The sequence below is a fragment of the Triturus cristatus genome, chromosome 6, assembly GCF_964204655.1.
Source record: "Triturus cristatus chromosome 6, aTriCri1.1, whole genome shotgun sequence".
NCBI classification, from domain to species: Eukaryota; Metazoa; Chordata; class Amphibia; order Caudata; family Salamandridae; genus Triturus; species Triturus cristatus.
The window spans coordinates 190,354,125-190,642,482 of record NC_140589.1 but is presented as its reverse complement, the minus strand read 5'-3'; the positions used below and the strand labels follow the sequence as shown (position 1 = coordinate 190,642,482).

Sequence of the window (288,358 nt, the reverse complement as noted above, 5' to 3'; positions counted from 1 at the left end):
ACCAAACCCACACATTTCTGAAAACTAGACACCCGGGGGATTCCAGGGAGGCATGGCTTGTGTGGATCCCCCAACGTTTCCCTACCCAGAATGCCCTGCAAACCTCAAATTTAGCTGAAAAAATCATGTTTTTCACACATTTTTGTGTGGGAAAGTTGTGGCATCACTGGGCTGACACAAATTTCCTACCACCCAGCGTTCCCCCAGGTCTCCCGATAAAAACGGTGCCTAACTCGTGTGGGAGGCCCAAGTACCCGCGACAGGCAAGGGCCCAAAACATATTGAGGCGACGTGAAAATTGCCTACCTCAAAACGACCTGGTTTTGCAAGGGGGGTCACCTGGGTTTTTGGCGCGGTGCTCGGCGGCCACCTAGGGGAACCTACCAAACCCACACATTTCTGAAAACTAGACACCCGGGGGATTTCAGGGAGGTATGGTTTGCGTGGATCCCCCAACGTTTCCTTACCCAGAATGCCCTGCAAACCTCAAATTTAGCTGAAAAATCACCTTTTTCACACATTTTCGTGTGGGAAAGTTGTGGCTTCACCGGGCTGACACAAATTTCCTATCACCCAGCGTTCCCCCAGGTCTCCCGATAAAAACGGTGCCTCACTCGTGTGGTAGGCCCAAGTACCCGCGACAGGCAAGGGCCCAAAACGTATTGAGGCGACATAAAAATTGCCTAACTCGAAAACGACCTGGTTTTGCAAGGGGGGTCACCTTGGTTTTTGGCCCAGTGCTCGACGGCCACCTACGGGAACCTACCAAACCCACACATTTCTGAAAACTAGACACCCGGGGGATTCCAGGGAGGCATGGCTTGTGTGGATCCCCCAACGTTTCCCACCCAGAATGCCCTGCAAACCTCAAATTTAGCTGAAAAAATCATGTTTTTCACACATTTTTGTGTGGGAAAGTTGTGGCATCACTGGGCTGACACAAATTTCCTACCACCCAGCGTTCCCCCAGGTCTCCCGATAAAAACGGTGCCTCACTCGTGTGGGAGGCCCAAGTACCCACGACAGGCAAGGGCCCAAAACATATTGAGGCGACGTGAAAATTGCCTACCTCAAAACGACCTGGTTTTGAAAGGGGGGTCACCTGGGTTTTTGGCCCGGTGCTCGGCGGCCACCTAGGGGAACCTACCAAACCCACACATTTCTGAAAACTAGACACCCGGGGGATTCCAGGGAGGTATGGTTTGCGTGGGTCCCCCAACGTTTCCTTACCCAGAATGCCCTGCAAACCTCAAATTTAGCTGAAAAATCACCTTTTTCATACATTTTTGTGTGGGAAAGTTGTGGCATCACCGGACTGACACAAATTTCCTACCACCCAGCGTTCCCCCAGGTCTCCCGATAAAAACAGTGCCTCACTCGTGTGGGAGGCCCAAGTACCCGCGACAGGCAAGGGCCCAAAACGTATTGAGGCGACATGAAAATTGCCTACCTCAAAACTACCTGGTTTTGCAAGGGGGGTCACCTGGGTTTTTGGCCCGGTGCTGGGCGGCCACCTAGGGGAACCTACCAAACCCACACATTTATGAAAACTAGACACCCGGGGAATTCCAGGGAGGTATGGCTTGCGTGCATCCCCCAACGTTTCCCTACCCAGAATGCCCTGCAAACCTCAAATTTAGCTGAAAAAATCACATTTTTCACACTTTTTTGTGTGGGAAAGTTGTGGCATCACTGGGCTGACACAAATTTCCTACCACCCAGCGTTCCCCTGGGTCTCCCGATAAAAATGGTGCCTCACTCGTGTGGGAGGCCCAAGTACCCGCGACAGGCAAGGGCCCAAAACGTATTGAGGCGACATAAAAATTGCCTAACTCAAAAACGACTTGGTTTTGCAAGGGGGGTCACCTGGGTTTTTGGCCCAGTGCTCGGCGGCCACCTAGGGGAACCTACCAAACCCACACATTTCTGAAAACTAGACACCCGGGGGATTCCAGGGAGGCATGGCTTGTGTGGATCCCCCAAAGTTTCCCTACCCAGAATGCCCTGCAAACCTCAAATTTAGCTGAAAAAATCATGTTTTTCACACATTTTTGTGTGGGAAAGTTGTGGCATCACTGGGCTGACACAAATTTCCTACCACCCAGAGTTCCCCCAGGTCTCCCGATAAAAACGGTGCCTAACTCGTGTGGGAGGCCCAAGTACCCGCGACAGGCAAGGGCCCAAAACATATTGAGGCGACGTGAAAATTGCCTACCTCAAAACGACCTGGTTTTGCAAGGGGGGTCACCTGGGTTTTTGGCGCGTTGCTCGGCGGCCACCTAGGGGAACCTACCAAACCCACACATTTCTGAAAACGAGACACCCGGGGGATTCCAGGGAGGTATGGTTTGCGTGGATCCCCCAACGTTTCCTTACCCAGAATGCCCTGCAAACCTCAAATTTAGCTGAAAAATCACCTTTTTCACACATTTTTGTGTGGGAAAGTTGTGGCATCACGGGGCTGACACAAATTTCCTATCACCCAGCGTTCCCCCAGGTCTCCCGATAAAAACGGTGCCTCACTCGTGTGGTCGGCCCAAGTACCCACGACAGGCAAGGGCCCAAAACTTATTGAGGCGACATGAAAATTGCCTACCTCAAAACTACCTGGTTTTGCAAGGGGTTCACCTGGGTTTTTGGCCCGCTGCTGGGCGGCCACCTAGGGGAACCTACCAAACCCACACATTTCTGAAAACTAGACACCCGGGGGATTCCAGGGAGGTATGGCTTGCGTGCATCCCCCAACGTTTCCCTACCCAGAATGCCCTGCAAACCTCAAATTTAGCTGAAAAATCACCTTTTTCACACATTTTTGTGTGGGAAAGTTGTGGCATCACCGGGCTGACAAAAAATGTCCTACCACCCAGCGTTCCCCTGGGTCTCCCGATAAAAATGGTGCCTCACTCGTGTGGGAGGCCCAAGTATCCGCGACAGGCAAGGGCCCAAAACGTATTGAGGCGACATAAAAATTGCCTACCTCAAAACGACCTGGTTTTGCAAGGGGGGTCACCTGGGTTTTTGGCCCAGTGCTCGGCGGCCACCTACGGGAACCTACCAAACCCACACATTTCTGAAAACTAGACACCCGGGGGATTCCAGGGAGGCATGGCTTGTGTGGATCCCCCAAAGTTTCCCTACCCAGAATGCCCTGCAAACCTCAAATTTAGCTGAAAAAATCATGTTTTTCACACATTTTTGTGTGGGAAAGTTGTGGCATCACTGGGCTGACACAAATTTCCTACCACCCAGCGTTCCCCCAGGTCTCCTGATAAAAACGGTGCCTCACTCGTGTGGGAGGCCCAAGTACCCGCGACAGGCAAGGGCCCAAAACATATTGAGGTGACGTGAAAATTGCCTACCTCAAAACGACCTGGTTTTGCAAAGGGGGTCACCTGGGTTTTTGGCCCGGTGCTCGGCGGCCACCTAGGGGAACCTACCAAACCCACACATTTCTGAAAACTAGACACCCGGGGGATTCCAGGGAGGTATGGTTTGCGTGGGTCCCCCAACGTTTCCTTACCCAGAATGCCCTGCAAACCTCAAATTTAGCTGAAAAATCACCTTTTTCATACATTTTTGTGTGGGAAAGTTGTGGCATCACCGGGCTGACACAAATTTCCTACCACCCAGCGTTCCCCCAGGTCTCCCGATAAAAACAGTGCCTCACTCGTGTGGGAGGCCCAAGAACCCGCGACAGGCAAGGGCCCAAAATGTATTTAGGCGACATGAAAATTGCCTACCTCAAAACTACCTGGTTTTGCAAGGGGGGTCACCTGGGTTTTTGGCCCGGTGCTGGGCGGCCACCTAGGGGAACCTACCAAACCCACACATTTATGAAAACTAGACACCCGGGGGATTCCAGGGAGGTATGGCTTGCGTGCATCCCCCAACGTTTCCCTACCCAGAATGCCCTGCAAACCTCAAATTTAGCTGAAAAAATGAAGTTTTTCACACATTTTTGTGTGGGAAAGTTGTGGCATCACTGGGCTGACCCAAATTTCCTACCACCCAGCGTTCCCCTGGGTCTCCCGATAAAAATGGTTCCTCACTCGTGTGGGAGGCCCAAGTACCCGCGACAGGCAAGGGCCCAAAACGTATTGAGGCGACATAAAAATTGACTAACTCAAAAACGACCTGGTTTTGCAAGGGGGTCACCTGGGTTTTTGGCCCAGTGCTCGGCGGCCACCTAGGGGAACCTACCAAACCCACACATTTCTAAAAACTAGACACCCGGGGGATTCCAGGGAGGCATGGCTTGTGTGGATCCCCCAACGTTTCCCTACCCAGAATGCCCTGCAAACCTCAAATTTATCTGAAAAAATCATGTTTTTCACACATTTTTGTGTGGGAAAGTTGTGGCATCACTGGGCTGACACAAATTTCCTACCACCCAGCGTTCCCCCAGGTCTCCCGATAAAAACGGTGCCTAACTCGTGTGGGAGGCCCAAGTACCCGCGACAGGCAAGGGCCCAAAACATATTGAGGCGACGTGAAAATTGCCTACCTCAAAACGACCTGGTTTTGCAAGGGGGGTCACCTGGGTTTTTGGCGCGGTGCTCGGCGGCCACCTAGGGGAACCTACCAAACCCACACATTTCTGAAAACTAGACACCCGGGGGATTCCAGGGAGGTATGGTTTGCGTGGATCCCCCAACGTTTCCTTACCCAGAATGCCCTGCAAACCTCAAATTTAGCTGAAAAAATGAAGTTTTTCACACATTTTTGTGTGGGAAAGTTGTGGTATCACTGGGCTGACACAAATTTCCTACCACCCAGCGTTCCCCCGGGTCTCCCGATAAAAACGGTGCCCCACTCGTGTGGGAGGCCCAAGTACCCGCGACAGGCACGGGCCCAAAACGTATTGAGGCAACATGAAAATTGCCTACCTCAAAACTACCTGGTTTTGCTAGGGGGGTCACCTGGGTTTTTGGCCCGGTGCTCGGTGGCCACCTAGGAGAACCTACCAAACACACACATGTCGCCCGGGTCAAACGATCCTTCCACCCCATCGCCAAGTTAGCCGCGTGCCACACTCGCACCATGACCCGCGTGGGGCCCGTCAGACGTGCGTCGAGCGAGCTAGAATAAAGCGCCCGATTATTGTCGCCGCCCGGCAGTACCATTTTATCCATCTCAAAGGCCGGGTTTAGAGCGGGCCCGTAAAGGCCGTGATTTATCGCAGCCAGCTGGGAGGCCCAGTAATATCGCTTGATGTCTGGGAGGGCAACCCCCCCGTCGTACCACGGGAGCGTCAGCTTCGCCAGGGCGATACGCGGTCTACCCTCCCAGAACAGGCAGCACTGCAAACTCTCCACCTCGCGAAAGTAGCGCGCCGGGACAACGTCCATCGTGTTCTGTAAGGCGTACAGGAAACGTGGCAGCGACATCATCTTAAACAATGCCGCCCGGCCGAGCGGCGAGAGCGGCAAGCGCCTCCAACGCGCAACTTCCTCCTTCAGGCGCTGGAGGGGGGGGAGCAAGTTCTGTTTATACCGGGCCTCCGCGTCCAGGGTAATGAAGATACCCAGGTACCTAAATCCCCGCGGGGCAATCTGGATAGGACAACCCCGCGGAAGGATAGGAGCCTCCCCAGAGAGGACATACACACAAGATTTAGCCCAATTGATGACTACAAAAGAATATCATCAGCGTAAAGAGATACGCGGTTCTCATACTCGGGGGTCCATCGGAGACCACGGATAGAAGGATGCCACCGCAGCCACTCCGCCAGGGGCTCCAAGGCAAACGCGAAGAGGAGCGGCGATAACGGGCAGCCCTGCCGCGTGCCCCTGCCCAGCTCAAACGGAGCCGACACTCTACCGTTTACAGCCACCTGCGCCAGCGGTCCGGAATACAACAATTTCACCCAACCGATGAATCCCGGGCCAAACCCAAAACTTCGCCAGCGTCGCCCAAATATACGGACACTCAAGTGTGTCAAACGCCATAGTGGCGTCCAGGGACGCCAAAATGGCCGGCTCCCGTATGAACGGGACACGCGCGAGCACCCCATGCAAGCGCCGCAGGTTGAGCGCAGTGTTGCGATGAGGGATAAAACCGGACTGATCCTGGTGAATCAGATCGCACACCACGCCAACCAGCCGATTGGCCAACATCTTGGTGAGAATTTTGGGTTCCGCATTCAGCAGTGAAATGGGCCTGTAGGACGTGACCCGGTCCCGCGGCCTCCCCTCCTTGTGAATAACCACGATAGTAGCCAGACGCTGGTCTAGCGGGAGGGAACCCGCCGAACGGGCCGCGAGGAACATAGCACGGAGATGCGGCGCCAGCGTATCCGGTCGCAGCTTGTACAATTCGATAGGAAGACCATTAGGGCCCATGGCCTTGCCGAAGCGACCGAACGTATGGCGAGGGCAATTTCCTCAGATGTTGGGGCGGCGTCCAACGGCACCCTGTCCTCCTCCGAAAGGGAAGGCAGCGCGATATCCCTGAGCAGGGCATGGGAATCCTCTTCCGAGCGGGAGGACACCGGGGAATACACCCCACGGAAATATTCTGCAAAGCAATCAACAATTTCTTCCGGTTCAGTGACACACACACCATCCAGTTTCTCAATCGACGGGACAACACGACTCGCTCTCTCCTTTTTATCCAGCCACGCAATCAGTTTCCCAGCCTTATCACCCACATCATACAGTCTCCCCTGTTGCTCTCTACTGAGGCCCCTGGCCGCCTCCGTGACGAGGGCCTTATAGGCCGCCTGCTTGAGTCGGAGAACATGTAGTTTGTCATCCGTCACCCCACATTCTAGGTCACCCTCCAACTCGGTTATCTCAGTTTCAACACGGGTCACCTCCTCCCGCTCGCGCTTCCGGGAGTGGGAAATAAGGGACAGGGCCTCCCCCCGGAGTACCGTCTTGAAAGCCTCCCACAGGGAGACCGCCGATGACACTGACCCCACATTATCGTCAAAATATCGCTTAAGGGATTTAACCAACTCTGCGCGAATGGTGGGGTCACGCAGGTACCAGGGATTAATCGGGACCACCCTACCCTCCCCCCTTGGGAGAATGTCGAAGTGCAACAGGAGCGGGGAGTGGTCTGAAATACCCCGCGTCAAATGGCGCACCTCCCCGATCCTCCCCGCATGCGCCGCCGGCACCAGGACATAATCTAGCCTTGAGAGACTGCCATGGGCCCCGGAATGAAAGGAATACTGTTTCTGCGTAGGGTGTTTCAAACGCCAACAATCCACCAACCCCAAAGTATCCAAGAGGCCAGATAACCACGCTTGGGCACGGGGGAGATCCCTAGGGGGGTGACGGTCCTCAGTTCCGGAAACCACCGCGTTGAAATCCCCCCCAACCACTAGAATCCCCTCCGGAAGGCCAAGGAGGAGGCGCCCCAGATCCGCAAAAGTAGTCATTTGCAACCCTGGCGGGACATAGACAGAAACAAAAACAATCACTCTGCCCTCCATTCTACCCACCAGAACCGTATAACGTCCCCTGTCATCATGGAGCACCTCATCAACTTCCAATGGGAGCGAGGTTTTAGCCATGATGCCCACACCCCTGGAACCAGACGTGAAGCCCGAATGGGCCAGAAGGCGGTAGCCCCGTCGATTCATAGCACGAAAGGAGTTGCCAATGAGGTGCGTCTCCTGCAGAAAAACTATATCAGGTGAAATTTGTTTCAGAAACTGCAGGACCACACCCCGTTTTATCCTGTCCCCCAGTCCATTAACATTCCAGGACAAAAGACTCAGTCCCCTACCCCCCATCATAGCCGAAAACGATCAATCGTCCCCCCGAGAGCACTTTAGGAATAGCACAACAATACTTTTGCCTTGTGGTACAAATGAACAATACCCCACCCCAACCCAACCGCCCCAACAAAACTCCCCCCTCCCTGCACCCCTGCATGAGCCCAGACAGCCCCCCCAACTTGCAGTGTGCCTGTCGCCCCTATATAATTGGAACTAGCTAGACCCCCTAGAGGAGGAAAGAGTACCCCCTCAAGACCCCGCACAGCCTCCAAATGAGGGGAGACGAGTACAACAAACAAAAGACCCTAAGCTTGGCCGAAAGTGGCCGCGTCATCCGGAGTGAGCCCCGGCATCAGTACCTCAGACCCGGTCCGGTGGGCAATCCCCTCCCGCAGCCCCCCCCGCCATCCCGATCATGACCCCCAGACAAAGTGTCCAGCCAGTCCCCAGCCATTTCAGGACGGTCAAAAAAGTGAGTGCGACCATCCACCTCCACCCGCAGCCTGGCCGGGAAGAGCATGGCGTATTTTAAGTTCATGCCTCGAAGCCGCCGCTTGACGCCGAGGAAACTCAGTCTCTGCTTCTGGACCGCTTGGGTGAAGTCAGGATAAAAGTTCACCTCCATGTTCTCCAGCTTAATCGGCCCTTGCAGTCTGGAAGCTTGCAAAATCGCATCCCTGTCCCGAAAGTGAAAGATACGGGCAATAAGAGGCCGCGGAGGGGCTCCAACCTTCGGTCTGCCCCCGGGAACTCTATGGGCCCTCTCCACGGCAAAGAATTTACTCAGCCCTCGAGGCTGGAGATGGGTAGTGATCAGGTCCTCCACGAAGAGATCCGCCTCTGACTCCTCCCGTCCCTCGGGCACTCCGATGATGCGGATATTATTCCTCCGGGCCCGGCTCTCGGAGTCCTCCAGGCGCCGATCCATGAGCGCACTCGCCTGACGGAGCCGGTGCACCTCCGTTTGAAGGGCCGCCACCTCAGTCGTGAGGCCCGACGCGGTGTGGGCCAAAGAGTCGACCCGGTCGTTAGTCTTAAAGAGATCAGCTCTCACAAGGTTGACATCAATGAGGACCGCGTCGATTTTGTGCGCTAAAGTGTCGAACTGCTGGCCCACCGAGGCCTTCATCTCAGCAATGGCGCTCATGACGTCTTGCAAAGACAGATCCGTGGGCAAGTCCGGGGCATCCGGGGGGCACTCAGAGGACTTGTGCGATCCGCCGGGAGACCCCTTCGGGAGGGTGTAGCGGTCCATGATGTTGGCCTGATGTGCGGCGCCGCGCCGGGTTGACTTGGCCTTCAACCGATCCCCATCCTGCTTCGTGGCCATCGTCGCGGGTCTCACACCCGCACCAGTCACGCAGTGAAGAGCAAGCAATCAAGGCCACGAGCTCCGGGGGGCCACCCCAGGACGGCAGAGCGGGCCACAGCAGGCAGGCAGGCAGGGTCTCCCAGCGAGGCCACCCCAACACAAAGAGCGCCGTGATCCCACTTGCGAAAACGGCAAGGGGGCGCGAAAGTGAAAGCGAAAGTGTGGGGTACGCGACTCACCAGGCCCAGCCCGCCGTTGTTGTTCACTTTGCCACTGGGTCGCCCCCAAACGCGAATCCGGGGTCAGGAGAGAAGTAGGCCGCAAACTTCAATCGGTGCTCACTCCGGCACCCGAGGTCCGATTCGAAAACGGGAAACGGGTACCACCTCGGCTCAGGCTCACCGACACAGTCCCCTCAACCGATGCAGGATGAAGACAGGATAAACGTAGGAGGTTGCGGAGGTCCTCGGGAGCCTCGCACGTACGCGGCCATCTTGGTTGCGCGCTAGGCTCCTCCCCCTGTTATTGGTTATTGACGCCCCGAAGCATGTATCCCTCCATTTACTTGTCGATTTCCGCCTAATTCCCTGTTAGACCCTGTCTTCAAGGACGAAATGGCCGAAGCCATTGAATTATTCTTTGAAACAAACGTGGGATCGGTGGAAAGCTTTCAAACTGTATGGGAAGTGTTTAAGGTATATATAAGAGGGGCAGCCATGTCCAAGCACGCGGGTGTGCTGAGGACGATCTGTACACATCTAGAAGAATTAAAAAAGAAGCTTGTGTCCCTAGAAACGACGCAACAGGCGGGTACTGACGAGACTGTCACACAGGAGATCAAACAAACACTGGAGGATTATCACGAAATGGCTGACACTGAGATTAAACACATGGGCAAGTACGCCACGGCCAGGGTGTAGGGGAAGGGGGAACGACCGGGAGTGGTTCTGGCTCGACTGCTCAAACAGTGTAGGGATAAGATGGTTGTGCCTGAGCTCATGACTACAGAAGGGGGTGCCCTTAGAGGGAAGCGGACGTGGCGGACAGATTCCGACAGTATTACTCTGGCTTATAAACTTCTCTATGACTGCAGTACGGAAGAGCGCATATTAGAGTATCTAGAGCATATAAAACTGCCATGGCTGACAAATACTCATCAAGAGTTTCTAATGCGTCCTATTGAGAGACAGGAAATACTTCTTCCTGTATCGAAAATGAGAGCAGGAAGTGCCCCAGGTGGGGATGGACTGACGGTGACATTCTATAAGTCCTTTATAGAGCTCCTACTGCCACATTTGACAGCACTCTCTTGTCACTCTTTGTCACTGGTGAGATGCCACCCTCTATGAGAGAAGGGATCATAGTAGCAATTCTAAAACCAGGTAAAGCGCCCGAAGATTGCGTATAGTCCCGCCCTCTATCCCTGCTGAATGTAGACACAAATACATTTGCAAAAATATTAGCGAACCGATTGATACCGTTGGTGCCCACTTTGGTTGCGCCTATTAGAACAGTATTCGCAACCTTACAACATACCAGGCCGGAGATCCCTGCTGTCGCAGATTTTTTTAGATATGGAAAAGGTGTTCAACTCAGTTGAATGGCCTTTTCTCAGACAGGTACTTCTTAGGATGGGCGTTGGACCAGTTTTTATGCAGTTGATTGGGGTTTTGTTTGTATAACTCCACCAAGGCCAGAATCAAAATTGTCGACTTGGTTACGAACCCTATACACATCTCCAGGGGAACTAGACAGGGTTGCCCCCTGTACCCCATTCTCTATGCCCTGGTCTCTGAGCCCCTGTCCTGTGCACTTAGAGAATACCATAGCCACAGAGGTATTCAGTTCCCTGGCTACGAGCTGATAGTATCCACCTATGCTGATATATCCAACATCCTGAGAGTAATCTCTCCCCAGTGCTAAGGAAGCTGGTACTATTTAGATCCCTGTCAGGACTGTGCTTTAACTGGACTAAGTTCATTATTTTTCCCCTGACGCCGGCTACGGTGGCCTTTGAACCTGATTACCCGCTGCAATGGTCCACGGAGGCGGTGCGATATTTGGGAATTAGGCTGCACACAGACTCGGAAGTTGTAAATTATGGGGTAGCGATTAGCAAGCTAGAGGATGATGTAGCCAGATGGATTCAACTGCCATTGTCCTTGATGGGTAGAGTGTCCATTATGAAAATGGTTGTCCTGCCACGATTCCTGTTCCTATTCCTGAATATCCTCATGGTTTTGCCTCGGGTGTTCTTCCAAAGAGTCACGTCCCTAATGGTCCACTTGGCATGGGCAGGTAAGCAGCCGTGTGTCAAATGCTTACACTCCTGTATTCCATTGGTGGTCTGGGTGCCCCTGACTTTGAATTATATTATAGAGCCGCACAAGGAGCACAGGCATACTACTGGATCCATGGCCCCTTTGACATCCCACATCTCCGTATAGAAACGATTGTGGCTGCCCCTCAGGCGCTGCTGCCTTGATGATAGAGGCACGGGGATCCTCCATTCACTTAATTCGATTACCCATGCTTCGCATTCTATATTATAACAACAGGATTTAGCTATTTTGTACTCTCCTGCTGCCCAACTGGACTGGTGCCAGTGGCTACCGCCGTGCAAAGACAAAGGAGTCACGGTGGCGATGTGAAATCTAGGAGTTCAAACAATAGGGGACCTATTCCAAGACGGTGTGGCTAAAGGCTGGGGATATATGGGATCTGGTGCCCTCGCCCATTGGCCGCCCCGCTCCCGCCTCCCAGCTGCTCCTCCCTCCCACTTGGCCTTTTATGGAGGGCGCCGCGTGGCAGTGAGTGTGACCTGACCTCGGGTCCTCCCCACGCCACATGGCTCCTCCTGGTGCCCGTGTCTGCCCTACTGCTGCTGCTGCTGCCTAGGGTTCGCCGCTGGTGTACCCCTGGTACCTGTTTTCGCGCTTCTGTTCTGTTGCTCCGCATTTTTCTCCCACTTCTGGTTGTTATTATTTTTTCCTGGCCCCCTCACGCTCCCCGCTTCCCGCCGCTGCTCCCCGTGACCCCGCCCCCTTTTTCCTTCTGTACCCTGTGCCCTCGCCCATTGGCTGCCCCGCTCCCGCCTCCCAGCTGCTCCTCCCTCCCACTTCGCCTATTATGGAGGGCGCCGCGTGGAAGCGCAGCGTACGCGCGCAGCGGGCTGTCCACCGGTGTGCCGAAGGCGCGCCAAAGGCAAGCCCGTCTGCGCCCGTCCGCGCCTGGTCCTCGCCCAGTGACATGACCCCTGGCCCTCGCCAGAGCCAACCCACCCAATGGAGATACGATGCTGCCGCCCTCCATGCACTCAACACCGACCGACAGCCAGCCTGCTACCAAGCCAGCCCGAAACGCACCCATGGAATCTTCACCTGTCACGCCTGCAAGTTCACCTGCCTTCGGACCTGCACCGAGCCCGCCAGAACAGGCGCCAACAACAACCATCTCAAGTGCATCCTGCTCAAGACCCGATCCGTCCACAAGCACGCCGTCGAACTCTGGGACCTCCTCGACACAACAGCGCCAGACGTCGCCTTCCTCACGGAAACCTGGATGAACGCCTCCTCATTCCCCGACATAGCCATAGCCATCCCGGACGGCTATAAGATCACCCGGAGGGACCGCGTCAACCAAGCCGGAGGTGGCATCGCCTTTGTCTACAGAAACACCATCCGCATCACGACCAACACCGACGACACCCTCACCACCGCCGAGCTCCTTCACTTCCAGATACACACTGACCCCAAGACCACCCTCAGAGGGACTCTCATCTACAGACCTCCGGGACCAGGCACAGAAGTCAGCGAAACCATCGCAGACTTCATCAGCTCGCTCGCCCTCGCCTCCTCTGACTACATCCTCCTAGGGGACCTCAACTTCCACCTGGAGAACAACAAGGACAACAACACCACGACCCTGCTAGACAACCTCGCCAACCTCGGACTCAAGCAACTGGTCAACACCCCCACCCACAACGCCGGCCACACACTTGAGCCCATCTTCTCCTTGAGCAACCACATCTCCTTCAGCCACTCCACCAGACTGCACTGGACCGATCACAGCTGCATCCACTTCAACTTCAGGAAAACCACGACTCATCTCCGCCCGCAGCAAGCCCCCCGTAGATGCTGGAGCAAGACCACCACCGACCAGCTCACCACCTCCCTGAGCCAAAACCACCCAACCAACACTACGGACCCCAACGAAGCAGCCCACAACCTCACACAGTGGATCACCAACTGCACCGACGCCCTTGCACCACTGAAGAACCCTCCAAGCAATACCGACAGCAAGAAAGCCTCATGGTTCACCGACGATCTCAAAGACTCCAAGAAATCCTGCCGTACCCTCGAAAAAGCCTGGCGCCACGACCAGTCAACAGAAAACATGACAGCCCTCAAGAACGCCATCCGCAAACACCACCAGCTGATCCGCACCGCCAAAAGGACATCATTCAGAGACCTACTGGACAACAACACCCACAACAGCAAAGAACTTTTCAGCATCGTCAAAGACCTCTCCAACCCCAGCGCCAGCGACATCACTCCATCGCAAGAACTCTGCGACTCACTCGCCACGTTCTTCCACTGCAAGATCGCCGATATTCACGACAGCTTCGGCGCTCAGACTACATACCCAGCCACCGAACCAACACCCCCCACCACCACCCTGTGCACCTGGAACCCCGTCAGCACGGAAGACACCACCCTCATGATGAACACCATCCACTCCGGCTCCCCAGCCGCCCCCTGCCCACACCACATCTTCAACAAAGCCAACTCCATCGTCGCACCCCATCTCCGGGACATCATTAACAACTCCTTCACATCTGCCACATTCCCGGAGAGCTGGAAGCATGCAGAGATCAGCGCCCTCCTGAAGAAACCCACCGTGGACCCCACAGACCTCAAGAACTTCCGTCCCATCTCGCTCCTCCCCTTCCCCACTAAAGTCATCGAGAAAACCGTCAACAAACAGCTGATCACCTTCCTCGAGATGAACGGCTCCCTCGACCCATCGCAGTCCGGAGTCCGAGCAAACCACAGCAGTGAGACCGCCCTCATCGCAGCCACTGACGACATCAGGACCCTGCTCGACAACGGTGAAACTGCCGCCCTCATCCTCCTCGACTTGTCAGCCGCATTCGGCACTGTCTGCCATCGCACCCTGACCACCCGCCTCCACCACACCGGGATCCAAGGGAAGGCCCTGGAATGGATCAACTCCTTCCTCTCCGACAGAACTCAGAGAGTCCGTCTCCCACGCTTCCGCGTAGCGGCCACCAAGATCATCTGCGGCGTACCCCAAGGATCCTCGCTCAGCCCCACCCTCTTCAATGTCTACATGAGCCCCCTCGCAGCCATCGCACGCAAACACAACCTCAACATCATCTCCTACGCCGACGACACCCAACTGATCCTCTCCCTCACCAACGACCCCGCCACCGCCAGAGTCAGCTTCCAAGAAGGAATGAAAGACGTCGCGGAAGGGATGAAGCTCAGCCGTCTAAAGCTGAACTCAGACAAAACGGAAGTCCTGATCCTCGGACCATCCCCCTCCGCCTGGGACAACTCCTGGTGGCCCCCTGCTCTGGGCACCACCCCCAAGCCCACGGACCACGCACGCAACCTGGGTTTCATTCTTGACTCCTCCCTCACGATGACCAAGCAAGTCAACGCCGTTACATCTTCCTGCTTCAACACCCTCCGCATGCTCCGAAAGATCTTCCGATGGATCCCCACTGGAACCAGGAAGACAGTCACCCAGGCCCTCGTCACCAGCCGACTAGACTACGGGAACGTCCTCTACGCTGGGACCACCGCCAAACTATAGCAAAGACTCCAGCGCATTCAGAACGCAGCTGCACGACTCATCCTGGACATTCCCCGACATAGCCACATCTCTGCTCACCTGAGAGACCTGCACTGGCTCCCCGTCAGCAAGAGGATCACCTTCAGACTCCTCACCCACGCACACAGGGCCCTCCATGACGCAGGCCCTGAATACCTCAATACCCGCCTCACATTCTACACACCTACCCGCCAGCTCCGCTCCGCCAGCCTCGCCCTCGCCATCATCCCACGGATTCGCAGAACCACCACCAGAGGAAGATCTTTCTCCTACCTGGTGGCCAAGATGTAACTCTCTCCCCACCCCCCTTCGTCTGACCCAGGACCATCTCTCTTTCAGGAAGCACCTCAAGACCTGGCTTTTCGAGCAGTAGCAGCACCCCCCTCCCAGCGCCTTGAGACCCTCGCGGGTGAGTAGCGCGCTATACAAATGTCCTGATTGATTGATTGATTGATTGATGAGACACAGACACTGTTAACACAATTCCAATTTTATAGGGTACAGCACGCACTCCTTGAGGTCCTAGGAGAGGACATGTCAGAGCCCCAGGAGCTACCGGCATTGACTAACCTTATTACAGCAAAGTCACCCCTCAAGATAGTATCAAGGGTTTACCAGATTATCACACTAAGGCGCGTTTGGCCTGGCAGCGTGACTTGCAAACATACATAACTGATGACATATGGACGTATTGCTGCACTAGCACAAAGCGCTTATCCCTAAACGAGAGACACAGATTAATACAGTTCAAATTCTTGAACAGAGTTTATTATACCCCGGGGCACCTACATAGGTATGGTCTACGAGATGAATCGACATGTGACAGGTGTAACGCACAGACTCCGATTTTTATCATCTGGCATGGACATGTCCGGGGATATCGCTTTTTTTGGGGCCTAGTCTTCGCTGAACTGAGCCACGTAGCAGACCTGCCGTTGCCGCCAGAGCCTACGCTGTCACTGCTAGGCTATTCCCAACAGATACCCAAGGGGGTAAGATGACTGATAGACATGGGATTGTAGTTGGCTAAACGATGTGTAGTGATATGCTGGTCACGCGGCCCTCCTCCCACACTAACCCAGTGGTCACGAGATATGTTATATTGCAGTACACAAACTGAAAACTACAGTGAACTGCTACCACCACGTAACAGACCGAAGAACTTCTGGGAACTGTGGGGCATATCTACAAGGCGGCGGAATAAAATTATCGCCGCTTTTGCGGCCGTTTTCGCCCAAAAAGCAGCGATAATTTTATCGCTATATTAGCAAGGTCACGCTATCGCATGAAACCTTGCCTTAGCGCCTGAATTCCTAACGCCCATCTTTGCATCTCTAATGAGATGCAAAGTGGGCGTTCCTCCCAGGATAACGGGAGAAATGTCGCTAAGCGACATTTCTCCTATTATCAAGCCTCACGCAAAGCAGCATAGCGACAAAAAAAGTAGCAATAATCTCTGTTATCGCTACTTTCCTTACGCCTGCTTTGAAACTGACTTAGCCATGATATCCTATGTAAGGTGGATATCATAGCTAAGTATGTGAGGCCCTATCAGCAAGCTATCCCCAAACTTCGTGGGATTATCGCTGGGTTTCCAGCGTTAATCTCACGTTTGGCAGTTAGCGCTAGGATTTTTATCGCTTTTGAGATAAGCATTGCTAATAGCACGCTATCTCAGCGATAAAAATCCACGCTAGCCAGCGATAATTATCCTAGCGCTAAGTGTGCTTTGTGATAATTATCGCCGGTTGTTGCTGATATGCCCCTGTATAAAGTATATGTGGCGAACAAGGAGGCGGGAATGGCCGACACTGGGGGCGGGGAGGAGGAAGCGGTCAGGCACACAAATACGGCTGCAGAGTAACAAGGGGACAACAATGTTCGTACCCTCGGTTGAATTGTAATGGTAATGAGGTTTAGTTTCTACAATGTCTAACGGGGCAGTGATGTACCAGGTGTGTGTATTATATGAAAAGTCTATTGTCCTTTATCGCTGCACGTTCTGCACAGATATGGTTTTTATTCTCTCACTGTAAGTCAAGTACTGTCATGGTGATATGGACACTGTATGAGACTCATGTTCTTGTACGGAAAAAGAGAATAAAATACATTAAAAAAAAAAAATAATTCTCTAACATGGTAGACTGCCACTACCATACATGATACATGAAACCTGTGACAAGGACGGTATGAGTGTGCGCTTGATGCTCACCTTGAGGTGCAAGGATAGGTTTAGAACCTCGCATTGTCATCATAACAGGCCAAGGTCCATGCGAAAACTTGGGATTAGTACGTGGCATGGGCAATTTTTTTTTTTTTAAAACAGGGTTATGGTATGTAGTTCGGGCATGCAGGGCAGAGGACACAATTGTGCATCGTACATGGGATACTTTGATTCCAACAGACGCCCCTCCCATATTTGGCCTCCTAAAACCTTAATCCACCATTTGAAAAGTCAGGCTATCCAATTGGCAAATCTGAAGGGAAAGTCCATCTGTATTCTGGTGGTTTGATCAGCCCTGGGCTCAACTGTGAAATCTAGGCCATATTATGAGATTGAACATCATAGCAACTTTCCCCCTCCTGTGCCATTAACCACTTGAATGTTATGTGATCTGCTTGTGCCACAAATTTAGGGGGATATGTTCAATGAAGTGGCGGAGCGTCTCGTTAGCCTCCTTGGCTTACCGACATGCTCAGGCACTTCTGAAACGCAAGGCTGCACCAGAATGTGTTGCAGCCTTGCGTTTCCCCATGCAATGGTGCTAAGTTTAACAGCGTATGGTTTAAATCTTTTTTTTTTTTTAAGTATGCTGCAATTATAAATAGTACGCCCACCTACAACCACCGGCCGGCGGGAAACATATTTGCAAAAAAAGACTTCTATGCAAGAGTAAGAGAAGAAGACAGTGAGAAAGTGAGAGAACACAAAGAAGAACTAAAGAGGCCAGAGAAGGGAGGACAGGGATCCACTCATGGTGTATGGCAGGACGCGGTAGGGTCTAGGGATTAGCGACTTTCGGGGGTGGCTGCGGATCCTGTATGTGGGTCATAGGAAATCACAGGAATCGTAGATAACGGGGGCAGGTGAGCTCCACAAATTCAGATGATATGTAGGCCACCGTGGAACCCCAGGTCTCATCAAATTTAGGCAGTGTGTGGTTGATTCCAGCTGTAATCCGCTCCATCCCCACAATCTCCCACATTTTGTGTAGCCATTCAAGTTTGGTCGGGATATCAGTGGTGCCCCACTTTGCCAACAAGGCCTGTTTGGCTGCCCCTAGTGCCAAGGTGATCGCCCTACCCCTGCATGACCGGAGAGGGTACGTGAGAGGGTTGGGTAGCCCCACCAAAATGTAACTAGGGAAGCGGGGGAGTTCCGTCTTGTATATTTGATCCACTAGAGGTAGAACAGTGTCCCAAAAAGCCTGTATTTTAGGGCAATGCTATAGGATATGGGTCAGTGTACCCTCCTCCCCACAGTTGCGGCAACAGAGATTGTTGCTACGGGGCCTCCATTTGGCGACCCTCGCTGCCGTATAATACCAATAGTGTGCAATTTTGAGAAGCATCTCCTTCCCTGGAGTGCTGCACGAGGATGGCCGGGCTCTGTGAACGATGTCCGATGTCCACCCACTCCTTGGGAGAGAACTCCCAGCTCAATTCCACCTCCCACCTATGCTGCAACGGGGATTTAGCCTGAATTCTTGCCTTGTTGAGGAAGCCATAAATATCCGACAGAAGGCGTTGTTGGACGTGCGTATGATGTACCAAACCTCACATTTTGTAAGGAGCCGACAAGCACGCAGATGGATGTGAGGTTGTGTGACCCAATGGCGCAGCGCCAAATATTGCCATTGTGCATCCCTGGGGATCCCAGAGTGAGCCACAAGTATGGGGAAATCCAGGATTCCCCGTTCATCGAAGAGATCGCCTATGCATTTACAGTTTGCATCCTGCCATTTGAGGTAGGCGTTGCCTGCAAGGGCCGGAGGGAAATCCGGGTTCTCAATAAAAGGGGGTCAGGGGCGAGACAGTTGAGGACAGCTGACACTTTTCTTGGACCCTATCTCACACCTGCATAGTGGCTCGCAGGACTGGGGAGAGATACGCACCCAGCGGCCAGTGACGTCGAGGTAGCCAGGGAACTTTTCATATGTGGATTCCAGCGAACCCTCTATCCATAAAACACCAATGATTTTCTGACTTTAGCTGATACCACTCGACCATCCAGCGTAGTTGTGCCGCCTCATAGTGGCGCCTAAGATGCGGGGTACCAAAACCGCCCTCATCCTGCCGCAAATAGATGAGGTGTTGTGCCATATGTGGCTTCGGAGCTGGTGCATTAGAGCCAGTGTCGTAGGTGGTGGGGCAAGCAGGAGCATCTGCATGATGTAGAGCAGACGGGGCAGGATCGTCATTTTGACGGCAGCAATCTTACCCAACCAGGAAAGGACGTGTTTTTTCCAACTGTTTGGGTCAAGCTGCAGTTTGTGCAGAGCCTCTGAATAGTTCACCTGCGCAGTATGCGCGGTGGTAGAGAAAACCTGTAGCACCAGATAAGTAATATCCGTAGCCGCCCAGGAGAACGGGAAATGAAGTGATCGTTGGAGCCGATCCACCGCAGGGAGGGTAAGACTCAAAGCCTGAGTCTTTTTCAAGTTAATTTTAAAACCGGCCGCCGCGCTGAACACCTCGACCTCCACCAACAGAGGGGGAAGAGAGAGCAACGGATGTGTTAAGAACAGGAAGATGTCGTCCGCGTATAGGGAGATCTTATGTTCCCTGCCACCCCTCCGGATCCCAGTTACCGAGGGGAGTTGTCACACTCTTTCGGCAAAGGGCTCCATGCAGAGCGCAAAAAGGAGGGGAGAGAGGGGACATCCCTGCCAAGTGCCGCGTCCTACCCGGAAAGGACGCACGACCACCCCATTGACCCGGATACATGCTTGGGGACCATGATAGACGCAATGGGGAACAACCTTTACAACGCAACTTTTACAATGCACTACCATTACAACGAAACTGTTACAACGCGAGTGCATTGACAACGCAGGACATTACAACGCAAGTCTTTACATCGACTTGCACTAGATGGCGTGCTAACATTAAAAATAGTGTAGTTTACTATCCCAACACCTTCCCTCCTGTTACGTGGACTGGAGTTGGAATAGTAAATTACACTTTTTTAATGTTAGCACGCCATCTAGTGCAAGTCGATGTAAAGACTTGCGTAGTAATGTCCTGCGTTGTCAATGCACTCGCGTTGTAAAACTTTCGTTGTAACAGCATGCGTTGTAACAGCATGCGTTGTAACGTCATACATCCGACGCAATTCACCAATCTCCGGAACCTGTCACCAAGCCCAAAGCGACAGAGAACCTGTTGTAAGCAAGTCCAGTGAACCCAGTCAAACGCCTTTTCGGCGTCCACCGAGAGAATCAACAATGGAGTCTTGGTCCTCTGTGTCTTGTCTAGTAGGTGACAGAATCTATGGGTCTCATTTCCACATCCGCGCTCCGGGATGAAACCCGACTGGTCGGGATCCACCATGCCCTGCATATGAGGAGTGAGCCTGGCAGCCAAAATACTAGTGAAGATTTTCAGGTCCACATTGAGCAGGGAGATAGGGTGATAGGAAGCAGACTGTCGGGGGTCTTTTCCGGCTTTGGGAATGACCACTACTTTGACATCGACCGAGTAAGTTCTACAGAATCGCTAAAAGCATTGAACAGCCTCACCAGGAGGGGGACAAGTTCAGATGCAAAGGTTTTAGAAAAATCGACTGGGAGGCCATCCTCTAACGGCACCTTGCCAATCGAAAGGCCCAGAATAGCCCTGAAGACCTCCTATGGAGCTATGTTCGTGAGCAAATTAGCTGCAACCCGAGCTACCAGCGGGGTCACCGGTTCCGCTTGCGCATAGTCCCTGGAATATATAAACAAATGGGATAGAGGGATAGATCATTTTTTAGTTTTTTGCACAAGAGTTTATTAATTACCTTGGCAAAAAGCCTATTTCTTATGGCAAATTTTGATAATTATTTTTTACTGGCAGATATCCAGCGGTGAACATCAAAACATAAAATAAATACAAAGATACATTACGAAACAATACATATATACATACTCATGTGTGGAGTAGCTTAATCCAAACTCTTTTCCCCTAAAAATATTTCATAAAAATGTACACTTCTCGATCCTAGTGATACATTTGAAGGTAATCCTATAGGCAAAACAAGGGTATTAGCACTCTATCTTGATTTGTAATGCCAACAAAATATGTTCTAATTCCAACAATGGGTGGACTCCTCCTTTTTCTATGTGTCGACGCGTTCGCGTTTCAGCCTCCACTTTCCTTATGGCTTACTCAGGACGGTGATATAATCTGCAACAATAATTAAACTAAAATAAACTCCTAAAAAACATATGTTAAAAAACTAAAAAACATATGTTCCTAAAAAACATATGTTAAACTCCTAAAATATAGTCCCTGGCCACAGCTGGATCTAGGTTATCAGCCGAGTAGAGAGTCTTATAGAAAGCTTAAAAGGCAGACACACTGTCCCCGTCGGCGTGCAGAGTCTCCCCCTGTTCAGTTACAATTTCCGCGACATGATGCGTCGCCGTTTCAGCTTTCAGGGCTTGTGCAAGAAGCCTCCCCGCCTTGTTCCCTCCTTCATAGTAGCACTACTTGGTGTGGAGCACAGCATACTCGGCTCCATCGAGATCCAATGCCCGCAGTTGCTTCCTCGCCTGTGTGAGCAAGCATCGAGTTTGGACCGCCCCCGTGCATCGGTGTCCCCCTCAAGCTCCCAAATTTGATCCTCCAATTTCCCCCTCTTAGCCCTGCGGTCTTTATTTAGGCCCGCAGCGATAGCGATACAGCGGCCGCAGATGACGGCCTTCATGGTGTCCCAAAGCGTAGCGATCCCCACGGAGCCCTCGTCATTCACCTCCAGGTACGCCTTGATCGCGCCCCGTAAGTCAGCAATATTGGCATCGTATGTGAGTAGTTTGTGGTTTAGACGCCACGCACCCTGCTGCGGGAGCCCCCCTGGAGAAGCAGCGTTAAAACGATCAGGGAGTGGTCTGAAAGTGCCACGACCCCAATGGAAACATCGTTTGCGGCCGCTGTAACCCTTGGGGAAGTCCAGAAAAGGTCAATGCGGGCGTACGTTTGATGGGCTGCCGAAAAGAAGGTGTACTCCCGTGCAGTCGGGAAGCGATGATGCCAGGCATCTGTGAGAGCTGCCTCCCATAATCTCTGAAGCATCATGTCAGAGAGCGAGCCTGTGTGGCCCATCCTCAATGTCGATCTGTCCCGCTATGCATCCGGGACTATGTTGAAATCCCCTCCGATGACGAGATCCGCATCAGGAGTAACCCTGGCCATAGTTTGCATAGTAGCGCTACACGTAGCTACGCGAACTGCGTAGTGCACAGTGCAAAATGCTGTTCGCACTGATTGAACAGTGCCAGATGCTTGTCCGCACTGTGCAATCATTGCAAATGGCATCTTGCACAGTGCAAGCGGTCATTTTCTGCCGCTCGAGTAGATTTGTACTCGAGCGGCAGCTTTCTCAACGCGAACTGGTAGTTTCTCGTGTTGAGAATCTCGCCAGGAGGTTTATTTTCCACGTTCGCGATCGGCAACTTGATTTTGCTGATCGCGAACGAGGAAAAAGTCTTTCCAGGATGTTATTTTGCTCTCTCACGGTCGCCAACCTGACATTGAGGGCCACGAGCAAGCAAAAAATCCCCGCTACGCTACGTGGTTTTGCACTGTGCTATGTGAAATTCACATAGCGCGTAGTTGTGCGAACTATGCAAACTACGTGAGCGTAGCATAGTCCTATACCCAGGGTTAATCAGGAGATTCCTGAATCGAACTCATAGCATCCCGCAGGAAGGCCACCTGGTGCTCATTAGGGCTATATACTGAGACAATCGTGTGGACCCTCCCACCCAGCAGTACCCGCAGAGCAGCCTCAACCTCCGCATGTGTTTCCACCACCTACCCTGGAAAGTGCGCGGCTAAAAGAATCGCCATGCCCTGCCGAAAAATATTGGCATCAAACCAGGGGGATCGAAGCCGTTTCCAATCCGCCCGCAGGAGGTGGGTCTCCTGTAGGAGGCAGATATCGCACTTAGCATCCCTCAACAAGGCAAGGAGTGCACGCCTTTTCGCTGTTGAATTAAGACCCCGCACATTGAAGCTCATGATAACTACTTTAAGGTGTGTCATGCAAAAAGGGAAAAAGATGTACGCGCGTTATAGGCAGACCTATCTCGGAGAGATTCACAACTGCTTGTCATTCACTCCCTCCCCATGTGTTCCACCCCCTGGTCCCTGCAGCCGCCGACCCACGAGTCACAACAGCGCCACGCAGTGGATTTCCATGGAGGCTAGGGAGTCCTAACAAATGTAAAGGAAGGTAGGGCAGGGTCGCAAAGCAGACAACAAGAGCAGCCCAACGAAGGGGAAGACAATATAACAACTCAACCCCCTTAACCAAATTACACAACAGGACCCACCTCCCATGCAGAGGAACACAATCCTGCCCCCTATCATCCGCCGCCCCCATCCTCTTGAAACGAAGAGTCACCCTACCTGTCCGCAGAGTGGCACTATTTCCCACCGACTGCAAGAGACCTGCAGCTCCCTCGTGGTTGGAGAGGAGATAGGAAAGGAGAGTGAGAAAAAGAGAGAAAGAAACAAAGAGAGAGTGAACAAAAAGTGACTTCAAAATCGTTGTCCAGTAGTAACATTGTGCACTAGTGTGCAGGGGTCCATGAGTCTGACGATCGGTCAGCATCACTCCAAGGCCGGGCCCCCCCCCCCCCAAGACCGACTTCACCTGGCACTGGGCTTGGACCATTCTTACGGCGTCATGGCCTCGAGACATCAGCTGGGCAGATCATTCCCCTGTTTGTGCAGTAGATTCCTCCTGGTCCATCACTTGCCGTAGTAGAGCTTCCCTTTCCGTGCGATGCTCCTCTTTGTTGGGTTCCGCCTGGGTCCCCCTCCTGAGGCCCCGTCTCCTGCCTGGCCGCCACTGTCTGCCCGATGATGGATCACCTTCCGCTTTCGTCTGAGTCCTCAGTTGAAGCCAGGGCAGATCCAAGGACCTCTTTCGCCTCCTGTAGGGTGCACGCTCCATGTGTTTCTTTGTTCCAGACAAAGGAGAGTCTGAACGGATGCCCCCACCGGTATTGTATTCCCGGCTGCCAGAGGAAGGCTGTAGCTGGTCGCAGCATCTTACGTCTCTGGAGAGTAAGGGGGGGAAAGGTCTTGGTATACCCCCACCTGGAGGCCCTCGAACTCTACTGTTGGTCGGTTGCGTGTGGCAGCCATGATGATCTCCTTCTACCTGTAGGAGTGGAGGCAGGTCAGGATGCCCCGCGGCTGGCCGGGGCCCGAGGCAGGGTACCCAGCATGGTGCGTAAGATCGAGGGTGACCTCTTGATCCTTCAGGGCGGAGGCCATGTGGCGAAAGAGGCGTAGAACCCAATCCTCGAGCTTACCTCCATCCGAATCAAAGCGGTACGGCTTTGATGCGGATGTTAGAGCGCCGGGAGCGGTTCTCCAAATCTTCCATCTTAAGGTAGAGCTCCTCCTGGAGCTCCCAGAGGGTGATGAGTTCTCAGGCCTGCTCAGCGAGCTCTTCCTCCCGCCTGTCCCATTACACTCCAGAGTGTCCACTGTATCCCCATCTTCGCCCAGGTCTGCTCGGAGCTGCTTAATGTCGGCCACCAGGTCTTGTCACCGCCTAGCGAAGTCCTCTCGCAGTGTGCCAAAGAGCTGCTCCATAAATTACTTTGTGACAGGCTCGATCATGTGTCCGGCCACGGTATCCATCATGGCGTCGCCCGACTGTGATCCTTGGGTATCAGCGCCAGTCCCCCCTGCCTTCTTCCCACCCATCTTTTGAAGTAAGGCTTTAATAGAAGATTCCTTACAGGGGATGCCATTTTTGCCCCGTTGGGCGGCCATATCCAGCTGCCTGCGTACAGGGGAACGGTGTTCCTTCCCCCCGAATGCCGACTCAGGGGGTGCCTCTGGGTTCCCGTGGGCAATGGAGCCCGTCCTTCGAATCTGCCATCACCACCTGCTCCTAAGTTGATCACTCAGTTAATGGAATGGTGGGTTGCAGACCGGGCTGGGGTGGGGTCTCAGGTGTCCTGCCTGAGAGCGCTGTAGGCCTGTCCCCCTCTGTTTCCTCGATCCTTCCAGCACGGGGGCCACATGGCGAAGGCCCCAATGTGTGTCACTTCCAGGTGAGGCAGGCAATTATCACACCCCCCAGCTGGGCTGGGACGCCGTGATGTAGAGTGGGCACAGCGCTGCGAGCCCACTCAAAGCGACAGCTCTCCCTGCCTCGCCTTCAGGTCCAGGAATCGCCGTGGTACTGGGGTCCACAGGGGCCAAGCGGTGGAGAGATGCAGCCTCCGCCCTGGGTAGGCTGCCCCGGCCCCCCCTCCATCACAAATTCAGTCCCTCCTAAGGTGGCTCCCTGTCAAAGGGGGCCGTGCCCACGCGGCCCAGCCCTTGCACCACCTGCGCACCTCCAAGTACAATCGCCGTTAGGATGGCTGCAAGGACCCCCTTTACTGCTGCCCGAGAGTAGGTGAGTCCGGCAGAGCACCCCGGGGGAGACCCAACCACCCAGGCCTCGCTCTCACCTCCGGGTGCTATCTCCTCTCCTGCTGCGTCTCCTCTGCAAGGCCGAAGTCACCAGTCGGACCCGGGCCACCGCCAATCACAGGTAGCTCCGCTGTGCCCTTCAACTCAGGGACAGCTCCATCGGACGGACCCGGACTCCCTCGGGCCGCTGGCCTGCACTGCCGGTCCAAGCCTGGGCTCCGCGCCCCTCCTCCCCTTACGGTCGCTCCAGCGAGGCCTGCTCTACCTCGCCCTCTCCGTGCTCTTTAGGCTGCGGCAGCCGGCGGAGCCAAAAACGCTCCTCACAGACACTACTGGAATTGCGGAAGACCAGAGATCACAAACCTGCAGAATATCAGTCTCAAAGCCGCCAATGGAAGCCTATTGCCGGCCTCGGCCTGCGGAACCCCTAAAGAACGGTGCTACTCCGCTGCCATCTTGGCCACGCCCCCAAGTTTAACAACTTAGAGCCAAAGCAGGCACCCTTGCACCAGAGTGCAAGGGTGTCTGTGTACAGGGGAGGGTTGGGTGTTTGTAGGAAGGTGTCCCTCTAATCTTGAATAATCCTTCTAGCATTGAAAATGTGGTCTTCTCCTTGGCATGTGGTGCTAAAGCAATCTCCCAATAACTGCTGGCCAGATCAAAGGTGCTCAAGTACTCTGCAGAACCCAACCAGTCCGCAAGCTGATCAGCTAAGTCTTTGGTGACTTCATTGAAGTTTCTGTGGTCCACACAGAACCGCAAGTCTTTAGAACCTTGTTAGGGATGGACCAAGTCCTACGCAAATGCTCAGTCACCTCCAAGTCAGACATCTTGGCCACTTTCACCGAGATGCACTGCCAGTCAGATATTCTGTAAGTCTTTATTTTGACAGGAAGAGTATTTTGTCTGTCTTTCTCATGGACACAAACAGATGTTAACCCTACAGTCAGAGAGAACACTGTTTGGTCACATACTCCCATTTCTCTATGGGAGCTTGTGCTACGGCCGTAAACTGGTCATAATACAGGCTCCCATAAAGAAATAGGGGTGTGTGTAAAACCCTGCACCCGGGTTGCCTGCCAGACAGTGAGCAGGCAGACTTAAATTAGGAGACGGTGTGTAAAGCATTTAATATCACCAAAACAGCGAATAAGTAAAAGGCACAATTTAGTAAAAATCTATCAAAAATAGAAAATAGTATTATTGTTACAATGACACCAAAATGACAAAGATTCACAGTAGGTTACTGGAGATCTGAATTTTTAAAGATTACATTTAAAAAAATGTGCTTTCTATTAGCCAAAAGTGTAAAGCGCAAACCACTTCTATCTGGTATCGCTCAACCAGAATAAAGTCAAAGTTTCAAGCTGACCACGATGGAGCGCAGGTCGTAAATGTTGAGTTGTTGAGTGCAGAAAAGATTTTACTTTTGCAATAGTCACTTTTATAGAGCTTTTTCTCTTGAAGTCAAGAGATCGGGTCCTCAGATCCGGAGTTCGAGTCGACAGTGATGGCCTGCTGCAGCGCGATGCCTCAGTGAGTCCTTCTGAGTGCAGTCCTCTCTTGTGCAGTTCAAGGGTCCAGCAGGGCAGTCCTTCTTCTCCAGATATTTTCAGGCAAGGTTCTGAAGTGCTCTTGCAGCTTTCACCGTGTTTATTCCATATTCTGGGCTGGCAAGCGAGTGGGACACCCCAACCATTGCTGTTCAAGTGCCACCCTCTGCCATGCAATCTTCCTGGGGTGTGTGGCATATTTTTTCCCGGAATGCACATCACAGAAAAACTCAAAATGGAGAAAATCTCTCTTTTCTGTTTTGGCTAACTTTTCCCTATACTCCCATTCCAGCCTTTCTCCTAATCTAATTAGAGGGGCTCCCAACTGGCTGGGGATCAAGAAAGTGGGGGGCTGGCATGGCTCCCTTTGAAGACTAGTTTATCTCCCCAACCCCCTTCCTGTTCTTGGCTTATCCAGGAACCAAGTATCCTCCCACAACATGGTTGTATTGTTGCAGTCCCAAGCCTCTTTACAGCCAATCAGGGAGCAGCTTGCCTCAGGCTGTCAAAGGCTAGCCAGTCAGAAGAGGCTGTTACAGGGCTGCTTTAGGTAACTTCAGGGAATTAAGTTCTAAAACTCCTTTCCTGCAATAGTTATAATAAATCAGACCATGGTAAGTTGTTGGATTGATTGTACCTAATATTTTAATACTTTGAATTAGGTTGCTAGCTCACTCCTGTCAAACGTTAGACTGTATTAACGTTTATTAAAGCCTTCCCATGTTAGCCTCTATAGCTAGCAGCACTGCAATGCGGAAAAAAACTTTTGTTGTTTTTCGCTCACCAGGGCATATAAAACATCTTTTATAACATCCCTGCTTTTTATAGCGAGGCATCCTACCCTTTGGGGCACCTAGGGCAGACCTTAGGGGTGGTGTATAGTAATAAAAAGCGAGTTTTAGACTTTAGTAGTACTTTTAATTTCAAAGTCGAATTTGGACTGAGTTTTATTTTACATCCAGCCTGCAATGCAGGGCTAGCTTTAAAATGGCATCAAACACTGCAGCAGTGCACACTTAAGTGCATTAGGTACACTGGGGTCTCTAAACCTACATGCCCTACCATATACTAGAGACTTACAAGTAGGTTGTATAAACCAATTGTAATTACACCAATTATCATATACTTTTTAAGCAGAGCACTGACCCTAGGTCTGGTTAGCAGAGCCCAGGGCTCATTCAGAGTCAGTAACCACCAGTATCAGTCAAAGTATGGGGGTGATCATGGCAAAAAAGAATGACTTTCCTACACCGATTAATACGCATTATGGCATTAGCATTAGAGACATCATTTAAAGCATAAGCCTTACACACAACCTCAAATTCACAAACCATTCCAAAAATATCTTGTCCCTCCACATACATGTGCAGACAAAATTGGAGTTGAATTGGTTTCCCCAGGAGCAACTGTCTATGCTGCCATTCTAAGCTTTTCCCTTCTGAGAGCTATCTTCTACCTCATACCTTTCCTTCTTCCTAGGCCGGTTAAACATTCATGTGCACTTACATAGTGCCCATCAATCCTACCCCTGATCTGAGAGCAGAGCAGATCTGCCCCACCCCACCCCGCCCACCCGGCCCGCCGACACACCGCAGCAGGAAAAATAAAATGATAATAAGGTAGAGTTACTATTTTATTTTTCCTTTTTTTCACTGCATAAAGCAGTGGGGCGACGCTCTTCTGCCTTAGCGGAGCAGCTGCCTCTGTAGGTGGAGGAAGCAGCAGCCACGGACCTTGAGTCCCACCATCCTTTGGGGCAGGAGGCGGCCCTTTCAGGCAACAGCAACACCTGGGGCTTGTTGGCCCTAAAAAGCAAATTCTCGCTTCCCGCTGCATGGATCACGAGTGGGCTTAGGGTGAGCGCATCTGCGCCAGTCCGCATCTGACCGTGGCTGGGCTGGACCCATCTTCTAAGGCATGCTAAAAGTGGACGGCATACCTTAGGAACTTTATTGGCCTGCCCTGCACTGGTAAGGTAAGATATTCTTTATACTCCATGTTTACCACTGGAAAACAAGCATTTGCAATGCAATCGGACTCGCCTTTTGACATTCTATGTATTTCGCTATGCAGCGCATTAGCCTGGGTGCTGAAACATATACTGTTCTTTAACATGAATCTCCAAACACCTCCTGCTCTTAGCGGCCATTCTCCCAAGTAGGGTTCAACAGTCCGTCTTATTAATGGATACAGTCCTTCTCAAAGAAATACTCAGTTTTCTAACAAAGAAAACACCCAAACAATAATTATAGGACAGTGGCGTGCAACCTCTGTGAAAAGTTATGACTGAAAGTGAGAGCCCTCAACAGTGAGCCTACATGACGGGCCTGATGGGTGTCACTGTCTAGTTGAACAAACGATGGTGCCCACCTACGTATAACAATATCTGCATCTCTAATATACACATAACATAAGAAGCAAGCCCAAGGCATACAGTTAGATTTATTTCCACACGTCAAACTGGTCCTCGTGAAACCAGCAGAATAATGTTTTATTTCCAGCTTGCCCAGGTGGTTGCGTGATTTGGGTCAAATACATCGATTTACAACACCCTGCCTTCATACCCACAGACCGAAAAGATAATTTGGTAACAGTATAAACTTATAGAAAAACAAGCTTCACACCACTACCTAAATACCTACTGGTATACAAAGATGTGTGTATGTAATAAAACAATAGGGGCATATTAACAAGCGGCAGCGATAATCAGCGCTGGCCGCTCTTAGCGAGAAAAATGTTATCGCTGGCTATCGCAGGAAATTATCGCCATGCTAGCGTTGTATTAACAACGCATAGCGCAATGGCGATAATTTACCAGCGATAGCGATGTTTTCCATGGAACATCGCTGGTTTTCCAGCGATGTTCCATGGAAAACGGCGATAACCTTGCTGATACGACCCTGTGGTTGTATCAGCATAATCCACCCCCAATGGTAAGTATAGCTAAGTCTGCATTTTAGCAGATGTTAGTTTTTGGAGAAAGCAACTGTTTTCTCCAAAAACTAACGTCTGTTAAAATGCGTGGGCAGCCTTGTAAATATCGCAATGCGTACATCAGCGATATTTACAAGGTTGTACTGCCCAGTGATGCCCACTTGGCATCTCATTAGAGATGCAAAGGGAGGCGTCGGGTAAAAGGGTGCTAACATGCGCTAATGCATGCTATCACCCTCTTGTAAATAGGGCGATATTTTTATCTCCGCTTTTTTGGCTTTAAAAGCCAAAAAAGCGGAGATATGGCCCTTGTAAATATGCCCCAATAGTAGGCCTGGGCGAAGCACTACGCTACGCTCGCGTAGTTTGCGAAGTTCGCGCTACTTCGCACTACGCGAACTGCACGTAGCACAGTGCGAACACGCGTAGCGTAGTGTTGCGTAGTGCTGCGGTCATTTTTTGCTTGCTCGCGGTCCTCAACGTCAAGTTGGCGACCGCGAGCAAGCAAAATGACATCCTGGCGAGACTTTTTCCTTGTTCGCGATCGCGAGCATGGAAAATAAACCTCCCGGCGAGATTCACAACGCGAGAAGGTCAGGTTTCTCATTGCGAGGGGTCGCGTATGCTCGCGACCGCTCGCGATGAGAAACTACCAGTTCGCGTTGAGAAAGCTGCAGCTCGAGGAAAAATCTACTCGAGCAGCAGAAAACTACAGCTCGCACTGTGCAAGATGCCATTTTCAATGATTGCACAGTGCCGGTTGCTTGTCCGCACTGTGCAATCATTGAAAACAACATCTTGCACAGTGCGAACATGTTACTTCGCAGTTCGCGAAGTGCTACGCGTAGCTCGCGTAGTGCGAACTTCACTTTGCGTAGCTTCGCGAAGTGCTACTTCGCGAACTACGCCCACCCTTACCCAATAGTCCTTTACCTTGGAGTCATGGTCTGCGTTGCCTCCCTCACCTCTGAAACCTACTTCAAATCTTTTAAACGCACACTTCACACCCAGATGTATTATCATTCCATTCCTTGCAGCTCTTTTGAAATCCAAAAGTGGCACGGTCAGACACCAGGGCCCTCTGTTCTTTAAGGCTTTGGGGCATATTATCAAGGGAAACATTGCTGCTTTTTCGGGACATAGCGCCGAAAAAGCGGTGATATTTTTATCACCCTATTCACAAGCGTTAGCGCGTGTTTCCTTGCAACTTTGCATGTCAGCGATCAATATCACTAATGACATGCAAAGTAGGCATTCCTGAGCACAACAACATGGGAATTCTCGCTAACACGGCTTCGCGATATTTACAAGCCATGCAGCAGACCCGCGAAGCAATAGAAATAACCGTGCTAACCGCGGTTATCGCAGGAATGTAACCCCTGCTTTTAAATTGACTTAGGCATACTGATAATGGGAGGTGGATTGCCAGGTTAGGTCCTCCACACTCCCCTATCAGCAAGCTTCTCCTTAGCGCTGTGTAATCATCGCTGGATTTCACACGCTATTCCTGAAAATCAGCACCTATCGCTGGAATTACATCGCCGGTTACCAAAACGTTGATAATACGTCGCTAACACGGCGATGTAATCCAGCGATAAAGTAAATCGCGCTAAGCGCGATTTGCGATAATTATCGCATCTCCTTGATAATATGCCCCTTTGTGTTTAAAACTGATGTGGGTCTCTTGCTAACCAATAAGCCAGCCCTAGTATGAGATAATAAACGCCAAGCTAAGATGCAGTTCTGGTAACACTGCCTGCCGCTCCCCCACCTTCTTTTACTCCTGATATGACCCCTGTCTCGCAGAGGTACAATTCAGCTCCAGTCTGCGACCACAAATCATTCATTAACTTTATAACTTGTCCAACTACCGACTTTCGAGTGCCAGACGCTCTAAGGGGCATATTAGCAAGGGCAATATAGCCGCTTTAGCGGCACTTTTTGCCGCTAAAGCGGCGATATTTCTATCGCCCTATTAGCAAGCTTCACAGCTTTTATGCGATAGCGACCAGTTTGGGGCCCGCTTTGCATGTCAGCGATATTTATCACTAATGACATGCAAAGTGGGCATACCCAAACTGTTAGCGACTGAAAGTAGTCGCTAACACAGCTATCACCTATTAGCAAGGCAGGCTATAATCTAATGCCTGCTAAAAACATGACTTCCTGTTTATCCAATGGGAGGTGGATCTTCAGGTTAAGTCCCTATTGGTGTTAATGCGTGAATATCGCCAGTCAGAAATTGTTTCACCCGCGCTTTCTGTGCCACATGTCCCCACAGCACTGCACCGGGACGTGGCAAAGGCCGGGAAAAACACACATCTCTGTAGCAGAGATGCTATCACACACTGAACTGTGCTGCAAATGCATCTATAAGCTTAATACATTATTACATTATTACATAACAAATAGGTATTGTTCATATGTACTCTAATAGTATTGCATAACAGTTGTAAATGGGATCACTACTACTGTATCTTTTAATCATCTGATGACTATTTTTTACTTCACATATGCATCATTTCTATTAAACTATGTATATTCCGTGTAAAGAGCTCTGTCGCAGAGCGAATGGTCTTGATAGTGCAATATAAAACCGATAAAACACATATCCAGCATCTCATCTTGGGAAACAAATTAATAAAAATGCAGATGTCCAAGTGAGAGGCGTGTGGTTGCACTGGAAAGAGATCGATGGCAACTAAGATTTCTTTTTATTCTGCCCGAGAATCAAAGCACTTCAAGTAGAAGTTGTTTAACTTCGCTGTAACTTGCTCATGATTTTGCCTTTAGTAGAAAACGCTTACGGAAAGCGTCTTTGTTTAGTTGTGTGAGAGGATGGCCAGCACAGCTTTGCAAACCAGCAGCAACGAGGCCTACAGCCATATTACCACAACAAACAACATAAATGTCGAGATACTTCCATTTTCCCACCCTTCAATGCGTATTGCGAATATGTGCAGTACGCACAAGCGCACACAGAAAGGGATAACAAAAGGCACCAGGGCCACCAAGTAGGCTTTGGCCTATGTAGTGATGGAGCAGGTAGTGCAAAATGTTGTATACCTCCTCTATTTTGCATGAAAGTATTAATTGAATAACCTACACAAATTACACGTGGGAACTTGCTATTTGCATGGCAAAATAACTCTAATAACTAAAATACGTACGCATATTAACAGTAGTATATGTAATAATTAGATATCGCATGCTTTATGTTGCTTTTGTGACGTTTGCACCTTCGTGGAGGACCGTAAAGGTGACTATACTGCTTTAAATGTCGCTATGTGCTAGGAAAATACTAATAAATAAAGGGATTAGTGAGGGTATAACATTAGAAGCATCATTTCTTTGTATTAATTACTCTTTTGTGTTTGTTTCGGTTAAGTTGACATTTTGGCCTATCGAAAACATGGCGGCAGAGACCGAGTTCAGAAGTGGCAGAATCGGATGGCTCCGTGAACTTCCTAACGACCTCTGTACATGCCGTTCCTGTCAAGGATAGGTTATTGGAGGACTGCCAAAAGACCCCGGATATTAGAAACTGGTATAAATGAACAATGGACCTTTTAAACTAGAAGTCGAAATATTGCAACAATTGAAATTTGTTCATAACCGGATACATATCAGCAAAATCCATGTGTACCTGGACTATACAAAATTGGATGTTTTTGCCTGACCAATTGGAACCTTTCTCCGCCCAAAAATGTTTTATGTTATCCCGAAATTTATTATAAAAATAGTAGTAGAATAGGGAGGGACTATCTATTCGATCCCATTCGGCAGTTATTATGACTGCACACCCTCTTTAACCCCACAGGCGATGACGGATGCTGGCACGATTTCTGGTCCTTTGATGATCTTTGGGACTGTAACCTGCTGAGCAAAGGACTTTCGGACTCTGAGATCTGGCCTTTTCTTTGGACAAATAAACGACAAAATTCGAATATGCTGAGCCAATGAAATAGAGAAAACCCAGATAGCCAGAATAGGTAAATATGGTGCTCTGCGATTTATTTAAATTGATCTAGAAAATCTAAGATTTGAAGAGACATATGCTAATTTAATGAAATTTTAGATAAACAAATATTGATTAACAGAAATTGTGAGTTTGTGGTTCTTCGTTAAAGAGAATAGAGGATTCTGAGTCTTAAATGTGTTTTAGCTGTTTCTAAATCACCATCAACCAATCCAACTCTTTGGTCCGATCGACCAAGTGGGCGGAGTGCCTTGATGTTTAGGTTTAGGAATCTATAGGTGGCGAATGTTAACCTCTTCAGTGCCCATGAAGAGATAGTCTCGTCATGGAGCACGGTTGCGCTGTGTCCATGACGAGACTATCTCGTCATGAACCCCACCCACTAGTGCAACGCCCGGCACAGGAGGGGGAAAGGGCGTGGCACTGAAGGGGTTAATGTATATGATGTAAGATAACTTTTCTTTCCCTATAGATTATAAGGTACTCCCACCCACATGTCCACACATCATTCTCACTCCTGTGTGCAGACCTGTGAGAGAGGACGTGCGAGTGATTGTTGTTATGGGCCCCACCAATGAATGCGTGTGTGAATGAGTTAGTGTGACGGCGGGTCTGCGACGCAGGGAGGACAGCTGTGCTCTTTCTATTTTTCCCTCGTCTTTTGCGCTGGATCAGTTTTTCTGGTAGCAGGATGATGGTTTTATTGCGTTGGTTTGGTGATTAGTGCTTGTAGATTGCTTATTGATTATGGATAAGTATTGGTTTATGTATTAACATTCTATGTTGAGTCACGTCGCGTTCCATGTTGTTTGACGACTTCTGGGATGTAGGAAGTCGGAAGTTTGTAACGATTCCGTAGTAGAGCAGAGGTAAGCGCTGTTCTCGGGAAAGATGGAATTGTTGTTGTTGCCCTGTAAGTACACGGGGAAAACGTGTGACGATTGAAGTTGCACGACGCATTGTCTGGGTTCGATTGGTGACATCGTCGTGTGTTGCCACTAGGGACATTTTCTGTTTGAGAGAAATGCATGGTAGCGAAAGGTCATCTGTGAAATTTTGGTCTTAAGTACCAGGAGTCCAAAAGGAGCTCTGATTACGCTTATCACTGGAAAGGTAATAGGTGTTCCCTAAGCTTGTTAGAAGGATAAAGTAGAGGGAAGTGCTACTTTATTAACGAATGAAATAATCCTGTAGTAGGGCAGAGGTAAGTGCTGCTCTTGGAAAAGACAGGATTCTGTGTTAATGAACTACATTTTCCGTATTAATGTGTGTAAATGAAATAGCATTCAGGCTCATTGTCAAACTCTGGTTTTAATTCTCAGGAGCATTGGGTCTCCAACAGGTGTTTTATTTCTGGAGAAACGGATAGCTAATGCTTGCTAGAAGGGTGAAGTAGAGGGAAGTGCTACTTTATCAACGGATGTAACGATTTCGTAGTAGGGCAGAGGTAAGCGCTGCTCTCAGGAAAGACGGAATTCTTTTGAAAAAGGTCAAGACTATCTTTTTTTTAGCGAAACAGATAATGGTGGCGTTTTTATGTTGTTACTAACAGAATCTTAGTAAAAAGTGAATGTAAAAAGTTTGCCAATAAATTTTGTAAAGGATGGGTCAGTAGAAACAGGAGTAGTGAGAAAAGCTGACATCAGAAAGACCGCGCTGGGATTGGACAGTCAGTAAGAGATGTAGACGCTCCGGATTGGTGCGTTAGTGTGCACCGCAATAGGAGTGGAGAATTACAGGGTGACGTAGATGCCCCGGATTGGTACGTTAGTAAAAGTCGCGCTGGGATTGGAGAATTGCAAAAGTGACATAGACGCTTAGGATTGGTCCGTTAGTGTAAATTGGATAGAACAAACAAAACAGTCGTAGAAGAAATCTAGCGATACAGAAAAGAGAAAATGATGTATTACGATCCACCAGAGAAGGAGAAAAAGTCCTGGTTCGGTAAAATCAAGAACTTATTTAAAAAGGAGAAACCGATTGTGACTAGAGAGGGACAGTTGCTCCCTCCAGCGAAATCACCAGCATCTTTTATTATTACGAAATATGGATTACATACATGTATTTGGTTAGACAATTGGGCAAAGTATACAAAAGTTGATGGAGTTTGGCATTTCCAGAACATGGTTCATTTAATTTAGCGGTTTTGAGAAATCTGAGAGAAAGAATGATGAAATTTGAACCCAGACCTAGACCTATACAGTTTGAAGCATTGACAGAATGGGAAAATGAGATGTATGACAGAGAGCGACAACGAAGTGGCGGAAGGTATTGATATATGTTTGGTAGATCGTATGGACAAGAAAATCATGATGATAGAATGAAGAGATGGCGAAGTGCAAATATGACTGATGGGTTGTTTCCTATGAGAAATGTGAAGGAAACCACTAGTAGAAAATGTACGGAAAAGAGAAATAATACAGGATCAGAAGGTTATACGTATGGTGTGCATGAGTTGGAGGATGATGTGCTTGAGGACATGTTTTATAAGATCCACCCCCATATCAACCAAATTCCACATTGACACTGAGTGCCCCAGTAAAAGAATCGCCACAGAATATAAAATTTGAAACAGTACCACATGAGGCAGGAAGAAATAATCCTTTTAGAGAAACAGAAAATACTCAAGTTAGTAAAATGGCTAATGAAAATTCAGCTGAATTAGCTAGAACTACTTTAGAATTGACTGAGAAGATTAGAGAACTAACTAAAAATACGGAAGCAGTAACTGTACCTGTAAAAATAGGACCTGTAATGGGGATTTTTGATAAACAGAAGGATAGTGAGCATTGTCTGACGATTCCTTACAATGGAAACAGAGAAAATTAAATACAAAGACGTGATACAAGAGAACATTTGTGGGGACAAACGGTAGAAATTTCTGAACAAAGTACTCCTAAAAATTTGACAGTAAATCAGAGTTTAGTAAATAGAGCAATAATGGCGACAGAGTCGGTACCAGGATCACCAAAAGGATTAGAACAGACACGGAATTAAATGATTCCTGTAGGTCCTACTTCTGATGAATTAATTGATTGGCTAAGAAGTTTACAACAAAAAGGTGCTGAGCCTAAACCTTTAGATGTGTCCAAATTAAAAATAGTATTAGAGGAATTAATAGTAGGGACTATTCCTACAGAAAAATTAAAGAGCTATCAGGATGAAGAATTAATGTTTCTATGCAAAAGTATTACACGGAGAGCCAGAAATTTACATGAAAGACTTTAGGAAGTGGCAAATGAAATGGGAATTGATTTTGAAAAGGTAAAGTCATTACAAAAACCATATAGAGTAGATTTTTCTGAAAAATACATTGAAAACTTAAACACGACAGGACAAATTATTCAGATTAAAGATTTAATCATATTACTGAGAAAATGGGGTGATGTAGACAAATGGAAGACTAGATGGTTTCGAAAACGAGATGATGCAACGGATAAAACGTTTGCAGCTTACCCAGTAAGAGAAAAGAAAAAGAAGTAACTGAATGTCCCATGAGAGAGATTCCATGTGGAGGCTATGTACATATCCCCTGGACTAGACAAGATATTTTGTCATTTACCAAGGATTTTCCACGACTGCGCGAAAAGCCAGTTGAGTGGTACAGGCAGGTAGACAGGTTCGTGAAATTATCAAAAGTTCTATGGATTGATTTGAACAGTCTTTTTGATATAATAGTACCTGCAGATTTATGGACAGAGTGCAAAGTAATGATTAGCTGGCCTACACAAGAATACCCTAGAGATCCAAAAACAGGTGCCCCTGATCCAGAAGTAATGAGAAAATATGAACAAGTAATTACCTTCCTGAAAAATAAAGTACCTCCTAAAGAAACTGATTGGGTAAAAATTGATAGAACTCATCAAGAAGCGAAAGAATCGGTACATGCGTACTATGAAAGATTGATCCTAGCCTTTAAACAGGATAGTGGTGATGAAAACTTGAGTGAAAAGGATTTGACTCATTTTGTATATCGATTTGTGTATGGAATGCGACCTGAAGTAAGTGAAATGATTAAACAGCATACAGTAGATTGGCAAAATAAAAAGATAGATGAAGTACTAAGACATGCAAAATATTTTAGTGATGAAATTGAGGCAAAACAGCGTAAATTAAAAGAAAAAGCCATGTGGGCTCAAGTAAAAGTAGCAGAAAGACAGGAAGCACAATTGATTGAACAAGCAGCTGGTACAGGTATGAAACAAAAATTTAATATTGGAAAAGGGAAAGGACAATTTAATATAGATGAAGCCAAAAAGAAATGGCCATGTCATAATTGCAGAAGAATGGGGCATTGGAAATCCGAGAGTAAATTTCCCCCAAGTGCTAATGGTGATAATGCATCATTGAATTCACAGGTGCAGAAAGAGGTGAGTTGTCAACCGCAGCAACAGCAGCAGGTTGTTCCCTAACAGAATCAGGCGCCAAAACCGCCTTTTCCACAGAGCGTAAATCATCAGAAATAAAGTAATGAGACAGGATTCTTCAACGAAGAACATGTAACTAAGCTGCTGCGCGCTAGTGCTGTTTCGCAGTATTGGCTACAACGCGATGAGAGTGAGTCAGAAGGAGGTTATTGACGGTGCCAAGGGGAGGAAGATGAGTGCGTACTTGGCGCAACTCTAGAAGTAGACCAGACAGGCGCATTTGTGGATGGAAAGGTAAATGACGAAAACATTACTTTCCCAGTTGATACTGGTGCTACTCGCTCAACTGTTAGGTCAGCTGATGTTAAAAATCATCCTCTCTCGGACGAAACGATCCAAGTAGTTGGAGTATCCAACAGACAGATAAAATCGTATCTCACTGATCCAGTAAAAGTTAGCATAGGGAAATTTTCTGAAATGCACCGCTTTTTCATGTGCGATTCAAGCCCTGTAAATTTGTTAGGGAGAGACTTACTGTGCAAGATGAATTGCACCATATTTTGTACTCCAGATGGTATAGCATTTGAGACTCCAGATGAAGATGTGCTGTATAAAATGACTATGGCTAATATGGAGCCTGAGATTACCGAGGCATTTGCTGTATTTAACCCTGAAGAGCTGCCTCAAGAGTTGAAAAAGACAGTGAAGACGGAGGTATGGGATTTCACAGGAGAAGATGTGGGACTAATGAAAAATGTAGATCCTGTAAAAGTTGCTCTAAAAGAAGGAGTAATTTAGCCAAATATTCCACAGTACAAATTGACACTCGAGATAATTGCAGGAGTTACTCCTATAATAGACAGAATGATCAAACAAGGTATTCTGAGAGAAATAATGAGCAGTCCATGTAGTTCACCAATTATGGGCCTGAAAAAGCCTAATGGAACATTTAGAATAGTACAAGACCTGAGGAAAATAAACAAAATTGTTGTGTCATGTTGTCCCATTGTACCAAATCCATCCGTGATTTTGTATCAGATTCCTCATGATGCAGAATGGTACACAGTGATTGACTTGTGTCATGCTTTCTTTTCTATCCCATTGCATCATGACAGTCAACAATTTTTTGCGTTACGATTTGGCGAACGTATCTTGGCATGGTGCTGAATTCCACAGGGGTACACAGAGAGTCCCTCAATATTCAATCAGATATTGAAAAAGTCTCTAGAAGATGTAAAAATTCATGAAAGTACAGTTCTGCTACAATATAGATGATCTGCTTGTGCCATCAAGAACAAGAGAAGCGTGTGTAGTGGATACCATTGCACTACTGAATCATTTGGCAGATGAAGGACTTAAAGTATCGAAATTGCAATTCTGTCAAAAAGAAGTACAATATTTAGGCCACAAAATCGAAAAGGGACTGAGAAAAGTAACTGCAGATAGAATCAAGATAATAAAAGGAATGAGAGCCCCAATGACGCAAAGAGAAGTGAGAATGTTTCTTGGAATGGTTGGATATTGTCGTCAGTGGATAAGTAACTTTTCCCTGATTGCAAAACCTTTAGTACGCTTGACGAGAAGTGATGTAAAATACCCCATTGAGTTAAATAAAGAGGAATTAACGGCTTTTAAACAATTGAGAGACAGTTTGTGTGAAGCACCAGCACTTGGTATGCCTGATTATGAAAAGGAATTTGAACTCTATTGCAGCGAAAGAAATTGATGTGCACTTTCTGTATTAATACAGAAACATGGAAAACTAAGGAGACCAATTGCATATTTCTCAGCTATATTAGACCCTGTAGCTGTAGCATGTCCAGGTTGTCTGAAAGGTGTAGCAGCCACTTGCAAGAGTTTGGAACAAAGTGAAGTAATTGAGATGGGGAATCCTGTGAGAGTGTTTGTACCACACGATATGGCAATCCTTTTACCAAGGAGCCGCACCCAGTTCATGATGCACAGTCGCCTGACTAAATATGAGAAAGTCATCCTAGGTGCAACGAATGTGAGCCTGGTGAGATGTCTGAATGTGAATCCTTCAACGTTATTACCTGATGCTGAGAATGTGGAAGTCAGAGATGATGTGGATCATGACTGTTTGGAAGTGCTTGACTTCTGTACCAAACCCCGACCTGATATAAAAGATGTACCTTTGACAAAAAGTGACTATGTGATGTTTGTGGATGGATCATGCTTGAGAACAGATGAGGGAATTCTGAGTGCAGCATATGCAGTTTGCACAGTAGCAGCTGTGTTGGAAGCATCATGTCTGAAAGGAGTAAAATCAGCCCAAGTAGCTAAATGTGAGAGTGACTGTGATAATCGATAGTCAATATGGCTTCGGTGTAGTGCATGATTTTGGCCACATTGGGTAACAAAGAGGCTATTTGACATCAAGTGGAACTCCTATAAGGAATTCTGAAGTGGTTGGAAAATTGTTTGAGGCGATACAGCTGCCTAAGCAGTTAGCTGTTGTGAAGTGTGCAGCCCACACAAAGTCCAATGACTATGTATTGGCTGGCAATCAGTTTGCCAATGACATGGCTCAATATTGCGCACAAAATCAAATTCAATAAATAGAGGAATAGAAAGAGAAATTAATTAATGTCCCTTGTTGTTTACTAACACTGTGAATACATGGGAGGAAGTAAGGCAGTTGCAGGAAGAAGCAGGAGATGAGGACATGAGATAGTGGGTAAATGCAGGATGTGCACAATGGGAAATAGATCATGTGTGGATATATCGGGATGGAAGACCAGTTATGCCTGATAGCATGGTGTCTGTTATGGCACGGATGTATCATGGACAAGCACATGTAGGAAGAGATGCAATGATCAGACTTTTTAAACAGACATGGTACAATGCAAAATTTAGACTTGTAGCTGAAAGTCTTTGTCAGAGATGTCTTATATGTCAGCAGTTCAATCCTGGAAGAAAAACAGTGGTAAGTCTGGGAATGATAGGTCGAGAAGCAGGGCCTTTCACCAGAATGCAGATTGACTTCATTGAAATGCCCCCTTGTAACAGGTTGAGGTATGTTTTAGTGATGGTTTGTCTGTTCTCACGATGGGTGGAAGCATACCCAACAAGAAGAAGTGATGGAATTACAGAAGCCAATCTATTATTGAGAGAGTTCATTCCTAGGTTTTGTTTTCCAGTCACAATTGAGTCAGATAGAGGAAAACATTTTCATAATGAAGTCATGAAGTTAATTTGTGAAGCATTGAATGTACAACAGAAACTACATTGTGCCTATCGCCCAGAGGCTTCTGGTGTGGTGGAACAAGTAAATGGCACCATTAAAAACAGGCTGGGAAAGATGTGTTTAGCCACAGGTTTGAAATGGCCTGATGTCTTGCCTCTGGTACTCATGACTATTAGATCAATTCCAGATAAGAATACAGGTCTGAGTCCCCATGAAATTGTCATGGGAAGAGCAATGTGACATGTTTTCATACCATATTTTAACACAACAAGGGCACCCAAAAAGGTCGGACAGGGACCCTGGGAATTAATTACTTTAAACAACAACGGTTCCTAGAATTTTTCAAGATATATAGGAGAATAAATACAGACTCGATCAGTACTATATTTAAGGGACTTGTCCAGCCGGACAGAGGTCAATTATTTACTTATACGTTAATAAACAAACATTACTACATTAATACACAAAGTGGGACACAAGCCTGTGTCCTGTTTGAACAAAGGAAGATGTGCAAAACAAAAGGAGACAACAGGGGCTCAGGCAAAGCACATGGTTTGTTGTAGGGAGCCAATGAAAATTTACAAGCAAACAAATCACATAAACACCTTTACACTTTGCAATGAGCTATTTTTAGCATATAAGGTGTTATTAAAGTGTCGACGGCATTTCGATCCATTGGGGAAATACAAGGATCATCATCAGGACAACAAGTATTATGCCTGTTGGATAGAGCCTAAATAACCGGTGGATAGGGAGCGGGAGTGATAGTCCGGCACAGGGGAGACCGCGAAATGCGGCAACGGGATAGAAAGTTGAAGCGGAGCCGCGGCAGCGTGCTCAACGGCACTCGGGCTGTGATGATAGGAGGAAATTCCTTGGTATTGGGATTCAAGTGTCCGTCAATGCGGGAGGCAGGTTTCCGTCAATGCGGGAGCTGAATGTACAACAGAAACTACATTGTGCCTATCGCCCAGAGGCATATGGTGTGGTGGAACAAGTAAATGGCACCATTAAAAACAGGCTGGGAAAGGTGTGTTTAGCCACAGGTTTGAAATGGCCTGATGTCTTGCCTCTGGTACTCATGACTATTAGATCAATTCCAGATAAGAATACACGTCTGAGTCCCCATGAAATTGTCATGGGAAGAGCAATGCAACATGTTTTCATACCAGTCAACAAACTATTGCCTATATCTGATGACTTGGTGTTGGATTATTGCAAGGGGTTGGCTGATTCCATTCATTCTGTGTTCCATCAGGTTGAATCGGATGCCACCACTCTTGAAAAGAAGCCAGCTCATGATTTGAGCCCAGGGGACTGGGTGAGAATAAAAGTGCACAGAAGACGAAACTGTTTGGTCCCACGTTAGGGAAAACCACGTCAGGTGATCTTGACTCCGACAACAGCAGTAAAATGTGCAGGAGTAAAGAACTGGATTCATGCTAGTCACACCTTGCGAATTCCAAACCCCGTGGATAATAAGGAGGGAGAGTACTTTGAAGAATCAGATACAAGCTCTGAATCAGATACTGAAGAAATAAGAACTAGGCAAATTCCTGAAAGGGGGGAATCAGAACAAAGTCCAGCTATTGCACCAGAGAACCTTCCTTTAAGAAGAAAGTTACAGATTTCTGACACCAGCTCAGAATCAGACACCGAACCAGTCCAAGCACAAAAGAGAGAGATTAAAAACAGCGAAGAGACTGTAAAAGACATTTTTGATAAGATTGTCCTGAATGAAAGTTCAAGAGAAATTCTACCTGAAGTAATAAAATTAGATGGTAAGGTACCAGAGACAGAGAGTGAGGGAAAGATTTTTGCGGAAGACCCTTGAGGAGTTGTAGGGAACTCACACATCCAGTTAGAGGAAGGGACGGTTAGTCAGCAGGAAGATTGTGTGGAAGAACCACGAGGAGGGACAGAAGTAGGTAATAAAAAAGAAGTGGTGGAAAGAGGAACTACTGAAAGTAAAAGTCACGTTGGAACTGAATCAGAGGACAGTGATGAAGAGGTACCAGAAGGTCGAGTCCTGAGAAAGAGAGCATGGAGAACTGAGAAGAATAAAAAAGAAGGTAAGTTGAAAAGGCCAGCAAGAGATGAAATTTGGCCTAGCAAGATAAAGAGATTAAGATACAGATTGATATGAGTAAATTCATCTAGAGCTGAACAGGTGAATGAAGTGTCTAGCCAAGAGAAATTGAAAGACGTGGAACAAACGACAGCAGAAGAAAATAAGAGAACAAGAAAACCTAACCAGAAGCATAAGTCGCCGGAATTGTCATATGTGACACTGCCTGAAATAAAAGAAGAGGCAGACAGCCGAGGGGATCTAGAGGTGACTGTACCAGGAGTGGTTGAGGAAGACGAAGAATCGGAAATCCTGAGAGTTATCTTGTCCGACATCGGAGAAGAGATGGATGTTCAGGAAATTCTGCAACAAGACTACGAGAGAAAAGTAAAAGACGATCAAATACCAAACTGAAGAGATAAAAGTGTTAAAAATGGAGAAACAAAAAACGGCGATAATGGGCTTGATAATATGCTCTATGGAATTCCAATTGAAGCTCAGGTTAGATGTCCTTCACATCTAACATGGGCTTCAATTGGAATTCCATAGAGCAGATTATCAAGCCCATTATCGCCGTTTTAGCGGCAGTTTTCTGCCACTAAAGCGGCGATAGTTTTATCGCCTGTCTTGATAATATGCCCTCAAGTAGGTGCTTAGAGCCTTGGGTTAGACAAAACTAGTTGTGAAGTAGAAGAGGCTAAGTCAAAAGACACTGATCATTTTTCGAAATGGCAAACACAGAAAATAGAAAATCTAAATGTGTGTTCCTTAGAAGATGGTTCAAAATGTGTTGTTATTGTACAGGATTACTGATGCTTCTGTGGAGTGCGTTAGCGCTAATGGTTTCATTTAAACCCTTCAGCGCGACGCGGATTATCGCGCCGTGCTGAAGGTTCGTTGCGCGGGCGGGGCCGTGACGGAGCTGTTCCGTCATCCGTACAGCGCGACCGATGCGCATGACAGAACCGCTCCGTCATGCGCATCAAAAGGGTTAAGGTTACACTAGAAACAATAGAAGGACATAGTGAGAATAAAACTAATGTAGAAAAGATTCAGAAGGTATATCCGACTAAAATAGATAGAAATTACTTACAGAAAGATAGGTCTATAACTGATTTTTCTAACAATGTATTTTCTAAATTACTATACGAATATGTGAAGACGATGGACGTGAGGGATTGCTACGTCTGCATGCAGTTGCCGGCGTCTGTATCTGAGGGAGTGACTTACCATCACCTCCCAGCAACATATGGAATAAAATGTAGTGTAATAGCAAGCTTGTTTTACAAAATAAGAAAATTAAAATATTATTTTTCAGATGTAGATAATGTATTTTCACAGGTACCTGTAATTAATAAGTTGAATAAAGTAAAACCTGCAAAAGTGTTAGGTGAATTTTTCTTACAAACTAAAGAATTAACATTAGAATCAATATTTACAATAATCTAACTTACAGTTTAAAGAAGGAGGAGAAGATTTTCTTGGATATGGTTGAAGAAAGGAGATTAAAAATGCAAAGGAAAGTACCTGAGGGAAAGGAAGAAAAGACAGTCTGGGATGTTGAAAGAGAAAAACATTTGAAAGGAGAAGCTAGTCCAACAATGGCTCTGGATTGGCCTCAGAAAGGGAAGTTGTGTATTAGAAAGAATCAAACTGCATATGATAATTATTTTGTAGGCACCAGTGATTGCCATGATACTTATAGAATCATGGAAGGATGGGGATTTTAAGGAGGAAATGATCCAGTTTTCCCTGGACTATATTTTATCTGGGGGAATAAAGCATATTATCGATTACCAGATCATTGGTATGGTACATGTTATCTAGGCCTGGTTTTCCCAAAGATATTCCATGTGGGAAGAGGAAAAGATGGTGCACATGAGTTAGGTAGTCAATTAACACGTAGAAAAAGAGAATCTTGGTCAGAAATTGAAGGAGACATTTTCGGAGCATTGATACCAGCAGTGGGATAACTCTGAATGCACACAAAATTAGAAAACTATCAACAATATTGGATCGCTTGTCAACAAGCACCGCTGGATGATTTGTATTGGTAAATACTGAAATGGTTGCCATGCTTGCCATGGTAATGCAAAATCGACTTGCCCTTGATATAATTTTGGCAAACGAGGGTGGAGTCTGTGGAATGCTGAAAGTTCAACATTGTTGTACTTACATTCCAGACGAAAGTCAAGATTTAAAGACATACATTAAGAATATGACTGATTTGCTTGAGGAAATTGTTCCACTGGAGGCTGAAGGTATTTGGGAAAAGATTGGGAAAAAGTTTTCTACTATTAAGAACTTTTTACTTAAGTTAGGTAGTACCCTTATTGGTAAGATATTATTTCCAGTAACATGTGTGATTATTTTAGTATTAATTCTAAGACTAGGATGTTTATGTAGCAAGAAAAGGAAATTACGAAAACACATAAAAAGAGAAACTGTAAGAAACAAAGAGAAAGAAAGAAAAGAGAGAGAATTTGAAGAAGTAGAATTAGAAGAGTAGAAATACTATATGTATAGAAAAACAAGAGAAGAAGAGACAGGTGAAACAGTTATGTGAACTAACAAAATAATTAAGAGAAGTGAATTCATTTCTTTAACTAAATGTTTTCAAAATTTAAAGGTAGTGTGGTGATGTTAAAAATCACCAAAGGGGGGCTTATGGAGCAGGTAGTGCAAAATGTTGTATACCTCCTCGATTTTGAATGAAAGTATTAATTGAATAACCTACTTATTATAATTTACTAATAGTGTGCTGTGATATATTAAAATTAATATGCCTGCATACACAAATTACACGTGGGAACTTGCTATTTGCATGGCAAAATAACTCTAATAACTAAAATACGTAACAGTAGTATATGTAATAATTAGATATCGCATGCTTTATGTTGCTTTTGTGACGTTTGCACCTTCATGGAGGACCGTAAAGGTGACTATACTGCTTTAAATGTCGCTATGTGCTAGGAAAATACTAATACATAAAGGGATTAGTGAGGGTATAACATTAGAAGCATAATTTCTTTGTATTAATGACTCTTTTGTGTTTGTTTCACTTAAGTTGACATTTTGGCCTATCAAAAACATGGCGGCAGAGACCGAGTTCAGAAGTGGCCACTGTCTCATGGAGCGCAAAGTCTACTGCGCAGAATCGGATGGCTCCGTGAACTTCCTAACGACCTCTGTACACGCCGTTCCTGTCAAGGATAGGTTATTGGTGGACTGCCAAAAGAACCCGGATATTAGAAACTGGTATAAATGGACCTTTTAAACTAGAAGTCGAAATATTGCAACAATTGGAATTTGGTCATAACCGGAAACATATCAGCAAAATCCATGTGAACCTGGACTATACAAAATTGGACGTTTTTGCCCGACCAATTGGAACCTTTCTCTGCCCAAAAATGTTTCATGTTATCCCGAAATTTATTATAAAAAAGAGTAGTAGAATAGTGAGAGGCTATCTATTCGATCACATTCAGCAGTTATTATGATTGCACACCCTCTTTAACCCCACAGGCGATGACGGATGCTGGCACGATTTCTGGTCCTTTGATGATCTTTGGGACTGTAACGTGCTGAGCAAAGGACTTTCGGACTCTGAGATCTGGCCTGTTCTTTGGAGAATCTAATGACAAAATTCAATTATGCTGTGCCAATGAAATAGAGAAAACCCAGATAGCCAGAATAGGTAAATATGGTGTTCTGCGATTTAATTAAATTGATCTAGAAAATCTAAGATTTGAAGAGACAAATGCTAATTTAATGAAATTTTAGATAAACAAATATTGATTAACAGAAATTCTGAGTTTGTGGTTCTTCGTTAAAGAGAATAGAGGATTCTGAGTCTTAAATGTGTTTTAGCTGGTTCTAAATCACCATCAACCAATCCAACTATTTGGTCCGATCGACCAAGTGGGCGGAGTGCCTTGATGTTTAGGATTAGGAATCTATAGGTGGCGAATGTTAATGTATATGATGTAAGATAACTTTTCTTTCCCTATAGGTTAGAAGGTACTCCCACCCACATGTCCAGCGCATCATTCCCCCTCCTGTGTGCAGACCTGTGAGAGAGGACGAGCGAGTGATTGGTGTTATGGGCCCCACCAATGAAGGCGTGTGTGAATGAGTTAGTGTGACAGCGGGTCTGCGACGCAGGGAGGACAGCTGTGCTCTTTCTATTTTTCCTCCGGCTTTTGCGCTGGATCAGTAGCATCTGGTCTGGTGACCGCACTAGGTCTCCAGACACCCCCCCTTGCAGGCTCGGACAATAAAATGACAGACAGAACATGGTAAGGGCCGACAGGTACCCTCATTCCTTCCACGTGCTTTAACAAAACACGTGTGGAATGCAGATCTCAGGGATTACAACTTAATGAATATTTGGAATGCTATAGGTCTCGCATTTAAATGCGAGTCCTATGGCATTGCAAAAAAACGGCCACCATTGTCCCGGCTGGTTAGAAAGTGAAAGCAGGCATGGTGCACTGAATGTAAGCGAAGGACGACATCATGCCTAATGGAGGAGAAGCTCAATAAAGAAAAAAGTACACGTACCGTGTAACAACCAAGTAAAGGGGCCAGTAGCCATGGGAGGATACAAATGACGACATGGCCGTAATAAGGTGGGACTAACAAACCTATTAAGGATTCAAACACCAGCATTTACGAAGGACAAAGACACAAGCCAATGAAAAATATGGAGGGGCTTCTCCACTGTACTCTACCTATAATAGATCGCCAGAGCAGCGCTTGCACGCTGGCTGAGGCTCGTCATTACCATGGGGAAACGTAAAGTAGGAGGGGTGCTCCTACCTTATGTCCATCAGTCTCCATTGATAGCATGCTAGAAAGAGCTGTGGGGGGAGGGTATTTACAAATGAAATCAAGTTAACACAGCATAAACTCTGTTTATACTATGGGGTGCTGCCAGCTATTTACCCTGATCATGCTCCCCTTGATACAGCCAGTGCCCCATCTTGGATTCTTGAGGGTGAAGATAGCCCTTTGCAATTGGTAGTGGTTGATGATACTGCTGATGCCACAGAAGTTGAGCCCGAGGAAGGCATTTCTCAAACCATGCAACCGGACCCAAGTTTAGCAGCTAAGCAGAAAAAACAGATAATAAGGAAATTGGCGGCGAAGTGTAAACAACCTCCTCCACATCAGAGTAACAATAGCCAGCTTCACTTCTAGTTTCAGCCTTTATGGAAATCCCAGTCTTCTTGCTCTTTGGCGCACTGTACGTCTTTGAAGGGAAAGTAAAGCCGCTCTCGGACCATCTGGATCGCACAGAGGGTTTACTGGTACAAGCACTCCAAAATCCAATTACGGGCAATGCGATGGTCAAAGGAAGGGGACCGCTTAAACTGGAACATCTAAAATGCAACCCCGTTCATGGAAGCATGCAGGCTGGGGGTGAGAGTTCCTCTGTTACCTCCCAGGCAATTATGAACCTGCATCCAACGTAAATCCCAGGCACACAGTCTCTGAGAGGTCAATAGTTTCAAAAAATATATTGCAGCTGATCCTCGCTTAACAACCACTGACTAGCCATGCGATAAAGATGATGCTAGTCCAGTTTTTGCACCTTGTCAGAACATTTTAAATCTTCCCACTGCAGCCTGTCCATATCTTTTAATTCTGGCTGGGCTTTCGCCCCTTAGATCTAACAAGCAGGAGTCATGGGTCCAACTTTGGAACAGGGCGGCTCATTGGTTGAGAAAATACAAAAATGACAACTCTTGGGACCAAAATGAGATAATAATGGTGAGGAGGGTCGGCTGGCTTGGGCAATTGAGGAAAAACATCGAAGGCAACTGTATTGTTATAAATTTCCGGAGACAAGCCTGCGTAAGGAATATCCTGAGAACAAATAAATGTAATTGTTCAATTGAATCTAAATGTTACCCTACCTCTGGGTTACTTTTATAATCCATTTGTCCCCCCAAGAATGTTTCGTACCACAGCCATCAATCACTGCCAATGCAATAGGGAAAAACATTAGGGCATTGTCCTCAATTGGCTTGGGGGTTAACACCTGGGTTGTAAATACCGACCCAGTAACTCGACCAGGGACAAATCTTCACTCACTAAGAATCAGTGGGCCATATTCTCAAGGAGCTATCGCCGAGTTATTGGCACTTTATTGCAGCCAAAGTCATGATAAATTTACCGCCCCATTCACAAGCCGGTGCAAACAGCCGACAGCACCACTTCTCCGGAGTTAGCATCCGCAACAAACATCGCCATGGATGACCCAGGCAGCTATCGCTAATAAGATGCAGAGTAGGCGTTCCCGAGCAAAAAGCAGCGACAACATCATTCCGCAACATTCTCAACGCCCAGCCAGATCTGCGATAAGAGCACAAAACATGCGCTAAGGCGTGTTAGCACCAGGAAATGAACACCTGCTCTGATCTGGTGCAAAGTCGGACCACAACTGGCACCAGACAAGGGAGCATAGCCCATAGCCGCACATGAAGAACAACAGATGCCCCCGAGCAACCGCCCATGCAGCACAGACTCCCAAGAGGGCCACAACACCCACCGACACCACACCCAGGCCCGCAACCCCCCCGACCCCAGGACCTCTCCAACCCCATTGTTTGCGACTTGGGTCACATGTGCTCTTGGACAGATTTTGTGGCCTGGTGCATTGTTTGTCTGCTGCACGTATTGTACGGCATGGGTTGTGTGTCCCTGTGGATATGTTAGAGTGTGTCCTGCTCCTTTAAGCATGTGATCCGCACTGAGACACCTCTATGTCGATTCGTGAACCATGTCATCTTTTTTGGCTGCTGCCATGCTATCGGGTATGCAGTCTCACTTGAATAGTCAGTGTGGCTCACAGAGCCGCTGATTTGCTAGATTCAGCACATGTGCATGGGTAGGTTGTGATATTGGTGATAGGGAGGGGTGCCCCTTTGTGCACATTGTGGACGGGGGCCTACTTGGTGTTTGTATGTGTGCTGCAGTGTGCCAATGCTATCAGGGACATGTTCCACATTCATTGTGGGTGTGCTACACATAATTGTGCATGTATGCCATGGTGCCCATCTCCCCAGTCCCTGGTCGTTACTCACCCTGTAGCTATTGGGTCGGGTCGTATCGAGTCGTATCGAGCTGTATCCAGGCCCCCAAATCCTGCCACCATCTCCACACTGCTAACTGTGGCCACCATTTCCTCCAGCTCATCCAGCTCCTCCTGTGTCGCAGGACTCCCACCTCCAGTCGCCGTTGCTGCCTTTATGTTGGCGGCGAGTTTCTGTTTGGTCTGCCTTTTCACATCATGCCAGCGCCTCTTGACCTCCTCCATTGACCTCCTCAAAACTCCCACTGCATTGACGTTGGTGACTATGGCCTGCCATATATCCGTTTGGGTTGCCAGTGCCGCAGTGGAGGTGCCGAACAGTTGTTGATGGTGTTCAATCACCTCCGTGACGATGATCATATCTTCCTGCAGACTGAACCCCGTCTTCCTCTTCTCCTTGCCCTTCCCCGAACACGGGGTTCCATGTTGGTCCTCCGTGGGGCTTGTGGAGTTCGGCTTGTGCATCCATGGTGCTACACAGTTTGACTTGGTTTTGGTGTTTTTTTTTCTTAGTTTCATAGTGCATTTTCCCGCCAGACGAGTGGGATTTGCAGGTCTGTGGCTTGTTTTCACAGTTTTTTGTATCGCGCTTGGCCTCATCCCAGCTTTTTTTGTGTTCGTGTTTCTCTTTTTTGCGGTGTGGCGTTGTTTTTCACGCGGCCATTTGATGCGTTATCTCGTGACTATCGCATGGTACCGCCGTGTTGTGAATACTTGGTTAACACGGCGTAAATTTCCCGCGATAGACTGCGATGTTGTAGGTTGTGTTAAGTTACTTTTGCGATGATTATCACACGTTCTTGATAATATGCCCCAATGTAAGCAGAAAATGCCTGCAACTTTTAACCTGGAACGTAGTGGGGATCCGTCAAAAACTTAAAAAATGAGGACTGGCTGCCTTTCGTCGAGTGTTTCATATTAATCAATTGTCAGGAGACATTGGCCTTGGACATCACAATTTTTGTGTCCTGTACTGTTAGTAACCTGGAAGTGAGATAATTAGCTTCAAGGCCATGCTATCATTTTTATCTTTACCTGTCAAAACAGTTTAACATTCTTTTATTCCATTTATTCCATTTGTTTTTAAACTATTTCTCTCTACACCCTATAGACATTATTGAAGAATTAGGGAAGATAGTGTCTGAGTACATAGAGGAAGGGAAAACTCATACACAATCATTTAGGTGGGAGAATTTAATAAAACCAAGTGTTTGTGGGATGGGGACCGTACATGTGGTTTTACTAATTTCCAGGGAGATGAATTTGGGCATTTTGTACATTCAAATTATGGAGAATACCTCAACCAGTTAATCTTAGGTACTAATTAAATATTTTCATCTGATATCGAAGTAAATATTGAACCAAGTAAACCCTCTTTTACAGGAAAGGGTAGGGGGAGCCCCATAGACTTTGTCCTGTTACCGAGGGATTTGTTCAGCAATTTGTGGGTTACGACTACGAGGTGCAGTCGCTTCCACATAGTGACCATAACCCCGTCATTGTAAAGCTCCCACTTTTGCATCCCCAAAGAACATCTGACAGCATTATACCTCCTGTTGAATATACAGCAAGCAAGGGTGCTTACTTAAAGTCAGGCTCTATTAATTCCATTTTTTTTTTTTCAGCAGCCCAGTTAGTGAGAACCCTAATGTAACCTTGGACTCCCTTTCTTCGGGCATGAACCAGCAAATTTAGGACAGCTTCATGGGGATCAGCAAAGCCAAATGCGGTGGGCTTCTCTCCAATAAACCGCTCTAAGCGCCTGATGGTCACTTGTGGTTTAGTCCTGAGTGTACCGCTGCACTTAAGGACCTTGAGGCAGCTACCAATACCAGGCCCTGAAATATTATGGAAATTAGAGTAGCAAGATTAAAATATAAGCAAGCACTCCAACAAAGAAAACAAGATATTAGGGTGAATGTTGGGGAACCTAAATAAAGCGGTCCAGCGGAATGATTCCAGACTTTTCTAGGATATAGTTTACTGACCCTTTTTTCGGAAAGTTAAGCCACAGAGGTTGACTGCCACATCCTCGAACAAGAATGGATAGACCATTTTTCTCTTGCCTTTAAGCTGAAGAGAAAGGGCGCGTGGACGCTAAAATGATGGGCCTGTTTCCTGCTCCATGAATGATAGCGCGATAGCTGACTTCGTAGACTTACCCGCTGTAACAAAAGCTATTGTGAGTGCCGCAAATGGGAAGGTCCCTGATTGGGTACCACTAGTCCTATTTAAATAAAGCATAGAGTTTTGGGTACAACTGCTTACAAATATGTTGAGGGCAGTAGTAAAGTGTGGCCCAATTAATTCATGAAGGGAAGCTATATCAGTACTTACCTTTTAAAAAGAGGACCAAAACTCACCCACATGTTATCACCCAATATCATAAATAGACTCAACAGTAAAGATTTTGGGGCGCATCATTTTGGGCAAGCTAGAGATCTGGGCAGAGGCAAATTTCGTTTTTTGTCCATTTCAATATGGCTTCCCACCAGGCTTAGGGACCGCGGAGCAAGCCCTTAACCTCACATTTAACCTGGTTCAATAAGTCAAGGCCATGAGAGTTGCTTTGCATATGGCCTTTATGGACCTCTGCTGTGCCTTTGATCTTGTAGACAGGTCTATTTTGTGGGGCTTGATGGAACAGGCGGGATTAGAGTCTCCCTTATTAGATCTTATAAGCTGATTACACAGAGACACCACAACTAGGGTGTGCTGTTCAATGTCTGGGGTTTGCACAGCTCCGATAAAGGTTGTCAGAGGGGTTAGGCGGGTTAGGCAGGGGTTCATATTAGCTGCCTTCCTTTTTCTTTTCTGTATAAACTCCCTATTGACATAATTAACATCTGCAGTGAAGATGTACCCAAAATTGACAGCCAGACAGTTTTGGTGTTGTTGTACGCAGATGATGTGGTCCTTTTAGCTCGGAATGCTAATGGTCTTCAAAAGCTCTTAAATGGTTTTAATGAATCTAAGCTTAGCCTCAAACTGAAGGTGAACCAACAAAAGTCCTTCATTATGACATGTGGTCCAAATCAATACTGTTTTTTACAGGGGGGAGGTTTATTGAGAAAGTACCCACCTTCAATTATTTAGGTATGTTATTAGATGTAAGTGGCCGAAGGGCTAGGGTAATGACCCAAAGAGTGCAAAAGATTGGTACTAATGGAGATGCCATCTTTGATTTTCCAAAAGCTGGGCCAAAAGCCAGTTTGAGAAATGATCCTTCACTGCAAAAGTAAATGTGTATCAGCGGCCACTTATGGGGCAGGAGTTTGGGGTTATGCTGCCATAGGTAAACTCCAGTTAGCTGAAAATAGTTTCCTGTGTAGACTCTTAGCAATACCAAAAACCTCCTCAATCCTTATCACACACATGGAATTGGGTGTAGGATTTATGAAAGACCTAGGGGAATATTATCAAGAGAGCAAATAAAATTATCGCCGCTTTAGCGGCAGAAAACTGCCGCTAAAACAGCGATAATGGGCTTTATAATATGCTCTATGGAATTCCAATTGAAGCCCATGTTAGACGTCCTTCACATTTAACATGGGCTTCAATTGGAAATCCATAGAGCATATTATCAAGCCCATTATTGCCGTTTTAGCGGCGATAATGTTATCGCTTGTCTTGATAACACGCCCCCAAATTAGCACGACACCACTCCTCTTATGGCTGAAGGTATGGAGCACTCCTAATGCACAATTTTTAAGATAGGTGCTGGCATATTCTTTAGGCCCAGTTAATTTGATTAGGATCCCATGGCTGGTGTATGTAAAAAATAGCTTCTTCAGCCTGGGCTATAGTTACCTTTTTGACAGGCCGGAAAGCATTGTAAAGATCGAAGGGAAATATCATCAAGGCCATGCGATAATTATCGCTCAGCGTTCTTAGCACGAGGATAATTATCGTCGGCCAGCTCTGAATTTTATCACGGAGATAGCGGGCTATCAGCAACGCGTATCTCCAAAGCGATAAAATTCAGAGCCCAAGCTGCCAATTGTGCGATTATTGCTGGAAATCCAGCGATAATCACACATGGTATAGCAAAAGCTTGCTGATAGGACAAAGCATACTTAGCCAAGATATCCACCTTACATAGGCTATCATGGCTAAGTCAGTTTTGAAACAGGCGTAAGGAAAGTAGCGATAACAGAGGTTATCGCTACTTTGCTTGTCGCTTTGCAGGTTAGCGTGCCCATTGTTAATTGGAGAAATGTCACTTAGCGACATTTCTCCAGTTATGTCAGGGCAGGAATGCCCACTTTGCATCTCATTAGAGATGCAAAGATGGGCGTTGGGGGAAAGGGCAATAATGCAAGGATTCACGCGATAGCGTGACCTTGCTGATTAGGCGATAAAATTATCGCCGCTTTCCGTCCGAAAATGGACGTTAAAGCGGCGATAATTTTATCTCCGGGGCTTGATGATATGCCCCTAATTAAGGAGGTATTTGATTCACATAGAATGGAAACTAGACTTGAGAGACCATTGGACATGCCATCGGTGATTAGATACATGCAGTTGTTTATATCCATAGGTATGGAGCCTTATTTAACCTGGATAAACGACCCAGTACATAGATGCTACCTCAGTAGACTGCAACTGAATAAAGTGTACTAGGGGAGCACCTGGCATGCATACCTTCCATGTTGTCCATGTGATGCTGTCATGGCCCAATTCACACTGAATTCTATGTTCTTTTGCACACTATGGGGCATATCAGCAAGCTGCCAATGAAAAATTATCGCCGCTTTAGCGTCCGTTTTCGGACGAAAAGCGGCGATAATTTTATCGCTTAATCAGCAAGGTCACACTAATGCGTGATTCCTTGCTTTAGCTCCCTTTCCCATAGCGCCCACCTTTGCATCTCTAATGAGATGCAAAGTGGGCCTTCCATCCCAAAATAACTGGAGAAATGTCACTAAGCGACATTTCTCCAATTATCAAGGGAATCGCTAACAGGGATAGCGATAAGAAAAGTTGCGCTAACTACAGTTAACGCTACTTTCCTTACGCCTGCTTTCACCCTGACTTGGCCATTATATCCAATGTAAGGTGGATATAATGGCTAAGTATACCCTGCCTTATCAGCAAGCTAACGCCAAAATGTGTGAGATTATCGCTGGATTTCCAGCGATAATCTCACTTTTGGCTGTTAGCGCGAGGAATTTTATCGCTTTTGAGATAAGCGTTGCTGATAGCACGCTATCTCAGCGATAAAAGTCCGCGCTAACCGGCGATAATTATCCTAGCGCTAAGTGCGCTTAGCGATAATTATCGCCGGTTGTTGCTGATATGCCCCTAAATGACTCAATTAGGCGACGTTTCTTGCATCCAATACTACTGAATAAGAACGTTACATCTTCTAAATATGGGCTGATATACCTGCAAGTCCTGTCTTCTATTGAAGACTGCAATGCTGTTCTAAGCTATATAATTACTGCTATTGCATTAAGTAGAAACTGTGTAGTTTAACTGCTTATTGTGAAACATTTATAGGGACCTGCTTTTTTGTCTCCTTGTCTTACTTTTGACATTTAGACTTCTGTTTAACTGCTGTTATTTACTGATTTACATGATGTATCTGAATTTTATCTTGTGATTTTACGTTCATAGATATGGCCGAATAAAGATATTTTGAGTTGACTATCAAAAAAAGTTTTTGTGCCAGATTCATGAACCCTGAACCCTCCCAAGATCGAAGAGATGTTTCTAAGTATTCAGGATTTCAGGATTTGTGAATCTGACATAAAGAAAAAAAAAATTATGGAATACAGTAGCGCTTGGTCTAACCCTCCTGCGATGGCCCTTGGTCGTGCACAGCAGGAGCTGGCTGTCTGCAGAGGTTTGGGTGCATGGACTGGCATTAGCTCAGACCTTACAGCAAATCCCTACTGTGCACAGCATTTTGACTTGCACAGCATGACTTGTCCACCCATGATGGCATTAGGTGTATGACGAAGACCATGTGCAGTTTCAGTAATTCACAAAAAAAAAAGGGTAAAGTGAAGTTATGGTTAGCTTTGGTTTATAAAATCTGAACATATGCCCTAGGGCAGACCAAACCAGTCATATGCACTCTGCATTTTCTCCATGTAGGCTGTGTGCAGCCTACATGGAGAAAATGGCCTCCGCATAGATGCCTGTGTGGTCGGCATCCCAGCCAATCACAATGCTGCCATGCAGCATTGTGATTGGCTTAGGGGAGGGGAGGGAGGCTGCCTGGGCTGCTTCCTGTTGCAGAGACGGCAAAGCACCGGACTGGGCTGGTGAAGGTGAGTTAACTTTTTTTTTTAAATTAACACCCTTGCGTGACCCCCTCCCCACACGACCCGCCGCCCTCCACCCGTGAATCATGCTGGCCGCAACTGCACAGTACCAAGTTGCCTTGTGCAGTGAGGGTTGGTCACTCATGGAGGATGCGCAATAGGCCAGGCTGTAGGCTGCACATGACCATAAGTCAGGGTTTTGGCACCCTGCAGCAAGGGCTTGTCACACATGGAGTAATAGGTGCAGCGCCCATGGCTCTGCAGAACAAGGGTTGGTCAACTATGGTGGATGGTGGCAGAGCCTAGCCAGGTCCTGCCCTCTTGCCCCGCTGGGCAAAGCTAGGGTTCCTGCACAGCTGGGGTTAGTTATTAGAAAAGGGTTGGTTACATTTCCAGTCTTTGGCCTTGCCTATTTGGTTAAAGAGAAGTTTAATGTAATATATCATTAAAAAAAAATCCCTGAAATAGATGGTAAAGGTCCGTTATTTGTTTACACACGTAAAACATTGACCACGAGAAATTTTCTTAAATAATTACAGGTAAAATGAAGCTATGGTTACAAAATAAAACTAAAGTGCCCAGCATGTTCTTATTACCTACCAATTTTTAACCCTCATTGTCTTATATAGCACTTTCTGTAGATTGATTTACATACTGGTGTGTTCATTTTCTCTGTATAATTAGAGCCTTATATAAGCAGTCCCACAACATTGATTGAGATGATTAGATCTACAATTGAAATTAATACAAAAATCAACTAGTTATACATTACTATCAGTGTATTTTCACATACAGACAGATACATCTGATATTCTTACAGTGGATGCATATATTTTATGTCAAAGCCAAGAACCTGTTTTTGGCTTTGACAGATGCGTCACGTTGTAAAGCCCTGCGCACATGTAGGCGTTCTGGAGCAGGGGGGGGGGGTGTTCCGGCGCAGGAACGCCTCCTAAAAGTGGCTGAGTGAAATCTACAAGATTTCACTCAGTCACTTTTAAGGCCATGCTGCGTCAAAACCCTGCACCTGCTTGAAGCAGGCGTAAGGATTGACGCAGCATGTAAGGGATAGGGCACCCCCGAGCCTTGCTGGAGCTGCGTCGCGCTTGCGACGCAACTCCAGCAATGCGCCGCCTTTCCGACAGGAGATGCGTCACGCATCTGCCCATCCGAGTGCCACGGTGCGCCGCATTGTAAATGCGGCGCATCAATGGTGGCGCACGGGTGGGCAGATGCGTCGCAACTCTTCTGGCGCATCTCTGCTGATTAGCAGAGATGCGCCAGACGTCATAAATCTGCCCTGTAGGGCCCTACTGCGTCAAAACTAGTCTCGATAGGACTCTAAATAAAGGATAGCTGGTGCTCTTTAGGTGAGCCTCAGTGATAGTATCTGGATCCCCTCATTTCCTTAGTTTTTTCCACATTATTTGTTTTGTATTGAAACAGCAATAGATTGTCCGTGGATAAAATCCATGTTAGAGAGTCCCAAAAGCGCAGAAGCCTTTTTTGTTGGAACGTATAGCTCACTACTGTTTGGATACAAAATGGAGATATGCTGCCATCTAGTGGAACGATGTACAATTAATGGAAAAAACCTTGCATCGAGCGAACGTGGGCTTTGCTTTCGCAGAAGCGTCTTGGCCTGCAGTAAATGACGAAGACTGTAAGGCTCTGAATGTTAAGATAATCACGAAAGGACTGACTTTAGAAGGAGGGAAAAAAGAACCTTTACCACTGCATTGACAGTAGTGCCATCGTGTGGTCTTTTACAGGATAGCTGCCTCTTACCATCAAGTGGTGATTTTAGCCAACCAATAAATATATGTTTTACCGAGACTCAAAGATGTACATCGGTCGCGCAATAGTATATAAGTAAATAGACAACCAACATAAGTACAAGTCAAAATAAGTTTATATTAGTTTCACATTTTTTCGGTATGAGCTCAGTTTTGAGTAACTTTGCAGGTCTTTTTGTGGTATTTCATATGATCATTATCTATTAATATGGTTACTGCACTGGGTTGTCCAGTCTAATATTTTGTTTACAGTTCATGGTGCTGAGCAAGCACGTTTGGTGAGAGAAGTGGTCGGGAAGATCTGCTTGGATGGACTTTATTAGTAGCATCTCATATCTGAGGGCCACTGTGAGAAGTAAAGCAGCAGGCATAGGATGCAGCTAAATGGGTCCCACAATAGAGTGCAATCCTCTGAGTGGCCAGCTTTGTGTCAGATATAGTTTTAGCAAAATCAAAAGGCCTTGGCTAATGTCAGACCTAAAAAATGTGGCCAACGTCCATGAGCAAGTACATTTGCTGTTAACTACGATGACATTGCAACCCAGTCTGAAATATGAAAATTTCACCAACTCACTGAACTGCTGTTTGCATATACAGCAGAAGAGAGCACAATGATAGTACCACATATCTCCTGCCCCGTTCTCTCCTGCGTTCCTATTGCCAGACCACTGAAAGTATGCTTTGTCTTAAATCCATATATTGTGTATGAGAAAGTGAAAGCAGACTCTGGGAAAAATAAAACACGCACAGTCTCTTCGTAAAATATCAGGCCTAGCAGTTTATTTTCTTTTTGTCACTGTGCAGACTCTACTCAAGCTGGCTTGAGGAGCCTGTAAAAGGAATATAGGGCCATATTATTAAGGGACGGCGATAACATTATCACCGCTTTAGCGGCAGGAAACTGTCGCTAAAGTGGTGATAATGGGATTCATAATATGCCCTTGTGAATTCACATAGAAGCCCAGGTTCACACCAGAACCTGGGCTTGTATGGGAATTCACAAGGGCATATCATCAAGCCCATTATCGCCGCTTTAGCGGCAGTGTCCTGCCGCTAAAGCGGTGATAATGTTATCGCCGTTCCTTGTTAATATGGCCCATGGAATGGTAGAGGAAGCACATGATGAAACTATTACAGCACACTACACAATAGATTTCACAATAGCAGGAGTGCAGAGAAACAATTTGTGGAGCGCCGTATAAAGAGTTGTCATAACAGGAGTAACCATTTAGAAGGATGACATTAGCATAGAAACGGTAATCATTGTAGCATGTTTACATAGATGTGCAGAAGGTGTATGACATGAAAGCATGACAAGGGAATTGACTGATCAATGCTAGCCTTGAGATATTGAAATGTCCACAGTATAAAAAATCCAGTCCAAAAAGATACCAGCAAGATATACACTTGAGCGTAAGCAAGAAGAGTGGGTGAAAGTAGGGTAAAGGTAGGAGAGTAGTATAGTTATACCAAGAAGCTGAGGATCACAGGTGGGGGAGTATAGCCTAAAGTGTCATGCCCCCTCCCTTGTAGCTTGTTTTATGTGTGAGCAGATGTACTGAGGTGATGTCGTGCAAACCCCTAAGATTTACATCTCCGCTGACTCTAGCTTGTAGGACATTAATGACCTTAAATGGTGCATGATATGTTTTTGCTGACTGCTGTAGTAAAATGATGAAGAAGAGCTACAGGAGAGCCATATGTACCGTACCTAGGACAGGGCTTTAAGTGGGATGAAACAACTGGGGGTCTGTCAAAGGGGCTTGGCCGATGTAACTAAGGGCATGGCTTGAAAACATGTAAGCTAAGAAATCTGTGCTTAGCATATTTTGGGGCCCGGCTGGTAAATTTGCTGCTTCTGTCAGTGTATCCAGATAAATAACACAATAAGTAACATTCCACCTAGAACAAGCAAGGACTATTAGCTTTGTCAATGGTTATTAGTTGCATAAGACAAATAAGCAGCAACTTTTTATCAGTTGTAAATAACATTGAAAATGCTTCAGTTCTAAGAACTGTAACCAGTCTCTCTGAAGTTACATCAAAGGCAGTGGTGGGTGGAACTGCTACAGAGTTAAGATTTTATTTCCACCCTGAGGATTAGGGCAAAAATGGCTAGCCTGATAGGGGCCTGTCTCAGCACCTCTTTTTAGAACTGCACCCGGTGCTGAGCACAGGCAGGACCCAGCCCAGTTGCAAAGTCTTTGAATCACGCTTCAGATACCAAAACATCTTTTTACAATGCACAGAATCTGTTTTAAGAGTGAGGAAAGTGTTTCTGAACTGTGAAAAGGGTTTTGCGACACCTTCCAAACTGTAAACATGAGAGGACATGAAAGAGCTATTCGCAACCTCTTTTTGAGTTGCAATGTAATGTAATAGTGGTTTGTGATCCCAGTTGTAGTTGCAAAGCACACACTTCACAGCTCAGCTTGGAACATTTTAACAATACCATTGAGAGAGAAGAAATCTTTCACCTCAGGCAGCGTTAGGTCAATTAACACCTTAAGGGGCATATTATCAAGGACGGCGTAGTGGCAGAAAATTCCTCTAAAGCGGCGATAATGGGCTTGATAATATGCCCTTGAGAATTCCAATAGAAGTCCATGTTCTGGTGTCAACATGGGCTTCTATGGGAATTCTCCAGGGCATATTATCAAGCCCATTATCGCCGCTTTGGCGGCAGTTTTCTGCTGCTAAACCAGCGATAATTTTTTACGCCATCCTTGATAATATGCCCCTATATTTCTTATTCAAGCAGCCTTTACGTGCCCAGATTAAACAGTCCCCACATTTAAATTTATTTGAAACAGCGCAGCACCCTGGCTGCTCCTACCTCTGAATCACTGCACAGGAGACCCTCTCCCTTCTGCCAGAGCTGAGCCATCTCAACTGCTGAACATTTGTTCTTTGGCACCAAGGCTAAAATTACGTACAATGCTATCCGTGGAAACTTCCTTCACAGACAACGGACGTCAGTAAATTCACAGACAGTCCGTGAAAATTACAGACAGTTGGTCATCCTAGGTGGTTGTCCCACTAGACAGGGCATTCCAGATCCGCTCCCTCCTTTCCCTACAGTGCCTCTCGAAGACGCTATTACAGTAATGCTCCTAATAGTTGCACACCTCACTTCTGATAACGTCAGCACTGAAGAGAGTTTTGCGAGCTACCCAATATGTGTGTTGCATGTATCTGCCTTTAAACAGTAGTCAGGCTTCTTGATGGTGGATGTGTAAGTGAGCAGAGGGATGGGAGTAGCGGCAGGCGCAGTCTACCCCCCTATTTTATTCCAGCTTGGAGAGCAAGGAGAGCCTGTGGGACAGGTGCACTAAGGCTGCCCAGAGGCATTAAGAGTGAAAGATGTGGGCTCATTTTTTCCCTGATAGTTTTCAGGAGGTGGGAGATGGAGTGGGAAAAGGACTGAGCTCAAACTACATGGATGGCAATTCAGAATGAAAGCACATAGGAGGTGGGAGAGGGGCTGAAAAACAGAACAGGAGGGGCATATGTACAAGAACTGGCAACAAATATCGCTAACGTTAAATAGCGGCAAAAATGTTATCACCACGCACCACAGCAAACTATCACCACGTTGGAGACGTATGTACAAGCCCACGCAATGTGGCAATAGTTTCTCATCTAAGCTGAAAATGTCAATGTTAAAACAGTGTCAAGACGATAAAAATCTTGCCGCTAACATGAAAAAAGGGGCAGCAGGCCAGTCAGCGGCCAGAAACTGCACATAAATTAGCTTGCCGCCACTTTTTTTCACGTTAGGCCGGAAAAGCGACTACAAAACGCCCGCAAAGTATCACAAACTGAGAAAAAAAAGAACCATGCATGAAGCTGGACCCAGTACTGCAGGAGAAAGCAATCCCCCAAACAACCAGGAGGACCAGCCAGAGAGCCAGGAGAAGGGCAAGGGGAAGAGGAAGAGGAAAACCAGGTTCAGCCAGCAGGAAAACCAGGTCCTGATTGCGGAGGTGACAGAAAAACAACAGCAGCTATTTGTCAGCTCCACTGTGTCATTGGGGACAAAGAATGCAATATGGCAGTCCATCGCAGCCAAGGTGAATTCTGTCGGAGAGCTGAAGATGACAGTAAATGACTGCAAGAAGCCCTGGCATGATGCCAAGCACAAGACCAAGGAGAAATTGGCGGCCAATCGCAATGCAGCACTACAGACCGGAGGTGGAAGTCCAGCGTCACAGGAGGAGCAGGATGCCTTGGAGGAACAGGTGTCCGCAGTCATCTGCGAAGAGTCGGTGGTTGGAGTCAAGGGACACTACACTGCTGAACATGTCCAACAACATCAGCAACATGGTGAGTAACAACCAGGGACTGGCGGGACGGGGGTGGATGGGCCCAATATCACTCATGCACAATTAAATATCTACCAGTGCACATTCACAATGACTGCAGATCCTGTCACAGAAACTCTTGTCCCTGGGTGTAGAGACACATATCACCCTAGTCAACAAATATATTGCAAGACACATGTTGGTGGAGTCATACACTTGGAAATATGCACAGAAAAGTAATTCTAAACATAGCCAAAGATCCATATCAGATCACAATATAAGGGCAACAGGAAAGAGCTAAGTTGTACATAGCCTGGAGATACAGCAGGCTGGCAAAATGTCCCCCTTGGCTCAACACCATGCACATACAATTGTCTGCAGAGGGCTGCATCTCTTTGACGACAAAATGAGGATGCACTGTGCATGCGACAGATGATGTGCACAAGTGAGCATGCCCCCACCGATGTCAGCACACATGTACCATTGTGCAAGGGTGTCTGAGATTATTTTCAGATTGTCTATGTGCATGAAGGGGGACCTTTTTGCACATATACATTCTTGCACACAACTCAGACAGATGTGCACAATGGTACATGTGTTCTGACATCGGTGGGGGCATGCTCACTTGTGCACATCATCTGTCACATTCACAGTACATCCTCATTTTGTCGTCAAAGAGATGCAGCCCTGTGCAGACAATAGTATGTGCACAGTGTTGAGCCAAGGGGGACATTTTGCCAGCCTGCCGCATCTCCAGCCAATTCGTCCCTTTCCATGTTCATTAGATGCAGCCCTGGGTACACCAAGTGAGAAAGCATGGAGTGAGTCTGCATACCATGAACACATGCATTGTCACAACATAGTGATCATGCAGCCTACTGTCTAAAAGGTGCATATCCCACAATGCACACATTCAGCACAGTTGAGTCAAAATGTCATGTTATACCATAAGCAGGGAGGATATGCCTTCAACAGTACAGTGCATGGACTACGCATATAAGGAATGTGTCACCATAATGTTTTACTACGTGTCTTGTCTGTGTACCATGCTCACAGAACAAAAGAGTCCCTGTAAAGAAGTATGATAGGTCAAGTATGACACCAAGCAAGAATAGCACTTTAGCAACCAAAAATCTCTAATAGATAAATGGCACCATCATCCCGTAGCTCAAAAAGCACTCCTATACTCACAAGTGCAAACATGTGCCATATCTAAAACTGTACCCTACATTAGTCCTGGTGTGACTTGCCCATCACACATTGATGTACATGCAAACAAGTATTTTGGGAAAGTCAACAGTGTCAGGGAACAAATATACAGTCAGGACTGTTATCATCTGCACACAAACACTGGCAGGAAAAATTCTGAAATAGTACAGCGTGTATCATCCATGTCAGCATCTGCGTGCAATATTGGCAAACACATATCACCCTGCCAATCGCACATGATGTGATGTGGGGGTTGGGTGATAGGGCCTGAGCAGCGCAAATGAGTATTTCTGAATACACAGCCATGAAATCCAGGCCCACTTACATGTGGTGTCAACGTTGAGGGTAATGGGTGTTGTAACTGTCTGTTTAGCCGGCAACAACAATAGAAAGTCACCCTGCACCAGTCTCACAATGGTTAAGCCAACAGGAGGGCAGCAAGCAATGCATGCATGGAAAAACATGCATGACAACATGCACACATGAGAAATCACAAGACCCAAAGCTATTTGGGTCTACATGTGCACTGCATTGAGCAGCACACATGGAAAAAGGCAACATTGATGCAAAATGATGCAGTTCTCCTTGGTTTGCCATACTAAGAACAGTTTAAACCTGGGCTTCATTTTTGCACTGCCTCCTATGTACGCCACCCTTGTACATAGGGGGCAGTGTAAAAATGGTTCGGTGTTATTGTGGAACGGCCACAGCAAGACCCACTGCCCACCTCTTTCACGCAAAGCATATAACATGAAAGGGCGCCTCATGTACAAGGCAAAGTTAAGACACGTTAAGTGGCCTAACACTGCCTTGTATATAAGGCGCAGCCGCAATTGCCACCACAACGCCAACGTAGGTGACGTTGTTGTGGCAACAGGGCCTTGTACATAAGCACCTATGAATGTACGTTGTCATGCTATCGGCTTGTACACAAATACAATGCATGATCATACTATAAACACACATACAAATGCATCTCCCCTTTACGTTGCGGAGGTAGACATATCCCCTCCTGTACAGCAGCCTGTCCCACTCTGTAATGATGAAGAGGAAGACCTAACAACCATTGACCAGGACACATTCCAACATCTGCTCCACTCAATTAGCACCCCATCTCCGGAAGCAGGGCCATTCAGTAGTGTTGTGGAAACTACAGCCCCTGCACAAACAACCTAGCAGCAAGCACTGACCACCACAGCTGTCTCCCAGGACCTTGAGGACCCACTTCTGGCATTTCAATGTCGTGCAGTAGAGGTCTGGCAGGAGATGGCTGGTCAGGTGCGGTTGGGGTTTGACAGCGTCGCTGCCAAATTAGATGGGTTATGTGGGCGTCTCAGTTCCATTCGGGACAACCTATAGACCATCACAGACACCCACTGTTTGCTCCATGCTCCCAAGCATTCCATGGCTGACAGTGCTGGAGTACTGACTCAGAGACAAGAACAACAGTCCAGTCTGATTGGCTCCAGAGATGTCAGCAAGGAGTTGCATCACATGCGAATGAGCATGGAGAACATTGAGCGGATGCAAGCCTCGCTAATGGCAGACACGAACACCACAGACACATTGTGGAATCTTTCATGCCCTGCAGTTGTTCATCACAGCAGTGCTGTATCAGGATTTTGCACATATAAATGCTGCTGCTGCTTTAACATCCACATCTCCTCCCCCTGATGTGTCGGTGCTTCACAGTGTTGCTGACAATCTACCGCCACGCACACCGGAGGCACATGACACATCAGAGGACGATGCTGTTGATGATTCTGCAATATTGCTAAGAAGAAAGCGGTAGAATTACTCAATGCCAAATGGTCAGTTTTGCCTTGGATCTGTGCTTAGCATCATGCCACGGAACATCATCTTCCAATGTCCTCTGCTACACACTGTGACACTCACCTTTGACCTCATTATGGACTGCCATAATTTGTGTTGTACCCAAAGACACTGCAACCAGCCTGCTGACTGAACTCTGCTTCATCCTCTGGACATGTTCCACACAAAGAACTCTGTCAGGCCCTCCACTGGGCCTCTAAGAAATGTGAGGGTTGTTTGACCAAGTACTGTGGCAGTCTTCACCAAAGCCAATGCACATACTAATTAAAACCTAAAATTTACACAGATGTGTGTTTACCATGACCATTCAGGTATAGAAGTCTCCAATAATGTTTGAGCAGTGAATCCATCCAAATGTACACCGAGTGACACATGATAAATGTTCATGTTAAACTGTGTCACAGATAGGTAGAGAGATGACTGGGCATGTGAGATCTAGCTGTGCCCTCATTGATCGAATATGACCTACTAGCAATATCCAAAGATTGCCCTCCGTACATGATGGCCATAGGCATGTGTGAAAATAGGTCCAAGTCTGTTGCATGCCACAAGTAGTGTCTCCATTTACAAGTCTCACTTGGCAGATCTACTCACACTCTACGGGGTGGACAAAGCTTGTTGTGAGGGGGGTAATTGCATGTCACATTCCAAGATAGAGCATACCACATGCACGGAGATGACGATTTGTTATGACACATATCGCCCACCTGCTTTTGGAATCACAACGTCTGTTTCAGTGAAGCTGTATAGGCAATAGGGACTTAGCCTTAAGTGCAATTCCACTGTCAGACACTTACCGTGGCTTAACAATGCCTTGGAAACAGGGAACCCTCTCATGCTGTTCTCACTGTGAAAGGAGAGGTAATCTATCTATTGCTTGTTTGGCACCAGCACAATTGCAAGGATTTCCGAAGTCTTGAGATTCCATGAAAATTGCTGTATTTTTGGGGGGTTTGTTTTATAAAAAAGGCAACTCAGCAGAAGAAAGAGGATCACACCTGCAAATCTCTCTAATAAATTCTGATGGCAAGTTTTACTCAAAGGTCTTGGCTACTTGGGTCTCTTCTTGTATAAAAATCTTATTGGGTATGCATCAACATCGATTTGTACCTGTAGAGATACAACAATCCACAGAAACACTGCAGTATCTCTTCTTGATCTTGAGTGGACGCTAAACCTTGCAGCCAGTATGATCCTACTAGATTGCGAGAATGCATTTGACAAGTTGTCCTAGGCATATATCTGGGTAACTATGAGCAGTATGGGCACTGGTGACAAATTAAAAAAAAAAATATTCTACCTCTATGTTTATTCCTGTTTAGAGATATTGCCCTCTGTGTACCTAAATCCTTTCTTCAATGCGACCTTGGGACCCTTCATTTGGAGCTACACGAGGGTACGTTGGTTGATCAGATACACTAAACCACTCCCACCCCCACATAAAGGAGGATGCTCACTTCCTAACTTCAAGAGGTATTTCTGGGCTGAGCATGGCCAGCATATTCACTGTCTTCTAACTGGCAGAGATGACAATAAGAGCCAACTAATAAATCAAATAGCCACGAGAAAGCACTGGAGGTATCCTTTATGTGGACATAATTATCCTATTTACTTTAAGAATGTTTGTTTCAATGTAATTGGGGATGTTTGGAAGATTTATGTGGAATGTTGAAAAGGATATCAGATTGCTAGGAGTAGAAGATTTACATCGCTATATCCAATGTTTTTTTCCCCCACTACTTTTTGTGATTTCGTTGCAGAAATGTGGTATAAACAGGGAATTAAGGGCCTTATTTATGAAGGCCTGTGTCACTTTTGCCCCGCCGTTGCGTCACTTTTAGTGACGCAGCGTCGGCGTAAATAATGTGCCATGTTGCGCCATATTTGCGAAGTGACGCATCTAGGTGTTTTGATCTCTTTGTAAACCCCTGCGCTACATTATACCTGTGTCAGGTATAATGTATGCAGGGTGGGTGTTCCCCACATGGATGGGTTGTAGGAGTGGCGCAGTGAAACCTATGAGATTTCGCTGCACCACTTCTAGGACGCCAATGATTCAAAACCTTACGCCTGTCTCATGGTAGGCATTAGGGGGACGCAGGTCCTTTCACATGGGGCTTGCCCCATGTGAAAGGAACATTGCTGGAGTTGCGTCACGCTTCCACACAACTCCAGCAATGCGCCACTTTTGTGCCAACAGATACATCAGTAATGCTGATGGATAGGGCATTCCTTGGAACATGATGCGCCATACAGTAAATATGACGCATCATTCATGTCACAAAGAGGGCGCACTGAGAAGTGTTTCATGGCTGCTTTCAAACAGCGATGCAACACTTTGAATAAATGAAGCCCCCAAGTCTTTAATACCACCAAGTCATATTTTTTAAATACCTGCAGATATTGGATTATGAACTTAGCCCTCACTTATTCTCTAAGAGAGATAGTGTCAATTAAGGAATTTGACAAACAAAGGAGTGCTAATGAGGCAAGCAATATGATGGAGCTAGCTCAAAAGTGGTGTTTCAAAGTTGGGCTAACACTCTTACCCGATGATATCGAAGAGGCGCTTAATTTAACTAAGTGCTTGGTTATATCAGCCAATTTAAAACTTCAACAGTTCAGAACAGTGTCTATTCTGTATTAGACACCAGAGAAAATTGTGAAAGGGGGCATTACGAAGATCTTGACTAATAATTTTATTAATTTGCATTACAAAAGAAGTTGCCTAGGTGTGGCCTACATGCTACTTATATTGTGCACGTTTGCTACTTGCCTTCTTCTTTAAAGACACTGGTCGGATATTATTAGATCTTTTTTAATCATCTTTACAGTGATCTGGAGATTACAGTAACAAATATAATGTTAGAGCCAAAAGCAGACATGACACAGCCACCAGTAGGTCAGTGTGAGAACTGGGGTTGTTGGTTGAAGGAGGTTTGAGCCCTTATCAAGCAACAGCTACAGTCCTTATCAGGATAAAGCACTAAAGTCCTTTCATTAACCTGTGTTTAATCTTCTGGTAGCTTGGCACAAAATCTGTCAGGCTTAATTTAGTGGCAATGTGTAAAGTGTTTATGCAGCGCACAAACAGTAATAAGTGAAAACACTATACATGGAAAATTACACACCAATTTTGGAAAATTGACTAAAATGTAATAAAGTACTTGATACCAAAAGGATAAAAATTCAATCAGTAGAACCGGAGATAAGCAATTTTAAAGGTTTTGGGTAAGTATAGCTCCTAAAGGCACAACCTGCCATTCATGGTTCTCTGGTGATGTGAGACTGGGTAAAAGTCACAAGTTCAGGTCAACCGCAATGCAATGCAGGCCAAATATGGGACCAGGTTAGCACCACTGAAAAAGTTACTTTCTAAACTCTAACGTTTGCAGTGGAGGATGCTGCAACTAGCAGGGAGAACAAAGAGTAGGCTGGGCATCATGAACAGTCATCGCTGTAGGACAAAGATCATGTCGAGCATCCCCGAAGGTCATTGCTGGAGATTTGAGATCACGGTCACAGCGGCCTGTCGATGCTGTTGTAGCCGATCATCACTGGAAGTCGCTGCTTTGAGAAGAGTTGGGTTCACTGGAGGGTGGCATTGTCGGGTGGCACGAGCAGCAGGATATTGGCTTGAACAGGCTCGTTGGTAGTTGCGAAGAGCCCAAAAATTCTGGATTTCTCCTTCTTCAAGAAGGAGTTCAACTTATGCTGCATCAATGTCATGTCCTTTAAGCTAGTCCTGTTGGGGAACAACCTTTACAACGCAACTTTTACAACGCACTACCATTACAACGAAACTATTACAACGCAAAATCTGTTACAACGCATGCCATTACAACGCAAGACTTTACATCGACTTGCACTAGATGGCGTGCTAACATTAAAAATAGTGTAGTTTACTATCCAAACTGACTGGAGTTAGAATAGTAAATTACCCTTTTTTAATGTTAGCACGCCATCTACTGCAAGTCGATGTAAAGACTTGCGTTGCAAAGACTTGCGTTGTAACAGATTTTGCGTTGTAAAAAATGCGTTGTAACGGCATGCGTTGTAAAAGCATGCGTTGTAACGTCATACATCCGTCCTGTCATGTATACCCCTATTTACATACATTGTCCAATCCACACCACAATAACGGTTCTAAACAGGTGACCTTTTACCTAGTAGCTTGCTCCTGCCTCTTTGACACCAGGCTCCTAGTATGCTCTCCTAATCCCTGTACCTGACGTGCATAAATATGTCCTCAGGCACGGAATAATTATTCTGTGTAAGGCTCACCACTTTTTTTCATTCTTGGCCAACAGCCCACTGTGTATGATCACATTTGTTTGGAAAAACATGTATGATTGTTTTCAAAATATATCGATTCTAGAAGAAACCCTGGATTGACCACTCTAGTATGTAAGACCCTTATTTCCCCCTACAAATCAGAGGAGAATTCCTTCCAAGCTGACATGGGGACGTGCATGCTGAATCTTCTACACGCAGTGGTCTGACATTCCTTGTGGGGTGTCGTCCTCGAAGCAGAGATGGAGTCCTTCGTTCTCTACCATCAGGTGAGTGGGATGGTTCTTCCCTAAGGGTTTCTTGGCTACAGACATACGTATACATGCTACACATACAGATCTAGGCTAGGTACATTTAGGCAAATTACTTAGGGCATGCGTTTTAGAAATATGCAAGTGCTACTGTTTTTATGTGAACTGCTCATTTTCATCTTATTAGCACTATGGTAGACATGTATCTACTATTTACTATATTGGTACTAGCAATTTTTTTCCTATGCTTCTCTCTCCTAATTGCCGCAGTAAATATGTTTTACACAAGAGTGACGCTGGACTAATAAAAACTTATTGAAATATCCTAACTACCATCCTGTGTATTTTCTGAGAATAAGTGAGTATGAGTGTCTGAGCAAAAAGTACTGTACTGATTCCACCATCCCTAAGGAATCGGGGTTGTCATGTTCAGTGGTTGCCAGAAACTACCCACACCACTGTGAGATACAGGTGTAGGTAGTGGCACTGTAGAGTTAAAGTTTGACCTTGCAGTGAGGGTCAAGTCCAAAAGTCAGTGACAATATCTATTGCTATGTTGCCAATTATGTATCACACAAGAACGGATTACAAAGGTGCAGCCAACATTACTGGATTGGTGGACATTAATGTGTCAGACCCATGAAATAGAACCACCAAACTCAAGCTAATGGGGTAATGGGGAATAGATGTTGTAAAGTTCTAAACCAGATACTTTCAATATTGTTCTCCTATAGAACTGTTTTGAGACTGTAGTGTGAATATCTCTTTCTTTTAGTTTTTTTCTTTTCTCTTTTGTTTTTTCTTATTGTATACAAATGAAATGGATGAATATTATTACAAATCCAATGAAAATGGTATAACCACTCTAATAAAAAATATTTGAAAAAAGAATATCTGGTGTGCCATCCAGGGCTGGGAGCAAAGTAAGCTCTGCCAGGAGAAGCCCTTCATGAACTAGTCATCTGCCATTTGGAGCTCAGTGAGAAGCTAATGAGCTGCAGGCCAAACTGCCATCCATAAATCAGAAGGACAGGAAGACGGCACAGGAGAACAAAAAGTGGACATGGCCTTGGAGGAGAAGAAGGCCAAGTTAAGACTTCTGAGGTTCAAATTAGATGGTAGATGCTATGGTGAGGTGTCTATAGGAGGCCCACACACCTCTCGCAGGCCCAAGACTATAGCGCCTAGCTTTGTGGTGGAGATAACATTCACAAATTGCTTACCTCCTATGAAATTGCTTTAAGGATGTGGAAGGTGGGTTAGCAGCACTGGGGAGCCTTACTTTGACACTTGAGTAGGGAATGGAATGGGAAGAGAATTATTGCCTCCTACCGCCCCAAGTGCACTCGCACTTTGCAGGAAGACCATCTTAGATCAGTAGATGCTTTAGTTGTTTGTAGTTGGGCAGGGTTATTTGAATTCCCTAACCCATAAAATGAACTCCTTAATGCGGACAAGCAGCGGATGTATGGTACTGTACAGGAGCACTTTACATCAATTGCTGAATCATTTCTGAATTGCTTTTGCTGTAAACTTGCTGGTTTTTAACTGGTTTTTATTTTAGTGAAGATTGCGACTTTTAAGTGGGGGACTGTTCAGGGCATTTTAATCAGGATTTGTGTATTTGAATGCGGAATACTATTGTTTATTTGAATTTTGCATGCTATTAACCCAATATCTGGCACAAATCTTTGAGGCAAGCAGAGTACTATTTTGGCGGGTGAGTCGGGAAAGAAACAGGAAGAGAGTTTTTTCCTCCAACCTCCCCAAGCGCTCTTGCACTTTGCAGGGACGCCATTTTAGAGCAGTAGACACTCCAGTTGTTTGTAGTTTGGTGGGTTTAATAAAACTCCTTGTCACGGATGCGCAGCGGGTGTGCCACTTGCGTGCCAAAGGTAAGCCCATCTGCGCCCATCGGTGACTAGTACGCGACCAGCCATGAAGATTGAAGCATGTTTAATACATGAAATATCCCTGCCCAAACATAAGTTGCATAGTTGAAATCTATTTAATTATTAACTTTTGAGATATTGTCTTCCTTACTCAAACCAGGCTAAACAAGAGTTCAGGGCCAGATATTTTGTTAGGCATTGCAGATGGATACACTATTTCACATGTAGATAGGGATTATGGTCCTGAGAGGGAAATTGCAAAAAGCAATTGTTCTAGGTTGCAATGCTCCACACTAAAACTAGAAGGCTTCGGATCAACTGAAGGACTGGTCCTTTGAATGAAAAATACTGACAATTTTTCCTTGTCAAGGGCCATAGTTTATCAGCCACCAAACTATCAGCCTAGTATTTCTGATTAATTAGCAAATACCATTGCACCTTTTTATCTGCAATATTCTAATTTTGCTGTTTTGAGGGATTGCAAGCTACACGTTGATGACCCCAAATGCAAGGTGGCCAGTTAACCTGTTGAGACCACCGTGTCTGATTTTGATCTACAAAAAATAGTCAAAGGTCCAACTAATAAAGGTGTTCACACACTGACGTCATTATGATCCTTCAGTAGTTACTGAAAAATCCCTTTTACTGGTATGGACTGATCATTCGCTAGTTCCATTCAATTTGACAATCACTGATTCTCAGCAGAAGGTTGAGCGAAATGTAAGGCCTCCCACCCCACACTTGGCATCGTATACCTGATGTTAAGATAGAAGACATCTGCTCACATATTAACAGTGATTTGTGTGAAAGAATTGCTGAAGCTGCCAATTCTCTTAACAAGGCTCTAGAGGAAGGCCGTAACAAATTGGCACCATTAAAGAGAAGTGTGGGAAATAGAGTGCACCATACAGTAGCATGGTTTCAGCCGCCTTGTAGAGGGAAAAACATAAATGTCAACAGTTGGAAAGAGTATGGAGACGTAAAAATAAATTGGAAGATACAGTAATTTATGAAAAAACATTAAACGCCTTTCGAAAAGCATTAAAAAGCAAAGTAGGCTTGTTTCAATAGAAATTGCTGAAGTGAAGATCTCCTCAAGAGGTATCTTTCAGATAATTAAATAATTTTTCAATCCAAAAGCAGCTAAACAAAAGATTCCTCCTTCCAGTCCCTTGTGGATAATTTATCTTTATTATTTCTTGGAAAAGTAGAACACATGTATTCAAGTTTTGGAGGGTCAAGAACACAGACCCAAACCTCCTCTACTCATGAGTCTGCTATGATGAGTTCTGGGTCATTATCAGTAGCGGCTCGCATAGGGTGTGCTGCGGGGTGGTAGGGCGGGTGGCGGAGGGGCAGAGTGTGGGGGTAGCAAACAATGACATAGGACGGAACGGAGGAAAGTAATTATTACATTCCTACGTTCCGTCGTATGTCTGTGTTTGCTACCCCCCCACCCTGTCCCTCCCCTGCCCCGCCCCACCACCCCACAGCACGCCATATACGAACAGCTACTGGTCATTATTGACAATGTTGGAACATATATTTTTAGGGGAATAAAAAGTAACCATTAAGAAACTTAAATCAGGTTCTCCACTAGATCTATGGCCCCCTTCATTTTGACCAGGGCTGGATTCTCTCTAAATGGCTTGGTCAACTCTCTCTATTTAATTTGTCACTCGGACAAGGAATATGTCCAAATATATGTAAGAAAGCCCAGTTAGACCTTAATTGAAAAAGACAAATGCCGATCTATCATTTTTGAGTAAGTATTGATCCATTTCCTTACTGCCAGCAATAGTGAAAAAGCTAGAAGCTGTGGTGAATGTTCAGATTAATAATCATTTGGAAAGTAAGGCATCAGCACTCTTAGAGGTTACAGAAGTTAATAAAAATAACTTGACACTGGGAAAAAAGCGGTGGTTGTTCTCCTTGCGTCTGTACACTTTCTCATAACACCTTGCTGCAGAGATTGAAGAATGCAGGCATTTAGTTGATTTCAGTACAATGGATTAGCTCTTTTCTGACAAAAAGACAACAAGTAGTATTCTTACTCCCTTATATCTCCCATTTTAGAGAAATAGAATGCAGATACCCTCAGGGGTCTCCACTCAGCCCTATCCTTTTTAAAATATATGTATATATGGCTCCATTGGATCTGTATTGTTGCCTTGCAGCTTCAAAATAATATCATATGCAGATGACACCCAGCTGAAGCTTGCATTTCACCAACTAGACTGCGTCACTATTGCTAACTTTCAGGGATGTCCATCGGCAGTAGTAGCTTGGATGAAATCTTATTCTTCGGATATGTGTCCCGTTTGGGTATATAAAGAATTTGGACAGCAGATCTGAGAAAAGCCCCATTGCTTATATCAGTGGGAAAGCATCTGAGGGTAAAATTAGATACATAACTATCTTTCCATCCGCAGGTACAAACAACTGTGGCAGTCTGTTTCGTTTCATGAAAGGCTTTAAGTAAGATGTTAACATATTTGCCAGTTGCCACAAGGAAGGACATCGGGCCTGATTCACAGAACTAACTTAAGACAAACTCCTAAACTTACTACCATTTTGGTATTCACAGAAGGCACTTACTCATCAATGAGTAAGTGCCTTCTGTGAATAGCAAAATGAGTAAGTTACTCAAAATGAGTAAGTTACTCATTTTGGTATTCACAGAAGGCACTTACTCATCAATGAGTAAGTGCCTTCTGTGAATACCAAAATGAGTAAGTGCCTTCTGTTAATACCAAAATGAGTAAGTGTCTTCTGTGAATACCAAAATGGTAGTAAGCTTAGGATTTTGTCTGAAGTTAGTTCTGTGAATCGGGCCCATTGTACATGACTTAATCACCTCTAGCTTAGACTATGCAAATGTCTTGTACTTAGGAATACCACTGAGACTGTTAACCAGGCTTCAAGGAGTGCAAAATGGAGCATCAAGAATAGTTTTAAATATCCCTAAAAGACAGTCTGTATGAAAGGGTCTAAATCAACTTAATTGGCTACCAGTTAAATCAATATTAAAATGTAAAGCCTTAATGATTACTCATAGAGCTATTTACAAAAAGGACCCCATAAAAGAGTCAGTAGATATGCACCCTACCCTGGCCAAAGCCTGCTTAGTATTCTCAGGATATAAAAGAGCACAGAAGGTCATTGCTTTCCTGGTTGCTAAGCTATGGTATATATGGAATGCCTTACTGAATCAGTTTAGATGTTTTTGAGGCAGTGTTCAAGGCCCGTCTTATAACTTTATTTGTTTAAAGAATTGTAGCTTTAGTAGGCATTAGTATGCCTCATGTGCTGTCATTGGATATTTGCTTAGCACCAGGATGCTTCTGCTGAAAGCAGCTGTTTTGCGCTTTAAAAATACTTAATCATTCATTCATTCGTTTATTCATATTGTGTTAGTATCGACAATAGAAGGGGATGCACTCCTAACTCTGGACTCCTACACTCATATGAAGAATGCTTTTGTGCAGAATATTGGTTTCACGCTTAAAGGGTACCGGAAGAAGCTCTGAGATGCAGATAATGACAAAGAACAATCCTAGGGTTTACTTTGTAGATGTCTCAATCAAAGCGCTTCAGAGCTAGGTAAAAGGCAATTGAGTCACTATTTATTTTGAGCTATATAATCTGGACATGAAGGAGCACATCTTGACTAATTGTCACCAATTAGTGGCTAATTGCCACCAGTAGATTCCAGGTTGTCTTGTCCTGGCAGCTTAGTAAGGCAGCTGATGGGTGAGTGAGCACTAGGTTGTCTGAAAAGACCCAGATAAGTGATCCCAAGAAAGGGTGTTTCTGCCTCCCTCAGGGGAAAAACAGAAGCAACGAGGATAACAAGAAGTAGTTCTCACGAGGGCCCCTAAAGACTGCGCAGAAGTGGCAGTCCATGCCTTTTCCAGACCTAAGTGGGGAGGATAAAAGGGGAAGAAACATGTCGACCCCTTGTATTCTGAGGTGTGCCTTAAATGGCACAAACCAGGACATAAAAAGGACAACTCTGTCTGTTCCAAGAAGCCCCCTACAGGTGTAGGAATTGGAATGGGCATTTGCCCAGGCAAATCCAGGGGTTAAATTGAAGTCACCTTAATCTCAATGGGTAGGGTAGATGTTGAAGCCCAGGTTGCCCTACCTCCAGCGCTGTGAAGTAAGGGCAATGGCTAATCATTAACTTGGGAATGGGTGGTGAGCGCACTCGTTTTTAAGTGTACAAATCTCTAAAGGTATCGTATACCACAACTGATCACATCAGTCACTTTGGTGTGGGGAGCACTTTCCACCATAAGCTCTAATGCAATTTAGTAATCTCGCAATACGCAGATTTTGAAATTCTCCTTTTCTTTCCTATAGCTTAACCCTGACGAAGGGACTAAGACGTCCCGAAATGCATTGGGTGCTTTAAAAAGCTTTTTTGTTCTTAATTCTTGTTTAATAAGCGTGTATATCTGAATATATACTCATTGATGATGTTTATTGCATAAAATACGGAAATGCATATTGAAAGAATGTATATGATTTCTGAGAATTGTATATGTATATTGTATTAAATGATTGTAAGCATTTCACAGCAGTGCACATTGCAGTCCTAGTAATTTCTACACTAGGCCATATTTTCAGTTAATCATTAACTTGACCATGATAGAGTTTTTAAGGGATACAAGAGCAAGCATGACCACAGCAGTGGACCAGCTTGTTTCCACCAAGTTCATTAACATTTTGTGCTCCATAGGTTAGTCAATAATGACAATGAGATTAAATTTCTTCCTATAGAAATGGTCAGCTTTGAGTAGAGACTGGTTACATGTCTGAGAAAGGTAGCTGTACGCTCTTCCATTCCAGTGGAGTGTCTGTTGGGAGACACTTGAAAACTCCTGTTTGCTCTGAGGTAGACGGGAAGACTCATGCAGAAAGGTTGGGTCTCTCTGAGTGGGTGTGTGTGGCATAAGGGCCCAGAAAGCCTGTCAGGGAAGTCAAGGGTGCCCAGAGTCTGGAACAATGGCCCAGGTCCTCACAACCAAGAGGATGGGCAAAATGGCATGGGACACCACCCTCAGAGCTTCCCATGGCCCAGAAGGAGGATCTGGTACCTAAAGGGGAAGGAGAGCCTAACATTGGAGACCTGCCAAAACTCTTTAAGTTGTTTAGGACAGGAGGACACTCCAGGATCCTTCGTTTTCAAAATTAAAAAAAAAACCATCAATTATCAATAAAAGGAAAAATATTATAATGCATATATTATTATTTAATTGTGATATATAGAATTAACATTCATTTAGTTATATTTTAATAAAATTGGGTCCGTTATATCCTTCCACTGCTGACATCACAAGCTGAACATTTGCTTTTCCATTGTTATTCCAAGACTACATAAATCATTCAGAAATGAATTGACTCAAAACAGCCAAAGGTTAATTTGTTTTATATCTAAGTGCATGCTAATAAAACAGAAGGTTATGGCGACATTTTTTTAGAACATATATGAATGCATTTGAAGCTATTATCATTATCATCACCAACCCGGCAATGCAAAATTTCTTTAGGTTATAGAAAACAATCAAACATGAAATGTAATTCCCACTATTTTCAGTTCTGGGGAAAGCAAAAGTACAGTCAACGTTTTCTCATTGGTTCTTTCCACTGTCAAAAAAAGACATTCAAGGGTTTCTGCTCAGTTCACAGTTCTCAATTCACAATTCTCAAATTTATAGTTTGATAGACAGATGTTTGTTTCTGGCTCCAGGAACCTCTGTTAATGACCTAAGACACTGCAGTCCCATGCAGCACAGACGCATGTCTGATTGTGATATGTCTTGTAACCAAGGCCGTATTGGCCGTACTGGGCATCGGCCATTTCCCTGGGAGGCTTGAACACTGGGGAGACCGCTTTCGTTACTGAGGGCTGGTTTTGAAGCAGTGCAGCAGTTTTACATGCACCGCTGAGTTCCTTGAATATCCAACAGTTTTCAGGCAACAATAAAAGTGGCAAGATAATTCTGATGATTAATGTACATGCTGGAGAGAGATCAGAGTTTTGGCTATATAAGGTAGTGCAGAAGGTTAATGTGCCTGCTGCAAAGAGCATGTACTATGCACATCACAGAATAGTATTTTATGTGTATAGCTCAGTGGTTTACCACTTTTGTCACAGAGATCCTTCTGTTACTGTGCAGTTCACAAGTTAAAATCGCAATCTAGGTTAGAAAGTTGTGCTTTTTTCCAGTGTTTCATTATCCTAATTCTGCTAAGAACAAGTGTATGTTTGGGTAGAGAAATAAATTCCTGTACATAAAGTCTAACCACTGTGTTTCGTTCTGAATCCTGAGTTTTGCCTTCCCAGACCAAGCACTCTTTAAAAATGTCTCCCAGTATGGATGACATGCATCCTACACCCTGCAGTCCCCTTTGGCAGATGTACCATTTCCTAAGCACTGATTTACACACGTATGATGCATTGTATGTGTGTGTGATGTAAAATGCTCCGACACCCTACACTAATATGAAAGGCGCTATAAAACAAATGAAATACATGTGAGAGCGAGGCTATGGAGAGATGAGAGGCGCTGTTGGAGATGAATAGTCAATGAATCATTGACGAGCCCCTATAAGGATTGCCATATCCTGGTGAACTGCAAGGTCATCCTTCGCTATCCCTCAAAAGATAATACAATTGAATATAAAGTGAAAAATGTGTTGTAGAATGCACCATTTTTGCAATATTTTCCCCAGATTTTCTTGGGGAGATGACCCAGTGTCCTTGTAGTAGTCAGGCTAGCTCACTGCACTCGCTGACAACATTTGCCAGGGCTACTTCGGGTTCCCAGTCCAGCCCTACTTGTAACAAACATGAGGAAAGCTGACAGATGTGGCTTGCGTTCACTGGCATAACAAAACGAGCGAGGGCCCCCCTGAAAAGACCATGCAGGGCCCCCCACACTCCTGACCCAGTCAGGCGCTCTCAGGCCCGCCCGTGCAGCATTCTAGAGGAGACCCCCGGGGCGAAGGGCCCCCCTCCCCGGGTCCATTGTTACTTAACTGCTTGAATGTTCATTGAAAAGCGCTCGACTCTGGCAATGCTCATTTAAAACCCCGAGTCCTATGGGCCGAGAATAGATAGCTTGTACACTTATAACCTCCATAATAAAGGCAGCCAACTTTTTACAAGTGAATATGTGCTAGGGTGGGGTAAAATCCAGAAAAAGTACAAGCAAGAGAGTTAAGGGTGGAGCATTAAAAAGTACTTCTATGACACATTCTAGCAAATGCCCCTCTTTGAGGCATCACGGATTCTTTCAGACAGTCAGCATATATGAGTCAAAAGGCAGTCTTCATCCTCTGACGATTTTGTTCCTAGAAAGGCAGAGTTGAGAGATTATGGGCCCGGTTAACAGAAAAGGAGTAGAACAGCCCCGACAGACTGACACCTGCTCGCTCATTGGTGAAGAGGTATGCTTTTTGGACTACCTCAAACCATTCCTTACTCCTGTAAAGCTGCAGCAGTTGCAGGTTTTCAAGAATGCTTCAGGAAATCTCTGTGAATTCTTTAATGGCTATACTGTGGCATTTCTGTTGGTGTACTTGTAAAATGCTATTCTTATTTACTTTGGTACAAATTATTTATTTATTTTTGTTTAGTGGAAAACATTTCCCTCCTGGTGAAACCCCTTACCATGCATCTCTGTTTTACTTGGAGGAAATGGACGTACTGCTGATCTGGGGACAATAAAATACATCTGACAATTTTCTGGGTGGGAAAGGGTTGACAAGGAATCTAAAATGCACCTAAAAAGTGTTAATGTGTGGGTGTTTGTAATCTTTCCAGTGAGACCATGCCTGGGAATGCCACTTGCTCAACCTGTGAGTTGCATTTACTCGTCCACAATATTACACAATTTAGGTTAAGGATTTAGGGGCATATTACCAATGGACGGCGATCAATATCGCCAAGTGCGCTTAGCGCGCTTTTAATTATCGCCGTCTATCGCTGGGTGTTATTGCCGGGATAGCGCATTATTAACAACGCCTATCACCAGGGCGATAATATTTCCAGCGATAGTGGCGTTGTGAGGGGAATATTGCAGGAAATCCAGCGATACAACCACAGAGATGGCGTAAACCATGTAAATAGGTAAAGGGTGTACTCAGCCGCACGGTCCACCTGCCATAGGACAAGGAGGGTTAGTCAGTATTTTACCGGATGTTAGTTTTTGGAGAAAAGCACGGTTAGCACTGTTTTTTAAATTGCTAACTGTGTTGTGGGTCACATTGTAAATATCGTGATTTACTCATGGCGATAATTTACATGTAATTCAGTGACGATACTGCCAGTGACGCCCACTTTGCATCTCATTAGAGATGCAAAGCGAGGCATCGGAAAAAAGACTGCCAACATGCGCTAATGCATGTTAGCACTGCCTTGTAAATAGGGCAAACACATTATCTCAGCTTTTTTGGATTTTAAAGCGGAGATGAGGCCCTTGATAATATGCCCCTTACGTTTTGGGAAAAGGGTTGCAGTCAGAAATCCAGCAATATGCATATGTAAGTCAGATTTAAAAGTGGAAATGGCTTTGTGAATATTGACACATGGATTTACGTTTTTGTGGAGTATGTTTTCACAAGACAGCATTAGCTTTAGCTACTATTCAAATGAAGGTTTGATGCAAATTAACACCACCTTGCCAGTTCATGAAATCTGGTCCTAGTCTGACCTGCCAATCGTTGTGGTATGTGAGTGCCATGCCATGAGATAACAATTGTGATTGTCATAAGTCTACCAGCAAGTAGAAAACATAAATGAAAGGTTATTCATTGCCCAAAGAAACTATTGGCAGCGTGGCCAGAGTCCTTTAGTTATTTCTTACCTACAGCCCTCAATACGCTTGGGCCTTACAGAGTTAGTGGGTAATTACAATTTGGACCCTTAGCATCTACAAAGAAATTTGGGGGCATATCATCAAGCCCCGGAGATAAAATTATCGCCGCTTTAGCATTCGTTTTCGGACAGAAAGCGGCTATAATTTTATCGCCTAATCAGCAAGGTCACACTATCGCGTGAATCCTTGCTTTATCGCCCTTTCCCCCAACACCCACCTTGCATCTCTAATGAGATGTAAAGTGGGCGTTCCTGCCCTGACATAAGTGGAGAAATGTCGCCAAGCGACATTTCTCCAATTATCAATGGGCACGCTAACCTGCAGAGCGACAAGCAAAGTAACGATAACCTCTGTTATCGTTACTTTCCTTACGCCTGCTTCAGAACTGACTTAGCCATGATATCCTATGTAAGGTGGATATCATGGCTAAGTATGCCTCTCCCTATCAGCAAGCTTTCACCATACCTTGTGCGATTATCGCTGTATTTCCAGCGATAATCGCACAATTGGCAGCTTGCGCTCTGATTTTTATCGCTTTGGAGATAAGCGTTGCTGATAGCACGCTATCTCCGCGATAAAATTCAGAGTTGGCCAGCGATAATTATCTTCGCACTAAGTGCGCTGAGCGATAATTATCGCACGGCCTTGATGTTATGCCCCGTAGAATTATCAGAGAATTGGTAAATCTGGGTCTGAATCCCCAGGGAATTCTTCATTTTCCTCAGACTTTTATCCAGGAGTTTTGGCTACTTATGCATCCTAAATATCTGCGTGAAACAAATCAGATAAGCAAAAAAACTGATAGGTGTTAACAGATGTTCAAGAAAATCTCAATACCTTTGTTAAAGTTTGGTGGGAGACTGTCAGAATAGACAGCGCTACTCACCAAACATGTTGTACCTTGACAGGAACCCCCCTGGCGGCAGATCCTGTCAAGGAACAGAGACCACCACTGGGACAGCGGTGATCTATACATTTGGCAGACTGTATTCATTCAAGGTGGCAGACGTAATGTCTTTTGAAAATATCAAGGACCCCCTGTAAATATTTAGGTAAATTCCTAGGACAGGGTAACAAACACAATGAAGGGTATATTCCTAGGCAATTACATTAGATATAAACATAAGCCACTAGGTCAAGAGATATAAAGCTGAAAACATTAGAAAAGCTGTTAATGAAAGCCAGTGTACCATACAATAATGAAGGTTAAAACATTTTTTTATTTATTATTAGCAATGTAAAATCATATAGTGTGTTTAAATTAATGAAAAACTTAAACACAATTCAATTTCTAAAAATGTACATAAGTTTTAAAAGAGAACAAACTTTTAAACAAATATCAATAGGTGTACAAACACAATAGCAAAAAAAGTCTATTCAATAAACACAATATAAAATAATAAGAGTGAATCAAAGTATGAACATTATATGAAGTTGCGGCAATGGATTATCTTCGACGCGCGTTTCGGCGCAATGGCGCCTTCGTCAGGAAAGCCACACAATGTTTCTCAAGAAAACAGTGATAATGAAAAGATCGAAAGGAGTTGGGATTTGGTACTTGCTGATAAAATAGTCACTTTTAGCTGATATTTTTATCAGCTCTCGCACTATGGTAGCTGAGATATCATCAACAGGTAACTGAAGAAGCAACTGTTGCCTTGATGGTTTCCAGTTGAATTTGGCGACAGGGGTGAAGGGTAGTTCGTGATATTTAGTTCTAGTTCTTTGATGTGCAGAAGTAAATCTTCTTCCTTGATTTCTTTCTTTCTGGTTATATCTTATTTTCTTTCCGTCAAGAGGTCTATGGATAGAAGATCCTCGTGGAGGTTTGGACGTGTCTCACTACCTTCTTCACCACTCTTGAAAAATAACCGCCATCAACAGTTACCTGTTGATGATATCTCAGCTACCATAGTGCGAGAGCTGATAAAAATATCAGCTAAAAGTGACTATTTTATCAGCAAGTACCAAATCCCAACTCCTTTCGATCTTTTCATTATCACTGTTTTCTTGAGAAACATTGTGTGGCTTTCCTGACGAAGGCGCCATTGCGCCGAAACGCGCGTCGAAGATAATCCATTGCCGCAACTTCATATAATGTTCATACTTTGATTCACTCTTATTATTTTATATTGTGTTTATTGAATAGACTTTTTTTGCTATTGTGTTTGTACACCTATTGATATTTGTTTAAAAGTTTGTTCTCTTTTAAAACTTATGTACATTTTTAGAAATTGAATTGTGTTTAAGTTTTTCATTAATTTAAACACACTATATGATTTTACATTGCTAATAATAAATAAAAAAATGTTTTAACCTTCATTATTGTATGGTACACTGGCTTTCATTAACAGCTTTTCTAATGTTTTCAGCTTTATATCTCTTGACCTAGTGGCTTATGTTTATATCTAATGTAATTGCCTAGGAATATACCCTTCATTGGGCAGACGTAATGTCTTCTGCCACTCTAATGGGCGGAGTGCCATCCGCCAAACTATAAATCAGCCTCAAGTCTCTCCTTCTGCACTCGATGATCTCTCAAATCAGAAGGCAGATCGATCATTAGTAGAGCAGGTGCAGTGATAGAGGGACCCAATACACCCCAACTATGGATTAATCTTTTACCCATAAAAGTGGTAAAGGGTCCATCCTCCTTCCTTACAGCACAGCATATGACAACTTTATTACATCACAGCTACAAATTGCATTTTTGATTAGAATGCAGTATGATAGTCCAGTTCATCTCCTAAAATAAACCAATGCTGGCACTATCCATACATTTGTATAGCATGGTGATGTTTATGGTGGTGGCACCAAGCATCTAAAGAAAAGTATTGAAGCTCAAAAGTATGTCAGACATTGACTGTCAACAGAAGATTACAATTTTTGATTTAGAATATAGATTATCGAAGAGTTGACATTGTTATGCAAGCAAATATATGTATACATGATTGTCACTTGTTCAGGTAGCTGGTATTTTCCAGACAAGATGTCTCTTTTATGATTCGGTGGTAGATGATTCTTTGGTTCAGCATTTACAGGTGGCTGCACATAAGTTTTTCACAAGGTCATAACCACATTGGTCCCTCATGTCTTTGCAGTTGCGTCCTCTGTCAGAGTACAAACACTGATTTACTGAAAAAGAAGAAATCACACAATAAGCAAATGGGTGGGTACTTATTTTGGTTAAATCAATGTCAATGTCTAGACAAAGGACGCCAATTATTACAGCCGCCAAGTGGCCTCATGCCATGTTGTAATGGGGAACTGCTGGTCCAAGGAGGAAAGAGGTGTTGGCAAAACCACCATGATTGTCATACACCATGTGCCAGCCAAGCAATTATTGGAAATCAACCTGCTTTCAGCCACTCAATAAAACATAAGCATAAGAAGAAAAATGAAGACTATGTGTCTATATAAGATTAAGTTTCCTTCTTATCCTAATGTTTTAATGATTGTAGGTTGATCCCAGTATACTTATTATTTCCCATTCCAAGTCACTAGTTTCTGCTGTGATTTGTGTACATTATGCAAGCCTTAGTGATGCAGGGCAGCTGCTATTAGTGCCAATACCATTGTTCAGGTCTTACAATAAGTGCCAGCAGTGCAAGACATATCTACTCAGTCACTATCAGTATGTACAGATACAAGCTCAAGTCTTACCATCAGAGCAAGTATCGAAGTTCAAATCTTAGTAACTCAGTTGTTGTCAGTTTCTGAATAAACAGAGCAAATGGTAGTGGCTTAGGGCCAGATGCACGACCACCCAATTTGTGACTCGCAAATCGGGATGTACAACAGTGTCAGAGACACTGTTAGCGATTCCCAATGAGGTCGAAAAATGCAAGGCTCATGAATATGAATAAGCCACTCGCAATTTGCGGCCCATTGGGAATGGCTGGCCCTCCCAGGCATGGTATTATGATAACAATGGGGTAACCCAGTATCCCTCAGAACCTGGGCAGTAGACAAAGATAATACAAACGGTTCTGTCGGGTAAAGAATATTTCTTAAAGCACTAAACCATCATTGGTTTGTTTGTATGAAGATTAATCAAGATTGACACACATAGAGACCATCAACAGTATTCAAATAAGTTTTATGAATTGCATCATTTATGAATACCTACTTTCAATGGCTGTCAAGGACTAAGAGTGAATTATACTTGTGACAAAGTGACATATAGTGCTCAGTGCTGTGGTGAGAGGTGCGTAATATATACAACGTGACTTATGGAAGTATTGATAATTTACAAAAGGCCAGAAAAACAAATATTTGAAACAGTCTGCAGACGGATTGAGTAAGTCTTTATGCAGAGTCTTTTCAACTGGTCCACGGAATGAATTTCGACGTTTCAACCTAGGGTAGCATTACTAACTAGTCAATGCGGGTCTTCATCAGGACAGGGAGTGACAGCCTATGGAATAGTAAGGAATATGGTCAGGTGTGCTCGGTAAATTTGATGCTGTGATCGTTCAAAGCATGCAAGGTGAAAACTCACCAAAGGGAGCCCGATGTGGCTCCTGGGGCAGGGTAGGGAGATACTCGTGCAGGAGCAACAGTATCCTGTACGGCGTGGCTGTGATTCAAACAAGAATTCTAATCAAGAGAATGAAACTATGTAAGAAAAGGCCCATAAGTGGCTGTATAATTAAAAGGCAATGCTGGGAATGCGCTAATAGACTCACCCGGTAATGGGATATAATCTCTTTCCAGATATGGTCAATAGACTCCAAGTGCAACTAATGAAAATTTGATGGGGTTACGTCTGTGTCGTCAGATCGAAATAATCCCCCTGAGGTTCTGTATAGACAAGAGGTGGGAAAGGAAAATGAGTCTCATCCATGCCAAACGTTTTAACAGGATTGGCGGGCAAAGATAATAATTACATTGTAGGACTCACCCACAAAGGGGATGGATTTCTTCCAAAGCGACAAGGGGGTTGAATGGGGCTTAGGCAAACGTCCTGTGTCCTCACATCGAGTAAATCACACTGAGGTCCTGTGAATTTAAGGGTGAAAGAGAAATTAATCTCTTACATACCAATCGAGTTAGGCAAAATGGCTGGACCATAATATTCAATCCGCTCACCTTCGAAATGGGCCCGGAAGAACGATTACTTCATGTCAGGGAGAGCGCAGGCAAGCGTCCTGTCTCTTGAAAATCTGTCTGCGAGTGTGTGACAATCGCTGTCAGTTAATAGACTGATTGAAGCGCGTGTACGCGGCGTGAGCAACCGCGTCATGCGCTCGTTGCTAGGAAACGCTCTCCATGCGGGAAACTGCTCCGGAGTGAAAGAATAGTAAATCGTACCTAATTCTTGTTAGGTTAGTGATGAGGACGGTCTCATCGTGGAGAGTGCAATCTAAAAAACCTTTTCAGGGACTAATACGACTGGTGCGGAAGGTTCGCAGTATGTGAAAGTGACACAACGCTCGTTGTTAGGTAACGCAGTAAGAGACTCGCTAATTGGTGACTGGGCATTGAGGTAAACAGCGATATCCTCTATCGTTCTTAGTATGTAAAACCAACACACACATTCAAATTGAAATGGATGCACATTCAAAGTGTAACTAGTCACAGGTTCAAAACTCAAACGTTGACCATTAATAAACACTAAACTCTTCTTCATGTATTTTTCAATAAACATGTAGCGCAATTATAGAATGTGAACAATCATAGGTTTAACGCTTCAACATTAACCATTAGTACACCCTAGACTTTTCTGCATGTATTGTAGCATCATACATACAAGCTATGCCCCTAAGAAATAATTTTCCCTGCATTCGAAAAGGGGAAGGGGTCCCCTAGGGACCCCTTCCTTTTTTTGAGTGCGAGTGTTTTGTGAGCGCAGTTACGGTAGCAAAACATTCAAACATGGGTTTGGGGTCGCTATTAGGAAGGGAAAGCCCCTTCCTAATTTCCACTCGCAATTCCTAAATAGCGAGTTGCAAATAAATTGTGACTCGCTGTTTAGGAATTGTACATGGCCCTGTAACATTCTGCATGCGAAAACGGGTCGCAAACCTGTTAGCACATGCAAAATAGGGTCCTACTTCTGGCCCTTAGTCAGTAACTTTGGTGCAAGCCCTAGAATTTCAAAGGCTCATTTAGCACCTGGGGGCAGATTTATGTTCCCTGGCGCATCCCTGCAAATCAGCAGGGATGCGCCAGGGAAGATGCATCACGCAAGTTTGCCCTTGCGCCACCGCAGATGCGCCGCATTTACAATGCGGTGCATTGTGGCGCAAGGACAAGCAGATGCGTGACGCATCTGCCGGCGTAAGGTTGGCGGAGTGCTGAAGTAGTGTCACAAGCACGACGCAACTCCAGCACTGTTCCAACCTGCCCTATCCCTAACATTGTGCATCACACCTTATGCCTGCTTGAAGCAGGAGTAAGGATTTGACGCACCAGCGTCGGAAAAGTGACTGTGTGAAATCTTGTAGATTTCACTGCGTCACTTTTATGAGGCTTTTTCCGATGTAACGCCCACCCTGCATACATTAAACCTGACGCAGGTTTAATGTGGCGCAGGGCTTTACAACGTGACGCATCTCCCTGGATGCGTCACGTTGTAAATCTGTCGCAGCATGGTGCTAGCTTTGCAACGGCGGCGCAAAAGTGGCGCACGGGTCTAGTAAATCTGCCCCCTGGTGGTCATATTTCGAAATCTCAAGAGGCAGCTGAGGATGTATGTGCTTTGAAGGGTAGTTACCGCTGCAGTAGCTCCATTGAGGGCACTTATCCTTTGCTGAGTAGGTACCACGTTTGATGTGCCGACTCAATAAAGATTTTTGGTTTTTAAAGCAAAAGTTTATTTTCATAAAACAAAACATCAATGGGCCTAGTATGCAAGGTGTTTCCTCTCTGACTGTCGTACCATTATGTATGTTGCCTACCTGAAATACTGAGTGGCCCACTGTAACCTGGCAGCCGTTTTGTGTAAAGTCATCCCTATAAAGGGTTTCCATCAATATGCACCTCCCCTTCCACTCTACTAAACTCTAAATGACCCCTGTTGGACTTGGCCCTTTTTGCAGGGGGCATCCCTGAACATTTTGCCTTCCTCCTGGTATTTTTTCTGACCTGGTGTTGGTGGTTTTAGGACTCTGGGCACTTTATCACTGCTGTACAGTATTAAAGTGCATGTGCTCTTTATGGTAAACATGGTAAGATGGGTCTACACCTGTTTGACATATTTAATTTACCTATCAGTCCCTTGTAAAGTGGCATCTCATATACCAGGGGCCAGTAAATAAAATACTACTGGTGGGCTTTCAGCGCTGCTTGCGCCACCCTACCAAAGTAGCCTTTCAAACCCGTTTTAGACCTCTGCCATTGCAGGGCCCGCACGCGCAGTTTACTGCCGCTGTGATGTGGCACATAAGGTGGGTGCCACGGCTGTGACTCTCCTTTTATTACATATCAGTCACCCCTAAATTAGGCCCTAGCTAACCCTATGGACAGGGTGCACTGTAGGTAAAAAGTAGGACATGTGCCTTAACTGTGGCATGTCCTGGTAGTGACAAACAGCCATTTTGGTTTCTCACTACTGTGAGGCTGCCATCTCATAGGAATGCATTGGGGATTCCCTGATATGTGTTTCAGTGATAATTCCTGACAGCAGAGGAGTTGCGTGATCAAGTTTGGAATAGTAGCAATAAATGCTGCATAATGGTGTTCGCAGATTTATTATCACTATTTTAGAAATGCCACTTTTAGAAGTGGGCATTGCTGTGTGCTATGTTTCTTTGTGCCTGCCTGTTGTGGAGTTGAATGTCTGGCTCTGGGATGACAGGGGTTGGGGATGTGCAGTGGCTCCAGAGAGGATCAGTGAGTCAGCGCAGGGCTGAATAGGCCGATCTGCATTTGGAGTAGTGTGAGGAGTAGCACCTAGGCCTGAAAAGGAATGTGCCTGCCTTACACAATGCTGGCTTCACCCCGCTGTGGTGTGTCTGTGTCCAGAGCCTACACTAACAAAGGAGGTTGTTGTGCACTGTAAATAAAATGTTTAAGTTCCCCACAGAACTGGTTTAGACCAGGCACAAAGCCCTGTGCCAGGGCAGAACAAAGACTTGCATGAGTATATGTATTGGGGCTGTGACCCCATGAAATTGTGCTCACGATGGACTGAAGCTGGAGTTCTACCAGAGGACTGCTGGACACCAGGAGGTACCGCCACCCAGGGAATACCTGCTGGCTGCTCCATAGCTGAGAGGACTGCCCCTCTGCTAGGAGACCCTGTGTGCTGGCCTGCCTGGGCCCTGTCCTCTGGCCTTGCCATTTCCTGTGGAGGAGTGCTGCCTGCTCCCTGCCTGGGTCGGGAAGTGGGAGACAGGCTGTGCTGTGCTGTGTTTCCCCCAACCTCCGTGAGGAGGTGTCCATCAGCAGGGTGCAAGGAGAGCTCCTATTTTTCAGTGTGCTGCAAAGAGCGGTGACTGCACCCCAGAAGAGTGTGAGGCACTCTCCAGTTTTGGGGCTTATGGTTTTGCAGAAGAGAGCCCAAAACCAACGGAGACTTCACTCATTATCTGTGCCCGCAAACTGGAAGTCAGGCAGGAAGAGCCTGACCGTGGGCGGTGCCAGGCAGGGAAAAAAAGCCGGAGCAGGAAGACAGGGAAAGATTGCCTGGTTGTGAGTGGGGCCAGGTGGAAGGTAGGGCCGGTGCCTCGGGGGCTCCAGGTCCTGAGATCACTAGAGGAGAAGAACCAGAGCCTTGCAGGCTCAACTCAGTAGCTCCCCGCATCCGACCTGCCTGGTAGAGGGAGAGGCGGGTACCCAGTTATCGCCGGATGCAGCAAGAGGACAGAGCATCGCATGCTCGCCGGACCTAGAGGACGGTTCCCGGTTACCTGAGGAGAAGAGAGGCCCCAGTGAGTGGCGCCTATAAAGCGCACTGTTGGTGCCTGAGTATGCTTACAGCTACACCGCCAGATTGCGGGTAGCTGCAAATGAAGAGGAGAAGTCCGGGTGAGGGGGGCTTACAAGGAACACAGTTGGTACCTGCTTGTTTTCACAGCGGCACCGCCAGATTGCAGGCAGCTGCAACGTCCGGGGCATTAGATGTCTATAGAGAGTCACGGGTGAGTTGCACCCTCGCCCCCATTTTGGTACAGGCCTGTTGGGGCCAGTACTCTGCTGTATCAGTATACAGGAGGCCAGTTTAAAGGCTGCATGCAAGTAGAGGCCTGACGTTTGGACAGAGGATATTGTGGGGAAGCCCAAGGTGGGCCCCCGAGGTTAAGGCCAGTCGGCCCGCTGGTCGCCCTATGTGTAGGTGTGGCCTGATGTGATAAGGTGGGGCAAGGATCACCAATGGTGCAGTGTATGCTGAATGTGTGCATGCTAAATGAAATGTGACCAGTAGTTACTGGTTGTTTTCACTAACAGACAATTCTAATGGTGACAACAGTGGCCCGATTGGCCCTGTAGTGTTTATAATCCCCTGTAAAGTGATACCTAGTGCCAGGTGGCACAGTGTATATATGTGATTATGTTATAATGTGTTTTATGAGTAATAAAAAGGTTATTTTCATAAAACCTTGTGTGGAGTGTCTTTTGTGGTGTGCCTAGTGTGTCACTGCTGTGTGAGTGTGCTGCGCAAACACTTTACTCATTGCCTCTGGGATAGGCCTGACTGCTCATGCCAAGCTACCAAGGGTGAGAGCAGGGGTTACCTTCAGTGTGTAACTCCCTTGCCCTGACTAGAGTGGTGGTTTCTGCCTGGCTTAGGTGCATGCCCTAGCCTACTTGAAATCCCAGTTCATAAACCCCTTTAGCTACTATCACTTCCAGAACAACAGGTAAGCCACAATAATCGAGTCATGCTGCATAACAGGATGTAGTGCCAGAGGTACTCTCAGGTATTGGGACCATGTGATGACCTTTGACCACCATGGTTTTAATTGACTTTAGGTGTTTTACTTTACCCTAGTCTGAATGTATGAACTCATGTTTCCTGCATGCCTTGAAGATTTCATTTCATGTTTCCTTAAAGCTGCAGAGTGGGAGTGTTTTCACAGAGTAGAACAACCTTGCCTTGCACAGAATGTGTGGGATGTGCATTTGAAAGCATGAGAGAGAGAAAGGTGTGGAATGTACTTCTCTGTCTCAGAATGTAGTGTTATATGCAGTGGTGCCCAAATGTGCATTATGTTGTAGATTGGGAAATGAAATGTGTGCTGCTATAGGCAGTGGTGCCCAAATGGGAATTGTGTTGTAGATTGGGAAGTTTTATGAAGTTTTTACTATTGGCTTTGACACGCCTTCTTGCCATCTTGAATTCTGACTCTGTCCAGCTTGAGCTTTGCGCACAAAGGCAGGCTCAAGATTGTTTCTGTACTTTTTGAGATGTTTTATACTTTTGTAAGATTCGCTAAGATAAGGGGCTCAAACATGTGGGCGTGCAGAAGTATACGTGAGAACTCTTTTGCCTTTGGAAGGTTTCATGGAGAATGGCCAACTCCAGTAAGTTTCTTTGGCGCAGTGGTCCTCTCGGAAGCTTCTATTGCTTTGAGATTATAAAACTGGGGTTTGTTGACTTGGAAAGGTGGATTTTGGACCTGAATGTAGGCAGACATGTCTAATTAAGTGTAGGAGTTCCCAGCTTGCTGAGTCTCTTGACCCCCGCAGTGAATCCCCCAGTCAGAATTGGTATAAGATGCAGTGTTTGCAGCCAGTGATGTATTCTTTCTGAATATTGGCACTGTTATGTGTGAGTGTGTCCGTGTGCACATTCAAGTCTCCAGTGGTTTTAGTCATCTGGATGTATTTAGTATATATATCTTTATATCTTTTCATGTTTTCCTTTTGATTCCCTGTGTCTGATTATTTTTATTTAACAGTGTTTATTTCTTGCAGTGGACGTTCAGTATTACCATCTGCTTGCATGGTATTCCATGTATTTTATTCCACGCATATAGCAGTTGCATTTGCTTACTTCTGAGTGTGTTATTATTGCCTGCACATAGAGATATATATATTTCTATATACATTTGCCTATTTCTTTCATTTATTTTGAAAACTGTCTTTTGATGTCCCTTATTTTATGAGAGTGAAATACCTTTCCAGGTTTTTTTTTTTGTTGCTTCGCCCTGTATGTGCCTCCGTGTGAGAGAGCTGTATTTTCTTTTATTTGGGAGTGTGAAGCAATACACAGGATCATTAATGCAATGATTTTATCTCAATCATGTCAAAGTTACTACTGAAACTTTTAATAACAAATAACGGCCAGTGACCAATGTACAAGGTTAATGTGTGGCCCAATTGTACCTTTAATGTGGATTATGAATCAGTTTCAAGAAGAATGTCATTCCTCCCAAACTCCCTGTCGATGGCATTTAGTAATTTAATAAAAGTTGACAGAAACGTTGATCGCCAGTGAGTGGTAAGAGTTAAAAGTCACCGAGAAGTACTGTTTGTCCATTTATATATGATTGTTCAGAACCCTACTGCTGGAGATCCCAAAATCTGCTAAAAATTGAATGAGTCTATCACCCAGGACTTGTGATCATTTGGAGGCTGATTTAAAGTGTCATTTTCCAAAGGTTTTTGCACACGTTATGTCAACTAAGGTGTGCAAAAAATGTATAGAGGTTGTAAAATAATGTAGTAAATCCCCTAAGGTCTGACTCCATTTTGAGTAGGCCAAACTCCATTTTAGCTAACGGGTGCCGCCATTTTTTCACAATTAATACAGAATCATTGTAATGTCTGCCATTGATGCAGATGTCGCCTGACCTTATCGTTCTAAGAACTGCGAAATTTCAAGTCAATCAGACAATGTCCATGTACCTTAAATTGTTATCAGTATATATCTGGAACATTTAGGGTGATGCACAGAAATTCCTGAACTTATGTCAGGAATTCCAATCCTTGATAAGAGATAGTATAAAAGGGTTGTCACTTGACCACTTGTCAGGAGAGGTCCTTCACTCAACAACAAGATATTGCTGGAGATGGTCTTGATTGCTGTAAGTGCACCAAATAAATGCTTCATCACATCTGATGCAGATAAAGAACTGAGACAGGAGAAATGATGCTACCTCGTTGTCTGTTTTCCTTTCACATAGAACACTCAATCAAGCTTCTCTGATAATGACAGCTTTGGCTATCAGGAACATGTGGACTCTTTTGCATCTTCCTAACAAAAGGCCCGATTTATACCTTGGCAGATCTGGTCTATTTAGATGCTGGCAGGTCTATGGACAATAGTCCTTCGGAGTCCAAGGGTAAGCAAATGAATACTAGTTGCATGTGAATAATTGTGTAACAGGAGTTTGTTAGAAATTTGCAGCTTTAAAGTGAATTGTTTACACATTTATTTAAAAAATATATATGTAAAAAATGTAATTTATAAAAAATAAATAAAAATAAATGTTGCAGAACATTTTGTTAAAAAATAATGTTTTGAGAAATAAATTAAACGTTTGTTTTTTCAAAAATAGGTTTGCACAATTTTTTTTTTTTTAAACAAACTTTATTGAGATTTCACTTGGGGAGGAGCATTGCAGTACAACCTGCAGTAATTACGTTAATTGCATGTGGGGCAAAGAAGACAACTCGTGTAACATTTGCAATCTGTACAGAACATAGCATAGTTATCAATACATTCCAAAACCAACACAAGACCACTAGGAAGGTCATCAGCCAAATACATTTTTACGTGTTAATTTCCCTTCCTGCAAGATACTGTACTCAAATGGAGCGGTGCCCGCTCAACAGACCAACAACTCCCAGTCCCACCCTGAACCCGCCCTCCGCCCCCAAATGTGCCACACAAACAAAAAACAAAAAAAAGAAATTTTGGTCTGAAGGCCGTAGAGCATACCCCTGGGGGAAGGGGGTGGTCTACACAAGAGGAGAAGGAAACCATACCCCAAGGATGTGGTAGGGGCAAGAAGGAGGCCGAACAGTGCATCAAGAGGGGGGAACCAATCCTTAATCATTCGGAATATTACAGCACTCAGAACCAGGGGACAAATTCTCTCAATCTGCTATCACAAGTCCCTTCCGCCGACATACACCACAGTTTGCTCCGGGGGACTCTGGGGAATGGCTCCCGCAGCCCCCTCCCCCTCCTCCACTTCACTCTTAAACAATTCAGTCAGATGTGCCCACTCTAGGGATATAGGACGCTTGCGCAACCCCCGACTTTCTTCTCGATATAGCGCCTCTCGCTCCGCCACTGACCATCGCAGCACCTCCTCTCCCCAGGCCTCTACACGCGGCGGGGCATGAGACTTCCAGCGCTGTGTTATCAGGCGCTTTGCTAACATTAATGCCAGGTTGGCGAACTGACGTATCAATTTCGCTTTCAGTGGGAGCGGTAAAAGACCCAATAAGCACGCCTCTGCTGTATCCCAGGAGGGGCGTTCGGTAATCATGCTTAAGACGTGTGTTATCCTACCCCAGTATCCCCGCAGTGCTGGGCAGAGCCACAGCATATGCAACAGGCCAGCATCCGGTGCCGGGCAACGAGGACAGGTCGCCATCGCTGTGTCGTACATCTTGCTTAGTGTACGGGGAGTAAGGTACGCCCTATGGAGGACAAACAATTGAATGGTCTTCAATCTACAGTTGCGGGAGGCTTTCTTAGGGTATTCCACTATATAGGCCCACTCTCTGTCACTAAATGCCCGGGACAAATCTGCTTCCCACCGCAGTCTGAGAGGGGCCACGGAGATCTGTGTGTGCTCCCGGAGGCCTCGGTAAAGCCAGCGAACCGGAAAACGCCCATAGGTTTGCACAATTAATAGCAATTTTTATACTTTTAAATGCAGTCATATGAACCCAGGGATAGTACGAAGATGACAGCCTCAAGTTCCGAGACCATTTCTAGACCTTGCCACCATGGAAGAACAGGATATGATAAAACAATCCAGATTAAATAGGCAAACTATTATTGATTTATTTCAGCAGCTGTAGCCAGATCTTCTGCCTTCCAATAAGAATCCCACAGCAATAACATCAATAGTGAACATTATAGCAGTACTCCATTTTGTGGCTACAGGATCATTCCAATACACTGTTGCGATATCTGGTGGAATGTCACAACCAACTTTCAGTGGTGTGCCACAAGAAGTTGTTTCTTCAATGATGAGACACATCAACCACTTCATACAGTTACCAACAGATGCAGATATGGTCAATGTGAAGGGAGATTTTTATGTTTTGGGTCGCCTATCACATGAGGTTGGAGTAAAAAGACTACCGCAATCGAAAAACACTTCCATTCAATTAATGTTCAAGTTGTGTGCTTAACAGATGTGTACATCACTAGCATGTGTGCACATTTTCCAGGATCAACATGGGATTTCGATGTACTATGGAACAGCACCTCACCCCTGCAAAAGTTACAACTTGGATCTGAGAGGGCCTGGCTTGTTGGTAAGTACAATCTATCAATATTTTTTGGGTGTACTTTCAGGTTTAATGATCAAATATAGTATTACATTTTTTGGCTCATATTTTTATTTTATTTATATAGGAGACTCAGCTTATCCTAACCAACTATGGTTGTTAGCACCTCAGAGGAATTCCACAATGCCAGGTAAGTCTGGTTCAATGAGGCCCATGGAAGAAAACGGAGGCCAGTGGTGTGGGCATTTGGGCTACAAATGGCCAGATTATGATATCAGGTCAAGACTGATGGAGCCCTCCTCTACTCACCCGACAAGTTGTGCAAAATCATCCTGGCATGCTGCATGTCACATAACATAGCCCTGCGACAAAACATCCTGTACATTTCAGAGGAAGAAACCCATGATGAGCTACAGGGTGAGGATGCTGAAATGCCAAATGAAGATTATGGTGGTGAAGAGGAAGGAATTGACTTATGTTAAGATGTTATTGACAACTTATTCACATATGTGTAAGTATATATTACATATGATAACATTACATGCTAAACCAAATTGTACTCGAATGAGTATAAATATCTGTGCTAGACATTCTTTTAAAGGGCAAGTTGAGGAAAATCCAGTTCAAAGATGTTTGTTGTTCAGAATTCTGACACATTGACTACTGAATTTATTTACATTGTTTATCTTTGATAGTTTTTAGAAAATGAGTCCTTAAAATTATTAATTTGTAATGTGTCTATTTTGTAATGTCATATCATTTTTTAAAATCTGTTTTAGGTTCCTTCACAATGTCATCTTCAATTGAACATTTCAAAGTTGTGACCTTTGCAGTTATAGGCTGCTGTTGCGAAGTACAATGTTAACATTGATTGATCCTGTGAAAGACACACACTTTGGATGTACATATCTGGTACAAAGACAACTTTCACGGTGAAAGGAAGTTTTCTGTTGAATGTTGCGACCAAGGCAATATGTGCTGCTTAAATTGCTCTAACCACATATGTTACGCGACCCAAAGCATAAAAATCTCCCTTCACATAGGCAATCTCCTTGTTTTGTTGTCACTGTATGAAGCTGTTAATGAGTCTCCTCATTGAGGAAAGACCTTCTTGTAGCACACCACTGAGCGTTGGTTGTGACATTCCATAGATACTGCAACAGTGTATTTATCCGGTGGACACAAATTGGAGTACTGCCATTAATTTGTCTATCATTGTCATTGATGTGATACTCATATTGTGAGGTAGAAGATCTGGCTCCAGCTGCTGACATAAATCAATAATAGTTTGCCTAATAAATCTGATTGTTTTTATTATATACCGTTCTTCCATGGTGGCAAGGTCTGGATTTGGAACTGTAAATGAAAATATAGCATGACCGGTTTGGATTATGCAAATATTCCAATTTTTAAAAAATATGAAAAGCTACTCCTTATTCATATTTATTAAATTTGTACTTTCTGAATTGTCTTTTTTGTTATTTTTGTCATTTTTTAAATAATGTGTAATGCATTACCTACTTGTAATTTTTTTATGAACAAACATGCTTTTTTAATTGACTTGTCCCTGCTCTGGAGTGGAGGTTTCATCAGTAGCAGTGTCAGATGGCTGTCGACGTACTTTTGGTGTTGGACCTATAATAAAATGAAACAAGTAAAAGTTTTAAATTCTGGATTATGCATCAAGTGAGTTTGAAGGAAAAAATGAAGCTACCTAAAAGAAAATTAATATAATTATCATACATTTCAATAGTATTATACAAAATTATGAAAACAGTTTAAGCAACACACAAAACTACTTCAAAAAAGCAGGTCAAATGTGGTCCTGAAATTAAACTAAAAAAAAGAAAGTATACATAAAACATACCAGTCATTCAACACAAAACAGTAGGGACCAGAGATGTGAAATAAACTATTCCAAGGCCTAGCAGGGTAAAAATATGAAAGTAAAACAACTTGGGGCCATATTCCCAAGGAGCTATGGCCGAGTTAGCGGCACTTTAGCGCAGCCAAAGTTGCGATAAATTTGTCACCCCATTCACAAGCTGATGCTAACCGCCCATAGCACCAGTTTACCTGCGATAGCAAATGCAAAAAACATCTCCACAGATGACTCCGGCAACTATCGCTAATGAGATGCAGAGTAGGCGTTCCCATACAAAAAGCCGCGACAACACCACTCCACAACATTCTCAACAACCAGCCAGATCGGCGAAAAGACCATGAAACATGCGATAAGGCATGTTAGCAGCAGAAAATAAACACCTGATTTGACCTGGTGCAAAGTCGGATGGCAGCCTGCAACAGAAAAGGGAGTCCAGCCCAGAGCCACACCTGAAGAACAACAGATGCCATGGAGCCACTGAACATGCATGCCGGACACCCAAGAGGGCCACAACACCCACCGCCATCCTCCCCCAAGGACCCCCTCCTCCCAGCACCCCCCGGCCAAAGACATGCCACATCAACTACACGGAATCATGTACCAAATAATCCGCCTGATGTCGCACAATCACATCTGGTGACATGCATGTGTCGTCACAAAAATGAGCATCACACATTCACCTTCGAAGCAACAAAGGAAAATCTATTAAATAAACACAGAACAGAAATTAAGACATATGGCGGCTCCCCTCGGGACGTTCCGTAGGTCACAGCCTGCAAGACAAATTTCATGATGAGAAGGTGTGTCCTGTGCGCATCAAGGGACAGAGAGAGCGAAGGAGAAAGAGAGGGAGAGAGAGATAGATAGATGGACAGAGAGGGGGAGAGCAAGATTGACGAACAGATAGGGAGAGAGAGATAGTCGGGCAGAGAGGGAGAGAGAGATAGATGGACAGGGAGGGAGAGAGAGAGATAGACGGACAGAGAGGGGGAGAGAGAGATAGACGGACAGAGTTGTGGAGAGAGAGATAGACGGACAGAGAGGGAGTGAGAGAGAGAAACGAAGATAGGTACAGGGAGAGAGAGTGCCAACACTGCGCACCCAGGCCACACTGTTCACCTGCTGCCACCGGTGTGTTCCCAACCACGGGCCGGTATGTAGTGCAGTTCACCAGGTCCCACATCTGAGACAGAACCGTCATCTGAAACAGAGTCCAGATACATGAAAGGCACAGTACATACAATTGCACACAACATCATCGCCTGTCTGCCCCTGCGCACGCAGGCAGATGCATCCCAGCCCCTCCCACTGCCCAGCGGTGCATGCCCACCCATGCGCACCCAGGAAGCTGCACCCACACCCCTCCCACCACCCAGCGGTGCATGCCCACCCCTGCTCACCCAGGCAGATGCACCCCAGCCACTCCCGCCGCCCAGCAGTGCATGCCTGCCCCAGCGCACCCAGGCCTCACTGCTCACCTTCCGCCCTTGGCGTGTAGCAATGAGGGTCCACCATGTGCTGCTTCAAGCCACAAGCCCGGGGCCCGTGGATATGGCACCCTCCATATCATGCAGCCCCGCTCCACGGGCCACCAGGTCTCACGTTTGTTGCTGGGTCTTGATTTCTCCATTGCAGAAGACATACCAGTGCGCCTGGCCTCATCACAGGCTGCACACCCGCTCAGCCTTTGAGGTGCCACTAACTCTGTGACCCGCGAGGCCACGCCACGTGGTGGTAGGCCCCCACTGTCCACTGGCTCAGGCCTACACTGCGTTCCAGCAGGGCACAAAAAACCTGAGCAGTCCGGACCACTGGGATGGGGCATCATCGCAGGCTGCACACCCGCTCAGCACTTATGGTGCCCCTACCTCAGTGCACCGAAAGTCACTGTCCCATGGTGGTGTGCCTGTGCCAGCCGCAATGTATCCGGTGCCGCTTAGTCTGTGCCCTGCAAGTCATGGACTCTATGATTGGGTATCGTGGTGCAGATGCCATCATGTCACCTCTGGGCCTGCGGAATGTGATGTTGCAGGCCCCTGGGACCCCATGCCTACATGCACACCACACGGATACACCCTGAGAGAGGTTGGAAATGGCATCGAGCACGTGCACCCGGCCCTTTTTATTGGCAGGGTCACATGTGCTGTGACACATGTGCTGAATGGGTGTGGTGTGGGTGTACACCAGCCGTGAGGGAGTGGCTGTGGCATGCTGACAACTAGACCTGTGACCAGCAGATCCCTAAAGGGAAGACCTGAGACATGTAGCATTGTCGCCCCCCCCTTTTGAGCATAAGCAGAGTGGGCTGGCCTGGAGTATGCCGGTCCATCGTAAGGGTTTGGACAATGACCCCGGGGCTCTGGGCGTTGTTCTGTATGGGGCTGAACAAGGAAGTAACAAATGCGTGTGTCGCTGTTGTTGCATCAGCGCCACCCGGACAACATTCAGCAATGTGTCACCCAGTGACCCAAGTTCAACGACAGGCGCCAAATGGATGTAACAGGAATTCTCTGGCCCTACATTCATCCATACTACCACACTTGAAAGACCATAGACACAACACATCTGTGTGATTCAGAATGTTTAATGCACATTCAGTGGAGTGTTGCATCTGGAGCAGTACAGGGCCATGCAAACCCTACATGATGATGTAGGCCCGTGGAGGGCCATCCAGAGCCCTTCAAGGAATAACAAGTCCAAAGGAAGAGTTCAATCAGCAGTCTGAAAGCTGTGTCATTGGCGATCATACAGAAAATGTCAGTCCATTGCAAGGTCCAAGGTGAGTGTCGTAGAGTGTATCGGGGGACAGTGTAAGGTGATGATGCAGAGGGCAGAATCAAGCTGAAACAGGCCATGTGGCGGAGATGAATGCTACAGTGTTCTCCGTACCAGTATGGCAGTTTTATCCGCATCTTCGTCCTCTGCTGTCTCATGTGCCTCACGTATGGGTTGTGCTGGCCTCTCTCCGGCACTGTATGGCAGTTACACCTCAGGGGCCGGAGGTGGAATATCTACCGCACTGTGTGGCACTAACACTTCAGGGGGCGGAGATGTGGATGTAGTGGTAGCCGCAGCATGCATCAGCACCAGGCCTGGTGGTAGTAAATGCCATGAGGATGGTTTTGAGGTCATTTTGGAACCCAGCTACCTCTCACTGGTGTGCAGCCGTGGCAGCTGCTCTTTCCACATTGGCCTGCTCCATGGTCTCCATGAGCCTCCGCATGAGGGCTCCGGGTGAGCTCGCTGGAGCCACTTGGCTGTTGTTTGGCATTTGTTTGCCAGTTTTTTTTCTACTTTTATGGTGATTGTTCCCGCCTGACACGTGTGATTTGCAGGCTTGTAGCTGGTTTTCGCTGATTTTTGTATCATGATTGGCCGCATCACAGCTTTTTTTTTCGTTCACGTTTCGCATTTTTGCGGCGTGGCATTGATTGTATTGCGGCCAGTAGACACGTTTTCAGGTGACTATCGCATGGTACCGCCGTGTTGTGAATACCTGGTTAACGCGGCGTAAATTTCCCGCGATGGACTGCAATGTTGTAGGTTGCGTTAAGTAACTTTTTCGATGGTTATCACACGTTCTTGAGAATATACCCCTTAGTAGGAGAAATGGAATTAGTCATCAAATAAACAGTGCAAAGTACTTTTATAAAAAATATTACTTATATTCAACATGCAAAAAAACAAAAATTATAACTTTGGAGTCAACAAACTTTGAATAATGAAACTGATATTTTTCAATTCAATGATATGAAAAGAAAATGACAACATATAAAATCAAATTTAAACAAATGTAAAAAAACACAGCATTAAATAGAGATTGATAAATACATAATGCGTTAAAAGAAGTAATAAGAATGACCACAATAACATTGCAATCTCATTTTGACAAACCAAAAAAATTGTAGTTGTAGTCATTTCACTTAAACATTAAGAACATTTGCAAAATTGTAAGTTGAACATACCTAGTAAAATATGCATCAAAATAAATAAACATTTTCATTATAAAACATATATATGAAATATGTTATTTTGTGAAAAAACACAAGTATCAATCACCATGTGAAATTTAATGGAGAATAAAACCTGTAATTATAAATACAACAAAATACATTCAAACAAACAAACTAACTAACTAAACAATCCATACCCAACATGAAGTGAAACAAACATATCGACAAAACATATTAACAATTAGCAAAACAAGAGAAACAACAATAATGCTGCAAATTAAAAAATGAAATATATATGTTTAAAAGAGTTGCAAAACACAGCAACAGTTAAATTACAAGCCAGAATAAAATTTAGGTTTAGTGGCACATTCACAGGTATATTTTACCGGTCTCTTCTCCACTAGCGATTCCTGTCAAGCCTTCTGGATGTAGGATCTGCAAGACCTTCTCTCCCTAGGGCTATATTTGTAAAGGGAGGCTGGGAGAACCAACACCAGTCCTCTGGGCCTCCAGGTGCTACTTGGAGGCCAAGGAACATTCCACCTCTTCCTAATTGCTTGTTACAGCATTCACTCTGTCAGGTATTCTGGCACACATTTCCCTTTCCTGAGGTATAGTTGTATTTTGTACTTGGCCTCCAAACAATTGTTGGTCTACTCTTATTATTTAATCCACCATGGCAGACAATTCTGCCTCAGAAAAATGGGGATTTATCCTCCTTGCATTATCATAATTATAAACTTAAATAAATGCAGGGATGTGGAATTCCAGGAGTATTTTGTCCTTGTTACAAGTAGGACCAACCCCTTACAGAACACACATTTTGGCTGCCAGTTTATAGTACCACATTATGGATCAGGAAGAGGCATTGCTTGCAGTTAAGGTAATATTCATGCCCATGTGTTAATGCTGTTCAAACTTGTATTTATGGTTCACTAATGCAAAGACTTTATTATGAGGGTGAGCGCTCTAAGTAAATGTAAGCTACGATTGCACTTCTGACAGTGGTTCCAGTATAAAAATGTGTACACACTTTTTCAGTGTTTAGCAATATGAGGCTAAGTATAATGCTCCCAGAATGGTCTCTGATTAGGTGCAAATATTTTCAGTAGCTTGAAAGCAAAATTGATTCTCTGCTTTAAAAAGAAAATGTTCACAAAAAAATGCAAAAACATTTCTCTAAACTATTGTAAAATTTTAGGAACCATTTCTGTGCAGAATAATTTAGTAAAATGCATTGATGTATGCTAGTATTCCCCAAAAATCTTCATATGGGAAAATCATTGTAACCAGTTTTAATATGATGATGGGAAACAAAAGCAAACAAACATTGGTAAAGTCAGTAGGTCTGAAATTGTTGGTCAGCCTTTTGGTTTTGTCAATGAGTGACTTGTTTGGGAATGGCTTTTGTAAAATCTCATTGGTGTGGGAGCTTCCGGGCCCTCACCATTATAACAAACATTAACAAAAGCAAAAACTGTTTTGGTCTCAAAAAGCATACATTACCACAGTAGTTCCTGGCACTGAACAAACTGACTGTGTGTCGATATGCTCTTTGTGAAAAAACAGAATGCTTTCACTCACAGTGAAGCTAGCCAATATACAGAAAGAGAGAGACAGAGTTTTATTAAACCCAAAAGGTCATGTTTAACACCAGACCTAAATAGGGGCCGATTATTAAATAAACTCTCAAAAGTGCACCCATGTCCTTGCATTTAGTGCAGATATACAGCTTTTGGGAATTCACAGGACTTTACTGAAGTAGGCCATGAAATAGTACTCCTTGAAGATATTTGGGAACTGCATTTTAGCATGCAGGTGTATATTTGCTTATGTGAAAATATGAGTGTTTGCATGATCACTTTCTCTCCAACCACTGGAAGAAGTTTTATGTCTGCCATTGTCAGGAGTAAATTTCTATCCTTTCTCAGTATGGGAAAAGATTAGAGAAGAGTAGGTGAAAACACTTAAAACATGCAAGTTAGTAGGTTTGCATAGACTCAAAAGGGCATTCCAACTCTGGAACTGATGATTACCCTTACCTTTAGCCCCAATATTTAGATCTGCGGAAGCTTGGCAAGATAAAGAAAGTTCTAGTATTCAAACCCTACTATGGAAGGAGCCCTGGCCTAATTATAGAGGCTATTTCAGAGCTATTGTATATTGAGATTGCTGCCATAATTTGCTGTCGCATTACATTGCACAAACGGGACAAGTGGATTTTGCTACTGAACAAGTAGATTTAGGATGCAACCTGACCCAAATTCCAAATTCCACACCACTGATAAATGTAATAACCCATAAGAAAATAAGAAAGAAGAAAAAATGAACAAGAAACAGAAACAGAGAAAGCAAAAAAACGGACTTCACTGAAAAAGTTCTCCTGAACAATGTTCTGCTGCAGTAAAATGACAAAGGATCATGGACTGAAATGAAGTGCATTTTATTGTCTGATATGCAGGTGACAATGGTTAGTCAAAACACATCAGGTGTGTGATGCTAGCATCCATCCAAAAGGCACAGAAGTAGTACAAATTTAAATGCATCCTGCAACGAAATCCTGCTATGGGAATCATCCACTAGGACAACTGAGAAATCTAAATTGGCTTGGTGCAATCCCACCACCCTAACGGCCAGCAGAGGAGTCCACCGCATCAACACTGGTGAGCCTCTTATGCAACAGAAAACACTCTGTTAACCCCTTCCATGCGGGGCGGATTCCCCCGCTGTGCTGAGCGCTGCTTGCGCGGGCGTGGTCATGACGGAACGGTTCCGTCATGAGCACAGCTCAACCGACGCTCATGACGGAACCGTTCCGTCATGAGCGCCGAAGGGGTTAATACAGACAAAGGATCAACCAGCCCACATCCAAATAGTGTGGGTCGAAATCCATTGGCTTGACGGAGTACTTGTAAATGCTACCGTGGTAGCACAACAGGAGTCTTTTCCAAGATCAAAATCAGGCCCAAAGTCTTTAAATTACATTTTAACTATGTTAGAAATGTTAATTTGATTCTCATTGTTCACAATACTCTTTCTATGATATTCTGTGTGGTCACTTTAGATGTCCTGAGATAAGTTTGCTCTGTAGCATAACATGCTTTTAGTTATAAGTGCCTATTCTTCTTAGTACCATTTGTGTGTATATTGCAAAGAGCAAAATAGGATTGTTTCCAGTACCACAGAGCCCCAGATCCCGGCTTAGGGATTGTTAGTAATCCAAAAAGCAATGATTCCACTTCAACAATGTATTGGGTGGGGTTCTTTGGGGCTACAATAACCTGTCTTTTACATCCTGCACTGGTGCATTGAACCAAGTTTACCCGTGTCAACCTTGGGTGGGAAAGCAAACCATGTAGAGCTATGCCAGAGTCGTAGTTTATGTAACAATACAATCCCTAAATCACCGAATTGGGAAATGGAAATTATACCAATTTTGGAGATATACAGTTGGCTAGCAAATTTAAAAGAGTAAAGGACAGGAATAAATGTGGTTACAGGGCCAGGATGAAATGAGAATCACATGCAGCAAGTCACTGAATATCACTGGATACAAAGTAAAACCAAGTACTGATGCTACCTGGCATATTACCTGCAGCTTGCACAATCTGTCTGGCAAAATATATTCTATGCATAAACATCACAATGAGCAAAACCTGGATTTTTTTTTTTTTATAGAAAGTCACCTACTCCAGGAAAGCGATGTGATTTCTATGCTATGAATGGTTGCACTGAACCACATTCAGAACACTATCTGGAAAACTTTGGATCAAGATGACTGCTGAGAGGGGCATTAGGTTGGGTATGGCCATCTCAGAGGTGGTGACTAACACCACATTCCACAGCGCACTTCCTCCTCTCCTCACTAAGGCCCAGATTTATTAATATTTACACCATGGGTGTGCCACTTTTTGGGATTTACAAAGCCAAACAAATCCTAATTTATGTGGCTTTGCAAATATTTTTTTAAATAAAACGTAATGCAGCTCATAGCATTTGCTTTGCAGAAACATTATTTGGGAAGAGGATTGGCATTCCTGTGCATCCACTGATCTATTTTAATACAAATCCAGATTTAATAGAGTTTGTAAAGCTGGGTTTATGCCAAAATCATGTACCTACCTGAAGCTGGAATAAGAGGAGAAATGCCTTTACCTTTCCTCATTAGTTCCTCTTTGCATCTTTGCTGCATTATCTGCATCACACATACAACGAGGTATACAGCTCTAAGGAGGTAGCCCTTCCTGCGCAAAAGCTATTTTGCTCACAATGCAAGCACCATTGCACTATGGCACAATTGTGCCTCCATTGGCACTAAGCTGCCACAAGTGAGCCAGGGAAAGAGCTGAACCATGCCTTATCTTTCTACAATATGACACATTGAAGCTCTTTTCCATTCCTGCTGTTATGAAAGTTTTCTTGAAGGAGCCAATTGTGCTCCGGCAAATCATACAATGTATTTCTGAAGTTAATTTCACATCTAAAATGTGTGAATAGATCATTTAACATCTGAAAACATAAAGAAAACTTACCACACAGTCCTCTTTTGCAATGATTGGGACACTCATCGCATGGGTTGCCAGCCTTGTAAGGTACCTCAAGCTCACCTGCTCTATTTCCCCTACAGGAGTGACAACAGATAGATACAATGTTATTCCTGTTTGATAAAGTGTTAGATACATTTAGAAAAGGACAGACATTATATTGCATAATTACCAACACCAACCAGTGGAAAGTACCATCTTAGCATCACTGCTTTATATGTATTTACTTTTGAATGTCTACAGATAGATGATTTAGTCACCCTGTGCCAGATGAGTATCCACTAACTTTTGATATGACAGTTTGAAGGTTTGCTGACCACTGATTGACATGTCAAAATGTAGCAAAGTCGAGTGATATGGGTGAGAGACAGCTGATGAAGAGGTACTGTCATTGAAGGTCTTTCATGGCTGTGGTTTCTAAATTAGCCCCCTGCTGTGTCTTGTCATGGTAGGTGAAGTGGAGAATTCGGGTCAGTCTATAAAGATCTGTCGGGTATAGTTGAAATTCATCAGTGAATTGCTTCCTGTTCATTATTGAATGGTGTCTCCAGTGTAGGAGGTTTCCATTTATCATACCGGGTAGGAAGTCACAGTTGTTTACTGATGATGTCAGAGGGGATGGGAAGCTGGTCACTTTGCAGTTTCTTACTATTGTATTCCAGTAGACTAGGATAACACAAAAGAATTGCGGATGAGGTCACTGAACATTCTGGTCCTTAGGAGGCATCTAAAGTAGGTCACCGAGGGGTGCGATAGTCATTCCTGTTCTAATCTCTATCAGGGGCTTTCCCAAGTATGCAACACCCATGTTAGAGCCAGAACCAAATGTAATTCTAGAATGTACCTGCCCATATCCGGGACTCCAGACCCTCTTTGTGGGATGACTTAAACATCATGGAATTGGCAGTTTGTGGGGTCTTTTTTTCCATATAAAGGTCCATAGAGTTTTTGACTCGTCTTTACCACCTCAGTCGAGCATTTTACTGGGAGAGGGTTCTAGTTTTCCCCATCTCTAGGGGACTTTAAACAAGAAAAATAACAAGCATTTACAATGCAATGGTCTCAGCATTGTTAAAGTTAGAGCTATTGGCATTGCTCATTACATTATTTTTGTTTATGTTTTTGTTTTTAAAACATTTAAAGCAACGGCATTGTTATTTACAATGCCAATAGCTTAATCACTCACACAAAGGGGACCTTAACACAAAAATTACAACTTAACAATGGACTGAGGTAGGGGTGCGTACTAGCTCCCTTACTCTTCTGTCTATTTGTTATTGATCTGCCTGCAGTCCTAGCGTCTGCCAAAGGATTTAGCTCCAGAATAAATGGTAAACACTTGGCATGGCCCCTATATGCAGACGACTTGGTGATTTGAGATCATACAGATATAGGTCTGCAAAGGAAACTAGACATGTTTAGAGAATACTGTAGTTGTAAAACAATGAGTGGTAAGTATGGAAAAAACCAGGGTGCTTTGCTTTGGGAAGACAAAAAGTAAATTTAGATGCTTCTAGGCCCTGAATTAGTTAAAAATATAAGCATCTTGGGGTGTGGTTTGAGAGGTCCCGGAAATGGTAAAAGCGCCTACTGCAGAGAGCTATGCACAGGCTACAAGTTGTGAGCTCCAGACACAGCAAGAGAGCTGGACGCGTTAATATACCACTCCCTGCACACCTCTAGGCACGTCCTGCAAGTCAAGGGGTCCTGGCACAGCAAGGTGGTTCAGCGGGTGAATGCACAACCGGCTGCGGTGCTCTGTACCCTGACAAACATTGTGAAAATTCTATCCACCAGCTGTAGATAACAGCGAACACCCCAGTCACTGACCCTAATGCTAAATAGATTAAAAGGTCAAAGCGCCTGCTGCGCACATCTGTGCATAACCCGTAGAACACAGCGTGAATTATCATGGGAGGCGACTCAGCGTTTCATCCGTTCGAGGTTGATAATAGGAGTAGCGTTCGCTGAATAGTGCTACCTATGATCTCACATAGATTACTTACAGCGCCTAGACGCAGGTCCTCATGGGTTTGTGTTGTACCGATGACGGACGTAAGCGTGCTCGTTTGATTTGAAAATGTGATGTTTCCAGCATGGGAGAAAGAGTTTGTCAGAAAAAAAAACCCAGTACATTTTCTCGAATTTCTTTTCTACTCTGCAGTCCCTGACTCTAGCATGTCTTCTTAATACAGAAAACAGACCCTCCCGGAATATGACAGGTTTTCACATCACGCTTTTTGGGAGAATTTGATATTTAAATCCCGTGCCTAGAGGAGGTGGAAGGGGGAGAGAGAGCAGGTGTCTTTTAGAGGCACAGGGGAGGGGTTCACGAAATGACCGACACAAGTGTGTTAAAAAAACTATAAAAAACACATTTTTCATAGAAATTGCACCTTCTTAGAAACTTTGTCTTTGAGAAAGTAACTTACCCTGAAGCACCGTGATGCGCCGAGCACCCCTGCCGGGGGTAGTGTTGTGGGGCCGCTCGCGCTGATGTAGGCCCTCGCTATATGCCCCGCCGCTGGAATAAGGGACACCACACTCTGTGTCTTGGTATCGGCGCGTGACTGCCTCAGCAGGCCGCGCCCCTTTATTTTTATATCGAGGCGTACGCCACGTTCGTGGCGTATGCGTTGCGTAGTGACATTATGCGCTCTAGCGTCTAACGCTAGAGCGCTAACTGTAACATCCCTCTCCAACTTGGACAATAAAATAAACCAAAGTCCATAACAGTCACTCACTTGCTTGGCAGGCAAAGTCTTTAAGGTGGCTGCTGGGCGTGGGGTTCGCTCTCAGACCATACCTGGCCGTGGCACGAGTGCCGGAGCTGGGTGGGTGGTTATTCGGGGCTTCACCTTCCGTGGGGGCGTGATGGCTCTGCTCTGGGGCGCTGCAGGCTCCACTGGACGTTAATCCTGGTCCCAACTCTGGAGTTGAGATCTCTTCCTCCACTCCGTCCAGTCCCCTCTGGTCGCGGTCGGTGGCCTCCGGAATGCGTTTGAACCACGAGATGTTCCTGGTGGTCGACTCCACCCCTCTTTCCGCTGTGACCATTGTCCCCCGCCTCTGTGCCACGGTCCAGCTGCCTGGTTCATACCGGGGTCTGAATTTTCCTCCTGGCCTTCTGTCCTTCACGAGGACGCTGTCCCCTGGTCTGATGTCGCGGTCTCGACTGCCTCTGGCCCGGCTGACTTGTCGGTTGCGGTGTGCTCGTCTTTGGAAGGCCTCCTCCGCTTCGAACGGTGGGGGCACCCACCCAGGGACTGTGGGTAGCCCATCGCGGCGAGGCCCATTGAGCATGAGAGACCACGGGGCTTGTTTGGTGGAGCAGTGGGGCGTGCTCCGATATTCTCCCAGGAATCGCTGGATTTCCCTCTCGGGGTCTAGTTGCTCCACGCCGGCTATTCGAATTACTTTATTCAGGGTCCTCATGAATCGCTCTACTTCTCCGTTGGCCTGTGGCCACTGAGGAGTGATTCGCCGATGTTGTACTCCCTGATGCTGAAGGAACTCCCGGAACTCATGACCGTGGAAGGGTGGCCCATTGTCACTCTTCACCTCTGAGGGGCGCCCAAACATGGCAAATATTTTCAAACAGCGCTGGTCCCACGAACATGAAGGCTGTAGATGGTAGAACTTCCACTATGGGATACTTCGAGAAATTGTCCATGACTACCAGCGACACTTTTCCGTTTGGGAGGCTCCCAAAGTCTATACTAATCTTGTCCCACGGGTACCTTCCTGGTTCTTCTGTCACGATGGGGGCCGGAGGCTCCGGGCCGCTCGTCACCTGGCACGCGGCGCAGCTCCTTACCACCTCGTCCACCATGCCATCTAGCCCCGGGAACCATATCTTCGCCCTCATCCTGGTCTTCATCTTCTCCGTCCCTCGATGGCCGTCGTGAGCAATGGCCGTGGCTTGACGGCGTAGTGCGGCGGGCATGACGATTCTAGACCCTCGCAGAACGACACCATCGCGGGTCATACTTAGTTCGTTCCGCACTCGCCACATCTGCTGCAAGTCCTTCTTGTCCTCGTCTGCCCACGAGTTGGCGGTGTGCAGGAAATCAGCCCAGGACCCCTTTTGAAGAGCCCCCCGTGTCCTTGCCAGCACGGCGTCGCGCTCCCCGGCACGTATGATCTCTTGGATTGTTAGTATCCGAGGGCAAGTCAGAGCAGCTAAGAAGTCGATGTGCGCTTCAGTTTCCTCTTCCTCTTCTTTCCCGACCGGGGACGTCACCCCTTTTTCCGGGTGTCGTGACAGAAAGTCTGCCGGGTTCTTCGCACCTGGCCGGTATGTCACCTCCATCTGGTATTGCTGTAGACCAATGGCCCACCACTCGATCCTCGGGGGGGGGTGGGGTGCTGTCCCTTTGAACAGGGGCACCAGTGGCTGGTGGTCTGTCACCACAGTAAACGGATGTCCGCAGACGTATAGGTGGAAATGCCGGCAACCCCAGCGGATGGCTAGTGCTTCACGTTCAATCTGAGAATACCTCTGTTCAGTTGGGGTGAGCGCCTTGCTGGCGTATGCCAGGGTGGCCCATGTACCTGGTTCTTGCTCTTGCGTAAGGACTGCGCCCAGTCCCACCGGGCTGGCGTCGACAAGTAGCTCTGTCTTCCTGGTCGGATCAAAATAGACCAGAGTGGCCTGGTCCAGCAGCGTGGTCTTGATCGCATGGAATGCATCTTCTTCCTCTTGCCCCCATCGCCACAGGGTGTCTGTCTTCGTGAGGCGTCGGAGAGGTTCCGCCGTGGTGGCCAGGTTTGGGATGAACCGCCCACAGTACGTGGCCATCCCAAGAAAGCTGCGGACCTCCGACGCAGAGGTCGGTGCTGGGGCGTTCTTGATGGCCTGGGATTTTCTTGGATCCACTTGAATGCCATGGTTGGTGAACGTGTATCCGAAGAACTCGATGCTTTGTTGAAAGAACTGGCACTTCTCCTTGTGCAACGTGACTCCAAACTCTCTCAGCCTCATCAGTGTGGATCGGACTCGTCGGTAGTGTTCATCAACTGTTGTGGCGTGTATCAATATGTCATCACTGACATTTAGTACTCCTGGTAGCCCCTGCAAGATGTCTCTGATAGTGTTCTGAAATATTTCGGCTGCCGAAGAGATGCCAAAGTTAAGGCGTCGGTACCTGCGTAGCCCCAGATGCGTGCTGAAGGTAGTGATGTACCTGCTCTCTTCGGCCAGCGTTAGTTGGTGGTACCCCGCGTTGAGGTCCAGTTTGGAGAACCACCGTGCTCCGTTAAGGTCTGCGATTATGTCATCCATCGTGGGCGTGATGTGCCTCTCCCTTTTGATGGCTTTGTTGGGCAGCCTCATGTCGATGCACACCCGAATCTTGCCTGGTTGCCGGGGCTTTTCAGCTATCACCATGGGTGACACCCAGGGGGTGGGTCCGGTTACTGTCTCTATTACACCTTGCTCTTCCAACCTCCTCAGCTCCTCCTCTACCAGCGGGCGTAGGTGGAAAGGAATCCTCCTGTGCTTTAGCGCTGTGGGTGTGACTGAACGGTCAATGTGGAGCTTGACTGGTGGTCGTCGGATGTTCCCCAGACCAGTGAACAGCTCCGGAAACTGGTCCAGCAGGGTAGTCGTCTGGGATTCTTGCACCTTCCGGAGGAATGCGATCAACCCTAGGTCTTCGGCTGCGTGCCCGCTGAGGAGGGTGTCTGCCTCTTGATTGATCACATGTATGTCAATTGTTATCTCTGCGTCATCTGACTTCACCGGTACCGTCATCTTTCCTGCCAACGGCAGTGGCGTGTCACTTCCGTAGGCATAAATCTGGGCTTTTGACCGTCGGAGTTCAGGCTTGGGTTGGAGGCGATTGTATTGTTGCACTCCCATCACGGTGACTGACGCCCCTGTGTCGATCACTGCGTTTATCCGGGACCCAGCGACTAGGACGTCGCACCTCGGTTGTGGTCTTCTCGAGCTCTTGAGGGCTCTGGTGAATGAGATCAGGTATGTCTCCCCTTCGTCATCATCGGACTCCATTGCATCTTCCTGCAGGGCCTGTGCTTGCTTGCGCCCTGGGTTGGTGGGGGAGGACAGCGACAGCTGGGATAGTTGTCTCACCATGGCCTTCTCCGGCCTCTTTCCTCTCCGATCCCGTTGCGTGGCTCGTTTGCGACAAACAGACGCAAAGTGGTTCATCACGCCGCAGTTGTCACACGCCTTCCCTTTCGCAGGGCACGTTCTGCCTCCGTGCTCATCATACCCGCAGTACCCGCACGGGGCTGCAGGCTTCTTTGCCGCCGGTCGTCGGGAAGCTTCACGCGTCTGGATTGCGTCGGCCCGCTCTGTTTTGACTGTTACTCCTGACCCGGCGCCTCGTGTGAGCGCCATCTCCATCTCCTCTGCGCGGGCATCGGATAGATCATGGGACCGTGCCAGCACTAGAATGTCCGCCATCGGGATGTTCGGTTGGCGGAGAATGAGTGTCCACAGCTTTTTGCTGCGTATGCCGCATATTATCTGGGCTCTGATCTCTTCCTTGGCTCTATCACCCACGAGGTGCGTGTCTTCCAGCACCCTCAGTCGAGCGTGGAATGCATCCACCGACTCCCCTTCCTTTTGCCTCGCTTGGCGCAATTTGAAATGTTTAAAGTCCGGGTTCAACTGGGGGTCGAAGTGCGCATTGAGGGCTCTCACGGCCGCATCATAGTCGTCCGCGTTCCCTGTGTTGGGGAGGTGCTTGAATAGGAGATAGACTTCTTCTCCTGCATAGTGGAGTAGTAGGGACCTTTTCACGGTGCCATCCGTCTCCCTGGTGCCCGCAAAATAGTTGTCTAGTCGGCCAATCCACGTCTGCCAGCGTGGGGCGGCAGTGGCAGGGTCAGCAGCTTCACTAAACGGCGGCAGAACGCCGGACGCGGGGTGCAGAGGCACTGCCTGGGCGGGGCGTTCATCATCCCCCATGGTTCCCTGGGGCACAGCACAGCAGGAGGGACGGCAGCAGGCAGAGGAGGCCGCAGAGGCAGGAGATGCCCACACTTGGTGTTGCCAGAGGACGTCAGGGCTCAGCTAGGGCACAGCAGGGACACAGAGTCAGACAGTTCAGAGGCAGGGATGTTCATCTGCCGAGATGGGCTGTGTTCGGTGCACACGTGCACTCACCGTTGGTCAGAGGGGCCCAGCTGCACTGCCCGCGTGAGACCGATCCTGTTCCAGTCGGGCCCGACAGGAACACGTGCGCGCGCGCGTGACCGCCGCGGAGCGCGTCTATAAGCTGGGGCACACGTGGTCGATCTTCGCTCTCGTCGCCAGTGTTGTGGGGCCGCTCGCGCTGATGTAGGCCCTCGCTATATGCCCCGCAACTGGAATAAGGGACACCACACTCTGTGTCTTGGTATCGGTGCGTGACTGCCTCAGCAGGCCGCGCCCCTTTATTTTTATATCGAGGCGTACGCCAGAGCGCTAATTGTAACAGGTAGAGCCGTCCCAAGTGTGAGACAGAGGCAAGCTCACACCACACTCTTCACCGGGAGCGCAGCGAGCAGAGACGGGCTGTAGCACCGAGCACAGCGTGCAGAGACACCCCGAAGCGGCGGTCTATGGGCAAGCAAGCAGATAATCTACTCGAGGAGGCCAGCCGATGGGGGGGAAATGCCTGCATCGCACCACGTGAGTCTACAGCGTGTCTTGCTCATGCTGCCTGCACGCGCAAGTAGGCTTTCTGATTGGTTGACAATCAGAGAGCCTACTGGTCCTCAAACCTCAGGCGGCGGTATGCCCGGTTCGAAGCACAAGGGGTGCCAGATAAGAGTGTTATGAAGGCGTGTCACTTTCACACTGGCAAACGGTGCCTCGGCCAGGAATGCGCGTCGCCTTTGTACTGTGAAAGGTGCTCCCTCTGCGGCCCCCAAACACTTCCCAAGGCCAACTACAAAGAAAGTATGCCCCTGTGAGCACTTTACGACAGGAGCAGGCAACGCGCTTTAAAATGCGTGATGGCAAGGTGTTCAGGCTTTCAACGAAATGCATGCGGAGATTCAGCTTTTTAAATTGCCCCGAATGTCCGCCATCGGGAATGTTCCCAGCACTCGCTCATACATAGGGCAGTCTCTGGCAGTCCCGTAACCCGCGTGCAGAGTCCACGGCAGGCTAGTGAAGTACTGCAGTCCCTGAACTCCACACTGCCTCCGGCCCACAGGCCGCAATCCTATCGGCACAGACACTCAGCCCCCAGATCATAGGCGGTATGCAGCAATAACTTTCAGGCAGGCCCGCTCCTGCTCGTAGACAGTCTTAGCCACCCGCTCACGGCCGTACCGCATACGCGTGCCCAGCCGCGGGCATTACCTGGGGGGATCCAAGATGACTAAATGAAGCTGGCGTCGGCAGAAGGCGTCTCCGGGACACGTAGCCCTCTCTTTGGCGCTGCATGGGTGGCAAACAAGGCAACCCCGCCTGCCCTCGAGCATGGCTTTTCCAGCAGCGGTAGTATTTCCCCCAGCTCTACGCTGACATCAGTGAGGGCTCGCCTCGATGGGACCGCTGTTGCTAGGCGACGCCTGGTCCGGGCTCGCGGCGGTGATTTTAGGAGCGATTTTGTTGCGCGCAACCTCGGGCCCACGGCGGTGATCTCGGGGGCAGAGCACTTTCCTTCCACAGCGCGCTCAGGTCCCGGGCGGCGGTGGTGATTTCAGGGGCACAGCGCTTTCCTTCCTCAGCGCGTCGCAGTGCCTTAGGGACCCCATGCTGCCTGCACGCGCCAGTAGGCTCTCTGATTGGTTGACAAGGTCCACCAATCACAGTGCTTATTTGGTAGTTGCCAACCAATCAGAGAGCCGATTGGCGCGTGTAGGCAGCGTGAGCAAGACATGCCGTAGACTCGCTGTCTTATGGGCGTGTTTTAAAAAAGCGAAAGATTTGAAAAAACACGCCCCCCCAATCGCAAAAGGACGGGGCTTGTTTGGAGAGACAAACCTCTTCTCCAATGGCTGACCAGCATTTCAGAGGCCAGCCAATGGAGAAGAGGAGAGAAGAGGGGCGGGTTAAAGTCCCACTACTCCAAGTCATTAAATCTCGCGAGCGAAACTGCGCAAGCGCAGCCTTCGCTAGCCGAGACCTAAAAAGGGTTGTATATCTCTACTGTAAATCCTAGAGAAACTCAGGGGTAAGCCACTTCCAGGTATTCCTTCTATGACCAGTGGCGGCTAGTGAGATCTGAAAGTGGTGTGACAAGCAGGTCTCGGGGATCACCGGGCCAACATATACATGCCATGGAGACAGAGTAGGTTTGGTGAGACGGATCTCCATTTGCATTAGTTTTTTAGGAGCCATTTAGGTTGGGTAACTTTTCTCATCATTAATAGCTAGTAATATTTTTAAATCACTAATAAGATATCTGTGGAACACGACTCTCATGCTTAATCTCAGAAACAACAGTGAATACAAGGCAAAAGATCATTCTAAATGTCGAAATGAATCCTATAATTAAATTTCATTGTAGAAAAACCCAGATACCACTTGATGTAAAGGGGACAACAGTCCCAGACCCGTCGCGCCTTGGTCCATCCCTGTCTCTGCACACGTTGGAATGGCATATTCCTATGTCCTTGTTCATTGGCACATCTCAGTCATCAGGCTAATTGGTCACCCTCCTTCTTCACAGGCAGTGTATGTATGCAGTGTCTCAACCCTTGGTCCATCCAGGTGTCCTGTCTCACTAGTCGGCTCAATGTTGCCTTGATCATTGGTTCATTCCTGATGGACTATTGGTCTAATCGGACTGGATGCTCACATGGGCCTAAAGGTGAAACTTGTTCACTTTCTGGATACGCACTGTGTCAAATATACACTCCTGCTGTCCTTCCTGCACTATGTGCTCCCATTTGTCCAAAATGTTTCATGAAACTGTCTCCTGCCACCGGAGCCGGATAGCAGTCGTCAGCAGACTAGATCCATGGTTTAACTAGTGGTTTAACTAGATGTCTCATGAGGCGCTAACCTAATCTTCAGACATGTCATACGAATATAAGGCACACATAGTGCACATACTGTGTCGTATTTTGGAAAATATATTGGCCCGCACTGTCGACGCTGATACTTATCTCCTTAAAATCTTTTTAAAATTAAATTATGTGTTTGAATATTTAAAGTGCTTGTTTGGAACATATTAACTCACAGTGCAACTTTACCAAGTGCAAGTATTTCATAATCAAAAGACCACACCGCGTGCCGGGAAGTTTGTGAATCACTTGCATGCGAGCAGAACTGCAGACTGTAAGGCGATGCCTTTTAATAGCAAAGGGATCCATGTGACATCCGAGCGGGGCGGCCATAGCATGGGCAAACTGGCTCCATGCCCGGGGCATTGACATAGAGAGGAGCGCATGGAGCTCCCTACATGCAGGTCCCGCCGCAGTCTCCCTCTGACCTGGCTCCAAACTAACATACAGTACCCTCCACTCCAACCCCTAACCTCCAGCACTTTGTCACTGGCGGCAAGCAGCTCAGCTGCGGATGATTCAGGGGCGAAGAGTCTGACCTGTAATCACAAAATGCCCACCTGCTCACCTCATTAATCATACTGTGGGAAGATTGTATGGATTTAATGGTACTTATACAGCACTTCATAATCTGACAAGGCCCTGCAGGGGCGGGAGAAGTTTTTTTTTATAGGTGGGGGTGCCAAACCAAGTGTTGTACTGGACACGATCTGAGCAAAGTCCAGGCTTGGACCTGGGAACAGATGGGTGCCAGCCCACTCACTATAAAACATTTAAGACCTTCTGGTGTACAAGCCCTTCACGGTCTTTGTTATCCCACATCACTTAGTACATTGATTCCATGCATCTAAACTTGCGTTTAATGGATTCACTCATCCCTGTGTGTTTCTGCACATCTCTTATGCTGGAAGCCAGGCAGCTACCATGCCTGACTGACTGACTGACTGATAGACAGACACACACACACACACACACACAGAAACACACATACCCCTCCCCCTGACACACACACATACCCCTCCCCCTGACACACCCCAACTACCTCAATGGAGTCAATTGGTTATCTCACCGGGTCAATAATCAGCATGGATACATTCTCCTGTGCAACACCTTTTAAGTGGGGGCAGAAGATGCCAACAGGGATGCACTTTGGCCTTTCCTGATGTGCCACATGATCTCTCTGCCCCAGTTTCCACCTTCCTGCACAGATTTCTGGGATACTTCAAGATGGTGACACCCCAAAGTCACCTGCCACATATCTTCTGGAGGTCTCAGCCCCACTTCTCACTGACATCACTGCTAGGGGCTGTCTCAGCAAATCTTCAAAGGAGTCCCCCCCTCTGGTTTGGCTCCAGAGGTCTGGACTCCCTCCTTTGTTAAGTGGGCACGGGCTGGCCCTCTTCCTGGAACAGGATGACTGATAGCTGATTGATGTAGAACAGTCCACCCCACCCCTTCATTCTGAGGAGCTGACCTAATTAGGGGTAAATGCTCCCTTTGTGCGGGGAGGCATTTGTTTCTGCTGCTGGAGGGAAAAGTAGTTAACCCAGCCCAGCAGGGTGATCTTGAGCTAAGTCAGAAAAATATGACTTTCCTGGATGACCCATAAGCTGTACAGATATGCTTTTGAACTTAACAGAATTGTTCTTTTCCCACAGGTTACAGTGGGAAAGGCATAAAGGCAGCCTTTCCTATAGGAGTATAATGGAGTGTCACTAGAGTCAAACAGTAAAGTACACTGAATAGCCCTTTCATGTCCACACCCACATTATAACTTCTTGTTCCAGGTCACTACCCACCTCTGCATAGTCCCTTCTGCACCAGTCTACCTATACGCAGTTCCTGGACTGCGCACAGCAGGAGTCTCCCACGAGCAGCCTTCTCACATGTGCACATGTGTTCACATGTAACCAGCCAAGTGCCTCTTACCCTGGCTGCGTCTCAACAGCAGCAGCAGCAGGTGGGCACTGGCGGTAAACATGCACAGTCTAGTTTACCCTGAGTTTACTGAGGGTGAATCACAGGTTATGAGGCTCTCCCTCAGTTAAAGGACAACAATCAGTTGATTAAAAAGTGAAAAATCCAGGTGGATCAGATAGTCAGAACCACCTTCTCACGCCCCGCAAAAAGGGCCACTTCCAACATTCTTGGTAAAGATCCTTGCCACTCAGTTCAACAAGGTGATTTGTCAGTAGGACCTGCTTAATTGTAGGTCTTTCTTTGGGCTTGGAATCAGACAATGTTGATCATGTTAGGTGATGCGGAGCCCGTTTCTAAAAATAACATTACATCTTTTTGTTAGGAGTGGGGTAAGATTACCACAGAGTATTCCAGTTACAGGGTTCTGTTATTCAGGAGGTGTTTGCCAGCGTTCCAACTCCTTACTTTTGGATCGGATCCTCCAACCTTTCTAGTACGTCCAGTGGAATCTCTGAGAAGTTAAAGCTCTCAAGATGATCATCTTGTAGAGCTAGGATGCAAGGCTGTGCACTTTAAAGACAAGTGTAATATTTTTTTAAGGGGTTCAGTACTGTTTAGTAAAATGTGCATGTTAACCTATCATCCTCTTTGATAGTTTGAATGCAATTAGGTGTTCTGCCGATCTTAGATTTATAAGCTGAACCGATTCACTTTCTCGTCTTTTTTAGACTGTTTTTGTTTAGTGTTTAGTAGTCTACCCTCCTGTATGCTTTCGAATTCCACCAAACAGCAGAATAGAGTTTTTTTGATAAAATAGAGGGCCAGATTTTACGTAAGCTAAATAACTTTAATACTCTGGTCCCGACCCCAGTTATTCATCTGGAATTTGGTCTAATACGTTCATTTGTCCAAGCCTTAGCCAGATTAATCCGATGGGGATATTTACTAAGGAATAGCGACATGAACACAATATGGGGCTTCGTTAGTGGTGAGATCTTTGGTGCAAAGTCTGACAAATACTCGTATGCACATGACTTCACTAGAGCAATAAATCTCTTTAGCACACATGAAGAGCTAGTTCTCTCTTTTTCACTCAGAGAACTTAAGGCTTTTATAAAAAGCACTAGCAGCACTATTAGTTATCAAAGAGATTTTCAGAATTGCCTACTGAAGGAAAGATTCAAAACAATAGTTATCTCCAGTTATCCAAGAGTCGCCTAGAAATATTTATCTTTTTGTGATTTTATTCCATATGAACCTCTTACCTTCAAATGACTTAACTGCAAGTTGGTCTCCCCTTGCGAGCACAGGAAGGTTCTGCAGCCTGTGTAATCTGGGCACTCAGAACATTGCAAAAACCAAAGGAAATGATGGACAGAGTGCTGAACATTGCAAGCACTCACCCCCAGTCAACTGATCTGGGTTTAATCCACCACCGTTCTTTAGCCCACTCTGCCACCCCAGTTCAGACATGGCCATATGCAAATCAGTCTGACCCTGTGCCTCATGGGAACAGTCCAGCCCGAACTGCCAAGCCATGTCTTCCCTGGACCGGAAACAAGCTTCCTAGGACCGGTTTCTGGCATTTCAGCCGTCTTCAGCCAGGCTTGCTTGAATCCAGTGGTAAAGTGAGCAAGGGACTCACGTATGAGCATACCCTGCCAACTTATGGCGAACAAAGCAAAAACCAAAGGAAATGATGGACGGAGTGTTGAACATTGCAAGCACTCACCCCTAGTCAACTGATCTGGGTTTAATCCATCACCGTTCTTTAGCCCACTCTGCCACCCCAGTTCAGACATGGCCATATGCAAATCAGTCTGACCCTGTGCCTCATGAGAACAGTCCAGCCTGAAATGCCATGCCATGTCTTCCCTGGACCGGAAACAAGCTTCCTAGGACCAGTTTCTGGCATTTCAGCCGTCTTCAGCCAGGCTTGTTTGAATCCAGTGGCAAAGTGAGCAAGGGACGCACGTCTGAGCATACCCTGCCAACTTATGGCGAACAAAGCAAAAACCAAAGGAAATGATGGACGGAGTGTTGAACATTGCAAGCACTCACCCCCAGTCAACTGATCTGGGTTTAATCCATCACCGTTCTTTAGCCCACTCTGCCACCCCAGTTCAGACATGGCCATATGCAAATCAGTCTGACCCTGTGCCTCATGGGAACAGTCCAGCCCGAACTGCCAAGCCATATCTTCCCTGGACCGGAAACAAGCTTCCTAGGACCGGTTTCTGGCATTTCAGCCGTCTTCAGCCAGGCTTGCTTGAATCCAGTGGCAAAGTGAGCAAGGGACTCACGTCTGAGCATACCCTGCCAACTTATGGCGAACAAAGCAAAAACCAAAGGAAATGATGGACGGAGTGTTGAACATTGCAAGCACTCACCCCCAGTCAACTGATCTGGGTTTAATCCATCACCGTTATTTAGCCCATTCTGCCACCCCAGGTCAGACATGGCCATATGCAAATCAGTCTGACCCTGTGCTTCATGGGAACAGTCCAGCCCGAACTGCCAAGCCATGTCTTCCCTGGACCGGAAACAAGCTTCCTAGGACTGGTTTCTGGCATTTCAGCCGTCTTCAGCCTGGCTTGCTTGAATCCAGTGGCAAAGTGAGCAAGGGACTCACGTCTGAGCATACTCTGCCAACTTATGGCGAACAAAGCAAAAACCAAAGGAAATGATGGACGGAGTGTTGAACATTGCAAGCACTCACCCCCAGTTAACTGATCTGGGTTTAATCCATCACCGTTCTTTAGCCCACTCTGCCACCCCAGTTCAGACATGGCCATATGCAAATCAGTCTGACCCTGTGCCTCATGGGAACAGTCCAGCCCGAACTGCCAAGCCATGTCTTCCCTGGACCGGAAACAAGCTTCCTAGGACCGGTTTCTGGCATTTCAGCCGTCTTGAGCCAGGGACGGAGTGTTGAACATTGCAAGCACTCACCCCCAGTCAACTGTTCGCCATAAGTTGGCAGGGTATGCTCAGACGTGAGTCCCTTGCTCACTTTGCCACTGGATTCAAGCAAGCCTGGCTGAAGACGGCTAAAATGCCAGAAACCGGTCCTAGGAAGCTTGTTTCCGGTCCAGGGACGACATGGCTTGGCAGTTCGGGCTGGACTGTTCCCATGAGGCACAAGATCAGACTGATTTGCATATGGCCATGTCTGAATTGGGGTGGCAGAGTGGGCTAAAGAACGGTGATGGATTAAACCCAGATCAGTTGACTGGGGGTGAGTGCTTGCAATGTTCAACACTCCGTCCATCATTTCCTTTGGTTTTTGCTTTGTTCACCATAAGTTGGCAGGGTATGCTCAGACGTGAGTCCCTTGCTCACTTTGCCACTGGTTTCAAGCAAGCCTGGCTGAAGACGGCTGAAATGCCAGAAACCGGTCCTAGGAAGCTTGTTTCCGGTCCAGGGAAGACATGGCTTGGCAGTTCGGGCTGGACTGTTCCCATGAGGCACAGGGTCAGACTGATTTGCATATGGCCATGTCTGAACTGGGGTGGCAGAGTGGGCTAAAGAACAGTGATGGATTTAACCCAGATCAGTTGACTGGGGGTGAGTGCTTGCAATGTTCAACACTCCGTCCATCATTTCCTTTGGTTTTCACTCAGAACATTGACCATATTCTATTTGTTTGCCCAGTCCTGCTCCCTCATCGCCTACGTCTATTATGTCCTCTGTTTATAGAGAATTATATCAACACTGTAGCTAAAGCTCATGAGTTTCTCCTTTTCCCAAAGCATGAATTAGTCTGCAAAAAAAAATAAGTTTTTTAAAATTTTGTTCTAGTCATAATTTAAATTTTTGTATAGCTAGAGGTGAATGGGCACAACCGTTTAACGCTTACTTAGTCATACTGTCTCCTAAATAAAGGTCCAATTACTGGGTTTTCTGACTCCTATTTTATCTTGATACTTAAATAATTTGTGTACTCAAATAATTCTATTTATTTGCTGCAGTAAGGGAATTGTAATTGTATCCAACCCATTATTTTATTGCTCTTCATTTCCCCTTATTGTTTTGATCGATTCCAAAGTGTTCCTAAATTAGTCAATTAATCATGAATTCAGTTATGGAATTCTGCACAGAAGTGTTGCTGCTAGATTGAATGGAGTCATACTTTGTGGGTTTGATTAATCAGATTCTTTACCTCTCTTCTTCTTGTATTGCTTGCACTGGTGTACATAATTGATTATATTTATTTGTTGCAGTAAAGGAATTTTAACTGTATTTTATAATCCAATCTCATTGTGATACTTGTTCTTATTCTCTTTAATGTCATGGGTATTAGGTGAATACTGCACTTAACTATTGCTGCAAGGTTGAAGGATGTTCAGTTATTTCTACATAAGCACGTTCTTCTACCTTTTTCAAGATATATCCCCTATCCCTTTTATGACTGTGATTTTATCTGTTACAAAATTGTACTTTCATGATATGCTTCTACATTTTCTTTTATCCCTTTACAAAGTGAGTGATTCGCCTCTTGTGATTTATACAAATAATATTATATGGTAAAGGTCTCTATTTGCACAATGTAACATTTGATTTTATCGTGTGATTCTTTTGTAACCTTTTAAGTAGACCTCTTTTTGAGTTCCATACCTTAATAAAAAATGTATTGAATAGTAGCCTACAGGCAGCTTCTTTAGTAAGGTCATCTTCTAATTCACCTCTGACTTCGCACAGGTCTCTATAAACTCTCAGAGATAGGTGTGTCTATGATCTTTTTCTATTCTGCAGATTTCTCCTTCCAGTTTGATCATTTTCTCGTTCCTCAAACTCATGAAGGTGGTTGTGTGTCTACGAATTCCCTTTTCAGGACTAAGTGGCAGCATTCCAGCTTGTTGTACAGGACATCCCTTTGGTCAAGTTCTCTGCCAAATAATTCTAGAGGGTTTCATAAATAATATTCCAGAGAAGGGGTTCTTGAAAGTCCACCTACTTAATTTTGCAGGTCGGGTTAGAGTAGGACCTTGGTCAACGTCAAATACAGCTGTACCTTGGCATTGTGTGGAAGCATTTGAATACCTATATCTACTGGATTGGTTGAATCTGCCAGGGTTGTTCAGACAAAAAAAATCAGTGTATGAGTCGGATCTATGGCCATTTGTTAAGATTTTGCAGTCTTTCTCTCTTGAGTGCAGTAATCGCCATGTTCCTACTGTATTGAGTTTCATTTAGCTGTCTGAAGCACCTATGGAGGAGTTGTTTGCTGCCACATAGCTACCAACTTGTACATCATTGCCCAGCCACTATGGGAAATAAGTCTGAATAAAATGACTCTGTATTATCACTGGGTACATACATAGAAAATATTGTGTAAGCTGTATCATTATGGCGATCCCTGATGCCTACCACACTCCTTACTTTATATTAGTTAGAAGCGCCCAAAGCAAAACACCTTCCCCTTTAGTCTTTAATTTGCGGGTCAATAGAATGCACAGGATAGAGCTTCAGCCACAATCTGGGGATGTCAAAGCCAACAAGTTTGTCTCATGGGGGAGTGCCACATTAGCCTAATTTTATAGGGGACTTAAGGCCTGGACACTCAGGGGCATATTTATGAGAGGATTGCGTCATGCTTGCACCACGCAAGCTGCTACTTGCACAATGCAAACCTCTAAGTCAGATTTTTGAAGCCACGGAATGTCACTTTGCATGGCTTTGAATGGCTTCAAAAATATTGAGTAATGCAACACAGCGCAAATTGCTGCACTGCATTACTTTGTGCAAGGGAAGTGTTCCATGGGTGTTGCGGAGGGTGTTCCCATTCAAATCCAATGGTTTTGACGCATTTCTAGATTTATCAAACATGGTAATCCTGGGAATGCACCAAAGAGGTACGCCTTCCCAGGTGAGGCGAAACAAGGTGAAATATCTTTTTGTACAGAGAGGTGTCCCTTCCTACACAAAAACAATCCTGCCTACAACACAGGCACACTTGCACTACTGTGCAAGGGGGCCTGCGTTGATGCTATGCTGCCAAAACAGCTGCATCGCAAGACAGGAATATATTGTATTGGGTAAATGATGCACATTCCTGATCTTTCCCTGTGATGCGGGGTAGCCCAGCAAGGTAGCTTGCTTCGCTGCCCTGCACCATAAATCTTGTACATGTTGCCCTCAATGTTAAGAACTTGGTTGTGCTATTTGTAGTCACGTGAGACATCCGGGTGCATCCCTTTGATTTGGGAATGGAGCTCTGTCGTTGGTAAACCCCTAGTTGCTTTAAGTGGCCCTGAAGAAGCTGTGGTCCCATCTCCAATCATCTAACTCCGCCTTTCTCAAGCAGAAATGTGACTTTGAAGGTAATATACATATCTCCTTGAGTTCTGTGCCCTTGATATTGGTAAAAGTACAACCTACTCAAACATAAAGTCCTTCCATCAATAGGTATCATCGATAAAACTAGTGTAACATTTCTCTGGCCAAGTAGGGGTGGTGTACTAACAAAAACAAATATCAAAATATTCAGTGTTCATATTTGATTGTGGACAATCTCCTTGAGGGGATCAGACTTACTGGCCAGGTGCAGTGTCATGCAATATATGAGGTGGTGGCAAGGAGTGAAAGAAAGAGAGACAGAGAAAAAAGGTCCTTTTCGTCATCTGTACTGGGTAACAAATATGTTACGGTAAACTTCTACAAAGGTGGAGCCATTCCCTTAATGGCAGCAAGAAACTACAGACATATAAGAGAAATGTTTTCAGTCCACCAAGGGTGCTGTGTGCACGACTCGGCATCAGGTTGCCTGTGTCCCAGTTATAGAGATAAGCGGGTTCAAAATATAGAAGCAAAACATCTGTGTCAGAAGTCTTAGACAAGAGTATTTAGATAGAGATTTAAGGCCTTTCGGCATTACCTTTCAAAGGTGTGAGACTTTTGGTTTCAAGTTTAGCCCTGTGTGCTTCGTATCGGCAGTATCCATCCTAGACTCATCTCAATGCTTTTTTTAAACGTAGGGGGCCATATTATCAAGAACGGCGATAACATTATTGCTGGTTTAGAGGCAGGAAACTGCCGCTAAAGCGGCGATAAGGGGCTTGATAATATGCCCTTGTGAATTCCAACAGAAGCCCAGGTTCTGGTGTGAAGGACATCAAACCTGGGCTTCTATTGGAATTCTCTACGGCATATTATCAAGCCCCTTATCGCCGCTTTAGCGGCAGTTTCCTGCCGCTAAACCGGTGATAATGTTATCGCTGTTTTTGATAATATGGCCCAGTGACTCCTAATCAGGCCTTGGAGTCGTCCATGGGGCGCTGATCACCATTTCACACAGGTTCAAGGTTTAGCAACTTGTCTGCCTCCTCCCTGGTTGGTACTGAAAGCTTTTTGCCATTCATTTGTTAAAGGAGGCAAAAATAGAATCCCTATTTATGCAGCATTTGTTTGGTCTTGAGGTAATACAAAGCAGTCTTTAGTGAGATCCGTTTCCCTAAGGTCATGGAGAAAACATCTTGGAAAGATGAAGTGGTGGTGTTCTTGTAGATGATGGGCTCAGGTCTTGGCCCCTCCTTCAATATTACTTCAGTAACTCTAAAAAATAAATAATTTGAGCCAGCACATCAGGGAGCAGGTTATTCTTCATTTGATATGGGGTGAAAACCCTGTGTGTGTGATCTAGCTCAATTGACGAGTCATCAGGACACTGGAAAACCTTACAGTAGATCCCTTGGACAAATATCTCTATGTTGGAAACCCGAACTGTACTTGGGATTTCCCAGATGTGGAGATTTTCTTTCCTAGATTAATTTTCACAATCTTTTAGTTTGTTCACCATTTCTTGGTAGTGCCGTTTAAGTAAAATTAGCCTTGTCTACAGTCTCTTTTGTGGACCCCTCAAGATTGCCAACTCTCAGTTTGACTTTTTAATTCTTGTGATCACGTTTCGTGGCTGTCTTCTTGGGGGAACAACTCCATATTCTTTTTAATTCGAAGAGCAGCATGCAGATGTTGCTTTTTTGCGTGCAGGTTTTCTGCCAGTAGCAGGTTAGGTGAGGGGTTCATCGAACTTGTTATAGGTCTTTCGGTTGACTTAGTGGTGTTTTTCTTGAGTCAATACAACTTTAATGTTGGACATCTTGGAGCTCAGCCTCTTGTTGATAAAATGCACAAAAGTTATGAGAGATCTAATCTTCCTCAATTGAGGTACAGTATGGCAGTTTCTCCTTAACAGTTTGAGGACAATTTATGAAAAGTGAATGGGTGCTGGTTGAGATGCCTCACATGAAATGGGAGAGATGATTTGAATGGGCTCTGGTCGAGCTGCCTCACATGAAAGGGGAGAGATGTTTTGCAGAACCTTACTAGCTCTTATCATTGTTCTGTACTCTCCATGGATTTATGTAAACTGCCTTAGCACAGTTTCATTGTCAAAAGGTTTTGTTTTCTTAAAAGAAAAAGTAAGACACTCAGGAACTCACCCTTCCAGTCACCCATTCGCGTGTAGTCTGATCAGCTTTACTCACCTGTACATATACCTTTCGATAGTGGTGGCTTGTTCAGGGTACTTTACTCTTAGATGGACTGTGCATTAGCACCATGAGTGATATTTCTTATCAGCTGGTGCAAACTCTGCTGTACCTGTCCATGATCTTCCGGGACTCTCTTGCTGAGGGCTGCTCGTCTCTTCACTACTAGGGCACTGCAGTGACCACCCCCCATTGTCCTGCATAGTCAACAGTGTTCTCTTAGAGGCATATTTATGAGGCTGTTTGTGTCACTCTTGTACCACACAACATGGTGCAAAAGTGATAAACACCTTAAGACAGATTTTTGAAGCCATTCAAAGACACTTTATGTGGCTCTGAGTTAATGAGGAGAAATATCTTTATTTTTCCTCGTTTCTTCCCCTTTCTATGTGTGCTGCATGCTGCAGCACACATAGAAAGCGAGATTTGCATCCCAGGATTGTTTTAGTGCAGGAAAGTGCTACTTTCTGCACACAACAATTCTGCATGCAACACAGGCACCCTTGCACCATTTTGCAAGGGTGCCTGTGTTGGCATTGGGCACCCAACAGGGCGCCAGAGCAGGGGAAAGGACAGGACTGCACCTTATTACCATAAATACAGTGCATTCCTGCATTTCCCTGTCACGCAGTGCATCGCAGCAAGGTGGCTTGCTGCGCTACACTGCGTGACTCCCCCATAAATAGGACCCCTAGGGTTTGCTCAAATTTCATATATGCTTAATCAATGTTGGGCGTCGGCCCCCTTCTTCTCTAACACTCTTCCCTCGGTGAGCAGGCTTAGTGAGATGCATCATCTGGCAAATAAGGCCTGCAAGTCCAGACAACTGCGACCCTGGCAATCAAAAGCAGTCTGGTCAGTGTAACTGGACACCTCTTGCACCTCAGTGTTGCTGTAGTGAGGAGGTCCACGGAGGTAGGTTGCAATTCAAGATGTTTTATTCATGAAGATAACATTTAGTAAAGTTCAGAACATCGAGTAGTTAAGTTGTAAATCAGAGCCCCACTAGGAGCAGCCTATCTGCTGCTCAGCCCATGTCCAACTGTCACTTCACCTCTCTGTGTCCCAACATTCCGAGGCTAGTAAAGAATTCAACATTCTATTGGGCACAGAGCACAGGCACTGGGCTGAGCAGGAGGAGAATAATACTTAACCTTACAAATGCAAGATACTACATATCCCCTTTCCTTCCAACAGAAGAACAAAAGCAATATATGATAAAATATAACTGGTGAGAACAAGGGACTGAAAGCAAGGAAGGAACCACGGAGTGACAGAGAGAACGTCAAGGAAAAGAGCAAACAAAGCAGAGCGAGGAGATAGATGGGAAAAGACAAGGAAGAGAAGGTAAGGAGTGTAAGTAAGCAAATGGAAAACCCAACCTCTGCAACAATGAAATAGAAAGAAGGGGACAGTGAGACGCAAGAGTTAAAATACGAGAAAGAGAGACAGACTTACCAAAGATAACCCCCACGCACACCCACTGACCAGGCAGGGAAGCAAGGAAAGGAGGACAAGGTACGACAGGAACAGAATAGAAGACATACCCAAGCAACGGGCGAAGAGAAGGAAGAGATTCCTCTTGAACAAGGAAGAACAAGAAGAACATTACAGAAAGGGAAAGACTGAAGACCAAAGAAGAGATAATAGCGTAATGTGTACAAGAATTTTTAGATCAAAAAGTACAAATCAATTTTTATTTACCATTACAATAAAAAATAACATAGTTGCCTATTTAGATCAAAGTAAACAACGAGAAATGGTTGTTGATCACTAGGGGTGATTATGGTTTAACCATAATGTGAATGTTATTGAACATAATTAAGCGGAAATGTAGTCTAATCCTTGAAGAATTCACATGATTAATTGTGTCATAGGTGTGATTGTAGAAATCAGGTTTTGCTAGCTGTTAAATTGCAATGTAGTCCCAAAGTGCAAGTTGGCAAGTTGTTTGAATTCTGAAGTACATATTCCATGCTTGGTAAATTATAAATGAAGTTTCTCTCTGTTGTCAATAGCATTTGACACTAATCACTTCCTCTGATTTTAAACAGTCCACTGTGTTTCTGAAATTATGAACAGTCTTACTACTCAATCATGCTTGCTCATTTATTTTGTTTTATTTTTTTTGGAAGACATTTATTGTTCACAGCTGTGTCATCATACAGTATACATTCACCATCCATGGTGGCTAATCGATTAGACATTAAGCAGAGGTTTCCAGATAATATGACACAGCCATTCAGCCGGTAACCCGGGGGTCCGGCGGCGTTGTACATGGTGGTATTGTTACAGTCATTAGGTAGTTATCTTAATAAATGACAGGTCTATGTTTTTCCTTTGTCTTAGTGTCGGTAACAGAGATAACGCAGTATTCCAGCTAGCATTGTGGCCATTGCGGTCGTCACCCAAGCCCTTATTGAGAGTTGTGCAAAGCGCCGTGGTTAATCAGTAGCGTGGGGGTCCCCGGGCGGCACTGTGTCAGCGTCGTGTGCGCAATGCTTGCCGGAGCGTGGCGTAGTGTTTCGGTACAGCTCACTGAGACATAGAAGCTAACGCTTAAGTTCGGCGAGTCTAGTCTACAGCTTTATAGTTAGGGTCCATGTGCGGGCTGCGTGGCACACATCTGTCCCCCCATCGCTACACCCCTGAAGCCGCTGGTTATCGGGGCTATGTCCAGTATTCAACTCAATGTGTCCTTGTCAAGATCTCACTGAGAGCACTGGATGTACCCATCCCTTGTAGGGCGCGTATGCCATCGCATCTCTGCTGCCAGAGAGCGGTGTGTGTTTAATAGGGTATCGCTTCGGGGAGTCCAAATGATGCGCCCATCATCTATTATCCGAGATAAGATAGGAGTCCGGCCAGGGAACTTGACCAGTAAACAACCTGTTCCCTACGTTTGTGTGGCAGTAGGGGGAGTAGGGGTTAGGGTTGTAAATTCAGGTGGGGTCAAGGGGAGGGGGGGGGAGATCATCAGGTGCTGCAGCGGGGGGTCAGCAGCCGTCCAGTGGGGCACGGCGGGGCTGTGCACTGTGCGCGGGAAGCAGCGGACGGGAAGGGGGGGAGGAACCCCCAGTCAGGTTATGAATCCAAAGCGTCGATGCCCACACTCATTTTCTTGGTGCGCAGGGTGCTCTGCTACATTGGGGGGAGAAGGGCAGAGTGGGGCGAGGTGGTTATGCCTTCTCATTTGTGTTCCCAGCTAGTTGATGTGTGAGTAACGTCGAATCGCGGCAGCAGCGTTCGTTTGGTGTGTTATATCCGCATCGTGATGTATCTCTGGTGTCGGTCTCATTTAGGGTGGGAGCAGAGGCCACCAGAGGCGAGTGGGGGGGAGGGAGTTAGCTCCGCTGCAGCATTAGAGCCGTCTCTGACTGACATCAAGAGATCGGTTAGATCTATAGTCTCAGGTTATCCCTTGTTCCTGGCAGGCCATCTGAAATGTTTTAAGGTGGTCATCCCAAAACTGGGCGATGGGGAATTTCCGGAGTCCCGCGGTTTCCTCCCGAAGGAGCACCGTACTCTCCGCTTGTGCCCAGTTGATGAAGGCCTTCCAGTGTTTAGTGAGCAAGCACTTGGCCGTTATGAGTCCCATGTCCCAGAAGCGTGCCTGCACTTTGTTGTTTTTTGTGCGCTTATACAATCCTAATATGCATGTCTCCCATGTGTGTGGCAGTTGCTCGTCAGTGTCGCGCGCGAGTAGTGTCAATATTTCGTCCCAATATGCCCGTATATCAGGGCAGTGCCACAGCATGTGTAGGAGGTCTGCTCCCGGTAGCGAGCAGCGCTGGCAAGCTGCATCCGTTAGTGAGAAGTATCTATTTATCTTGTCGGGCGTGAGGTATGCACGTTGCAATATGTAGTATTGTATAATTTTGAAGCGGGGATTACGTGGGATGTTGGTCGGGCCAGCCAGGATCAATGCCCATTCTTTATCTGTCCAATCTCTTCCCCTGTCTGTCGCCCATTGTTCTCTCAGCGGTAGTGTGGATGGTTGCGAGTGTGCCTGTAGAGCTTGCGCTAGCCAGTGCATGATGTGCGAGCCGTTGCCCATGACGTGCAGGTATTGTATAAAGCTGTGCATCGGGAGTTCTTCTGTGATGTCGCCCCAGGAAGTAGTAAGCGTGCACAAGAGGGACGCGTGCAGTAGGAACTGCCCCGTCGGGAGAGCTGTGCTATCAGTCAGGTTTGTGAAGGTGAGCAATTCACCATCCGCGTATAGGTCACTCAGCGTGTCCACCCCTGCACGCTCCCAGCTAGTCAAGTGGGCTTCAGTAAGCAGTCCCGTCGGGCCAGGTGTGCCTAAAAGTGGTAAGATCGGGGCATATGGCTTAGTTGCTCGTGTGAGACGAAGGCACCGCAGGAAACACCTGCGCGCCACCGCCAGGTATATCTGGGAGGGGCATTGAGTGCGGGTGATCGGATGGAACAGCGTGTTAATTTGCATTCGTGTCCAGGCAGCTGCGTTCGAGGCGGTATCCTCGAGGTGTTTGCCGCTCAGCCATCCCGCCACCCATTGCATCTGCGCCGAGAGGTAGTATAGCTCCATGTTAGGGACTGCCAAGCCTCCCGAGTCTGTGGGCATGTATAGTTTGGTCAGCGCCACTCGTGGTCTCCCCTTGTTCCAGATGAGGCTGCGCAGCAGCACCTCTAGATCGCGGAATAGCTTGGTGGGAACATACGTGGGTATGTTTGCAAAATAATAGAGTAGTCGAGGCAGCACAATCATCTTAGTCAGCGCAATGCGGCTAGGCATATTGAGGGGTAGGGTGTTCCAGAAGCCGATTTGCGCTCGGATGGAAGCTATTGTTCGGAGGAGGTTCCCCTCCAAGATGTCTGTCGGGTTCCTGTATATTCGTATCCCCAAGTAGCAAAAGGTAGTAAGGTACCACTGCAGCTTGTCCCCGCCCAGACAGATGTCACATTCAGGCGTGTCCGGACTAAAGGGGTAGGCCCCCGATTTGGACCAATTGACTCTCAGGCCCGACACTTCCTCAAAGGTGCGGAAAATGTCAGTAAGGGAGGCGGGGATGTCAGTTATATCTCTGACGTATAGTAATAGGTCATCCGCATACAGTGACACCGCATGCAAGCCGTCCGCTAATGGGATTCCCCATTCCGGTCCATGTGCCCTGAGAGTCGCGGCGAGGGGTTCCATGGCCAGGGAAAACAACAATGGCGACAGTGGGCAGCCTTGTCTAGTGCCTCTGCGGACCCGGATGGCATCTGAAAGGAGCTGGCCCGTGTGGACTCGGACTGTCGGTCTGTCATAGAGCAGGTCAACCATGGCTTCGTACCCTCCCCCTAGTTGGTACTTCTCCGTAACTGCTCTCAGGTACGGCCACTCGACCGAGTCAAAGGCCTTCTCCAGGTCCAGTATCAGGCATCCCGCTCTGGGCCATTGCTGAGTAGCGTACTCCTGCACCCGAAAGAGGCGTCGGATATTGTGAGAAGTGTGGCGTGTAGGGACAAAGCCATTTTGGTCCTGGTGTACCAGGTGGGGCACATGGGGGGCCAGCCTCCGGGCTAATGCGGAGGCCAGTATCTTGTAATCCGTGTTTAGCAGCGCCAGGGGGCGATAAGAGCCCATCCGTGTGCTATCTTTGTCAGGTTTGAGGATAGAGACCAGAGTGGCCTCATTTAACGTTGGGGGTAAAGCGGCGTCTGCTTCCGCCGCGTTGTACATTCTCAGAAGTTCTGGGATGAGGATATTCGAGCCAGCCTTGTAAAGCTCAGCTGGCAGCCCGTCCGGGCCCGGGGATTTGCCATTAGATAGGGTAAATATTGCTTCTCGGAGCTCGTCCGGTGCGAGTGAGGCTCCCAGTTCATCCTGCTGTGCGATAGTCAGTTGTGGCATTTGCAGGGGGGAGATGTAGCCAGCCATATCAGGGTGGGGGACTGGGAGGCGGGAGCGATACAATGCCTCATAGTGGGCGATGAAGGCGTCGTGTATGCGACATTGTGTGTATACTAGTTCCCCTCCGTCTGTCCGTATGGCTGCCACTGGGGCTGAACGGGCTTCTTGGGAAATCAGCCAGGCTAAAAGCTTGCCGGGTCTGTCGCTTAGGTGGTGTGTTCTCGCTGAGTGTTCTCGCTGATGTTTCGGAGTCGCTCTAATAAGTGCGCATGTTCTGTGTGGGCGTCGTGTAACGGGTCCTCATCACCTTCTATAGCCCCCTCCTCCCTGGCGAGCAAGTCAGACTCCAACCTAGTTAGGTCACTCTCCAGTTGGTGTCTCATGTGGCCCTGTGTTCTCAAACAGTGCCCTCGGAGCACTACCTTGAAGGCGTCCCATTCCACCTGAGGGGAGGACGCCGTGCCTGCATTGTCTTCAAAGTACTGTGCAGCAAACATGAGTAGGGAACCGCGGAAAGTCGCGTCCAGTAACAATGCAGGTTGCAGGCGCCATGTGGGCAGAGGGGGGGTGCGGTTGTTCCCAGGATATGGACAAAAAGTGTGGGTTGTGGTCTGAGTGCGTGCGGCCCATGTAATGTGTATCTGTTTCGTGGGGTAGAAGGCCAGTAGATGCCATGAACCTGTCCAGGCGGACGTGCAAGCCATGAGCGCCTCAGTAGTAGGAATATGCCCGTGTCCCCGGGTTGTGTATTCTCCAAACATCTTGCAGGTCCCACTGTGTGGCCCACTCCAGTAGTGCTTTCGTGGCTCCCCGTGTGGAGGCGTTAGCTGGGGGTGGGGAGGAGCGATCCAGTGTTGTGTCCAGTGTGCAATTATAGTCGCCCCCCAGTATCCACGAGGTTGCATGCCAAGGTGCCATAGTCGCTGAAAGACGCGCCAGGAAGCCGCCCTGATCGACGTTGGGGGAATATAGGGACACTAGTGCAATTTGCTGTCCATCTAGCCTACCTTGTGCAGCGGCAAATCTGCCCTCCCGGTCTATTGCAACATCTGTGACCTCCCAAGGGGTCCCAGGGCGGATCCATATCAGTGCTCCGCGAGCGTTTGAGGAATAGTCCGTGGCATACAGTTGCCCTCGCCATCTGCGGTGCAGCGCCCGTACCTCAGCCCTGTTTAAGTGCGTTTCTTGGAGTAGCGCTATGCTGATTTTATGTCGCTTTAAATATGAGTAAATGTGGTAGCGTCTAGCCGGTGTGTGCATTCCCCTGACCTTCCAGGTGCATATTTGTACACTAGCCATAGCAGTCATGTGTGTGAGCGTCCCCCGCTCCCTCCCAAGGTGGAACGCCCAGCACAGTGTTCCCCAAAGTCCAGCGCTTCGCCCCCACCGCAAGGTTATTGTTGGTGCCTTGTGTGCAGTGCCATGATCTCCAGCAGTACAAGGGGATAGGGAAGAAAGGGAAAACATATAGCCTCAACATGGCAACAAAGTCAAAAATGCCAAAAGGTCGGCTGTACAACACGTCGCCGTCCAAACGCTCGAGTGAGCTCGTAAACTATACAGTCTTAGGGGGTATCTTGTGGTTTATATTTTAACAGTAAACACAACGGTGTAGTCTTTTGAGAGCTCGGCGTCCCTCCCGGGTGAGGTGTGGAGGCCGCTGCTGTCTGGCGGATGCTCAGTGCCTGGTGCTCAGTGCCACGTCAGTGGCTTACCCCGGTGTCAACCAGGCATGGGCAAGGGTCTCAGGGAGACATACTCCTCTCAGAGCGTCTCTTGTGACATCAGATCGTTGGGGTATCATCATAGGTCAGGTGTTCGTGACTGTGCTGTGGGTGACTGAGTCTCGTGTCTACAAACAGAAAATGTACTCACAGTGTCCGGCTCCTTCCTCGAGTTCTTGGAGCGGAGATGGTCTGGACGCAGGTAGACCCATGATTCTCCCAATGGGGGTGAGGTAACTAGCCAGGAGCATAGGTAGGCCTGTACCGTGCCTCAGGGGGCGGGTCGCAGCCTGGTTCTAGTCAGCCAAAGAGATCCACTGTTTGCGGCATGACGTCCGGGGGGTCCCCAGAGCGCTGGGTATCCGGGATACCATAGATCGCCTCATCATCCGTCAAGGACACGGCAGGGCTAGCGCCCGGATGAAGTGATTGCGTCGGGGAATTACTGATTTCTGCTACTTTGCGTAGGGCATCTCGCTGTTCGTGCTGAATTAGGTCCACCGATGGGGAGTGAATCGTCGCATCTCTGGCCAGTGGAGGCGTGGGCGACTTGCAGCGGCGTCGTCTTCTTGGTCCTCGGGTCCGCTCTGTGGTGGTAGTTCCCAGCGCTCTTCTCGGCGCCTCGGGCATTCCTCCATCTAGCCAGGCCTCCGCTTCCTCAGGGCTCGTAAAGAAGTGTGTCTTGTCTCGTGCTACCACTCTCAGTTTGGCAGGGAAAAGTAGTGAGTACTTGAGGCCTGCATTGCGCAGTCGTCTTTTCACTGCCAGGAAGGAGAGCCTCTGTCTCTGTACTTGCACAGTATAGTCCGGAAAGAACATCACCTGGGCATTGTCTATGTTGACTTCCCCTAGTTTCCTGGCTTCGCGTAGTATGGCATCGCGATCCCTGTAGTTGAGGACACGAAGGACAAACGGTCTGGGGTTAGAGCCAGGGGGGAGCGGTCTCGTGGGCACTCGGTGGGCTCTCTCCACCACGAAGTAGGGGGAGAGCACGTCTTCTGGCAGCAGTTCTCTTAGCCAGTCCTCCACACGGCGAGCCGGATCCATCCCTTCCCATTTCTCCGGAATGCCCACTAGGCGGATGTTGTTTCTTCGCGCCCGTCCCTCCGCGTCCTCGGCTCGGTCTTCCAAAAATTCCACTCTGGTTAGGAGGTCTTGTACTTGTTTGTCTGTCTGCGTCGCCTTTGGTTCAACAGCTGCCATTATGTCTTCCAGCGCCTTGGTGCGATCTTGTAGCTTCTTGTGGTCGGCCCTGAGGTGGGTTAGGTCTATTGCCACGCCATCTATTCTGGTCTCCAGGGAGGTGCGTGTCTGCTGGAGGGATTTTTCCATCCTTTCCATGGCTGCTAGGACGCTGTCCAGCTTTGACGCCACTTGTTCGGCATCCATCTTGGGTGTCGCTTTCGCTTGCTTTCCTTTTGTTGACGTGTTCCCTGATCCGATGCGTGTTCTCACCCCTCCAGACATGGGGCTGGCGGTGCTTGCGAGGTATTCCCTCCTGCCGCGGGGAGGGTGGGGGTCCGTCCCGCGTGGTGAATCACCCCTGTGACGTCGAGGCTGTCGTTGTGGGCCGTAGGTCGCCTCCAGGGAGAGGGGTGTCCCACACATGTATCCCAGTGCGTTTCTAGGTTCTGCAGCTGTGGGCCACCGGGTCTCATGTAGTGTGCCCTGGTCGTCGTGGCTCCAGAGGTGCCAGGTAGTGAGGGGCTTGATGTCGGTTGGGCGGACGCCAGGTGTTCCCCGCCAGGCTGTGCAGGCACATCAGCGTCTCTTGCCCTCTCTGTGGATGTGGATTTGGTGTCTGGAGGCGCAGGTTCTGCGCTACAAAGGCCTATGGGGTTCAGCCAGTCACGTCGTCAGATCCCATGGCGCCGGCGGGTAGCGGTGATAATGGTAGCCATATCCATCAGTGGTGTTGCCCCTGGCCGGTTTAAGTCCGTCCCCAGGTCACAGTGTTCTCCAGGAAGGGGGGGGACTAGCCTTAGCTCATGGTAAGCCGTTTCGGAGCGGGGGGGAGTCACAGTTTCCCTTCATGCGCCCCCAGGTTCCAATGTCCGCGGGAGTAGTTCTCTCCTTCAGGAAGCGAGTCAGCCCTAGAGGCGTCTGGAAGACATCATCGGCAGTGTGGTAGCGGATAGGCACTGTCTTCACCCAGGCGCTGCTCCGCCGCCCTCGGGACCCCAGGCAGGTAACTCTCATGCAGGCCAGGCGTCCGATTCTCCTCCCACGTGGTTCCCCAGGGCCGCCTTCGGCGTGCTACCGCCCCCGATCGTATCTCCGGGGGGGGGGGGGGTTCCCAGATCGCTCCGAGTCCAGCCCCAGCCTTGTAGGGGGCCGCTCCGTTAGGGTCGCGGGCTTCTGCGTATTGCCACAATTTTCTCCCTGGAGGCCGCAGCTCAGGGCCTAGTAGGCCGCCGGAAGCCGCGGACTTGCGTCGCCGGGGTCTCCAGCGGCGCCGCTGCCAAGTCGGCCCCAACCTCGCGTCTGGGGTCGGTGCGGAGTCTTACCGCCGATCTTCACCGGAGGCAGCCGGAACGTGCACCGGGGCTCAAGACAGGTCCGCCAGCAGTTTCGGGCCGTGTAGGATGGTTTGCGTCGGAGAATCGACCCGGGGTAGGGGAGCTCAGTCGGGAGCTCTACCCGGGCACGTCCGTCCGCATCGCGTCTTAAGCCACGCCCCCCTCAATGATGCTTGCTCATTGCTATCTTCCTTTTTCTTTTATCTAGAGATTCTTAAACACTGCTTACCTGCAAGTTACTTTGAAATTCAAACAGCTTGGCTCCACCCGCTTTGGTAGATTAGTAATAATGTCTCAGGAATGTAACTTTCTCTTAATGTCTCCCATAGCTCATGACACACACAGTCAAAAGCAGCTCAGAAGGTGATGAAAAAGCAGAATACATTTCCTCTTACTTCTGTTGACCACCGAGCCAAAGACCACCAGTTAAAATTAGGGACAGTTGTTCAGTGCTCTTCTTTGCAATCCCCTTCCTTCTCAGAATTTAGTTTCTCTTGTACATTCCAAATTTTAAAATCAGTAAGCAAAATTTTAGACTATACTTTGACACCCACATCAATTGGGCTTATTAAGTTATTATGTGATCATTTTAGGTATCTCTCCACCTTCCTCCTCCTGGAGTCGGCCATAGAAGTGCTCTCCTGCTGAAAAGATTTCTGTCTTATCAACTGGAATATATATTTGAGGATATCTTTTTTAAATCTTGGTATCATACTTACTTCATACTTGACAGCTCCTTTCTCACGTAGGTACCTTTCTCAGAGATGTATTCAAAAGCAAGGCCTGTTTTTTGCTTTTTATTTTTAAATTTCTCATTTTTCTCAGTTGAACTTACCTACCTATTTCTGGGTGGCTTTAGTAATGGGGCTTCATTTTGAGTGTTTCTTGTTTATTTTCATAAATCTGTAGGCTGAGTTTACAATGCATATTATCTGCTCACCTTTTAATCAGCATCACCTAATGACAAAAATCGAAGGATCTTGTGATCTGCTTAAAGCTACTGGTTGGTCTACATTCTCTCTCATCGTAGGGGAAATTACCTCTATGCGTCTCACTAAAGAAGCCATACGAGTATTAATATAGCCTTATAGCCAACCGTAGCAGGCTATAGCGGCTATTAAAGGCCCGCTACCACGTTAAAGGCCCAAGCCGAAGGCGAGGGACTTTAATAAGGTAAAGGGATTTAATAGCCGGTATAGCCCTGGTACGAAGGGCTATAAGGCTATTAGAACATTCTGCCACTAGAGGGCAGAATGTTCTAACAAATAAAACAAAGGCCTCTCGAAGCTCGAGGGGATTCAAATACCCTCAAGCACAGAGAGGCCTTTGTAAGACATTGGAATGTTGCTCTGCGGGCCTTTACCGTCCGTAGAAGCAGGGAGAACTCCATTGTCTACAATGGAGCTCCCAACATTCCAATGTTCTAATTTCTGTTAACTCTAAAGTTATACAGTTTAAATATCCTAACAGAAACTTCAAAGCATTGTTATTTAAGGCCTGAGCTAAGAGAAATCTATAGCTATAGCAGTTCTTCTGTGTTAAAAGCCAAATATCCAACATGTAAGAAGATGATGTGGCCGAGGTGTCCATAGATGAGATCATTGATGAGTTTCCATTTTTTGATTTGTTTGCGTCAGTTAGCAAATTGCTAGCCCCAACCACCTGCCATTTGAAGTTCGACTTCTCTTGTGGCTAGTTCTTTCCCCAAGGCAGGATGCTGAAGGGTCACCTATCAAACATTTGTCATGTATATTGATTATGGGCAAATGCGGAGAAGAAGACAGATGTGGTTCCAATGAATCTTCCACCAAGTCTGCTGCTAACTGTGAGGGAGAGAGGTCCTGGGAGTCAAAATATGCAATGGGCACTTTATCCTTCTTACTACTTTGTGACTTGAGGGGTTTCCTTAAAGTTGTTTTTTTAAAGGAAACTATCAAAGGTGATGATTCTGTTATCCTCCCATGTCCTGCTTGCCCACAGGGTTCATCTCTTGACCTCTAAGGCTGGTTCTGGTTCTCCTCCATGTTCATCTCATCTACAGAAATATTTGACTTCTTCTTGCCCTTCAAATATATTACTTTGATTTAGCTGAATCCCATGGCTTTTAAAATGCCTCTTCTTGATGTATGAAATGTTTGAATCAATACTTAAGCAAATGAAATAAAGTCTTGGGCAAACAGCTGGTCTTTCCAGATGGAACAAATAAAGAATATCTAACAAAGGTCTAGGATTTTTTACAACCCAATTGTGTCAAATGAGCTGGTTGACAAAAAAGAGACAACAGAAAAGACAAACTAAAGATCTGATGCATATTTCTTTATAATAATCCTTCACAAAGGAGCAGGTAAATCAACTATTGCTCCGACCTAAAATAACACACTATGCAGATTTTTCTGTTGATGTATTGCAGCTTTTGTGAATTGAGTTGAGCAGTTGATTTTCCATGCACGTCATATATCCAATCTTCCTGGCAGCTGGAAATGGGTACACAGTTTGATTACTCCACACTGTGCTGACAGTCTCCACTCACTTTAAAGAGGTTCAGAGACTACACCCAGTTCTCTAGGCCAGCTGCACAAAAGCACATATGGGTAGGATGCATTTCCACAGAACTACTACATGCTCAACTTAACCTGCCCCAGCTCCTGGACAAGGAGAGCTCAGTGATGGCGATGCAGGCCAACAGTGTGAAAGTGTGGGGCCTAGCAAGTGACCACTAAGCTCAAACTGCCAAAAAAAGCAAGCCCCTTGAGGGTCAGCTCACCAAATAATCATTGCTGACTTGAGAAGTAATGCAGAGAATAAAACCAAAAAAAAAGCTTGTGTCAATATCCCACACAATTTCCCTACTTAATTTAGTAGCCCCAGCTGTAGAACCAATCGCATTCAAAGTATTATAGAGTAGGAAAATCAAACGAAGCGCAACACAGCACAGGTGGAGAAGGCTAGTTGGGCAGGCATGAGCACAGTTTCGGTATAGGAGCAGCAGAGGTAGCAATTTAGGACGTTCAGCTGCACACAAGGGTGGATTGATAGCAATTGAATGAACCAAATCAACATAGTATCATATTAATATTTTTCAACGCTAACTTAAAATAATAATATATACCCATATTTATATAAAAAAAGTAAAACAACGAAATAAATGTAAAGGGAGAATTACTTACCCAGGGCAGTAATGGCAAACATAATTAAAAGTTCCATCACATGAGGCCATTGCACATCCAAGATGTGCAGATTTTGCAGCAACAATCTATAGAGATAATTAACCAATTTGTGAACGTTTTTCATTTTTTTTTTTATTATTATAATTTATCCATGAACAGAAATCAAAACGTTGAACGTTTTTCAAAGACCTCTAATTAAAACAGTACTGACAATACAAGATTTTGTGTATAGTTACAATGTAGTATTTTGGCTTTAAATATAGTAGTTCATCTGTAAACGAAAGGTTCATACACAGCAAACTGCATTCCCACACACACTATTACATTAGGAGTATGCAAACACGTTTTCAGGAACTTCTCACAAGAACTATGGAAAATACACAATGGGCCCGATTCACAGAACTAACTTAAGACAAAATCCTAAACTTACTACCATTTTGGTATTCACAGAATGCACTTACTGCTTTTGGTATTCACAGAATGCACTTACTACTTTTGGTATTCACAGAATGGATTTACGACTACTAACTTTACGTCCGCACTCGGGCCGGAGCTCCTGGGCCGGAGGCGGGGCTTCAGGCCCGGAGGTGGGGCTTCTGGCCCGGAGGCGGAGCTTCCAGGCCGGAGGCAGAGCTTCCGGCCCCGAGGTGGAGATTTTGGCCACGGCTAAATCTCCGCCACTGGCCGGAATCCCCACCTCCGGGCCGGAAGCTCCGCCACTGGCCCTGAAGCCCCGCCTCTGGGCCGGAAGCTCCGCCTCCGGGCCGGAAGCTCCGCCTCTGCGCCGGAAGCTCCGCCTCCGGGCCGGAATTTCCGGCCCGAGTGCGGACGTAAAGTTAGTAGTCGTAAATCCATTCTGTGAATACCAAAAGTAGTAAGTGCATTCTGTGAATACCAAAAGTAGTAAGTGAATTCTGTGAATACCAAAAGTAGTAAGTTTAGGATTTTGTCTTAAGTTAATTCTGTGAATCGGGCCCAAAGTCAGCAAAGTTCAAAATGAGTTGAGCTTTTTTTCAAAATCAGAACTTTCATATGCATTTTGTAGACAAGTAAAATTTCTGTTTTGTAACTTATGAGATAAAATTAGGCAAGGTTAGCAATTGCAGACAAAAAGCTTGTGATGTTCCATGGTTTGCAGTATTTGTGAAAAGAAGCTCATCAAGGTATGCACTGGCATGTGGAAGGCTTGTGTATTATCCGTGTCAGCTGACGCTTCGGAGAAAAGACCCCAGGAGTGCATAGGAAAAGAAGGAAACAAGATGAATACAGGAAGGCCAATAACTAGGTACTCTGCAGGAGTTTGCTTGCATAATATGAAGCTCTGTCCCCCGATTTGCAGCACAAATTAGTACATTTTATGAAAGAATAGCTTTTTGAGATCTCAGTGTGGACAACTCTCTGATGTCCCTGGTGCAAACTGTTTGCTTCTAAAAACTAACGATGACATGAAAGAACAAATATATTGTACCCATGATACATGATGATGTGTAGTGTGGGGAACTGCAGAGGAGTAGAAAGAATCCCCCAAATTACACCATGGCTGCTGGTGATGTGCAGAAATATAGAAGCCTGCAGCCCAGATTTACTTACGAACGTGCTCAGAGATGCTTTGCACTCCATTACAGAGCAAAGTTCTCATGCAGCATTCTGTCATGGGCTTTCTAATGGTGCACATTGTGGCTCGACTGATCTTCAAATCTCAGAAAAAGCTCTGAAAAAGCTGGATGCAATACTCTAGGAAACAGAAATTAGTTGTGAGATATTGACTGTGGTAAACGGGGTCAGGCCTGTCACTCTGTGCAGGTACAACCCACAGTTGCAGGCCCCGGGGAAGTGTCAATGGTCAATGAAACCCTTTACCCACGCACAAAGAAGTGCACAAAGAAGTGCACTTAATGTAGGCCTGGTGTAGGGGCCATATTTCCTGCTTTTTTGACATGTCAACTTAGTTCAGACTGTTTTATTGGCAAGTGCCTGACAGCCCTGCAAGTGCCCTTCTTCAGTTTTTACCATGGTGGGCCATGATGTCATAAATGATTGTGTGGCCACTGTACTAGGGGCCTCAAATCTAGTGCACCTCCTCTTAGACAATCATTCTCAGCATGTGCATTTGAAGCTTTCCAGTTCTGTGATCTGTGGATTAAACCGCGCTGTCCCATAGGGATCAGGACAATCGGGAGTCCTTTTCAAGCAGTATCCTCAAACCTTCTTTGACCTATTAGGGGAGAGACCTGTGTCTGTGCATTAGGGCATGAAAGATACTTAGGTATATATTCAAATTTTTAAGATCCCCTATCCTTGCCTTCACCTGGAATATGAGATGGAAGATTTAATTTACTAGAAAATAATGATTCATTTCGGCATGTTTCAGTTTGCATAGCCAGGTACCACCAGGCCACGTTGACAACCATTCATGAAATGTTTCAGTAAAGTGCATGTTTATTTTAAGTGTATGAGCATTCCTCGTGCATGTGTCTTTCTCTCTTTCAGAAAATCAATAAAAATACAGACTCAACCGTGGTTTGTCACAATACAAATATATAACATTTTGTTCGCCTCTGTGGAGGGAAGGATGTGTTTCTGCTACAAGTTCATGGTCACGTGGTCATGGCTCTACTGGTAGTTGAACAGGCTATTGTATTCCTGAGTTTTGTAATGTGTGACTTCATCTCCTTAAATAAATATGTACAGCTTTAACTGATAACATGTTTTAGGAAGGAGGAGCTTCTAGTGCTTTTGTACCAGCTGATAGATGTATTGGTTGTCATGAATGACATATTTATAATCCAAACATTTTATGAAAATTAATATGCATTTTGTCTCAACGCATTATAAAAGAAATGCCTTTTGGGAAACAGCCAACTTTTTCCTCATTTTACTTTTAGCTGTAAAGCAGTGAGCAGTGATCGTTTGGGCGAGAGAAAAATCTATTTTGGTGATTCATTTATATATTCATTATAATGCTAATTCTTTTGATTTATTACCTAATTCTTTATGGTTTCTGGAATAGTACTATTTTTGCAATGTCATGTGCAGGTTTGATATTCGATTTGGACTAAGTCTATGAGAGGCTCAGATAGTCCCATTCCCACCTAATGAACCTATGATTTGCTAATTAAAGCATCAACATTTTAGGTGGCCTGTACACGGAAGGAGCTAATTAAATAATTAGTGGACATATTTGATGTCAAGGAGTCAGAGAATCATGGAGATTGTTGGAGTACTGCTTGTACACCTTAACCTATACCTATGGATATTGGGCCCGATTCACAAAGACCAAAACCAAAAAGAGCAATTCTAAATGATCTAAGTTTACTTTTGTGAATACTGAAAAGTAGTAAAGTTAGACTTTTGGTCTAAGCTTACTTTTGTGAATACCAAAAATTACTAAACTTACACAAAAGTGTAAGTTTACCTTTGTGAGTCAAAGCGCTTGTTAAGAAGTTTAATTTGGTGAATATTTGTGCTGTGTGATGTTTTGGTGATTGCATCAGTGTTGTGCTTTAGGTACTGTGTAATGCTCAATATGTGGTAAAATATGGTCTGTTGATGATGGTGTATTAATAAATATTGTTCATGTTTTATTTGTATTGACAGTGTGTATTTTAGTTAAAGATATCTAGATTTAGGTGAACTCAAATTAAATAAAAGAATCTGTGGACGATTTCAGGTAACGCACGAAGGTTTAAGAATAAGTTGACGTTATGAAATCCTTAACAGCCTAGTTTGCCTATCTCCACAATTGGGCCTACAGGGACTGTGTGGGGTGTCAGGAACACATGAAAGCTTCAGGCGGTGGGTCAACAAGACCATCAAATTCATCTCCTTGCTAGAGGGCAAAGCATCACTGACAGTTAGTGCACACATTTGTCCAAGGCACCACCTCAGCCCTATTTAAGCACAGGGTTTACTAAAGTCACTAAGGAGAAGTATCTGCATTTTTGTCTTCATATTCTTCCCTCGCTGCTCTATCTTCCACCATGGAAATGCACTTCAGCTAAGCCTTGTTGCAGTCAGTGCAGAGAGAGAAGATATCCCTCACCTAACATGCATATGCAAAGTACTATTGAGTAAATGCAGAGAATCCAATGCCCACTTTTTTTTTTTTTCATAAAGGTATTTGAACTTGAAGGCATGCTTTGACAAAGAGGATCTACAGTTAAACTGCCGCCTTGTGAGATATGTGAATATAGTCGAAAGAGAACAATTGACAGAAATATATCATGAGGACATGTCGGAAGACCAGGAGAGGTTGGGGAAACAGCTTCTTGTTCATGCTCTGTCACAAAGGAGTTATAGTTGAGGATCGGAGAACATGGCAGCCAGCTAGGAAGTCCGGTCAGGAGCTCCCTAAGGCTCTAACCAATTTAGAGATGGAACGGAGCTAAGACTTACAAGAAGCCTCTGCGAAAAGCATATCAAGCATTTGGGAATGTAAAAACAAACCTTATCCAGATTTTGTACACTAGTTCAGTCTCTGTTCACTTGGGTCGCATGTTGGAAAAAGCGGCATTGCGGCAGCACGGGAAGGGCTCAGCAGCTCGATGGGGCTCATCTGGAACAGTGTATGTGGAAGCCGCGGTGGGAGTCTGGTAGAGCCGGAGGGCCACTGCTCGGATCTCCTTCCCAAGGACAGCGAGTAGGCTGGATACCTGCTCGCAGTGGGGTAGAGGAGCAAGCAAGGTCCAAGAGAGGCAGAGGTGTCAGGTGGGACTGCGCACGATTCCGGTAAGTGTTCAGGGTGCTGGAAAAAAGAACCCACCTGCTCCTGTAGCCCCAGAAACAGAAGGAGTAAGTTTACATCCTCCAAAGGGTAAAAAACATGTATTCCTGGATACAAGACTTCAGGAAACAACACTAAGGTGGGGGAAAAGTTATTGTTTGAGGAATAGGAATGTAGGAGCTTCTAGCACCCCAGCTCCTCAACCAAGTCCAGGATTGGTGCATCCTGTTCAGAGTAAGAACTATTTTGTCCACAGGAAGGGACACAGGAATTAAAATAAAAATCCCTCCCTCACTAATCTCCTTTTTTAAATTCAGGCCAAACAGCCCTATCCAGGCACCTCCATAAGCAACATAACTAAAAAGACATGGGAAAGTCTGATGAAGGGGGAAAACCTGTGCTATGGGGATGAGTTGAAATCAGTGATAGGTTTCAAATCCTAAACACAGAAGAATCAGAGGTATGATCACCCTCCATGTCTCAGGGCGAGCAAACGCAAGGGGATCCCCATGGCAGCGCACAGGGTAGTGCACAAAATGAGATGCATAGCGCCATGGGTCAAGCTGAACGCACAGGGGTGGAGAAATTATTAGAATCCTTAATCTCCGAGATGATACAGAATTTTGCAACCTCAGAAAGAAGCCAGGGGAAATTCAGGGGACATGTGATGCCTTAGAGGAAAAAATCAATACGTTGATGAATCGAGTCACGGTAGTGGAAGCCTCACTGGAGGATCTGGGCAGAGAAGTAGGACAAAATCATGTAGAAATTTAGGCGGTGAAGACAAGTGAAAAAGTCCTTAGGGATAAAATTGCAATATTGGAGAACAATGAGAGAAGAAATAATCTAAGAATATTGAAAATCCCAGGAGGGAAAGAAGAGGGAAACATCAAGAGCTTTGTGGTGGCTCTCCTGAACGAGTTTATCCCTGGGCAGGACCCAGCACTTCTAGAGGAGGACATACAGAGCATACATCGTGACCCATTCAGGAAAGCAGGAATGAGGAAAAATTCACGAATAATTCTGATTAACTTTAAAAGTTATACTTTAAAGGAGAGGATCTTGAACGAGGGACTGAAAGTTGGCATATATAATAAGGGAGACTGATTGTTCCGAATTTGTTTGGATATCTCAAGAGCTTCACAGAATAGACAATGGGAAATAGGGCATCATATTCAGGAGGTAAAGTCCTTGGGGGCAACAGCACAGATACTCTTTCCTGCTTACTTTAAGATCATGTGGAAAAACCATATGCATAGCATAAGAGAGCCTAAAGAGGTGGAGGTATTAATAAAGTAGATCAAATTAAAACAGAATTAGTAACAATTTAAGGTTGGAGCAAAACGGATTTCGAAAGCGCGAACATGGTTCACCCAAAGAAGGAAGGGAGGGTTCTGCAGGTGGTGTGGGGGGGCTTCACTTAGTTTTTTGGTATATGCACAAAGGGTGTGGGAGCATATAGGGAAAATAAACAAAAAACATAGAATTGTCCAAGTTTGTGGTAAAAAGTGAAATTCAGGCGAGGGAAGGATTAGGGGATGGCGAGTTTCAACATAACTGGATGAATGTCGGTTAACATTTTATCCTGGAATGTGAATGGCCTCAGGGTCAGAAGTAGAAGGCAGAGGATATTGTAGTATTTAAGATTGGCCAATAGTGAAGTTATCATTCTACAGGAGATGCATCTATTAAAGGCAGAATGGAGGGTAATAATGAAAAAACAAAGATGGGTAGACAATTAAGACTGCACTAATCAGGCTTGCTGTGCGAAGGGGTAGCCATATTGTGTAAGAAATCAGTTAAAGCAATAGTGAAGGAAGTGCATATGGACTTCATGGGTAGATGGATCGTGGTAAAAGTAAAAATCTGAGGGAAAGTATTTGTGATTGCTGGATACTATGGCCCTGGTGTAGATGATCCTAACCCCTTGCAAGTCCTTGCATAGCCAACTATTGGACTTTACAGCCCCTATAATCTTGGGAGGGGATGTTAACTTGCTACTAGACCCAAAGGAAAATAGATGGCCTAGTAGGAAAGCATCTATATAATCTATTCTATCCAAAATGAGGATGGGGTTAAAACCCTGTATGGAAGATTTTGGGCTGTTGTATTTCTGGAAAGTAAAAGGAGAAAGGGAGTATAAGTTCACATTCAGAAACAAGAAACATGGGCATGCCTCTAGGATAGACAATTTTTTAGTAGAGGTTGGGGAAAGCAAAAAAGGTTAAGAAAGTAGAGCATCTACAGCTTATCTGTTGAATCACTCAGTGGTTCAATTGGAATTAATGAGAAACAAGGTAGTTGTCTCTTCAAGGTGGACACTAGATCGAACGCTGCTTCTCGACCAACAGGTAGTGACAAATCTTAAAGAGGCAACTAAGGATTAATTTGATATAAATGAAGAAGGCACTTCTATTCAAGTTATATGGGATGCATATGAGGCAGTTAATAGGGGAAGCTGATAAGCTTAGCAGGTTTCAAGAACAGAATTCTAAGGAATAAAATAAATTCACTAGAAAGCAGATCCCAACAGCTGGAGAGCATGGTAGAACAAAGGCACAGCCTTCAGGATGTAGCCAAGATTGATGCAGAAATGAAAGAGAAAAAGGAAGAGCTGGCTAATATCTTGGAGACAATTGTCAGAAAGAAATTGGAGGCGTGTAACTCGCAAGATATGAGTATGGAGAGGGATGCGGGAAACTGCTAGCTTGGCAACTTAGAACAGATAAAAATCAGAATAGGATCCACGCAATCCTGGTGGTGGGGCAGCGAATCCCCACCACAATTGATAGAGAGATTAAGAATGCCTTTGTCAAGTTTTTCCAAGATTTATATACAGAGGACACAGTTGCAACAAAGAATCAAATTTATCTGTGCCTTGCGAAGCTTGAAATTCCCACTCTGTCAGTAGAGCAAAGGGAGGAACTAAACTCAGAAAAAAACAATTGGAGAGGTGAGGGAGGCAATAAGGAAACTAAAAAGAGGGAAAGCAGCTGGTCCAGACGCATTACCAAATGATATCTCCCAAGAAGAAGAGTGGGCCATGTTTCTGACCCATTTATTGAATTCTGTTTTCTTAAAAGTGCAAGAATTGCCGAATTCATGGGATGAGGCAACTAATTGTGTCCTACTAAAATCAGGGAAAGACCCAAAATGTTGTGAGTCATAATGGCCTATCTCGTTGTTAAATAGCGATCAAAAAATTTGCACTCAGAGTTTAGTTGGTAGACTGGGGAAAGCGGCAGATCAATTGATCCATCTAGATCAAAAGGGATTTATGAACGGAATGCAGATTTTTGACCTGGCACACAAGTTGTTCGGAGCGATTGATCTGGCAACACAGTCTGGGTCTCAGTTGTCAATACTCACCTTTGATGTGGCTAAGGCCTCTGCTGAAAAAAACAATCAGCACAGAGAGAATGTGAGGCCCCTGATCTTTTCAGATACGTTTATTGCACAAATGAAGACAATAAATGTTAAAAAAAAAAAGAAAAACAAAGGAGTTATTGTTAAACTGCCCCTTTGTGGGATTGTCTGAACACAGTCATCAGGAGACAATTTTGCAGAAATACATCCTTTGGTCAAGGCAGAAGATCAGGAGTCAACTGATCAGCGCTGCAACTGGCAGTGCTCCTACCCCGGGGGGTATGAAAACTTTTACATGAACTCATTAAGAACTATGGTCAGGCAATATTTATTGGAAGAATGTATTTTACTTTTCTTACTTCGACTATGTGCATGGATAATGCTCTTGAACCTTGCCTTCTTTTCAACATAGGGTTAGAACATGTCCTGAGTCCCCACTGATATTTAAATTCTTTTTTATCCACAAGATGTTTTTATACCGATCCTATTGACCTGCATTTATGATCCGAAAACATGCACCTTTGCTCTCTTTGCAGAAATTATTGTTTTTAACTACATATAAAACAGAATTGTTTTCTTGATCCGAAAAATAGGCCCTTTTGCTTTCTTTGCACAAATGATTGCTCTTAATTGTATATAAGACAAAAATAATGATACATTTAGAAGAACTCTTTTTTTTTACTGTTGAAATGGTTTTAATTAGCTAAGCAAAAAAAATACTTTAACAGTTTAGTTGTGAATGAGCACTTATTAGGAATAGTGTTATTCACTCTGTGCATAAGGGTAAACTTCACTGATTGCAGGTTAGGTTCTTGCAGCTCAAAAACCTAGCTCATTGTGTGTGATGGTCCCTTTTTGCAGTGACTTTTATCCTGTGTCCTGGTACACAGACACAGGTTTATTGTTTTTTGTTTGTACATAACTGTGTTTGATATATTGTTTGAAATTGTATAGTGATTAATTGTTTGTGTGTATATTGTGAAGTGTATAACAATTGGTGCAATTTTAGCAAAATGTAAGATTTCAGTGTCTGAGTGGAAACCTCTGTCTCCACTTAGAAGTGCTTCACATGAAATGCTTTTGAATAATGGTATGGATAATTGTCTGTGAGCTAAAGATTGGCACAATGCTACTGTAAACGACAAAATGTTGCAATTTCTTGAAAATGGTACATTCGAAATGAAGAAACTTGATTAAGTTGTTGTTTGAAACAAAACCACATCCGAGACCTGTTTGAAGCACTTAATTAATCAGAATATGTAGCTAATGAGAAAGCACATAACAAAATGTTGAAAGATAAGATTGATAATGTCTGTTTCTAAGTGGATGAATGGGGAAACAGTTGCTGTGTGAAGATTGGAAACTGTGAGTTCATTTCTTTTAACTGCTTCCTGAGTTACTGTGCTCACTCCACTACCATCAGAAATACTTGCACCAGTAGTGTAATTTGTGAACCAATCTCTGTCTCCACATCATCTTTGAATTTTTCTTAAGCCAAAACCTTATGTCACTAAGTAAACATGCGGAACTTCAGCTGAATCATCTCACCTAATGACACCTAGCAATGCCAGAGTGACATGTGGGATTTGAATATTTTGTTTCTTTCTTCATTTAGCATCCAACTGCCTCCTCGCTTTGTCGAACATTATGACGAAGATATTGATGTCGTGTTTTATTCTTTAATTTCCAACCCATTCCAATTCTCACAGATATGTTGTGTACTTGGTGTCCGATAGCCTTACAATCACCACATACCCGCTCATATGCATTGATATATTGTTGCACTAAATAACAGTCTGAAAAAATATGTATTGTTAGCACAAATATTCTACTACGTTAACTGAGAAGAAGGTATACAGTCATTTCATACCTGCGTAAAATGGCCAACAGCATTTCCTTCCTGCCCCCCTTCTCCGTATGTAAAAAACCTGAATTCATCATACCAGCGTTGAATAACATCTTCCCATTGCAAAGGGGAAGATGCTAAAAGCAGATTCTCACCACATCTGGAGGCTACAACAAAAGGACATCCAACACAATGGTTATTGCTATGCACAAAAGCAAACTTTTCTACATAATCGTTTACATTCAAAGCTATGTGGTTATGTCGATAACATCATAATTATGTTACTGTGACATAGCCATTAAGGAATTCTGCTCTTCAGATGATAGAATTGCCTTTAGCACTTTACACAAAAACTCCTTAATATCTAGGGACCAAATCACTAAACATTTTCACTGGTAATGTTTTGTGTCTTTACTTTTGAGCCTTACTGTGTATTGTAACTGGTGCTCATGCAATGCGCTCCAATACCTACAGATCAAGTTTGCAGTATAAACAATTTAAAAAAAGAAAGTTAGGGAAGCACTTGGAGCAAACACTTTTTACAATCTTATTCTAAGAGTTGGTTTCAGGAGGTAGTGTGTGTGTGAGAAGGTTTGTGCTTTGTTGTGTGGATTCTGTTTTTGGTGGCGATGTATTCCGTTGTTTTTGTGCTGTTGTGTGTTTTTTGTTGCATTGGTGCAATGTACTATTGGTGTGTTCTCTATTACTGTTTAATTGTGTTGTCATGTTGATTAATCTATGTTATTGTGTTCTGCTCCGTTATTTACTTTCGCTGTGTCAATAAATGTCGCTACATTTCCAGCCAACAAGCATGCCTTTAAACTTACTGTACCAAGCAACCCCATGCTAAAGTATTAAAATTCTGTGATCCAGCTCTTCGACTCTTTAAGATAGAAATCAACTCAAATCTGTGGTAGAGACTGGGTTTTAAGCTAGTGCTCCCAAAACTCACCTTATGTGATATAGCCCTTAAAAAAGTTACATGTTATTAGTCAAACGTGACAATATGTGACAAGAATGTTTGTGTTTATTTTCTGCATGGATATTCTTGTGGTGGAGATTTGTTCAGTTGTGTCAATTAATCAATCAGTATAGCGTGGCGGCTTCACCCATGAAGCTCTTGTGGAACTGTGGGGTCCTGCTGCAGGATCACACTGCCTGTACCTATTGGTTAAACATCCAGGTCTTGAGATACTTCCTGAACTGTTGGAGCAACAGTGCTGCTCCTAGGTGCAGGGGGATGGTGTCCCAGGTCTTAGCCGCTAGGTGGGAGAAGGAGCGGTCTCTGCCGTTTGCCCGGCAGATGCACTGGGTAGCTGCTAGGGAGAGTATCCACTGTTGTAGACACCCTAAAATTGTTGCCCTTTTAAACTCAGTCCAGGTGCCACACAGTGTTAATTTGATGTTGAGAAAGGACAACCTGAGTGGAGTATTTTTTGTATGAACCAGGTCACTAATACAGTACATGTCAAATAAACATGATTGTTGACAAAATTGTACCCTGGAGGTTTCAAAAGTGTTAATTTTATTGAAAAATATCTACAGAATGATCTTTTACCCTGGAAAATTAGTATTCATTTAAGTAGATGGCATAAGGCCCAATAAATGCAGTAATGGCAACAGAGGGCTTGTGTCCAGGCAATAAGTTGAAACAACTGGTATATTGCATTTCATATTGTACTGTCCTCTATTTCATCTCTTCCTCCATAAACTACATCTTCCACCTCTGTTTTTAATGTATACAATTTGACATAAAATGACAGTCATGACCGTGTTGGGAAGAATGGAATAAATGGATGTAGCTAATGGCCTTGAGATATTTTCCTTGGGGATATGTATCTGAACTGTATTTAAATTATATATTCAATTCTTTAATGAATTGTGTTTTTATATAATCATGATGCAATGGAATACATTTATAAATGTGGATCGATATTTGTGTTATTTTGGATAGCTGTTATTTTACAAATATTTTAATAATATATTTACATTTTAATTACAATAAATTGCATTATCAAATATTGTCCAGGAGCTCCACCCTTTGAAGATATGACATTTGGAGATATGATTTTTGGAGGAATATATGCTGACATATTTAGCAGCATTCAAACAGCAGGATCGTTTCATAAGAGAGTTAGTAATAAAATAACGAATGCACCATCAATGACAGCACAAGGATATGAAAAAGTACCTTTTGAGATAGTGTTTGTGATAGTACTCAAGGGATGTGGAAAATTAATTTAGGAGGAGGCTCAACCAAATAAACAGTGTATTCCAGGAGAATCTCTGCATAGTCTCTGGTGTGGTACAAGCAGCAAGCAGCAAGCTATCCCCAGTTAAAAACAATCAAAATACATTGAGGGGCTGATTACTTTGTTGGGCGGAAAGCCTCCTCCTGACATTCGGAATCTCCTCGACCGCATAGGAACCCTTCAAACCAACTCGGTCGGTGTATATTCCAACCACCCGATTACAATGTTTGCAGTCGAAATGTAAACCGCGGGGTCACTCCAAATCCGTTCCGAGTGACTTGCGAAGTATTGATGTCGGTCAGGACCACATCGTACACCCCTGCAGACAGCAGTTTCTCTCTTGGAGTTACAATGCCGATTTCCAACAGCCATTCCATGTCGGCCTGTCCGACATAGAAACGCTGTCAGAATGTGACATTGGAGCCTGTGTTACGGCCGATTGTTGGGCAAAACACGAGCTCTCATAGGGAACAATGGGACTCCAACCGAACAGTGTTTGGTCGCAACGTAGCCTGGCGGTTGGAACCGCTGACCACAGTCAGTCGGTCCCGATTCCGAGTCAGTATCGGGCAGAGGCTTTCCTCCCGACATCGTAATGAGCCCCTATATTCACTAGGCCTGGGGGTGAACTTTGCTCCGTTCGCGGAGTATGCAGAGTTTTCTGCACTCTGCACTCCGCACAGCTCGCAGAGTGCAGAAAACTCCACTTCACGATTTACAGTGGAGTTTTTTCCCTGCTCACGATCGCGAACGGTATGTTTGCATGCGCAAACGTTAAATTCGCAAGCGAGAGCTGCCGCTCGGACAGAATTTCTACGGCAGGAATACCAGCGCAAACTGCAGTTCACACGGCACTCCGCCACTCGCGGAACTTCGCAGAGTTTTTGTTGTAAGTTTGCGGAGTTCTGCGTAGCGAAATTCCACGGACTATGCCCAGGCCAGATATTCACAAATGCTCACAAATTGGTAAAGATGCATAAGGGAAACTGAAGATTTGTATTTTAAGGAAAAATGGGTAACTAATGTCCATAGGAAGAATAGAAATGTGTAATCCACTTTCAATCTATGAGCATCATCTAAAAACACCTACCGGAGGCTGATCTTGCAGAAGAAATGAAAACAGGGAAAAGTTCTCTTTGTTTTTTTTTTTATGTCATTAAGCTGTGTTCTTTTGTTTACTTTAGAGATGTCAACAAATGCTGCTACATTTCCAACTGAAAATGGTACATTCCTATAACTGAGGAATATGTGGGGAATCAGATCATCACTGGGACCACTTTCTAAAGCAAGAATTTCTGTTTTATGACATATAATACTCATTTTTTTAAAGTCCTCCTTTGCCTTGGATAGAAACCAAAAGATTAGAAACCCTGCACCAGGGGTCTCCCTTGACAAAGCACCTGAAAAAGGTTGGGTTACTTTACACCCTGCTTCAACTTCTCCAACCGTAAATAGCTCAGTCTGACAAGCCAGCTTTAGAGCCATTGTTGGATAAATAAAGCAATACAATGTAAAGGCCTAATCAATGGACCATATACGGGCCAATGAGTTCACCCAATTTTCATAAGAAAGCCTGAACTCATTCCTTTGACTTTCAGACACCCTGTCTAACTGGATGGTGTATTCTATGGAGATCATTCAGTCTGTTTTAGTAGGGGGAGTAGATTTTATCAAATTCTTGCATATCTCTCTGTGTGAAAGCAATATCAAATAAAAGATCAGCTTTCTACTGTTGATTGGCAAAGTTTCATAATATTCCGGGACCCCAAAAAGAGTTTTGCTCACCTGGAGCGTCTCCCTGAGTATTACAGACATAGTATTATTCAGGTCTAACCAGAATCCTTGAAGCTCAGGACACTCCAAGAACACTTGAATGTCGTGCCCCCTTTTCCTTACCACATTTTGGACATCTCTGCGTGGGGCCTTTCCCCAACTTAGATAGTCTAAGCGAGGTCCAATGAACCTCTTTTGCTGATCCAGGAGAGCATGGACTTAATGTGATCCTGATTTCCAACATCCTTGTAGATTCAGAGGTATCAGCTTTATATCTGAGTATCTGCAATTTGATCAGTGCTATGGGCCTGAACATGCATGTACATCTTTATAGGAATTCTTAATGTCTTACAATTATAGATTTCAGGTAGCTGTTATAAAAAAGTAGGACCTGATTCACAAAGGTAAACTTACAAGTTTGTGTAACTATACTTTTTCAGCACTCACAATACTGCATTTTATTAGTGAGTTTACACGTGCCCAGACTCTACTGCCGGGGTGGAGACCCCTGCACATTAAAAGGTATTTCCTGTCCTCACATTTTATGTGCAGAGTTCTCCGCCTCACTGTAAGTCTCCCCACTTGTAAACTTGCTATTAAAGTACAGTTTTGTGAATACTGAAAATCATGAATCAGGCCCGTAGTCATATCTGTAACTGTACACATCTGAATATTTATACAACTCACATGATGAACTGAGTTTCCAGTAAACGATAATTTTATCAACATTATGATTATCAGTGCCTGTAAGGCCTTCATCATAAGTGCTATTGAGGCCTTGATTACAAATGCCCAGGTGCTGGAGAAATATTTATTTTGTCCAATGAATAACAATACCCTGGTCAAAAACAGTTTTGCATTTTATGTGATAATTATCTTAGATTACAATTTTTTCCATTAAAATGTGTAATGGCATACTCAGTTTGGTGCTTTCTTTACCAAATTTGGCAAATTCCTGTACTTCCTGGGGCTATTTCTATCGGTCAATATTGAAGGCCATAAAATCCGACAATCTCATAATTCTAACAGCCTTGCAAGTGTTGGAATTCACTAAGGTGCGAAGTGAAGAGAGTTTGGTTGGTTTTGGTTTAATTTAGACCTGTGAACAACAGTTCCTTTGTTTGAGATTCCCCCACTGCAACTCATCATTTGGAGAAGTCCTTTGATGTTATTTGTGTATATATGCTTCTGCTGTGTGCAACAACATTTGGACAACTGTGTGCGTTGCAACAGTCATGCCCGGGACTACAACTGTGTCTATTGTTGAAACTGCATTTCTAAGAAGAGTTTTATTTGCAGGCTGCTGAAAGAATTTGAAAGGAGTTTTGTGGGTAGTATAGCATATACTTTCCCCTATACAGACATAAAATATGTATTATTTACTTTGATGGTAGAATGCATGATAAAAAATATCTAAGCAGTAACTATGTTCACTGTAGTTTTTTGAAAATCTAAAATATAGATAGGAGATGCATTAGGAAAAAGGGTTGAGAAATGTTTTGAGGGGGGCGAGGAGGGCAAAGATGGCGGGTGACTAACTGCTGCCATTCTCACCATCTCTGTTGATGGGTCCATGATGCGGCGATCAATTGCTCAGCCTGGGAGCAGGTTTGGTGACATACTCAGAGTGTGCCCAGGGGCGTAACACAGGGCCCTGCAGAGTCAGACCCCGCGTTGCAGGGGGCAAGCTCCAGGGGGCCCTCTCAGCACACCACTTCGGTCAGAGAGCTTCAAATTGAGTCAAGAGTGGGCCCCTCCACATACCCCGCAGGGGGGTCCTCTCAAGTTTTGTTATGCCACTGAGTGTGCCGTGCTGTGGGAAACGCTGGAAGTCCTGATGAGGATCGCAGTGCTCTATTTCTTCATTCCCTCCTGCCTGGCCAGGATCTGCGGTTACGGCGGCTCCAAGGGAAGCCACTGACTTAAAGGATGGCGCTCAGAGGTGGGAAAGCCCGAAGGTGTGGACCCCAGGAATACCCAGCACATGGGGCAATCAGCCGTCGAATGCAAGTGGAGCGATTCCAGCCAGATAAAGTGAAACGAGAGACTGGAGGCAAAAAAGCTGCAGCAAAATCTACGCTACAAGTCGAAGGGGGTCTGCACAAACCACTGTTGCTTCAATGCTCGTCTGTCAGGAGATCCCCAGAAAAGCAATATTTTATTATAGGAGGTGGGGGACAAAACCCCAATAAAGGAGCCTGGGGATGGAGGCATAGCTTGGAAAGAACAGGATGAAGTGAGACCAATGGTCTGTGAAACAAACTACTCAATGACCCTAGCCATTGTACTGGACTTGGCCACAGAGACGTCCGTGGTGAGTGAAGGTAAAAGTCAACCAGTGCTTATGGTACAAGGAGCAGACAGCAAGGAGACTGGTCAGGGGCAAAGAGATCTGGGGAAAAGGAAGCTTGTGACACTGTTAAGCACAGGGCCCTCTAGCTTCACACGTCAGCGTGGATGGGCTTTCTCACGTGAGATCCCAGGCGAAAAGTTCTTCTCGCTGACTGATGATTCGGACTTCACTGGGCAGGAAAATACTCTCTCAAGTGGTGAGGCTTTCTCTGACTCCATTATCAGTACTTCAATTGAGGATGCTCAACTGACACAAAGGAAAAAATCCACTAAGAAAAATAAAAAGAAGACAAAAAAAACCTGAAAAAGAGTGCTGGTAAACCATTAAAATGGGACCATTCCAACACTCAGATATTGCCTCAGAAGCATGGAGGTGAAGAAGGCCCTGATGATGCTGCACAGCATAAGGAACCATCACTGATGGCTAACTTTATGTCTACTAAACAAATGCAAGAAAATAGAAAAGATTGACGTACAGCAAGAGTTGCTGCAAACACAGATCAAGCAGGGGTCCGAACACTGAATAAAACATGTGGAGAAATTGTTGAACATTTAATTTTTGTTGAAACACGGATGGAGATACTTGAAGCCAATGTTCAATCTGTGAAGCTACAAAATACTGGTCAAGGTGCGACTATGTCAGCAGTAATGTTAAAACTTGAAAACCAAGAAAATCGCCAGCAAAGAAACAACCTTTGCTTTTTAGAGATCCTGGAACGTAGCAACCCTAGAACCTATATGGTGAACCTCCTGAAAAGCGCATTCCCTGACCAAGTGAACTGGGATTGGGACTCTGAAATACAGAGGACTCACCGCTTTCTGTTATTCCTGAAAAAACATCCCCAAGATACGAGAGAAAAACCTAGAGCTATGCAGGTCTTTTTTGGAAATGTTCTACTGAGGCAACTAGTGTATGATCAAGCCTGTCCCAAAGCTCCAAAATCCTGTAATAATGTTTCATTCTTCATTAAACCGGATTTTGCCCACGCAACAGTGGAAAGACGTTGGCGCCTATGGCAACTGTTTCCTCCCTTCCCAAAAATAGGGGTGAGTTTGTTCTCCAGAATCCTGATAGATTTAAAATTAACATCAAAGGAACTATATTCAGCTTCACATCAGAGATTCAAGCACAGGAGCATTTGGAGGAAATCTGGAAAAAAGAAGAAGGGAAAGTCCCCCCTCAATGAATAGATGACTGCTATGTCATGTACCATGGTTGTAATAATTATAATGAGGGATAAGTAATCAGAACCAGATTTTGAATTAACATTATGAAGAGGGAGATGGTGGGGCAGATGCCTGATATCCTGCGTGTTTAGAGTGGGGATGGGGAGGGAGGGGATATGGTTAGGTTGGCTAATACAGAGGGTGGTGTAGTAGGACAAAGGAAGGCAATAGTTTGTGTGTGATTTGATTTATTTTTGCTTACTTTGGGACATTTATGTATGCAGCTGAGGCATAAATTACACTCTAGGCTCAAGAAATCATCAAGATTTGAAGATTATGGATAGCTACGGTTAATATCTGTGGCTTAAATGATCTAAATAAAAGGTCAGATGGTGTCACAAGGGTTGCATTCATTACGGGCAGACATTGTCTGCCTCCAAGAAATTCATTTAGAGTATGCACAGAAGGTCGCTTAAAATATTTTGGCTATAGCATAGTGGGGGCAACAACCAAGGGAACCCGTACAAGGGAGGTTGCAATATTAGCCCGCAATAAATCAATACAATTTACACAAGTTCAGGTGTCTGTATTAGGGCGATGGGTTATAGCCGGATGCAGATCCCCAGGGATTTAAAATTTACTGTATGCTCCTTATATGGTAGCAAAGCAGATTGTTCTTCCTCAGAATGGATGCTTAATGAATTAGTGCACTGTCCACTTCCTATCATCTTATGTGGAGATCTTTACATTAACCTTGCATGTAACTGGGGACAGGGTCAAAAATACGTGGCAAGGAAGCCTAAAGTGTTCCAAGCACTACGCAATCTATGTCAGATACATGGGCTGTGGGACGCATGGTCCACAAAGAGACCATTAGAGGAAGAGGAAGGGGTGTGGCGCCACGGCCAGGGCAATTGACTCCGGAATCTGGGGATCACGGTTCGATCCCTGGCGCTGGCGGCAGATTAACCCAGCACCATGTGACTCTGGGCAATAGCTTGCTTAATCTTCCTGACGGCCCCCAGCGCCTAGAGACCCTTACGGGTGAGTGATCGCGCTTTACAAATGTGGATTATTATTATTATTAGAACACAGGTTTACCTATTATTCTGCCCCACACCAGAAACATGTAAGGTTGGATTATTTTTTGTTTCATCTATGGTGCTGTATAAGAGTACAATTGAGCAATTTCCAAGATTCCTATCGGATCACAGTCCATTAGTATTAGAATTGGATGGTGGAGGGCCTCTTGAAAGAATTCCCACTTGGACATTGGAGAGGGCACTATTACTAGATGAGGCCTATTTAGGACACATGAAAAAGCGGATCGCAGACTTTTTGCGGAGGAATATGGGTACTGCTTCACTAGGTATAGTTTAGGGCACTTTAAATGCAATATCTGGGGAGAAACAATTAAATTTTCGATCAGAAAAAGGAAAAAGGAAAATGGTCATCTGCCGCTTAATCAACAAAGTTTGGCCCAGGCAAAAGAAAGTTTGGTTATTGCTCTCCCACAGAATAAAGGGGTGGAGGAAGCCCAGGCAGAAATAGCTCTTGCTAAGACAGTAATTGGGGGAAGGCTACTGAAGAAAGCATCAGATAAATCAACAGCTTATCGTGAGGAAATGTAGGAGTATTGTGAAAGGGTTGGTCACCTACTAAACGTAAGAATGAGGTAAGAACTTACATGCAGTGAAATCAAGTCAGTGAGATATCCCACACTAGGGCGGGTATCTGAAACAAATGACATTCAAGCAGCCTTTAATAAGTTTTACCAGGCTCTATACACAGAAGACATGGGGGATCAAGGGAGTCAGCGTTAGGATCTAATACTTGAATACTTGGATTCATCTGTGATGGAGGTTCTGTCACAGGAAGAGAGGGAGTTACTAGACTATCCATTGATCTCAAATGAAATTCTAAGCAATGTCAAACCTACCCAGAGGAAAAGTGTCTGGTCCCGATCTAATCCCCACAGATTTATACAAGGTCTTTGGGGAACAGTGAAAAGAAATGATGACAACTCTGTTTTCACAGACCTCTGAAGGAGTGGCTCCGCCAAACACCTGGGCTCTTGCAAAGATTATAGTTTTCCCAAAATAAATAAACTTGTGCATGAGCTGGGTTCCTACCGCTCTATAACCTTAATCAACGGGGATGTTAAAATAAACTCCTAAGTCTTAGCTTTGTGTCTATCACAGGTTATTCATAGGATAGTCTCTATGGGGCAGCATGGCTTTATCCCCGGTAAGGATGCAATTTATCACATCAGAAGGGTCATTACCTTGTGTGATGTTAAACAAGTGTCAGGAGCCCCTATGGTGGCAATTTTGATGAAGCAAAAAAAGATTTCAATAGGATCTCCTGGCAGTTTCTCTGTACAACAATGCAGAGGCAAGGGATAGAAACTACTTTTATTGGAGCAGTTAGAGCTTTGTATAAGGACCCTGAGGCTAGAGTTCTTACAAATGGGAAATGACAGATCCCTTTAAAATTACGAGAGGGACACAACAAGGGTGTCCCTGCTCACCACTTCTTTTTACATTATACATTGATCCTTTTTTTAAACACTTGCAATTGGCCCTCAATATTCTCCCCGTAGTTCAGTTTTAGCATGAAAGTAAAGCATTGGCTTATGTCTATGATATAGCTTTAGTAACTTCTCATCCTGAACCGGCTATTGGGGCAATAGAAGAAGAAGCTCAAAGATACGGTGCATTATCAGGATATGCCCTGAACAAGGATAAGACTCAGATAGTTATTAATGAATTTGTATCCTTTGATGATTATAGGGTAGTTAAAAAAGCAATGTATTTAGGGATTATGATTAGCTCTGATCTTGATGAGGTGGTAAAGGAGAACTTGGGGCCGTGTGCAGAAGGGACTAAAAATCACTGAGAATGATGGACGACTTACTTTTAACACTCATTGGTAAAAGCAATCTAATTAAAATGGTATTCTTCCCTAAAATACTATATTTCCTGAGAGCAGTCCCCTCGTTTTTTTCAAATTTTTGGTTTACGAATTTTGAGAGCATATTTGCACAATTTATCTGGACATATTCGAGACCAAGTAGATCATTTAAATTGTTAACATTACCTAAGGAGCGTGGAGGACTGGCCCTTCCCAACCTTAAGCTACGCTGGTGGGCTGCCTCACTGATACAATCTACAGTACTTTTGAGGGTAGATACCATCAAGGGGAGAACGATGCACCCAGCCCCATTGGAACTAGTGATTGGTCCCAAAGCCTAGGGGTGCCTATGGCACCAGCTAGATTATGGCTACTATAAAAGAGTACATTTTAAGACATTGCTTATGGCTTTTCAGGTATGGGTACCTATAAGTTGTCTGTTAGGTCTGGGGAGGTGGAATTACTATATCCCTTTGTGGTGTAATAGGAACCTACTGGATATTTTTAACAACATTTACTTTAAGAATTGGATAAAGGTTGGAATGAAGCAAATAGGCTGTTTTTACTCATCAGTGGTATAAATACATATGATGGGGGCATGGCCAAGACTACGATGGAGTAAAACGCACTTCGGGTCTGCTCCGTCTTCCGGCAGCAGGCCAAATGCATGTAAAGGCGGTGAGACCTCTGGGACACGGCTTAACTCCATCCGGGGGGATGAGGGACCCCCCGCACTGAATTGGCTGTCCCGAGGCAGGCTGAGCAAAACTCGCTGGTGAGGGTTGCCTCGTCTGCCATCTTGTCTCCGGCCTTAGCAGAGCCAGATGATCCCGCCGCGGCCTCGGAGTGTCACAGAAGTGTCCAGATTGCTGGCTTGTTGCCTGGAGGCTGGCTGCGGGGGGATGGGGGCCGAGGACCAAGCCCGAACGTTACCTGCTCAACGTCACCCAACCCTGCACACTTCAACCCCGCGGCATCGGGGCGGCCCTCTGGTCTCTCTGGGGTGGATATCCCCTGCCGGGGGTCGGTGTGATTGTCGCACACCCGGCCCTTTGCCCACCTTGCGGACTGATTGAGTCGAGGAGGGAGCCCTTAGGAGCCGGGCATCTCCCTGGAGGCCAAACGCTTATCTGTGGCCAGCAGGTCCTCCATCGAGCCGTCATCTTGTGGGCCTGGACTTCATGAGCTGAGGAGAGCTGGCCGCACTGCAGTCGCTGGGGTTGGATTGCAGCGCCCCTGGTCGGAGTATATTGCACGGACTCACTGCGTCGGTAGGGGTCCTAAGGGACCAGGCCCCTTACTGGAAACTCATCATTTGTCTGCGGCGGCGGGCCCTCCATTGAGTCACCATCTTGTGGACCTGCACTCCGAGAGGGTAGGAGAGCCTGCCACAATATAGTCACTGGGACTGGGCTGCGATGCCCCCGGTGGGGATGGAGTACGTGGCCCTGCGTCTCCTGGAATGTCCTTGCCCTTGACCCGGGGGCCCTGAGCACCGCAGCGGAGGAGGAGGTGTGAGTGCAGGTCAGCCCCTGGCATGCCTGGATGACATCAGAGTGTGAGAGTAGAGGTGAGGTGGGGGCCCTTGGCCTGAGTGAAGAGGAACTGCTGGTGTGCCTTGCGGGGGCAGAGAGGCACACCAGCAGTTGTGGTGCTGCTAACCATGTGGTGGGGGCCCAGGGCCTGTATCTCCCTGCCATTAAGACTTGATTGGTCTCCCTGGGGTAAAAATTGGAGGAGATCGGCTGCACAGTCAGGCAGCGAACCAGAGCCTCCCTGCATCTCTCTGCTCCCCTGGCCCCTAGCGGGACCTAGGCCCGTAGATCTGGACTGTATTGGCGGCTACCTGTGCCTTGCCGCTCACACTGCCTCTCCTATCGCCTGAAGGTACTCTAGTGGCGGCAGAGGTGGGATCAGCTATCTCGACGATCTTTCCCCCCTACATGCAACCTCGCTGAGGGCCTTGGCTATGGCACTGGGCAGTAGGAGTGTGAACACCCACTATGCCTCCTCTGGATTCTTGACTGCACTGCTCTCTCTTTGAGGGGGTTCCTTGCCTTGCTGCCTCCCCTTGGGTTTTGCTTGATTGCTCTTGACTGGGATGTTCTGGGGGTGGTTTTCCTGCCTCCCCTGAACCAACAAACTGAAGATTGCCCCAGATAGCAGACTATACGGATTAACAGAACTCCCTGCCAAAGCCTGCCCCGCACCAAAGGAGGAAAGGACACTGCTCCTGGTGCCTCTAAAGAACCAACTGTCACCTCCCTCTGGGCAAAACCATCTGCTGCTGCGGTGTCCCAACAGATGCCCGGGATGGCGGCGCCCCCGATGGAGACTGAAGAGGGCCCCCTCACACAAGCCTTCATGACCAATTTCCTCTAGGAGATAAAGGCGGAAATAGGCTCACTCATATCCGAATTCAAGTCCTGCCTGCAAGACCTCCTGCGTGATGTGATGGAAATTGGAACCAGAGTCGATGACCTTGAAGGGAACACTTGACTCACAGATGGAGGACCAGGAGGAACACTGGCGCTGCATGGCAATGCTCGCAGACCAGCACATAGAACTTCAGATTAAGCAGGAGGACTTGGAAAATTGGAGCTAGAGGAACAACTTACACATGTGAGGGGTTCCTAGGTGAAGGGATTTTAAACCAGTTACAGACAAATTGAAGGACCTAAAAATCAAGTATCAGTGGGGGCACCCCTTCTCCCTGATTTTCACGTGGGAGGGTAGATGGCGATGTCTCAGATTGCTAAAGGAGACTTAGGAACTGTTCCAGTTGCAGTCAGATTCCCAGCCCTCTAGTCTGACCCCGGGGGCTGCCTGGCCTAGGGCCCTCCTCCGCCAGGAGTGGTCTACTGTGCCGCCCCCTCGAGGTCAGTCCCGGAGGCCAAGCGACCCTTCACAGCAGACTAATCAGGACATTATACACCATCTTCAATCCATGGATGGGTGCATTCCCCGGCCAGCTCCAAGCCGGCCTATTGGCCCTCTTCCCCTGCTGACTCCTGAACAGGGATACACAGTCTTTAGAATGCTTTGGACCCCTGGCTTGGGGAGTAATGCTTGTCTAACCCTATATGTATATGATCTCTCAGGATTATTGGTTTGATTCATGGGTGTGGTTGGTTGACCAGGGAGCCCTCTTGAATCAGGGATAAGTTACTTCTAGCCATGACTCTGTAACGAGAATTCCCAGAATTTCTTGGGGGCACTTAGTCATATTCCCTGTCAGTACACAGTGGGCCGGCCTCCGGACAAAGCAGTAACAACCAACTATACGACACATACATTAGGAACCTATTAAATTAGCTGATTGTAGGAAGGTGGAATCTGACTATATGGTTGCCCACAACTTTTTGCCTGGTATTTGAATGGTTTTTGACTAGTCTGGCTGGGATCCTGCTGTCCAGGACCCCAGCCTATCTGATTCCTCCCTAAAACTGATGTGAGTATCCTAGGTACTTTCCAATTGGATACTGAGGATACCCTATCAGCCCCTTGTAGATGGTACCCTAGGTCCCCAGGGCATGGGTCCCTCAGAGGCCTACCAGGGCTGCAGTACTTGTTGTGCCACCTTGGGACCGCCATGCCAACTGACACCACCAGACCACTACTGTAGTCTGGGTAAGGTGGTGCTTGCACCCCTTACAGGGATAAAGGTACCCTGTATCCCACCTATTTACAACACATATATCCTTATATCCTCATAGGTCACCCCTCAAGCAGGCCTTGCTAATCCTACAAGGCAGGGTGCTGAGATATGTGTGAGGGGGACCCCTACCTTAGTAGGGCCCCTCTGCAACCTTCGTAAAATCATTGCTGGGTTGTTTGTAGTGTAGCCATGCCATATTCTCTTAGCCGCATTATAAGTATATCGCGATAGCGTGATAACTTGAGAATGGCTACACAGAACCATATCGTGTTTGGTGTCAAACATGTAGGAATCATACCCCCAGTCCAGCCATGGGCAAGAGGGCATGATTCCCCCCTGCTAGAGGGGCGATATGGGAAAAGCGGCAGAATTTAGACACCAATTTAAAAGTGCACGCGTAGTACAAAATGGATGCTACCCGCCGCCCACACGACTCTGGCTGTCTGTTGCTGGGCAGAACTCCAGCCACGGCAGCTGGACAATAGGGATCCTGCTGCAGGGAGGTGTTCCCACCTCCTCAGACAGACTATGTGTATTGGAACTGGGTGGGTGCACCATAGGATGCCTTTCAGAGTTGCACGTAGGCTTCCCCAGTGCCTACATTCTGCATACACCGCCTGGAACCGGTTCAGGGGCATCCTACTCCTCACCCAGGCGGGAAACACACAAAGGGGAGAGGGTGTAGCCACCCTTTCCCGCCTAACCTCCCATTGGTGGGCTCTGATCTGGACCCTCACCTAATCTTTTGGATAAAGGTGAATACTGTGTCCCCAGAGCATCAGATTATTCTTGAACTTCACAGTCTTGACCTTCGAATTGCTGCCGCACAGCTAAAGGAAGAAATCTCTCTTGGGGTAAAAGAGTTACCCCCCTGCTTGGCAGGCACCTGAAACACTGCAAGTGACCCAGTTGGAACTTTGCTGCTCCTTCGGACATCGACGACTCCTTTCTACCTTGAGGTGAGTTTCCTAGCATCCCAGAGGCCAGTGAGTGTGCACAGCAAATCTGAGCACCGTGGACAGCGTGGGTGCCGAGATCCCCAATACCCCAGGACACCAGCTACCTCTTGCACAGCACACGAACCCGACCAGTGGGGAAGTTGTGCTTTGGGTCATTTTTGAGCCAACCTCTCAGCAGTATCTGTGCTAAAGATCGACACCCTAGCCCGCTCCGGCAACCCGTGGGTGCATCTTTACGCACGCCAAATTGCTGCCTCCTGCAGTCTCTTGTTTCTCGACTTGTGGGCCCTAGCGGAGGTCAATCTCTACTTCCAAGAGTTCCTCTGGTTACTCCAGGCCTGCTCTTCAGTCTCTTCAAAGGAGACCTCTCTCAGATCTCGTGGGTCTGCACCAGCAGCTGATTTGTGAATGTTGTGTGGGTTGCGGTTGCCAAGGCTTAGTGGAACCAATCCAAACACTAACACCCCAGTGACCCTCATCCTTTGTGGGACAGTTGCTCCCCAGAAGCTGGCCTTCCTTGAAGCCTCCCGGAGCCCGTGGCTGCCGATCCAAGCTGCACCTTTTCCACTTGAAGCACCCAACAGTGAAGGGCTCTTTGCTTTGAGCTCCCTGGTCACTGTGCCGTGACCCAGACTCTGTCCCCTCTGCTTTCAGGTCCTCCTCTTCAAGATCTACATCTTCAATCTTCACGACATCATCAACACTTTTGGCTAGCAGTAGTTTTGTACATTTTCCCATTGAAAATCAGCCCGCGACCCGACATCTAAAACGACCTATTCACCCGGCTTCCCTGGGGCAGGTAACAGTGGTACCTCGGTACTCTCATGGGTGTGGGCTCTTCAAAAGCTTAACTCTTTAAGTTGCTGAACTTGAACTCCTGCTAGAAGTGTTTTAAACTTGTAAATTTCAACCGCGACATTCTCCATAGGCTTTAATAGGGATCCCGACAGTAGCTTCTGCCACTGCACGCGTCTCCCATGGGTCCCCTTCCTCACTACCTTGGGTGGTTTCACAAGGGGACAGCGACCCTAAATTCCCTAGGCATTGTCTGTAGAATTGTCGTGGTTCTTATACCACTTTTTTAATATATGGTTTGGTCCCCCCCTGGGGCCCTGTGATTCCAGTGCTATTTATTGTATCTATCAATGCTTGTTTGAATTGTAACTTTGCCTCTAGCCTCATAAAGAGACTTGTGGGAATATTCTTAGAATAAATACATATATTTTATATATATACCTGTGTGGACTACTCTTTCATTTGGTCATTCAAGAGGTTATCTATGGTAAAACAATAAGCTTAACACTCCTTCAAGACTTAGCCTGAAGGCTGCTCTCCACAGCTACCACTAGGATAGCTTTCTTTAAAGGTTGTCTTTTAACCTATCACCTTAAGAGTCGAATTGGACTGGTGCAAGGTGGACACTATAACTAGTGACCAGCATATGCCAGGCCAACTTCTCCCACTGATCTCTCAGAAAACAGGCTCAATCCTTCTCGGGGGGGACTTCAACCTTGTCTGGGACCCAAACCTAGATCGCAGTTCGTCCTCTTTTCAAGGTACTGGGGATATGTCTGCAGCGCTCAAGCAGAACCTCAACCCCCGCAAAGGCACCACCACTACACTTGGCACCAGAGTCAAGTGCTGTCACTCCTCCCGCTCTAGCAAATAGGCCTCACAGAGTGACCAGGGGCATCCCACAAACTCTCTTTTAGATGATACCAACACTGAGCCCCCAGTGAAAAAAAGAAGGGGTGGAGATTCTCTAAAACCAAAACCATTGAAGATGACCCAAACTGGTAAACAAAGAGGGAATTTGGAAGCCGGGTTTAGGCCGTCCCCTCAAGTGAACTCTACTGTCTCTATCATCCTCTCTCCCCAGGCATATGACAACGACTTCTGGAAAAGAGTTGAGACTTTGGTCACTGTTCTCCTAAACCCCCTTTTATCGAAACTCAGTCATATTGAGGATAGACTCTCTCGCATAGCGGATACACTTATAAGCAACCCTCTCCAGTGTATTCACTCAGGAATACTCAGAGGCTTAGCACCTCACCTTGGGGAGAAGGGCTTAAGGGACCAAAATATTGAGAAAATCCATCTGTCCCAAACATTCATCCGGCCTAATATCACCATAATGACTGAGTCCTCAAGAGAGGTTACTTGTCCGGAAGACCAGAAACTGGTTTCACAAAAAACTAGTATAAGTAGATCTGATACTCATCCACGGACAACAACACTGGGGGGTGGACGAAACAATAAAGCTCTACAGCAGAAAGACCCCAGACAGAATCAGCCTGCCTCAACATATCAGTCCTTGCACCTTCCACCTGCTGCAGCCCCTCTAGTTATAGTGTTGGGTAATGTTCCTATCTTGAGGGAGGGGCAGGTTGAATCAACTTCACAATTGATGGATAAAACCCTTCACTGGTTATCCCAGCACACTAGTGGTAGGCGGGTTCCTCTGGCAAATCAAATTGTAATGGCCATGAGGGTAGAATGGTTGGGGTCATCGTCTAAATCACTGGAGGGGGATTGCGTGATAATGAATTTTAATAACTGCTCAGCATCAAGTTCCATTTTAGCTCCACTACATGGAGTCCCTTCAAAAGGCACCCAGATTATAGCTCTGCCATTAGACTATTTCTACAGGCCACCCTAGAACCCACGGTTTACCCAAGGGGAATTAGATTAAGGCCTAGGATTGCAAGCGAGGTAGAGTTATCCTGTGAGAACAGATTGGCTCCACTATCTGATTTGGAATTATGTGACTGACTACACCACCATTCCACTAAGAGGCAGGTCACTGCGGGAGCTCAAACACCTGATACCCCACTAACAATTGCTAACATCGAGGCAAGGAAGGGAAACGTTTATAAACTCAAAATAGCATCCTGGAATGTGGCGGGTATCACACAAGCAAACAAGCCGATGTAAATTGGAAAAAGCTTTGGCAGGGTAAGGATATCTCCTGTCTACAGGAGACATGGGCCACAGAAGCGACTTTTATAAATGGGTACCGATCATTTCAGACTAGGGCAACCCCATCAGCATCAGGAAGGGCAAAGGGTGGCCTTCTAACCTCGATCCCCAACACAGCCCCAATAAAAATAAAAAAGTTTGAAGGGGAAATCCCATATTACCATCTTCTTATTTTTAAGTTTCCTAGTCAAGGCACCTGGGTGTTAATAAATTACTATAACAACAACTTTGGGAGTAGCATGCACCAAGTAGTCAACCAGGTAAACAAGTCAATTGATCAGGCAACAAAGTTAATAAGGACTAATGAGCCTTTAAATATTAATTATATATAATATAATATATAATATATAATTAACTTTAACATATGTCCATGTAAATTTACCCATGAGCGAGTCTGCGGACTGGAGGATATGATGGGTAAACCGGCCTATCACTTCTCCCATAGTACCCATGGAAGTAGTTTGAACCAGACCCTTTTTTCCAGAAATATGGTAATAATCAGTGAGGTCCCTATCACGTCGGATGTCCCAAAAAACCTTTTAGGCGAGAAACACAAGAATCAATAATAGATTTTATATTAATTTCTAATCCCCTTAGTAATAGCTGCAAGTATATAGATGCACAATTTACGGCCTACAGCGATCATGCTATTTTAACCTGTGAGATCCCCCTTACTTTCAGGAAAGTAATTAAACAGCAGGAAATAGGTCTCCCATTATTGTCCAGGAGAAATGGTTAGCAACTAAAATGGGCCGAAATAGATAAGCTCAAACTTATCCCTGAAATAATAGGGATTATCTATGATAACATAATAAGCTTTGGTTTCATCCTTACGTTGGTTTGATTCGCCCTGTTCGAAAACTCGGAACGCACTCCTCACAGTTTTGAGAGCACAACCCAGAAATCCCTCTGTAATCACATCAATTCGAAGTGAATATAAATTTGCAAGAAGGAAAAGGGAGAGGACTAGGAGGGAGGAGGCCTGGTCCAAACTTGAAGAGGCAACAACTACTGGTAGTTGTTGGACTTGGCCCTTCTGGCAAGTTCACCCCTAAAACTTTTTGCATTTATCCTAACCTTTTCCTATGTTGTATTAGTGGTTTTAGGCCTCTAGGCGCTTTTACACTGTGTCCCAGTGGAAAGTGCGTGCGCTCTGTGTATGTTTTAGTGAGGTTGACCTGCCCTCCGATAGGAATGTATGGGGGATCTGAGTGACCATGTTAAGTCCTGATGTGAGAGGAGTGCAGGGTCGAGTTTGGTATGTGCAAACTCGTGTGATTGAATGCTGCGCGATGATGTGTGCGGCGTTACTGTGTCTAGTGTAGAAGTGCCACTTCTAGAAGCTGGCATGTCTTTGTAATAAATGTGAAGTGACTGTCTGGCTTGTGATTGGCCAGTGTGCCTGGCTCCAGGAGTCAGGATTGGTCTGCCCCGGTGGTGAATGGAGAGATCTGTATGTTGATGGCAGGGAGGAGTACACCTGGGACCTGAATAGGACCGGGCTTTCCCTCCACAATGCTGGCTCCACCCCCTGTGGTGCGTCTGATGTCCCTGACCTGTCCTGTGAATAGGGAGAGGGGCTGAGCAAAACAAAGTGCTCAGGAACCAGTTGCATCTGGTTCTCCCCTTCCCTTCACCTTTGGAGACAAAGGATTTTGTGTATAAAAGAGGGGCTGTGACCCCATGAAAATGTTCTGTTTTGGATCCTGACTGAGGGGGGTTTGCTGCTGGTGGGGCCCAGGAGGGACCGCCATGGGGGCTGCCTCCCTGCTGGAGGGCCCTGTGTGCTGGCCCCTGGGCCCTGCCCTGCCCCTGGATGCCTGGAGGGCTACTTTTTGGGGACCTTGGGTTGCTGGTTCCTTGTTCCTAGGGACTGGGGGCTTTGCTTTTAGCGCCTGGTGAGAGCTTTGTTGCTTCCTCTTGCTGGTGCGCCCTGGGAGCGCTGAGGTTGGGCTCCTGAAGAGGCGCTGCAGCGCGCCACTGCATGCTGCCTTAGGGAGTCCCTACTGGAGGGATGCCCCTGTGATGCTTCCGGGAGCGGGTGCCCACCCCGCATTGTGGTGCCTATGATTACGGGAGCCTACCCCGCTTTGTTCGTATTTCTATGCGAATTGGCGGGAGCCCACCCCGCCTCCTTTGATGTCTAGATATGGGTGCCCACCCGGCTTATTTTTACCTTGGATTGAGCGGGTGCCCACCCCGCTTGCTGTTTATTTATTTTTGTTACGTCTTGAGGGAGCCTACCCCTCATTGCCCCCGAGATCAATGCCGCCGTCCACGGCCCGCCTGGCTGTGGGCGGGGCCGCCGGACGGAAACGGAAGTAGCCGGCACAACGCTGACGCGGGGCTCCCATGCTGAGGGGAGAGCCCCGCGGTGGCAGCCGGATGAAGGGAAGCCCCGGGTCTCAGGAGGGGGTCCGGGTGAAAAGAAGGAGGGCGGGAGCCCACCCCACCTCCACGAGCCGAGAGGTAAAGTCTCGGGTCCCAGGTGGGGGCCCGGGTGAAGTCAACCGAGAGTCCAGGCGGGAGCCCACCCCGCGCTGGACATGGTGAGGAGAGTCCCGGGTCCCAGGAGGGGGCCCAGGTGAAGACGGCAGCGCGGGGCTCCCAGGAGTGAGGGAAGCCCCACGCCCCAGGAGAAGTGCTGCCAGTCCCGCAACACAGGAGGGAGAGCCCCGCGAGATAAGAGTCCCCGGAGACCGAGTCCTGCCTCCGCCCCCCGAGCCGGTGAGTTGTGCGAGGGAGTCTGAGTGGGGATAGGCAGAGTCAGAGCTGCCCCGTCTGGCAGCGGGCTGCTCCAACGACGGGTCATAATTGTTTCCAGAGCCTGTGTGTGGCTCCAACGATGGGGCATAATTGTTTCCAGAGCCTGTGTGTGGCTCCAACGTTTGGGGCATATTTATTGCCAGAGCCTGTGCGTGGCTCCATCGATGGCCATAATTGTCTTAGGCCGGCCCAGAGGGGCCCATGCTTTTCTTTGTGTATTTCAGGAGCCAGTGCGCTCCATAGGGGCATGAATATTTACAGAGCCCCGTGTGGCTCCAACGCTCTGCATATTTGTTCTAAAGGCACAGTGGTGCCAGGCTTTATCTGATTCACAGCTGCGCAGCACTTAGTGCCAGCTGCAAAGTTTAGGTTTTTGTGCAGATTGCGCTCCCTTGACTTTCGCTGCCTTTGCAGCGCACCTTGACTTTGGGGACATAGGGCATTTGAGCCCCTTTCTGAGATGGCCAGTTGGCCAGGGGGAATTGCTAGAGTTCTAGGGCGCCAGGCTGTACTGTGATTTTGGGTGCTAGGAAATGTAATGTGTGTAGTATGTTTTACGCACCCTGTGTTATACCTCTAAATGTGATTTATGATTAGGAGGTTGTTTTGCATATCATGGTTTATGCTAGTGAGAATTATTCCCTAAGGTAGTTATGCTTAGGAGGTTAGGGTCTAATGTGTTTAGACTTGTGAGAGAAGTGCATAATGTGTTTATGCTGATGAGGTTGGTGTACAATGCGTATGGCGCCTAATGTGATACTGTGCATAATGTGGTTTATGTTACAGGCTGATGCTAAGTGCAGTGATTACCAGTAGTACTGGTTGTGTTCTATGTTGCTAAATTCTACATTTACTAAGTTCACTTTGTGATGGTACTGACAGTGGTCCAGTGGACCCTGTCAAGTGTAAATAATCCCTTGTAAATATTGCCCAGTGCCAGGTGGCACAGTGTAGAATATGTGCGTACTATTCTAAAGTGTTATGATAATACAAAGGCTATTTTTATATATAACCATGTGTGGAGTTGCTTTTGTGGTGGGCCTGGGATGTTGTTGCTGGGTGCGTGTGCAAATGCTTTACACATTGCCTCCAGGATAAGCCTGACTGCTCGTGCCAAGCTACCAAAGGGGGTGAGCAGGGGTTATCTTTGGCGTGTAACTCCCCAGCCCTGACTTAGAGTGGTGGTCTAAGCCTGACTTTGGTGCAAGCCTTAGCCAACCAGAGATCCCATTTCTAACAGTAGTAGTAAATAATTTTGGGAGATAATTAACACACCCTACTTTAAAACACAAAGGGATCCTACTTTGGGTTGAAGAGGATTGAGTGGCACATTTTGCACACATTTTTTCGCCCAGTGCTTCCATAGTCTTATCCCCCAAAACCATATATCACACTACTCAGCTCAATTTAACATTTACGTTGGAGGAATTAAGGAGTGGGCTGGAGGCCTGCAGTACTGGGAAGGCCCCGGGTCCCGATGGGGTCCCAATAGAACTTTTTCAGGTGAATGAAGATTTGTGGGTCCCCCTATTAACCAATGCCTTTAATAAGATAGTGATAACGGGCCCGCCCCCCTCGTGGACAACCAGTGTAATAGTCCTTATCCATAAAAAGGGTGATAAGGGTAACCCCAAGAATTATAGACCAATCTCTCTCAGTGACACAACAGTGAAACTCATGGGTAGCCTCCTTTTAGTGAGACTAGAGACCTGGACACAGGACAGAGAAACATTAATGCAAACCCAATATGGGTTTCGGCGAGGAATGGGGACTGTAGACCAGTGTCTGAACCTTTCTTTAATCATAAACAAATATACTAGGGCAAAGAGTGGGAAAATGCATCTTGCTTTTATGGATTTATCAGCAGCATTTGACTGCGTTTCCTACTCTAAGCTCTGGTGCATAATGGAAGGTATGGGGATCGATCAGGCTATAATTGACTTTATTCGTCTATTGTACTCGGATGCCTCGGCATGCGTTCGCTATGGGAAAAACGGAGAATGTACCTGTCATTTTAAGATCTCAAGGGGGTAAGGCAAGGCTGCGTCCTCGCGCCGTTCTTTTTCTCCATTTATACTAACAAGGTAGAGAGGGTGCTTGGGGACGCAACCCTGGATGTCCCTGTTTCAGGTTCCAAGCGGCTGCCGATTCTCGCCTACACAGATGCTGTCCTGATGGCCAGAACAGGGCTAGGCCTGCAGCGCCTTATAACAGCCTATGCAGAATTTATGCAGAATTTATGTACTTTAAGTATAATAAGTTAACCAGTCGTAGTCAGTCGCAATGGTTGTAGGGGCCAGTAAAAGAAAGAAATCACCACGTTTTTATATGAATTCTGGGGAAATTGAGGTGGTTGAATCATTTCCTTATCTGGGGGTACTTTTCGATAACAAACAAGCATGGTCAAGGTTGGACAAAGGAAGGGCTATGGGTATGGAGAGGAGTCTAGGGGCAATAAACACCTTTCCCAAGAAGTTGGGTGCCTGATCAAAAAGATCTATTATGCTAAGACATAGTCGGCAGCTACCTATGAGGCAGTGTTATGGGGTATGACAGCTATAGATGCATTGCAAATCATCGAGAACAGATTCTTTAAATTAGTGGTTTCCCTTCAGCAATCGTTTTCGAACTATGTAACCCACATTGAATTAGGCCTATTATACATCACTGACTTCATCAGATCGGCCCCACTCCAGTTGTGGCTCTCCATGTGGTATAGGGATACAGTGACCCTAACCCAAAATATAATAAGAGACATCTTAAAGATGGGGAGCCACGGCAGGATTAGGTGCCTGAACTATGTAGAATGGGAACTGGCAACTCTGGGCTTGTCTGAGCTTTTTGAGAACCCAACTACTTGTAGGAAGATGTCCAAACAGAAGCTGGGCGTTACATTTACGTTGAGGGCTCAATATGTCCGCAGGGAAAGGAATTACTGTAAACAAGTAGCCCTCATGTACCAACTAACAATCCTACGTTAGAGGGAGGATATTTTTATTTAGAAGACATTCCCATTTCCCAGCATAAATGTATCCTTCTGAGATTTCGTCTGAATTTATTACCTTTAATGTTAGGGTTCCCAGAGAGGACATTCAAACACTCTGAATTGACCCTCTGCCATTGTGATTCGAAATCTCCCCAAAATGATCTCCACATATTATTTTTTTGCAGTTTTTACAAAAGGGAAAGAAATCAATTCATTGTTCCAATTTTAAAACGGTATCATTTTAACCAATGTTGGGTCGCACTATACTTTTTAAAGTCCTTGCCAGATCCTCTAGTTTGTTTCTCATTAGCGTCATTTCTGTGGGCATGTAGGAAAAAAAGGAAACCACTAGAATTGTAATTATGATATGGATCATTTTATTTCTTTTTAACTAACACGTCACTTGTTAAGTATAATTTGAACTCAGAATGGAAATGAGTTTAACTGTATATACATTTGAGTTCTAAAAGGAATTCTAGTGGGGTATTCTACTATAAAAATGAACTGGGAATGTCTATACAATGTTAGGTGCATTTTCGTCTAGGACCTTTTATGATCTTAAATGGAAAGATCGAATAAAGTTTTAGACTCAAATTGAATCGCTTCTGTTATTTAACTATTTCGCCGACACTGCCATTGTGACCCATAAGATGGCCGAGGTGGAAATAGCCCTTATCCCTAAACCGGGGAAAGACCCAGAATCCTGTGCCCCCTACCGCCCTATTTCCCTCCTTAATGCTGATGTCAAAATAATTACAAAAATGATGGCACATCGTCTGACACAGTTCCTTCCTGGCTTGGTGGACCCAGACCACACAGGCTTCATTCACTAAAGACAGGCGGCAGATGACATCAGGCTGATAGCCATTTGGTGGAGAAAGTCCATCTTCAAAATATCCCTGCATTCTTGCTCTCTCTCAAAGCTGAGAAAGCATTCAATAGGGTTGATTGGACCTTTCTCAGAGCAGTACTGTGGAGGAAAGGGCAGGGACAAGTCATGACATCTCGCATAATGGCCCCTTATACATCACTCTTGGCACAAATTCAAATTAACGGCCTATTCACCACCCCGATTCAGATTTGCAGGGGAACGAGCCAGGGGTGCCCTTTGTCGCCCCTACTTTTTTCCTTGGCCATAGAACCCCTGGCAATTACAATATGCCAGTCATTGGCGGTTAGGGGCATCCCATTTGTGGGACTTGAGCATAAGGTTACTCTCTTCACGGATGACCTGCACCTGACTCTCCACAACCCCCAGATCTCCTTACCTGCCCTGCTTCTCATACTTTCTCAATTCGAAAAGGTATCGGGGCTAAAGATTAACATTAACAAGTCACAGCCATTAAAAAACGTACCCTTTCCCCTCAGAAGATTGTAAAATTGGCTATGCATTCCCAGTTTCAGTGGGCCCCTCACTCTATACGATAATTAGGGCTTAACCTCCTTTCCACACTGGATTCTTGGACTCAGGCAAACTGGCCGGAGTATTGATATTCTGTCAGAGAGGACCTTAGACTATGGAAATCGCTTCCCATATCGTGGTTGGGCCATCTTAATGCAATCAAAATGTCCATTCTGCCCAAGCTACTGTACCTTTTTCAGGCACTCCCAACCTCTATCCTCCAGCGGGACATTCTGAGCCTTCAGGCTGACGTCACTTCCTTTATTTGGGGAAAGGGAAGTCTGAGATGCCCCAAGAAACTTATAATGACACCAAAAGACAGAGGGGGTCTTGCATGCCCCAATCTCCTTGTTTATTACTGGGCATCACACCTGTACTTTATGTCGGAGTGGGTAGTCCGCGAAAGCGAAAAACATTGGTTTCACATGGACAGGGCGGTGACCTCACAGTGCCTATATCGCTACTCCCACAAAAACGGTCCTGGAGATATGGGACAAGATAGAGACCAGTCACTGACTTACCTCATTCTCCTCCCCTAACACACCTTGGCATATAACACTGGCTTTTCCCTGGCCCTATAGCCTAACTTCTTTCGAGTGTAGGAGGCCGGTGAGTGCCGCATGATAGCTGATCTCTTCAACGGAGGGACATTTAAAACACTTGATCAATGTAGACAGGATTACCACCTTCCCCCCAAGATGCAACTTCAGTATTATCAAATTAGGCAGTGGGTGCATACTACAGTAAACACATTGGGAGCCACGCGTCCACTGACCCCCTTTGAATTGTTAGTACGATCGTTTGATGGTTAGCGGGCCTGCTCTCCAAAACATACAAGGTTTTGCAACACTCTCTTCCCCTGCCTCTTCACTCTTATCAACAGAAGTGGCATATGGACATTGCAGAAGACGCCCTACCCCCCAGAGCATTGAGAACAGCAATGGAGAGACATTCCCAACACCTTTAAAAGTGTCACACAACAAGAGTTGGCCTATAAACTGAAGACGCATTGGTATTATGTCCCCCTTTATCTCCAGAGAATGTTCCCCACTTCCACAGCTCTGTGCTGGTGATGTAGGGCAGACACGGGGTCGTCCATCCACATATGGTGGTCCTGCTCATTCTTGATGATCTTTTGGAAAGAGGTGCTGAGCCACACCAAATATGTGATAGTGTTTCCCATTCAGAACGTTCCCGGGGTATAGCAGCAAAACAGACCATCGCGCTCCACTGGTAAAAGGCCTAACTCCTCTGTCTTCGGTGTGGCTCACCCTCCTGTGGCATGTGATGGTGATGGAGCTCCTCTCCAGTCGCCTTCTGCAGGCTGAAGCCAAATTCACATGTATCTGGCAATGCGTGGTACAACATTGATCCAAATTAGAACATGCTTGCTCGGTTCCTCCGTGTCTACGGGCTCTCCAGCTGTTTGAAGATGCTTTGCTACCAAGAGAGGGAGGACCTCTCATAGTGAGGCGGAGCTGTTAGAAGATCCACTACACCCTCACTACCCCTCTCCTCTTCCCTGCCCCCACACAGGGCAAGACACCTCCTGAGGCCAGAGTTGGGGCACATCCCCAAACACAACAATGTGCGAATTACTCACTCCCCACCCCCTTTCGTCTGGGACCCCCAGTCCTCGCCCCCTTTTTATTGGGTTGATGGCCCCCCTTTTCTTTTTTCTCTTTGTGTGCTTTTCCTCATTTTGTGGTTATCGTTTTCCCTTTTCATAGAACTGCCGTACAAGGAGAAGACAATGTGTAACTATCTTTGTTATTGTGTCATCACTGGCCTAAACCCCTTCTTTTTTCATAAATAATGTATATGCCTGTTAGCCGGGGACTCCGGATGGACATTGGCGGCTCTTAAAGCTGATTGCTCAGCATTTCTGGTGCGACACAGACTGAAATACTTGTAGCTTTCTTGCTTGATGCTTATGTGACTATTGTGGCCGTTCTATAATTTTGTTTGATTGTAAAAAGTAATAAAAGAGATTTCAAACAAAACATTTGATGAAGTAAGGTTGAAATTTGGTCATACCCATAGTGGTTTTGTTTTAAATATCTTCAAATCAGAGATTATTTACAGAGGACGGGGGGAGGGGTGGAGAGATTTGGGAAGAATGAACTTGTGGATAAAATAATACAGCCTACCCATCCTAGTGTTGGCAGTTTGTATAGATTGCTTAACGAATATATGAAGGATGACTTGGAAAGGTGCTCTACTAAGTGGCAATTGAAACTAGATATTACTGAGGAGATATTACTGAGGAAGCCTTTCAAAGTGCCTTTATAAGCACCCACGCAATCTTAATACCCGCTAACCTCCAACGGAAGTATTATAAGACCTGCTTTAAGCCTTATTATACACCGTATTGGATAGTCAAATGGAGTGAGGGGAAAGGAGTGCATTGTCCACATTGTGTGCTATGTAAAGCAGACTTAGTTCATATGTTTGCTACATGTACAGAGTTTGGGTCATTAATCAAAGAGACTAATACATTTTTTAAAAAGAAACTACAATTGCATGTTGATGTAACTCCCCATTATTACTATTGGGCATAACCAATTTGAAAGTAGAGGACAGAGGTGCTCTATTAAGCATAGCAATGGCTGTGTGCAGATTATGGATTGCATCAGCCTGGTTGGACCCGGCAACTTCCTCAGTTCAACAATAGCTAGCCTGATTGTTGGTTACATATAACCTGGAGAAATCTATATATATGCGAAAGGTATATAGGGTGAGGAAGAAGGGGATAAGAACTTAGAAGTATCTAGCCAACTGGGTTGAACAACAGCTACATATAGTTATCAATACATTTCTCTAAACAATGTTTCTAAATTCTAGCTGAATAGGAAATATATGAGTGGGACTGTACCTGGACAGAATACTTCTGCTTAACAATGTGTAAATATGTCATCATATCTATTTTTGTATTTCACTTTTTTAAATGACATCTTTTTCCAATAACCAAGGTTGCACTTGTTCTTTGACATTTATTTATGAACCACCATTTGTTGGCGGGCACATTCCTGTTCTTATTCTGTGTTCATTTGACAGTCCCTCTTTCTAGGGAGAGGCAAGTATTTTACAGTCTAATATTTTGGCTATTAAATTCTCAGCAAGCAGAGCATTTTGGTCGAGGAGAAATTAACTTGGGTCGTTAGACATGAGTGTAAGTACTAAAATTAGTGTCAAGACCTCTATACAATTAGGCACTGACAAACTGCACGTGCACCACCTTATTTATTGGCAAACATGAAAATTGGAGGTGAGTAAATGCCACCATACATGTGCTAATGGTGATGACAGCTGGCATGGCATAGTTCAAGATACACATTAACATACAACCTTTCTATCGTACTTGAAGATTCAAGAGGCACACTCCCTATTCAGGTGAATTAAAGGGGGACCTTTTTTTTAGGTGTGACTGAAACTTACATTTGTCAACATTTCAATTTACACATACCACTTCCAAAACCATGCCTTGATTCACATAGCAAGAGGCTTATTCTTAAAACATATTTTGAAATACTTAAATTAGTACTCATGTAGTGGTTTATTTACAGTCCTAAGCATTTGTGGATTAGATACAAAACAATACAAAGAGGTCTTTGCTCTTTCTGCATTTTTACTAATATAAGTTGGGCATTTCGAGGCCAATTCCTATAGATATGTAAGAGTATTTAAAAGAGAATCTCTTTAGAACTATTTCGTGTTCTCATAAAATGCTGTTGTGAATCGCCAGAAATTGGTCAGTTTAGTATGATGCATGAGTATATGGGTCTCCTATCTCACAGCCAAGGCCTGGAACGACATCCCCCTCCACCTCTGGCAACTGCTTATATGGGCGCAGTTCAGGAAGGAGATCAAGTCCTGGCTCTTCAGATGACCCCAGCACTCAACCGAGCTGCCCTCTCCCTAGCGCCTTGAGACCCTCGCAGAAGAGTAGCTGTGTTTCACAATTTCCTGATAGATTGATAAATTGATTGAATGTTCTACAAAAAATGCATGTTTTTCATACTTGTAACTGGCATGCTGAGCAGTGCCTGTATGCCACTCTAAAAATCATGGCCTTAAATGTTTAGGTGGTGCTAACAATGTGGTTAGGTGCATGGAAGGTACCCATTTTCCTAGTAAGCAAAGCAACCAAAGACACAAATTACAACTTCCAGAGTGCTTATACAAATACTGTGCAATTGTTGCACATTTGCCTATGTACTACAAGTTTAAAAATATTTTATGAACACAGTCCAGAATATTTCTTTAGGAGACAGTGCCAGGATACCCTCTGTAGTGAGTCCTGTGCTATTCAAATTAACAAATAATAACATAACATAGCAAAATATAACATACCATATCATAATATAACATATCATATGTTTTACTTACAATGAACCGTTCTTTTATCTACAGGACTGTGGTCATCAATACATGCTTTTGCCCACTTAGCTGCATTATCTGCTGCTTCTGGGGACCAGATCTAATTGAAATAAGAGATATTATTATTTGCTGTAAGCAATATGTTCATGGCATATCACAAGTAATTCTAAAGATTTTAAATATCATTCTTCAAGGAAACATATCAATATTCAGGATGAAAGGACTGTCTTTTTTTAACATTGACATGCAACATTTACTCATTACTACTACCGCTTCTACTACTACTACTACTACTACTACTGCTGCTACTACTACTACTACCACTACTACAACCAATAATAATAACAGTGATTAAAATCCACCTATTGCTCTACCTATTCCACTCAAAAAGGTGAAACTGTTTCTTCCGGAATGCAACTTCCAAACTGCTGTTCGAGCCTTTGTGCTCTCGAATCTGAATGTTTGTAACATCCTGCCCCATGGCCTCCCTGACTCTACACAGGCATCCCATTGTGCATCCTACACAGTACAAAACATCTCATCCAGGGCCTGGAGAAATATGATCATATTATCCCTATCCAGATAGAGATCCATTTGCACTACTTGCCAGCCCTCACCATCTTTAAAACCAGCTGCATCATTTACAAAGCAATCCAGTCAGCACCTCCTATTTATCTTGCAGGCATGCTCATAATCTCTGATGACTTCCAGCACACAGAAAGTCAGAACACCATCTGACTGCAGACTAAGAAATGTAAAATAGACAAAAACAAGGCAGCTAACATTTTCCATCTATGCACCTCGGATCAGAAACAACATCCCTATATCCATCAGGACTGCCCAACGCTGCTCTAATTATGGAAATGATGGAATATGCACCGTTTTAGAGAACACTACTTCACAATGCATTAAAAGTCCACATAATAACCACCTCTTCTATCACGTTTTGCTTGTCTTTGACCCTATACTGAACTTTTAATTGGGAGCAAAATATATATATCACACAGTAATCCATTTGGCTAGGTTTGAACTATAAAATACTATATACATACATACATACATACATACATACCTACATCATTATCACTATTATTTTCATTAGTTTATTAATTACTGTTTTTATTACATGAGTATAAGTATTATGGTGATTATTTTTAAAATTATTGTTATTAATCGTATTACCATTATTGTCATTATTATTATTATTACTGGTATTGAATCTAGTTCTATTATTATTATTCTAAAGTAAAGCAATAGTGTCCAACTCCATTTTATGTAGACCCTGACTCCATCTTGGATAATGGAGGTAGCCATATTTCACTCTTTGACAATGGAAGACGCCGTATTTCCTGATTTATGCAGAATCATTGTCATGTCTGCCAATAGACACAGATGTAGCCAGACCTTATCTTTATTAGAACTGCAAAAGTGTCAAGACATTCTATTACTGGCATAGATACAACACTTAATGTGACATTTGTTTGGGTCAAATGTCTATTTTCATCAGATCAAAGTTCAATAAGAACACATACACACACAGAGCATAAAACATGTAGCCTGAATTTAAATCCTTTTACCTTATATGTTCAGAAGGAAACGTCAGGGACACACACCTTGATGCACATAATCTATGTCCGACATTGCTAAACGTATGTTCATAATTCCAATTTCTGATAAGATTTATTATCTAAGGACTACTACTTGAGCACTTGTCAGGAGAGGTCCTTCGCCAAGATAATTAGCTAGATTCTGCCAGAGATGGTCTGAACTACAGCCAGCACACTTCACACCTCGCAGATACTACATCTCGTCTGAAGCCAATAAAGCAGAGTCCTGAAGGAAGACCACAGTGCATGTTTGTCCTTCATAGGGAACACTGTCTTTGTGCTTCTGCTGATAAAGGTAGCCTTTGGTATCAACAAGGTATGCAGTGCATCTTTTTTCCCTAAGAAACTGTAGACTGCAAGTTGCTCTGCCTTCCAAGCTCTCTTAGTGTAGCACATAGAAGTAGGCACAAGGGTGCCATTTAAAACATGCTAGAAATTTTCATTTTATTCTTGTTATTTATAAAGTGCCTGACACCTGAGCCATTACCTGAGCACAGCAGCAGCGGCAGCCACGTCCCCTCTCCGTGGGGGCAGCGAGGCAGGGGCAGTCCCGGACGGAGCACACTTGCCGCCAGCACCACCGAGCAGCGTGGGGAACTACAACTCCCATGAGCTCCTGCTCTTCGTGACGCCGCTACCGGCGACAGCGCGCCCGGAGGCGCTACAAATTCGACAGCTCCCTCGGTGGAGCGGGGGAGACACCTGACACCTGAGCCATTACCTGAGCACAGCAGCAGCGGCAGCCACATCCCCTCTCCGTGGGGGCAGCGAGGCAGGGGCAGTCCCGGACGGAGCACACTTGCCGCCAGCACCACCGAGCAGCGTGGGGAACTACAACTCCCATGAGCTCCTGCTCTTCGTGATGCCGCTACCGGCGACAGCGCGCCCGGAGGTGCTACAAATTCGACAGCTCCCTCCGCGTCACGGGACGCGCGCGGGCGACGCCGGGCTGAGCCCGGGCAGAGGGCGGGCCGTCTGTGGCTGTCAGAGGCTGGAATAGGCTGGGCTGGGCCAGTCCCCTAACATCCACATCAACTGTGAGTACTGCTATATTATAACTCCATCTGCGCATTATGACTGCCAAAAGGGGTGAAAAAAGGGCATCTATAGGAATGGTCGCAGGGACTCTCGACCAATTTATAACAAGAGCGTCATCGGTACTGGAGAGAGAAATAGTCCTGACGCAGCGTCGTTTGTCCCAAGATCCGATCTTTACGAGAAGATCTTCCTTGAGCCCTATTGCTCATGTTTGCTCACCGGCCCCTTCCCAGTCAAACAGAGCTACTGTGCCTCCTCCTGTTGATGAAACTGAGATCAATATAGGGGCCCAACCCGACACTTCTCTTCGATCAAACAACTCAACATCTGATAATGGCACAAATATACTGCCGGTTATAACGGAAGTGAACACTAATAATCAAATGATCTTACGTTCCAGGGAAGGCGCAATCCCCAAAAAAAACAAGAACGGTCCCGGTGTTGCCCCTCTGGCTAAAAAATCAAAAACCTCTAAACAGTCCAAACCTAATAGCCCTCACATTATAGGAGCACGCAACTCTGAGCTCCCATTTGATACCCTTTCCAAGGCCACTGGAGACTCTGAAACCACATATCCCCCCTATTTAGATTCTTTGGTGGGGAAGTTGAGTGTGGCCATATCTTCTCTTATCCAACCTGTGGTACTAAAACTGAACTGTTTAGATGATAGACTGGGGAAACTGGAGTCTTTGCTCGGGGGAAATATGGACTTTAGAACGGACTTTAGAACGGACCTCCTAGCTATTCAGACCCAAGTTGAAGCCCTAGTAACATCAGTCAATGCTCCACAGTCAAAACTAAAATCAGCACATAGTATTGCAAAGGATCAACCTATCTTGCCTACTGCTCCAGGACCATCCTCAGGGTCTAATCCCATTGGCCCTAATAATCATCCCTCTATTGTGGAAAGAGTGAACCCTTCCAAATCTGTTAATTCACCTAACATCGCCACTTTGAGGAAGGAGACAGCTAAGGACAATGAAAACTCCAATGGAGGAAATTTTAACCAACATGACCTACCCTGCATAAATTTACCCCCGGACTGTGCCCCATTTGTAGTAATCCTTACGGAAGTCCCCGAGCTAATTAGCTCCAAACAGGAATCCTATGAGGAACTTAAAAATAAGACAATTCATTGGTTGAACACATATAGACCCTTGTCTAGACCAATTCAAAGTAAGATCTTGTTTGTTAGAAGGGTGGGGTGGGTGGGACCAAAAACTAAAAATGTGGGTGGCGATTGTATAATTATTAATTTTAAGGATCATAGGGTTGTCGACCATATTTGTAGTTGGCAACAGACAAGTCCCAATACAACGATCAAACCTCTGAGGCTAGACTACTTTTACATAACAGATCATGATTACTTTCCTTCTGGTAGAAGGAACCTTGTGAGGCCACAGTGGGAGGATACCTGGCACTATGTTCATAGAAGTAGGAGTGACCAACGCAGGGGAGAAGCAATTGGAATCCCGCTGAGTAATAGATTTAGTTTGCTTGACCAGGTGGATTGACTCTCTGCATCCCCCAGTTTCGCACCCACCCACTACTTCGAAACTAGCAACATGATAGCGGCTTCTAAGCCTGTCGGGAGGGATTATATGGAGGTAATCAAAAGTGCCAACAAAAACTCTTACCAAACAGTGGGCACATCGTTGTCTACTGGCATATCTTTGGCCAGCACAAGGAAGTCAGGGGATGACCCTTTTTCTCTGATGTCTGCCCATCCCTCACTGGATTCTCAATCCCAGATTTCCGTTGTGCAACCAACTTCTGCCGTACATGAGCTTGGATTACCGGGTCATGATGAATTAACCCGCAAGACCTGCTTAGGGTATAAGCAGACAACGCCAACCAGGTCTTTTAAAATTCTATCATGGAATATAGCGGGTCTTAGATCTAATTTAGACATCCCGGATTGGTGCACTTTTGTGGACTCCCATGGGATCTGCCTTTTTCAGGAAACATGGGCGGTCGATCCACCTCACAGATTGGGGTTTGTAACCTTTGGGGAACCTGCTTTAAAGGGCATCAGAGGAAGACCTTTTGGGGGACTGTATATCTGGGTGGGTACCCACTTAGGTTTCTCGTTAAAAAAAATTGAGACCAACAGTCCTGATATTCTATGCATTTTGATGACCCATAGTAAAACACCAAAATTAGCTTTGATTAACGTCTACTCCCGGCCTGTACAATCCGGGAAAACATCTATAACCCTGGATAATCTGACTGCATTGTTACACAGGCTTGGGGGTGATGTAGTCCTGTTGATTGGAGGGGACTTCAACTGTCACTTTGAACCCCTGCAAGGGGTACCTCCTATCACATCGGTCGAGGATGACATTTGGTCAGTCCCGCCATCTAATGCATATCCAGTAAAAAATTGGTCTGCCCTTGCTATCCAGTTGACCTCCCTTACCTACTCGTTTTCTATTAGAGCCTGCAGTGGACGCTTTAAGAGCGATACTCCCGCCAAATATACCTATAATTCTTTGGGGCACTCGTCTATCATAGATTACTTTCTGGTGAGTTTGGCACTTTGGTCAAAAATGTTAGATTTTAGTGTGCCTTCCCGCATAGAAAGTGACCATAATCCCCTGATAATTGAGATGGACTATCAGCTATCTAGTGGGGACAGCGCCCCAGATAATTTTCCAAGTAATGATTTAAGAATAGTGCAAGGCGGGAGAAGAATCCGCTGGGCGGATGCCTACTCATCTATCGAAACTATGGCAAAACTATACCATGATGCCATCCCCTTCCTTGAAAGGGCACACTCCACCTTAATTGACTCTTCTAACATGGTGGTTGAGACAATGGCTGAAATCCATAATGGAATGGTTACCCTTCTAAAGGATACTTTTTATAGGGAAGGCTTTTCCAAATCTAAACAATGTAAAGGCAAAAATCCTTGGTTCAATAAATCATGCAGGGATGCTAAAAACGCGCTATTGCAGGCTCTAAGGCTAGGCAGTAGGCCCGATGTCATCACAGCTAGAGTGGAATATAAAAAATTGCTAAAAAATGCAAAATCAGAATGGGAGGTGGATCGCTGGGTGGCCATTACATCCGCACTTGAGGCCAAGGACCCAAGAACTTTTTGGAATCTAGTACACACAGGGACTCCAGAAGGGAGAACCACGATCTCCCCGAATATTTCAGAAGAAGCCTGGTCCATATATTTTAAAGATCTATATTCACTTCCTCCTTCTTGTATAAACCAAGTACCCCCTGGGCCTCCAGCTATGAATCCCATATGCCCAGTGCAATCTTTCACTCTGGAGGAAGTAAAGCTGGCCATTTTTAGTATTCAGTCTAATAAAGCGCCGGGACTCGATAAGATTCCCGGGGACTTATTTAGAGATGAACCAGCAGTCTGGGGCCCATACCTCCTGGTGTTATTCAATGCGATATTGAAGGGCCTACCATTGCCAAGTACCTGGCTAGGGGCTGAGATCATTCCGATCTACAAAAAGGGTTGTCCCCTCCAGCCCTCAAACTATAGGCCGATTAGCTTAATTGACGTCACACAAAAAATTTACGCTAGATTACTGCTTCATCGATTAGAGAGTTGGATTAACGATAATGATATATTGACACATTTACAGGCGGGGTTCCGGGCAAAAACATCAACAATTGACCAATTATTCCGGTTGCAAGTGCTTCATTGGAAGCACGTGACTTTGGAAGGGGGTAGTCTCTACCTTACTTTTGTTGACTTAAAGTCAGCGTTTGATATGGTGGAACGGAATCAGTTATGGTCCTTATTATTATCAATGGGGGCCCCACCCTATCTTTGCCAACAACTGAAGCATTTACATGATGGCACTTATGCGAGAGTACGGTTCGGTAAACAAGGACAGTTAACTGGTCCTTTCCCGATTGAGAAAGGTGTTAGACAGGGATGTGTCCTTGCTCCGACATTATTTTCTTTGTTTCTCAACGAGCTTATCGAAGACCTACTAGCCGCAAATGATATCGACTCCCCCAAATTGGGTTCCCGGAGATTCCCCGCTCTAATGTTTGCGGATGACACGCTTCTGCTTTCAAAATCCCCGATGGGGATGCAGCGCATGTTAAACCAATTCTCTAAATTCTGTTCTAAAAGAAATTTGGTGATCAATGTAAATAAGACTAAATATATGGTCTTTAACGCCAATACTGTCAACTGCCCCCATCCAACAATGGATGCCAGACCTCTCGAAAGGGTTCCGATCTTCGAATATCTGGGTCTGACCCTTAACGATAAAATGGGATGGGACCCACAATTGACCAAAGCTAATCTAAGGCTAACACAATCGGCTGGAGGAATACTGAAAGTACAAAAGAATTGCACACATAAAATAATAAGTGCCCCCCTTGAAATTTTTAAAGTCCAAGCCAGGGCATCTTCCCTGTATGGGGCAGAACTTTGGGGACACATATCAGTTAGTAATTTATCACTAACTGAAAATAATTTTATAAGACAGCTGTTGGACTTGCCTCAAAGCACACCTTTGGTCCCCTTAAGACTAGATCTAAATATTTATCCAATCGCAGAAATCATTGCCCTTCGGCCCTTACTTTACTGGAAGCGCTTGTGGAGCACCCCAGAATTGGTGCACTACAAGGAGGAGCTTAAATTTGTGCTAGCCACAATAGGATCTGGTAAGATTCCGTGGTTGGCCTTTGTAAAAAAATCACTTATATTGACTGGGCTCGAGGAACTCTGGCTTAACCCTGAAGTCTCCTGCCCAGCCATTTCTAAACAAACTATGATAAGTATGATTAAAGAAAAAAATCTAATGAACCTCCTCAGCTCCACAAAAAGTTCAAGTTTGACCGATAATTTCTTGGATATCAAGCTTTCTTATAGCTTTGAGTCTGTGATTGACCAAATTCAACCCACACTGGCGAAGAAATTGTATTTACAATTTAGATATGGTACTCTACCTCTTTTTCAGAAAATTGATAGGTGGAAAGGGGGCCCCGCACGACCTTGCCCAGGTTGCCTACAAGAGAATGAATCTCCGGTACATGTCATGCTCTTTTGTCCAGCTTATTCCTATATTAGGAAGAAATGGATAATTCAGCTATGTAAGAACTTGGGCGTAAGGCAATATTTGGCTTTTTTTAGGGTCTTGAAAACAGATACTGACGCACTGATCGCCTTTACAGTAGCTAAATATTTACACTCTATGTGGATAACACGAAGGAAGTTGATAAACGGCACTGTAGCACTTTAATAATAAGCCTACGACCATCAAGTCCTTAGACCTACCTTTTTATATCTTTAATGATCTGTTTCTTATTAATTTTAGTATTTTTTAACTTATTTAAATTATTTTAAAACAAAATGTCTAATAATCATCTAGGAATATGAGATTTATGTATCGAAATGTATTAATTGACTTGTGAAATGTATTGTTTTTTTTCTGCATGTGCTTTTATGGTAAATCTAACCGCAATAAAGCTGATTTGACTTGACTTGATAAAGTGCCTTCCTGCTGTTTTTATAATTTTCTGTGTAGTTGTTTTAGATGGACTGATAAACAGATTGTTACAGTAGTGATAAACCCTTTTACTTAAAAGAGGTCATGCTCCATTTTACAGTGTATGTGTGTGTGATATTGTGAAAAATAAAATAGGTCTGTTACTGTTACCACGTTGTCCCTAATCCCTTCATAGGGAATGTCAGCAACCCAAAAGCAATAACTCTATTTCAATAACACATTAATTAGTGCTCCCTGGAGCTACAATAACCTTTCTTTCAGATTCATCTTTGGTCCATTGAACCAAGTTTACCTGTGTCCAGTGTGGGTGGGGAAAGTACACCTTGTAGAGCTATACCAGAGTCGCCCCTTACGCAACAATTCACACATATATGACAAACTATAAGTATAATGTTGGTGATAGGATTTTAGTAAATTTCGCATATTATTAGATCATGCACTGAGAAAATACAGGTAATAAAAAATAAGTGTAATGTTCCCACTCAAAGATATCGTACTGAATTGTTCTAAATGTTTTACCCTAGTGATTTCCAGCAAATAAATCCGTAATCCTTCCTGTAGGATCTGAGTTACAAAAACGTCTGCTTTACAATCTACAGTATATTTTGTAGTACTACAGTAGTACTACAACACCTCACTTACTACAAACTGCTATTCACAAACTGCAGTTTTGTAGTAATTTACACTTTTAAGTAGATTTACTAGTTTTCTTCATCCACAAGCTGCACTTTTATAGAAACTTACACTTTTATAGTAATTACCTACCTCCATTATTTTCCATGGGAGGGTGTTGCAATACCCGTGGTTGCCCATGTGAAGTGATGGACCTACTTCAAAAGCATAAATTACTACAAAAGTGCAGTTTATGAATACTGAAAAGTAGTAAACATATTCAAATTGTAAACATTCTCGAAAGTGTAAGCTACATTTGTGACTCAGCCACAAGGAATATGCAATCCTTGCAAAGTGAAATATTAGCAGGGGGGCTTAAATTAGGGATGTACTCATGTAAATCGGCACCTTTCAGCACCTTCTTCACAAAGGGGAAATAATTACTTTTAAACCTGGATCAAGTACTTCCTACAACAAACCCTGGGCCGGATCACAAAATATTTTTGACTGATGCTATTAAATGATCTTGCTGACATATTAATGCAGTGCTTGGTGCAAACAAATTTTACTATTGTATAACAAAAGCAGGTTTTTGAAGGTGATATAGTGTGGTAAAAATATTTGGGCATTTTTGCTTTGTGGCATTTTGTTATCGTGATTAGGTTTTCTGTTGCTTTTGTGTTTCTTTTGTTTTGAGCTGAATAATTGTAACATGATATTGTTGGGTTTTACGGTATTACTTACTTTGATGTGATGCATTCTATTTGGACTGTTTTGTTGTTTTGCTCCCTATTATATTTTATATGTGTTGCTATGTTGCCTTGTGTATGGTATATTTTAGTTATGCTATGTTTATTTTAGAGAACTCATTAGAAAACAAAGACATAATTACAATAAAGCGGACAAACTCCTATATGAAGCACACTTAATTAACTACTATAAATGAGTCAAATATACCGATGCTGTGTAGCCCTAGAAGTATGTTCTTAGCTCGAAGAATCTAGCAAGGGAGGCATTCCTGCTATAAAAGCATGGCCTGCTCTTTGGTTGGAGGTAGCACAATAAATGTATAACACAAGAATTGTGTGATATGTTATCAGGCAAAAACAGCATCTGCCTTTAAACTTTGCTTGTCAAGCAAACATTACCACTGTACAAGTGCCTGTGTCATATGCAGTAAGTATTGCGCGCAATAAATTCAAACACTCAGGTGTGTGGAACTTATCATAAGCAATAATTATCATACATTCTGACATTCGGTGACATCACATGTGGTAAATGCTTGGCCTTTTCCCCTGTTAAAGATCTGACCTAATAACACCCATTTTTAGGGTGACATTGCAAGTGGTAATTACCACACTGAATAAAGTTTGCACCATTATCAATTACAATCCCTGCACAAAAATGACATTTACACAAGGATTACTATTCAACAGGCCACTTGAAATCAGGCTCATTGGTTGGTAAAAAATCGAAAAGGCTGCTCCACTAATTCAACTACTGAACATCAGTCAGCCCTAAATCTGTGGAAGTGACAGTGTCTTAGATTACGGTTTGCAGAGTTCACTGTATATGGTATGGCCACATCAACGTTTTAGGTCTGAGGTAGAGATCATAAAAATTGCCTGTCTTTGAGTAATGAGTAGATTTAAAATATTTAGATGTCTTTCAAAAATGGAAAACCCCAAACCCATTAAAACGTAGTCCATAGAGAAATAAAGGATAGAGCCGAGTTGCTGTATGTTACATTGTTTTATGGGTCTAATATAATCAAAGAATCAGACTAGGATCACATAGTCTTTAATTATATTGAAACCAGAAAACAACGCAACATACAGCAACTCACCTCTGTTTGGTATTTCTCGACATCCTAATTTTAGGAAATGTTAGATAAGTTTTCCTCTTTGGAAACAAAAACATGAAATAAACTGAACACTTTGTAGTGGTCTCCCTTATAGGATATCATAAAAATTGCATAAAGAAACACTCACCCGCAAAATATGATTTACTGGTTTCTTGAATTACTTTTTCCAAACAAGCATGCATGTTTTATAAACAAGTCTCGGAAGATACCGGCAGAAGACTGGTTTCAGCAGGAAATGTATTTTGGCAAAACACTTTCTGTGTGAGTGAGCTCCTCTCACCCAAAAATTATGTGAAATTACATGATGAAATTACATAATATAAATATAGGAAATTGGGTTATTGGTTGAGAGTGGTGGAAACTCCACTCAGGCAACATCCCTAATCTTTGTCATGGTGAACCAGAAAAAATTATTAAATTACTCTCTGCTTACTCTCTGGTAGCTTGACACAAAAGCAGTGTAGATTAACTTAAAGTCAATGTGCAAAGTAAATATGTAACACACAAACTGTAATAACATGAAAACACAACACAAGAGGAATCCCAAACCAATTTAGAATTATTTTTTTAAATATATAAAATAATACCAGAATACAAATATACAATCAGTAAGACTGGAGATATTCAGGCCGACCAATGGAGCGTGGGTCGGATACAAGGATCAAGTAAGTCCTGCTGAATCGTTACCTTCTAGGCAAGCATGAAGGGTTCCACTCGTAGTGGAGGAGGACGCGAGGAGGAGGCTGATTGTCAACAGGCAGTCTGCACTATATTACGAAGAGCCAGTCAAGCATTGTGGGTGGCCTTTGCAGTAGCTTTGCATTGGTCATTGGGGGCTGTTGTTGCTGTAGCACAAAATGCATATTTGGAGTTGCCGGTCACCATGGACAGTCATTGATGCTATGAAGAGTAGGTCTCACCAAAGCTTTGCGCTGACAGTCATTGCGATGACAGGGGTTTGGCTCAAATGGACTGGTTGTGGTTGTGAGGAGCCCAAATTTCACCCTTTCACTTCGGAGGAGCTTTCACTGATGGCAACCAAGGGTCAAGGACCTGGGGGATGCCATTTTTAGGATTATGCTAACTCCAGCAGGGGCTCAGATAGGTCCCAGCTGCTCCAGTTGCAGCAGGTCAGCTGGGTAATTGCAGGGAGGCCTCTGAAGTGTGTTGTGTTCCTGTAGCTCATACATGAGATTAGCCAGCTGACGCTTGGAGTCACTTTGATTAGCCTGGAATATAGGCAAGCAGGTCCAATCTTCCTTCTCAGACAGTAAGGCAGTCCTCTGGCAGAAGGGCATTCCTCTAACAGCAATGCAGTCCTTCTTCTGCAACTTCCACAGGTGCAGGAACTTTCTGATGAGAGGCTCTGAAGGTCCAATATTTATACCTGGTGCCAGCCTTTGTGTGGTGGGCGACCTGTCCTATCCCGCATCCAGTTCTGGAAAGTTCTAGCCTTTCCCCTGTGAAGGCTCCAAACTGTCTGGGATGACAAAAGACAGGACTGGTCTGATTTCATGTTCCTTTATGTGTGCAGGAGGCAAAGCCCTTTGAAGTGTATGTGTGGCTGGGTACAGACACATCTCCCTGTCCACAACTAAGCCCCCTTTGAGCCACTGTTTGGAATGAATATTCAAACACCAAAAGCAGAATAATTTACTGCCATGTGACCCAGGACACTGGCAGAAGGTGCAGATGGGTGGTACAAGAAAATGGCAACTTTACAGTGACTTAAAATTTGACTGACCATTGAAGAGGATTTTAAAATATTATTCATTTTGGTGTAAATAGTAGATTTCTATCTAATGTTAGAAATAATTAAATGTAATAAGGTAACCCAGTATTAGTCAATGGGAGATATAGGCCTTACAACAATGAAACTTAAACCCACAAGTCCTACTTTTCAAATACTGTGGGCCTGATTCACATAAGTAACTTAAGACAAAATCCTAAACTTACTACCATTTTGGTATTCACAGAAGGCACTTACTCATTTTGGCATTCACAGAAGGCACTTACTCATTTCGGTATTCACAGAAGTTAGGAGTCCTAACTTTAGGACTCCTAAATGCCTTCTGTGAATACCGAAAGTCTTAAAGTTATGAATTTTTTCAGTTTAGGAGTAGTAAAGTTAGGACTCCTAACTTTAGGACTCCTAAATGCCTTCTGTGAATACCGAAAGTCTTAAAATTAGGATTTTTCCCAGTTTAGTAGTAGTAAAGTTAGGACTCCTAACTTTAGGGCTTCTAAACTGAGAAAAATCCTAACTTTAAGACTTTCGGTATTCACAGAAGGCATTTAGGACTCCTAAAGTTAGGACTCCTAACTTCCGTGAATACCGAAATGAGTAAGTGCCTTCTGTGAATACCAAAATGAGTAAGTGCCTTCTGTGAATACCAAAATGGTAGTAAGTTTAGGATTTTGTCTTAAGTTAGTTCTGTGAATCGGGCCCAGGGTGTCCTGCCCTCTCGATATTTAGGGCCTGCCTTAGGGGTGACTTAGAAGTTTTTAAAAGGAGGATTTAAGCCTGGCAAAAGTATTATTTTTGCCAAATCGAAATAGTGTTTTGAAAATTCTACTATAAGCAGCAAGTGGCGGGACTGCAACATGTTTTACAGTGCTACTTTAATGGGTGGCACAAATAGTGCTACAGGCCTACTAGTATCATTTAATTTACAGGCCCTGCGTACATGTAGTATCATTTGCTAGGGGCTTACAATTAAATTAAAGGTGCTAATTAGGTGTAAGCCAAATTTACCATTTTTGAAGGAGAAAGCATGGGCAGTTTAGCACTGGTTGGCAGTGGTAAAGTGCAAAGAGCCCTAAAAGTAACAAAAACGAATTCAGAAAACAGGAAGAGTGAAGGTAAAATGTTTGGGGGAATATAAAGGATGTCAAGCTTTATCAAAATGTCTGGCTATTTAGCAATTTTCGCATAAAGCTAATTTTGACAATGTAAGCAGAAATGCTCAAGGAAAGAAGGACATGTTTGGCAGCTCAAAATATACTGGTCTGAACCACTGCTAGGAACTGCAGTGCTAAAAACATTTTGGTTACCGCTGGCTATGCAAAAGACTGAGCATTAACATATTGTACATGAAAGGTAAGTATTGATCTCTAACTGCTTGGAGATCAGAATACAAGCATGTTTTCAGTTTCACACACCTAAGATGCCCATTTGTTTCTTGAGACAGACAGCACTTCTCCAAGGACTGACGTTATACTTGATCTTTCCGTCTGATGTGTGAATTTAACCCTTAATGCAATTATGATGCTAACATCACAGACCATTTGATCATGCAATAGCAAGAGTGGTTTAGACCCAATGGATCTGCGAGACTGTATTTCCAACAGCTTCTGCAATGGCAGCCACACTCCTGTTGAGAGCTCTGCTCTGTGAGACTGATGGGAGAAGTGGAAGGTAGGCTAGAGTTTAAAATATATATGCTATGTTCTCACACTACCCTGATCAAATGGCTTAAAAACAGAGGCAAGCCAGTAGACCTCATTGAAAGTACAACTTCACTCAAGATATTTTTAGGTATGTACAGAAGAAATAGGCACATGTGCAATTTATTAACAGTATTTAAGATCCAGATAATGTTATTAAAAAAGTATATTCAGTACGCAACAACCCAGTACATATTTGAAAGAAAGATCCATATTTCATTCACCTTTTTATTCTAAAGTCAGGGAAGACCTCAATTAATGGAGATGCTTATGTGCAATTCTGGATGTTATGCAGGATCAGAATTGAACAGTGTTCTGATTGAACGGGTTTATCCTAGCCAGGAAAGCTACATTCTGTCTCATCATTGTTATAGTGCAATCATGTGTGAATAGTGTGAAAAGCTGCAGGTGGTTTCAAAGTGAATATTTATGGCGTTGTCACCACTAGTGGGAGCTTCACTGAAAAAAAAAGGAAGTTGAAAATCTTGATCAAGGCAACATGATTTAACCCCTTCCCCGCTCATGACGGAACCACTCCGTCATGAGCCACGGGTGCCGTGTGCTCATGACGGAGTGGTTCCGTCATGCTGCGGCCGTTGGCCGCCGCTCCGCCCACGCTGCGCTGATTCCCTGCCTGTGCGGGCGATTAGCGCAGTGGGCGGAGTCATGACGGAACCACTCCGTCATGAGCACAGCTCAACCGTGGCTCATGACGGAGTGGCTCCGTCATGAGCACAGCGCCACCGCGCTGCCCCCAAACCCCCCCCCAGCGCTGCGGCGGAATTCCCGCCACAGCCAAGGGGTTAATGTGATCTCTTTGCTACCTTTCCTAACCAAATAACTGGAGAAAATCATCAACAGGCACCAACCATTGGCAACATTATAGAACAGGTCAGTGGGAAATGTGAAGAAAAATACTTGGGAGAATGTATTTCTCCACTGATCTTTATTGAAGAAGAGGCAATCTGCCTAAATCAGATCTTATGGTATGTATGGTGGCAATCAGCATTTCATTTTTGGCAGTTTAATAACATAACGGTAACCAAAATAGAATTCTAAACTCTGTTTTTGTATGCACTATGTAGAAGTGCCACAAAAAATGTTGAGGCCTGTTACATGCTCTAATGTCTCCATCCAAGAATTGAGGACAAAGTGTTAAACGCTGATGCCCGAGGTAATTCTTGGAGGGGGAGATGAGAGTTTGTCCAAAAGGTATCACTATTTTATTTTTGACAGGGTTACAAAACTCCAAATTGGGTTTCTGCATGCAGAAATCGGGACGTGGGAGCCTTGGCCTAGAAATCGCTAGTCTCACCTGAATCTGGAGGGTTGGCATGTATAAGACACCTCACCGAATCCCTCAGTGACCAGCAACTACTTGACTCAACTCAGTCTGGTTTCAGACCCAACTGTAGCATGAAAACTGCCCTTATCGCTGCTGTGGAATTCATCTGCATGATGCTGGACAGGGAAGACACAGAAGCCCTCATCATCCTGGACCTCTCTGCAGCATTTGACACAACCTCCTACCTCTTTCCCATCCAATGCCTACACAGCATCGGAATCCAAGGACATGGAATAGGATGGATGTGATCCATCCTGACTGGAAGGACCCAGTCAGCCAGCCATGCACCTCAGATGCCTGCTGTTGCAGTCTCTCCTTCAAAGGACACTATACCTGCAACTTCATCTGCAGAGTTCTGCAGGGATCCTCCCTGAGGTCGACCCTCTTCAACGCATACATGAACCCTCTAGCAAGCATCATTCGCCAATGTCCACTGTACACCGATGAAACACAACTCATTCTCTCCCTTCCAGACAAGAGGCCCAGTACTCGGATCAAGATCAATGTCACCATGACTAAAATCTCTCACTGGATGAAGACCAACTGCCTAGTGCTGAACTCTGACAAGACTAAAATGATGATCTTCGAGAAAAGCACATCACCATGGGACTCCACCTTGTGTCCAACAGAGATAGAAATGATCCCCACCCCTGGGATCATAATTAACAGCAAACTCAACATGGCCCCCCAAGTCAAAACTGTCGCTGCCTCATGCTTTCATACTTTAAAGATGCTGAAGAAGATTTTCAAATGGCTCCCAATCCGCAGAAAGAAACCCATAACTTATGCCTTGGTCACAAGCAGGCTAGACTATATGAACACCTTCTATGCCAGGATCAACAAAACCCTCAACAGAAGTCTGCAAACTTAGCAGGGCTTATTGTTCCCAGCATGGATCTGGCAGTTCGCATTGACACCTACTGGTCCTATTTAAAGGCTGCCCTCTCCTCCAGTCGGTACTTCCAGTCACAGCTCGAGTATCGTGACGGGGTACCGATGGAGAGGTAAGTGACGGCGTAGACTCTTGGGCCCTTGTCCTCTGTCTTGGTGGGTGCGTGTTTCATGTTTTGAAGAGGGATTTGCAAAAACAACAACAGGGCTTCTCTTACCAACCATAGCCCCCATGGTAATTACTTGTGTGTTTTGTGATCCCTTTTCAATTTTGATTTCTCTTGATTGACCCCGTTACTTTGGCGGTCAGTCAAGATAGTTAAGTGACCTTTTAAGAGTTTTTGCCCGCATTACTTCACTTGGCAAATACGTTCTGCCCATTTACAAATATGAAAACTGACCATAATAATGACGTACTCATGTCCCCAGCCAGACCATTGGGGTGTAGAATGACTTGCCCAAAGGTTATGATAACATTAAGAGGGGGTCATATATCTACATGTATACGTTTATTGTAATTGGTCTGACCCTGTACATTTGTTTTGAAAGTTCCTTTTTCCAGCCACAATTAATACGAGTGGTTCAATGAGGAAATTACAGTTCTGACTATGAATGAGCCCTTGACTAGTGGGCTAATAGCCATTTTTACTATTAAAAAACGACAGAGTTAAGTCTGCATAGGTTTATAGCCTCTCTACACGTGCTGTCCTGAACGGTTGGTTTTTCTGCACACACATTTCTGAGAAGATCAGTGTCCACATTTTTAAACGCATGGTGTGACAGGAAATCTTGTTTTTTACAGAGCGGGCCCCCTTCCCTGAGCTGTCGCTAGGTAGAGCTGTGGCTACTTATCCTAATTATATAAGTAAGTAACATATGTATGAGAACCCGCTAATGAGGCTCAAGACTCCACCTCATAGCACTACATGCATCACAGTATAACTGAAGGATTGTTGTTTGACTTGTTACACTCTGTTTTTTGTCTCACCTTTACAGATATTTCCAGTAATACTCACCATCAACGTATAGGATTATTGGTTTTGTATTGTTTTCCTTTCTTAGTCACGATTTGCCCTAGCAGCAGCAATTTTTGATTCATCTTGGTCCTGAAGAAAGCCCAGATACAATTCATTGATCATAAAGGCTGAAACATGTCGACCTCATATTTCATTGAGTAGTTTTAAATCAATACTACTCTTTGCACTGCTTTTAATCCTACCAGTGCGAGCAAGTCAATAAAGTATTTTTTTTTGCATCCACTAGGTAGTTTTAACCTTACTATTTCATAATCACTTTATCACTCGGCTCTCTCACCACACCAACCATTCACATATGGGATTTTAGCATCCTAGTTAGTCTTTTACCATCTTGAAAACATCCCAGAGCTCCCACCTCACAATGAGGGAGTTGTAGCCCTCAGTGGGACTAGGTTTCCCACTGGGAGGAGAAACCCATATGATGAAGCATGCCACCTACGGTGGGTGAGGGTTTTTGTCCTAAAAGGGATTGTCCCCCTGTTTATAAGGGAGACTTGGTGATACTCCAGTCCTTCTTTCCTCTCATGCACATTTGTTGATGCATATCTGTGTGCTAATATAGACCCGAGATTGTTTTGTGTTATTAATGTATTATATTAGGGGATATTCTCCTTGTTGGTCTTAAAACTAGTTCCCTTGGACCCTCTCCCTCCCCTTTTGTGTGTTAACTTCCTATCATAAACAGAGGAGTGCCTACACACTCTGAAACAGTGATTCATGGTACCTCAGTATTCCTTCAGAGATGTAAGCTACCTGAGAAATTTTAGGCATTTTTGAAAGGCAGGAAGTAATCTCTGCTAAGTCTGAAAGGCATGTAGGAACAAACAAATGCAATGTACGCTATTCCTTGCATACAAAGTGAGTATAACAGCAAGCAAGTAAAGCCTAAAAGTTGTGGAACGCAGTAAGGCCAGTGATTTACAGGTGAGGGAAGAAAATACAAACTGTTCAAAATATTTGTGTATTAATGTGTAAACTTCTCTAATAAGGTATCACTTCTATTGTCTGGTATACCATACCTGGTATGATATATTACAAAGGTTTCAATAATTCTGTGTCATGTTTACCAGAGATCACAAGTTGATTCTCTAAATGTCCCTATGTCAAGCAGAATAACAGAATAATAGTATTATAATAATGATATACAATATAATCATAACATTTATTAATTAGAACAAACAGATTTACACATTAAAACTTGTTTTTCCATTGTTTTAACTTTAGAATCCCAATGAGGCCAGTAACTCTTGCAGGTGGCTCCATTGAGAATTATTAGACACTCGGAATGATGGTCATAGTTTTTGAAATGATAAAGGTGTAGTCACCATAAATCATCTATCCTGATTTTGCTGTTTAAGGGGTGTAGTACATGGGTGTTTGTCTTCTTGTAAATCTGCAAAATTACATGAAATCACACGTAATTAGGCAAAATCCCAAGGCATTATATTGTGCTACATGTTAGCGGGAAATTCACTCTTGTGTAAATTATTGGCTTGCGGCTACATGAATGGAAGCTGCATGCATTATGTTTTTCCCGTGGATGGATTGTTCCAAAACAGTTTTACCTGAGTAGGTTTCAAATAATTTCTTATAATATAAATTTTATAATAAATGAGTGCCTGCAATCTCTTGTACAAAAGTATGTTCCTAATTTCCATATTGCAGTCAAGTCGTGAAATGTTTTTTTACACGTGTTTCAATTTTTCCATGCCATAGGTCGTTTGAAAGACACATCGAGCGGATGCTGGGACGGTGAGTGTCATTTGCAGATTAGCTTGCTCTTCCAAATAAGATTTGGAGCGGGTTGTAGATAGTAATTCTGTGTTCAAATTTTACTTTGAATTTAGAACTAAATGGAGGACAATTGAGAGATTAAACAGGAGAAGAGTGAATTTGAAAAATGGTGAGTGGCACACTGACTTTGACTTGATAATGGGGATATAGCTTCATATGTAATCCAATGAGTTACCACTTGATCAAATCTTGGTTTGAATTTAGAATACTATTTGGAGGATAATTAACTAGCAACTTGAACACAATACAAATACATAAGAATTTGAATATTGGTGAGTGGCATTTCACAATGGAAAATAGGGTGTGGTATATTTGAATATTGAGGTTTCAAACGGAAAAGGAGGGAGTTACACCTTGCTCTAATTTTGTTTATAATACATAAGCGACTTGAAGTAAACAAAATGAGGGGATTGTAAATGGATAACTTACTTAGCAGGATAAGCGCCTGCTGGTCTTTTAAATATACAAAACATTTACTAGGCACTTATATGTCTGGGACACAGGCAGTAATACTCTTTTCTAATTCTGCTCATAGTCGAGAACAAACGGAAGTGAATTAAGATGAGTAGAATAAAGTAGGAAGAATTAAAGACTTGCCATAACAGTATGGAGGTGAGATTCTTTAGATAACCAAAAATGTATTCAAATAGGGCCTGGGAGCCATACTGCAATATTTTCATATAAGTTTTTTTTTTAAAGTTTGCAGACTACTCATTTTTCTAGAGATGAGTGCTTGGCAGAGCCATAAAATTGCAGATTATCACAACAGAACGTTTTGTTAATATTGGAGGTATGTAGTGAGTGAAGTTTGGATTATAATTATCTTTTTCCCCTTTTGACCCATAGTATAGAAGGACACTTAAACGTTCACTACTGAATAAGGGCACTGGAGAATTGCTAAGATGTGATTTATTTCCCTTTTTTAATATTTCTGTATTTTTTTGAATTATGATATAATATTTGATGATACTGAGATTACGATATCTGCATCTATGCCCAAAATTGTTTTCTTCCCCATCTTGACTTAGAAAAAATTAGAATGGATATAGGCAGGTGATGTTCTTTCTATAAGAATGTACAATGGATAGGCGAACATGGATTGTTTGTGATTATGAAGATTTAATGAGAACAAATTTTTTGATATGTTTTCTTTATTCATCTTATTATTTCAGCCCTCATGATGTCCTTTTAGGATGAAACGCGTTGGCTGATATAAATTGTGGAGTCAGATCTAAATTATGGAGCACAGCTCGGCTACTGGAAATGAGAGTTCAGCAGTTTGAAATGAATTTCTGTTGATTTGTAATAAAGAAGAACTTTGTATTGAATCCACTGCCTGAGGACTTATTTTTTTGAAGAATTCCAACAATTGATTGTGATACGAACTGATAATTTTGGCGCTCCTTCTATCTATAGTTTAGTTCATGGTAAGGGTTGGATTATGACTCTATTTTTTAGGAAATAATATATCTTTTGGTGTACATTACAAGGATATTGCAAGTCAACTCAGAGTTGTTTCTCCATACTGTCACGGTACTCCTTTGTGAATTACAATATCCTTATAACGCATGGGATTCTGTAATCCATGTATACATGGCAGACTCTAATTTATTTATTAACTGACACTTGTGGCATCCTGTCACATATTAAATAGAAAAGATGTTAGCAATTGACTATTAAAAATTATTACAGATTAGTTCTGATGTCACAATGACTGCTACCAGAGCAGGCAGAAGAGGTGAAAGGCAGGTCAGGTCAAAGAGCATAATTGAAGCAGCTGCTTAAAGCAATGAAAATGGAATTTTGCTTTTCTTTTTACTGCTCTATTTTTCTAGTTAAAAATGACAAGCAGAGAGGACATGTTTATTTTTTTGCAATAGGATCTTTCTGCCTGTTTCTACACATTCAGAGCTTTGCAGCTTTTATGTCTTTGTAAAAAACTGATCTGTATTGAACTGTTTCTAATATCTGTTTGCAACAAATATCTAACAGGTTTTCTGATGTGTTTATTTTTACACTAGAGGTTTTATTTTTATTCTTCATGTTTGCAAACATGCTATCTCTTCCATATGAAGGAGCTACACACCAAGGTTTTAACTGGTTTGTGGGAAAGGTGATAGCATGCCAATGTATTATATGGGATAAAGTACTGCCTGGCATACATAATAAGGATACCATAAGTCACCTCAGAGTTTCATAACCCTATAAAGGAACTCAACCTTTTGCCCCAGTTATATAACTCCTTGCTGACTTGCAATATCCTTATAATGTATGGCAGAGATTACTTTATGCCATATATAATGTATAGCATAATTATAATTTATAATGTTTTCTTAAATTCAACATTTTGAATATCTGCAGGAATCACTCACTTCTATTTTCCAAAGCTACTATAACATGTGTTACCTCACTGTTGTTTAATAAGATTGACTGTTATCTCAAACTGTTGCTTGATTTACCAAACTGCTCCTTTTCCCTACTTAGCAAGATTATCAAGTTTGTAACTTTCACTCTCGTTAACCTCACCCGTTACACCAGCCTCTCTAATTGGTGTCAACTATTTGGCTGCCTTAACCCAAAAAACAGGCAAACATAGCAATGTCTGATACTGGTATGTAAACAACCTTGCCACAGACTACCTCTCTGATACACTCTCTTGTTACAAAAATCAGTGCCATGCTTGCAATCAACAAATCAAAACGTTCTAACATCACAAAAGAGACCCTGTTTCACCTCAAAATTGGATGCCTTTTCCCTGATAAGGCCTCTCCAAAGGAACATCATATTACCTTCCATACAAGCTTGTCCATTTCTAGAGGATTTCAAATTGCAACTCAATGTCACCTGTCCCTAGATGACTGCTAAAAAGCTGGGGCCGAAGCTTGCCTGGCTGCAAGATGGCTGTGCATTAAAGTAGATCAGTGAGCCGTAATTTCTATCCTACCCGATCGTGCTACTCTATTCAGCATATAACACCCCCTGTTACTGCCAACGCCCCAAGAACACATCATCTGCTGGGATTGCCTGAAAGTCTGGAGTGGGGAGGCGTGGCAGCGGAGAGGCGCCCAGACCCAGAGTTGCGGCCTACATCGGGCATTTTTTTTAGAGGAGCGTGCTGTCCCTCTAATGGTGTTCGCTGCTGCTGCGGAGCTCGCTGTCCTACCTGTGGCTCCCGTGGTGAAGTGGGGTGTGCTCCTTGCCTGCGGCACGGCTCTGGAGCATCGACGCTGAGGAGGCCGGAGTGCTGATCGATTCACAGCGCCATTGACTCCTGGGCCCGGCCAGGGTGGTGGAGACACTTCATTGACGCATCTGGGAGGTGCACCCAACCAACGCTGGACCAAAATACGCAGCTGTGAATAACTGTGGTGACCCACGTGCCCCCCGATTGAACCCTTGCATGGCCTAATTTTCTGAGGTCGCCCACTGCAAACACTGTTCAGGCGCAGTGGCAAAGCCTCAAAACCTATGCGGAGACATGGGCCTGCAGTCGGTTGGACCTCTGTCTACATACCCTGCTGGGAAGGCTGCCGGGATCTGTGAGCCCCCCTCCCCTTTGCCTTCTACAACACCTGCGGCGCATGCTGAGTTGGGGCAACTGTAAAGACGTTGTTGACTGCGGGTGCCATTGGGACCCATGTCTGAGCGAGGGGGCGGAGGTGCCTTATCGCGGTTGCTGTGTGGTGAACTCTCTCCAGCTCTTGTCCTCTCCACGCGACTGTGAGTGGCTACGCCTAGTGCACATCTCCTGGAGGCATGGGGAGGTGCTTACTGGTCCCCTCAATGCACTTGACATGGTGCGGCTCCCCTTGTGACCACCGCTGAGACCGTACTGCAGGCCCCTGCGACAGTGGCCAGACAATCTTATACAGTGCCTGGGTTTGATGGCTTGCTGAATTTTGAAGTACATTCTTCCGAGGAGTTCAAGTGCTGGTTCTGGTCTCCCTCACCCTCTGCCTCTCCTAACGCCTGCACTATATGCATAGGCCTACGTGGACCGCTTGGCCTGGGAGGATTGGGGGGCTTATGGGGGTGCCCACTCTCTGCTCCTGTGGTGGCCAACGGATAACTTGCAACCCTCAGGTACATAAATGCTGGCAAAGCTGTAACTGAAGCCGGGGGAAAGTCAATACTAGCTTCCTGCAGACCGGTGGAATATCGCAGTGGTCACCTGAGAATCTGGTCCCAGCCCCTACTGAAGTGGTTCTGCGACGGGGTCTGTTTTGGATCCTATCGGCCTCCACTGATCAACAAAGTGATCTCACCTTCACACTTGAGCCACACAAGCAAGATATCGAGAAAAACGCTTCTGAGTCTGGATCTGAGATGGGTGACACTGCTGCTGACTCTGATCTAAAACATATTCTGAAGGCCTTGCAACTCAGCCTAACCAAAATTTACAGAAAGATTAACGCCCTCTCCTATAGGAAGGACAGAATGACAGAAAGGCTGGACAAACATGCCGCGAGATTAGACAAAGTCGAACAGAGGGTGTCGGGCGCAGAGGACATGCTGAACTCTAGTTTGAACTCCACCACAAAGCTAGAAAAGCTCCTCCACTCGGTCCAGTCTAAGGTTGAGGACTTAGAAATGCGATCAAGGAGGAACAATTTGCTCATAGTGGGTATTGCTGAATCTTCCAACATTCCAAATATGGAGCATTTTGTTGAACCATTGCTGGTAACACTCTTGGGCAAGGACACCTTCTCGAACATGTTCATCATCGAGCACGTTCACCGCTCTCTTGCACCCAGACCTGTCCCAGGGGCTTCTCCCCGTCCCAATATCGCACGGTTGCTCAACTATAGGGATAGGGATGCAACACTAAAGAAAGCCAGGGAATTACAATCCTTGAGATATGAGGGCACAGAGGTATCCATTTATTCAGACTTCACGCAAGGTGAAGTCAGAAGGCACGGTGCCAATTCGTCCCAGTAAAACAGAAGTTGCGATACTTTAAACCTGGAATACAACAAAGAAAAGAGAGAGTGACTGTTTGACTTGGCCCTTTTTGGCAGATTCACCCCTGAACTTTTTGCCTTAAGCTCTGACATATTTGTAGTGATATTAGACCTCTGGGCACTTTAGCACCCTGGCCCAGTGTAAAATGCGTGCGCGCTCTGAGTGCGTGTGGTGAGATTGGCCTGCCCTCCCATAGGAATGCATGGGGGATATGTGTGCCCCATGGTAATTCCTGGTATGAGAGGAGTGCAGGGTCGAGTTTAGTATGTGGGAACTCGTGAGAATAAGTGCTGCGCAATGGTGTGCACAGATTCATGGTGACTGGTGGAGAAGTGCCACTTTTAGAAGTTGGCATGTCCGTGTGCTGTGTGTCTGCCTGCCTGATGTGAATTGCATGTCTGGCCTGTGATTGACAGGAGCTGAGAGGGCTGTGGAATTCCAGGAGCCAGGGTGAGTCAGCCCAGTGGTGAATAGAGAGATCTGCATGCAGATGGGAGGGAGGAGTTGCAGCTGGGACCTGAATAGGGCTGTGCCTTCCCTCCACAATGCTAGCTCCACCTCCTGTGGTGTGTCTGATGTCCCTGGCCTGTCCTGTGAAAAGAAAGAAGGAGTCATGTACACAAAGTGCTCCTGAACCAGTTGCATCTGGTTCCCCCAAACCCTGCACCTTTGCACAAAGGAAATGTGTGTATAAAAGAAGGGGTTGTGACCCCATGAAGATGTTCAGTGTTGCTGTTCCTGATCCTGACTGATGGGGGCTTGCTGCTGCTGGGGCCCAGGAGGGACCGCCATGGGGGATGCCTCCCTGCTGGATGGCCCTGTGTGCTGGCCCCTGGGCCCAGCTGTACCTCTTCCTCTCTATGGACTTATTTCCTTTTCCTACAGGACCTTATGCTTTTATCCCTAGCGCCTGGGAGCGCTTTATCTTAATTTGCCCTTTATTTTTAGGAGGAACCTCGGTGCCTTGCCCTTGCAGCGCTGGGCTGCGATCGTCTTTGAGGGAATCCTCAGCATAGGGATTCCCCCGTCATGCGAATTTAACTGCGGGTGCCCACCCCGCTTATGTGCTCGCTAGCGGGTGCCCACCCCGCTGCATATTTTAATTTAAGAGGGTCACGGTCCACCTTGTATTTGATTAGCTGAGAGGGTGTCACCAAGCGTTCTATGTCCTGACATCACCACCGTGGCCCGAGCCGCTTTTTGCATTCTTTCCACGCGCCGGCCCGACCCAGAAGCCAGGCGACCTTGCCTGACTGTGGGCGGGCCTAGTGCGCATCACTTCCACTTTTCCCGTCCAGGGAATGGCGGCGTCAACTCGAGCAGGGCTCGCATGTCTGTGTGCCGAGGGGAGCCCTGCCTGCGCCCAGTGAAGCTGTGTGGAGTCTGGAAGTCTAAGGCACGCCTGCATGGGGCTCCCGTGAGCTGGGGAGAGCCCCACGGCACAGGCAGAGGAGAGGAGCTCCGGAGTCTGCCCCATCGGTAGAGAGACGCGTGCAATCCAAACCAGGAGATGTAGCCGCCGCCTGGAAGAAGACACCTGCCGAGAGCCGGTAAGAGAAGGCTCGAGGGTGTCCCCTTTTGGTTACTTGCTGAGCGGACCCGCCGTTGTGGGCCGCTCCAACGAGGGGCCAGTGTTTTATTTAGTCATGGTCCTGTGGGGAGCCAGAGGGCACCATAGTGCCGGGTTTCTATTTCCCTTGCAGCTGCCCCGCTTGCTAGTGGGCAGCTGCCACGCTTCGGGTGCATGTGGTTGGGAGAGCCCATGTGCTACCACATGGGGCCTGATTTGTTTCCAAGGGCCCATGTCCCTACCATGTTGGCCAGTCTTCCAGCTGCTCCGCTTGCTAGAGGGCAGCTGGGACGTTTTGCATATTGATTCCAGGGCACGTTGAGAGCCCAGCCCTGCAGTTACTATTCACAGCTGCCCAGCAAGTAGTGGGCAGCTACATCGTTTAGGCCACAGTACTTTGGGGGCAAGTCCTTTTGCAGTTAGGAGTGAGATGCACTCCTTTTGCCCCCCCCCCCTTTTCTTCACAGCTGCGCAGCCCTTAGTGCCAGCTGCACCGTTTAGGTTTGCGCAGTGACGCAATTGGATTTCAGCTGCTAGGCAGCAGCCCTGACATTCTGGACACAGGGCGTTTGAACCCCTTTGGGATGGCCAGTTGGCCAGGGGGACTGTGAGGTTTGTAGGGCACCAGGCCCTAATGTGATTTATGTCTACTATGGTCTTTCTTAGGAGACTATGTGCTAAATGTGATTTATGGTGCTAGGAAATGTGATTCATGTAGAATGATTAATGCACCCTATGTTATACCTCTCAATGTGGTTCTTGTGATTATGAGGTTGGTTTGCATACTGTGTTTATGCTTGGGAGGTTATCTTCCACTGTGATTTAGACCCCTAATGTGAGTCATGCTTAGGAGGTTAGGGTCTAGGATATTATACTGTTGAGATTATGGGCGTACAATGCGTTGGCGCCTAATGTGATACTGTGCATAATGTGGTTTTATGTTACAGGCTGATGCTAAGTACAGTGGTTACCAGTAGTTGCTGGTTGTGTTCTATGTTTATGATAAGTTCGACATTTACTAAGTTCACTTTGTGATGGTTCTAACAGTGGTCCAGTTGGCCCTGTCAGGTGTAAATAATCCCTTGTAAACATATTCTAGTGCCAGGGGGCACCATGTACATTATGTGATTACTATTCTAATGTGTTATGATAATACAAAGGCTATTTTTATATATAACCTTGTGTGGAGTTCCTTTTGTAGTGTGCCTGGGATGTTGTGGCTGTGTGCGTGTGCAAATGCTTTACACATGGCCTCCGGGCGAAGCCTGACAGCTTGTGCCAAGCTACCAAGGGGGTGAGCAGGGGTTATCTTTGGCGTGTAACTCCCTTGCACTGACTAGAGTGGTGGTCTCTGCCTGGCTTTGTCCATTGACAAATGGAGTGGTGGCTCTCCAAAAACTTTCTCCATGCTTGACAACGATTCTCCAGATCCTGAGGAGCAGTGAATTCCACAGAATATTTTTTGGTTTCTGACCCTGAACAGTGGGGTGTCTCAAATTGCTTATGGTATGGTTGAAGCACAGCTTTGAACCCTTGTTTTGATGTGTATGGGCAGCACTACTGCAGTGATTATCTTTGTACACAATATAGTGGATTAGATCTGAGGAGCAAATAAATATGCAGGCTCTAGTACCTCATTTTAGATGTTTGGCAGGCAACATCTGCCCCGGTGTGTATTCCACCTACAACAACTATGTTTGTTTATGTTGTTGATTGTTTGCATTTTGATACTGATTTATGTTTGCGGGTGAGGGGAGGCTGAGGGATCAACTAGGCCATGTTGGGGTAAGCATAGCGTGGGTGAGGGTTTGAGGTTCATTTATAAATTAAGGGCAGGTAATGGCACACTGATATTAGATAGGAGCACTGGTATGAAGTATGACACTGGACATTACCGTGTAATGCACATTGTTTGCAAATTCCATTCATGACGTCCAAAACGATTAAACTCTGGACATGCAACGTCCGGGGATTTAATGATTATTGTAAGCTCTGTAAAGTGGTAGCCTCATTGAAAAGATACCAAGTAGACATAGCCATGATATAAGAAACCCATCTAGCCCCGCAACATGAGATGCCCCCAAGATGGCGATTGCAGGGTATGTTCTCCACTGCCAGTATCACCTCACACACTAGGGCAGTTCTTATTTGGGTTATTTCCAGAGCAGGTATTGCTTTGCATGAGGAGGAGGTCAATCCTAACGGTAGATTTGTAGTGGCCCTATGTCAGGCTGAGAGATTTAGCGCTTGCCTAGTAAATAAAGACGGACCCAATTACGATGTTCCTCAGTTCTTTCAGGCTATGGCGGCACTCTTGCTCAATACTGATGAGCTGCCACAGGTTTGGGGGCGATTTTAATTGTATACTTGGCCCGGATAGAGATAGGTTGCTGGGCTTGCAGAGGAGGCCAGCTGCGTCTGCCAGCGCTATCACAGTGCTAATGAAACAGCTTGGACTAGCGGATGTATGGAGGCAGCAACCTAGTGTGACCCCTGGGTTCACTCACTACTCTGCTCCTCACGACACCCACACTAGGATTGATTACTGGTTGGTTTATATAAGTCTTATCCCACTGGTAACGAACTGTGAGCCGCTCCCTAGAACCTATTCGGACCACTCCATGGTACAGCTGAAACTGACAGTCCCCATAATGAGACATGCCCCATTTACACGGAGGTTCCCCCTCATTCCTTACTTGATCAGATGTTTTGCTTGGAAATGGGGCTACAGTTATTGATACATTCTATGGAAGAACATTGCCTCAGTCCCTGCCTTTTCAACAATCTGGTAGACTTTTAAAGTGTTCATAAGCGGGTAGACAATAGCTAAGCACACAGGATTTCTTAGATCAATTCAAAACAGGCTCACTAAACTAGAGGTAGATATTGCGGTCCTATAAAAAGAGCACCAACTGACTGGTAATTTTGAGAAGCTGAACAATATTAAAGAATTACGGGAGGAATATCAGGACACAGCGGAAAGTGAAGTTAAGCACTAAGCAAGTATGCCACAGCATGTATTTATGGGGAAGGCGAACTTCCTGGTGCCCTTTTAGCTAAGCGCCCCCCCTAGGGAAACTACCTCTACAGTTGAGATGATAGGTGAAGATGGTAGAATGATATATGACTCAAAATGCATTGCGGATAGAATCAGAAGATACTATGCAGAGCTCTACAGGTCATGGATCCCCCCGCTGGATCCGCTATAGAGAACTGTTTGACACATATCCACCTTGCCTTGCTCATAGACTCCCATAGGGAGCATCTCATGGCTCACCTTGACCCCATGGAAGTTAGGGTTGCTTTATCATCGATGAAAAGTGGCACCGCTCTGGGCTCAGACTGGTTTACAGTTGCTTTCTATAAAGCCTTTCAAGACCTTCTAATACCACATCTCATTACACTATTTAAAGAAATGGCAGAGAGTGAGGTGATGCCCCTCTCAATGTGTGAGGGAATGATTGTTACCTTCCTTAAACCAGGTAAAACCCCTAGCGAATGCTTGTCATATAGGCCCTTGTCCCTGTTAAACATAGACACAAAACTATTGGCCAAAATATTGAGCACTTGGATTTCTCCTCTCCTTCCGGCTCTAGTGCGTATCGAACAAGCAGGATTTGTTCCTGGGCGCAACCTAGCGTCCAACCTCACAACATTTTTTGCTGCAATTCAGCACATTATTCCCAGAATCAATGCAGTTGCTGTTTTCCTTGATGCCGAAAAGGCTTTTGACTCTGTTGAATAGCCTTTTATGGAAATGGTACTTAGGTGGATGGGTGTTGTTGAGGTCTTTATCCAGCTGGTTAAGGCCCTATACGAAGCACCAAGGGCTAGAATCAGGCTTGGAAATATGGTGACAGCCATGATATCAATATCTAGGGGCACTTGCCAAGGATGCACCTTGTCCCTGCTATTGTATGCTTTGGTGTCCCAGCTGCTGCTATGTGCACTTAGAGAATATCACAGTCACAGAGGTGTACGCTTCCCTGTATACCAGTTAATAGTTTCTGCATATGCAGATGATCTGCTCCTATATGTCAGGGACTCAGCTACCCACCTCACTCTGGTCTTGAATGAAGTGGTCCGTTTTGGACAGCTGTTTGGAATAAATATTAACTGGAATAAGTCCCTGATCTTTCCACTAACTTCATCTACCCGCCCTCCAACCATGCAGTACCGTTTGGCATGGACAATAGAGTTTGTTTGCTATTTAGAAATTCAGATACATACCGATTCAGACGTAGTACTTGTAGACAATTACTGGAAAGTATTAGACAGATTAGAAGAGGATGTCACAAGGTGGATACGACTAGCACTCTCATTGCTGGGATGTGTCTCATTGATGAAGATGGTCGTTCTCCCCAGACTGCTATTCTTGTTTCAGAATATACCCATGGTACTCCCACAACACATATTCACTAAAATAAAGTCCCTCATGATAAATATTTGCCTGGGCTGGCAAACAACCCTGAGTGAAAAGGGAAATTCTCACCTTGCCATACTCTATGGGTGGGTCCAATGCCCGAGATCTAGATTTATATTACAGAGCAGCACATTGTTACACACCTCCGCCTGGCTACACTGCCTCACACCTCCTCCACACACACATATATATATATATAGATAGATAGAGAGAGAGAGAGAGAGAGAGAGAGAGAGAGAGAGAGAGAGAAATTGCGGGTGGGACAGATATGCTCCCACAGGCACTATTTAGAAACACAACATAAAGGCATAGCACACTGGATTCTATCAATGCCACTACATATGCTTGGCGTAACCTGTTAGACAGACCAGCTGGTGCTATTTTATATTCTCCATTGACCCCTTTAGAGTGGTGCACTTGGCTTCCTTCCAGCATTGATAATGGGGTAACGAAAGCCATGAGTAAAGTTAATGCCGCTATTATTGGAGAGCTCTTCGAAGGGGATGAATTTCGTAGCAGTTGACAGTAGATGGTCCTGTCCCTAGATTATTGGTTCGTTTCCAATATTTTAGATTACAGCATGCTCTAAAAATGCTTTTGGGAAATTCCTCAGAGGAACCGCCCTAGGTTAAGACGCTCTCCTATGTTATCAAAAACACCTCACCTTCAAAATTAATCTTGAGAATATGTAACATTGCACAAGCAAATAAGTCTTTACTGTTTTCAAAACCTAGACATGACTGGCAGAAAGACCTGGATCGGGTTATTGGAGACAAGGAATGGCAATATTGTTGTGAGATGATGTAGTATCTTCATATAAGGTTATTACTGTTCTCCTGTATCTTGTAACTAGCTGCTCAGCCAGTGTGAGAGTTCCATGTGGAATGTTGACGTGACTGGAATGTTGGAGGTTGGTGTGGTGTAATTCAGTTGAGAGGATGGGCTGAGCAGCTAGCAGGCTGCTCCTGGTGGGGCTATTCTATGGACTTAATTAACTTAATAAATACGCTTAAGATCTATCCTGGCTACGTCTGCTGTGTCACATCAACCTATGGAACCAGGTCACTTCAATTGGCGACGAGTTGGACTAAAGAAACCGTGTGTGTAACCTCAACAGACTGGCGTGTAACTAAACTGGTGTGTCTTGAAGAAATTTGGACTGAAGAAAAGAAACTCCTCATTTGGCAAAACTACCTGACAACGTGAGCCCCACCAGTGACCACAACACCAGTCGCCCAAACCTCTGTGTGCCAGGTGGAGTGAGGAGTGGAGCTGCAAGTTGTTCCCTAGTGCAGCACAGAGGTTTGCCTCAGTCCTGTGTCTACTTCGAGGGGTTGTGTCCCTGAGCCGTTTGCTGGATGTCTTCGCTACCAAGATCGGTGTCTTTGGAAGGATGCTGGCCCCTGTGACAGTCGTGTAGGAGAAGTGCTAGCGGTCTCTTTGTGTCGGACCGTGGAGGGCCACTTGATGGTCGTGAGGTGAGCGTTTGGGAGTTGTCACCGGAAGAGGTGTCTGGCGATATTTGTAATTTCAGCCAAGGTGTGCTGTGTCTTCATCTTGGTATCTTATACATCTTTACATACGTTAAGAAAGGCTAACTACATCTTTCAGATGGTCCTGTGCCACAACAAATATCTCCAGGGCATCAAACAGCGACTGTGCCACAGGAAGCTGATTTTTTTGTTTTTGTCTGAAGAAGCATGGTAAACTGATGCTGTTTCTTTCATCTCCTGGATATGTGTTACTAAGGCTGTTTACATTTTTAAAAGACATCTTATGCTACGTGAAATATCTATAGTGCTTCAGGGAGAAAGTTAACCTGTTGCTGCCTTCAGTTTTTGTCTCCAGTGCGAAGTGGAGTGTTTCTAGTGACAGTAAGGCTCATTCGTGACTGTTTTACGGTGTTATATTTTGCCTTGCTGAGGGATTGGATTCGTGACATTTTTGGCGTTTCTCCTGCCAGCGCTGCACCGTTGGGTATGCTGATTTAATTTTTGAAATTCAGGCACTTTACCTGCTTTCAGTGTGAGAACTACACGGTGAGGAAACAGTGTGTTGAAATGTGTTTCTAGTGGTGTTATTATTCCTGCTTCGTGGCAGGTTAAAAAAATGACAGTAGAGCTTCGTTTAAAGATTCAAAATTGACACAAGCAACTTACCTTGAAGACGATGTCGCGCGGAGCAGCTCAGGAGCCTCTTGTGACGTCTTGATTTATGTTGGTCATCTATGCTGCCTATGGAAGCTCTGCAATCGGAGCGCACCGTGAGCCATCCAGCATTCACGTCGTTTGCGTGCCTCCATTTTGAAGTTTGACTTTATCCATATGGTTTCAAGTGTTCTTTCTTCCACATGTTCCTCATCATTGGAGCGATATTTATTGTCACGAGTGGGAGTTTTATTTTCATTCGATTTTCTGAAGCGCTAGAAGGTCATCCCATGATGACCAGATGGATAATCTTACAGAGGTCAGTGCATGCTATCATCCGGTGTCAGAGTTGGTGTATTTTGTGGCAGTTTTACATTTGGACATAACGAAAGAGTAACAGGAATATTTTTAAAAAGGCTTATTGGAGCGACGATGACTTTCAACAGGAACTGTGTTTCATTATTTTAATCCTCTGCACAAGGTTACGTTGCCATCTAGTGTCCCAAGTTGGAATTCATCTTTTAAATTAGAGACCTGTGTGTGGGTTCGATTTTCCAGCAATGTTCGTTCCTGTCACATGTTTCGTGGAGCTTGTAAAAAGTACTATTTTGTTCATGGCAATGCCTAGTCTTTGTTATCATCGTGGTGACAGGCACACCATTGTCATTTTTGGTGCATGTCTACAGTATTTAATGCTAAAATGTTTTATTTTACAGGAAAAAGTAATCTATACATTTACAATGTCTTGCTATTGCTGCATGCCATCTTTGTTAATTTGCCTTTCACACGTACATGTTTTGTTGGCATGGGAGTAGGTACTTGTCCCATGTCTCTTATTTACGCATTTTATAGGGGGTTATTGTCCCACCTATGTCAGTAGTAATGGGTGTTAGTCCTATTTACTCAGTTTTTAGGGGGTATTAGTCCCACCTACGTAATTGTTTATGGGTTTTAGTCCCATATATTTAGTGTTTAGGGGGTGTTAGTCCCACCTACGTTATTGGTAATCGGTGTTTGTCCCATCTATTCTGTGTGTTAGTTATGCTGTGACTCACTTGTCGGGCTATAGGGGGTGTTAGTCCCACCTATTAAATTGGTTAATGGGTGTTAGTCCCATATACTTAGTGTTTAGGGGGTGTTAGTCCCACCTAGCTTATGGTAAATGGGTGTTAGTCCCATATACTTCGTGTTTAGGGGGTGTTAGTCCCACCTAGGTTATTGGTAATGGGTGTTAGTCCCATATACTCAGAGTTTAGGGGGTCTTAGTCCCTCCTACGTTTTAGTGATGGGTGAGATCCACCCATTGTATATTTGTTCTAGGAGTGATTCGTCCTGTATGTTTCTTCAATTTCTAGAGTAATTGTAGTTGTTTTCTATTGTGATTCTCTGCGTTTTTATATATGTATCTTTTGTGGTGTCTACTCAATTTGTTAGGGATTTTATCGTTCTTTTCGTGTTTTATTAAAAGAGGAGGTTTGTGTTAGTTTAATGTTTTCTTTTCTGTCTTATTACAAGAGGAGGATGGTGATAGTTTATTCTGATCTTTTCATCCTTTTCCTTATTCTTTTTCTGCCGTTTATAGTCTGGGTCCCTTTCGTGGTATAGTTTATTCATCTTACCCTTGGGTTTTGGACTATTTATCTCTTGTTTATATTTTGTGTATAGTTGTTTTGAACTTTTAGTATTGTTTGTTGTATTTTCAATTGTAAAGAAGGGAGATATTGTAGTATCTTCATATAAGGTTATTACTGTTCTCCTGTATCTTGTAACTAGCTGCTCAGCCAGTGTGAGAGTTCCATGTGGAATGTTGACGTGACTGGAATGTTGGAGGTTGGTGTGGTGTAATACAGTTGAGAGGATGGGCTGAGCAGCTAGCAGGCTGCTCCTGGTGGGGCTATTCTATGGACTTAATTAACTTAATAAATACGCTTAAGATCTATCCTGGCTACGTCTGCTGTGTCACATCAACCTATGGAACCAGGTCACTTCAGATGATGAAAAAGATATTCGTGAATGGTAGGCATCGCCTAATACACTTCAAATTCATTAACACAACAAACCACACCCCAGAGCATTTAGACACAGATATGGTTTGCAAGAGACATACGCATGTTCTCGTTGTGCGGAGCCAATGGCTGACTTCATACACCTGGCTGGAGCTGCCCTAGCATATTGGAGTATTGGGGGAAAATATTTCAGAAGATAAACGATATTACTTAGTTTACACTAATCTCGGACCCGTATTTAGCCCTTCTAGGTTATACCAAAGATACAGACAAAGACTCAGGGAGATTGGTGGCGATGGCCCTGCTGTTGGCAAAAAGACGTATTTCAATGAGGTGGGGCAGGGGCCCAATCCCCACAATTGAGGAATGGACAAAATACATGATTTATTGCAAAACGCAGTCAATCTCATATGGTGTACTTCTCCCACTGCAATCCAGACCAAAGTCTTACTGGGGCGTGTTCCAGCAGTATTTGATAGATAAAGAAACTGGCAAGCCTGAGGTAGAGGTGGGTAATGATGAACATTAGTGTCATAATATGTACATGAATGGTCAATAACTTCTAGTTGCCCCTGGGTGAATAGGATTGCTACTCTGGCGTGATGATTGGAGCTTGCTTATAGCATGTGCATCACAGTTTTTTTATAATTCTTAAAGTGCTCTCATGTAAGTGTGCAAAGCCTCTTTGGTTATCTAATTGCTCTACAACTATTGTTTGATGATGTATCACGTTATTGTATTGTGTTATTAAAAGCAATAAAGAAAATTGAAAAACAAAAATGACTCCTAAAAAGATTAAAACCAAGTTGCCCTTCAGAGCTTATACATGTGCACATTTTATTGCTTGCAGTGTCCTGCACTGTAGATGTGCTGTTTTTGACCTGGCACTGTTTGAAATTGAGTTGTTGGTTTACTGGGTGTGAGCCCTGGTCAAGCAACAGCCAAAACCCCTTGCAAGGTAAACCACAAAAAGTCACTAATTTATCCTATGATTAAACGTGGGTAGCACAAAAAGCAGTCAGGCTTGACCTAGAGGCAATGTATAAAGTAGTTATGCAGCACGCAAACAGTAATCAAATGAAAACATAACACAAGAAAAATACCAAATCAATGTAAAACAATATAGTGCATTTTAATACATTATTTGAAACTAAAACAAGAGCAATTCAATCAGTAGAAACAGAGTTATGATTTTTTAAAGATTTTAGTAAAAGTAGCTCCAGGAAGCAAAAAACGCCAACTATTGATATATGGTCATGCCGGACCCTGTCAAAGTCACACTTTCATGCCAACCATGATAGACAGCAGGCCGGCTACAGTCACCAGGTTAGGCCCGCTGAAGTTTACCTTCTCAAAAGTCCGGCCCAAGAGTCCAATTCACGTTAGAGGGAGCTTTGAGGATCAGGTAGAGGATCGCCAAAGGCTGCCAGCACAGCCCGTAAAGCAGACCAGGTGTCGGAGGCAGGTATTGCTGGAGCTTCACATTGGTGGTCTCTGCACCGATCAATGCTGCAGAGGGAAGAGTTGGGCTAATGGAGCTTGGTGCTAAATAGCGGTGCCAGTGGCGAGGTCTTAGTGGGAACAGGATGGATCGTGGTCATGAAGAGCCTAAAAAATTGATTTAAGCTCACTGAGCAACAGCAAGGGTCTAGGGCCTGCGGGGCACCACTTGGGGTTCAGGAACTCACTGCAGCTGGGACTAGGGGTTTTGGAGGATGTTGGGAAGCCTTTTAAGTCCCTGAGGCTCAGGTCAGGAGGCCAGTAGACTAGCCCTTGGTTCAAGATGAAGTTTCAGGCCCTGTTCTTCCTGCACAGCCAAGAGGGAGCAGTCAGCATATCAGCACAGCAGGGTAGCAGTTCCTTCAGAGCAGCAGTACAGCAGAGTGGCAGTCCTTTCAGCAGCAAAGCAGTCCCTATGGATCTGGGCACTTCGTTAGGACTATGTATCTTAATCTATCAATAATTGACGTTATAGTAGTGGTATTTGACGGCAATACCCAATCTCAAAAAGTAACCCTCAAAGTGTAGGGTAAACCTTATGATATCTAAACTGCGACCCAATTTGAGTAAGTAAATGGCCCCAGAGGTGATGGCAGAGAGCGCGCTAGTAGCGTAGTGAAAGGTGTCCAGCACTTTCTGAAAGTTACAACCTACCCCTCTCTGCCTCCTATTATCCTTTTAGAAAATGCATACTCTACTTTTATACATTAAGTGATGTATGTCCAGTCCCTCTCACCCAGGCAAAGAGGGCAGCAGAATACGCAAAGCCCAGCTGTCACCCTCTCCATACATGTATCAGAGATGAGCTGCAGCCACACAGGTTTAAGAGCAGGAAATGGCAACTTTCTAAAAGTGGCATTTCAAAAATGTAATGATACATTTGACTTGCCATTAAAGAATATTTATCATTACATTTCCATAGGTACCAAACATGATAGATCTACCTCCTTTCCTTTAGGAATGACAGCTTATTAAATGTTGTAACGAATACCCAATGTTAACCTATGGGAGGGGTAGGCCTCACAGTAGATAATAAAACAACTAGGTCGTTTTTCACTATGAGGACATGCACAACTTATAAGTGCATGGCCTACCTTTTAATTACACATCATCCTGCCCTATTTGTTACCTAGGGCCTACTATAGGGGTGACTTATATGTAATAGAAGGGGGGTTTAAGGCTTGGAAAGGGATGATACATGCCAAGTCAAAATGGCAGAGTAACACTGCATTCAGTTTGCAGTGGCAGGCATGGGACAGGTTCTAGAGTGCTATTTAGGTGGATGGCACAAAAATATTTGCATGCCCACTAGTAGCATTTCATTTACAGGTCCTCGGTCCAAGGTATATCACTCCAAGGGTCTTACAAGTAAATTAAATATGCCTAATGGGTAACTGCCAATCATATCATTTTAAGGGGATGAGCACAAACACGTTAGCACCTGTTAGCAGTGGTAAAGTGCACAGTGCCCTGAGGCCAACAAAAAAGAAATCAGCAAAATTTGAGGCAAGCAGGCATAAGGTTTGGGGAAACGTTGGCAGGTTTAACACATTTGTAAGTCGGGCTGTGGTCATTTCTGCCCTCTATCCTGTCACCAGGTGGTCCATCCACCTAGTCTTTCTATTGTGTGACTGGGAGAAATTCAGAAAGTCAATCACACGACAGGTTACAGGCACAACAGGTGTACGGCATGCAAAATGACAACTTCGTAAAAGTGGCATTTTCAATATTGTAATGAAAAATCTGACTTTCCAATTAAATAGGGGTTATCATTACAACTGCCCCCAACTTGAAATAGCCACCTGCTCCTAATTGGAGATTACAACTTATTAAATGTACTAAAGAATCTCCAATATTATTCTATGGCAGGGGTAGGCCTCACAATTGTGAAAAACGAATTTAAGAGTTTTTCACTACCAAGACATATCCAAACTTTTAATCGCAAAACACCCTGACCTACGATCTACCTATGGCCTACCTTTGACGTGACATAGATGCAATAAAATGGGAATTTTTATTGCGAGACCGAGTAGAACACTGTGTGGTAGGGTATTTGTGCCGGAGTGGTGATCCTACCATTTTCCCTCACAGAAATGTGAGGAAAAAATGACTATTTAAGTTAATTTCAGGTTTGAGAGGATTCTGGGTAACTATAATGCTGGGGGATCCATGCATGCCACACCATCAGCCAAGTGACAGCTCAGACACACCACCAGCTAAGAGCCAGCCCAGGCACAGCACCATCCAAGCACACAGTCAGCCAAGCACCATCACACACACTGCCAGCCAAGCACCATCCATGCACAGTACCAGCCAATCACCATCCGTGCACACTGTCAGCCAAGTGCCAGTCCATGTACACTGCTAGCCAAGCACCATTCCATGCACACCACCAGGCAAGTGCCAGTCTACACACACCCCCACAAATCGTAAGTCCACACATACCATCAGCCAAGTGCAAATCCACACACACGCCAGACAAATGCCAGCCAAAGGCCAGTACATGCAGACCATCAGTCAAACTCCAGTGTACACACACACACACAAACATTCGCTGGTTTCTAGTGGTTTTCTGGCCAAGCCTAAAAACTAAAACAGCCAAAATGAGTGCCCAGAAAAGGGAAGCAATCCTTGCCTTTGGGGCCTCATCCTGACATGCCCATAAACATATCCCTGATGCCTAGTGGGCTTTCTGCCCCCTGTTGGGGGGAGGGAACAGATTGGGTGTAATAACTAAAATCTGTCACCCAGGGGGGCTAGGAACACTGTATCCAGTTTTTTGGGGGGCATCAGCATGTCTATTTTGGGCAGCCCTCATCCCTACACAAAGAAAAATAGTCCTTGGTGCCTAGCGGGCTTCCTTACCTCCTGAGGGGGCACATTGAGGGCTATTGCTTCACCTGCCCTCTATGGGGGGGCAGACAGACATGGGTCCCCATTTATGTGGGGTGGAGGCATGGCCATACCCTTCATGGCGGCCCCCACCCCTCTTTTATATACAAAAAATCCCTGATTTGTAGTGTGTTTTCTCCCCCCCGGAGGGGCAGTTCTGGGTAATAACCCTTATTTGCCTCCCTGGGGAGGGTAAAATGACTGTTCCATTATTGTTTGGGGGGCTTTGGGGAATTGGCACGCCCATTTTGTGCAGCCCCCACCCCTACATATTCAAAAAAGCATAATCCTTGGTGCCTCTTGAGTTTTCTGCCGCCCCGAGGGGGGCAGATCAGTGTCTAGTGCACCCATTTGTCCCGGCTTTCCTCACAATTTCATTTGAGTGGGGGCTTGATCTTGCCCATTGAGGCAGCCCCACCCCTCTTTCACACTAAAAAAAAGCCTGGTGTCTAGTGGGCTTTCTGATCCCTGTGGGTCAGATCAGGGGTAATAACCCTCATCTGGCCCCAAGGGGGGCAGTAAGACTGTCCCATTTGTATTTTGTGGGTGGGGTGTGGGAGTGCAGAAAGACTGAATTTGCTCAAAATATAAAGGAGGGAGCAAAATACCTTGCCCAAGGGGACGCTCCCCCCGGTGTGTAGTGGTTAGATCCCCACCTGAGGATCGCCCGCCTGCGGTGATTCCCAAGCAGTGATCCGGGATCCACTATGGAGGGGTACTACTGGAAAGGGGAGGGTCTCCCCTCTCCAATGATACCTCTCTGTTCTGACTCGATGCTCAGGCTAAGATAGCCTTGCAAGCACTGAAGCAGTGACAGTGAAATGACCCGATCGGCTCATTTCTGTATCGTTTTCAGTGAAATGACATCAGAGCGCCATGCACACTGATCGTCATTTCACTGAAAACCCAGAACAGCCTCAGGAGCTGGGGAAGCTATTCCTCAGCTCCTGAGGCTGTTTTGGAAGAACGAAAATCGATTTCCAGTGTCATGTGCACAGACGTCTGGGAGCTGTCCGACACACATGAGCACCGGTGTGTCTGTCAGCTCCTAGCCGTCTGACACATTGAAGGGGTTAAAACTGCATTTAGGCTGCAATGGAAGGTCTAGAACATGTTTTAAAGTGCTACATAAGTGGATGGCACAACAAGTGCTGTGGGTCTACTGTTAGCATTTCATTTACAGGCCTTGGGTATATGGTATACCATGCTACAAGGTACTTATAAGTAGATTAAATATGCCAATTAGTTGTATGCCATTCAAACCATGTTTAGGGGAGTGAGCACAAGCACTTTAGTACTGGTGAGCAGTGGTCAAGTGAAACAGTTACCATAGTTTTTGTATATAATCAACCTGGTGACTCCTATGTACGGATTTCGTTGAGATGTCAAACATTCTTTGCCAAAATGTTTTACAAAATAAATAAAAACATAAAAATATAACAGTTCTGGAATTGTCTTATCAAAATGTGAGTTAGTGTTAGTCTGAGTCACGTTTTGGGATTTACACTATCATAAGCTGTACTGAAATTTTCCTTTTTCTAGAGCGATATGGGGGCGTGTTAACTTTTTTAACTGAAGAAAAGTCTTTCCCGGAGTTGGAAATTAATCTTACCATTTCCAGCATGTCACTGGGCGTTGGGTCAACATTTCTTCTTAAATTGTTGTGTTGCTCAAGGATAGCCTCTTGAACTTCTTTATTTTGAGTTTTCAAATGGGGCCGCTAAAATAACCAAGTGCAAGCAGACAAATCAATTTCTTTTTGTACATCCAGGAAATATTTAACAAGTCATACATACAATTATACTTTTAAGTCTCTTTAAATGTTGCAATTTATTTGCTTCTTAAACAACATGGATCAGGCTTGCTTTTTTCATCTTTGAATCAAGCATACTCAAGAGTGTTTGCAACGTCGTGAGAGTGGTGCTCCTTTCTTCATTGAAGGGCATGACCAAAAGTATTTTTGGGAAATGTCCTCACAAGTGGTGCATTTGTAAGCCAATTACTCTGGTCGATACTCAGAATTACTACTTTCCGCATACATCTCCAGGAATTTAGTTAGGAAATTTAATGGCAGATTTTGCATGTTTAAGAACATTAGGTCGGAAGGATTTAAATGACAATTTATCCGTAGGTTAGGTGCACCCATTGTATATTACAATACTGCATTGGAAATGAGAGAAAAAAATATGCCACATTACAACTCATGCATTTAGAACACGCCATTACAACCTGGTCCTTACAACGACTGCATTGTTACATCCCAGACCATTAGAACGCAAGTCATTACAAGGGCTTGCTGTAGGGGGGGCGCTGGATGTTGGAATAGTATAATTCACTATTCCAACTCTAGTCTGTGCAACAGTAGGGAAGGTGCTGGATTTAAAATCCAACATCTCCTGCCACCTACAGCAAGTCGTTGTAACAGCTTGCATTGTAATGGCATGCAATGTGTAAACATTGTTGTAAACGATGTTTACGGAGAGAAACAAACATAAAGTATTTTGAATAGTCTTTCCATGGAAATAGGAGTTTCCTTAGTAGGTTGCGATTGATTATTCTGTTTCAAATATTTAATATATTTTGTATTTATTTTGCAGATTTCTGTAAATATAGCTTTTGCCTTACAGAAGAAGTGGAGGTAACAATCCTGAATTTAATTAAACTTTAGGCAAACTGTTGTTGAGGAGCAAGGTCACAACAATAAATGGGAGGTGTATGCTTTGGAATAATAAAACAATTCCATGAGAAGATCTGTCATCAGAAGCTTTCTAAATGTTAAGGCCCAGGACTGTAAAGGAGTTACGCAATGTAGTGCAGCAACTGCTTTGACGTGAGAGGGGGAGAATAGCAAAGCGCCCTACTTACTAAGATATGGCACAATCCTGCTCTCTCCCTAATGCTGGCACATAGGATGCTTGGCGGAACACACACTAACCCAGGGCGTAGTACTCCGCTTCGCTCACAGAGCATGCGTAGTTTGCACTACTACGCACTACGCGAAATGCACGTAGTACAGTGCAAAAACTGTGCTACAACACGTAGCGTAGTAGCAATATCAACAATACCCACGAATGCTTGGATAAAGCAATTTTATATGCTAAAAAGCATATAACCAATTCATAAAAGTGAACTGTGAATGAAAACATTAATGAGAGAGGTGATGATTTTGGGGTCCCCCCTAAACTAGGGGAAGGACCAAGCAGATGCCTTGAACACAAAGAGCATATCATGCTGATGAATGATTCAGTGGTGGTCCCTTCCTCCCAGGACTACCCCAAGCACAGTTATGGGCAAAAATACAATCCCAACCAAAGGCCCTGCAAAGCATTATGGGACGAGATTAGCAGTGGGCAGTGAATATTATAGTGTCCAATATCAAAATAATTCTACAAAGAGCTGCAGTTCAACTAGTCGTTACTAGATGTTCCTCACGAGTCAAATGCAAAAGCATTGAAATTGTTATAACATCAAGCTGCAGTTCCACTAGTCGTTACTAGATGTCCCTCATGAGTCAAATGCAAAAGCATTGAAACCCTTTCATGAAGCTTTTGCATTTGACTCGTGAGGGACATCTAGTAATGACTAGGGGAACTGCAGCTTGATGTAATAATAATTTCAATGCTTTTGCATTTGACTCGTCAGGGACATCTAGTAATGACTAGTTGAACTGCAGCTCTTTGTAGAATTATTTTGATATTGGATACTATAATATTCACTGCCCACTGCTAATCTTGTCCCATAATGCTTTGCATGGCCTTTGGTTGGGATTGTATTTTTGCCAATAACTGTGCTTGGGGTGGTCCTAAGAGGATGGAACCACCACCGAATCGTTCAAGAAGATGTGCTTTTTGTTTTCAAGGCATCTGCTTGGTTCCCTCCCTAGGTTAGGGAGGATCCCAAAATCATCACCTCTCTCACTGCTTGCTAATTTATCTTTTTCACTTTTGTAAAATGACTATACAGAGATACTTATTTTATCATAACTTGCACTGTGCAAGATGCTGTTTGCAATTATTGCTCATAGCAGACAAACACTCAGTGCTAACAACCAGGCACTACACAGGTTTATGTAGCTGAGCATAGTTCAAGGAGCTACATGTATTGCTACTATTCAAACTATGCCCAGGGTTAACACACACACCTATGCTCAATAGTGAAAATGTGTCTGTGTTATGCTTCACATAGATTTTCTACTTTAAGGGTGCTCTTCAAGTACAAAATGCTATGCTTCGACTAACTTTAAAGCTTTTACCACTCTACAGGACAACACGCATTCAAAGTGGGGCAAGTTGGGAGGAATAAAAGCATTTCTCCTTTTATGCCTGCTTCAAAGTGGGGCTATTTTTTGTGTGCAAAACCCTGAGTACTATTGTTAGTGTAAAGTAGTCTCCATCGAAAATCATGGGTAGTTGCATGGCTGTATCAACAATGGAATATCCCCTTGTCGCAGAGTGCTATAAAGCAGCACTTTGCACCGGGTTGCGTTACTTTGAAGCAATTTGCAGCGCAAAAGCAAGCCGTAAAAAAAACATTTTGTGTAGGTTTGTGTAAATTTAGTCCCAGGAATTTTATTTCTGCTCACAATAGTGAGTTTGCCGTATTCAATTCTTTTGCTGTAGACCCCACAATTTTTCTTTCTATGTTTGCTGCTTGAGTATTTGTTGTCTGGGAGCTGGTTGTGGGGAGGATTCCAGTTGGGTTATAGGTTTTGGAAGGTCTTTGCAGGTAACCACGGAATGCCTAATGTATAGTGAAAAGGAGCTTTGACTTCAATTGTAATGCAACCTGAATCCAATGAAGGACCTTTGGTCAGACTTTAAGAGATCCCGTCTCTTTAGGATAAAGCACAGTATGATATATCGGTTTTGGACTCGGAATTCAGTCTATCATATTATTTAACAGACTGGTATGTAGTACATTGTAACAGTTCAGTCATGCCATGACTAGTAGCTCTACCACCTTTTTGACTTTCTGTTATGAGATATGGGATGTCCACTCATATGCTGGCCACTTTAAAAGAATACCTCCTTTTTGTAGACCAATGAACACCAGAAACTGAGTTTCAGCAACATTTCTTTCACCCATTAAGATATTTGGTCATCTGGTGTCTCATTTCCCGGTTATTCTTCAAGAAGAAGGTGCATTTTGTATAACTTCAAAATTTAGGAGGTGATGTTCCATTAGTTCGTAAAATGGGTACATATATGTTGTAGTTCATTGTGGAACCCCAGTCTGACATCTTGGTTGTGATAATTAAGCAATGATTGGATACAGCGGATATTGTGTAATGAGGTACCATTCCATTCTTATAGTCTTTTAAGCAGATTTTTAGGTTTAGCATTTCAAAGGCCACCATTGTTTCAAGTTGGTTAGGCCTGTTCGACATTAAACATGCTAATATTTGTATTCTGTATGTCACTATCAAGTGTAAGAAACAGGAATGTAGATCTAGAAAGAGGTTATTTCCGTCATTGTCAAATCATTTGGCAACTCCCTCTACATAGGAATAACAGCCCAACTCATGAAGAAACTCCTGACAATCAAGAAAACAGCAGCCAGGCTCATCCTTGACCTCCCCAGATGAACGAATATCAGCCCTCACCCCAGGAAACTCCACTGGCTACCAGTCATGAAGAGATACCAGTAATAGCTACACACCCACACATGCAAGGCACTACACAACGAAGGACCTACATCCCTCAACCAGCGCCTGACTTCTCACCAACCCGCCAGGAAACTCAGAGGAGGCCGCTCCTTCTCCCATTTGGTGACCAAGACCTGGAATGACCTCCCCCTGCACCTCAAAGCATTACCATTGTGCCAGCAATTCAGGAAGGAACTCAACCTGGATGTTCATCAATAGGAGAACAAGTAGCATGATCAGACAGCCATCGCCATTCCCCAAGGATACAAGATCTCCTGGAAGGACCGCCCCATCCGCCCGGGAGGAGGAATCGCCATCGTTCACAAATCCACCCTCCGGCTGAGCACACTCCGCAATGAGCCCACAGACCTAATGGAACACCTACACTTCAAGATACAGGCCAGCCCTACCACCACCCTCTGATAAACCCTCAAACTACTGACTTCCCGGACCCTGCAGACCTTTCACCAACTCCATAACAGACATCATCTCCCCGCAAGCCATTGCATCCACCAACTACACTCTGCTGGGAGACCTCAACTTCCACCTCGACAACCAACTAGACCCCAACACATCATCACTTCTGGACAATGTTCACAACATTGGACTCCGCCAGATTGTGACCAAGCCCACGCACTCAGCAACACCCTTGACCCCCTTTTCACAACAGGAAACTCCATCACTTTCAGCCACACCACCAAACTCCCGTGGTCAGACCATCAATGCATCCACTTTACCTTGAGATCACCCACCATCCACAGACACCAGCACCGGCTCCCACAAAGAAACTAAACCAAAATCACCGACGACCAGCTCACCTCCTCACTCAGCAACTCCACCTCAACCACCGCGGAAGATGATAACCCCAATACCGCGGCCTGTCCTCTGCACAGATGGATCTCCGACAGCGCCAACCACACGCCAAGAAAGCCAGATGGTTTACCACCGAACTTTGAGAGTCCAGACGCACATACCACTGCTTTTAAAAAGCCTGGAGGAACTCCAAAGCCACAGAAGCCCACAACAAGTTCAGAGCCCCCAACAACGCCCACCACCAACTCATCAGAAATTCAAGAAAAACGGCAATCACAGACAGAATCTCCACAGACGCTCACAACAGCAAAAAATGTAAATGTAAATTGATACTTGTATAGCGCACTACTCACCCGCAAGGGTCTCAAGGCGCTTGTACGAATACCGCTGTGGAACCCATCCTGGCTTTCCCTGTGAGGCGTCCACTCCTGGGCACCCCCAAGGTGGAGGCCAGGCATCCTTAGTGTTGTGGGGGCCGTTGTGGAGATTAAGCAAGCTATTGCCCAGAGTTGCAGATTGGGACTCCATGATTGGAATGGCACCGAGGCGAGAATTATCAGGTCCGTGGAATTTTTGAGCCCAAGACCCACCGAGGCGGGGAATTGAACCCTGGTCCCGGGCTAGACCTCTGCATCAGGGTCTGCCGCTCTAATCATTGAGCCACACTTCTCCGCAAAGAACACTTCAGCATCATCAAGGAATTTACCCAATCACCAGCGAGTCTACTGACATTCACGCCATAAACAGCCAACACGCTACCTTCATCGAAGAGCAAAACATCCTCGACTCCTCCCAGTCCGGCTTCAGAAAAAACCAAAGCACAGAAACTGCCCTCCTCGCCGCAACAGATGACATCTGCTCCCTTCTGGACAGAGGAGAAACAGTAGCCCTCATCCTCCTCGACCTCTCAGCTGCCTTCGAGACAGTCTCCCACGCACCCTAACACACAGACTCCACAACACAGGGATCAGGGACAAGGCCCTCGACTGGATCCACTCTTTCCTCTCCGGCAGTACTCAGCGGGTCAGACTCCCTCCTTTCCTCTCGAACCCTACACTAACCTCCTGCGTAGTCTCCCAGGGATCCTCCCTCAGCCCCTCGCTTTTCAACGTCTACATGGCTCCGCTCGCCCCCTCATCAGAACCCACAGACTTAACATTGGTTCATATGCAGACTACACCCAACTCATCCTCTCCCTATACAACGAACCCATTGCAGCAAAACACAACTTTCAAAAAGGCATGGAAGCAGTCGCCAAATGGATGAAAAGCAGCTGCCTAGAACTCAACACTGACAAAACAGAAGTACTCATCATGGGTCCACATCCTCATGCCTGGAACGACACCTTGTGGGCCCCCGCCTTTGGTAAGCCCACCCACCGCCACAGACCACGCACGCAACCTTGGAATCATCCTGGACTCCGAGATCACAATGTACCGCCAGCTCAATTCTGTCGCATCCTCCTGCTTCCACACCGTCTGCCTCCTACGTAAGACATTCAAATGGATCCCCCTCCAGCACAAAAAGACCATCACTCAAGCCCTCGTCACCTGCAGACTCCAGTATGGCAACGCACTCCACGCCAGAATAAATAAAAACCTCACCCGCAAGCTACAAAACATCCAGAACGCTGCCCTTAGACTGGTATTCAACCTGCCAAGACAATGTCATGACTCCCAGCACCTGCGCACACTCCACTGGCTCCCCATTGAGGCTAGAATCACCTCCTTGATGGACTAGAACCTGCACCTCCTCTCCTCCCCAGTGCCTTGAGACCCTTATGTGTGAGTAGTCATGCTTAACAAACACGTGATTGACTGATTGATTGACGAGAGGGATCTATATGATGCATTTTACTGGGTGTCATATACGCCCTCCACAAAAATAAAACATTTAACAGCTTGTGCCGATGGTTGGGGGAAACACAATGTATTTGAGTGCAGCACCAGCCCCACTGCACATACGTGATTGGATGTCCAAGAACATGATCCCATGCCGCCCTCACAGCTGCATCCCAACCAGGAAGCATCAAGATCACTGCTTTATACATTTTCGCCATAAGATGGCTGCCATCCCCATCTTTAATAAACCCTGTCAATATTAAGAAGTCTGGTGGTTGTAGGGGGTAACAAAGCATATTTGCACGTAGTGCCCTCTGTATTCTGAGCAACACAAAATTGTCCATTACTGTAGCATCACAGAAACGGGGATCTTCCATGCGCGAAAAAACGTGGCCCTTGGGGAAAAGATCCCCAAACGTCACTAAGTGAAACTTGGCAAAAGTACTCTTCACTAAACCTTCCTGGAATATAGGGATCCAGCCATTCCCTGCTAATGGCAATGCGGGTGAGTATAGCATATGGAATCCCGTCAATATTTTCAGCTTATGCCATGCTCAACTAGTCGTGGATAATGTTTGAATATCGTGCGGGTCTCGTGGAAACCCAACCGGCAATAGGGTATTAAGAGGCGCTGGCAGCCCCAAGTCTGCTTCCGGTCTGTGGTATGGGGTCCTAACATCAAAGGTACCAGTGATGAGCAAACTAGCCTGGGCTACCACACAATAGACCCAGAAGTTCGGAACCCTAAACCCACCTTTCTCATATGGGAGCATTAGCGTGTCCCAGACGATGCGGGGTTGCCTTCCCCCCACACCAATATTATCAACAATGTACGAAGTTCTAAGAAAAAACTATTATACAGTGGAACAGCAATGTTTTGGAAAAGGTCCAAGAATTGCGGAAGGACCACCATCTTTATTATGGCTATTCCACCAGTCATGGCTATTCTACCAGTCATTGATAAGGGCAAAGAGAGCCAACGCTCTATGTTATGTCCTAATTTTTCCATAACCGGACCATAATTCAACTGCAAAATGAGATCCTTCTCCCTGTGAAGATGAACCCCAAGGTATTTCACCGACTCATCACACCAGGTCAGCGAATACCCCACTGATCTGTCACTAAGGCACTACTGTTAGGGGAAAGACTTCCGGGGAAAGACTTCCGATTTTTCCCAGGTGATATGCAATCCTGACAAGGTGCCAAACCTAGTCACTTCACGAAGAAGCGGTGTCAGATTATTATCCGGGTGCCTCACATATAAGATAATATCATCAGCATAGAGCGTAAGGAGTAGGGTTCCTGTATTAAATTGCAGCCCACGATGACTATGCTTGTCCTGCAAATGCCATACCAATGGGTCGAGTGCAATCACGAACAACAATGGGGAAAGTGGGCACCCCTGTAACGTACACCACATGAGCCCAAACTCCTCGGTCAGCGTCCCGTTGAGGTGGATGCGAGGTGTGGGTAGTGTGTACAATAATTCATTCACCGGCAGGAATCGCTCTGGCACCCCAAGTCGTCCCAATGTAGCATACAGAAAGGGCTATTCCAACGAAACAAAGGCCTTTGCCGCATCAAGCAGCACGGCGACGGCTGGGACCATAGGTGCTATTCTATGCAGTGTGGCAAACATGTGTGCAAATTGCGCGTCGTAGACTTATGAGAAATGAAGCCTGATTGTGCCGGTGGAATCAATTTCTCAACAATAAGTACAAGCCGAGTTGCAAGTACTTCGGCTAATATCTTGTCAAAGTTTAGAAGTGACAGTGGCCGGTACGAGCTGCAATACCTGTTATCTTTCCCAGGCTCTGGCAGCAATGTTAGAATGGCCTCCCTTAGAGTTTGCGAGAGTACCTGCGCCTCCACTGTTTATTGATACATGTCAATGAGATGGGGAACAATTATAGACTTATATTTCTTATAGAAGCGCCCCCTGAATCCATCGAGCCTGGGCGCCTTTGAGCCATCCAGCACATCAATAGCCTCACTAACTTCATCCTCCGAGAAGGGCTCAGCCAGAATCTCCTGATGCGCCTTCTCCATCCACACCAGTGCAATCTCATCCAGATATTCACTATAATCCACATGGCACCCGAAGACCCGAGACGTATTTAATGTAGTAAAGTATGTAAGCACCTCCGGAAGGATACCCAAATTACCAGTTATACGAGTCCCCCCCTGATCTACTAATTCCACTATGTAAGTTAGTCTGCAAGACTGTTGCATTAATTAGCTAATGTTCTGCCCTCCCCATACCATCTGGCAACTGTGTATTTTCAAAGGTAGTGAGCTTCACGCTCTGCTGCCTCCTGAAATTCAGAAAAAAGTGTTGCACATTGCGGCAAGTCTGGAGGACCAGCCTTAGTCGCCTCGATACTGTCAATTCCTTGAGCTGACCCTCTATCTTTGCTAGCGTTCATCATCGATCTCTAAGTAGCCCAGTGCTTTTGGATATGCATAGATCTCTTATGCACACCTTAAAGGCCTCCCGTAGTACGGCCTTGGACTCCACTGATCCCTCATTCAAGGAAAAGTATTCTGTGACCGTCTCCCCTAGCTCAACCACAAAGACGGTGTCTCTTAGTGCCATATCAGGGATGCTCCATGGATGCTCCCCTCCCCCCCCAGCTATGGGGACTTTCAGCTCGACCATAACTGGAGCATGGTCAGAAAGCTTCCATAAGAGATGGCTAACAGTGTCTATCCACAGCGCCACCCCTTCTGAAAGACACCAATAATCTAAGCGTGTCCACGTGTCATAGGGTGCAGAATAGCGAGTATAACCATCTCGGTGGTGTCTAATAATAAGAGCCTTGCCTTGGGCTTGGTGTCTATTGTGTGTGCTCTGCTTTCTCTCACCAGGTCTAGCAATAGATTCAAGTCCCCCACCAAATATATATGGTCTGCTCCCATACATTCTATGGTGGTATGAACAGTGTCAAAGAAGCCGAGGTCATCAACATTTGGTGCAAATATATTAGCAGACAATATAGAGTGCTCAAGCATACATCCCTTAACCAACAGGCAACGTCCACCAGGATCCCGGCATACTTCCACCTCAGGAAATGTTACCCTCTTATGTATCAATATAGCAATGCCATGACAGTATGAGCTATATCGAGAAAAATACCTGTGTGCCCCCCAGTTTGACGCCATAGACATCTTAACAGCTGATTCTAAATGTGTTACTTGTATGAAAGCAATGTCCACCTGATGGGGTTGCAAATGGTTTGTCACCTGGTAACATTTACAAGCATTATTTAGGCCCCTAACATTCCAGGACATTATTGAAATATTGGCTTCTGTCTGCACCCTGTTAGCCATAACCCATACCCTGTCTATTCAGCCTGACATGACCCAATTGCCTATGTCTATCCTGCAATTGCAAATTGTGAAAAAACCATGTTATGTACTTCTGCCCAAACACCCCATGTCCCCCTCCCACCACCCATCCCCCTAATCCAACTTTAGGGGGAAAACCCATCCCTATGCAACGATAGTCGAGAACAAATTCAAACAAAATGGTAAGATGCAACATTATGAGATTGCATCCAATCAAACATGTGCATCCGCACTCGAGGGATAACAATGCTACGCAGCTTCCCCAAATTCTTGGCACACTAGCGCCTGACTATGTATGTATGATTCCGCCCCAGTGGCCCTCCAATGCAGCTGAGCAAAAACAAGAGGGGGGACCTGGTCTGCCCCTTGAACACTCCCACATTCACTAACATAATAATAGGTAAAAGCTGATAGTAAAGATATTTAACTGCCGGTAAAGAGATCAGCACTGGCTCCAGAATCCGGTATATTCTGCAACTGCTGTGGAGGTGATCCGCGCTGTCTGTCAGACTTAAAGTATTTTTGGCAAAACTCATGGGCATCATGGGGGGAGTAAAAAATCTGCGATTGGACATCCACATCGACTTTTAACCCTTCAGGGTATAGCATCCCACACCGAAGTCCCAATTTCCAGAGTTGTGCTTTCACCCCTGCGTACTTGTGGTGCGCTTCCTGCCCATTGCAGTGAAATATGTATACAAGGAGATTGATAAACCTTTCCAGTCCAGTTGCCCCTTTTCCTGTGTCATACGTAGAGCTGTGTCCCTGCCCCTGAAGTTGAGCAGACAGGCTATGATTGATCTTGGTAGGCAGCCCGGATTCAGATGCGGCCCCAAGGTACGATGCGCTCGTTCCACCACGAATGTGGTGGTGAAGGATTCGCTGCCAAAAAGATCCCTGAGGAGCGTTTCCATGAACAGGTCCTGCAGGTCCAGTTTGTGGATTCCGGCACCCCCACTATACAGATGTTGTTACGCCGCCCTCTCGCCTCCAAAACTTCATTTTCAATGGCAACTGCTTTAAGAAGCTTCCCCATTCTGTCCACATCATCCTCTAGGTCAGAAATCCTGCCCTCAGCCATGTTTAAGCGCCAGTCATACTGATCAAGTCTAGCACCCATGGACTTCAATTTCTTATCTAGGGCATCAAAGCAAGTGTCTAACGCCTTGAAGCCTGCCTGAAGTTCCAACAGCATGGCATCCGGGCCATCCGCCTCCGTCGTGTGTGACACTCCGCTTTCTGCCATGTCGACCCGCTGCGCGGTCTTGCTGGTTCCAGGCATTTTAAAGGACAGGGTAGTTTGTTTGGGGTCCTTACGACCCATGCCACCATCCAGTACTTCCTAGTGATCAGTCTTGTGATACTAGTTTGTCTCAGGGGCACTCTACAGCGACAATGCACCCAGGTCAGGAAGTCTTAGGGCACAGGACAATCCCATGTGCATTTACCATCCACAAGGTCTGTTGTGGCGCCCCAGATGTTATGCAGTCACATAACTCTTGTGGGGCCCTTGGAACTTGTAGCACCGACTTTGCGCCACTGCAGTATACTTCTCTTTGCTCCCAGCGCGGGTGTCCCGCTGTCTTTGCTGCTAAAGGCCAGCTTACCGCACACCTGGTACACCAATGTGCCAGTCCTCAATCACCACAGACGATCATTCCTCGGTTTTGGGGCATCCAGGTCCCATGTTTCTCTGTGGATCTGCCGCCATAAGTCACAAAGGGAGAGAGGGGGGCCACCACTACGGGTCAGCAGAGGGTATGGACAAAGGGGGGGGGCACTCACGATTCCCGCAGCTCGCGGCCCGATGGCGGGTCCCTGTGCTCATCCGAGGCCTCTTTCACCACGGGGCCTCCGGAGAATGTCTGCGGGACTGCTTAATTAGGTTGTTGGGTCTACTATGCACCCCAGCCGCAGTCAAGCACCGCGTCAGCATCCCCCAGCCAGGGCACGGTGCCGTTTCCGTTGACCATTATGGGTCAGTGCCTGTCCCACTCACTTGCTCCCAGTTAGATGGTAGACCGCACCACACCTGCTCTAGTCTCATCGGTGCTGATCCACACAGCACCTGCATTCCGGATCGATTTCCGTGCCGCCTGCACCTCCGCCCCTTCCTACAGCACGGCGCTGCCTGGCAGATCCACCAACGCCACCAGGGAGGACAGGTTCACATGGGTCTGCAGCAGAGCTTCAAGCCAGTGAGGCCTTTAAGGTGGGCCGCTTGACCACACCCTGCCACAAGAAAATATAAAGCGTTCAACTGGGATAAAGCATACCTTTTTTGCTGACCATTCTCAATCTCCAGTCTGCAATAAAGGGTTCCCAGTCCTTCTTAATGTTTTTCAAGATTGAACCAACAACTTGTATCTAATCATGTTGTATTAAGTTACATCAGTTTGAATTCTGATTGCTTACTTCCCAAAAAATCCTAACTCCTGAAACCAACACCCCATTTTCCTACTTTTGCTGAAAATGTAATCTTTATTTTTAACTAAATTAGTTCAGAAATGAAACTTATTTATTTCTTAAATATAATTTTCTTTTGGTGTTTTTGCACATCAGTCACGTACTGGTTGTGCTCACCTACCAAGACCGAGGCAATAACACCTCACAGGAGCATTTTTACCAAATAAACAAATTAGATTATTTTGGTTTTGTTGAGTTATTGGACTGTACATATGTGCACACTCTCTCTCTTATAACTCAACACTTTAGTGTCCTATATCGTGACTAATACTGTTTTTCCCTTGCAGACACCTTTTTTGGTGCACTTAATTCAGCTAGGGGACTTATTCAATTAACAGCACTTATTTTAAGGAACCCCTTCAACTAATTGCCCTGAAGTTATCATTTTCCGCACATTTTTATCATTTAAGGTAATGGTTTTGTTTTCCTTCTTTTCTTCTAAATAGATTGTGCTGCTGGCCTTGCAGGCTGCATTAGGTGAAAAATATCAGGAGCATTTGCTATGCCTGGACATCAAGTCAGCTATTTAGAAGCACTTGAATGAAAATAGGAGATTAGTGAAATCTGGAAGTCTATTTTTGAGATTCATTGCATCTGTTTTGGGAATTAAAGTGAATCTAATTACTTAGGAAAAATCACTGGTCCCACAACTTTGGTGTCACATACTTGGCTATATATTTTATTGCTGGGTTTTAGGGATGAACTTCCCAAGCTGTGGCAGCTTCCTGGTTGCCCAATGTTGTATATTTGCACGGAAGATAAATTGGCAAACCCCAAAATCATTACTGCGTGAGGCTGAAATATACTGATGCTTCAAGAGTCAGAAGAGAATGTCTACATGCTATAGCATTATGATTTATTGAAACTTGATTTTTTAGAAATTATGGTTGTGAATTATCAGTAGGGACTAGAATGAGAAAGAGGGACAAGGAGAGTTATCTTTTGTTTGGTTATCAGTAATCTTCCTTATTCATTGTCCTAGTCTTCCTCATGACGGTGCTTGTAAAGAATGCATTTGTTTGTCTTTCTCTGGATTTTCCCATCACATCACAGACCAAGCAGAAAAGAAGAGATCAATGGATCTTTTTCAGACATTGTTGCTTTACAAATCATGGGCTATACTTATTCAAAGCCTCAAGCCAAGGCCAGGAAAAAGGGGAGTGAATCAGCAGGGATACTATAAAACAACTCTAAGCAAATGCAAATCCAGTAAAGGGCCAACTTGCCTCCTTCTGAGTAAATAAGGAGGTCAGCATTGCTTTTCGCGGATCCTTCACAGAATACCAGTAGTTCTGGAAAATATATTCTGTGGTGCACTTTTATTTAGAAAATTTAAAGAAAGAGGAATACTCTTTGCCAGCCTACACATGTAAAGCATAACTGCATATTACAGTTAAGAATAACTTTAAACAAATAATTATTCTAACTAGATGATGCATTGTAGCATTTCTTTATTTCTCTGAAAATATATCCAAAAATGTGCCATACTGATGAGATTTGTTTTGTTTTGCTGGAATGGGGTTAATTAGTCGGTGTAGGTAGTAAGCCTGGGCAAAGCACTACGCTACGCTCGCGTAGTTTGCGAAGTTTGCGCTACTTCGCACTACGCGAATTGCACGTAGCACAGTGCAAACATGCGTAGCGTAGTGTTGCGTAGTGCAGCGGTCATTTTTTGCTTGCTCGCGGTCCTCAACGTCAAGTTGGCGACCGCGAGCAAGCAAAATGACATCCCGGCGAGACTTTTTCCTCGTTCGCGATCAGCAACATCAAGTTGGCGATCGCGAGCGTGGAAAATAAACTTCCCGGCGAGATTCTCAACGTGAGAAGGTCAGGTTTCTCATTGCGAGTGGTCGCGTATGCTCGCGACCGCTCGCGATGAGAAACTACCAGTTCGCATTGAGAAAGCTGCCGCTCGAGTAATAATCTACTCGAGCGGCAGAAAACTACAGCTCGCACTGTGCAAGATGCCGTTTTCAATGATTGCACAGTGCCGGTTGCTTGTGCGCACTGTGCAATCATTGAAAACGACATCTTGCACAGTGCGAACAGGGTACTACGCAGTTCGCGAAGTGCTATGCGTAGCTCGCGTAGTGCGAACTGCACTTTGCGTAGCTTCGCGTAGTGCTACTTCGCGAACTACGCCCAGGGTTAGTAGGTAGGTACTGACCACTAGTAATAAGGCAGCGATCACAATATGAGGCCCAATCAAGGTCTCAATATGTGATTCCATTGCTCAACCCTTGGATAGCTGTCTGCGAGCTGGCAGGCTTAACTTAGGTGACAGGTGTGTAAAGCATTTAAAAACACCAATACATTAAATAAGAAAGACACAACACATAATAAAAAAAACAACACCAATTTATAAACATAGGAAATATGTTTATGACAAAAATGACACCAACATGACAAAAATCCAATATAGGGAGATTATTTTTTAAAGAATAGACACTTTCTAGAGCCTAAAAGCCAAAAGGCCACTATGGGACGACTGGTCACACTTGACCAGGACACATTCAAAGCTGCAGACTGACCACGTTGGAGCATGGGTCGAATACACTTAGCAATAGGGCCAGGTCAAGTTGTTACCTTCGGACTTCTTCCCTTTTGTGGAGCTTTTTCTCTTGACGTCGAGCAAGGCTCCTCGTCAAAATTATTTTGGGTTCGGCGATGCAGCTTGGCTGGGCGCAATGCCCCATTCAACTACTGGAAGTCTCGTTGACCACAAAACGATCCGAAGCTTCAGCTGGGCAAACCTGAATCTCAGGCCAGGTCGCGGTGCAATGTTGCTGGCTTGACTCTCGTCAACAGTTTGGTCACCTTATGGTGCTTTTTTACCAACAATTGTCCAATATTCTCTAAACTTCTGGATCTTCTTCCAAGGGTCCTTTTGTAGTTCGAAAGTGTCCACAACAACAATCCAATGTGCCAGAAGCTCTGAGTTGCTCCTTGGGCTTTTGGGACTATGTTGCTACAATGCAGCTGGCCAAATCCTTAAAAGTCCAGCTAAATGTGGTCTGCTGGTTTCTTTTTGCTGGAGATGATGCATATGTAACACTTTTAACCTTTTGCTTTCAGAGAGTCCACTCCTTCAATTTTGAAAGCAAAGGAAAGTCCTTAGGGCTGTAGTTCCTAAAGTGTGCACCAGGTGCAACCACACAGAGTGCAAACATCTTGGCGCAGGTCAGGATTCGAGCGGTGCAGTCCTTCTTCTTCTTCTTGTAGTTTCAGGCAGGAATCTGAGTTGCTGGACAGCCCTCACATATTTATCCAGTGTTCTTGTGCGAAAAGCAGGAGCCACCCCTGGGGTGAAGGGTGCCACCTTAAGGTATCACCACCTCCTCCAAAGTGTAACATATTCATGTCCCAGAATGCACTATTCGTTTAAAATCCAAATTGGAGAAACTCTTTCCTGGAGATTAAGCTCTGGCCGATACAATTTACCGGCTTGATTAAGTTTCCGAACATGCCCCTTCCAGCCCCTCTGCTAATTCAATAACTGGGGCTCCTATCTGGCAGGGGGGTGCAGGAAGTGAGGGGGAGCTTGTCTCCTGTCCTAACTGTCATTCCCTCTTTGCAGACCAGTTTGGCTACCCAGTGTCCTTCCGGCCTTTTGCTCTGCAGCTGCAGATCTCCTCCCAACAGATGTCCTTTGTCTCTACGCAGGCCACTTCACACCTCATCAGAGCAGCGTGGCTCTGCCTGCCTGAGCATGGCCAAACAGGAGAGGCTGCTGGAAGGCTGGATTTTAGCACAGCAGAAAAGCAAGTTCTATCATTTATTTTCTGTGATAGTTATAATAAATCTAATCATGGAAAATTGTTGGATTTATTCTAATGATGAATTTGATACTTGAAAGTATATTTTTAGCTCGATCTTATCAAATGTTACACTTTATTAAAGTATCCTGATTCTAGTCTATAGAGCCAATGAGGAAAAATGAAATCAGCAGTTTTCCCCTTAAAAGGGCATAAAAAAGATATTTTATAATCTCCCTGTTCATAGGTACAAGGCACCTTACCCCTGGAAGACCTTAGGGGTGACATATGTAAAAAAGCATAGTTTAGGACTTTAGAAGTACCTTTAATTCCAAAGTTGTATTTGTATATAATTCATTTTTAAAAGTGGCCTGTAAAGCAGGGCTGGATTTCAAATGAAAGCAGTAATCACAACGGTACACACTTAAATGCATTAAATCTGCTTGGCCTCTGAACCCACATGCCCTACCATATACTAGAGGCTTGCAGGTACGTTGTCATGCCAATTGTAATTACAGCAAAGTAGCTAAGTACCATATACCTTTTAAACAGAGCACTGGCCTGTAGTCTGGTTAGAAGAGCCCAGGGCATAATTAGAGTCAGTTACCACAAGTATCAGTCAAATAATGAAGGGGAAAAAAGCTGACTTTCTCAAAGTATTTCATCTTACAAAAAATGAAAATGATCCTTTAACCCTTCCTTGTCCCAGACGTTACGAAGTGAGATCTGTACACCTCTCCCAGACACCATGTTATCTAGCTCAAAACAAATCAAATCCTTCCCTATAATAGCACTTCCTCAGTACTAAGTTTACATAAAGGGACAGACACTCACACCACTTCCTTCAGGTTTTGCTTGCCAGCTCCCACAGACTGTGCTACATGATCCAGGTTGGGCCAGGTTCACTCTATGGCTTCTATTTTTTTTACCTATTTTCTAGGTACTGATGGAGCAAGGACTCGTTTGTAAGAGACCTGCTTGTACTCAATTTTCTCTACTAACTTAATAACATAAAATACTAATTGTGTCTTGTGACTAATCATCACGCATTTCATAAATATAAAAGGTAGAGAAGCAATTAATACGGATAGCGGACTAATCGCAGCAGTAACAGAAAGAAAAAACTTTACTGCGCAATGTGACATCTAACGGCTTGGAGGGAATTTCCTGCGCATGAGCAGAACGCATTAATATGGCGTCTTAAGACCCGCATGCATGGCACCTGCTTTGCTGTTTAGAAAATGCTTTGTTTTACTAAAAGCTAATGTGGGGAAAGATCTAATAAATAAAGAGAAATAGAGTAGGGGTGGGTGGTATACAGTGAAACCATTTATTTGTGAAATTAATATTTTCTCTCTTTGACCTTTTCATTAGTTCATATTTGGGCCTTTTTGCCATGACTTGAGTGTTCTGAACGAGAGTCGTCTGCGCATGTCCAATTGAGGTGCACCCGGAAGGATGATACCTTGTTTGAATCACAGCCAAGGCCACAGACTGCTAAACCCTGGGAAACCAAACGTCAATAGTTCAACCATAAACGTTATATGGACATTGTTGAGAATTTGTTGCAGATATGAATAAAATCTGAATGGGAAAATAAAATTGAATATAAATTAAGTAGATGGATTTATGAACAAAGGACAACTTGATTAAAATACTATGCCAACATGGTGTGATATTGAATTTGTATATTTCTGATGTACTGCTCTCTCTATCCTCTCCCTTCTGAGCAAAAGTCATTCCATTGAATCTGGGAGTGAGTTTGATTAATTGAATTTTCCTTGCTTGATCGATGGTACCTTTGGTGTGCATTTGAGATGGTTCACTCACATTTTAAATTTTAGATAAAAGTTTAAAAGACTTCTCGTGTCTTTGTTTGTTTCACATATAAAATCAAAAGTAAAATTAGGGTTATGTGCATCTTCACCATCAACTAGTTCCAACTAATTTGGTCCACCCACCAAGTGGAAAGAACATATTGATCAGTGAAAGGTTAGTTAAAATAAAACTAATCTTGAAAAATCCATTTTATAAAACTTTGAAATCCAGCGGCTTTGCCAGATATTGTGTGTGTAGGTTTTGATGGACCCAGATGAATATATAGTAGTGGAGTATCTGTTGTTGGTGCGCTGCTGGATCAGTACGAGTGAGTTGGTTGAGAGAAATTTTTTTACCGGGGCATGCTACTTTCTTGTTACTTTCTTAGTGTTTGTTCTTTCTACTTATCATTCCTATTAGAGATCATGATCTTCTTTACCCTGGTCCTGGGCAAGTAGGATGGAGATCTTCGGTTCTCTATCATGGCCAGGACTGCCTTTTAACCCTCTGGCGTGGTTGCTTTGTAGTTCTTCTTTTCTGGGCAGTTTTTCCCTAAGAGCCTTTCCCTTGACTGGCCTTGGAGTCAATGTTACTGGCTGACAGTCGGGTATTTGCCTTCCGTGCTATTAATGGCTCCTTAAGGCCTACGCCTTTGTGCTCCCTACTCACGGCCGGACTGGGAACAGAAACCAGCCCTAGCAAATCTGCCCGACGGGGAGGTATGGGGGTAGGCTAGTGCTAGTGAGGAGTGCCAGTGCTGCTTTTGTTACAGGGTAATGATATTGCAGCACTGCTGGAATACCGGCCCCCAGTAACAAAACCGGCCACCACGGGTCAAAATCCAGCCCCCACCCTTCCGACGAACCATGAAAAGGCCCGGTGCCTGGTATTACCAGTCCGGCCCTTTCCCTACTGTGTTTGAAGCCAGGGATTTGTTTGCTGGCCACACAGTTGGCGGAATGGGTTGCCCCGCTCCCTTGTACAGGGTATAGTCTGGTCAGTTCCGTTTGTGTTCGCTGCCTTGCTTATAGATTTTGGGCTGTGGTAACCAGATTCTTTGCAAATCAAGTAATCAATCAATATGAAAAGATATTCTAATTTTAACCACATTCTTGTGTATCTTTCTATGTGACCTTGACCTCTTTTAAGAGAACATCTGTCACCCTTCCCCACAGTGGCCAATGAATTAAAAGGGTGTGCTGCCAAATGAAGTCTAGAGGGTGATTCGCCGACTTTAGGTCTTGGACTGGTTAGATCCAGGCACAGCTCGAGAACATCCTCTCTGTACCTCCAGCTGCAAATGTGAGCTTAGTAAAATGATGTGCCGTGTGCTGTTTTTTTCCATTTACAGGTTCAGATATGGCTCCATCACATCAGGATTTATCTCATGGTTCAGCTACAAAGAAAATATTCCATGGAGAGTGCTCAGCTGCTTCTTGAATGTATATATATACTATACGTTGAGTGAAAAAATATAATAACAGACATTAAATCTGAGTTGTACAAGTGTATTTAATATATTCTCCTGTCTGTACTGTAAAGTGTTGTTTTGTGATGATGTTAAATAATCAGGCAATACATTCACTCAAAAAGAAATCTTACTACAACGATGCATGTGATCAAAAAAAGTTTAATTTGATCATTGCACAGGGTTCACGCCTACGAATTGTCTTCTCTGTTGATAATGCTTCGTAATAACAACAAAGGAGAATAGCGCCTAGAATTACTACTGGCGTGCACATGCGCAGGCGGCACTGCACACCTGTTTGCTGTGCGCTTAGCCTTTATAAAGGCAGTGCTTTGCGTTGTTCTGCACCACACGAGCATGTGTGCAAAACCTTTTTTTTTTAAATCTCCTTAGACCCCTATTATAAATTTAGAAGTCATTCTCATCCTAGTCCAAGCAGAAGCTCCTGTGCCAATGGTGGTTGTCGGGGCGCATTTAACATGATGTGAAAAAAGGGAGAATTACCCTGGAGAAAAGCACATTTCCTCAGATATACGTTTGCACACTGCAAAACATCAAAATATATATTGAGTACAATGAAAATATTTACCTCGACCTTCTCCAATTCAAATAACGTAGAAGAGCATGTCTAGAGCAAAAGTGGGCTGTAAAGGCTCACTGAGTGGTATTACTGTGAAGACATTTTGAAATGGTGCAATTGGTCTCAGCACATCATTATGTTCACATTTAGAATCTAGCTATCTCCCTATTAGGGGACTTGTTCAATTAGACATTGTCCGGTGATTGATATGCTATTTTAGCATGACTTATTTGGTTCTTACACTTCAGTAGTTTTGCCAGAATATAATGTTCTATTCAGTCAACCATTCAACCTTCCAATTGTTTATGCATAATTAATCTTCACAGTATACATTAGGTGTATTATACATGCTATTGTGTTAGCCTTGCCCTTCTCGTTGACATTTAACCCCATTAATTGTCGTACCTGTTAAGGTAAAAATGCAATTTCAGTTCATCCAAATGCATTACAGAAAGACCAGCCGATAATTTTCTGAAAATTCGCACAGTTGTTGGAATTCACAATTTTTTATATGTGAAGCACGCAACTCTTCTCAATCCTCCTCACCTGGAGAAGACGGCAGATCCCTACTCCACTCATGGTGGACATCGTGTAAGGATTTCTGAATATAACCTACATTTTATGGCATTTACTTATTACATAGATATTAGCAGAGAACCGAAGTGGTCTCTGTCTAATGTGGCTCATTATGACTAAACTAAGTAAATGAATGGATATATACATAATAGTTTTATTTTCTTACTTTTTTCTTTTTTAGATACAATTTTCTTATATCAAACTTTCTGCTGATGATGGCAAATACCTTCTGGTGTAGAGATACACTTAGTGACAGGGGAAATTCCTTCTGATCTGGCCTGAGCTATTTTGTCTACCCAACTCCCACTTAAGGATACTGGCAAGAAGAGTAGGGGACAGTGCACCCAAAGCTAATATGTCATGCCACCTCTACAAAAGGAAGAGATTGCTCCTTGTCTTTGACATATGACTTAATTACAAGGTTTTCGGTCCTCTATGTCACAGCCCCAACTCTGCAGAAGCGGACAGATACACTGGGGAAATCTAATGGCTACTTTCTAGTATGAGGAGTACAGTCTGTCTCTGAGACCTTGGAGGGGCTTTCTACCATATCATGAAGCATCCATTTTCAGGATCAAAGGACTGTCAAGGGAAACTGCTTCTTAAGTTTAAGCCATTATTGTAATGCCTCATTAATAATATCTCTGAAAAGTGTTTCCTTCTATTCAGAAGAAGGGATTGCGAGTCCCATTAGCAGATGACGTCTTTCCAGGTTGACATCTGTACCATGAAAATCATTGACTCCTTCAGGAATGGAGAAGGAACAGTCAAAAGTATGTTCGCCCTTCTGGAGTTTCCCCCAAGGAATCTACAATGCGAACCAGCTCATTTTACCAAATATCTAACCAAATGGACACCCAGTAATAGCCAGAGAGGCTGGTGTCTAGTGGCAATGCAGTTTTAACTTCATACAGCCCAAAAGAATAGTAACAGCTCTATCCATCCAGCATTCACAATAAATTGTAGTTCCGATGCTCAGTACGGAGGAGAACATGGCGGCAGCTAGCTGAGCAGCCACTTGCTCCCCGGAGGCACCCGCGTCCCACGCCTCAGGAGGTGAAGCTGGGGCCCGCCCTACCTGTGTCGGAGCCATTCGGAGCTGTTCAGAGTGGTTTTGCCTTCCTTACCTGCTTGGCTCTGTTGCATTTTCTTTCCTTTTCGTGGGGCATGTGTTTAGGAACCTCGGCATCCGCGGTTTCTCCCCACTCGTCTTGGTGGATGGTGGCGACTCTCAGGCTCCTCTGTGTTAGCACAGGCAGTGGCAGCACCAGTTGAATTTTCGCTGCCCTGGAGCAGGCTGATACTGGTGGGGAGCTTTGCGAGGAGTCGAATCCAGGCAGCGACTTTCCTTTGCAGTCTCCCTCACATCTACAGCAGAAGGAGCAGGTACAGGGGGTCCAGACGAAGTGTGTGAGTTTGTTGCCACAGATGACATCAAGCACAGTGCTTCCAGTCAAAGGGTCTAGGAAGGGCAAAAGCCACGGAGGGGCCACTCAGGGGCCAGTAAAATCTAAATTGAATTGTAAAAGTACTAAACAGCCCCCGAGGGGAAATCGGGCAGGTGGAAGAATCAGGGAAAAGGTAGTGCCACCAGTGCAGACACAGAAGGTAGCTGCTCTTCCTTACAGCAGTGTGAGGTCAAAGGTAGGAGCATCAAGGCAGCGAGGGCTAAAGGTAATCCTCTGGATCTCAAAGTTAGGATTACCCCCTCATTGAGGTCGTATTTCAAGGTACAGCCACTGGTATTAGACATTGTGAAGCAGGGTGAGGCCCTTAGAAGGGGGATCAGTAGGTCAGCCTGTATCAAGTTCCATTATGGAGGGGATGGGGGCCTGCCTATAGCATCAACTCCAAATTTAACTTCTGAAAGTAGCTTAAAAGAAGCCTTGAATAAAGAACAGGATATGGAAGGGCAGAAGACCTTGGCATCTCTATGGGGTGGAAGTCAGTTGTGACGCTGAGGTGAATAAAGGCTCCAAGACCATGAAATAAGGGGGCCTTCAGTAGCTTCTCTGGAGGCTCTCTTTTGCACCCTCTCAGAGGATATCATAAGGGGGTCTCAGTATCTGAAGCCAACCAAGGAGCGATTAGGAACTTTTGCGAGACATTGGAGAAGAAAATCGACCTCCTAAATACTTGAACAGACACCTTGGAAATCACAGTGGGAGAATTGAAGGATGACCTTGGAGCAGCTAAAGCGGACATACTGATTCTCAAGGAGGCGTCAGCTGTTCGAGATAGACTTGAGATGTTGGAGAACAACTCCGGAAGAAGCGATTTGCGTATTTTGAATGTCCCGGTGGGAAGTAAGGGGGACGATCTCAAATCTCATATGATTTCACTTTTAAAAGAATCTTTGCAGATCAAGGAGTCAGAAGAATATTTGAGGAAGGACATCCAGAGGGTTCACAGAGACCCCTTTAGAAGGAACCCCAACAGAACAAAGCCCAGGAAGATCCTTATTAACTTCCATAACTACTCCTTGAAAGAAAAGATCCTCAATATGGCCTTGAAGGGGAAATCATTGAAGGCCAGAGACTTTTTATTTGAGTTACCCTTGACAGGCAGTGGGAGTTGGGCAGGAAGCTGGACGGTTTCAAAAAGCTCGGTGCGGTGGCTCAACTTAAATTCCCAGCTGCTTTGAAAGTTATGCATAATAATAAAATGCATAATGTAAGATCGGTACAAGAAGCAGATGACTTACTAGAAAGTCTGGGGAAGGGTGAAGTATAGCAAGCAGGCCAATCCCTTGGGGTGTGGCACACATCCATTGTATCCACTTATAAAGAACAATATGGTAGACTTCGCTAGTAGGACTTCTAAATACATACTCCTATCTTCTTTTTCATTTTTTGGATTCTAAATAGCACTAGAGAGGTAATTACAAAGTCATCACATAGGGGCCTACGTTGGGACACTTAGTCAATGGAAGTAAAGGCTCGGGCTCTAGCATCTCCTCTACTTCCTTTTTTGTTTTCTCTTCTTGATTACAAGGGGCATGGCGGACAGCCATGGGTGGCAGTAACCGGACTCTATCTGTCCAGGTAAATGGGGGGGGTTCTTCTGGAAGTGGTCCATTGGGAGAGGGGTTGGGTGCACAGGGTGGGGAGCATAGGGGTAAAAAAAAAACTCATTCATTTAAATGTTGTTTGGATTGCCCTAGTGGTGTTGCGATTGGTCTGGTGTTGGCTCTTTTTGTGACCTGGTGGACTCATGACTCTCATGTACACCTCTAAACCCTCATTAAATCGATTCAGCTTTTGTCCTGGAATGTTAATGGCTTGCGCGTGAAAACCAGAAGGGTAAACATTCTGCAATATATAAAAGATTCCCCCACGCAGGTCATTATCCTTCAGGAAACTCATCTTTTGAAGGTATTTAAAAATAAAAAAATGGGTAGAATATTTGATCTGCTCCAATCAGAGTGCCAATATAAGTGGCGTTGCCATATTAATTAAGAAGCAAGCAAAAGCCAGCTTTTTAGAATCTCTGGTTGACCCATGTGGCAGGTGGATCATTGCGAAGGTTATTATCTTGGGTTGTCCACTTACCTTGGTGGGCTATTACAGCCCAAACCAAGACGACCCCTCCTCTCTTAAAACTATTTTCTTGAATCTCCTGGATTACCAACACCCGGTGATCATGGCTAGGGATTTTAACATAGTCCTGAACCCGAAATAGGACAAGTCGACAGGAAGTACCCTCTAGATCCCGGATATAGCTCCAATCTATAATGGCACAGACTGGACTCTGTGATTTGGAGAGACAGATCGGGTTCTCAGTTGGGAGTTTCACACTATAATAGTAAATATGGCCACAAGTCAAGAATCAACTACATCTTGGTTAGTCACAGCTTAAGAGGTAAGATTAAAGACATTGGTTATTTAACTCCCTATCTGTCCGACCATTCAGGGGTTTAGTTAGATCTTGTCCTAGCAGATAGTCAGCATCCTAGTGTCTGGACGTTTAATCGAACTCTACTTCTCGATGTCAAGGAGATGAAACATTTATCTCAGGAGACTGAGGGCTTTGTGGGTACAACTTCTGTGGTTTGGGATTCCCTGAAGGCCTTTTTAAGGGGCATGATCATGAGTAGGGTTTCTTTCAGGAACAGACAATATATAGAAGAGGTGGCTCACAAGGAGGCAGAGTTGAAGCTAGTAGAGTTGAGCCTAAATAAGGAGACTGACTCTGAGAAATGTCAGGAAAATGTTGTTAAATTAGGACGTTTAAAGGATCAGATAGACACCATTCTTCAATATAGGGCTGCACGTAGATGGGAGGCCAGTAAGCTTGTACATTTTGAGTATGGAGACGGTGCAGGCAAGCTCCTGGCATGGAAGGCTAAGTCCAACAGGTTGCGCAATCTGATTAAACAAATCGACAACATGGGTGGGGCTACTGCTCTCTCCACAGATGAGGAGATAGAGGGCGCTTTTTTAAAAATTTCCTTCAGGATCTGTTCCAAGAAGATAATGCGGTGGACAAAACCATGGCCATGGAGTGGCTGCATGGGAGCACGCTTAACTCCCTGAATTAACTCAACAAGAAGAACTAGAGCGGGACATTTCTCAGGTGAGAAAGGCTATTCTTGCCTGTAAAAGCGGGAAAGCTGCTGGCCCCGATGGGCTGCCTATAGAACTTTATAGATCTTTGGGAGAGGTGGTAATTCCCATCTTGGCACAGCTTTTTAATGAGATCTTCTCTGAAGGAGTGAGGCTTCCAGGCTCATGGGGAAAGGCTACCATCACCTTGATCCTGACACTGGGGAAAGCCCCAGCCTGCTGTGGGTCTTATAGGCCCATCTCGCTGCTGAATGCAGATTATAAAATCTTTGCCCGGAATCTGGCAGGCAGGTTGGGCTCGGTCGCGGGCAATATGCTTCACACAGATCAAAAGTGTTTCGTTAAAGGTAGGGACATATCTGACCTTACTTATGATCTTATTGGTGCAATAGACTTGACCATAACTTACTCATTTCTCCTCGCTGCACTAACATTAGATGCCACTAAGGCATTTGACAGGGTCAATTCGGTGTACCTATCTGCAGTCATGGAGAAATTTAATCTGGGGGACAAGTTTTGCCATGCTATTCAACTGATTTACCAAGATCCGTCAGCTAGACTTCTGGTTAACGGTAAATTGACAAGACCTTTTAAGATCACCAGGGTACTAGGCAGGGCTGCCCTTTATCTCCCCTCCTCTTTGACATATATATTGAGCCTGTTACTCAGCGGTCAAGAGAGGAGGCTAGCATTTTACCATTTAAGCACAGGGTTTGGGAGAGAAAGGTGGCCCTGTACGCCGACAATATTTTGGTTTTCTCTGTGGACCTCGCTAGGACCTTCCCCGCTGTTATAATGCTGGCAAGAGATTTTGGGCAGGTATCTGGTTATGAGGTGAATGCTGAGAAAACTGAGGTCATGACCAAGAATTTGGCAGAATGTCAGCACCAGACCAAGTGCGATATGAGGTATTTGGGAGTTAGAATAGTTCAAGATCTTGATAAGATCTCAGTGACCAACTTGGCGAGTGTTTCAAGGGAGTGCCAAAAACGTATGAAGTCCTGGGTTCATCTCCCTTTAACCATACTTGGGAGGATCAACTTGGTAAAGATGGTGGTGCTCCCAAAAATCACCTTCCTCTTTAATGCCATTCCATTACACTTCGACAAATCAGCTATAGTTAAGTTCCAACAGGCTATCAACTCATTTGTCTGGGCATATAGAGGTACCAGGATCTCCAGGAAGAAGCTGAGATGCAGGAGGGAAAAGGGAGGACTCGCATTGCTGGGTTTGCAATATTACACTTGGGCCTTTCAACTGTCGCACTCTAGGATGGTCTTAAAAACTCCAGATAATACAGGGGTGGGGGCTATGTTTTCTGCAATGATAAAGGGGGCAGGACTATCTCAGGAGGGTTTCCTGTTCAAATTTGGAGAACCAAAATTCTTCAAAAAAATCAAACTAAAAGTCCTGCCGGGAATGGCTAGAGCATGGGCTAGTATTAAAAGGCTGATGGGTCTTAATTACTTTTCAAGCCGGCCCCCCCTGTTGGACTCTCCAGGTGCACCTGATTGCCTAAAGGACTGGCTAGCTCTTCCGCTTAGAGTAGCTAGGTTGAAGGTGTGGGGAGATCTGGCTCATGAGGGCATGCTTCGATCTTGGCCATCACTACATAACACAGTGGAAGAGGGTGTGTCAAAATTCAAATACATTCAGTTACAGAGTTGGACCCAAAACTTGATAAAACCCATCGGCATAGGTAACACTCTCGAGGAGCAGCTATTTACAAGACCGGCTGGGAGGAAAGAGGTCTCCTTCCTGCACTGGGCTATTGAGGAGGCAGTGGATGGGGATTTTCAACTGGCCAAAGACTTGTGGGGGGTTACTATACCAAATGAACAGTGGGAACATCTGTGACAATAATCCTGTAACATCTTGTTCGCCACTGTTAAACCAGCTTGGTTTAGAAGGAACCATTTGTTCACCCTTCATAGGGCCTAAAATGTCAAAAGAGCCTCCAGTTAGTTGTAAAACATTTAATTTGGAGAGTGCCTCGGATGTACATATGTTTGTAGAGTGCCCGGCCATAGCAGAGTTTTTGGAAAGAGTAGGAAACACCATTACGGATATTCTAGGCCTCCCAATACAAATGAATATTACCCTGATAATCTTTGGAATATCCAGTGAAATTATGGGCCATGCTAGATCTTTCCTTTTCTATGCTATACTGCTTGCCAGGAGGGAGATATTCAAAAGATGGGTAGAAGCTGTACCCCCTCTGTATTCTGAGCGGTTGCCCTCGTTATTTGCGACATCTCGGATGGATCTGTGTAGAACCCTAAGCAAGAAAAAGAAAGCACTATGGGATTTCTTATTATTAGTCCAATGCTAAAGCTTAGGAGACTGGATAGACCTCCCCCCTCCTTATCTTTCTATTTACGTATACATTTTGATTTATAAGAAAACGTTGGTCCTATGATTACGACTCCTTGAAACTCTCCTGACTGTGTTGGGCATTCCCAGTTTTTTTTCATCAACCCTTCGCCAACATCAACAGTCGCCAGAATCTTCTGGACCCATTGGGAGAGTGACCACCCCCTTCACTTTGGGGTTAGTGTCATCCTAGTCTGCTGCCGTACTGGTAGGCGGGGCACTTCCTCCTGGTCCTTATCCAATGCCTACGCCTCTCTATTATTGAGTTACGGTACACGTGGTTGGTATGTTCATCCATGGTCTGAGGTGAATCAGGTTTAAAGCAAAAAAATTGTAGTTCCCGTCAATGTAGAATCCAATAGATCGGACGATGGATCCTAAAGTTGTGTGCGACAGAGACCATAAAAACCTTCTTTATTTTTCCTACAAACTGGTTCCTAAAAAGAAAAGAAACTATTTTGTTATGCAAGTAAATGCTAATTTTGGAGAGATCCCTTGAAGAATGATTTGACATGCACAAGTGTATCTGCAAGTGCAGGAGGTTTGCATAAAAACACCAAGGGGCCCAAGGCTTCAATGCACCCTGCAGCAACAGCCTGCAGTGCATCACTATGTGTAACTGTACATGAAATGATTTAGTATTATAGAGACCCTGGCCCAATTGTGACAAAGGAGAACCTAAGAAAGATTGCATGGGTTGAGGGACTCGAGTTCCTGCTCAAAATAGAGTCCCAAAGAACAATATTGTTAGCTTTGTGGACGACAAGAGGGACCTAACAGAATAGATCAAAACTTGGACTCATGAATTTCTTTGAAACCGAAAATGAGGTGCAGGGCATCACAAATGAAGCTCACTAAATCAACATATTAAGTGGCCACCCACAAACACCTCTTCTATCACCCTAAGAACTCAACAGACCTTTGTCCCCATTCCCACTGGCACAACTCTTCTATAGTGCCACTCAACCAGAGAAGAGCAGCCAGGCATTGAGGTGATTGACAATCATTATAGCATCAACCCTGTTTCTTATCACTTGTGAAGTTACAAACAATAGCTGGTTTCTATGCTCCAGTTCAGAAAATAGGCTCAGTTCCATAAAGCTACTTTTTGTACTCTAGATTATCAAGGCCTAGACATAAGATAAAGAACAATGGTCTGTGGGGAGTGACACAATGAGCTTAGAGATCACTAACATGCTCAGACAAATGAGTGTAATCTCTTTGGAGCAAAACATTTTTTTCGGATGCTCACACTTTAGGCACAAAACTGTCAATACTGAAGGAGCAATAATTTCTCAGACTGGGTGCACTTTAATTGACTGCTGCTGATTTTTAAAGTCCACCCTTCCCTTGCAATCTATGTTGACCTTTTTCACATATGTGTGTTGCTTGATGGACAAGTTTACATATCAGTCCTGCTGATTCATTTTGGTATGTGCAGTTCAAAAAAATAGTTGTATGCACATTTTGAAGATTTTCATAGTCAACAACTTGTGCAGACAGTTATGGAAACCTCTCTATACATAGTTTGTGATATGCACCACTCGTCAGTGCAAAGGATGTCTTTTGTGGTTGCATAATATGCTTTTTTTCTAGCTGCATTGGGATACCAAACCAAGCTCAGGAGCATCCCACTGATTGAGACAGCTAATAATAAACTCCTGCTCCCTGCTGATAAAATTCCTTCAACTATATTTGTAGGTATCTGTCTCACATTGGACATGTGTGCTCCATTCTTTCCAATGCATATGCAGTACAAACAGCTAATTTTACTTTCCTGTTGATTCATCCTGCCTCTGTATATCTTCTCCATTACCACCTAATGATCATACTTTCGATCTTTCAATCTGGTTTTCTATTAATTTATAATTCCTTTATTCTCAGCTACTTGTTCTGAGGACCCTTTGAACTTTGCAACAGATGTACGAAGGGTTTAGGTAGTTACACACCCACCTAATTTGGTAACTCAGAGGTTTTGAGACTATTTTGTTATTAACTACTGTCTCTACAAAGGTTATAATACAAGGAGTCACAAAATAAAATAGTATCAAAAATATACAACCACTGGTTTCCAATTTCACATGAAAGAATACTTTTTAGAATCCACAAATTGTAGAGAGTATACCTGGAAACCTGTGAAAGTCACCCATATTCCCTTGTTGGGGTTTATTAAAACAAGCATTTGCAATGCAATTGGTCTTGCATGTGCGAGAGTTTAAGCTGTTGGCATTGTAAATGACAATACCTCTTTTCATTCATGTGCTGCTTTTTAAAACATAAATAAAAGGCATTGTCATTTACAATGCCAATAGCTTAAACTCTCGCAAATGCAAGACCTATTGGATTGCAAATGCTTGTTCTTTTTTTTGCCATCTCATTTACTAATTGGGACCATTTTTATTTTGGTGCCATAATATCAATACTTGAAGCCCAGTGATAAAAAATAGGTCTCTCTATAAATAATGTGTATGATTTCTTGGAGAAATGTTAGTCTGTTGAGACAGCTAAAGTTGTATTAAAGGCCAGACCCAACAAGAGCAACAACCTGGATCCACTGGGCTGTGGCTACAGAGGCCTGTGCTTAGATTCACAGCAATGTCAGCAACAGCGCTGGGAATCAACAATTGCAAAGGTTCCCTTCCACCAGGCCGGGCCTCAAATGGAAGCGATTGCAAGCTACTCACACTGTGTACCTGGTGCGGGAACCATGCCAAGCAGGGGAGGCACTGTCAGAAGGAAGTAGGAGAGTACCTCTCCTCCCAGCCCCTGTTCCCAAAACCACAATAATAAGAATGCCTGTCAAGGCGGTGCTCCCTGAAGGACCCTCCCCATCACTGGTACCCTGCCTGCCCCTTGGCCTCACAGATTAGCCAACAGTATGCTAGCTGCTGGGTGTCAGGGCACTGGGTTAGTGCAAGGAGTGATTGTGAAAGTTCTAGGTCCCCGTCTGACATGTATGAACTTTTTTGTTCAATGGTCATTCCTCATGGAGTGGATGTATGATGATACAACGCGTACCATCACAACGCGGTATGTTACATCGTGGTTTTTACAACGCAAGTCGTTACACCGACTTGCACTGGAGGGCGCTCTAGACTAAGGAATAGTATGAATTACTATTCCAACTCCAGTCTACGTACAGTAGGGAAGGTGTTGGAATAGTAATTCACACTATTCCTTAGTCTAGAGCGCCCTCCAGTGCAAGTCGGTGTAACGACTTGCGTTGTAAAAACCACGATGTAACCATACCGCGTTGTAATGGTTGCGTGGTAAAGGATGTTTCCCTCATGGAGCACTACATTTGCTTTCAAGAATGAAAGAATTGACTCGTTTCACCACAAACTCAAGTTACTGCCACAAGACCCTCCCATGTTTGAGCTTTGTATTTTCAAGGCGCCGTTGGGACTCTACTCAAGCAAAGAACTAGGTTTGACTCTCGGCTCCACCACGGAAACTGCCTGTGATCCTGAGATAGCAAAGAGATTCCTTTGTTTAGTTATTTACTTTTAAAGCGGGAGATCTTCAAAAATTCGTCGGGAGGGGCGTGGTGCAAAGAATGAGAGAACATTACATGGCGGAGTACGGGGAGGGAACCTGCAGCACAGCTGCTAAACTTTGTGCCTTGTCTCCGCCCCCCTCCTCCATCACAGCCTTGGTTCTTCCCTTCTCATCTTTGTTCTGTGGCATCTGTGCCAGGGGAGATGCCTTTCCAAACACAGGTCAGACAGGGAGTTTCCTGCCAGACAGCCCATGCGGCACAGGTCGCCTGCGCCCACCTCCACGCGAGGGAGGAGCAGGCCGAGTGACCTCTCCCTGGGGACCCCCCGGGCGGATCTCAGACTCCAGCGGGGTCCTTTAACAACTATAGAGAGAGAACTGTATTCTGCTTTCAGAGGGGGAGGTTGTGGTTCAGCAGTCAGAGCTGCCGACTGGGGGCTGGGGACCAGTGTTCGAGCCTTGGCATCAGTTCAGCATCTGTAATTATTATCTAATCCGGATCTAGCCCTTTAACTTAAAATTAAATAAATAAACGGCATCTCGGCAGGGGTGGGAAAAAAATAAAATGAGTTTGGCAAGCTGCATGAGTTAAATAAACAAGTCACAGCTCCTTGGAGAGTGAAAGCGCACATGGTGCGCTGAATGTTGCAGGAAATCATGTTGTGTCTGCAGTAGGAAAAGCTCATTAAAGAAAGTAGTGCTTACAGACTAAATAACACGTACTGTGAAACAACAGAAGTAAAAGGGTGAGTAGCCACGGGAGGTTACAAATGAAGACAAGGCGGTAGTAAGGAGGGATTAAAAAGCTGATACTTGAACTAGAAGCCAGCATTTACAAAAGACAAATACACAAGCCAATGAAAAATATGGGTGGAGAGTGGGTGGGGATTCTATTCCATACTCCAGTACAGCAAGTCTTGCAGCGCATGCACGCTGACTCTACACTTGACTTAAAGAAAAAAAGAAAATAATTAATCTGATGCAAAGCGAATTCAGGTCTCGCATATGAGGTACATAAGGACTTATTTACAAAGCTATTTTTCTACTGCAAAGTGTAGGAAAGTCATCCTGTTTGGAGTAATCAACCCCCCTTTTTGTACTGATGCTGCTGACTACTGATTCTGAAGGTGTCCTGGGCTCTGTTAACTTGACCCAGGGCCAGTATTCTATCCTCTAAAAGTATACTCTGATTGGTATAATTGGTAAGTACAGCCTACATGTAAGTTCTAGTATAAGGTAGGGCCTATAGGTGAAAAGACCCCAATGGACTTAATGCACTTAAGTGGGCACTGATGTGGGGTCTGATGTCCTTTTCAAGCCAGACTTGCCTTGCAAGCTGGTTTTAAAGCAAAACTATGGCGAAATTCGACTTTGGAATTAAAATCACTTCCAAAGTCTAAAACTACCTTTTTATTACTTATACGTAGGCTTTCCTGTTGTCAGTTTCTATTTTTGGTAAATTCTGATGGAGTTTTTTCAGTGTTTTCAAGTGATTTCAATACCTTAAAAAACAGTGGTTTTCCATGGTTTATGGAACATTTTGCTTTTATTATTGCTTGCTTTCTGTACTGATATTGCATAGTATATAGACAGTGTATGTACAGTGTATATGAGGTCCAAATACATTTTTGCAAATCAAACATATTGTAGTACATCATACAATACTTCTTCTGTGAGTCTTTGGTCATGTGCGCTCGCTCTTTCCTTCTCATGTAAACTTTTTTCTGTGAAAAGGCCCTCTCAACATTGACACTTGAGATGGGCAACGCCAAAACAGCTAGTACACAATTTGCTAACTCTGGCCCCTGACATAGCTTTCCATGCCAATACTGGTGCACTTGAAGACTGCGATTCTCTGGGCAGGTTCTGCAATATTTGCGTTAAACTGGGCGCTTATGCCCTCAGAGTTATTGAAGCGGTCAAAAATGAAGCAGCACATTTGAAACTACAGAGAAGATTCCCTTTACGGAAGGGATCTAGAATTTGAACAGAGTACCACACACAGTGAGGTATCATTGACTTCAAATGCCATGGTTGGTGAAGGGACATTTCCATGCATCATTACAAGTTATTTCTCATACATTGTAAACCAAAAGCTCCTGAATTGCTCTTCAACATTGCTTTGCTTACCAAGTGACAAGCACTCTAACATGGAACATGTTGCAGTGCTAAATTCACTAAAGGTGTCACCCGGCCTACTCTCAAGGAGATGTTTCACATTTACACCAATTATGCTGAACACTTGGCAGACGAGATTGTTTTCAGACTCAATTTTTTTTTATTATGTACACTACAGCAGTTATGTTTTCCTGTAAAAATCTAAGAATGCCGTAGAGTTTTCTTTTCTTTTTACATCACTTTCAATATGTGACCAAATTTCCTCACATTTCTCGCCTTTGGCATCATTACTCAGCAAAAATTCTGTAAATAGTTGCCACATGGATAATATAGTATTCACAGCCCCTTCTCTTGGACTGTGAACCATCAGCTCAGTGAAAGTTACACACTTGGGATGACTCTTTCTTTGATGCCACACAAAGCACAAAATTAGAAATATTTACATTTTAGTTCCAGCACATAACAAAACAGTGCACCAAAATGGACTAAAAAGTCAAAAGCATTCTTCATTAACTCTGAAGATTGTAAGGATGCTTTCAGCATACCATCTAACAAGTGGCAAGGATCTCTTACAGGGAAGCACTTCAGCTCAGGTATCGGTTTTGACAGGTCATGAAACAACGCTTTCATATATGCAGTTGAATCACTGCAAATACAAAAAATGTCACTCCAATCTTTGTTGAACTTTGAAAGAACCTTTTTGCAGCAGCATTTCAAGCGACACTGCCTTCCACGTTTTCCAAACGTCTGGTGTCATGTTTTCCCCACTATTCCAGATGCTTTGTGATAGCACTCTTTTCACATATACTTGTCACTATACCTTGCATTGAATGTTTAAAGCCTGAGGTGTTGGCAATTCACTTACTATCAATACTGACTCACTAGAAACTAAGGGTTGATATATCAAGTGTTTTTACCCATTCTCTGTGGGTAAATGTGATGGCACATATTGGGAAGGATTCTTATGAAACCAGCCATTTTACTTATCAGTGAAAGAATCAAATGAAGCCCAAATATCAAATATGATTTTGATATTTGCTGATTCTATACAGTTTATTAAATATTTAAACAAGACATAAAACATGCTTCTAAACCCTGCAACTTTAGACCAAAGACCACAAAACTCAAAAAATCAAAAGGAAGAAGAAACAATATTTTAGTGACATCCCTAAACAACAAAACTCAAGCAGAATAATGATAGCCCAGTCTTTCTTGATGCTACCTTGTATAACAATGTTACATTGTATTGGACCCTTCAGGAAGAATGCCATTTAGTTTGTGGTTGTGCTGGTGTTTTTCAGTGTTTATATATTTACATTGGTTAGTGCTATTTCCCTTTTGGGGGCGGGGGAGGTTTTATCAGTTATTATAGGTTTAAACCTAAAACCGGACAGCCTACTTATACGTCACCTCCAAGGTCTGCCCTAAGGTCCCTGTGGGTAGAATGCATTGTTATAAAAAGCAGGGACAGTATCAAAAATGTTTTATATGCCCTGGTAATGAAAAACAGCCAAAGTCGCTTTTCCCTATTGTATTGATACACAGACGCACACTCAAAGGAGAGATTTTCTCCATTTTGATTTTTGAGAAAGTTCTGGGTTAAAAGTTTGCTACAGTTCACTGGAAGTGGCCATACTAGAAGGAGGCAACTATTTTTCTATTGCTTAGGGTGCCCCGCTGCCTCAAGTCCAGAAATGGAGGATAAATAAGGCAGCTTTGAAGAGCTCACAAATCACTGTCTGGAAAAGAAAAAGAGAAGAAAGACTGTCCTGCTGGACTCTAGGACTAGAAGAAGGTACCTGCTTCACTCTTCCATAAAGAAAGGACTGTACCTGACACCAAGAGGAAAGGAGTGGTATCCCTGACCAGTAACGGAGACAAAAGAGCTTTTAGAAGTCACCTGCAAAGCAAACGAGATGACACTCCAGCTGACCAGTTGTAAATGGGTCTGTACTGGACTGCACAAGTGCATTTTAGGGAGATTGAGTCCTAGCCCCCAAGTGACAACCCAGAGCTTCAGAAAACTTGCCCAGTGCTAGAGGACACTTATTTACCCAAAGGAACCATGCACAAGCTGACAGTCTCATTGGAACTGACTCAAACAAATGCATGACAACTATAGGCCTCAAAAAAGCCTCGCCGCTCAGATGACAGCTTGAGCAGAACCAAGACAAATCGACACGAAGGCCCGCAAAGCCTTCCTGCACAACTCGAACAGAACCGATCCAAGTGGACATTAAGACCTGTAAAGCCTCGCTGTACAGATTCACTGGAATGATGCAGCATGATGTGACACTTGTATGACCTCACATTGCAGTCCTTGCAGCTGCTTGGAAAAGACTCCAAATGACGTGAAGCCTTGAAAAGCAACACCGCCCAGACCAAGCACCAAAGGTGTACATCTGCAGTCAGGGCAGAGATATGCACACATGAAAGATAGTAGAGGTGAAGACAGAGACCTCCACATGTAGTGTGTGAATAGTATTTTGTAGTATGTGAGTAGTACTATTGTGACATTACTAACCCTACAACAACATGTAGAACATGCATCGGCCTATAAAAGATAAAAGAGATGGAAAACTCTGTATGCAGGTTTGTGAATAGCAGTTTACAGTATGAGAGTAGTGCTATTGTGATGTGGTATTTATTGCAATAACTATAGAAGAACAACGAGTGAATATCAATGGGCTTACTCTTTTTTTTAACTATTCAACATTATTATTTATAGGTCATTTATAATAGGCTTATACAGTTATAAACACTGTATGAGGGTTTGACCTGTCTCTGTCCTCCCTCCTTAAAGTGTTTGATTTGTTTATTAGGTTTTCATGGTACAGTTACATTGCAGTTGCAGGCACAATAATGATACAAGGGTGCTATTATCTGACTGATCGTCAAGTCAAGAGACATGTGGTAACACACTTTTCAGCTAGTACGGTCCATACCTAGCCGTAGGTCTATAATATGCTGGTGAATAGGGTGCAACACAGAGCGCAGAGGTGCCCCCCAAAGTAAATAATCTGTATGCAATCACATTGTCCATTACATTCCATAGCAATGAAATCAAACATATTTAAACTACTACATAATGAACAACTAGCTCGAAAAGAAACGAGGTATACATTATGGGTACGGGAGTGGGATAATGAGTTTGGAAACAATGGGGAAACAAAAAGGTTTTGCTGCCTCTTCAGTGCAGTTCCAATTTTGCTCTAGTTAAGTTTCCATCTGTCAGTAAACGTCCCATGTTGCATGGTGCATCTCTCATTGTGTGTGCAGTGGGACATCATTGGCCAAATTACCGTAGCCTACGTCGATGTATTTGTTCAGGCATGATTTAAGTTACAACAGTAGCACTAACATCCTCCTTGGGAGTCAGTATTAGTAAAGTCTGATGGGCAGTCAGGATCGTGTCCCAATTGGGAGGGATGGGGTACTTACATAGCCCTAAAGCATCCCACCTGCAAAGAGAAATCCCCTCTGCCCTGGCCCAGGTGAGGATGGAGTGTGACCAGGCCGTTATTGACGGTGGTTCACTGGACTTCCAGCACTTCATAAAGAGGCGTTATGATACTATAAAGCCTAGGTCCAGTAAACATTTGGTGGCTCTGTGTTTTGTATCTCTTGGGAGGATGCCCAGTATACAGACCTCTATTGTGCACTCAAACTGCCAGTCAGTACAGGCCGAGAGATGTCGCATGACCTTCCCCCAGTACTACCATAACGAGGAACACGACCATAACATGTGTAAAATATCTGTGTCAGGGTGGTTGCAGCGGGGACAAGCCGTGCCCAGTCTGTCAAAATAACGATTGATCTTCTCGGGGGTAAAATATGCCTGTTATATTATTTAGAATTGTATTAGCAGGAACCTAGCATTTCTTAGGATGTATGTGAGACCCACCAGAATCATGTCCCATTCCTTTGAGGTGCATGGGCGGTTCCTGTCCGTCTCCAATTGATGCAGCAGCAAAGACAATGCTGTGGCAGTCTGCAGCCAAAGTGCTTCCGCCAACCAACGAGTAAGATGCCACCCTTCTCCCATGACGTGTAAATATTGTAGTGTGAGGTGAGTTGGTTGTTCCTGAGTGACATCCCCCTATCGTTGCTGTAAAGTGCCAATCCAAGAGGCATGGCTGATGAAATGTCCTGGGAGTAACCCCTCCACCTGCGCCAGTGTCTCATATGGTGCGAGTATGCAATCATGTTAATGATCCCTCAGTGTGTGTTGGCCCGCTAAATGCCATGCAGAGAGCTCAGTCAGCATTGTTAACCTGCTACCCCTGGGCACACCTAGCAGTGGAGTTGCGGAGGTCTAGGTTGTTATATGTTTGGTGAGATATAAATAATGGCGGAAGCAGTGATGGGCCACCTGAAACAGTAGGGGATGACGTTGGGATGTCTTTAAGCAGGTGTGGAACAGATGAAGAAGGGTGACCAGTTGACAGGGAGAACCATCTCCAGTCGTGTTCGAGAGGTGCAACCCTGCCATCATATGTGCGACCGATTGCATCTGGGATGCTAAGTAATAATGCTCCAGGTTAGGTACTGCCAATCCTCCCTGCTTCAAAGGCAGATACGATTTTGAGAGCGCCACCCTGCATCGTTATGTTCCCTATAAGGTCTCTTATCATGTGCTCAACTGAACGGAAAAAAGACAGAGAAAGGTACAGCGACAAATTAGTGAAAAACTAAAGAAGACGCAAGAGCATCACCATTTTCATAAGAGCAACTCTTCCGGTGACAGTCTTCCAAAAGGATATCTGTGCCGTTAAGGAGGTGAGTACCCCTGTGAGATTGCCATCAAGCAGATCCCTGTCAGTATAAATTTGAATGCCCTGATAATGGAACATAGTCGGTTCCCTAGCAATGGAGCTCTATTAATAACGAGTGCCGGGTCAGGCTTGCTCAGTGGTAGGCCCCAAGGACCCGCTGAAGATCGCAAAGCTAGATCTAGGGGCTCTATAGCAAAAGAGAAATGGAGAGGACTAAGAGGACAGCTCTGTCTTGCATGTCTGCATACCTTAAGCAGTGTTGAGATGGGACTTCCTGTTCCAACCCTCAAGGTCGGGTTATCATAGAGGAGTTTCACCAAGCATATAATATATGTAGAGCCTATGCCATATTTCGGAAGGACCTTAAAAAGATAAGGCCATTCAATAGTATCAAACGCCTTCTCTAGACTGAGTACAAGACAGCCCAACTGCGGCCATACATTGGGGCGTATCGCATTAGTCAGAAGAGACAGCATAAATTGTAGGAGGTGGTACGTACTGGAACAAACCTGTTCTGGTCTGGGTGTATCAGGGAGGTCACCAATGGAGTAAGACTCTCTGCCAATATCCTAGCCAGTATTTTATAGTCTGTGCTCAGATGCATTGGATCGCTATCGGGTTTCAGCAGAGCAATGAGCTTACTATTCTGTGGATGGGTACATGCCCATCCCTGAACCCCTTAACCACTATTTACTTCTGTAATTACCCCTCCCTTTAAGTAGTAATTATTCCCTTTTCTCCAGCCACTCACCTCTATCCCTTTCAAATTTACTGTGAAACCATGTACTTGCGTGTGCCTGTTGCTCTGCAATTGGGGCAGAGATCTCTGTATAGAGTAAGATATTTAGGAGCAGAGTAGGCAGATTTTCCGCAAGTAGGTATGTGAATAATATTTTGTAGTACTATTGTAGTACTACTAAATGCACTATTAAATGCAGTTTGGGAATAGGTCCCCATACATTAATATCTCTGGTTCCACTTTTAATTACAGTTTAATATGCAGTAAATTATCCTTCTTTTATCTAAATTGTGTTGGAAATTTCTTTGTTTGCTTTTATGACTTTAATATAGTTTTGGTGTTGCTTTAATGCTTGACATTTGCTTCTCTGGGGACACCCTGCTGCTTTAGGCCATAGCTAACTGCGACTAAACATAGGTTCTCTCACTGCAACAGTGATTTGACGCTTAGATGTGCTGGTGAGGAAAGGGGTGCAAACGGGGCCACTGAGGTGGCAGGATGAAGATACTGCGGTGTACCTCCTCTAAAATTAGTAACACAGAATCTCACAACCCTTATGCCCAATATTACTTCTGTTCATCTATTTAGCTTTTTCTTCAGAATGCTCTCATACTCCTTGAGTTGGAATCTCTAGGCACCTGCGATATCTTAACTTCCCCACCCTTTTAAGGATTATTGTAATGTAACTGTCAGCTCAAATGCCTATTTGTCTTGATACATTCTCCCTAAGAAGGTTTTTGGATAGTCACCTAAAACTTTCAAAGTTATTTTTGTACTTGTTTGCTCATCCTCTCTTAAGAGAATTTCATTTTGATAAGTACTTATGCTGTACCTCTATCAAATAAATGAAGGAATAATGCACAGTACCTTGCCGTTTGAGCCATGTATCCATGTTGAAAGAAGCAAAACCATCACTGCCCGCAAATTCATTTCTGAAAAGGAATTGAACAGGGTTATATGTTTCCTGTTTTTATGCCGGTGATATAATTATTTTAACACATTTAGCGGGCAAAATATGTTACATAAATATCAAGTGCCGCAGACAATTAGGTAGAATGAGCACAGATATCTTAAATGCAAACTAATAAAATGTACTTGGAACTTTTTCAAGCCCATGGTTCACATGCCAACACCATATTTGCTTATAAATGCTTCCTGTTTTCCTCTATTGAGTTTGGAGAACAAATGTAAACCCAGACTGTATTCTTGCCGATAAGCTTCTGGTTATCACAAACTTTTGGGGCCTGTGATAAGCAATTAGCAACAACCACGTATTCTGTTAAACACAGCATGATGAGGTTAGAATGGGTACCCTCATTTGTTTTATTTAGAGCATGAACTCCGGCTCCTACCTGTCTATCAGGCTTTCTCTTGACCCATAATTTACCTTGAACCTCCCCACTCTCCCCTCCAGCACTATCACCTCTACTCTTTCCCTTTCCCTTTCCCTTGTAACACCCAATTGTACTTAGGTCTTCACATTTATTCCTTTCTCCTCCTGGACATACCATCCAATTGTCCAATACTTCCTTTCATCGCGATCTGCACCTCCCTTGTCATGTACACCTACTCCTTGTAACATCTCCTCTTTCCTGAAGTTTTCCTCCCCTTTGAACTTATTTCCAATTCATATATTTCCTGTATCTCGGCTCCTGCATCACTCTTCTCACCCTTGCATGATTCACCTCTTCCATGCTCCTCCCCTACACCTCTCACCTGTCTTGCATTTCTTAGTCCACATAGGCATGTTTCCTGTTTATTGTTTAAGTCTCCTATACTTCATCTTTGAAATTCATCCCTTTCCCTAGCCCGAACGACCATGGACCTCTAGCCCCTGGTTCAATGAATGGCCCATGCAGGTCCAGATGTTTTCTCGTTCATGTTAATACTCATAATTCCCCTCTCATCGTTACCTCTTCACTTTCTACTTCATATTTCAAGTCTCTTCTTTCTCCTGCAGCAAATCCTTTCAATTCATCCATCCATCTCACCAGTCTTTAAAGGTGCTCCAACCGTATGAAACAGAAGCTAACACCTTTAGATCTAAGAGAGATATTGAGTGTATTAAGAATATATTCAGTGTTAATCAATCTTTGCAGAATTTTGTGTTTTTGGATTTCCAAAAAAGACAAGCCATTTTTTGGCAAATGAGCCTCCTAAAAGGGAGACAAAAGGATTTTTAAAAATCATATATACAAACGTATTAATTTATTATAAAAAAAATTAACATTCTCTTTTTTAATAAAATTATTTATGCAACGATACAGGAGTACTCAAGCAGGGAATTATGTAATTGTATTTGTATGTAATTGTATTTACTTTCCTAAAGTTAACACTGGATACGTTAAAACACCATGTATACATCTCATTCCCAAAGAGAAAATAGTTATTCTTCAAAATGATCTCTAACATCTCCAACAAAGACGATGACCCAGTGTTAAGCCAAAATTACTAACGCCGCACTCCGCTATTGCGTTGCGGGGAATGATTCTTCATGTGCAGAAAGGTGCACATAAACAATCAGTAATGGTGATTTGTAACTTCTATGTGTGCTGCTTTATGCAGCACACATAAAAGTTGCAACTCGTGATTTTTTAAGGATTGATTAAGTGCAGGAGACCTTCATTTCTCCTCACTTAAGACCAGGTTTTCCCTGTCTTTATTTTAGGTGCTGCCTCCTATTTATGCCACCCTTGTAAATAGGGGGCACCGTCAAAATGCAATGGGTGTTGTGGCGAAACACCGACCTCAACACGCATTGCCTGCCCCTTTCACGCAAAGTGCTGCGTGAAAGGGGGCCTCATTCACAAGGCGGCGTTTATTAAGCCTTGCCGCCTTGTACATAAGGTCAAGAGCTTATCGCCACCAGAATGTCACAAAGAGTGATGGTCTGGTGGCAATACACTCTTGTAAGTATGCCCCAACATGTTCACATGAGCCCATTTCTTCACTTTTTTCAGGAAACATTAAATATCATTCTAGAAACATTACATATAGTACACAGCTGTTGGGGTGTTGATAAGTTGTTTTCTCTTTTTCACAATTACAAATGTTATATTAGGGCAACAACTGTGTTTTCCTGTTAGAAATAGAACCAGCAATCTGAAAGAGATGAAGCTGTAGCTGCATCTCCTTGAAATAAGTATAGGGTACTGTAGAGAATAGTTCATTATGTTTCATTGAGAAGAAAATCCATCAACTTAGGTTAGGCATTTCCGTTCACAGTGTAAGGCTTTCTGCCTTTTCACAGAACATTTTCGAAGCCTAGCCCATCATGCCACAACCAACACACAGTGACCATAGTTTAGCGTAAAAGGCATTTATTAGGACTTGGTTGCAAAATGTATTGAACTTTTTATCAACATATAACCTGAGCATTGCAACTATTATTCTCCACATACATAAGGCGAGCACACACACCTCACGCCAACTTTCAATTCCCTAAGCAATCATACCTTTTTCCATTCTTCACTGTTCCACTTCTTGGGCTTGTGCCATCAATCCAGCCTCTCCTTCCTTTTTCACCCAAACACCCTCTCCTGTAACTCTTTCTTCACTTGACAACACACTGCACACTGTCTTTTGTCACCTTTACTCCAGTCTTCTCCCACCGAGGGTGTGGATACACCTGCATGTGACTCTTCACCACAAAAATACCACCTAACCCAGCAACATGTCCAGGTTTTGGAAAAAAAGCTATGGGCCACAAAACCTCGCTCCTAAACCTCAGTAGTCATGTAGGGTGAGCGGGTGGATAAACTTGTTGGCTACACTTTATGCCCCCACCCGGTGATGCTCAGAGTCAGGAAGCTGCTGGACACACCCTTCCTGACTCTCATAACCTCTCCTAACTCCCACCCCTACCCCCCCTAACTACCTATCTGCTTTCACATCCTGTTAAGGTACGGAGAATCCCTGGGAAATACCAGTCTGCGACCTGCTTCCCCCGGGGGCCATCATTGTCATTTGTAAACTCTTTTTGACCCCCAGGAATCATTGCAAGCATGAATATTGTTTCCTGTGTGGTCTGCCTATGCCATGAAACACGAGAACGTATGGAATAAATCTACCTTAAAGTTTGAAATAATGAATCGTCTTGCCTTCGGAAGCCCTCATGAGGAGCCCAGAGTAGCTATAGTGCTCCATTTGGTAAAGCTATGAGAAATATATGGAGCCATTGTCTAAAAATAAGAGGTTATAGAAAGACAAGATGAAGTCAGCAGAAAACCCTGGAGGATTACCTCTACTCACTGTGCCTAAAAACAGTGAGTACTTATACTTTAAACCAACCACGAGGGCTATGGCAAGCAATATGGAAGTCTTACATACTGGGAGTCAGCAGAGTTTGATTTGTAAAAAATAAATAAATAAATAGTTGCAAAGGCCCAAAGTTTTTATTGAGAAGCCTGCTGCCAGATCTGTCATGTGGTAAGGTTGGCGATTACCCAAGCTGCATAGACTTGATTCCACTGTATGCTTCTTTATTCTACCACATTAGACTTGTGAGTTCATATTGCAGGTTTGATTACTTACCTGCTCTCTCACCTTGGGGCCCATTAGCATGTTGGGCGGATCGCCACCGCCCGCATGGCGGTGGCGATCCGCCCGACATTTGTGCCCGCCCGCATGTCAATTCCCCCCCGCCATATTAATATGGTGGGGGGGACCCCGGCGGACAGAAAGACCGTCCACCAGTTTTCCGCCGGTAGGCAATCCGCCCGATTGCCTACCGGGAGGAAAAGCTGTTAATATGGTGGCGGTGTCTGGTAGACACCGCCATCCATATTAGTATGCAGGCGGGGACATGCCTTTCCGTAAAGGCATGTGGTTTTCGACATTGGGGGCACGTAGCGGGCCCCCAGGGATTCTGGGGGATGGGGGGTGCACATGGTACAACGTGGCAGGCACCGCGCGGTGCCTGTCATGTTGTGCATTGAAAGGCACAACTTGCTTCTGTGGCATTGCAGCAAGCGGTGCTTTCAGCATCGCCCGCCACAATGTTACAAATGCGGAATGCGCCCGCCAGTGTGGCGGGCGCATCCTAATTGTAGGTGCGGGACTGCCGCAAGCATAGCGGGTGGTCTCGTTTCCCGGGGGTATGTCGGGCAGACAAAGTCCGCCTGCCATACTAATGACCCCCTTTGTCTCTATTTGTTATTGTGCTCTTCCTTTATTTATCCCTTTCCTACCTTTATCTCTCCTAAACTTCTCAAAGTATAAGGACAAAAAATAAGTAAAGTGCCCACCACCTGCAACATCCCACCCAAATTAGGAACTGAGTGACATACTTTGTTGCATCTGATTGCCTGTTCAGAAGAAACATTTTGTTGTGGATGAAACTGGTAGACAACTTTGCATAGGTTTTCAAAAGAAACATTTGCTACAGTAGGTAGAGACAATTTGGGAGCTAGACCTAGCCAACCACAAATCAAGAGTAATTCTGAGATGGATGAGATGACTTGAAACAAGCAGCCAAGCCTTCTACAAAAAAGAAGTGGCATACTAAGAAAAATAAAGAAAAAAGACTAAATCATGGGCTGGGTCTCCTCAACAGGAAACCACTGAAAAGCTCTATAATTTATGTTACCATGAAAATATTAAAACGCCTGACAGGTATTAGTATACTGAAACAGGTTCCTCTTGTATCTTTCAGGAGTCATCCAAAAAATGCTGCAAGAGAGGTGGACAGTAAGAGTGATGAATACAGGCCCCAGCTAGGCCCGCAAGAACAAGGGTTCGCTCTCCTGTAACGGAATCTATAAGGAAGTTGGCACGGAAACTGCAAAGTACAAAGACAACGTTTATTAACCCTTAAGGGTGGTCCTACAATCCACACAACACTCTTCAGTATTGCATGGAGTAGCACACAGAACATTCGTACACAGTCCCCTTTTATACACAACAGAGGGGCTCATAAGTGGGTGGATACAACATGAGGCCGAAGAACATTACCATTTATGGTCATTCTCGATACTGAATCAATACATGGGGGGAGCCAACACACTCCTTGAGCCCGCGAAAGGACATGGTCAAGCAAAGCTAATTATAACAGATGTGGTCAAGTCTGGGCATGCGCCAGACGGACAAGAGAGAGCTATTTATAAACTGTTGCTAGGCAGATTACAAGAGCAACTAACACAGAGGTCGGACTCTCCTCGTGGTGAACACATGGCAGCATGCCAATACAAAATGGAGTCCGGACTTCGGTCAACATAACGAAGAAAACATGATAAAAAAGGGGAAGCATTAATGTTTTCAGTAAATGCTTAATCACATTCTGCCTTAATTTACAACAGACGACCCTTTCAGCATTTACTGAAGACATCCGGCTTCCAAGAATAATCATCATATATATCAATTATCATCATTCCCTTAACCTCCTTAGCTAGACCCTTCTGGCGAGCAACATCGGCAATAGCTTTCTTATCTGGAATGCAGAATGAAATGCATACGGAACAGCACAATGGTCCACATTGAATACACATACAGAAAAGGAACAGAACTGCTATAATAATGCAAAGACCAGTTAAGACCTTCCATCCCCAGGCAGTAACCAACGCCCAAAACCATCCGGAAAAGGACCAAGTGCCGTTTTCTGTGTGGATTTCAGCTGCTATTTTATGCAGCTTGTTAATGGCGTTATAGACGGATGGCGTATGATCAGGGATGAACACACAGCAGCTACTTCCAATAATTTTACAGGCTCCACCTCGATCAGCTAACATTACATCTAGTACCATACGATTCTGCAATGCAACAATCCTAGTTATTTGTAATTCTCCCGTAAGATTCCCAAGAGCGGCAGCAGTCTGATTTGTCACAGCTTCTACCACTCTTGTCAATCTTCGGATCTTCCTACTATTCAAAGCAGCTCCAACAAAGAAAAACAGTCCTAAGTTAAAATCAATATACTGTTGCAAGCTGGTATCGGTCTGATCCACATCATCAATTGATAGAGTACGTTTATATCTATTTACAGTCACATTATTCAACAGTTTCAAATCCTTATGATATGACGCAGGTGCTAAGAATACAGGAGGTAATAGGAATGATACATAGCATACCCCGGACCACCCTGCCGGCAAACGGTAATAACCTTTATTTCCACATACAAAATAGGTATTATGGGACGCTAGGAAGGTACTGTTGTTCAGCCCGTCGATGTTCAGTACAGTTATACAATCACTGACACCAACAGGGATAAAACCCACACTCTGGACACACAGGTCCGCTTGAGCTTGTGCTACTTGGATTACGAACTTGTCCTTCCCCACAGTGTCTCTTGTGTTCGTGAAGATATAGGGAATGGATTCATTGTCCGGTCGGTACTCTTCCCATTCCCAAATTGTCCCATTTGCTTGTGGATATCCATTTTTATCTTGATGACATTCTTTATTGAGTCTGAAAAGCAATCGTCCCACTGTCGGTTTCCGAGTGGCAAACAGCAAAGTGTACCACGCTCTACAAGAGCCATTATGAGAGAAAGGAAGTGGTATGAATGGCGTTCCTCCTTTCTTCTGATGGGCTGGCATCATCCCACATATCCAACAGTTCGTAGCGTTCGTAGCAACGTGGGTGTGATGCAGCATCTGAATGAAAGTGTTATTCAAATAGGACTGTCGATGCTTCAACTCTTGATATGGCAGTGTATAAAAGTAGTGCTCCGCAGGCACTGGAGTCGTCAACACAAGTGTCTTTCGAGCAGGAGTTACCTCCTCCACAAACCATGTGGTTATCCCAACAATAGCTACTGTTAGCATGAACCCCAACGCACAAAGGATTTTCTTCTTCTCCATGTCAAAAGAAACAATACCCTGATATCTTCCTCAAACTAAAAGTCTGTCAGAACTCTTCCCCTTGGGCAGCGGTTGATTTCTTCACCAGCGGGCCAAGACGGGTGTCGCTACACTAATGCAGGGCTGATCCCCCCCCCTTGCCTCATCGGCTCTCCGTTTCACTAACCCAAGGGCCGTTCTGACAGTATGTCCCGGCACTGGAAACCTTACTTCCTTGGTCGAAGATGATATCGCCTTCCTCCAGACGTCGTGTGGTCCGGAAAGAGCTCCTCGATGGCGTTTGGCTCCGCAGCACGGCCTGTCTCTGCTGCTAGGATTTCTCGTTGATCGGTCAGCACGGCAGACTCCACCAATCCGGGCGGTACCTTTCGACAGTGCAAGGAATGGATCCAATTCTTCCTGTTCGAGACTCGCACTGCCGTCCTCGTTGCAAGGAGGACTTGTTCAGGTCCTACCCATCTCGGCTCCAAACTGTTCGTTCTGTCGAAAACCTTCACCATAACATGATCCCCAGGCCGGAGACCATGTCCTTCACCGGTAGACCGATCAGGGAGCGCCTCTCGGACCTGTTGATGAATAGAAACCAAATTATCCGTTAACTGTGCCAGATAATCGCTCATCATTACACAAGGTACATCATACACAGCCTTAGGCCTTGGTGGACCCCAAATATTCATTGGGCGTCCAAATACAACTTCATATGGCGTAAGGCCAGTTCGAGAGTGTGGCACCGACCTAATTGACAATAACGCCAGTGGCAGGGCGTCTGGCCAAGTCAAAGACGTTGAAGCTTGGATTTTGGCGATCTTAAGCTTCAGTGTACCATTATACTTCTCGACTAGTCCTGCAGACTGGGGGTGGAATACGGCGTGGAACTTCTGGGTGATGCCTAGGCCCTTCAAGACATATTTTATAACATCCGCTACAAAGTGAGGCCCATTATCACTCCACAGAAGTCTACAGACGCCGTATCGAGGGAAAAACTCTTTCAGCAATAGCTTCGCTGTAGTCATTGCAGTATTGTCTTTCGTAGGGTACGCCTCAACCCATTTACTGAAGGCGCAGACCACTACTAGAACATACTTCAAATTGTTACAGCGCTCAAGCTGGATGTAGTCCATCTGCAGGACCTCAAAGGGTGCAGTGGGCGTCGCAAATCCTCCTGCTGGAGTTCGAGTGCCTTTCCCTGGGTTATACTTCAGGCAGATCATACAGGTCTGCACCACCCTCTTTGCTGTGCTAGCAATCTCTGGATGCTCCCAGACTTGGGTAAGCAATTTCACAATTGCGGAAGCTCCAACATGTGCTAGCCCATGTGCCATCTGAACCATAGGTTGTACAAAGGCCGTGGGTAATTTCCATCTATCCATCTGCTTATTTCTCCAGCAACCCTCGTCATCCAGCTCTCCTTCGCTAGCCCATTGTTCCCGCTCTTTGTCAGAAGCGGTCCTCTGTATTTCTCGCACTTCTTCCTTCGCATCTCGCCATCTTTCCACCTGTGACTTTACTACATACATGGCAGTAGCGCCAGGCTGCATCGCGGTCTCCCGTGCTACTCGATCCGCTAACGCATTCCCTTCTCCAACTTTATCAACTACTTTCTTATGGGCACTACACTTAACAATGGCAATTTTCTTCGGGTATGTCAATGCGGTTAAGAGGTTGTGGACTAACTCCCCATGCATTATCTGTACCCCATGTGACGTTAAGAACCCTCTCTCCTTCCAGAGTAGGCCGAAATCGTGCGCTACTCTGAAGGCATAGCGGCTATCTGTGTAAACATTCACACACAATCCTGTACTGAGCTCACATGCTCGTGTTAAGGCTATCAGTTCCGCTGCTTGAGCTGATTTCTGTGGTATGCGTGCTGTCTCCACTATCGTGTGTAATGTGGTAATTGCATACGCTGCTGAAGTCGTACCATCTGGTAGCTTCAGGCATGATCCGTCTACCCACAACTCTCCATCTACCTCTGAAAAGGGCGTATCCTGGAGATCAATACGACCCTTTGTTTGTTCCTCAGTCACAAGAATACAATCATGCGCTTTCTGCGCCTCAGGCTGGGTCTCGGGGTATGGCAACAATGTGGCCGGGTTTAATGTCACGCACCTTTTCAACGTAATATGAGGAGCCAAAAGCGTCAGCTCATATCCCGTTAAACGGGCACTGGTCAAATGCTGCGTCTTTGTTTGATTAAGCAGGGCATCCACAGCATGGGTAACTAACACCAACAATTTATGGGACAACACAATTCCTTCACTTTGGCGTATTGACACAGCTGTCGCCGCTACCGAGCGAAAACACCCTGGTAATGCTCGGGCGACAGGATCAAGCACAGCCGAAAAGTATGCACAAGGGCGCTGCTTGTCGCCGTGCATCTGTACTAAGACTGACAATGCACATCCATCTTTCTCATGCACATACAACGAAAAGGGTTTTGCATAATCAGGGGTCCCTAACACTGGTGCTGAACAAAGGGCCTGTCGCAGTTGCTGAAAAGCAGCATCACACTCATCTGACCAAGGGATTGGGATAGGTGTATCCTTTGTCAGAAGGGCTAACAATGGCTTAGCTATGTGTGAAAACCCCAATATCCACTGTCTACAAAAAGAAACAAGACCCAAAAATGCACGCACATCCTTCTGCGTGGATGGTCTCGGTGTGTCCAAAATTACTTGGATACGATCTGGTGTGAGTGCACGCCCCTCCTTAGACAAAAGGTGACCTAAATAAGTCACCTTTGGTCTACAGAATTGCAATTTCTTCCTAGAGACCTTGTGATTGTGGGATGCTAAAAAGGAAAGTAAGGATAACGTGCTTTTCTCACACAACTCCAGGGTGTCAGCCGCCAACAGGATGTCATCGACATATTGAATGAGGGCGACCCCCTCGAGTAAAACAAAGGAATCCAACTGTCGTTTCAAAGCCTGACTGTAAATACTAGGGCTTTCTGTGTAGCCTTGGGGAATTCTACAAAAACGATAAGATCTATTATTTAATGTGAACCCAAAAAGAAATCGGCTATCAGGGTGAATGGGAATGGAAAAGAAGGCATTCTTCAAATCAATCACTGAAAACATGGTCGCCGTAGGCGGGACCAAGGTAAGCAACGTCGTGATATCAGAAACCACCGGGTACTGAGGTATCACGATCTTGTTTACCTCCCTCAAATCAATTATGAACCGATAGACCTTTGCATCCGTGTCCTTTTTCAAAATTGGGAGAATCGGACTGTTACAGACATTATAGGGAACTTCTTCCACTACCCCTACTGCTATCAAGTCTTGCACAATCTGTATGAGAGCCTCCTCGCCCTCCTGGGAAATACGATACTGCGGGAGGCGTGGTAGCACCGCCCCCTCCTGGACACTAATGTGGACCGGAGGAATCACCATTTGTCCCACATCTGTGTCCGAAGTCGCCCATAAAGCTCGGGGGAGGGTAGCCAACAACGCATCCTCTGATATCGTGCACATCCGCCCAGACCTGGGATAGTTGTCATTTAAGATCACCCTCACACCTTCAGGGGAGCAGCGGATTGTAGCCCTAAAGTACTTTAACATATCAAGGCCCATAATGTTATCCGGTGTATATGGAGCAAGCAGAAACGGACAGGGCGCAGAAAAAGAATCAACCTTAAATGTAAGGGGCTGTGAAAGAGGGCTTCGGGAGAGTGTACCGTCAAACCCTACCGATGTAACTATTGAGCCGGATGGGGGAGCCCCCGGAACCAAGTACCTAGACAATGCACTACGTGTCGCTCCTGTATCCACTAGGAACTGATCAGTAGAACCTAAAACCTCAGCCGATACATAAGGACCCGTCTGATCGACCGGCACCTCAACTGATTCGGACCCCCATCCAACGCATTCCTACGCATGCTGAGAATCACGATATCCCGATTGATCGATGTCCGATACATAATACTGGTGCTGGCGATCAAAAACATTTGAGCCATCTCGGTGCCGCCCGGCAGTATCGAAACGGACATTATCGTTAGAATTCCCTCTAAAGTTCGAGAAGCCCCCTCTACCTCTCGGGCCACCCGGAGTGTGCCCCTGACGCGAAGCACGCAACGCTGAGCAATCCCTGGCCCAATGGCCCAACTGCTTGCAGTACGCACACTGGTTCCTATTCAAATCAGATCGGCCCGAAGGGGGACCATAAGATCCGCCCCTTCCTCTATTATTATTACCCCGTCGGGGCGGGCCATATACTTGTGCTAACATCACCTTGGTTTTGAGATCTTTCGATTTCTTCTCCTCCTGGCCCTGCGCCTCGTGCTCCTGACGCTCATAATACTGAGCGATAGTCAGAAGGGCCGTCGGTGTCGCGGAGGACCAAGAACTTTCACTCGCTTTTAACCGGGCCGCAACTGCCGGTAGCAGATTAGCCACATATTTGTCCGCGAAAAGGTGGCGGCCCGTGTCGTCAGTAAGCGACTGGCCACTAAAATCATGAAACGTCTCCTCAAAGCGCGTAAAGAAGTCCGCAACTGACTCGTCAACTTTCTGCTTACATGCAGTTAACATATTCCAGTCAATCTTTTTAGGGGGGATAATCGTCTTCAACTTAGCCACAATAGCCGCAGGGAGATCTAAAATATTCTGGGGTGGTTTCTGTGCGGGCTTCCGTTCCCTATCCTCATCCTCAAGGTCAGACCACCGGGCCTTGAAGGCAACCGCATCATCTACCTTTCGGACAGAGCGCCACGTATCCGGCGGTAGGATAAGGCCAAAGAACAGGTCTATATCCGCTAAGGTCATAATGCAAGAATTCAAGGCCCCCTCGACTTCTTCATAGAAGGCCGCTGGATTCTTGCGGGGGTCAGGCAACGCATTCTTTAGTGCCATAACATCGGCCCTATGCCATGGAGTGTAAACCCAGTTATATACAAAATATCCCCTTGCATCGGCGGAGTTAATATCCGAGCTAGTCCCTGCTCCCTTAGGAGGAACATACAAAGGCGCCGCCTCTCGCATTGGTTTAGCATGCACTATGTCATCCTTATCTGACTGGGAGGCGGATGGGTGGCCCCCTGCTGCAGACGAATCCGACTGCTTCTCCTCCTCCGTTTGTTGACGTGCTTTCTCTCGAAGGGCCAGCACCTCGTCCCGCAAGGCGAACAGCCGCCGAGCCGCCTCAGGAGCCTTAGAGGGAGAAAAAGCACCGTTACGTATTGCTCTAGCGTCCGAAGACACTTCGTCAGGCTCAAGAACATGAGAATATTTTCGGAAAGCAGTAATCACTTCCTCCGCGAAATGACCCAGAAAATACACTTTATCTCTCTCCTGCCACTGCCCCCAAGTCTGAAATAAGTCCTCCATGGATACCTTGCCTTTAAGCGCACGGAAGGAAAGTGTCCGAAGCTCAGCCATTTGCTCGGCCGACAGCATGGACCGTGTGTCTACCTTACCCGAAACCGGGTCAGAATCTTGCGGCCGTGGAGCAGATGCGCCAACATAAGGGGGCGGAGAGCGATCTAGTAAATAAAAATCATCATCAGGATTATTAAGGACAGGATAAAGTGGCTGGCGAACAACATATTGACCCGAAACCTGTAGCCTACGCTCTTTCTCTTGTCTGTCCGTTTGCTCTTTGTCCTCCCGACGCTTCGCTTCCTGCGCTCGCACATGGTCATTCTTCCGTTGCTCTTTATCAAACAGCGCTTTCTCACGTTTCTCTCGCTCACGCACTTCCTTCACCCATAATCGCACACACTCAAACATATCCTGACGAGCACGTCGCTTACACATACACTGTTCCACATACTCAATCTTACGTATATCAAACGATCCATACAAAGGCCATCGCAACTCAGGATCCTTCCTCGTGTATTTCCTCCATAGCGTGCTGTACATTATGGAAGAAAGACCATGCTTCACGTACATATCCCTATTAGGAGTCCCCTCTGGGGGAGCTGGAGCAGATTCCTCGAGGTTCAACCGGTTTCCAAAACAGCAGCACCACTTACGGAGTGCGCTAAAAGCAGGCATGCTAGGAATAATGCAAAATATGCAATATTATAAAGAAAATGGCACTTAATCGTTGCGCCGTTCAGAGTTTACACAGCTCCTGGAGAAATTTCTCCACATTACCTGCCTATATGTGTTGCAACGCATATATTTTCACAAAGGCAAATTCAAAATATGACTAGTCATCATCAATCAAAACTCAAATAGCCAACCCAGGCTTCAAAACTCGGAGCAAGTACCGTACAACGGTTCTTACCAATCAAGAGTCCAGGTTCCAACTGCCAAGCTCCACAATCGCCCAAACGGCTCTCACGGCAGGACCGACAGAAGAGGTCTCAGTCGATGACCGGCGCCACCCAGACGGTCAGCTCGGAAGGGAAGGAAGAGAAACCTCGGGATGCCAGGGCTAAGACGCCGCTGGCAGTGATCACGTCCCCGGCCAAACTCCTCACCTTCGTCGCGACCAGTCCTTCGAGCATCCGAGTCGCCGATGAGCCCCACGTGACGGGCGCCAATTGATGAATACAGGCCCCAGCTAGGCCCGCAAGAACAAGGGTTCGCTCTCCTGTAACGGAATCTATAAGGAAGTTGGCACGGAAACTGCAAAGTACAAAGACAACGTTTATTAACCCTTAAGGGTGGTCCTACAATCCACACAACACTCTTCAGTATTGCATGGAGTAGCACACAGAACATTCGTACACAGTCCCCTTTTATACACAACAGAGGGGCTCATAAGTGGGTGGATACAACATGAGGCCGAAGAACATTACCATTTATGGTCATTCTCGATACTGAATCAATACATGGGCGGAGCCAACACACTCCTTGAGCCCGCGAAAGGACATGGTCAAGCAAAGCTAATTATAACAGATGTGGTCAAGTCTGGGCATGCGCCAGACGGACAAGAGAGAGCTATTTATAAACTGTTGCTAGGCAGATTACAAGAGCAACTAACACAGAGGTCGGACTCTCCTCGTGGTGAACACATGGCAGCATGCCAATACAAAATGGAGTCCGGACTTCGGTCAACATAACGAAGAAAACATGATCAAAAGGGGAAGCATTAATGTTTTCAGTAAATGCTTAATCACATTCTGCCTTAATTTACAACAAGAGCGCAGAGCAGAGGAATACGTGAAACCAAAGAAGGACTCCCAACGCTCATCTGACATCATAAAAAAGGAAGACAAACCTCAACTATAGCGGGCGGATCGGCACCGCCCGTAGGATCGCCACCGCCCGTATGGCGGTGTCGATCCGCCCGCTAAAAAACACCGACCGCTTTAAAATTCCCCCCGCCACATTACCATGGCGGGGGGGACCCCGGCGGACGAAAAGACCATCTGCTGGTTTTCTGCCCGGTCGCAGAGTCGACCGGGAGGAAGAGCAGCTAACATGGTGGCGGTGTCAGGGAGACATGCGGGATGTGCATTTCATTGGCGGCAACAGATTCTGGGGGGTGGGGGTGCACATGGGGGGTTCCTATGGTACCCCCCTGCAGTTCCATACACAACATGGCAGGCACCGCACGGTGCCTGCCACGTTGTGCATGGAAGTGCATGACATGCCTTCCTGGCATTGCGGCGGGCTGTGCTGAGAGCACCGCCTGCCACAATGTTAGGAATGCAGGATGCGCCTGCCAGTGTGGCGGGTGCATCCTAATGTCTGCAACGGGACCCCCGCACCGATGGCGGGCAGTCCTATTCCCCGACAGGATGGCGGGCGGACAAAGTCCGCCCGCCATCCTAATGACCCTCTAAATATCACAAATGGATTTTTCTACCAAAATATAGCACCTGAAAGCAGGTATTTGACCACAATTAGCACGCTCGGTTCTCAACACTGTTCTGTTGATTGCCCCTGGGGTATAAGAAAAGCCTAAGGTTGTTTTCAGTCTAGTTTACAGTACGTTTACAAAATATTGATGACCAGATATTGTTCTATATCAATGACATATATTTGACAGATGATGACCATTCTATGCACTTCACAAGAGTAGGTCACATAGTTCCTGGATTTGCTCACATGGGCTACAAATTCATCTTTTAAAAAAAATGTGCCCACCTCAACGTCCGGTTTCTAGGTTACCAGCTGTTAAGTGAAGGCAAAAGTCTTGTGACACATTTCTTAGAGAAGTGTGCGCTGTTACAACCACCAAACACATTGAAGAGACTACAATCCATATTGAGTTTCCTAAATGTTGGCAGAATTTACATTCCAGATTATGCAACATGGGATAAACCATTCTATGACTTGATTCATCCAGACTTTTCAAGCACACATTGGACAACTGAACAGACGCAAATTTTACATTCAGTAACAAGTTCAAATGCTAGTTTCAAAACACTTTCACACTCATGGAAACACAAAACACCTGGTGTTCGGTATCATTGCAGGGGCATCATGGTACACCTACATTACATTCAATGAAAGGTGACACTACCAATTGCACGCAAATCGCATCTATACACCAATGCAGAGAAGCATTTTGTACCCACAGAAAAGATACTGACAGCGGTACAGACTACCGTGGTAAGAGAGAGAGAGCATTGGGTCAGGGGAAACAAATAGTTCTTGTGACTGCAGTTCCAGCCTTACAGGCTGTGACAAAGGCCATCATTCCTAATGCAAAGGTTTAGATCCATGATGGATACAATGAGCCAACTCACTCACCGCAACAGATGTAGATTAACTTTTTGAATGCACACTACAAACACCAGCATTTTTGGAATATGAACTCGAATATACTATGCCTAATCGTTAAAAAGTGGTTTATTGGTAGGTGAAGCTAGATACCTACCACTAGTAATAAGGCCACCATTACAAAATAAGGTCAAGTCAAGGTCTCAATAAATTATTCCCTTGCTCAACCCTTGGTTGATGACTGCGAGAAGGCAGACTTAACTTAGGAGACATGTGTGTAAAACATTTAAAAACACCAATACAATAAATAAGTAAGCCACAATACACAATATAAAATTACCACCAATTTATAAAAATGGAAAATATTTGTATCTTTAAAATTACACCAAAATGTCAAACATCCAATGTAGGGAAACAGAGATGTGACTTTTTGAAGAATAAACACTTTCTGTGCCTAAAAACCAAAAGCGCCAGCTTGGGATATCTGGTCGAGCTTGACCCGACCAAAGACAATGTTTGAGGCCAACCGTAATGGAGCACAGGTCGGATACACTAAGTGGGATGCATTGGTCAAAATATTACCTTTGTACTTAGAAACTTTTTGGGAACTTTTTCTCTTGATGCCAAGGGAGGCTCTGCGTCATGCCTGATCTGCGGCAACGCCGGAGGCTTTCTTCAATGCAAGGCCTCCGTGAAATCCTGGAGGCATTGTGCCCAGGAACTTTCAGCGGGATGAACTTGAAATCCAGGCTGGGCAGTGGTTTGACGTCGGCGGCTTGACTCTCATCAACGGTTTGGTCACCTTATGGAGCTTTTTACCAAAATTATCCAATCTTCTCCAAACTTCTGGATGGACCTTGTTCCAGAAGTTCCTACTGTGGGTTCAAAGTATCAACCAACACCCATCTAATGGTCTAGAAGTTCTGACATGGTCTTTGGGATGTTGGCACTACTTTTTCTGCAGTGCACCTGGCCAAATGCTTAAAAGCTCACTGGACGCACTCCATATGAGTGCTTCTTGGTGGAGATGATGCATGTGGATCTCTTTTAACCTGTTGCTTCACGGAGTCAGCTCCTTCTACTTTTAAAGCAAGGCAAAGTCATTAGTGCTGTAGTTCCAAGTGTGCAGCAGGTGTAATCATCCAGAGTGCAATCTTTTGGGTGCAGGCCAGGTTTCCAGCAAGGTAGTCATTCTTCTCTACTGTCAGGCATGGAACACTTGTAGCTCTTTTGTACCTTTTGTTTCATGGAGTCTCATCTTAATCCTTGTTAAGCAATTCAAGGTCTGTAGGCTGTAGTTCTAAAGTGTGCAGCAGGTGTAGTCATTATGAGTGCAGCCCTCTTGGGGTGCAGACCATATGTTCCTGCAAGGCAATTGTTAGATCTGGGGGTCTCTAGTTGGCAGGGTAGGTACCACTGTCCAAGTAGGGACCCTTGCTTCTAGTCAGGGGAAGTGGGATACACTGTTAAGATAACCCCTGCTCTCCCTCTAGGTAGCTTGGCCTGAGCAGTCTAGGCTATCAAAGGTAATGTGTAAAGTATTTTTACCAACACTCACAGTAACACAGTGAAAACACCACAGATTTACTCCACACCAGTTTTAGAAAAATAGTGTATCTTTACTAAAAACTTCACAAGACAAAATACAACAGCAAAACCAACATACAATTAAAAAGGTTACTTTAAAGATAGTTCAAGAGTTTGCAGAAAGTACTCCAGGATGTAAAAATCAGTGTCCTGCACAATGCGACTCTCAATGCACAAAATGCGACACTCTCGTGCCCAACAGTACCTGTAGTTGTGCTAAGGTTCCCAAAAGCTATAACAATGAAGATGGCAAAGGCGATGCGATACTCCTGAGACCTTGGGGAGGCTTTGCAACAGCCCTGCTTCACGCAGCAGAGGTGGATGCGCCGGCTCCGATCTGTAGGGGGAGGATGCGATGACTTTGGCTTTCGTTGCGTAGGTTTCTTAGGGGGAAGCTTCACGCACAGGTACGATGCGACGATCTTCGATGTGGCGCGATGCGCGGCGCAGCGCTGACTTCTGGCGCCACAACCCTCGATGCGTCACGGGACGGGACTCTGCGTCGACACACGCAGCGACTGGATACTTTCACGCACAGGCAGTGGTGTGGCCCGCAAACTGGTTCTGCGACGACCCTCGCAGCGTCAGGAATCTTCACGCACCGGGACGATGCTCGACGCACTCTGCGATGCGGGGACTCCGGGTGCTGCGATGACGCCGCGATGAAATTCTCCTCGCACTCTCGCGACTCACAACCGGATGATGCGTCCCTCAAATGGATGATGCGATGGGTACCAGTTACTCTTGTTCACGCTTCTGCTTTCCAGCTCCCAAACACAGCAAAACGACCTCCTGAGGCCCCAAGACTAGGCAAGCACTTCAAGGCAGGTCAGAACTCCCTCAGCAGAGTTCCAGGGGAGCTGGTGGTGAAGTCCTTTTGTTCCTGGGACTTCTTAACAATTAGCCAGCTCTCCTCAGGCCCTTGGAGATCAGAATCAAAAGAAGGGGACACAGCAAAGTCCTTCCCCTCTCCTTGGCAGCAAAGCAAAACAGCAAGCAGGCAGTCTTCTCCTCTTCAGTTCCTTCCAGCTTTCTCCTTGGCAGAGGTTCCTTCTTAGTTCCACAGTGATCTAAAGTTTAGGTGTCTGGGGTCCTCTTCTTATACCCCTCCAAGTCTTTGCCTCTCCTTGTTTCAGTGGGGGGATTCCCCTGCTCAAACCGGTTCCTGGGTGTGCTCTGCCCTGGAGCACCTGGTTTCTTTCAGAGTGAGGGGCAGGGTCGTTAGACGCTCAGTAGGAGGTGGAGCCTTCTTTGTGCTGACAGAGGCAGAGTCCTCAGCCTGGCCAGCAGGGGGTGGAGCCGGCATTGTGCTGGCAGAGGCAGCCCTATTCAAAACCCAGGGGCTACTCCTCCCACCCATCTAGTGCAGATCTCCCTATTCACCCTGCTGCTGACTCATCCAGACTCCTGGAGCCACCTAGCCCATCACATGACACCAGTCAGCCAATCTGCACACAGGCACACAGGAAGGTTAAACAGGAGAATAGCTACTTTCTAAAAAGTGCTATTCTCACACAGTGAATTTAAAAACCATCTTTCTAAAAAGATGTATAATTAAATTCTGAACACAATGATACCAAACTTGGATTTTCTATCTTGCCTTTAGGGGAAGATAGGCATGTAAACAGCCTCCCCCATTCTGTCCTATGGGCAAGATAGCCTCTCAGCAGTGAAAAACGAAAATGGCTGTAATTCACTACCAGGGCATGTTACACACCTCAGTACATGCCCTACCTTTCAGATACACTGCATCCAGCCCAGGGGGGTACCTAGGGCCACCATAGGGATGCCTGACATGTACAGAAATGGAAGGATAAGGCCTGGTCAGTGGTTGCACTGGCCAGGTCGACATTGCAGTCCTGGACTGCACATAGGCACTGCAAGCAGGCCTAAGACATCATTTTAGCGCTACTCCTGTGGGTGGCACAATCAGTGCTGCAGCCCACTAGTAGCATTTGTACTACCAACCCTGACACTCTCAGTGCACTTTACTAGGGCCTTTGCAGGTAGAACAAATATGCCAACCATGTATAGCCAAGTATATCACAATTTCCCTAGGGAGCACGTGCACCTTGACACTGATCAGCAGTGGCAAAGGGGGAACAGCCATTACAACGCGGTTTTTACCACGCGTAGCCTTTACATCGCATGCGTTACAACGCATGCGATGTTACAACGCTATGCAATTACAACGCAAGTCTTTACATCGACTTGCGCTAGATGGCGTGCTAACATTACAAATAGTGTAGTTTACTATCCCAACACCTTCCCTACTGTTAAGTGGACTGGAGTTGTAATAGTAAATGACACTTTTCTAATGTTAGCACGCCATCTAGCGCAAGTCGATGTAAAGACTTGCGTTGTAATGGCATAGCGTTGTAACATCGCATGCGTTGTAACGCATGCGATGTAACTGCACGCGTTGTAATGACTCGCGTTGTTACGTCATACATCCGTGGCAAAGTGCCCAAAGCATCTATACCCGTAAAAACGACATCCAGCAAAGCATCAAAAAATACAGGAGGTAGAGGCAAAAAGTCAGGGGTAACCACACCAAAAGATGCCAGGTCTAACACGTGTCCCCTCCAGCTGAAATGTGGGGAGAACTACCCACCCTCTTGGGAGTTCTCGTCACTGAGGCGGAAAAACCTGGACAGACCGTCAGCGTTGGCGTGGTCTGTACTGGGACGGTGTCCCACCGTGAAGTCCATCCCCTGTAGGGAAATGGACCACCTCAACAGCTTAGGATTCTTACCCCTCATCTGCATCAACCATCTAAGGGGCCTGTGGTCTGTCTGAACCCGGAAGTGAGTCCCAAACAAGTAGGGTCTCAGCTTCTTCAGAGCCCAGACCACAGCAAAAGCTTCCCTCTTAATAGCACTCCACCTCTGTTCCCTGGAAAGTAGCCTCCTGCTAAGGAAAGCTACAGGTTGGTCCAAGTCTTCATCATTTAGTTGTGAGAGCACGGCTCCCACTCCATGCTCAGAAGCGTCTGTCTGCATTATGAATTCCTTGGAGAAGTCAGGCGCCTTGAGTACAGGTGCTGTACACATGGCCTCCTTCAGGGCATCAAAAGCTTCTTGGCAGGCACTGGTCCAAATCACTCTCTTGGGTAACTTCTTGGAAGTTAGTTCTGTCAAGGGAGCAACAATGGTGCCATACCCCTTGACAAAACGGCGATAGTACCCGGTGAGTTCTAAGAAGGCTCTCACCTCTGTCTGGGTCTTGGGGGGTTCCCAAGCCCAGATGTTATCTATCTTGGCTTGTAGGGGCGCCACCTGGCCGCTTCCTACCTGGTGTCCCAAATACACCACCGAACCCTGCCCTATCTGGCAATTACTGGCCTTGATAGTGAGGCCTGCACTGTGCAGAGCCTTCAACACTGCGCAGAGATGTTGCAAGTGTTCTTCCCAAGTGGAGCTGAACACAGCAATGTCATCCAGATATGCGGCGCTGAATTGCTCCAGCCCGGACAGTACCTGGTTGACCAGTCTCTGGAATGTGGCAGGGGCGTTCTTCAACCCAAAGGGCATGACACGGAACTGGAAGTGCCCCTCTGGCATTGAAAACGCAGACCTCTCTTTGGCCCCATCAGTTAAGGCAATCTCCCAGTACCCAGAAGTTAAATCAAACGTACTGAGGTAGTTGGCGGCTCCCAACCGATCCACAAGCTCATCAGCTCTGGGGACGGGGTGTGCGTCAGTCTTCGTGACCGCATTGAGCCCATGGTAGTCCACACAAAACCTAAGCTCTGGAGTGGCACCTGGCGCAGCAGCTTTTGGTACAAGTACCACTGGGCTAGCCCAGGGGCTGCTGGTGGGCTCAATCACCCCTAGTTCCAACATCTTAGAAACCTCCTTCTTGATGCTGGCCCTGACCTTGTCAGCCACCCGGTAAAACTTTTGTTTCACAGGCATGCTATCTCCCGTGTCCACATCATGGACACACCAGTTGGTGATACCGGGGGTCAGGGAGAACAGAGATGCAAACTGACCCAACACATGGCGACAGTCTCTCTGCTGTTCTGGGGTCAGGGTGGGCGAGAGGACCACTTCATCCACTGACCCATCTTGCTCCTTAGATTCCAGGAGGTCAGAAAGAGGATCGCTATCCTCCTCCATCCCAGCATCTGTAGTAAGTAGCATTGCTATTTCAGACCTCTCAAAATGGGGTTTGAAGGGGTTCACATGTAGGATCCTCATGGGGTTCCTGAAAGACCGCAAGTTGACCAGGAAGGTCACTTCACTCTTGCGCTCCACCACCTCATATGGCCCAGTCCACTTGTCTTGGAGCGCGAAAGGCTCCACTGGTGCCATCACCCACACCATCTGCCCAGGTTGAAATTCCACCAGAGTGGTATGCTGGTCATACCACCTCTTCATCTCATCCTGGCTGGTTTCCAGGTTCGCCTGAGCGAGTGTCCTGAAGCACTGTGTCTGGTTGCGGATGGCCAGCACATAGCTGAACACATCCTGGGGGGTTTTCCCAGGAGATTTCGCCCAACCCTCCTTCACCAGACTGAGAGGTCCTCTAACAGGGTGCCCGTACAAAAGCTCAAAGGGACTGAACCCTAGAGACTTTTGTGGTACCTCCCTGTAGGCAAATAATAGGCATGGCAAAAAGACGTCCCACTTCCGTCTCATGGGCTCTGGCAGCCACATGATCATGCCCTTCAGGGTCCGGTTGAACCTTTCAACCAACCCATTTCCTTGAGGGTGGTAAGGAATGGTGAACTTATAAGTTACCCCACACTCCTCCCACAGAGACTTCATATACCTGGAGATGAAGTTGGTACCCCAGTCAGATACCACCTCTCTGGGGAAACCCACACGGGAAAAGATCCCCATCAACGCATGGCCCACCACCGGGGCTGTGGTTGTCCTGAGAGGGATAGCCTCCGGGTACCGGGTGGCATGATCCACCAGGACCAGGATGAACCTGTTGCCCAAGGCTGTCCTGGGGTCCAGTGGCCCCACAATATCTATCCCCACCCGCTCAAAAGGGGTGCTCACTACAGGAAAAGGCTGGAGAGGGCCTTTGCACTTCCCTCCAGCCTTGCCACTTGCCTGGCAAGTCTGGCATGATCTACAAAAGGAACCGACATTCGTCTTCATCCCGGGCCAGTAAAAGTGGGTGGCAAGCCTTTGTCCGGTCTTGTCCTGCCCGAGATGTTGTGCAAGAGGCACGTCGTGAGCCAGACCCAGTAGGAAGTCTCTGAACCCTGCGGGTACCACCAGGGTACGTGATCCACTGGGCTCAGCAAACCTATGCTCACTGTACAACAAGTCATTCTCCCAGTAGAGAAAGAAGTTCTTTGGATCAGCACCTGCTGCCTGGTCTGCAGCCTGGTGCCGCAGACCTTCAAGAGTAGGGCATGTCTTCTGCGCTCGGCAGAACTCCTCTCTGGAGGGACCACCCTCTTGCTGCCAATGGGTCAGCTCAGCTATGTCTCCCAGCTCAGCTACCTGTTCCCCTGTAGGCTCCAGGGCATCCCCCTCAGGGTTTGCTCCTCCCTGGACCGTGGGAACAGCGGGGGTGGACGCACCACGCCCCTTGCCCTTCCTCTTTCTCGCAGGGACCTGGGCCACTGTTTCAGGCTCCAGGTCTTCTTCACAATCCTGTCTGGTTGCCATGGACCGAGTGGTCACACAGACCCACTCAGGCAAACCCAACATCTCCAAATGAGCCTGGCGTTCCACCTCCTTCCATGGGGAACTTTCCAGGTCATTACCTAGTAGACAGTCTACTGGCATGGATTGACTCACAACAACTCTGAGAGGACCTGAGACCCCCCCCCCCACTCAAAGGGAACATGTGCTACCTTGCAAAGGCGCACGGAGTTGTCAGCTGACACTACAGTGTGAAGTACATCGGGAATGATCAGCTCCCCAGGGACCCACTGACACCTGACCAAACTCACACTGGCTCCAGTGTCCCTGAGAGCCTCCACCCTCTTCCCATTGATGGTCACCCACTGCCTGTACTTCTTAGTGTTATCAGGGACAGGGGTTTCCTGGACCATCTATGTGTCTCCTAAAGAGACAAGGGCCATAACTGCTAATCCCTCCATATCACTAGAAATTAAATCCCCACCAAAAGCTACACTAGCTATACCCGGTGTTGGAGCACCAGAGGGTGCCTGGGATTTCTCGGGACACACAGGGGATTTGTGACCCAATTCCTGACAGTGATAACACTTAATGGGACCCCTGTTATCCGACCTTCCCTTAGGGGGCCAGGTTGGTTTGGGTTTTTACTTGGGGGGCTGGGACTGGTTACCCTGGGAACTGTTTTGGGGCCCTTGTGAGAACTCCTTTAGGTTATTCTTGTCCCCCCCACTCTTCTGCCCACCTTTGGCTGTGGTACCCACAAAACCCCTATAGACCCTGGTACTGACCCAGCGGTCCGCCTCCTGTGCAAGCTCAAGGGGATCAGTAAGTTTGCGGTCTAAAAGATGCTGGCGCAGCTCTGGAACACATATACTACTCAAGTGCTCCCAAATGATCAAATTCAACAACCCCTTATATTCATTCACCTTGCTGCCCTTTATCCAAACTTCCAGTGCACGTGAGAACAGATTTACACATTCTACCTAAGTCTGGGACCCCTCCCTCCTGGAGTTCCTGAACTGTACCCTGTACTGTTCTGGGGTTTACCCAAACCTGAGGCATAAGGCCTCCTTCATATGGGGATAGGTCAGGTTACCGGCTGCTTCGAAGGTCTCTAGAGCACTCCTCCCTGAGGCCTCAAAATGCTTCCACAGACCTGCACCCCAATCTTCTTCAGGCACTCTATGCATCTTACAAGAAATCTCATAGGCAGAAAACCACCCATAGATATCATCACTCACTCTGTAACTCTGAATCACATCCTTGGGGATATATACCTTACCCCCTTTCACTGGCTGTTTGCTGCCACCATTTGAGCCGGTCTCCACCTCTCTGGCTTTGATCTCCAGCTCCTTCATGCTCAACTTATGAGCCAAAAGCAATTTTCTTTACTCAAAAGCAAGGGCATTCTTCTTCTCCTCCGTTTTCATTTTCATTACTTTCAGCTCATGTTCTCTGATTCTTTGATTCTCTTGTAACTCCTCTGCTGGGGAGAGACCCCTGCTGGAATGGTGGCTCCCCGCTCCACTGGTGGGGTTGCCCACTGGCAAATCATTTGCCCCAAACCCATTCCCTTCATTATTATCATCTACTCCTTCAGCCTCTTTAGCCTCCCACCAGGTTTTCAGAACCTTCTGCAACTCTTCCTTTCTGAAGTTGCTTTTTATGGGACAACCAAAATCCTTGCAGAACCGCTTGAGCTCCTCCATCTTGTATGAATACAAATCTTCAGTGGTGAACTCTAGCTCTCCTTCTACACTGGCTGCTTTCCCACTTGGAGCCATGATGATTCAAGAGTTACTTCAAAAACAGAACCAAAAATCAACAATCAGCAGTATGTGGCTGTGTAATGGTCTGCTCTCCTAGTGATGTACACCAATTACTGTGGGTCAAGTACAAATACAAGTTCAATCCTCACCGCTGACCACCAATGTTAGATCTGGGGGTCTCTAGTTGGCAGGGTAGGTACCACTGTCCAAGTAGGGACCCTTGCTTCTAGTCAGGGGAAGGGGGATACACTGTTAAGATAACCCCTGCTCACCCTCTAGGTAGCTTGGCCTGAGCAGTCTAGGCTATCAAAGGCAATGTGTAAAGTATTTGTACCAACACTCACAGTAACACAGTGAAAACACCACAGATTTACTCCACACCAGTTTTAGAAAAATACTGTATCTTTACTAAAAACTTCACAAGACCAAATACTACAGCAAAACCAACATACAATTAAAAAGGTTACTTTAAAGATAGTTCAAGAGTTTGCAGAAAGTACTCCAGGATGTAAAAATCAGTGCCCTGCACAATGCGACTCTCAATGCACAAAATGCGACACTCTCGTGCCCAACAGTAACTGTAGTTGCGCTAAGCTTCCCAAAAGCTAGAACAATGAAGATGGCAAAGGCGATGCGATACTCCTGAGACCTTGGGGAGGCTTTGCGGCAGCCCTGCTTCACGCAGCAGAGGTGGATGTGCCGGCTCCGATCTGTAGGGGGAGGATGCGATGACTTTGGCTTTCGTTGCGTAGGTTTCTTAGGGGGAAGCTTCACGCACAGGTACGATGCGACGATCTTCGATGAGGCGCGATGCGTGGCGCAGTGCTGACTTCTGGCGACGCAACCCTCGATGCGTCACGGGACGGGACTCTGCGTTGACACACGCAGCGACTGGATACTTTCACGCACAGGCAGTGGTGTGGCCCGCAAACTGGTTCTGCGACGACCCTCGCAGCGTCAGGAATCTTCACGCACCGGGACGCTGCTCGACGCACTCGGAGATGCGGGGACTCCGGGTGCTGCGATGACGCCGCGATGAAATTCTCCTTGCAATCTCGCTCTTGCGACTCGCAACCAGATGATGCGTCCCTCAAATGGATGATGCGATGGGTACCAGTTACTCTTGTTCACGCTTCTGCTTTCCAGCTCCCAAACACAGCAAAACGACCTCCTGAGACCCCAAGACTAGGCAAGCACTCCAAGGCAGGTCAGAACTCCCTCAGCAGAGTTCCAGGGGAGCAGGTGGTAAAGTCCTTTTGTTCCTGGGACTTCTTAACAGGGAGCCAGCTCTCCTCGGGCCCTTGGAGATCAGAATCAAAAGAAGGGGACACAGCAAAGTCCTTCCCCTCTCCTTGGCAGCAAAGCAAAACAGAAAGCAGGCAGTCTTCTCCTCTTCAGTTCCTTCCAGCTTTCTCCTTGGCAGAGGTTCCTTCTTAGTTCCACAGTGATCTAAAGTTTAGGTGTCTGGGGTCCTCTTCTTATACCCCTCCAAGTCTTTGTCTCTCCTTGTTTCAGTAGGGGGATTCCCCTGCTGAAACCGGTTACTGGGTGTGCTCTGCCCTGGAGCACCTGGTTCCTTTCAGAGTGAGGGGCAGGGTCGTTAGACGCTCAGCAGGAGGTGGAGCCTTCTTCGTGCTGGCAGAGGCAGAGTCCTCAGCCTGGCCAGCAGGGGGTGGAGCCGGCATTGTGCTGGCAGAGGCAGCCCTATTCAAAACCCAGGGGCTACTCCTCCCACCCATCTAGAGCAGATCTCCCTATTCACCCTGCTGCTGACTCATCCAGACTCCTGGAGCCACCTAGCCCATCACATGACATCAGTCAGCTAATCTGCACACAGGCACACAGGAAGGTTAAACAGGAGAACAGCTACTTTCTAAAAAGTGCTATTCTCACACAGTGAATTTAAAAACCATCTTTCTAAAAAGATGTATAATTAAATTCTGAACACAAAGATACCAAACTTGGATTTTCTATCTTGCCTTTAGGGAAAGATAGGCATGTAAACAGCCTCCCCCATTCTGTCCTATGGGCAAGATAGCCTCTCAGCAGTGAAAAACGAAAATGGCTGTAATTCACTACCAGGGCATGTTACACACCTCAGTACATGCCCTACCTTTCAGATACACTGCACCCAGCCCAGGGGGGTACCTAGGGCCACCATAGGGATGCCTGACATGTACAGAAAGGGAAGGACAAGGCCTGGTCAGTGGTTGCACTGGCCAGGTGGACATGGCAGTCCTGGACTGCACATAGGCACTGCAAGCAGGCCTAAGACATCATTTTAGCGCTACTCCTGTGGGTGGCACAATCAGTGCTGCAGCCCACTAGTAGCATTTGTACTACCAACCCTGGCACTCTCAGTGCACTTTACTAGGGCCTTTGCAGGTAGAACAAATATGCCAAACATGTATAGCCAATTACATCACAATTTCCCTAGGGAGTACTTGCACCTTGACACTGATCAGCAGTGGCAAAGTGCCCAAAGCATCTATACCCGTAAAAACGACATCCAGCGTAGCATCAAAAAATACAGGAGGTAGTGGCAAAAAGTCAGGGGTAACCACGCCAAAAGATGCCAGGTCTAACAGCAATCTTTCTTCTCTAGATTATTTCAGGCAGGAATGTCAGTTGCCGGACAGCTCTTCCATATTTATCATTTGTTCTTGGGAGACAAGCCGGGGGGCGCTACTGACCCCTGGGGAACAGGGTGAAACCCAGAAGTATGACAACTTCCTCCAAAGTGTGGCATAATCTTGTCCAAGAAAGCACTATCCCTCCAAAATCCAAAATGGAGACACTTTCACCTGAAGGTTAAGATTTGGCTATCTTGAACTCACCAAAAGGAGTAGAGAGTGATAAATATCTGTTTCTGTGGTGGCACGTGTTGTGTGTCGAAATACTGCCCTCACTCACACAATTGTGTGACATGCTTTATCATAGGGTTGCTTCCGTACACCCCTGTGCAGACCAACACCTGGGGTAGAGCAATAGGGTTGGGGAAGACAAGACACAACATATAAAGATATATAGAAACAGTTTGACTGGGATCACCGAAAGTGGAAGTGCAGTGTGAGTTAAAACTAGCTTGGAGGTGTCGCAATGCAATACATTTTATTCCTGGACCCTCTGGCCAGGATTAAAAACGTAAAGGATGGTAGTGACTGGAAGAGATTATGAACTCCAGTCCTTAGACCCCTCCTTTCTGCCAATGTTTCGACATGTTTCAGCCGTAGTGATGTGCCCACAGTATAAATTCACGCTGGCCTTCGTCAGGACCTTTCTGATCCCAAGACCACGGTCACCTCGTTACCTAGAGTGCGATTGTACATTAAGCAATTGTTACTGCACCAAGGTATCCCCTGAGTAACACTCTCCCGCAATACTATATGGAAGAGAAACAAAAAACAACAAATAAGAGAGTTCACTATTAATCATTCCCTCTTGCAGTTTCGCTAACCACAGCGCATCAATCATAGTCAATTCACCACAACATGGTTATAGCACCCGAAACAGTATCCTTGATTTAAAGATAACATGACGTTGATCAATAACGCGAAACTGATGTAGATTCACCTACTAGAATCGTACTCAAAGGTTGCTATGCCATGTACTCTTTCTTGCATTTTTCACTCACAATCAAAAGGTCATAGTATGCCTTGACACTTACCGAGTTTACATTAGAACACTCCTAGAACTGGCGAGAGACAAGGAGAGACCCCCTGTAGTCACACTCTGGGGGATACAAATCAACAAGGAGACATATATAGTGGTTAGATGGTCATGCACCACAAAAAACCATCTCCAACCAGGATTGATCCCTGCGGGTGTCTAAATATCAATTGCCGTTTAAGTCCATAATGCCTAGAGATCACGGTTCTTAGTGCCCTCTATAGGCAGGTATGGTAGCATTTGTCCCACAATCTCCTAGAGTGCCCTTCCCCTTCACTTTTGTGTAAGATAAGATCTGGCTAAGCCATTACTGGGGTTCCTGTCTGGATGAAGGTATAGGATGTGGGGGTGAACCAGTGCTGCTCTTAACTGTCATTCTCCCTTTGAAGACCAGTTTGGCTATTCCACCCCATCCTGTCTTTTGTTCTGCAGCTAGCATTTCTCCTCCCATGGGAAATCCTTTTTCTGTAGTCAGGCCACTTCACACCTCTTTAAGATAGCTTGGCTTAGCCTGGCAGAGGCTGGCCAAACAGAAAAGGGCTGCTGGATGGCTGGATATGGCTTACAGAAATGAAAGTTCTACAGCTTCTGTTCTGTAATAGTTAAAACAAATCTAACATTAGCATGCTGTTGGATTTATCATAAAAATTACTTTAAGTCCTTAGATTATATGTTTTTATCCCACTCCTATCAATAGTTATACTTTAATCTTTAATAAAGTATTCCCACGTTAGCCTATGCAGTCATTGTGCTACAATGGGTAAAAACAAAATTGGCAGTTTTTCCACACCGGGGCATGTGAAACATATTTTATAATGTCCCTGCTTATAGTTACAAAGCACCCTACTCCTGGGGCACCTTGGGTGGACCTTGGGGTGCCTTTTATGTAAA

At 45.4% G+C, this 288,358-nt stretch overlaps 1 protein-coding gene across 1 annotated transcript; it reads right to left on the bottom strand.

Moving 5' to 3' along the window:
- Positions 1-84,175: 84,175 nt before the first annotated feature.
- LOC146816615 (cysteine-rich venom protein-like) lies at positions 84,176-260,420 on the bottom strand. The gene is made up of 8 exons (XM_085609145.1): positions 260,330-260,420; positions 259,284-259,348; positions 219,652-219,759; positions 179,422-179,512; positions 149,850-149,992; positions 139,891-139,976; positions 106,228-106,316; positions 84,176-84,628 (listed from the first exon to the last, which is right to left on the bottom strand). The coding sequence occupies exons 2-8, from the start codon at positions 259,344-259,346 to the stop codon at positions 84,522-84,524; spliced, it is 687 nt and encodes a 228-aa protein (XP_085465271.1). The 5' UTR covers positions 259,347-259,348; positions 260,330-260,420; the 3' UTR covers positions 84,176-84,521.
- Between the last annotated feature and the right edge of the window lie 27,938 nt (positions 260,421-288,358).

Excerpts from the sequence above, each read along its gene's own strand:
- LOC146816615 (XM_085609145.1), bottom strand. The coding sequence starts at position 259,346 with ATGAATTTGCGGGCAGTGATGGTTTTGCTTCTTTCAACATGGATACAT. Across the intron at positions 106,317-139,890 it reads GTTTGCCATTACTGCCCTGG|GGGAAATAGAGCAGGTGAGC; the intron begins GTAAGTAATTCT and ends TCACTCCTGTAG. Across the intron at positions 84,629-106,227 it reads TTGCAAAAGAGGACTGTGTG|TAAATCAGTGTTTGTACTCT; the intron begins GTAAGTTTTCTT and ends CTTCTTTTTCAG.